The sequence below is a fragment of the Oryctolagus cuniculus genome, chromosome 3 (assembly GCF_964237555.1).
Source record: "Oryctolagus cuniculus chromosome 3, mOryCun1.1, whole genome shotgun sequence".
Taxonomy (NCBI): Eukaryota; Metazoa; Chordata; class Mammalia; order Lagomorpha; family Leporidae; genus Oryctolagus; species Oryctolagus cuniculus.
The window spans coordinates 59,617,938-59,867,186 of record NC_091434.1 but is presented as its reverse complement, the minus strand read 5'-3'; the positions used below and the strand labels follow the sequence as shown (position 1 = coordinate 59,867,186).

General features: G+C 39.0%; 1 long non-coding RNA gene across 1 annotated transcript; it reads left to right on the top strand.

Moving 5' to 3' along the window:
• The first annotated feature begins 33,687 nt into the window (after nt 1-33,687).
• On the top strand, nt 33,688-186,221 carry LOC138848967 (uncharacterized). The gene is made up of 3 exons (XR_011387214.1): nt 33,688-57,924; nt 91,254-91,440; nt 183,971-186,221. It is a non-coding gene; the product is annotated as an uncharacterized lncRNA (long non-coding RNA).
• The last annotated feature ends 63,028 nt before the right edge of the window (nt 186,222-249,249 follow it).

Sequence of the window (249,249 nt, the reverse complement as noted above, 5' to 3'; positions counted from 1 at the left end):
TACCTGACTCCTGCCTTCGGATCAGCGCGGTGCGCCGGCCACGGCGGCCATTGGAGGGTGAACCAACGGCAAAGGAAGACCTTTCTCTCTGTCTCTCTCTCTCACTGTCCACTCTGCCTGTCAAAAAAAAAAAAAAAAAAAAGTAAAAATAATTTGGAATCCTTCTATTGTTTCTCTTAAATTTAGGACTTTTGTTAGAGTGAGGGAGGCATCTCGTTTTCTTATTTCTGAAAAACCGTCAGTCCTTTTCACGACATGGGTGTTTATCACTTGAGTTCAGAAAATTCATTGAAAAACAGAATTACTGGGCAAGATATTTTGTTGCAAAAAAATTGAAATCCATGCATATGAAGGGAATAATAAAAATGTGAAAATGTGTATTATGAAAAAAACTATGGATTTCAAATTTTTTTTGTCCTCATATGAACAAGAATACTTCAAAAAGTTTGTGGAAAAATAAAATTAAAAGATAATTTTTAAATTAAATATTTATTAGAAAGAGACATTACAGATGGAGCTTCTATCCACTGGTTCACTACCTGCAATGGCTGGGACTAAGCCAGGCCAAAGCCAATAACTGGGAACTGAATCCAGGTTTTCCACAGGGATGGCAAAAACCCAACTGGGCCATCCATCACTACTGCCTCCCAGCGTCTGTGTTAGCAGGAAGGTGGAATCAGGAGATGGAGCCAGGTAACAGATCCAAGCACTCTGATAATGGGATGTGTTTTCTGTCTTTCAAAGGTGTCTTAACCTGTAGGCTAAATGCCCACCCTATTAAATTTATTTTGGTGTAAAAATATTTTGGTGTATAGCTTTTGTTTCTCATAATTTAAGTTTTCCATGAATTTTTTGAAGACACTTTGTATCTTAATTCCATTTTCTGAAAACTTCTTGAGTATCCTCTTACTGTCACTAGGGAATTTTTTTTTCTCCATGAAGTTGCATCTACTTATAAATTGTGATATTTCAAACAAAACCTAGACCATTTCTCATCATTAAGAGCAGATTGTACACGTTGCAAATCCATATGTAATTTTATAAGTGTGTAAGAATGATCATGGCATTATGCATCCCTTTAAGCCTGGTGTGCTCTAATTAGGGTCTTCTAGTGAGCTGGACAGTGTCTCCCTATACGCCAAGCACCATTTAGACAGTGCTGTGCCTTATCTCATTTAACACCCCCCAAAGAGTTTTAGGAGGATAGACACGTGTAGATTTGAAACTAATGTATAAACAGGTTGCGTAGGTAATATAGATGAATAAGCCCCTGTGCTTGACTCTAGGCTGGGAGTGTTTATCATATCACAAATTGCTGTTGAAAACACACATATACTTAGACACCACTTAAAACTGTTCTCTGTAAAACTATATTCATAGAATAATTAATCTACAACTTCTAAAAATTACAGTTTTGCATTTTAGTATATTCTTATTTTGATATTTTATTGTAGTGTCTATTAATGGAACCTTAAAATTTTATTTTTCAAAACTATATGTTAGATTTATCTGTATTTTCCCATAGTCATTTGTCTAGTACTTCTCATACCAGTGATTTTTCTCTCTCGTTTTTCTTTAGAGGCTTTTTTTTTTTTTTAATTTGAAAGAATTACACAGAGAAAGAATTACAAATGTCTTCCATCTGCTGATTCACTGTCCAGATAGCTGCAGTGGCCAAGGCTGAGACAAACTGAAGCCAGGAGCCAGGAGCTTCATCCGGGTCTCCCATGTGTGTGGCAAGGGCCCAAACACTTGAGCCATCTTCTGCTGCTTTTCCTAGGCCATTATCAGGACGCTAGATCTGATGTGGAGCAGCCAGGACATGAATCAGCACCCATATGGGATGCTGGTGTCATAGGCAGCAACATTACCCACCATACCACAATGCTGGCCCCAGGTTTGTCTTTTTTTAATTTGAGAGATATAAGGTTCTGTGTTAAATTTTTCTTTAGCCAAGGGGGCCAGTGTAGTGGTGCAGCAGGGTAAGCCACAACCCCTGACACCTGCATCCCATTTGGGTGCTGGCTCCTGTACCTGCAACTCTCCTTCCAATCCAGCTCCCTGTTGATAGGCCTGTGAAGGCAGCAGAAGGTGGTCTAAGTGCCTGGGCCCCTGCCACCCATGTGGGAGACCTGGTTGAATTCCAGTCTCCCAGCAGTTGGAAGATCTGAGTCTGTTTCTCCTCTCTGAAACTCTGCCTTTCAAATGAATAAATAAATCTTTAAGAAAATAAATTTAAAAGCAATTCAGTTAATCATATATTATATAACCACATCAAAAATTTATATTGACAAGCCTGAAACATTTAATGAGTATCTTTTTCAAAATGAGGTATTGACACTCATCTGTCTGGACATTGCCTTTCTTTTTTAGTGAGGAAATCTTACAGGCACAGCCATAAAGTTGAGTTGATGCTTGCATTTTGACTTACGTATGTGCTACCCTTTTAATAACTTTGAGGTGTTTTCTGATGTGCACTAACTTACCCAAGTGTATTCTTAAAATTCATTCAAGAATGTGTGGGAAAATGTAAGTTAATTTCAATTCCATAACTTGATACAGTAATCTTAGGTATGATTATGGTAGTGTAGTATGTTAACACATTTTAAAGTCAACATTTATATTATGGTCTCTGGACAGATTTATGAATGATTTATGGTTTCCCAAACCATTACAGATGTACTTAAGAGGATGAGGTAGTTATTTCTACAATACTGCATTATCTGCTTGCTTCTATTTCAGTAATGTTCTTTATTTTAGGGAAATAAATTGTGCAAATAAATCCCATTGTTTCATGTTTAAACATATAATGTAGTTTCTTCAAGCAATACCCAAATAATAAAAACAGCTTGTAATTATACTCCAGTGAATACATATTATTTGAAATGAAATCTTTTAAAACTGATTTGTCAGCTTTTTATTGTAAAGTTCTTCAGTTTTTAAATGTGTATCTCTGCAACATGTAATCAGATGCTTGTATACAGTGAGCTGTTAATGCTTTCAAAGTGATTTATAAGATAAGTTGCTGCGAGTGGTTTATGTAACTGTATTGTCAGTAGCCATGGGTGATGTTTAAACCTTGGTCATTGTCATAGTAAACCTTGTTAGAGAGGAGGAATGACTGTGTAAGCTGTGTGCATATCTAAGGCATATGTACACATAACCTCGCTTTCCTGTTTCCTTGACTGTAAAACTCAGGGCACTTCTCTGAAAGCAATGTCCTGGGACTCCAGCACTTTCTCTTGTTTCAAGTATACCACCTGCTATGCTCTCAACTGTTTGTTCCAGTGGTTCAAGAGACTGGAAACCCAAGGTGACTTTTAAATAAGAGTATCTAGTATATTAATATATGTAAATATTGAGAAGCTGTTTTGAAAACTAAAAAAGTTTATTAGTAGATTATTCAGGCCAAACGCAGTATCAATGGCTCTTTATAGTCATCATTAATTTAATTATACATGAGAAAGAGTGATTTAACTAAGATTAGGCAGCAGAACCCTAGGGTCTAGTCTTGGATATATTCTTAAATAAACAGAACTATGGCATAGCAAAAGGAATTGTTTGTTTGACAAGCCTAGGTATTGTCCATGAAATTAGAAAAATTTAAATTGATTTTAGGTCTTTTGTATCTTTAGGTTACCTTGTTAAAATCTATTGAGGCTAACACCAATCATGAAACTACGTAACACAGGTCACTAAATCAGTGTTTCTCCCAAATCTTCCATTCCCTAAAGTTTTATCTTAAATTCAACTCCATTTGATAAAACCTTCCTGTTGTACTATTGTCACATATCTGTTTGTCAGTTTCTGTGAGATGCCATCTGCACATCAGAAATAATGAAAGGAAATCAAGCTGATGCGTATTTCCCCATTTCAACAACATGCGAGGTGGTGTCCCTTCAGTATTGTTTGCTCTGAAGCCAAGAAACCTTTCTCCTTTCTTTCTTTTTTTCTTTTTTTTTTTGGGGGGGGGGTGGGGTGGGAGATGGATTGTGCCATAAAGCCCCTTAACTGATCTGTATTATGAATTTATTCTACAAATTCTAATTGTTTGCTAACTGGAAGGTTTTTTTTCAGGCAGTGAGATAGACAAAGATGAGTACATTTTCACATCCTTAAATAGTTGATTTTCCTGTCCAGATAGATTTGGCCCTCTTTGAAGGAACACATCATATCTTTCTTAATGTATGTCCATTTTCTGTTGAATGAGGTGTTGAGCAGATGTCCTTGCTGAATTAGCACTGAAAATATTAGTATAATGTTTGGTAAGTTGTACCAATCTATATAATTTTAAACATGCTTAATATTATTTGATACTTTTAAAATAAGTACTGTTTTTCAAACTACTCTTAGTACCCAGTTTGCTAGTATGTGTTTTGGCATATTATTATATTCAGGCTAACACCATATACATATTTCTGGATATATTCCTTCTCTATACACTCATTATCTAGCCTCATATCTAAAATGGTATGTGTTTGCTGAATGATTACTATATTGTGGTTGTAAGTCTTCTCAAGGTTTATCTAGAGACCCAATATGGGACACATCCAGGTCTTTAATTCCGTATCACACTTATTCAGTGCTTTGAATATGGTAGGTGCTATTTCTATTCCTGTTTCACTGAAATAAGGGAATTTAGCAACAGGTTATTCCTATAAACCATCAAATATTTACCTGTTTAAAAAGTAAGAATTAATCTTAAAAGTACTTAAATGTTCTAGAATGTTTTCTGCCCTATAAAATTGATGTGTTTTCTCATTATCATTACTGTCTTATTAACTGATACGTTTCTCCTATCCCCTTTTATTGGTTAAAAAAAATGACCCAAAGCAATACGTGCATATTCCTTGGCACACAGTGACATTTTAGTCTACAGCAGACCACATACACAACAGTGGTCCCATGAGATTGCATCGTCTAGAGGTGCTATAGCCATCCCAGTTGTGTAAGTACACCTGTTGGTGTTCATGCCATGAAAAAATGACCTAGCCATGTGTATCGTTGAATGCGTCCTTATTGTTAAGTGATGCATGACTAACTGCTTAGAGTGTTCTTTTAGGGGAATCGAATAGGAACAATGAAAAATTACAGCCTTTAAAAAATTGTTTTAAAAGAAATATTTTCAGAAAAGGGAACCAACATACTCTATTACTAGTATGGAAAGTGTCCTTCGGTGTTGAAAGTTGGTTATTGTTGCGATCTCTTTTTTTGTCCCCCCCTTCATTTCTAGCTTCTGTGAGAAAGGGAGGTGGAGCAGCACAAAGAATTAATTGTCCAGTGTTGTTTCTGTGACAGTAGGTCTACGTGAAAAGTGACTGGATCAAAACTTCCTAATTCCAACAACAACTCGTGTATCTCACTCATATCATGAGAATTTCTTAAGTCACATGAGCAAACGCATAAACATTGACTACTCCCAGGCCTGTCTCATTCCAAGAGATGGAAAAGGTAAGCCTGTGGAGAAACATACCTAGTTTGCCGAGGGGTTGATCTCCAGGTCCCAACAGTGATGGCCCCAAGTTAAGGATTCTCTGGTGATTGAGATGGAAGAGCTTATGTCAAGTCTCATCTTTCATCTATAAAGTTAAGAAAAGCAATCATTTATGAGACAAATAGTGGGTTTGAGGTGGCAGGGATATCATTGACTCCCCTTATCTAGTTCCTTCATTAGTTGTTAGGGAGCACTTCAACACCCTGCTAAACCATGTCACCCTGGCCAGACAATTCTCAAATGGTAAAGGTCATTTTATATATGGATATGAGACATTGTCTCCTATAATTTTTAAAAGGCACATTAAAATTTTTCTTTCTCCTTATTCCTGAGTCCCCTAGAAATATGGTATTCACTTAACTCAGTGGGTTTTTGGTTGTGTGTACTGACAAAAACTGTTTTAGATGCTTAACAGTAGCAGTGAAGAAAGCACACCAAAAACCCTAACCTTAACAGAATTTACTTTCAAATACAGGGACACAGAATGCCCCCACCCCCACCCCGCAACCCCCAAGTCTATTATATAATAAATGGTATGTGCTATGGAGAAAGCTAAAGCTGGAAAGGGAAACAATTTGTGCTAGGAGTGAGAAAGGGGAGGTTGCTGTGCAGTGGTACAAAAGAGTAGTCAGAAGACCTTACCAAAATTTTTTTAAAGAGCTGAAGATGGCGAGGGCTAAGCCAGCCCCACAGGGGAAGCATATTTCAGGCAGGAGGGTGAGTGAAAAGACCCCAGGACAAGAGCATGCCCACTGCATTCAAGAATCAACAGAGGCCCTTGGGGCTGGAGCATAGTGAGCAACTGGGAGAGGAGGGGAGATCGTGTAGTCCATTGCAGGCTGATTTTCTAAATAAGATCGGAAGCCATTGGAAGGTTTCTTAGCAAAGAGCAATAGGTTATGACTTGGGTTGTATTTGAATGTCTGATTACTGTTAAGAAAAAGACTTGGGTAGAAGTGAGGAGTTGGGAGTAGGGTGATGGTTCAGGAGACTAATGGAGTGAAGAGAGTCTAATGATCCATGATGGTGGTCTTGGAGGTAGAAATGATCAGGTTCTGGTTGAGAGTAGAGCCAATATTTTCTGATAAATTGAATGTGAAATGTGAAAAAGGAGTCAAAGTTTAGGGCGTGGGCAAACTAAAATAGGTGATTGTCATTAACTAAGAGGAGAAAGTTGGAGGTTAAAACACAATCAGCAGCCAGGGTAGAAACTTAGTTTTCAATAGGCTAAGATTGAAATGCCTATTAACTCATATGATGTGAACATAGTAAAGTGCTATGGAAGTTCCTGGAAAATGCACATTTTAAAAAACACGATTTCAAAATTTACTTTGAATTCTATTTTTTCCTGGCTCTTTTTAAAGTACCCTCATATACAAATATGACATGTGGGAGTTAGTTCGTTGTGGTCCAGGTATGTCCCTGTAGGATTCAAGTGTGTAGATGTTATTGATAGATTTGAGACTATGCGTTCACCCAAGTCCTCCTAGAAAGAAGTCTGGGCACAGATGGGAAATCACCAAAGGAACTGAGGAAGGAAAAAACAGTTAAAACCAGGAGAGTAGGTGAACTGGGGAAGGAAGTGGAAAATTTCTCGAAGGTGGGAATCATTGCATCAGATGCCACTGGGAGTCAAAACAAGATGAGAACTGAAATCAGCCTTTTTATTTAGCAACTAAATGGTCATTGGAGACTTTTAGAAGCAGTTTTGTTGAAGCAGTCAGGTTCACAGTCGTTTGGAGAAGGTGCCAAAGAAGTAAGAAATTGGAGACTACTGACCATGTTGGAGTAAAATAGAAAAATGGGGAATAGTTGGGAGTTTTGTTTTTTCCCCTAAGGCAAAATTATAGTGTGTTTATGGTAATGGGAAAGGTGGTAGAGAGGGCAGTGAATTATGTAGGGGAGAGAGGCAGTATACTTGAGAAGAGCAGTGCTACACCATTGACTGGGATAGATTGTAAAGCTCTCTGGAGTGCCTTAGACATCTCTGTTCCTGACCAGAATAGAAGCTCTTTGGGAAATGTAATATCCAGGACTTGAAATAGTTTTGATGTTCACCTAGTTCTTGAATCTCCTCCGGTAGCCAAAAGGGAGTAGGATCTGGTGGAGCAGTGGTTGGCCTGTGATTAGAACGGAGGCATTTGGAGAGCAGGCAGAATGCAAGAGCACAAGCCCAGACTGGAGGGGAGACGTAGCTGGAGGCTATCTGACTGCGTCCACACCTCTTGAGAAATAGGTTGTTGGCTGAAAGTGAGGGTGAGGAGACAGATCTGTGTGACTCCCTTGTCCCGGCAGAGAACTAGTAATTTGTTTATCAGTGGGCTGAGTTGCCTTACTGGGTGGGCCTTTAGTTTCATAGTTACGCATTAATTAATAATCAGGAAGCAGCTGCAGTGGCCACAGCAGCTGGATGGGCTCTTCTTTTCATCAACTATGGTCTTAGCAGTGGTTAGTTGGTTTGCATCTTGAGCACATTGGTATTTTCTTCCCCTCAAGTGATTTTCCTGAAGTCAATGAAGTATTACCTTGATACTAGATTAACTAGATAAATGGAAGTATTGCTGAAAGGCCATGTCGCTTAAAGTGCTGGAAATGAAGGAATAGGTATGCTCGGTTTCCTAGCGAGCTCATCATAGTCTTGTCCAGAAGAGAGAGATGTCGGTCTTAAGTACGGAGGGCTTTGGCCACACTTCAGCGTGTCATGTGGTGGATGACTTCTTGGAACTAGCTCGAGGAAATGAGTCTGAAAACTGGGCATTCTTTCCCCCAGGCTTGTCCTGTGGATGTGGCGGTCAGAGAACACAGTGACACCAACTGGTTTTACCCAGTCCACTGCCCCTGGGCCCATGGTTAAGACTTCAGTTCTAGGCCTTCCCTCAAGTTCCATTCCTAGAAGACCTGTAGAGCAGTCGCAGCTTATGGCCAAGTCTCCTACCTTCCATTGTGTTTTTGTTTCCTTGCTACTGTCCTGACTGCTTTCCAATGAAAGCTAGTGTGGTGTATCTTTGCTTGTTCTCTCTGAAAACCTGGGCAGAGGTAGAGTCCTGAATTTTAAATAACTCAGCTACTTAATTTTGCTTGGAGTCAAGAGTTAAAACAGTAGGCTGGTGCCATGGCTCTCTAGGGTAATCCTCCGCCTGCGGCACCGGCACCCCCAGATTCTAGTCCTGGTTGGGGTGCCGGATTCTGTCCTGGTTGCCCCTCTTCCAGTCCAGCTCTCTGCTGTACAGTGGAGGATGGCCCAAGCGCTTGGGCCTTGTACCCGCATGGGAGACCAGGAGGAAACACCTGGCTCCTGGCTTCGGATCGGCACAGCATGCTGGCCATAGCAGCCATTTGGGGGGTGAACCAACAGAAGGAAGACCTTTCTCTCTGTCTCTCTAACTCTGCCTGTCAAAACAAAAGTTAAAACAGTAAAACTTTTCTTTCCTTAGTGGGTCTTGCTGAACTGTCCTTTCGTGGTAACTATTGCACATTTAGACCCAGCAAAACATTCTAGTAGAAGTATGTTGACTCTTGTTAGTTACATCAGTCATAACAGTATTCTTTAGGATATTTTACATATAGATAGACTGATGGTTTCTTTTTCCTTATGTCTGGAGGACATCCTGTCTTGATTCTCTGCTTTCCAGCTCTGCTATTGCCTCTTATCTAGTAGGAGCCTTTTCAAGTTACCATTTTGTCCATATGAAAGACTCCAGTTCATTTTTCTTTTTCCTTTTTCTTTTTCTTTTTTTTTTTTTTTTTTTTTTTGACAGGCAGAGTGGACAGTGAGAGAGACAGAGAGAAAGGTCTTCCTTTTGCCGTTGGTTCACCCTCCAATGGCCGCCATGGCTGGCTGGCGCTGCGGCTGGCGCACCGCACTGATCCGAAGCCAGCCAGTTCATTTTTCATACCACTGTCTTGCTAATCTTCCTGGACTGTAGACTTTCCCCAGGACATTCCCTGCTCATGAGACTGCTGTGGGTGCCTGTTGCTTGCTCGGTGGAAACCAGCTTTGCCTCCTTAAATTGCTGTAGCCTGGCGCCCTGACAGAGCCTCTGGCTTGGGAGCAGCTTCAGGGGCGCTCGCTTTGTAGTGAAATACCAGCCACTTGCCAATGGCAGCAGTTCCACCTTTCCCTGGCAAAGATTCCCTTAGAGAAGGAGCAGTTGTGACTCACTGAGAACACTTCCTTAATCCCCTGACTCTTCAAGGCTTTCTGCTCGTAAGATCGCACTTCTGACGCTCTGATGTTTTTATAATTTATTTTACTGCTAGCAGTTCAAAGTAGTGATGCATGTAACCTTGTTGCTGGCCATGTTAAGTTTCAGTCAAACATCAGAAAATGGATTGCTAAAGATTCTTTACTAGGCACGCCAGTATTTTAAACGTGAGTTGATACACTTGGTGCCTCAGGCAGATGGTACATTGCTTCTGTGCCTAAGAGCATTTGGTAGTGCTGAAACAGGCTTCCGTTCAGTCCAAAATAATGTGCTGATGAGTGGGCAACTTTGAGCATCTTGTCTTTTTTTCTTGCTGAATTTGAGTATTTGGAAGTCCTTTCACTTACACATTAACTGTGTCTGTGAGCCTTCATAAAATGACGCTGCAGGCGTGGGCAAGCATATAGTCAGTTGAGAAGTCCTGTGTGTCAGTTTAGCATATGGAACCACTTGTTTTTGTTTTGTTGTAGCTGTGTATATCTAGAGAGATTAACACATTTAAATGTAGGCACACAACTTTCCAGATTTAAAGTTGTTAGGCTATTAAAAGGGAGGATTTTCAAGTCCTACTGAGGTGAATTTAAAGTATTGAGGTGAATTTAAAGATTTCTGTTTTACCTAATTTATTATTTGAGAGGCAGACAGCAAGAGCTTCCATCTGCTACTTCATTCCCCAAATGCCTGCCATGGCTCAGACTGGGCTAGGGCTGAAGCCAGGAGCTGAGAACTCAATCCAGGTAACCCACTTGGGTGGCAGGGCCCGGAGTAATTGAGCTGTCACCTGCTGTCTCCCGTTGTGTGCATTATCAGGAAACTGGAATCAGGAGCTGAACCTGGACCTGAGTCCTGGCACTTAGTTGTGGGACGCAGGAGTCCTAGCTAGCATCTTAACTGCTGCGCCACACACGCACCCCACCGGAGCATTTTAAATCCCATGTGCTGACCTCTCCTATTTCATTTATTCCCCGGGTTAAGACCTCTCTCTCCTTAGGCACTTTGCTTAAACAGCATTTCCTTATCTAAGGTCTGGCTGGAAGGTTGCAATGAATACTACGTCTAAAGTCTGTATTTAGAGAATAGCTTCTCCAGAATCCTGTATTTTATTAAATGAAATTAGAAATTATTTTATATTCCTCTAACTTGTGTCTTGTTAGAGCTGCCCGAGTGATTGGCAAGAACTGCATTTTTTTCTCGTCATGTATTTTCAAAGTAAGTTTAATGGAACTCTGTAGTTTAAATATCGTGGGATGCCAAAAGCGCAGAAGACGACAAGAACCCTCAAGCAGGGAAATAGCAAAATTCTGTACTCTGAGTTGTGGGATGTGCTGGAGATGGAGAAGGATGATTGGTGTAGTGGTGGTGGGTACTGTACTGGGGAGAAAACATCCAGCCCATTTAAGCTTTGGGCAGGGTTGGAGCTTGGGTTAAAAATGCCATTTTGCCTGCTTTATAATGCCGAGAGGATAAAGAGATCAATAAAGTGTCCTCAGATTTTTTATGTCATATTTGTCTCCATTTTATTAACATTTCCAGGGGAGCCAAGATCACCAAGGGTGGTGGATTTTGGTGGTGAAAATGTTAGTATTGAGTCTATACTGTGAATTTCTTTCTCTGAAATTAAATATATTGTTCACAGGCACTCTGACACATCTCCAAATTCATCTCATAGACATACGTGTGGACTGAGCTTTGAATAGTTATCTCCTTTTGGCTTCTATAGCTCTGAACGTGCCTGGAAAACTTAGTTCCTGTTTACAACCAAGTAGCGTGCCTGTGAGAGTGGAACATAAGACCTGTTTAGGAGGATACATAGACCCAGAATGACAGGCGACCTTTCTGGAAATCAATGGCACCAACTTACTCTGCACCATAGAGATAAAGCCTCCATTGCAACATCATAGTCTTGCCCAGGAATCTTTAAAATCACCATTTCTAAAATAAAACTTACCATCCAATAAAATATGTGATACATCTATGAAAGCTAATTACCAAGGGTTATAGCCTGACATTTTGACACTATGGAAATTCATATGGCAATCACAACTTTTAAAGTTTAGTTGTATTCCCACTCAGCTTATCAGAATAGTTTCTTCATGAGTAAAACATCCCAATAATAATTACTATCTTAGTTCTGACTTCTGGGTCTTTAGAATACTGACCGTTAGAGCCAAAATAATGTAATTAATTTAACCACCAGCTGTAATGGTGTGACAAAGCCTTCAAATCTCTTCCATTTGCTATCTTGTTCTGCCGCTAGGAACTTTTTTTTTTCTGTACATCTCTGGGTCTGATTTTTCTCAATTATACAATTGAACTAAAAACAATGAGTAACAGTGCAGAAATGTAGTGAGGAAGAACTCTATTTAGTGATAGAACTGTGAAGTGTAAAGAGGCTGGACAGATTTTTTTAAGCAGTAAAATATAATATGACTTTAAGTAGTATGGGTAATTATACACTTGAGTGCAACATGAAGCTTCACTGTTAGAACATTGTCTTTGCTTATGCTAATAGGTTGTGTCGCATCTTTTTTTTTTGTTGTTTTTTGTTTGTTTTGTCTCTGGGCTCTGAAGATTGAAGTTTACTATTAATTGCTGAGAAGGACATAAGTGAGTATATTTCTTTTTTAAAATTTAACAGCGCCAACAATAGATAACACATTTATGTAAGGATGTTACAACTAGGCAGTGTAGCTGCCTTAATATTCTTCTAGGATTTTACACTTGACAGCTGGTCTGGCCTAATCATTTCTAGATAATTCTCCCCAGACATAAAGAGTGAAGGAGTTAAATCAATTTAGAAGCATCCTGGGTATGGTGGGAATAAACATGCACATTCTACTCAAGAGAAAGTCACACATTTCCTGGTCTTTAAGTATTTCTTTTAGTTCTGTATTTCCTGTAGACCAACAGTAAGATGTTTTCATTTTTCTTTTTTATTTTTTCCAGAAGAGGTGTGGAAGGGTCTGCCAGAACCAGAGGCTAAGCACACAGCAGTATAAAAAATTATTTATTCCAGCTCCAGAATTCCTCCTCTTCAGCCTTTCCTGTTCGTTGGAACAATGAAGCTGTTAAACAGTGGTGTAAAGAAGTTCCATCCAGTGGTTGAAGCTCAGTAGAAATCAAGGAAGTAGGCTGGTGTAGCTCACATAGACCGTCTGTACTCCAAGTCCTTCCCAGGCTCACTAAGGGGGAGAGGGGACACAGATTTTTCAAAATTTGCTTGTAGCAGATATGATTATCTTCCAATGAATATATTCATGAAACTGGATTTAAATAATTACATGTTAAATAAAATATGTAGGTATTAAGTTAACTTCCTCCTGGGGCTACTCAGGGTCTATTTTTGTAGCCTTTAGACGGGACAGAAACAAAGAGGCTGCATTTTTACTGACTGCTAGGCGTTCTGGAAAACTCCAGGAAATAGAGACATTTTATTTTCTATTTTCATTCCAAAGTAAATGAGCAAGTTTAGGTAAATGCTTAGTGACGTGCCAAAAAGCTTACAAAGAGGTATTAGAAATTAATTCAAGAGCTGTATTTGAAAGCCTGAAGACTCTCCCCCTCTCCTTTGTTCACCATCCCCTACCCGTCCTGCCCATCCCTGGCCATCCCTGCCCTTCCTCTCTGCACCCTTGCCCACTGGTGAGCACCTAGTTGAGTAGTTGTGATTTAAAACTCAGTGTGAGTGGGAGGTTTTGTGGATCTCTTAAATCAACACAAAACAGCTCACCACCACCACCACTATCACCATGCGGTAGCTTTTGATCATGCCTCTTGAATTGGTCAGTGCTCCCAACTGGAGAAGAAAAACAAATATACAGGGAATGTATTTTGTTTGTTTGTTTGTTTAATCTTGCATATCTTGTCCTTGATGCTTTGCATGGATCAAAGTTGCTTTGGCGTCTCTCTGACCCCATCAGAACTGTGGTTGTCTGGGGTTTAAGAGATCCCATAGCATAAATCTCCACTAGATGTCAGTGTGTCACTAAATGAAACTGGTTCAGCATGCGCTCCAGAACTGTTTTTGAAATCTATTGGAAAGGTAAATTCCAATTTTGTATTTTCCAACCAGAATGATGGATATAGACGTGTTTTTGTGCTACATGTTAGTAATAAGTGGTATTTGTCCTCATATTTAAAAAACACATTATCTTTCATCTGAGGATTTCAAAATGCTTACCTCCAAGGGTACTTCAGCAGGTTCATGGAAAAATGGAATTAATTAGCAGATAATGTGCATTTTCCATGAACTTTTTTCAAGGTCCCTCCTGAATTCTCGTCATTTGCCGTAATATTCCAAAAGACATGAAATGCAAATATGGCCTTCAGTTTCCAGAAGAGTAACAGGAATTGCATGGGGTCACAGTGATGGGCCCAAGGCCACATAGTCACAGTGGAAGAAGGGACTGGACTGGAACTTTTTGTCATTGCAGAACGTACTGTGCCTCCACCACACCGCTGTTGCTTTGGTATCTGCAGTGCATTTAGATGCAGAATGCCTTTGGAGAAGTCTGCCATATGAATTAATGACCTTCCCTATAAAACAAGCTCAGTAAGAGTGACATAATTAAGAGCCATTAAGATAACAAAGTTAGCATGGGAATGTTTCTACCAGAAAAACCTAAATTTTATTACTGCACAAACAGATGCTAAACAACAGAACAATCAAAAGCACTTCAAAAAATTCATGGAAAAGTATATATTCAATTTCTCGTGGATTTTTTGAAGTCTCATATTTTCATGTATGCTATTTTTGGAATGGTGAACTCAAGCCAGCATGAACCTCATCTTAGTTCATTTTCAAGTGCAAAAGGGAAGAAAGGAAGAAGTAATCTGGAATGAAAAATGGAAGCTGAAAAATTTGAGGATTGTGGTACCTATTATACATTGTAGGTTTCACACTGTGTAGTTTTCTTTAAGAGAAGTCTGCATATAATCCTGTATAATAGGATTTAAATGGTGATTTTTCCCTAGATTATACACACAGGTTCCAGGTCTGTCATATTTGTGGGTAAAGATTAAAAGAGTGAACAGAAAAGAGGTTAGGCTGGTGGGATTATGATAAATGTAATTCCTCCTTTATGTAGTAATATTGTTCTATAATAAATAAAGAGAAAGAATGTTTCCTCCTTTATTGTTCATGTTGTAAAAATTTGCCACAGTCTCAAGCTTAAGGAGAGCTCATTGATATCCATGAAAACAATTGTAATTCAAGATGGGCTTAATGTTTGGCTTGTTTACCAATGTTTCCCATTCAATCATAAAAATCAAGGTTAAGCTGGCAAAAGTACATGATCAGATTTTCAAACTGCAATGTAAATTTTAAGTGAAGATAATTGATTACTTAAATCCTAGCAGGCAATTTGCTGTGGTATTTAGTGCATTACTGGTGTTAAGTGAATATTGATAAATAAGTTTTAAAATGTAGCTCTATTTAACCTGTGTTTTTATTTCAATGGAGTATAAAGTTAGAAGAGTTACCAGTTAAGTTCAACAGAGTGTCAAAGTAAAACATTAAAATGCTGTTGGTTTTGCATGCTTGAACCTAGTTTTGATTCAGAACTTGTATATAGCAAATCATGCATGTGTCAAACAGATATAAAATAACATTCTGTATATATATATAAAGGAATTATATGTCTCAAACAGATAATAACAGTGTAGCCACCTTGAATTATGTGTGAAAATTTCATGGCCAATAAAACATACTGATCAGTGATTATCAGTTGGGGAAGCTGGGCATGTCTATTAAAATTCACTAGAAAACGCTTCTAAAATTATGTATGTTCTCTTGCCACCATTCCTACCCTCTAGGCACGATGTTTGGAAACCTGCATTTTCCGACCTATGAGTCAGAACTTTTTAGGGTACTGTGAGGTTCTGATGCACACAGGACCTTACAGACACACATCACACTTCTTATATACTTACTTAAGTTCACTTGTAAACTCGTGAAGCCACTAAATGTTATTTGCTAGAACTTATGGAATACTGGGCTCATACTGGTTGCTCTGGAGTTACCAAATCTGGGTGATAAGTCAGTGGAGTTAAATTCTTCATTCAGCCAACTTAAATAATAAAGGAAAGGAATCCAGGTGGAAGACCAAGAATAGAGCAGCCTACCTCAGATCTGATTTGTAGAATATTAAAAATGAGCCCCGCAAAACCTTTACTTATTCTGCCAATTTCTCACTTTACCTAGAATTTCACTATTAGGTTCTTTGACTTAAAATACAGCTATCTCCAGAAATCTCTTTCTTATGTTGATATTACGGGAATCAGTAACACATTGCATTTTTGTCATTGACTAGTCACTAAAGTTAATTAGGTCATAACAGTCAGTCTCCCTTCCCACACCTGCTTGAAGAAGTCACTGGCTAAATGGGGATTTGTATAGAGAGATGTCAAGAGAAGCCCTGAGCACTGGAGCACTGCTTGGGATGACAGGCTGCTAGGAAACTGGTTTGTCATGGGAAAACCACCCCTTCCCTCCCCACTCCCTGGGGAAGAACCGGAGATCCACAGCTTCCAGCTGTGGATTCCCTGGGATATTCCTAAACTGTAGACACTGATTCTGTAGGATTGGGGTAGGAAAATCTGCATGTCTAAGGAGCTCCCAGCTGAAGTCCATGCTGTTAATGTGGAGGAACAGACTGAATCTTCACTTGTCTATGGCAAGTGCTGACCACAGCCCTGGGAGTCTTTTAGATCAGTAGTTCTAGGGTGTGGGTGAGGCTAAGAGTCACCTGGCGAGGCTGTTAAAGCAGATTCCTGGGCCCATCTCAGAGCCTGTGAGTTAGCAAGTGAAGACTACACACTTGCATTGCTGACTGCTGTGCTGGGGCCAGACTTGGAGTAGCTTTGCTTTCGACAGCACATGCCCACGCCTTCTCTCCAACTCTGGCAGAGTAGCTGGCATCTTGACTTAGGTTGTGGGTGCTTCCTGACAAGCTGCAAAGGTGAGACCAACATCCTCATTTTTGCTAAACATAGACCAGCCAGCAGAACTCTTCATTCCTGATCACCGTATTGTCTTCCTTTGTAATCGCAGTCACACACGGGAAGGTCAAGATTGTGTATAGATGGCTGGCATACATCAGGAAATGAATTCTGTAGGTGCTGGACTTCAACATCATCTAGATCATTGCTTTCTGGTTGTGGTGGGTTGGATTGTTTTCCTTCTGCAGTTTGTTTAGAGACGTTTAGTAAGCATTAGCAGTGATACTGATTTATTAAGAGGCAGAGTGAGTGAGCTTCCACTTGCTGCAAAGCCTGCCATGGCCAGGGCTGGGCCAGGCTGAAGGCAGGAGCTGGGAACTCAACACAGGTCTCCCATGGGGGTGTAGGAACCCCAGTACTTGAGCTGCTGCCTCCAAGGTCTGCATTAGCAAGAAATTGAAGTCAAATGCTGGAGGTGGCATCGAAACCAGAAAAAGGAAACGAGAGTCCTAACCGCTAGGCCAGGTGCCTGCCCAGTGATACTATTTTAAGTGCTGTGGGCTTTTTTTTGGCAAAAATGTTTTCAAAACTTTGATAGAAATATCTTAAGAATTTGTAAATGTATTGAAAACACATCCATAGGCAACTGGGGAAATTTCTTAAATTTTATTTTTTTCTCCTAGAACAGTGTTTATTCTTGTTAAAGGATAAAGATGGAACTAAATAGGAAAGTTTTAACTTAAACTAAGGTAGTCAACATTTTTAGTCATTATTTTTGCAGCAGTTTAAGACAAAGCTTCCTCAGATTTTTATATCTAACAATTCTCTTTATAAATCAGTTCTCTTTTATTCCATGTCTTTGACTATATGACGATGATGATAAAATAGGGTTGGAGCTCACCAACTATCACAGCAATATTTGATAAAGTCTTCAGTTCATGAATTAACAAAATAATTTGCCTTGTAGGTTAAATAGTATTATGTTTATAAATACATTTTAAAATATGTTAAAATCAGTTTATTTTATTTTTAAAATCAGTTTTACCCTTTCCATTAATATGTAGCCATCCTATTTTAGCTCTAGTATGCTGTGATTTGTAAAGGTTCCCTCAGTGGGCATGCAATGAAGAACATTAGCGTCCCTTGTGGGAGACTTGTGAGAGAACCGTGAAGTGTGTAAAGTACCCCATACCCCAGCTGAGTATTACAAATGGAAACAGCTAAGCAGCCAGAGTTTCATAACAACATGTCCCATATGAAAACTACAATAATAGGATTCACCAAATATTGCTTGCTAGAGGCTGACCTACTTAGCAATGCTATTCTGAACAGATCTATCCAAAGCACACTTCCTTTTTTCTTTTCCTCCTATACTATAGAAACCTCTAGGTTATCTGGCATAGTGGGTGGCTCTCTTAGTTTTCACTCCTCGTTCAGTCACATTACATACTGTTCTGTCATTAGAAAAGGTTTTTAGGGGCTGGCATGGGGGATGCAGTGGGTTAAGCTGCTTGTGAGTGCTGGTTCAAGTCCCAGCTGCTCCAGTGTGGATCCAGCTCCCTGACAATGCACCTGGGAGAGCACAGAAGATGGTCCAGGAGCTTGAGTTCCTGCCCCTCACATGAGAGACAAAGATGGAGTTCCAGGCTCCTAACTTCGGCTTTGCCCAGCCCTGTCATGGCCTTTTGGGAGGTGAATCAGCAGATGGAAGATAACTCTCCCTCTCTCTATAATCCGAACAAGTAGATTAATCTTTTTAAAATTTGTTTTTAAGATTAGGAAACCCCTCCATCCTACCAATTCCCTCAGTCTGTTTTCTTGTATTATACGTTGTAGCCAGGATCTTTGACTCATAGAAGTCACTCAGTGTACTTTGAGGGCGTGGCTTCCTTGGTGTGGCTTCCTTCCTGTTTATCTTCCCTGCTCAGACTCCAGAAGCACCTGAGCATAGTTCCAAGGCCTACTCTTCAGTGTACGTATCCCCAGGGCCCAGCACAGAGTCTAACTTGGTACTAGCTCAGTAAATACTTGCTGGTTATTTGCTGTTAAAGACTTCTTATACACATGTCTAACAGGTTTATTTCCCTAGACCATCAGCCTTGGGGGCCAGACAGAAATTGTATAATAGGATTGGGCATTTGACCTTGAAATTAAGAGGGCTATCAAAACACCTGTGTCTCACATTTGAGTTCCTGGGTTCAATTCCTGGCTCTAGCTTCTGTCTCCAGCCCGTTCTAATGCAGGTCCTCCATGGTAGTGGTGATGGCCCAAGTTGATTGGGTTCCTGCCGCGCATGTGGGAGACAGTTGTGTTCCTGGCCTCCTCCTTACAGGTATTTGGGACATGAACTAGAAAGTGTAAATAAATCTCTCTCTCCCTCTCTCCCTCCCTCTCCTCCCCCTTTTCCATTCCATACTTCTCCTTCCTCCCTCCGTCTGCCTCTTAAATAAATTAAAGTTTTTTTGGAGTGTGCATTAAATAGTTACATTGTGCTAAACCCCCTCAACATTTCTCCCACTTACTCCAACAGAGGAGGAGTACTAAGAAATCTCCCAACTACTGCCCCCTTCCATGATGACATGGCTGCCTTGGCTCCCTCTGCCTTCCTAGCACAGCCTTGCAAACTCATGGCTGTTGGTGCCGGCCTCCCACCCTGTGTCCCGGGTGCTCTTGTTTCACACGGGTGCTGTCTGGCCAAAGAGTTGGTGGCTAGACTAGAAGTGGTCTCATTGGAAACAAGGTTTCATTTTGCAGTCTCTAATAGCTAACTTGATGGCTGGCACATTTGTATACCAAGAACTCCAGAATTATCCCTTCTCCCAGGACACTTTAACCCCTCAGCACCCATCTCCCAGGGGCTATTGAGCCACACTGTTTCCAGTGCCCTTGAAGATTTCCTTTGAGTTGGTTCTCAGGGCTCTCAGCCTGACCCGGCCTAAGATGCCCCTTCCACTCTGTGTCCTACCTTTCCCTCCATGTTCTGGAACTCCTGTCGAGCTGTCTCCTATGCCCTGGCAGGATTTCCTGTGGGAGAAAGGAAGGGAATTTTTTTTTCCCCAAAAAGCATTTGTTCATATTTGAATATTTATTAAATATATAGAAGCAAACTTTGCACATCAAATTTATTTCTACATTTAGTATTATTATTTCATTGTAGATACAAAATACATTTTAAGTTTTATGAGTTTGAAATAAAAGAACATAGGCTAACCAGTTTTTATAGTATCTTGAGCCATTTGTACAGTTGAAAGCTGTGTTTGTGTCCAATAGCACAACATTATTTCAGGCTAACTGCTCTTAAGATCTAGAACAATGTAACATTTTTGTCCACCGGGTTTTTAATCTAATTCCTATCTAATTCCTATATTTTTATGGTATTTAACATTTTATTTCAGAATAAATTTACAAAACAAAAATTGTGGCATAGTAAATATAAATAATTCCCTTACCCCCTCACCCCACTTCCTACATTATTAGCATCACATATTAGTATATTTGTCAAACTAATGACCCATACTTGGCTTCCTTTATTTTATCCAAATTCCTGTCTCTCCTATCCCTACCACCAGCCTATAGTAATCCGCATTCTGTTTTCAGATTGACTTTTTGGTTTTGTTTTTTGTTTGTTGCTAACTACCTCATATGAGGGACAACATACAGAATTTGTTTTTCTCTGTCTGGTTTATTTCACTGCAAATGACAGAATTTCATTGTTTTTGTGGCTGAATCATATTCTATTATGTATACACACATATGACACATTTTCTTTATCCATTTATCTTCTGATGCACATCTTGGTAAATTCCATATTTTGGATGTTGTGAACAATGCTGTGATAAACATGGTGGATCAGCTGTCTGATAAGTTTCCTGCCTTTTGGGTATGTCCCCAGTAGTGGGATTGCTGGATCATATGGCAGATCTATTTCTAGTTTTTAAAGAAATTTCCATAATGTTTTCCGCAGTGGCTGCACTAATTTACATTCCCACCAACAGCTTTCTCCACACCCTCACCAGCATTTGTTACTCTCTTTTTGAAAACAAAAAAGGTGAAGTGATAGTTCATTGTGATTTTGATTTGCATTTTCCGGCTTGCTAGCAATATTGAGCATTTCTTTCTTTTTTTTCAAAAATTTACTTATTTATTTAAATTGCAAAGTTACAGAGGGGCAAAGGCAGAGAGAGGGAGAGAGTCGGAGAGCCTTCCATCTGCTGGTTCACTCCCCAAATGCTGCATCAGCCAAAGTTGGGCCTATCCAGAGCCAGGAGCCAGGAGCATCTTCCAGGTCTCCCATGAGGGTGCGGGAACCCAAGGACTTGAATCATCTTCTACTGCTTTCCCAGGCCATAGCAGAGAGCTGGATCAGAAGTGGAGCAGCTGGGACTTGAACTGGCGCCCATATGGGATGCTGGCACTGCAGGCAGTAGCTTTACACACTGTGCCACAGCATCAGCTCTGAGTATTTTTTTCATATATTTTTCATCCATTTATATTTATGCTTTTAAGAACTGTTGAGGTTTTTGACCATTTCTTTTTTTTTTTTTTTTATTTAATTGAAAGGTAGAATTATAAAGAGAGGAAGAAACAGAGAGATCTTCCATCTGCTGGTTCATTCCCCAAATGGCCATAAAGGCCAGTGCTGGACCACTCTAAAGCCAGGAACCAGAAGCTTCATCCAGGTCTCCCATGTTGGTAGCAGAGGCCCAAGCACTTGACCATCTTCTGCTGCTTTCCCAGGCATATTAGTAGGGAGCTGGATCAGAAATGGAGTAGCTGGGACATGAAATGGTGCCAGTATTGGATGCTGGCATTGAAGGTGGTGACTTAACCCACTAAACCACAATCCTGGCCCTTTGCACATTTCTTGATTGGTTTTTGTGTGTGTGTATATATGCATTTTTAAAGATTTTTTTATTTATTTGAAAGGGTTACAATGAAATAGAGAGATTTTCTATCTGCTGTCAGAGAGAAGAGAGATTTTGCATCCACTGTTCACTCCCCAAAAGGCTGCAATGGCCAGGGCTGGGCCAGGCAGAAGCCAGAGCCTGAAACTTCATCTGGGTCTCTCACATGGGTGGCAGGGGTCCCAGCACTGGGGCCATCTTAATGCTACTTTCCCAGGTACATTAGTAGGGAGCTGAATAGGCAATGGAGCCTCTGGTCTTCAAACTGGCACTCATATGTGAGGCCAGGATCTCAATGGCAGCTCCACAGTGCTGGCTCCTGAATTGCTTGGGATTTTTGTTGAGATTCTGAGTTGCTGATATATTCTGGATATTAACCCTTGTTCAAATAAGTAGCTTGCAAATATTTACTTCCATTCTGTCAGATGTCTCTTCACTCTATTGCTTGTTTCCTTTGCTGTACAGAAGTTTCTCAATTTGGTATAATGCCATTTGTCTAGTGTTGCACAGTTGCCTGAGCTTTTGGGGGTCTTATCCAAGAAATCATCACCTATACCAATGTCTTGAAGTGTTTCTGCTACCTTTTCTTCCAACAGTTTCACGTTTTACATTTCTGTCTTTGATCCATCTTGAGTTGACTTTTGTATGTGGAAAGAGGTAAAGATCTAATTTCATTCCTCATGTGTATGTCCAATATGCCAGCACCATTTATTGAAAAAGGCTCTCCTTTCTCCAGTGTGTGTTCTTGGGTATATATAACAGTGTCATCCGCCTAACTAGATTTGTTAAATCTATTTTATGTTCAGTAGAGAGAAAACGTGATTTTTTTTTTTTTTTTTTTTTTTTTTTTTTTTTTTTTTTTACAGTTGAGAAGCAGACAATAGGTGAAACTGATGTTATAGTAAGACTGGATATGAAGGGGGGCATTTAAAACAGCATGCGTTCTGCACAGCATGCAAGCTGTTTAACCTTGGCTAAATTACTTAACTTCTCTGTGGCTTCAATTTTTCAGCTAAAAAATGCAAATAGCTATAGAGTTTATTTCTCAGAGTCACTATAAGGATCAAATGAGATAATGGTTGTTTAAAAAGTATGCTAATCCTCCACTTGCGGCACTGGCACCCTGGGTTCTAGTCCCTGTCCAGGTGCTGGGTTCTGTCCCAGTTGCTCCTCTTCCAGTCCAGCTCTCCGCTGTGGCCCAGGAGTGCAGTGGAGGATGGCCCAAGTGCTTGGGCCCTGCACCCACTTGGGAGACAAGGAGAAGCACCTGGATCCTTGCTTTGGATCAGCGTGGTGCGCCAGCCGTGGCGGCCATTGGGGGTAAACCAACGGAAAAGAAAGACCTTTCTCTCTGTCTCTCTCTCTCACTGTCCATTCTGCCTGTAAAAAAAAATGCTACCAAGATGGAAGTGTAAAGGAAGCAGGTAACTTGTGTCAGGAAAAGCTTGTCTTGACGTAGGAAAAGAATCGTGCCTCTGACTGAATCCTGTTCTTATAATGACCTCATGAAGCTTTCTTGTGTTTGGCGAATGTTTGAACAAATCTGTTGATCACCATTAAGTCCTGAATATGGTTAATGCTGTTGAGAACAGACCTTCGAACCACATAGAAATGGATGTGTCCCTGGGCCTATGGCAAGCTGGTTTTTTTTTTTTTTCCTACTGATTCTAAGGTTGCCACTGCTGGTTTCAATAATTGACATCAAGCCTTCAAAACTTAATTCGTGGAATTGACAGTGGTTAGAAAGCAACAAAACTTTCCTCGGTTTTTATTCATCACTTTCTATTTTGTATGATTGTGCTCTTTAATTTCTAGATGGGACATTAAAAATAAACATTAATTTTTAAGACATATTTTATTTATTTGAAAGGCAGAGTTAGAGAGAGAGGGAAGAGACAGAGAAAGATCTTCCATTCCAATTCACTTCCCAAGTGGCTGCAATGGCCAGGGCTGAGCCAGGCAGAAGCCAGGAGCCCAGAGCTTCTTCTAGGTCTCGCATGTGGGTGCTGGGGCCCAAGCACTTGGACTATCTTCTGTTGCTTTACCAGGAGCGTTAACAGAAACCTGGATTGGAAATGGAGCAGCCAGGACTCGAAGGTGTATGGGATGCTGGCATTGTGGGTGGCAGCTTAACCCACTACAGCACAATGCCAGCCCTAACATATTGATTTTGAAATCATTTGGTTCATAAATGTTTCCTGGTTTCCTAATACATAATCCTTGTTAGGCTTTCAGATATTATTTGGAGGAACTAAGATAAGAAGCTATGTTTAAGGTAAATCATTTTAAATCTTCACATTCTTAAATACTTGTACACCATTCAGTTCATTCAACTTTTAGAGAAAGTTTTTCCTCTGAATGAACCCAGATAGTCTCTGTAGCTTAATTCCCTTAGTTAATCTACACTCACAGAAACATCCTTTTGGTTAAATTGAAACAATGCCTTCTTTATTTGGCTTTTATTATCTGTTAAAAATGATTGATTTATCTTTTCTGGTTTCTTTGGGGTGATTGATTTATCTTTTCTGTTTTTTTTTTTATCTATTTTTTTTGAAATGCAAAGTTACAAAGAGAGGGAGAGGCGGGGGGGGGGGGTGGTCTTCTGTTCTTTGGTTCACTCATCAAATGTTCACAGCAACCAGGGCTGGGCCAGGACAAACCCAAGAGCCTGGGACTGTATCCAGGTCTCCCATATGGTTGGCAGGGGCCCAAGTACTTGGGTGATCATATGCTGCTTTCTCCAGGGGCATTAGCAGTGAGGTAGATAGGAGATGGAGTAGCTGAGACACTGGTCAAATGGGATGCTAGAGTCCCAGGCTGTCGCTTAACCCACTGCACCACAATGCTGACTCCCATCTCTCTTTTCGGAGGGGTATGCTACCAGCAGGCTACTTAAAGTTTGTGTTTGGCAGAGATGGTGTTAGGTGGTGTGTGGGAGGGCTTTGCGTTGAGTGCGCATGCGGGCCCGTGGGCAGCTGTCCATGTTTACACTAAGCATGGCGGCCCTCTCAGGACTTCCCTTGGAGCTCTTGTTCAAAGCTCGCTTCTCAGCTCCGGTAGCAGGAGCGCACGTGAGGAAGGACGGCAACCACAGAGTAACCAGGGTGCTCAGAGGCACCCTCTTGACAGAGCATGTGTGGCTCTCGGATGTCTCTAGCTTCAGGAAGCCTGCGCACACAGTCTGTGGAAGGTGCTGGCATTCTCAAGGGGAGGCATGGCTCTCGCCCGGAGGACTTGAAGGGGAAGGGCAGTCCAGTGAAAGGAAGCATCAGGCATATAGGCTGGGGCTTGTGTTGTGATACTGTGGGTTAAGCCACTGCTTGGAACACCAGCATTGCATGTCAGAGTGCTGGTTAGAGTCCGGCTATTCTGCTCGATGCAGCTCCCTGGGAATGAACCCGGAAAACCAGCAGAAGATGGCTCAAGTGCCGTGGCTCATGCCACTCATGTTGGAGACGACAGGGAGTCCCAGGGTCCTGGCTTTTGCCTGGCTCACACCTTGATGTTGCGGAAGATTCCCTGTTACCCTCTTCCTCCCCCTCCCCCTCCCTTTCCCTCTCAAATAAATACTCCTTTTAAAAACTCACTGTCCACTCTGCCTGTCAAAAAATAAATAAATTAAAAAAATTAAAAAAAATTATATGGATCTAATTGAGCAGATGGCAATGAGTGTTTTGGAAGCACAGTAGATTTGGCCACCATTGGGACAAACATGCAGAAGGGATTGGCTTTTTTCCCCAGAAGCCTTTTATTTAAGGTATATAAACTTCATGCATTTCATAAACACAACTTTAGGAGCATAATGTTTCTTCCCACCTGCACTCCCACCCTTCTTCTTCCTCCCGCTCCTGTCCCCACTCTTATTTTTTTACTAAAATCTTTTTTATTTAACGTTATACTCATAAAGTTAATCCTATACTAATTAAAGAGTTCAACAACCACAACAAAAAACGGTTCTCAACAGTCTAGACAAAGGCTGTTCAAAGTCATTGTACCTCAAAGTGTCAATTTCACTTCTGTAGATTACTTTTAGGTACTCTATTAGTTACTACAGATCAGGGAGAATGTATGGTATTTGTCCTTTTGGGACTGATTTGTTTCCAGTTGAATCCATTTCATTGCAAATGACAGGATTTCACTTTTTTTTTTTTTTTTTTTTTTTTGACAGGCAGAGCTAGACAGTGAGAGAGAGAGAGAGAGAGAGAGAGAAAGGTCTTCCTTCTATTGGTTTACCTCCCAGATGGCCACCATGGCTGGCGCTGAGCCAATCCAAAGCCAGGAGCCAGGTGCTTCCTCCTGGTCTCCCATGCGGGTGCAGGGCCCAAGCACTTGGGCCATCCTTCACTGCCCTCCCAGGCCACAGCAGAGAGCTGGACTGGAAGAGGAGCAACCGGGACTAGAACTCAGAACCCATAGGGGATGCCGGCACTGCAGCCGGAGGATTAACCAAGTGAGCCATGGCACCGACCCCACACTTTTTTTTTTTTTTTACTATGTAGTATTCCATGGTGTACATATCCCATAATTTTTTTAAGATTTGTTTTACATATTCCGTAATTTTTCTTTATTCAGTCTTCAGTTGAGGGACACCTTGGTTGATTCCATGTCTTAGCTATTGTGAACTGAGCTGCAATAAACTTGGGGATACAGAAAACTCTTTCATATGCTGATTTCATTTCCCTTGGGTAAATTCCCAGGTGTGGGATGGCTATGTCATATGGTAGGTCTATATTCTGATTTCTGAAGTGTCTCCATACTGTCTTCCACAGTGGCTGTACCAGTTTACATTCCTATCAACAGTGGATTAGGGTACCTTTTTCCACACATCCTGCCAACATTTGTTTTTTGTTGATTTCTGTATGACAGCCATTCCAAGGTGGGTGAGGTGAAACCTCATTGTGGTTTGCTTTTTTAAAACAATGCTTACCTTTTTAAATTTTTTTTAAGATTCATTTTTTTTGAAAGAGTTACACCAAGAAAGAAGGAGAGACAGAGAGAAAGGGAGGGAGGGAGGAAAGGAGAGGTCTTCCATCTTTTGGTTCACTCCCCAGTTGACCGCAATGGCTGGAGCTGCACCAATCCGAAGCCAGGAGCCAGGAGTTACTTCCGGGTCTCCATGCAGGTGCAGGGGCCCAAGGACTCAGGCCATCTTCTACTGCTTTCCCAGGCCGTAGCAGAGAGCTGGATCAGAAGTGGAGCAGCCAGGACTTGAACTGGCACCCACATAGGCTTCCAGCACTGCAGCCGGCAGCTTTACTTGCTGCGCCGCAGTGCTGGCCCCAGACCCTTACCTTTCTAGTTTGGGTGAATTGCTAAACCAACCAAGAAAGGAAATATTATTAAGCTAAGAGCAAGAGAAAAAGAGAGAGAGAGAGAGAGAGAGAGAGAGAGAGAGAGAGAACTTACTGAACCTGATCCTCTCCATACCCCAGTAGAAGAGATGTTTTTGAGAATTTTCCCAAGATTACAAAGCTAAAATGACAGACCCAGGATTCAAGCTCCTGATCTTCTGACCGCAAAGACAATGTCTTTCTGAAGTGAATGAAAAGGGACAAAAGTCTCACTTCCATGATAAGTAAACTGCTAGTGCTGCAGGTACTGCGCTCAATTCTGAAAATGAACCTGTCTATTCAGTGGAATTTTATCATAAATTAAAAATTATTGTAAGGCTTTAATGTCTGCAACAAGCTGCCCAGTCATCCATCCTCAATTTTTAGCAAATACTCTATATGTAAGAGCAGTTTAGGCATGTAAGCGAATCACTATTGTATTTTGCTGTTTTGATCATTATAAATTTGTCTATAGGCCTTGAAACTGAAAATCCAACTTTGCTATACTGAGCCAGCTGTCAATTGCAAGCCCATCTTAAACTGAACCTTCCTTATTGGATATTTTTGTATTAGGATACCTTCCCAACCTAGCTCAACATGCTACTTCAGATATGCCTTGGACCCCAGACTGACTCAGGTTCTAAATAATGACACCGATCGACTCATCAACATTATTCCCATTATCCATCATAGAAGGCCCCTAACGTACAAGATGCAAAACAGTGATTCTTAAAGTGTGGTCCAGGTACTCATTATTTAGGTTCATGGTTAATATACATCTACCTGGGCCTACTCCAAGTCCACTGTAAAAGAAATTACTGCAATGTGGTCCAGTGATCCAGGAATTGACATTTTAATAAATGTGCAAGGTGATTACAGCCACACTAATATTTGAATCAGTTCATCAACACAGACAAGCCACTGCTGTAAAACAGTGCCATTCAAGATACAGCTGAGAGAGAGTGAGAAAGCGCTTCCATCAACTGGTTCACTCTCCAAATGGCTGCAATGGCTAGAGTCCAAAGCCAGGAGCCAGGAGCTTCTTCTGGGCACCACACCTGAGTGCAAGGACCCTAGGACTTGTGCCATCTTCCACTGCTCTCCCAGGCACATTAGCAGGAAGCTGGAAGAGAAGTGGTACAGCTTGGACTTGAACCAGTGCCTATATGGGATGCCAGTGTCACAGGTGGTGGCTTTATCCAATATGCCACAACACTAGCCCCTAGATGTAATTTTTTCAACCATCTATTGTTCATTTTTCTCCTCTGTATTCTGAGAAAAGGGCACAAAAAAAGAAAGTCATTTTCATTTACTAACAATCACTGCTGCAGGCAACATACCTAAGTTATGGTGTCAGCCTCTTAAAAAATGCCTCTTGATGTTGAATGTGTACTCTGACAGAGACTACTGTATATGCCACAAAACTCTGGTGTTCAATTTTCCTGGCTTTATTCTCTTTAAATTTCTGTAGTTATAATATTCAGTGATTTTTGATGGCTTTAGCCAAGTATTTTTCTTCCAAGTAGTGCACTATTACAGTACTATGTAATGCTATCCCAACAGAATACTCAATTGATGGGGCTGGTGCTGTGGCGCAGTGGGTTAAAGCCCTGGCCTGAAGCTCCAGCATCCCATATGGATGCCGGTTCTAGTCCCAGCTGCTCTGATTCATCTCTCTGCTATGGCCTGGGAAAGCAGTAGAAGATGGCCCAAATCCTTGGGCTCTTGAGCCTGTGTGGGTGACCCGGAGGAAGCTCCTGGCTCCTGGCATCAGATTGGCCTGGCTCTGGCTGTTGCAGCCATTTGGGGAGTGAACCAGTGAATGGAAGACCCCCCCCCACACACACACACCGTGTGTGTCTCTACCTCTCTCTGTAACTCTGTCTTTCAAATAAATAAATCTTCAAAAAATAAAGAATACAAGGTATCTTAAAAAATTCCATGGAAAATATGTGTCATAAAAAATAATTGATATTAATAGAAACAAAACTAAGTCCTACAAGGAGCATGGCATGACATGGTCCCTCTGGTTTCTTAAACAGAATCCATAGGAGACAGAAGTGATCAAGAAAAAGTAAAACAAAGTGTTTCTGGGCACAACATCATGCCAACAAAATTCTGTTACTTTTACACTTCTAAAGAGATCAACAAAGTAATTTGATTCATTTCATGTAGTTGATTGAAGACCCTCATTCAAAAATATATTGTGTCCAGGAAACTATACTTTTTGCTAATAGGAAGTCCTTCTGTAGAGATATTTCACTGATTATTTAGTAAGCACAATAAATAAATCCCACTCACTGATGGAGCCTGAGTCTTATCCTCCACAGATTAAGTGGTTTGTAGCCCATAGTTAGGATGCAGATTAATTTGTGAGCATTAGTCAAAGCATTATGGCATGAATTAGTATAAACTCTCAAAGGAATTAAAATTATCCAGATTTTACATTGTTGTGAATTCTTCTCCTTAAATGCACAGCTGAAAATTTGAAAAACTCAATTTGTTTGTTTCTTCTTGGAGCAATGACTCACTCTGATGTTATCAGCTACTTTTACTGAATGTACTTCCCGGAAGTAGTCCAGAGTTCCTCTGGGAGATAAAATAACTGTAAGTGAAGGGATAAGGATAAATCATCAAATTAATGATGCATACTTACAAGGGGACTTCAAAAAGTCCTTTTAACTCTGTCTCAATAGGCTTTTTGAAGCCCACTCCTATATTCTAAAGTCATGAAAGATGTGGAGGGAGGTTGGGGGGGTTATCTGGGCAATAATAATATAAAAATCACAGAGGGCCATTGAGCTGAACGGTGAGGATAAATTAGGGAGCAGAAAATAAGAGAAGACGACAGGAATCTCTCCTATGATAATGAAAAAGCGCATTTAGTAGGTGATGTGCTTTAAACTAGCTGTAGGAGAATTTGTTCAGAAGGACTAAGAAATAAGCTTAGAAAAGTGAATTCATTGCAAACTGGTAGGTTTTTTGGGACTAAGGAGATTCATACCACAGCTTCTATCCCAGAGCCTTCAAGAGATAGAAGAGCAGAGCCTGATCATTTCTAGCGAAAGGTTGGTGCATCAGCCTCCTCGGCTACTCTACAGCGTGAATGTTCACCGACTCTTCAACTCTCTTCCTGTTTTTCTGGTTTGTTTACTGTTCCTCTATTTTGATGGCTTCTGTCTGTCATCTTCCTTCATTTTCTCTGTCCTTTGTTCATTTTTGCCCCTTTACTCCAGAGGGAAAAGGGCAAGAAGACAAAAAGGGGTTTCTCCTTTCTCTGCTGCCTCCTGGGAACCCCCATGCTCTGCGCCAGTCAAGGTATACTCCTGAACAAAGACAGCTCTCTGCCTAAGAGCAATTCTCCTGACAGCTGTTAGAGTTTTCTCAAAAATGTAACCTCACGATACATACATACCACACCCGACAAATATAACAACAAAACATGTTCTCCAGTTCCTTCTCTCTTGTTCCTGAAGCTGGAATTCTCTGCCTCACTTGCTTGAAAGCTCCGTCCACATTCTCTTTGTTATGGCAGTTGTTGTATTTCTGGGTGATCCGTGTTCTTTTTCTTCCTGTGATGATGAGGATGATACTAAAGTCACCTTGTCATTAAGAGTCAAGAGTCACCTGGTGTCCTTTCAACTGCTCCCTAGGAGCAACGAATATTCATTACCATTAAATCACTTCTTGCCCAACATAATGTGGGTTTTATATTCACATACATCCTCTTCTTTAACTGTCTGTATATCCATATGAAAGAAGTATAATTATCTCCATTTTAAAAATAGATGTGAGGATACAAGATTAGAGAAATGAGATAATCTGTCTAGGACAATGCAACAATTCAAGACAGAGTGGAGATTTGAAAACCTAACTCTGTCTCCAGGGATTTGAAAGCAAATTTGAACGATTCCTTAGTACTTTCTACTATTTTTAGTACTTTCTACTATTTCAACTTCTCTCTGAAATTTAGCTCCAATCTTTGGCTTGACTGAAAAATCATGCAGCTGTATTAATGTAAATGGTGGTTAACCAGTGTGCCATATCTCCAGTTTCTATTAAAACTCAAATCTTTCCAGACATGCTTAGTATTAATGAGCAGTATTATGTTTACATTACTCTGTACTCCAATCTTGGAAAACATCTAAGCAGCTCATTTTGTACTTGGTTTTGAAGGACTTTTTTAGGGCATATCCTATATTACTCAATTCAGGATTATTCATCTCATTCTTCACTCTCATCCTCTGTATGTCCTTAAATGCTCCTGTGTTAAGCTTCTCCAGAAAAACAAAGCCAATAGATTGTGTGTGTGTGTGTGTATGTGTATTGAGGGTGGGGAGGGGAGAAAGAGCCTGGGAAAGAGAAAGGTTTTGAGGAACCAACTTAAAATTGGGCTGGCATGCCAGTATTTGCAGTGTGTACTAACTGGTTAGAGACCCTGGGAAAAATTGAAAGACACATTCTGTAGGGCAGAGTTTCCTTTTATTTTGGAATTCTCAGTATATTTTCTCATCATGTCTTCAAGTAATTGAATAAGGCTCATTCACAGTATGTAGGATATTCTGCTTTCCTCAAAGTCTACAGAGTTAAATGTTAATCCCAGCCAAAAAAAATATCTTCATGGAAACATCTAGTGATTGACCAAATTTCTGAGTATCATGGCCTGACCATATCACCATGTGTAAACATCCATGAAAACTACATACCACTGGGCTGCAGTGTTTATTTAAATGTACATATGTGTGCAGAGAAAAATGTCTGGAATTGGAGTAGGGGTTTAGCCTAATGGTTAAGATCCCCATATCACATCAGGTTGTCTGGGTTTGATTCCTGGCTCTTTTAGCTGCCTGCATATGTAGATCTTGGCTGTCAGTGGCAATGGCTCAAGTGATTGTGTTCCTACCCGCTGTGGAAGACCTGGGTTGAGTTCCTCCCTTTCAGCTTGGTTTCAGCCTGGCCCAGCTCAGGTTGCTGCAATCATCTGGGGAGTGAACCAGCAGATGGTCTCTCTCTCTTCCTCCTCCCCCCATCACTCCCTAAAACTTCAAAATAATTCCTGGGGCTGTACACAGCAGAATCTTTATAACTGGAGAGGAGGTGTCACATTGGGCTGCAGAGAGGGGAAAGAAACTTAATTTTTCAGTAGTACCGCTCTATACTGCTCAACTGTCATCAGAATGTATTGTTATTTCTGATATTTATATTTTCAAATGAGACTTTAAGCAAAACAACACAAGCAGATAATTAAAAATAGTCCTTCAAGGCTTGTGAGAAGTTTCACAGACTATGATCTACCTATTCCCATCCGAGTTCAATTCCCTGGCAGCATTCACTTGCGACTCCTTTCCCTATGGCTTTCTGGTTTTAAACTCTCCATTCCTAATAACACATCTGTACTTCCATTTCTTTGATTTACAATTTGAGACATTATCTCAATTTTACCATGGAAGGTGGGATTTTATGTGTGTCTCCCCAGTATATTCTCCCACTTTCCCTCACCTCATTCCTCTCAAATCATATCACATTTGCATTAAATATGTAGTCAGTGTTACATTAACATGACAGCATAAAGTCCTTCCACAACAAAGTAAAATAGTGTGCTGTCATTACGTTTCCTTTCTATGTAACCTTCCCCTTCTCCTAAAGCTGCCTAATTTTATGATATTCTACTTGGTTTTCTATGGTCTTATTGTTAACTCACTCCCTAGATCTCTAAAACTCTCTTAATGGAACTGAACACAAAATGATCTCTATCATTTTTCCCCTCAAAGTCAACACTCCAGAACTCTCTGTCTCCAAGTTCCAATCTGAAGCATAATTATTTGCGATTTAATAATTTTTCCCTGTTTCTTTTATCTGCTTAACTTAATAGAACTCTTATCAATGGATGTTGGAAATCCTGACTTGACTCTCTTGTTTTCTTATTTTTGTCTTCTGTTGTCATGATTTTTCTGTTTTGTTTGTTTTGCTTCTTAAAAGACATCCTGAGCATTACCTCCCTACTGGTTATTGCCTCTTTACTTCTGTCATGTATTTGGTTTTGAAGAGCTCTTTCTCATTCTCCGAGTGCTCTTCTTTCTGGTATCTGCTTTTGCTTTATGATGGCAATAGTTGCTCTCTTTTTCCTTTTCTCTTTAGCTTACTGTGTGGCCCATCATTCTCCCAAACTTTAAACTTTTCTGCTCATTTGTTTTGGTTTCTCCCTTTCACATTGTAGGTTTCCCGTTGCCCCATAGATGGCTCATCCTCTTTTCAGCTATTTCTGCTGTCTCTGAGAGGCACCCATACTATATAAAATGGTGGCAGGTTGTATGGACTGGGTGTGGGAGTCTAGGTGTCTAATTGCTAATTAGGCAAGCTTAATTTTCTCCTGGTCTCCTGTTTTCAGCCCTTGTCATACTCCTGCCTTCAGAGTAACAGAGGCTTCCAACACTGGAGCTTTTCCATGGGCAACAATATAGAGAAATACAATCTAATTTTAAGGTATCTAAATTGTGTTTAATAATTGATGCAAAAAATACTACTGCCTGGTGTGGAATTATTTATTAAAATATTATAAATAGAAGTGGATAAAAGGAGGGAAGCTTCCTAGACTTTCCTTTGATTAGTAAAAGAAAAATGCCAGTCCATAGACTATGATAAATTCTGTGAATGTAATCTAATTTTTAAAGGAACCATTAAAATGATATGCAAAGACATAGACTGGGACAGACATTTGGTGAAGTGGTTCATCTGCCATTTGAGACACCCATATCCAATCTCAGAGTGCTTGGGTCCAACTTCTGGCTCCACTTCTGCTCCTAGCTTCCTGCTAGTGCACATCTTGGGAGGCAGCAGGCAATGACTCAAGTAGTTGGATCTTTTCTACTCATGTTTGAGACACAGATAGAATTTTGAGCTCCTCGTTTTGGCCTGGCTCAGCTCCAGCTGTTGTAGGGATTTGGGGAATAAACCAATGAATGGGAGATCTCTGTCTCACTGCCTTTCAAATAAAAATAAAAGTTTTTTAAAAAGAGACCAGGAGGAAGCACCTGGCTCCTGGCTTCAGATCGGTGCGGCACGCCGGCCATAGTGGCCATTTAGGGGGTGAACCAACGGAAGGAAGACCTTTCTCTTTGTCTCTCTCTCTCTCTCTCTAACTCTGCCTGTCAAAAAAATTTTTAAAAACAAAAATACTAAAAACCACTATAGATGAATCAAAGTACAATTCTGAAAATTTTTCGAGTAACTCACAGGAAGCAATAAAAGGAAAATGGAAATGAAAAACAGAATGAAAAAAACAAAGCAAAAAATATCTTGACAGTCTTCTGACACCATATAAAAATTATACTAAACATAAGTGTTCTGTATATCTCAATTGAAACACAAAGATTAGCAGAGTATTGAAAGTGAGACATGGCCGGCGCCGCGGCTCAATAGGCTAATCCTCCACCTGTGGTGCCGGCAGACTGGGTTCTAGTCCTGGTCAGGCGCTGGATTCTGTCCTGTTTGCTCCTCTTTCAGTGCAGCTTTCTGTTGTGGCCTGGGAGTGCAGTGGAGAATGGCCCAAGTCCTTGGGCCCTGCACCCGCATGGGAGACCAGGATAAGCACTTGGCTCCTGGCTTCAGATCAGCATGGTGCACCGGCTGCAGCGCGCTGGCAGCAGCAGCCATTGGAGGGTGAACCCACAGGAAAGGAAGACCTTTCTCTCTGTCTCTCTCTCTCACTGTCCACTCTGCCTGTTAAAAAAAAAGTGAGACAACAGAGTGCCTGGATTCAAGTCCCTGCTCTGTTCCCAATTCCTTCTTCCTTATAATGTACACCTTGGAGGGCAATAGTTAAAGCTCAAATATTTGGGTCCCTGCCACCTAGGTAGGAGACCCAAGTTGATTTTTTCTGGTTACTTGCTTCAGCCTGACCCAGCCCTGGTTGTTGGAAGCATTTGGAGAGTAAATCAGAAGATGGAAAATCCCTCCCTCTCTGTTTCTGGGGAAAAAAAAAAAAAAAAAAAAAGGTGTGTGACCCAACTAATTACTGCATACAAGAGACTTACTTAAAATGCAATGATACAGGTGGGATGGAAAGATATATATTGTGTTAAAAGATCTAAGAAAAGCAGGAGTGGTTATATTAATTTTGGATAAATAAACTCAGAACAAAGAAATTACTAGAGACAGAGGGGACATGATAGAATGATCAAAGGGTCAATCCAGCAAAAAGATTTAATAACCCTAAAAGTGTATGTTCCTTGGGGCTGGCATTGTGGCATGGTAGGCAAAGCCACCCCCTGTGACAACCAGCATCCTGTATGGGCTCTGGTTCATGTCCCCGCTGCACCACTTCTGATCCAGCTCTCTGCTAATGGCCTAGGAAAAGCAGCAGAAGATGGCCCAGGTACTTGGGCCCTGCCACCCCATGTTATAACACTGGCATACAAGTACTAATTACTCTGCTTCTGATCAGCTTCCTGCTAATGTTCCTGGCAACATAGCAGAAGGTGAGCTAAATACATGGATCTCTGCCACCCATGTGAGAGATAAGGGTGAAGTTCCTGGCTTCTGAATTCAACCTATCCTAGACTGGTTGTTACAGCCAGTTGGGAAGTGAACCAGTACATGGGCTCACTCTCTTCCCCCTGCCCCACTTCTTGGTCATGTTCTCATTCTCTCTTGCTCTCTCTTTCCTCTGTCATTCTGCCTTTTAAATAAATAAATCTTTAAAAAGAATCAATGGACAAATTCCTCAAAAACATACAAACCATCACAATGTACCCAATGTAGATAACTTGAATAGCTCTATAACTACTAATAAAACGAATTCATAATTAAAAGACTCCCACAATAGAAACCACGAGGCCCAGATATCGTCACAAGAAAATTCGACAGAAAATTAATTGAAGAATTAGCACCAATTTTACACAATTGCTTCTAGGAAAGAGATGAAGGAACACTTCCAATTCATTCTTATAAAGCTCATAATAATCTCATAGCAAAATCAAAGGCAGATTTAAAACACAGAACAAAAACACTTAGCAAAATATTAACAAGTAGAATTCAGCAATATGTCCAAAGAAATCATCATGATAAATAGGATTTTATTCTGGGTATACAATGCTGCCTCAGTATTTGATCATCAATCATTATAGTCCATTGTATTAATGGACTAAGGAAGAAAAATTGCAAGCTTAGACAAGCTGTAATCTTGGAGAAGGTGTTTAGAAATGTATCTGACACAGAACTTGTATGTAAAATACCTAAAGAACCTCAAATGTCAACATTAAAGAAATCTAGTACAGAAATGGTCAGAAGATATGAAGAAGCATATTAGTGAGGAGGATATACCAACAGGGAAAAAAAAAAACACATAGAGTCGTTCAATAGTCTGGCCATTTGGGAAACACAAATTAAGACCATGATGAGCTGTCACCACATGTGTATTAGAGTCGCTACAATAAATAGTTTATGAAATGGTAGCAAGGTTTCAGAGAAGCTGAATCACTCAGACATTTCTGGGGAGAATGTCAAATGACCACTCTGGAAGGCAGTTAGGCAGTTGTTTTTTGTTTTTTTGTTTGTTTGTTTGATTTTTGTTTTTTTTTTTTTGTGTGTGTTTTTTTTTTTTTTGACAGGCAGAATGGATAGTGAGAGAGAGAGAGACAGAGAGAAAGGTCTTCCTTTACCGTTGGTTCACCCTCCAATGGCCGCCGCGGCTGGCGCACCGCACTGATCCGAAGCCAGGAGCCTGGTGCTTATCCTGGTCTCCCATGCAGGTGCAGGACCCAAAGACTTGAGCCATCCTCCACAGGCAGTTTCTTAAAGCATAAAACGTACTCCTACCATATTTTCTAAGAATCACACTCCTTGTTATTTACTCAAAGGAGCTGAGAACTTATGTCTGCAGCCAAACCTGCACAGGACATTTGGAGCAGCTTTATTCATAATTGGTAAAACTTGGAAGTAACCAAAATATCCTTCAGTGGATGAACAGGTGAATAGACTGTGTGATATCCAGATAATGGAATATTATTCAGAACTAAGAAGAAATGAGCTGTTAAGTCATGAAAATATGTGGAAGAAACATAAATGCATACTACTGATTGAAAAAATCAATCTGAAAAGGCCGTATGACTCCAGCTAGCTGACATTCTGGAAGAGGTCAAATTATATGCAACTGTTACATGGTCCAGCAATTGAACTCCTAAGAATTTATCCCAGAAAAAATTATGTTCTTTCAAAAGCCTGCTCACTAATGGTTATAACCACATTATTCGTAATAGCCAAAAACTAGAAGCAGCCTAGATATCCTAAGACAAATACATGGTTAAACAAACTGGCTCATTCATGTGGTTCACAGGATGGAAAGGTTTTAGTACTTGACAATAAACAGGGATAAGTTATTGGTACAGGCAATAATGTGTGTGACTCTCCGCAGGATCTGCTAGGTGGAAAGAGTCAATCCCAAAGGTTATATACTGCCTGATTCCATTTGTCTATCATTCTTGAAATGACCAAATTAGTAGCACAGTGGTTTAAGCTGCCACTTGCTTCTCCTGCATCAATATCCAAGTGCCAGTTCACGTCCTGGCTGTTCTGTTTCCCATCCAGCACCCTGCTAATGTGCCTGGAAAAGCAACAGAGGATGACCCAAGTTGCCCAGAAAAACCTACTCACTTTTGATAATTGGATATCCCAAGGTATTCAATAACAGTGTTCAGCATCTCAAATATAAGGTTCATAGTCTATTAAGAATACCTATTAATGTCAGTAGGATACAGTATTGACTCCATGCCAAGATTCCAAAAACTGTATTTGTGTCTATAATACTGAATATTTTACACATTTACTGAAGAAAGTTTATGGAATTTATCACTTGGAAGAGTAGAATAGCTTATATTGACCTTTAAACTATAGTAAATAATTTAAATTTCAATGAAAGATGAAAACAGGCAAGTTTGTGGTAGAAAGTTTTTTATCAGGTTATGAAACAAAAATCCAGAATTCCAAGGGACTTTTATTAGGAAGCATCGCGGCATTGTCTGGTCTGTGTGTCACCTTTGGTGGTCTCATGGACCCTTTTCAGCCCATCACATTACTTTCCTCAGATCGCATGAGCCGAAACCTGTTGAGTTTTCCTCTCTTCGAATCTGTTTTTACAGCTCCTTTTGGCCACATTCTTATCAGCAAGTGCTATCTCCAGTGTATTTTTCTCACTGTTGTAAGTAGCTCAGCTCAGAGCATAGAGGCCCTAAAAATTCCTGACTCTCCTGCTGAGGACATTCCTCCACTCAGATTTGCACAACTTGTCAAAATATGAAATGAAATGGTTTTAGTATTTCATTGAGTTAATTTTATGCCATTTACAAATAATTTTCCCCACTTGCCCTATTGTATTTCTTCGGTAGAGCAAAAGTAAAGCTTCAATTTTTGTCATATTTCCATTGACACTAAATGTCACAATTAATTCTGAAGAGAAAATATTTCAGGAATGCTTTTGTTGATGAAAACAGAGCCAGAGGTAATGGTTTCTTTTAATCATGGTGCTATTCTTTTTCAGACTGATAATTTATTTAGTTTTGAATAGGTGATACATTCACCTGGTTTAAATAACAAAATATCTCCTTCCTAACTTGATTTCCAAATCATTCTTTTCCCCTCTGTGGAGACAATTTTTCAACCTTCTTTGTCTATCTTTCCAGAGACAGTATGCATTTATAAAAGAAAACAAATTTTAATGCAAATGGTAAACTACAAACTGCATCTTGCTTTTTAACTCTACTTAACTGAATATGAGTATTTTAGAGCTTATTCCCTGCCAAGACATACAGGTTTACTTAATTTTTTACCTTTTGTAAGTATCATAATTTATATGAACTGCTTTACTGATAAATATTGCTGCTATTATCAATTATAATCTATCCTGTACTTATATCAGTTCACATGCAGGCAAATGTGTCTGCCAGTTGTATATGTAGGATAAAATCCTAGAAGCTCAACTACATTTTTAAAAATAGGCATTGGTTATCTCAAGTATACGGTTTTCACGTACTTGATACATGCATGAAGCAAAGTGGTTTTCAATGTTTTAATTTTGATTGCCAAGATCCTCTGAATTTTATGATGTAGATCCTAAGACCTGGAAATTAAATGTGTACTTGTTTTTTGGCTTGCACTTGTTAGTTTTTTACCTTCTTCACTTGTTTTCCTTTTTATTCTTCTGTTTTTCTTTTCCCCTTCTTCCTTTCTTCCTTCCTCCTTTCCTTCCCTCTTCTTCCCTACTGTCTGGTCTCAATTAAGGGTCAGATGAGAGCTATATAACCACTAGGTGGTGGTACAAGAACACTGGGAGAAGTACTTTTGTAAACAGACTAGGAATTAGTTTTGATTTCCTGCTCAGTTTTTAAATTGCTATCCACTTGGGCCCTTAAATGCCTCCTAAGGGATGTCATTGTGATTGCTGTTTAGTGGTTGAGCCAACATAAAATTGATGTTGAGCTTTACAACAGCTGTTATAGACCACTTTATGTTGATGTTGAGACTTTAAAAATGCTTATTGCTGGAAGATGTTAACTCTTCCATAGGAATCTGCTAAGTTTTCTGAGTGACTTGAAAGGCTTGCTTATATTTCTGACTGATTTACAGATTTCACAATGTTGCAGTTGAGTCTACTTAGAATTTATAATCCTGTTTTATTTAGCTGACTGAATTTTCAGTAAAGAAATGACAGTTTCCTAGCTACTTGCTATGGAAGTGACAAAAGGCATCTGTCTATTATGGCTTTATTCTATTGACAGCAATTCAGCATTTTATACAAACTTACAATATTGATCTTCATCGAAATGGCTAAATTACATTTTTAAGGTACTTTGGAATTTGACAGCAATGTTTTTGTCTGTGTGAATTACCTTAATTTTTGGAAGCATACCTTTTAATATAAAAAATCTTTTAATATAAGGAATCTTCAAAAGGTTTGGGGGAAATATGTGTTCTGAAAAAATTATGGAGGTTTGAAATTTTCTACATCAAAGCAGACTCAGCTTTTAATTCTGTTTCTATGAGGTTTTTGAAGTACCTTCATAATTCTATACCTGTGCTTAGAAATTTTGGATTAGCTAACTCTCTTTACAGCACAAAATAAAAAGGCTATCATAAATATTAAAGAATCATTGCCTACATTGTAACTGTATGGAAAAAAAAAAGCCCTGGTATGATGATTTCAGCATTTAAACTCTGCTGAAATTCTCTTTAATGTGTTCAGTTCAGGAATGTGGTTAGAGGTACCCTGTAAAGCATTCTGTTCAAAGCCGGCACGCACACACATTCTCGTCTCCTGTATGCCGTCCCTGTGAGATTGGCAGCAGCGATACACAGTGGCTCCTCTACTTTCTCACAGCATGTTCATGGCAGCTAGAAAATCTACATCTTCCTGAGAAGTAATCTTACAACAAAGCACCTATTGACATGCTTTGATGGGTCAATTATTTTTGGACAAGTATTGAGGTGGATCACCTAATTTCCATAGCTATGGATCGTTCTACATGCCATTTGTGCTGGTGTTCTCCAGATTAGAAAATAAGAGTGCCAACGTTTTAGCCAAATTGACTTGCAGGTTTTGATGGTAACCATTTAACGTGTAGTCTCCCAAAAGAAATTTTGTGATTTGGTATCCAAGAGTAATCTGTTAGAACATCACACCTGAAGACTGCATTTAAGGCATTTTGTGTTTAAAAGTTCCTATGTATTTATTCACGCATGAGGAAAAAACAAAAAAAAAAATAGATTTCAATGTAGTGGAAGAACATCCAGTTAAAAGAAGCATCCCTAGATGACGAGACCATTACAACAGCGTTCCAGTAAATAGAATCTAGTGTAGTTGATTCTTTGGTTTTATTAGGAAAAATAGCCCTTTCTTGTGATCTGTAACGTTTAAATCAATTGAACTACAGTGAAATCTCTCCCCTGAAATGGCTATTACACAGCTAGCAGCCTTTTGTTCAAGAGATTAAGTTTGCATCTCCTCGCATTATCTCCTTGTAATTGGAAAACTTTCATTTTGACAGAGAAAATGTGCCCACATCCCTGTGAGCCTTGCCACAAGCCAGTGCAGAACGCCATCTGGAGAATGCGTGCCCAAGTCGGGCGGCAGCCTCCTGTCGTGCTCTATCTGGAACTTTGCAACTGAACAACTCAGAACATCTTAAGCTCCATTTGTCTAGCTCACTAGTGCTCTTGGCAGAGGTCATAACCAGCAGTGGTTTTGTTGATTTGCTGCATCAAATGTAATTAGGTTAAAGCACTCACTGACAGAGCCTCTGATAATGGCATAAAAGCCTGAGGCTTAAATTTACCCATTGAATCAAATTTAAGTTTAGGTCAACAAAGCCATACTGATTTTATCACTAGAACAATAAAACAATAATTTTTAAAGGGATTTATTTGGAAAGACAAGATTTTCCTCCCTTTGGACCTCATAATTGTTTTATTTTCATTTTTTTTTCTTGTAGTTTAGTTTATTTTTTACTGACTGACTTCAGATGAAGTGCTTCACCTCTCCTGGGTAGGAAAGATGGTCTGGCACACACACACAGGTCACATAGCCCTTCTGAGCCTTACGGTTGGTATTTTGTGGAAAATGAGATGTTGTTGTTAGGTTAAGTCCAAATACCGAAGAACTCTACCAGTTGTACACTCATATGGGTAGAGGTAGCATTATTACTGACCTTTTAACCTTTGCTTACTGGAAAACACCAGTAGTACCAGCAGCGTCTTTATAAATGAGTCAGTTTCAGGCTATGAGTAAGACAGAGAATCCATTACTTGGGGTTAAATTTAGGGCAAGCCTGGGCCCAGAGAACAAGACAGACTTTAGCTGCAATTAGGAACCATAAGAAAACTACAAAAAGAATTTCTGTCTTCTTCAGAGAAGGAAAAAATTGAACAGAAATAAGATTTGTCAGTTTCCTGCATAAATATTGTACAACAAGTCATCGGGGCTCTGTGCTAGACAAACAGAGACCTTGGGCGTGGCCTCAGCAAGGAGGTGCACATCCTCGGAATGGCTGTATTGATTATCTGGGGAAGGTTTTTTAAGAGTGAGCAGAGTAGTCAATTATGATAGGATATGCATAATAACAATGATTTGTGGAATATATTTGTTATCGGTTTCAAAATTTCCTCTCACTTCCACTGATTCCCAAATATACCACCACGAATGCTAGAACTGCCCCCCGCCAATCATTCTTAAATTTCTAGCAAACGGCATTGATTTCTGTGGATTTTGCACTTCATTGTGGAAGTTGCGTTAGTTTGAGCATTCCAAGTATTCTGCTTTTGATAAAAGCAATAGGCATATGTGAGAATGAGGTTAAGTAAGTGTTTATTTGAGGATTTGATACTGCACACACTCTAAGTGTAAAGCAATTATCGTGCTGTTAATTTCATATTCATGTATGACTTATTTATTTGTTGTTTACCTCTCTGCATAATGAAAATGCCTTGGAAATTTGCTTCTTCTAGCACTCTAATTTTAAAGGAAGCTAAATGCTATGTATGTTCTTAAGTTACAGATTGCTAATTCCATTCTATTTTAAATCTGTGCAGGAGAAACTCCTATGTATTTGCAGAATCTGTCTTTAAACAGAATGAAGCATAATTATATAAGTAATTACAGGATAGTTAGTAGATTTAAACATAAATCAGAAGTATCATAGGTATATTTTGAACTACATAGTTATCTGAACCCATACATTCATATAAAATATATGCCCTATATATATATATGCCCTATCTTTCCAAGAATCAACACTTTAATTACTTCTGTGACAGCTATAATGTCATTAGCAGATAAATCTCCTTGCCCCTACCGACAAATTATTTGCATCTGGCTTACTTGTAATCTGCTGGCAGAGCAATGTTTGGTGAAGTGATTCTAAAGCTTCAGGGGCACCGCCATTGTCACCTATTTGCATAATGTGATATTTTAAAGAAGCAGTTATTTGCAGAATTTTTGGATAGTTCATCTTAGGTGGATATAAAGACAGGAAAAAGAAAAAGGAAAATCCGTATCCAATGTAAGTGGAGTTTACCTGTCCAGTCTGGAAATCCACTCAAGTTACGTGGCCTGCACCCCCTGAATTCCAACTCCTGATCCATCCTTGCTCTTCTCTGCTTAATACAAGATCCCTATCTGGCACCAGAGTTGTATGTCATCAAAGTTCTTCTAAATACTGTATGTGTTAAACAAGTATGATGTGACCACTGTGTCCTTTTCCCTGGGTGGCTTAGAAGATAACACACAGGTGTGAAATATTGACAAAACAGTTCTATACATAAATATACATTTAAATATGCCAAGGCATATTTTTAAGGAAATTTACTCCTGAAAACTCTTAAAACAGTCTGCAATGCTTGGTATGTGCCAGTTGTTCAATTTCCATTGTTATTTACAAATGTGAAGCTTTGAATTAAGAAAAAAAAATGCACCATCTGCCTACTCATATAATAATGCTTGGTTTTATTCCCAAGCATATCAGCCACTGGCTTGGCATTTTAACTAACTGAAGCACGTTTCTCATTAGAGTGTGTCTGTATCTACAAAAGGCCTTTGTTACTAGTTGCTTATTTTAATATTTCTGCCCTTTTTCCTTTGTCATTGCTGGTCTTCAGACTTTGTACCTGTAAGTATGTGGCCAACTTGTTAAATGACGCTTGCCTTCTGGGTACCTCATGTGCAGTCTACAGCTGATGCTGCTCCTTTTCCAGTTATTCAGTCAATCCTTTTAACAACTGATTCTTAGGTAATACTTATATGAGTGCCTATTGTCTGTGGGCACAAAGAGTATATACGCTCTTTTAAGATGCAAATAAGCACAGAATGTATTTGCCATTAACTCAATTACAGCCACAGAAAGCAGTGCATGTGATAATATTCTCCTTTAAGTAGAATATTCTAAGTGCCAGAGTTAATGTTGCACAGTTATTCATCCAGTTCATCATTAATTTAACATTTATTCAGCGTTATGCTGTATCAAGAACTCTTTGACTTAGTGGAGATATGAAGATAAATAAATCATATGTGATGTAAAATTGAGAAGGAAATAGTATGATAGGCTAGAATTTTGTTACTAAAAGTGTATTTGAGGGCCAGTGGTGACATCACTGGGGAGGTTGACGCAAGTGCATAATTTCAGACCCTATGCAGATCTACTGAACCACAATCTTCATTTTAATAATGTACTTGGGGCCGGTGCCACGGCTCACTAGGCTAATCCTCCACCTTTCGGCGCCAGCACACCGGGTTCTAGTCCCGGTCGGGGCGCCGGATTCTGTCCAGGTTGCCCCTCTTCCAGGCCAGCTCTCTGCTGTGGCCAGGGAGTGCAGTGGAGGATGGCCCAAGTCCTTGGGCCCTGCACCCCATGGGAGACCAGGATAAGTACCTGGCTCCTGCCATCGGATCAGCGCGGTGTGCTGGCCGCAGCGCGCCGGCCGCAGCGGCCATTGGAGGGTGAACCAATGGCAAAGGAAGAACTTTCTCTCTGTCTCTCTCTCTCACTGTCCACTCTGCCTGTCAAAAAAAAAAAAAAAAAAAATGTACTTGGGCATTCCAAAGGAGAATTTGCAAAACACCGGGCTAGCGGGATTGTGGAACGTTTTATGGAAGAGCTGAACTCTGTATACAGGGATACTTCCATTCACAGATTTGAAAGAATTTGAGCCAATTTTGTGTAATCCAATCAGTCTTACCACAATCAACACAAATTTACATTTGCGTATTAGGCCCTTAAGACCTTCTCAGTGAATGACTTCATTTCAGAGATGCTTTCAAAATGACATCCGCATCTTAAGCTTTTTGGACATCTGTTAGTATGACATTCGGTGTGCTTTAAACACATGACTTATCTGTGTACAAACCTGAGCTGACAGAGAGAAGCCTGCAGCTCTCCAATAAATGACAGAGTTAATCAGTAAGACATAGAGCCTAAAGCAGTGTCTTGGACAAAGTCTACCTTACAAAGATCAGAGAACACCATCAAAACAGTTTCAGCAATGATGTTTCCAATGTATCCGCACAAGCTGAGAATTGAGTCTTTGCTCTGAAAAGGGTGTCTTGAAATGATTTATTGATAAATCCAGGATTTTATTTTCTTATCCAATGAGCATAGGAGGCAGGAGAAGGAAGTGAGGCTCTGTAAAGATTTGGAAGAAGAGCTTGCCAACGTGAGTTAGTGTCCAGAAGTGAATTTGATAACAGACTTAGAAGGTTAACTGATCTAAAAGTGGGAATGGCATTTTTCAATAGTAAATTATTTTATTATAATTTAGATAAACCATGGTAATGGGGTAAATCTCTTTTACATAGCTATAGAAGTGTCCTTTCATGAAATGAACTGGTGGTTGTATTGAACATTTAAGTGTGCACAGTTTAAAATGCGGTACTTTCCATTTCTTTAATTTCTATGGGTAATTGTATTGTACTAAAAGTATGAATTATATCACACATTATATTTATAATATGATACAATATTATATTATAAATCCTTACCTGTAGTAAAACCTTCAACATTTAACGGTGATTTTGATATTTGACTTACAATGTCATTTGTAGTCCTCTATGATAAATTAGTTAATTTCTAGTAATATTGCTTTGGATTGACAGAAGGATGGAAGGAAAGAAAGAAGGGCATCTGGCTATGAAGTAAGAACAATTTTATTCATTTGTGTTGAAAGTTCCCTAAGTTCCAAGTGGCAGCAGGATTGGCCTTATGATTCCTTCTAAAGAAACCGTGATGGCAACAAACATTTGAACATGTTCCAGTATAGTAGTCCCAAATAGGTTTCACTGTTCTGTAGTCAGTATCATGTTTGTAAATGACTTAACTTTAAAAAAGATATATTTATGTGAAAGGTAAAGTGGTAGAGAAATGGATCTTCTATCTGCTAGTTCCCTCCTCAAATGGCTGCAACAGCCAGGACTTGGCCAGAGTGAAGTTAAGAGTCAGGAACTCCGTCTGGGTCTCCCAAATAGATGAGAGGGTGCCAAGTCCTTGGGCCATCATCTGCCACCTTCCCAGGTGCATTAGCAGGAAGTTGGATTGGAAGCAGAGCGGATGGGACTTGAACCAGCATTTGATATGGGATGCCTGTGTAGCAAGTGGTATCTTAATCTGCTGTTCCACAATGCCAGTCCCTGATTACTTAATTTTAACACTTTTCTGCCATTATGACTTTAATGAGAGCCATCTTATAAAATGCACAAATGTACTTTTTCTATCACTACAGGAAACAGGAATAGGAGTTTGAAATTTCATTTTTTAAGATTTATGTATTAGAAAGAGAGACAGAGAGAAGTTGGAGGCGGTTGTAATGAGAGGGAGAACTTCTATCTACTGGTTCAATACCCCATTGCTGACAAGAGCCAGGGCTGGGCCAGGCCGAAGCTGGGAGCCTCCATAGATGCACTAGCAGAAAGCTGGATCAGAAGTAGAGGAGCTGAGACTTAACCTGACACTCCAATATGGGATATGGATGTCCCCAGTCTACAGCATAACCCATTGCATTGCAATACCTGCCCCAGCTTGATTTTCTGTTGTATAAAAATGAAAATTTATCAAATATCACATCAAATTATTGGAAATATAGATCGGTAAGATTATTTTCCTTTCTCAAGGGACAGCTGCATAATATGAGGAAATTCATTTTGATCGACAGAAACCATGAAAATATGAGGCTAGGTGCCAGCATTGTGGTACAGTGGGTTAAACCTGTGCTTGTGAAAACAGCATCCCGTACCAGAGCACTGGTTTGAGTCCTGGCTGCTCCATTTCCAATCCTACTCCCTGCTAATGCACCTTGGAAAGCAGTGGAAGGTGGGTCAAGGGCTTGGGCCCCTGCCCTGATGTGGGGGACCAGGATGGAGATCCTCGCTCGTGGCTTAAGCCTGACACACCTCAACCATTGCAACTATTTGAGGAGTAAACCAGTGAATGGAAGATTCTCTCTCTCACTCACTCTGTGTGTGTCTCTCTTCTTTGTTACTCTTTTTTTTTTTAAATATGAAGATAGTGGGAAAATTATTTTTCTAACCTTAAAGTCATATTTTTTTCCTAAACACATGGGTCATCCTCTGAGTTCAGTAATGTCAGCTCTATATTTTGTCTGTCTTTCTGCTCACTTATTTTTGTTCAAACTTCTTTCCCATCACATCAGAGTACCACCAGTGAGAATGGCTCAAAATAGCTTTCCCAGTTAAGGAAAAATAAACAAAAAACTGACAGCTGATAGAATAATTGCTTTGTGACTGTCTACTGGAGTCTAGCCCATGCAAGAGAAGAATGTGGTAGCAAGAATGGCACCACATAAATGATTATCAGTGGAAAAAAGTCACACATCATGTGGCCTCTGTCTGTTAATTTAATGTGATGCACTTGAGTGTAAAAATAATGGGCTCTGTCAGCCTTATTAATTATCTACGCTTGTTCTAGAAGTCAGGATCATGAAATGCCTCTGAACCACCTGGTTTAATAGGCTATTTTAGAGCTTTTCATGCACGTCTATGAACAAGCAATTGGCAGTCCCAACAGCTAGCTCATCTGTAGTTAGGAATGTCGAACTGAGTTGCACTCATGATAGCAACGTTGCCTGCAAGATGATAGGATAATCAATCTTTCAGTCGCAGATTTCTTAAACCTAGTAGGACAGGTTTCCTAGTTAATGAAACAGTTTTGGTACCTGGGGGACTTTCTTATCTCATATTGCTTCTATTTGTCTTTATAGTTTAAATAGACTGCGTATAAGTTAGTGATGAAAGCTAATTAGACTATTAAAAGTCCTCAGATTGCTTCTTTGGTGTATTCTTAGAAAACAAGAAGTTAAGCAAGCCAGAGAGAGCTCAAGAGAGTGCCAACTATGAATGACAGAGAACTTACTAAGGGAATATTTGAGGAGGAGATATTTGTGAATGAAATCGTGTGCAGGAAGATCAGGCTGCTGAGAAACACTGCTTCTTTTATTCTTGAAACAAACTGATCCATTTCAGTGTGTGTGTCTATGTGTGTTTGTGTGTCTATGGTCATATTTATAGTTTGACTATGACCTTCTAAAGGGCAAAGAACATATATTTTTAATAACTTCTCTGTATTGCTGCACCATGTAAAGTATCCATTGATACTATAATCCATGGTTATGGAGGTAGGTAGATGATCCAGTGAAAATACTAGGTTTCTGTTTTCTTTATATTTCTAGGTTACCATAGGACCTATGGGAAGTCATTTATCCTTTCTGAATCTAAAATGAATTACAGTGATGTCTTTTCTACATATGCTATTCTAATTTTTTTGAAGATCAGATTATATTTTGGAAGAATAAATGTTTTATAGGTGTTCAATGGTTTTAATCCTTGTTTTATTACTAAAGTAAACACTAAAATGTGATTGAGACCTATATGATGATCCTTCTTACAAGGTTCTGGAAACTAGTTTATTGCCACTGTTTTCTGTGCATCTGCATAAATATGTAGAATCTAAGAAATATGATCCTCTTAGATCATTCTGGAAAGAAAAATCATTATTAGGATAGAACTAAAGTGGGGATTTGATGTCAAATATCCAATTCATATGCCATATAAGAGCTATGATGTAATCTAATTAGATGAAGATCATTATTTATATAGAGCCTTCCCATCATAACTGAATTGATAACCAGATTTAGCTGTATTGTCTGTGTGTTCACTAACATGGAATAATTAGTAAATTTATCTATCTATAATGATGTTTTTTCCTTTATTTTTTAACAGCAAAAACTTACTGTTCCGCTAGTTATGAGACAGGAGGTAAGTCACTTAACCCACTCAAACTTTGGTTTTATCATATACAGTGAGAGAGTACCACTGATGTTCTCTAAGACCTTTTTGTCTCTAAGAAAATTTGACTGGCTGACCTTGTGTGTCTTTGATTATGTCATAAGTAAATGATAGTGTGCTTTTCACATCAGGAGAAGAATCACCTTCAGCTAACTGAAACTTCTCTCGGTTAGTCTTATATCCTCTAGAGCTCTTACTTTGGCCTCTTATCATCTCATTTATTTGCTTATCTTCTGTTTAGGAGTTTGTCTCTCTGAGACCAAGATGCTTTCTTGGGCACAGATAGATAGCCAGTGCTTAGAACACTGTGTGCCTAGCACTTATGAATGAATTAATTCAGATCTGTTTCCAGAGTATAGCCCCTTTTTCTTGAACATAATAACTTCACTAGCAAGATGGATTAGTGATTGAATTTGCTATTTATGTAAGAGAATCAATAGGAGAAATGATTGAATAATGTTTTGGTTCCTAAGTGTGAGATCTATCTGCATGAGTATTTTATTTATTGGTGACCTTAGAACTTTAGCTAATCGAGAGTGGGATTTTCAACAGTAATTTGTTTATATGCTTGTTTTCTTTCAAAACTAAATTTTGTCCCTAAACTTTAGGATTGGTTGTTTTACTTGACTTTATAGTGATGTCTAAGTATATTTTTACATCGTGTAAAATATTGGCCTATTGTTGGCATAGATTTTCCTATGGGAGAAAAAATGTTTATCACCATTAAAAGTGAGTTGTCAAGCTTAGAATTCATTGTGAAAAGTAACAAATCTTGAAATTTTCTACTGGAAAGTAGAATGTTACCTATTTTTGGACATAGCACCGATGTGGTTTCACATTACGTGAAAATGTTGAAATTCTTGTCATTTTTCCTTCGTGAAGTGATTGAATTGCTTCTTGCTTCAATATTCATTCAAGTTAAGGTCAAGCTGAGTGCTAATTTTTCAGTTTTAAATTTGCTGAAAAGGTAGATCTTTCCTTGTATGATACTGTGCAATTAACATTGCCAATGAATCTTGTTTCCCAATGAAGTAAACTCTTTCAAATTAGAAAAGAAAACAATGAAACTGATTTGGAATACAGGATCATAAATGTCTGACAATGGAACCTGTTTTTCCCTGTTACAGGACTCTGATAAACAGTCTCATTGTTTACATATAATATGATATAATTTATTTAACAATGTTGATTTCCTCTGAACTAACACTTATTCTTCATTGAAAAGCTGTCAAATTTGGATTTGGGTGGAGTGTATTTGTGACAGTTGTTGGGGGAACACCTTCACAGTCTTGACTATGCTTGTCCTCCGGTGGATGTGGGAAGCATTCCTGACAGCCAAGTTGAGCTCATGTGCATTTCATAATCATTCTTTAGATTTTCAATTAGCCAGGGAGTAAAAGCAAACTCAGTGAGACACTAAGGAACAGAGATTTTGGTGACATTCTAGGGAAAATAGGATGGAAAATAATTTGTTTTTTTCTTGCCTAAAAGACATTTATTGTGCCTTGGCTACTGTGGACAAAAGCACTCCTCAGGTTATCCTTGCTATGTAGCAAGCAGAATCACATGTGACTCTCACTGTGAACTTCTTCCAGCATTACACAGGCCTGTATACATATTTCTGTGATAGCTTTATTTTGACAATTCTTGAACTGCAGCACATAGCATATTAATCGAATACAACTGGTTTTGAGTTGCCTTTTAAAAAGTGCAAATTATGGCTTCAGAATGACCTGATAAAGGTGCAAATGAACGTTAGCACAACATTTCTAAATTGGAGTTATTTTAAATATGCACATACAGATATGACTTTAGAGTTGGTCTAATTCATTTTTTGGTTGGGGATTTACAGCCTTAAAATGAGAAATAAATGTGTGAATTCTATTAAAGGTGTGAAGTTCTCCTTGTGTTCAGACTGGAAACTTGGTAATAATTATGAATAGAGCAAAGCAAAAAATATACAAGATTTCAGCAACATTTTAATTTTAAGTGCAAGCTTAGAATCTGCTTAGAGACACTTTCTTGCTGTCTTCAATATTGAAATGTTACAGATTTTCAAACAGCCTGCAAATACTAATTTTCTTATAATTTAAAAAGAAAAATTGCACTGACTAATCTTTTCTATTTGTATTACTGCTTATTCAAAGTGCGTCTGAATCTGATAAACCCATGAGCCCCAACTTAACCCTGCCTAAGCGAAACGTAACCTTTTCTCTCTTCTCACATCAGTGGACAATGGGGCCTCAGCTGCAGGGAGCATTAGAGAAGCTTGCCCAATCTCGAGGCCAGCTGGAAGGCCAGGCTCCCCTGCTTTTCAGCCAAATAGACACTTGGCACTGAGCTACCCTAGGGCAGAGGTTTAACATGGTTTGAATGGAGCTTGGATTTTGCAGTATCTATCCCTTTAGGTTGATGTCACTGCAAGTCCAGGACCCCTCTTTCATTAACTGGCCTCTCACATAGATGAGAATGATGACAGAAAACAGCCAAGTGCTAAAACAGTTGGTTCTTTCTTTATTATTTGTAATTTTGTCTATTTGCATGAGAGCCTGGCAGCATATGGCCTGATGAATTAAAAAAAAAACAAAACCCTGTAAACTCTCATCTACTGGCCAGAGCCTCTAGCTCATGGCATTAGCAGTGGCTAGTGCTGCTCCACCTGCCACTTGTCTGGAGGGTGGGAGTATAAACTGATGACCTAGTAGGTTCACACAGCCAGATAATGCTCAGCTAAGGCCATGATTTAATTCCTAGCAGTACTGTCAGAAATGGCTAGAAGTGGCAACATCCACTGTTTCAATAGTAAACTTGATTGGAAGCTCATAGCTCTGCCCTACCTAATAGTCTACACCAATTATGCCCTATCAGGCCTGCAGGAACAGTGAAGGAGCAGAAGTGCTTCTAATCCAAGGCACACAAGTCAGTTAGTTATGACAGAAGCACACAGGGCTGTCCTTTCATGTTATCATTCCATGCTAAAAGACAATAGCATTAGACCTGGAAAAAAGACAAACCTTTTTGTGATGCATCTGTTAACTTACACACTTGGCCTTTTCCAAGTCAAATATTTGTATGATTCTTAGATTTTTTTCTTTTAATTTCTGAATTAACCATTTTATGTAACTTTGAACCTGAAGAAATGGAATTTATTTTAATATTTGAGAACTGAAACTTTCATTGTCTGAAACAACAATAAAAACCTAATTATTTGGTGACAATGGTCAGGAAGGCTGCAGGGCTGGCTGATTGACCACCTGATAAGAGCTGGCCCAGCTCCCAGATTGGAGTTGGGTACATAAGGTCTCTTGCCGCCTCCAACTACATACAAGGAGTTCCTGCTTGAGTGGTGGCTGGGGATGGCAGAGATTGAAGAGAAGTTGCTCAGAGATTTTGATGCAATGCATCAGGAAGTACGTGACGGAGTCTGCAGTGATGAGGGAATTCCCTTATGCACCCTGGTCTTTCTATTACACAAGGACAACCACTCCTGGAGGGTCCTCACTAAACTCCATTGGGAAGTGAACAGCACACCTTTGACAGTCATACCTGGAGCCAGGCAGACATGAAGTACGGCACTGAGGCATAGAGAATGGCATAACTGGGGTTCAGTCTCAAAGCACATGGCTTCTGTAAGGACCCGAAAGTGTGCACGGGCCACCTAAAGCAAAGAGCACTCTGGTAGTATTGCCACAGAGACTCAGCAGGTTGACTAAGAAATCATGGACAAGCTGGGGGAGTACCGAGGCCAGCTGGGTCAAGAGAGTGAAATTTGAAAGATTCTCTTGTTGATGTCCAGAAATGTGACCGCAATGTGTCTTTTCATCCTCATTTTACTGGAGTGGCCATCATGCAAGGCTGTTTTTTTACAAATTCTTTCACAAATATTGACCTTCCTCTTGGGAAGGGATTGTGGGCCAGAACTTTGATGCTGTGCATGAAGCGTGTTGCTGCTGTGAGCTAACAGTTCAAGGACGCGCTGGGTGTCCAGATGAGGGGGAGGCAGGGACCGTGTAGAGTCACGAAAATGTGAAGGAACAGCAATCAGTCCACGGTACCGAGGTCCTTATACTCTTTATGACTTATTTAGGTTTAAAAAAACTGCAATTATTTGCGTTAAGACTTTAGATTGAAGTCAAATCACAAACCTTCCTTCTGTATATAATTTTGTATTTAACATTTAATTATACAATGTCAAGAAAGTATGGAAACAGAAGCAATGTACAAACACTCATTAATTAAATGAACTGATATAAAAGTGAAAAAGTCATCTTGAAACTCAAACTCAGTCTGCTAATCCATTTTGACCTGTTCAGCAATGCTTTATTTTCCCTATATTTTAAGATTGCTAAATGCATTTAAAGACATGAAACCAGTACTGCCAATGATCTAAAAAGGAGGAAATAATTTGGGAATCATAGTTTCTATGGCTTTATCAAGTGAGGGCTATTCTTGCTAAGCCACAGGAGATGCATTCAGCACTGTGATATTTTGTAAAGATGAGACCTACAATACTGAATATAAATCCTTGCTAAATGCTAGTTATAGCCATCTCACTAGATCCTAGAAAATTTGAGGCAGGTAGGTGGACCATTAGAAATATTTAACGGGGCCAGTGTTGTGGTTTAGTGGGTTAAGCCATCACCTGTGATGCCAACATCCCATCTGGGCACTAGTCCAGGTCCTGGCTGCTCCAGTTCTAATCCAGCTCCCTGCTAATACACCTGGGAAAGAAAGCAGTAGAAGATGACCCAAATGCCTGAGCCCCTGCCAACCACTTGGGAGATCTGAATGAAGCTCCTGGCTTTGAGCTGGCCCACCACTGGCTGTTATAGCCATTTGCAGAGTGAACCAACAGATGGAAGATCTCTTTTTCTTCCTCTCTATCTGTAACTCTTCTTTCAAATAAATAAATAAATCTTTTTAAAAAAATTAACAGCAAGATGGAAAGGGCACTGACTAATCAGAATGGCAGCTCTGGGATAAAATCCCAGAATCCCTTCTTGCGGGAGAGGTTTTGAGTTTTTTTTTTTTTTTTTTTTAAGATTTATTTATTTATTTATTTGAAAGAGTTACACAGAGAAAGAAGGAGAGGCAGAGAAAGAGAGGTCTTCCATCCGCTGGTTCACTCCCCAGTTGGCTGCAACGGCTGGAACTGTGCCAATCTGAAGCCGGGAGCCAGAGCTTCTTCCGGGTCTCTCATGTGGGTGCAGGGGCCCAAGGACTTGGGCCATCTTTCACTGCTTTCCCAAGCCATATCAGAGAGCTGGATCAGAAGCGGAGCAGCCAGCACTCAAACCGGCACCCATATGGAACACTGGCACTGCGTCCTGGGCACAGTGCTGGCCCCAAGCTTTTGGTTTTTAAATTTAGGAAGGTTCAGAGGATTCTGGTGTAGAATAGGACATGGAGACTCAGGGGCTATGGGCAGCAGCTCTTTAATGTTTTACGGAAGGCTTCACCATCTATGAAACACTATGACAATACACCTGTGTGCTGGCTCAACATAGTCCCAAAGGCAGTCAGACATTGTGGCCTAGGGAGGTTAATTAACTTGTTCAAAATCACAGTTAATAGGTGATAGAGCCAGGATTTGAATTCTTATCTGTCTTCCTCCAAAGAATGAACTCTCTTCGTTTATATCTGCTACTACTACAATGTTTCCTAGATATATTGCTCTGAAAAATTGAGTCTAATTATTTTGTTAATATTTTCTCTGGGTAATAGGAATAAAGCATCAGTTATACCCTAGAAAGTCATAAAGGTTGAAAGAAAGCCTAGAAAAATCTATTTCAAACTCACTGACTCTTTGAGGTTAGAATGGTGTGTGTCCCACATGTAATTACTGGCTAATAAGTTTGTCGAATTAAAATCGTTATTGTTATAAAGTTGCATATAGGATGTACACCAGCTATCTTTTTATGTAAGATGCAAATGTAGATAAAGCAAGTCACTAAACTATTTTTTTAAAAACCTGAAGTGCTATTTTTCAGCTGAGATAATTTAGTTTCAGTTGAACCAAAGATAGTGAGCAAGTTTTACTTTAATTTGAAATTAAAATAAATAACTGAAGCTTAAATGATCAAGAACAATTTAAGAATTTCATGCATGGAAGTTAGGTCTGTGCCGAGCAATAGCATATATTAAGTGTTACTTGGTGGTAATAAAGAGATTTACCAAAGAAATTACGAACTGCTGGTATAGTCAAGCTCCGTTCCCTCTTGGGGACTGATCAAGATAAGACTACAGATGCATTCAGATGTATCACCACTTTCTCTTTAGAAAAGCAAGTGCAAGAACATTGGTTTCACTAGATAAAATGTAGCTGTAAACACTCTGTATGAACAGATTTTGTTCCAAATATTTTTGTAATTCGGAGATCCAGAATTTTGTATTTGAATTTCCATATTTAAATTGAAACTGTAGTATCTGTGTATTCAGTCTGACTAGTCAAGCTTATTTTACCTGTCATCTACCTCAAGTATATAACTAATTATGTTTTGGACCTCATTCTCCATATATTATTAATGAAGGAAAACTATTCTGAGTTACAAATGAGTTTCCTGGAATATATTTGCTTTCAAACCTCTAGTCTTGACATAAAACAAACAAACCACAGTCCTATAAGTTAACTCACATCCTCCCTTCTTTTCTCAGAAATAAGACTGAAGTTCAGCAAGCAAAGGGCTAAAGGATGAAGTTATTTGATTAGATTTGCAGTGTGATTCTAGGAAAAGTATTTGAAAAAACTACAAATCTATGCTTCAACTCTATCCGTGTGAATTGTTGCACTTTGAACTAAAGAGCTACATGGAATTTTAGATATTAAGCTCAGTGTATCTAATCTGAATAAGCTGAATGACAGACAGCTCTTTTTTTCTATGTCTTCATTTAATTCACAATCTAGAGTCAAAGAATTTTTACCCTTTTGCCTGACCCATTTTATGGGTTGATACAATTGTTATATAGTAAGACTAACAGGGTATGCAAAGTTTCCAACCCAAGAAATAGGTATCTTCCATTATAGCCATCTTTTCATTAAAGCATCCATGTGTTACAAGGGTCTATTGTGCACATGTTTTTAAAATTTGTCTCCTGTGTGTAAACCTTTGTGATGCATAGATACAGAAACAATTAAAAATAATTTTGCCTCTCAAGAAAGTTATCTCCTAGGCAAGAAAAATATACAGATAAGCAAATTAGCTAGTTAGGAGTCTGATCAAGAAAGCAGTTAGGTGTTTGCAAAATAATGGTTCAGAACAAGAAGTGTCACGAGCTGAGAAAAGGGGAAGTGGAATTCAGATAGATGAACTCAGGGAGAGCAGGATTACTGAGAATGGAACTTAGAGTGTGGATTGAATGTGGATGGAAGTGGAATGGAGACACAGAAGATGGAGAGAAAAGGACTCAAAACCAATTAGCGTCTTATCGGGAAGAGTTAATGAGAGAGAGGAAGAGCCCAGGTTTAATGGATGACAACTATATTAAGCCATAATCATTTCCTAACTAGTTGGATAGGAGCAGGGACAACCTGATATATTAGAAATGACTCTGAACTTGGTGAGGGGAAGGTTATTAGGAGACAGAGGTTTATCTTTATTTAAGCACCAGAAAAACAATTTCATGTGACAAGATCAACTTCTCTTGTCTACTGTTTCCTCAAACGTGGAATAAGTTTGAGTTTGATGCTATCTGAAGTTCTATCTAGCTTGCCGTTTCTAAGTGCTTTGATCCATTTTGATGTAAAGAAAATATTGAAATGGTTGCAAAACAAGGGAGGAAAGGAGTTTCAGAAGAGGGGTTGTAAAGAAGCAGAAGAAGGGCAAGCATCCGGGGGAGTGGTCAGCTCCGTGGAGACTCGAAGGACACGTTTGTCTTGTGAGGTGGTGTCTGGATCTGGCCCCAGTGTTCTGTATTGGTAGCCTAGTCTACCTTCTGTTCAGCAAACCTATTTGCTAATCATGCTCTTTTCTCTTCTACACTTCCATGACTATCATCATCACTTTACCCCCTAACTGCACGCATCCAACCAATACAGGATAAGACACAGAGGAAATGGCTCTCTGCTTCTTCTATTGTGGCTGTCCATGGACCTCTTGCTTTTGCCTTTGTGATTTGGGTGTTTGGAATCAGTGGCCACTGCAGCTGTGTTTCTTTGCTTTGTATGTCCAAGGTTAATAACCTTACAGCTATATTTTTTGAACCTGCCCAAACACTCCTAGAGATGACATTTTCAGCTATCTCCAGATCTGTGGGATAGGACAAAGTTTAGCTAGGACTAGAGACCAAATGAATACAACTCTAGGAATCTCAAGGGCATATCCTGACAGTAGTTACCAAAGAAATAGTAACAGCCACAACCTGGAGAGCCTGGGTCAGTGCCCAGTGCATTTGTTTGTTTGCCCAGTGCTACCTCAATGTGGTACTTCCATCAACACCTGTTTACTGAGAGTCTATTCTGTGCCAGGCACTATTATGAGTGCTATAATTTTCTATTGGGTCTAAGCTGTTCTGATACATAAAAATGAACTGAAGGTAGCTTTCTAAAAAGGGATTAGTTCTGCTCCATATGCTAACACTTAGTTGAACATTGGGAAAATCTGGAATGTCCATGTGTTTTCCAGGTATTGGCCAAATTATTGAAGGTGCTTTCCTGTATTTATATACTCAGGGCATGAAAAAGAGAAACTCAATTGAATAAATAATGGTATGAATCAATGAGCAAACAGCAAATGCTGAATACATACGTATTTTCAAATCCCAGGAATGCCTTGTGCTGGTCCTGTAGGGGATGCCAAGGAATAGGAGAGGGCATCTTTCCCCATAGTTAGGTGACAGCAACATGTTATATGGCACACAAATACTGATTCCTAGATAATGTATTTTAAAGAAAGCAAGCCACCCTTTCTCCAAAATGCAGACTTTTATAAAAAATTTTCTAAGTTGCGAAATACAATTTTAATCAAGCAGAATTCTGTAGTTCAAGAAAATTCAGCAGTAAAATGCTCGGCTAGCCCATGTGTGGGCATAGTGAAAGCATCTAGCTGCCTCTTATTGCACTGCTGTTCACTTCTCAGTTTTACTGTTCGGAGGGTGACCTGAACTTTGTGGTGGTAAGTTGACTGCTCCACAGGAAACCACCTTCCTAACTGCTGCTTGCAGCTTTCTCTTTAGCCAACACCCAAAGCCACTGTCAGATGTCATGGAGACAAGACTTCACAAGGTAAGTGAAAACAGGAACAAATGCGTTCTCAAACAGAATTTGGTGAGGGCATTGGCCCAAGAGTGATAGGAAGCACAGCCTTGCAGGGATCCCTATCTGGGGTGTGGATGGGACATGCAGCCCTAGTTTCTGTGGAATCAAATATGGTGTGGGAGAAACAAGACAGATCCAAGGTTCCCAAGTGCCCTATCAGAGACGGAAGCAGGTTATGTTGTCTAGACTGCAGGAAATGCTTTGTTTTCTGAGGGAAGGTTATCAGAATTTTAAGAGCCAATGATGGCTGGCTAGACAGTATAACCGAAGTTTTATTGACTTCTTGGTTTTAGAAAGCTTTTTTCCTCTTTCTTTTTGTATGAGTCTAAAATTCCATCTGTAAGCCCAGGTTGCAAATTAAAACTTAATTAAATTAGAGTTTCAAGAGATATAGATCTTATGACAATAACAGATATTCTCTGGCTTTTTTTTCTCCCCCTCGCCCCAATCAAGAGTTTTAAACTTGAAGTGGAGTCAGTATCATTTCTAACTTTTTTTTTGTAATTTCTTTTGGTAAATGCAGAGAACATGGCTAATTTAAATGATTATTTCACAATCACTGAACATTGTTACATAATTCAATATAAAATAGCTTTTTCCTAGAGTGTGAACATTAGATGATTAAGAGTTCCTTAAGCTTTTCTTTTTCTTTCTTTCTTTTTATAATTTTTTTAAGTGAAAAAGCAGCATAGACTCATGCTTCAAGGATTTGCCTCTCCATTGACCTTTAGGCCTTCTATGTTTTTTCCTGGCTGTTCCCGCCTTCCCCACTTCCTTCCTTGTAGAACATTGTCAGTTTAAGACAGTGAACCCAGAAGTTCAGGAAAAGGAGTGTACAATGATTTAAGCAAGTTTTTTTTTGGCTTAAAAATTTATCCATATTTGTGCTTTTCTTGATTTAAATTGCTTTATCATAATTACAGTTGAAAGTCAAAATTTTAAAATATTTAAAAGATCATTTCCTTCCAACCCAGAAAATTCTATCTCATGTTGAAACACACATTGGAGCTTTTAGCAATTGTCCTGTAGTTTTTCACTAATACTATTGATTTGAAGTCCCCAGTTCTAACCCTGGAAACTATTATTCCCGGGACCACTGGACCTGAGGCTTTACCAGACTTTTTTTTTTCAGGCTTTAATTTTTTCACTGAGAAGCTGTTTTGTTTCCCACTGGTGAATCTAATATGCAGATTTGTCTGGTTTTGACAGATGTGATAAATCAACAGGAATATATATATATTTAATATAGCATGTATATACAAATATTGTATTCTTCTATTACCTTTCCAACTTATGGGTCAACTTTTAAAAAAAAACAAACTCAAATGCCTGACAAACAGCTGCCTAGATTTTGGAGTTTGACTGCCTATGTTCATAGACGGTAGAAATGTGAATTGTGATAGTTTTTTTTAGAGACAAATCTAGTAATGTTTGTGGATGTTTTTGGGTGTTCCTACCACAACCTACCAACCCCTGCATCATCTGGATTCTCACCAGGATATCTGTCTGACACCTTAGCCTGCCCTTCCTTGTGCATCAACCACAATGGCATCCCTGTTTACTCTCAACTGCTCCCCTAAGCACGCTCTCAGAACTTTGCTGCTTGCTATTCCTTCCGACTAGAATGCTGCTCTCTGAATACTCCTCATGGTTTACTACTCAGGTCTTTTGGGTTTCTGATCAAACAGCTCCTGAGAGAGGTCTTTCCTGATTACCACATCTAAAGTAATAATAAATCCCTGTAACTTTATATCTCCACAGTTAGCTTCATAGAAGTATAACATTATGTTCCCTCCGCCAGAATCAATGTTCTATGCGAGTGGGGACTTCATTTTGTTTACTGCCCTATTTCTAGAGTTGAACAGGCACAGAAAGAGTATTGAAGACCTCTTATGTGGATGAACTATCTGTGGTAGCAAATGAACAAAAAATAAGCAAAGAGAAAAACAATAAGAGCATGGTAGGATGAACAGTGGTATTTCAGTAACACGAAGTATTGTACAGTCACCATGAATTTGGAAATACATCTCCATCATTGGGGAATTTCCCAAGTTTACAGGGAAGCAGTACAAATTCCGAAGAGTGCATTTAATAGGGCTCTGAGAAAGCATAAAACAATCTGTCTATCCATCCATCCATCATCTACCTACATATAATCCATGAGGCTATGTACAGAGGATACTCACCAGGTTGTCTGTATTGACTATCTGGGGAAAAGTATGAACAGTAATTGTCCAGTAAAGTAGGTGTAAAAGAATCAGAGGGCTAAAACGTTGGCAAAAAGGGCTATAAAATGATTGCCAATGTGAGATATGGCTGTATTTGGTTCTGCAAGATGTGCTTCATGGCAACTTCAATCAAATAGTTCTCCACTCCCCACTGCCACAGTGACTTAGTGTCAATCTGTGACTCCTGGCTGCTGATTTCTGGGCTCCTGTCAATTGTTCTCCTTTGGAATTTTCTGTTGATGCTCTGATATGACGACACACAGGTTCCAGGTGTATACCCGAGTCTTGTCTTTGCCTACCTCTTGGAATTTCTGCATTTCCTGAGAAGGATCTTTGTCTTTGTGCAGATGTATTTCCCTCGTTTCCCATGCCGTGAGTCCTGGATGCTCTATGGCTGTTGTTGTCACTTGCAGGGAGGTGCTGTTTGAGTTCTGAGAACGACCATGGCATTAATTCTAAATAGCTTATGCTTCTGTGGTTCACTGGGGTCCTTACAATGCCTGAGCCAGAGAAGTGTGCCTGAGAAATGACAATGTGGAGTCAATGGCAGTGTGCTCTAGATGCTTAGAGAGAACTCTGTGGACTCCTCTGACAGAGATATAGGGAAACATCAATGAGTTAGAAGCAAACATTTTGAAAATAAAATGGCACTGTCTTAAAAATGTAAGAAAGCAAAGCAAAATACTTGCTTGAATAATTAAAAATACAGTAATGAACAGAAAACTCCCTTTTGGGTATAAATATGTCCCTTTTTTCCATACCTTTCAGTCATCTGAAATTTCACACTCATTAGCCTGTGTTTTCCACAGCTCTAGGGATGGGGCTGTATACCTTTTTCATTGATACTGGATGGCAGTTTTCGGGCATCCAAGTCTTCACTTTAAATAGAATAATTTAGGCAGGCTAGTCCTAAATTTAGGCTCCCTAAAGGCAAGAGAAAGATTTCATTGTGATTTTGATTTGAGAAGACACAATGATTTTGCTACAATATGAGTGTGTTACTTATATCATTATAGGGTTTCTAATCTGTCATTATTTTCAAAATGAACATCATTGATGTAACTTGGGAAGAACATTAAAATTATCGTACATTCCAGAAGACTTTCTAACATACTTGCTTAATAATCACCAAGTAGTAACAAATTGCATTGGTTGATAATTCTTTCACTAAGAATGCTGGGCTTTGACAGAAGTCTTTGGATTATATGGCAAAGCTCAAAAGAAGCAAGTAGCTAAATAGAGAAATGAAAGCACCCTTTTCACTACCCTGTTTTAAGAATGGGCTTGAAGGAAATCAGCAGTATATAAAGAGCAGTACATCAGTTTCATGATTGACTTTCCACCTTCTGGGAATTTACCTTGACTCCTCAGCTCACTGGCTCTTTGCATATTGTTTTTCAGTGTTCTTTTCAAAACTAGAACTCGTAAATCATTTAATCATGCTGAAACCCTACGTTGAGAAAATCATGGGGAATTCTTGCATCAGTGAATGGGCTAAGAAGCTTGCTTTCACTATTAATGTGCCTAGTTGTGTCTGACAAAAGCTTGTATAGATATCAGACATCAACTACGAACTCGACAAGACAGCTTTCTACCAAGACAGTCCTCCAGTACTTTAGAGTTTTGCTTAATAATGAAGTCTAGCATCTTTACCCTTTGAAAAACATCTAAAACTAAAATACAGTTTAAGAATGTACTTCAATTTTACTAATAGAGAAAATTAGTAGTAGAAAAAGTGTTGCTTAACTACAGTGGTGTCCCGACACCTGGGATCATCCTGGAACATTTTTATAGTAATTGGGATAAAGGCCTTATCAGGTTCTCCCTGTATAAATGTATCTGCCAAGCAGTGGGCTCAGAGGCTTATTAATGGACAGCTGTTTAAGATAATGTGCTTGATCAATGTCATTGACCTACTGCTTCATACTTGCAGTCACTCCATTAAGATTTATAATTTTCTATTCTCATGTTAAAACTACATGAGAATAATTTATTTTTTTATTTTTTTTTGACAGGCAGAGTGGACAGTGAGAGAGACAGAGAGAAAGGTCTTCCTTTGCCATTGGTTCACCCTCCGATGGCCGCCGTGGCCACACTGATCCGATGGCAGGAGCCAGGTGCTTCTCCTGGTCTCCCATGGGGTGCAGGGCCCAAGCACTTGGGCCATCCTCCACTGCCTTCCCAGGCCACAGCAGAGAGCTGGCCTGAAAGAGGGGCAACTGGGACAGAATCCAGCGCCCGGACTGGGACTAGAACCCGGTGTGCCGGCGCCACTAGGCGGAGGATTAGCCTGTTGAGCCATGGCGCCGGCCGAGAATAATTTATTTCTAGTAAAAATCCATCAAATAAAATCAGATAGAATGTTGTTCTTTTTAAATGGAATATATATATATACTGATGTTATCTGCTACTTAAGAAATAGTAATTAGAGAGGAATACTTAAAAATTTTTCATTTGGGGAGCTTACTGAATTTTCTCATGACTCAGATACAAAAGTGACCACAAAACCCTCAAGATAAGAAAAGCAGATGTGTTATTGGAAATATAACAAGCAGTATCCAGTATCTTTCCACATTAATATATGGAAATCTTCAAAATTAGCATTTTAAAAAATTTTTAAATTAAACTAGTTTTCAATAGATTCAATGTGATTTGTAGATGATATTCTAAGAATATAATGATATTCCCTTCTCTATCCCTTTCTCCCTCCCCCTGTCTCCCTGCTACCCTAATTCTTTCTCCTTCATTTTTTTAAGTTTTTGAAATACCATCTTTTAAATTTACATTACAATAAAAAGGCTTAATATCTCACCAAATAAGATGTTTAACAAGTGAAAAAGCAAAAAGACCTTAGTTCAGTGGGAATATAGATGATAGCTATTAACAATAATTGAATGGAAACACAACCGTTTCACCTATATACAGTAAATTTTGAAGTAGTCATAGATCATTAAAACTACAGTAGTATAACATTCTTAACCATTGGTTTCACAAAGATATAAAACAAAGTTTTACAAAACTATATTTATAGCAATACTGATACACACAGACATTTCTTTTTTGTTTTAAAAAATTTTAGCTCCCACATACAAGGGAGAACATGTGGTATTTGTCTTTCTGGGTCTGGTCTACTTCACTCAATGTGATGTCCTTCAGTTGTATCTATTTTGTGGCAAATGGGAGAATTCTGTTGTTTTTTATAGCTGAATAATATTCCACTGTGTATAAATACTACATTTTCTTTGTCCATTCATCTTATTATGGACACCTTGGTTGATTGCAAGTTTTAGCTATTGTGAACAGTGCTGCTATTGTGAAATAAGCCAGTCCCCAAAAGACAGTATCCTATATTTTCCCTGACCTGGGGTAACAGGGTACCTAAAATGTAATGTAGTGGATGAAATGGACATTTTGAGATTCTATGGCTGTTTGTAGCCCTTGTCTTTTCTGTTGAGGAACAGTGTTTTTTTCATCAGACTTTTTGTTGAACTCTTCACTCAGTGTAAGATTAACCTTACAATCATTAAGTGAACTGAAAATAGGTCTTTGTAAAAATTAAGAGTGGGAATAGGAGAGGGAAGAGGAAGAAGGGTTAGAGTATGAGTGGGAGGAAGTGGGCAGGAAGTATCACTATGTTCCTAAATCTGGTGTATGAGTACATGAAACATATAATCTAAATAAAAGTTTAAAAAATGATGGTGCAGATATCTCTGATACATTGTATTCAAGTCTTCTGGGTATATACCCAGTAGTGGTAGTGCCAGATCATATGGCCAGTCTATGTCTCGTTTTTAAAGAAATATCTACACTGTTTTTCCACAATGGCTGTGCTAATTTATAATCATAACAACAGTGTATAACTGTTCCCCTTTGTCTACATCCTTGCCAGCATATTTTACTCTCTGTGTTTTGGATTTTAGCCATTCCAGCAGGAGTGAGGAGATATCTCATTGTGGTTTTGATTTGCCTTTTTCTGATGGCTAGTGATGTTGAGCATTTTTTCATATATTTGTGGCCATTTTCATTTTTTCCCAGAAACCCTTTATTTAAGGTATACAAACTTCATGCATTTTGTAAGTACAAATTTAGGAACATAGTGATTCTTCCCACCCTATCCTCCTGCCTACACTCCCACCCTTCTTCCTCCTCCCTCTCCTATTCCCATTCTTATTTTTTACTAAGATCTATTTTCAATTAACTTTGTACACAAATATTAACCACCAAATACAGAGTTCAACAAATAGTATGAAAAAAAAGTTTCTCAACAGTCAAGACAGGGCTGTTCAAAGTCCTTGCCTCTTACAGTGTCAACCATACTTCTATAGATCACTTTTTCAGTACTCTATTAGTTACCACAGATCAGGGAGAACATATTATATTTGTTTTTTGGGGGAGGGAGGATGGGCTTATTTCACTAAGTATGATGTTGATATTGAACTTTTTTTTGTATAGTTGTGGCCATTTGATTTGTATTTTTTTCTTTTGAGAACTATCTGTTGAAGTCCTTTGCCCATATTTCAGCTGGACTGGTTTTTTGTTATTGAGTTATCTGGGATATTAAAACTTTTCCAGATGGGCGATTTGCAAATACTTTTTTCCCATTTATTTGGATATCTCTTTATTGATCATTTCCTTTGCCATGCTAAGACTTCTGAGTTTGATATAGTACCATTTGTTCAGTCTTGCTTTTGTTGTCTGTGCTTTGGGGGGCGTTATCCAAGAAGTCATCCCCTACTCCAATGTCTCAGAGAGTTTCTCATATAATTTCTTCCAGAAACCTCATGGTTTCAGGTCTTAAATTTAGGTCTTTGATCCATCTTGATTTGATTTTTGTATATTGTAGGAGATATGGATCTAATTTCATTGTTCTACATATATAAATCCAGTTTTGCCAGCACCATTTGTTGAAGAGACTATCCTTACTCCACTGTTACGATCTGAGCACTTTTGTCAAAAATCGGTTGACTATATGTAATTAGATCAGTTTCTGGGCTCTCTATTCTGTTCCATCGACTTATGTATTGCTTCTTATGCCAGTACCCAAGTTTTGTAGTATGCTTTGAAGTTGGGTATTATGATCCCTCCAAGTTGATTCTTCTTATTAAGGATCAATTTGGCTATTCTTGGTCTTTTGTTATTCCATATGAATTTTAGGATTGCTTTTATTAATTCTGTAAAGAATGTCACTAATATTTTGATAGGGATTGCATTGAATTTGTTGATTGCTTTAGGTAGCATAGACTTTAAATTTTTTTTTAAAAAAAAGATGTTACTGATTTATTTGAGAAGTAGAGCTACAGACAAAGGGAGTCAGAGATGGAGAAAAAGGTTTTCCTTCCTCTGGTTCACTCCCAAAATGGCTGCAATGGCCAGAACTGAGCCGATCCAAAGCCAGGAGCCAGGAGTTTCTACTGGGTCTCCCACATGGGTGCAGGGGGCCAAGCACTTGGGCCATCTTCCACTACTTTCCTAGGCCATAGCAGAGAGCTATATTGGAAGAGGAGCAGCTGGGACTTGGACAGGCACCCATATGGGAATCCGGCACCACAGGCAGAGGCTTAGCCTACTATGCCACAGTGCCAGCCCTACAACCTGGTTTTGAACCTAGTCTGAAAAGTCTGTTTACCATATGTTTCTAGGCTTAGCTTACTGTGCCACAGTGCTGGCCCCAGTATAGATATTTTAATGATATTAATTTTTCTGATCCATGAGCAAGAAATATCTTTCTTTTTTTTGTGTGTCCTTGATGATTTTTTTGTAATAGAGATCTTTCACTTGTTTGGCTAACTTTATTCCTAAATATTTGATTCCTTGGTAGCTATTTTGAATAGGATTTCTTTCTTCATTTCTCCTTCTGTGAGTTCATCATTAGCATACCAAAAAACTACTGTTTTTTGTATGTTTATGTTGTAATCTGCAACTTTACTGAACTGGCTTATCTATTCTAACAGCTTATCACATCATGTCATCTGCAAACATGAATAATTCAACTTCTTCTTTTCCAATTTTGATTCCCTTTATTTTTTCTCCTCCCTAATGCTCTTGCTAAAATTTACAGTCCTATATTACGTAAAAGTTGTGGAAGCGTACATATTCTTCTTCTTCCAGATCTGATAGGACATGCTTTTAGCTTTTTACCCTTCAGTGTGATATTGACTATTGGTTTGTCATATATTATCTTTATAATTCTGAGGTATGTTCCTTCTATACCTAATTTGTGAAGGATTTTTTTTTTAATCATGAAAGGGCGTATCTTATCAAATGCTTTCTCTGCATCTATTGAGAAGACCATATGGTTTTTATTTTTCATTTTATTGATGTGATTTATGATGTTTATTGATTTGCAAATGTTGAACTACCCTGACCTTTCAAGGATAAATCCCACTTGATCGTGTTGTATGATCTTTCTGTTGTGGTTTTGGATTTGATTTGCAAGTATTTTGTTGAGAAGTTTTGTATCTATATTCATTAAGGGTACAGGTCTATAGTTTTCACATCATGTCTTTGGTTTTGGTAACAAAGAAATCCTGGTCTCATAAAAAGTGTTTGACTGAGTTCTAGCTTGTTCAATAGTTTGGAATAGTTTGAAGAGTATTGGAGTTTCTTCCTCTTTGAATGTTTTGTAGAATTCAGTAGTAAAGCCATGAGGTCCCAGACTTTTCATTGATGGAAGACTTTTGATTACTGCTTCAGTCTCATTGCTTGTTATGGGTCTGTTTAGGTTGTCTAGATTGTCTTGATTTAATCTTGGTTGTTTATATGAATCAAGGAATTTATTCATTTCTTTGAGGTTTTCCTGTTTATTAGCATATAGTTTTTCATAGTAGTTTCTTATGATCCTTTGTGTTTCAGTGGTGTCAGTTATCTCCTTTTTCATCTCTGAGTTTATTTATTTGAATTTTTCTTTTTTTCTTTATTAATCTGGCTAGAGGTATATCTATTTTGTGTATCTTCTCAAAAAACAACTTTTTGTTCTGTTGATTTTTTTGTTTTAATTTCTTTTATTTATGCTCTGATCCTTATTATTTGTCACCTCCTGCTGATTTTGGGTTTGATTTGTTCTTGTTTTTCCAAGTCTTCAAGATGCACCAAGAGATCTGTAATCAGACATTTCTCTTTTTTAAATGTGATAAACTTCTCTCTTAATACTGCTTTTGCTGTATCCCAAAGGTTTTGATGTGTTTTAATTTTCATTTATTTTAAGAAAGCTTTTTATTTTCTTTTTAACTTCTTCAATGACCCATTGATTATTCTGTAGTATATTGTTTAATTTCCAAGTATTTGTGAATATCCTATTGGTTTCTTGTTGATTTCTAATTTTTTTCCTTTAGTTTTGAGACAATATATGGTATGATTTCAACCTTTTTAAGTTTTCTGGGACTTGATTTGTGGCCTAATATATGGTCTATCCTAGAAAGTGTTCCTCGTGTTGATGAGAAGAATGTGTATTCTGTAGCCATTGGATGAAATGTCCTGTAAATGTTTGTTAGATCCATTTGCTTGATAGTATTTTTCAACCATGCTGTATCTTTATTGATTTTCTGTCTGAATGAATCTGCTCATTGATGAAAGTAGAGTGTTGAAGTAAACCTACTATTATTGTATTATTATGCTGTATATCTTTCTTTTTAGGTCTAATAGTATTTTCCGTATACATCTGGGTGGTCTTGTGTTGAGGTACATATATATTTATGATTGTTATGTCTTCTTGCTCAATTGAACCTTTTATCAAAATATAATGTCCTCCCTTTTTAAAGTTTTTGATTTAAAGTCTGTTTCATATGATAACAGGATAGCTGCACCTGCTTGCTTTTGGCTTCCATTTGCCTGGTCTGTCCTTTTCCAACCTTTCACTTTCAGTGTGCATATCTTTGTGAAGCACATTTCTTGAAGGCAGCGTATAGATGGGTTGTAATTTTTTATCCATTCAACCATCCAAAGTCTTTTGGTTGGTGAACTTAATCCATTTACAACCAAGCTTAGTATTGATAAGAACTGAGATCTGTCGTTTTGTTGATTGGATAATGTTTCTACCTGCTCTGTTATTGAATTTGGTGGTGTCATGTGTTTTGATGGTGTTTAATTATAATGCAGGATACCCTTCAGTATTTCTTTTAAAGCTGGTCTGATGGTGGTGAATTCTCTTACTTTTTGGTTATCTGGAAAATACTTTATTTCTCCTTCACTCTTTTGAAAAACATTTATTTTATTTATTTGAAAGGCAGAGTTACAGAGAGAGGTAGAGACACAGAGAGAGGTCTTCCATCTGCTGGTTCACTCCCCAGATGGCTGCAATGGCCAGAGCTGCATCGATCCATAGCCAGGAGCCAGGAGCTTCTTCCAGGTCTCCCACATGGGTGCAGGGGCCCAAGGACTTGGGCCATCTTCTACTTCTTTCCCAGGCCATAGCAGAGAGCTGGATTGGAAGAGGAGCAGCTGGGAATAGAACCTGTGCCCATATGGGATGCCGGCACTTCAGGCTAGGGCTTTAACCCAGCGCCAGCCCCTTCTCCTTCACTTTTAAAGGATAGCTTTGCTTAATATAATATTCTTGGAAGTTTTTTTTCTTTTGAAGACTTTGAATATATCTTCTCACTCTCATCTGGTCTGTAAGATTTCTGCTGATAAGTCTGCTTCTCTAATCAAAATCTTGAAATTGATGATGTGCAGGCAAGCTTTTAAAACTTTATTTCATGTTCCATACTTTAGTTATATTTTATACAAAATTAATTTTAATTTGGGAACAGAATTGTGGCACACCTGATTTTTTTTAAGATTTATTTATTTATTATTGAGAAGCCAGTGTTACAGAGAGGCAGAGGCAAAGGGGGGGGGGAGAGGGGGAGAGAGGGGGAGGGAGGGGGAGAGACGGGGAGAGAGGGGGAGAAAGGGGGAGAGAGAGAGAGAGAGAGAGAGAGAGAGAGAGAGGTTTTCCTTCCACTGGTTCACTTTCCAAATGGCCACAATGGCCAGAGATGGGCTGTTCCAAAGCCAGGAGCTAGGAGCTTCTTCCAGATCTCCCAAGCAGGTGCAGGGGCCCATGACTTGCACCATCTTCTGCTACTTTCCCAGGTGTGACACACCTGATTACGCTGCCTCCTGCAATGCTGGGATCCCACTTCTCTTGGCTGCTCTACTTCCTGTCCAGCTTGCTACAAATGCACCTGGGAAGGCAGTAGCAGACTTACCATGTGCTTGGGCCTCTGCTGCCCAGGCGGGAGGTCAGGAATTCCAGGCTCTTGGCTTCTGCTTGTCCCAGACCCAGCCATCGCAGCCATTTGGATAGTGAACCATTGAACGGAAGATCTCTCTCGGCCTTTCTTTCCCTCTCTGTAACTCTGCCTTTCAAATAAATAAATACATCTTTAAAAAAAAAGTAAAAGAGGGGCATCCCAGCCTGAGACCTGGGATTTTGTAGCCTGGTCTTTAAAAAAAATTAATGTGGGTAAATATTGTTTGCTCAGTAACAATTCTCTTTTGTGTTGTCTTTCTCTGTCTCTATCTCTCTTGGTACACATGGGATCACAATTTTTTAAATCAAATGCAAATATATAATATTTAACAGAAACATTTAAATTTACAAATTAAACCATGTACAAAATTTGAGATTATAACAGACAGAAATGCTAAAATTTTATTCAGCAGCAGACATTTGCTATTGTGTAGCATCAAAGATAACATTTGGGATGCTGGCCTCCTATATTGGGGTGCTTGGGTTCAAGTCTCAGCTCTACTCCTGATTCCAGCTCCCTGCTGATATACACTTTGGGGAGTAACAGTGATGGATCAAGTACTTGAATCCCTGCCACCTACTTGGGAGACCTAGATTAGGTTCCTGGCTAGTGGCTTTTATTTTTATTTATTTATTTATTTATTTTTATTTTATTTATTTTTTTGACAGGCATAGTGGACAGTGAGAGAGAGAGACAGAGAGAAAGGTCTTCCTTTTGCCTTTGGTTCACCCTCCAATGGCTGCAGCTGCCAGCGCACTGCGGCCAGCACACCGCGCTGATCCAATGGCAGGAGCCAGGTACTTATCCTGGTCTCCCATGGGGTGCAGGGCCCAAGCACTTGGGCCATCCTCCACTGCACTCCCTGGCCACAGCAGAGAGCTGGCCTGGAAGAGGGGCAACCGGGACAGAATCTGGCGCCCGGACCGGGACTAGATCCCAGTGTGCCGGCGCCGCCGCAAGATGGAGGATTAGCCTAGTGAGCCATGGCACCGGCTAGCTAGTGGCTTTTAACCCGGCTCAACCTCAACTGTGATAGATATTTGGGGAATGAACCAATAAATGGGAGTGCCTGCCTGCCTACCTTCCTTCTTTGCTTTCCTTCTCTTTCTCTCTCTTTCCTTCTGCCTTTCAAATAAATAATATAAATAAAAATTTTATAAATAACTAAAATATTATTTATAAAACACAAAGTATCCTTAAGAGATGAAAAATGATTTTACAGGGTAATTTTCATTATAATGGATGCAAAATTTATATACTTTCTTATTCATAAATTGATTTAATTGAAGAATTTGGTCAGTGAATAATTTCATCTAAAAATTAAGAAGAATTTGCTTTTGTTGCTTTGTGACAATAAGACATATTCTTCTGTTAGCAGCATCTACATAAATACAGCCTTTCTAAATCCCCTGGGTTTCTTAACTGCTAAAATGGACCTCATTGTTGTCATATTTTGGACATTGTCCAAGACAGCTTAGAACATAAAGTTACAGCACTTTAAATTTCATCTACAGCAGTGACTTGTCATAAATACTATGGGCAGTTTCTCTGAGCTTCAGCAAAATGTTGTATCCTTTTGTTGACTTTCAACTAGACAGAAAGTTCAATATGAGATTAATATAGATGAGCTCTGGCTCCAGACCAAGTGAGATCATACCCTCTCTTATATTTTACTCTCCAATGCCTTGTCCCACAGCTTTTATGTACTGCTCGGTGACTGGCAACTACAAGCTCTGCTTATGCATGTTTTTCTTTGATTTTCTGAAAAGTACCCTTCACATAAATTAAATATTGGAAGGGATTGCTTGGTTGTTACTTTATTTGGTAAAGTATATGCCATTCTGACAGATTTCTTTATTACTAAATAGACATGACTTCCAACATTTTACTTCTTGACCTGACACTTCTAGGTCCAGTGAGAGTTAGCAGAAAACATTGAGGTAGGCAAGGTATTTGTATCCCAAAAGGAGACCAGTCTTTATTTCATGCAAATGCAAATAAGTTAGGATGTGAGAACTATACACAAAGGTGGAGGTGACTGTTCAGGAAGAAGGTAGAGAAAGAAGAAAGTAGAAAATAACACCAGGCAAATTCACAATTGAAACTGGGAAGGAAAATTCAGAAACTGTAAAGGCAATAACCTGCAAAGTAAGAGAACTTGGTAGCCCAGATGCAAGGAAAAAAAAAAGGTGGGGGGTGAGAATTGTGAGAATGTAGGCAACTACAGTATTAAATATTGCAACAAGTTTAAATAGCAGGAGTGGAAAAGAGTGCTCATGACTGCTAGACACTGAGACGTGGTGGGCTCCAAGAAAGCAGTCTCAGAATATGGACATGGCTGGAAGCAATGGAAGGAAGGAGCCAGGCCCATGAACAAACACACAGAAGTGTTTGACAGTGGGTTGGGAGAGGCAGAGCGAGTGGCCTGAACCAGAGACAAGACTGAGGGATGGAATGAATTTGAGTTGAATTTGGGCAGGAAGGTTCTATTTCTGATAGAAATATGTGGTTTTAATATGTAGTTTCTATAGTATTTAGATGCTTTCAAGGCTATAGCTTTAATATGACAAAACAGAAATAAACATACAAACCTAATAGAAAGAATTATTTGAAATAGTTTACCTGAAGCTTAAACAAAATATTTATTTAGTTTTGAATTATAATAAGATTAATCTTTAGTACATGTCTCATAAAATACCAATTAGAAGGAAAGTTGTCACAATCTCATTTCTGTATTTTGTATTCTATTGATGATATGTGCTACATATAATATTAGTTTGACATTATGAAAGTTAGAATGCATTATATCTACAAAATATGTCATATATTGCATGGAAATACAATAAATGTTTTCTTTATGATAATTTTGAATTGGATTTTATAAATACTAACATTGGGGAAAAAAGACAACTATAAATTAGAATTAATAATGTTGGGTGGGTTAGCACAGTGGTTAAGACACTGCGTGGGACATCCACACCCATGTTGGAGTATCAGGGTTTGAGTCCTGGCTCCACTTCTGATTCTGGCTTCCTGCTAATGCACACAGCACAAGGCTGCAGCCATGGGTCAAGTATTTGGGTCCCTGCCACCCATGTGGGAAACCTGGATTGAGTTTTGAGCTCTTGGATTTGACCTAGCCCAGCTCCAGGTATTAGTGGGGAATGAACCAGTGGATAGAAGATTTCTGTCTAGCACTGTTTCTTCCTCTCAAACACATTTTTTTTAAAAAGTAAACTTTAAAAATATTACATAGCTATGAATAGGAATTTAGTACATAAGTCACAAAAATTATTGTTACTATCTTGAGCAGAATAATATTCCAACAATTTCAGTATGTAGTGAACAAAATGATGACCGAATGCTTCAAACTTGATGTTGTATTTCAACGGCTGAAGAAAACGGAACAGTTTGTCATGACTCACTTCCTCATAAACTTCTACATTTTGGTGTTTCTTAGGCAATATCCTGGGTCCCCTTCTCTTTTCAGACTAATATCTTCCTGGATGATTTCACTCATTACTGAGGTTTGAAGTACCATCTATAGATTTATCACCATAAAATTTGTAATTCTAGCAAATACCACTTCTCTCAACCCAAGTACCTGCTTCCTTCTCATCCTCTGCCCTTCCTCCTTCTGCTTCTCTGCCTTCTATCTCTTCTAACAGCTTGATTCACAACTAATTGACATATATTGCACTACGCATATTTAAACTGTACAATTTTAATGCATCTGTTCACCCATGAGCCCATCATGTACATTATCTCTTAAGAAGCTTCTTATGATTTTGGTCATTTCTGCCTTCCTCTCTGCCCCTTCACAAATCCCTAGGCAACCAAAAATATGTCTCATGTCTTTATGTATTAGTTTATAAATTCTAGAATTTTATATAAATGGAGTAGTATTATATAATGAGTGAAATATTCCAGTAGTATTTAGAAGTTTTCAAGGCTATAGCTCTAGGCAAAAAACAAACAAACAAAAAACCACAAGCACAAACAAACAAGGTTAATTTAAATTGCCATTTGAAATAATTTCTCAATCCTTTTTTATCTAGGTTTTTTCACTCAGCCTGATTGTTGCGATTCATCCATCCTTTTCATTGCTCAGCAGTAGTATTTCATTGTATGAATATGTCACAATTTGTTTATTCATTCACCAGTTTTTTAGCATTTGTGTTGTTTGCTAGTTTTGCCTATTATAAATAAAGCTGCTATGAACATTTGAGTACAAGCCTTTGTGTGTACATGTGTTTTGATTTACCTTGAATAAATACCTAGGCATGGAGTGGTTGGATCATATGGTAGGATTATATTTACATTCTCAGGAAACTGCCAGTTTTCAAATGTGATTGCACTGTTTTCATTCGTACTTGCGGTGAGTTAAGTGTCTAGTTGTTCTCTATACTTGCCGACATGTGGTAAGACAGTATTTTTTTTTAAAGATTTATTTATTTATTTGAAAGTCAGAGTTGAGATGGAGAGAGAGGTCTTCCATCTGCTGGCTTACTCCCCAGTTGACCACAATGGCTGGAGCTGCACTAATCCAAAGCCAGGAGCCAGGAGCTTTTTCCAAGTCTCCCACATGGATGCAGGGGCCCAAGGATTATGGCCATCTTCTACTGCTTTTCCAGGCCATAGCAGAGAGGCTGGATCAGAAGTGGAGCAGCCAGGACTCAAACTGGCACCCATATGGGATGCTAGCACTTCAGGTAGTGGCTTTACCTGCTACGCCACAGTGCCAGGCCAGTATTTTAATAAGGTCTGTATTGTTATCTCATTGGGCTTTAATTCCTGTTTCCTTAATACCAAATGAGTTGTAGTTTTTTCCTATATTTATTTGTTTTTTTTTTTTGTTGTTGGTATTCATTTTTTGAAGTGTGTGGATTTTCTGTATTTTTAAATTGGGTTGATTGTTTTCTTGAGAATACCTAATATAGATTTCTTTCTGGATTTCAGTAGAAGATATAAGTCTTGTAAATATTTTCTTCAAGTTTGTGGCTTGTCTTTTCATTGTCTTTCAAAAATCAAACATCTTTAGTTTTGATGAAGTATAATTGAACAATGTTCCCTCTTCTTTTAGTATCATATCTAAAATTATTTGCTTAAACCTGGGTCACAAAGATTTTCTTTCTATATTTTATTTGATAATTTTTGTAGTCAACATTTAGACCTAAAGTCTATCTTAAATTGATTTTTGTTTAAAACATCAGATGTGGACTCGTCCTGTGAGGCCCACACTGTCAGGATGTTGGGTCGATGACATCCTTTGACAAGTGCCGGAGACAAGTTTTGATGAACATGTCAACAATAAGGCACAAGCTTTTATGGGGCAGGCAGAGGGGGTGTAGCTAGTTCAGGGCAACACTAATTCTATAGGATAAAGCCAATGCTGGCACCTCTACACTTCTCCAATCAGCTTGAAGGTCATGTAGCCTACGTAGACTTCCAGATGGTCTTATGAGTCTTGGCCACACCTGGGAGCTGTTTATCTAGTTGACAAGTACAAGGCCCTTCAACAGGAAGTGGGGGTGGGGAGATGTGCCTGAGGTCCCTGCCAACTGCCAGCACCCAGGTCATGTGTGCGGGTCCAAGTGTGCTGAGCCCTCAACCAGGGTTTTTCCTGGGGGGCATGCATACTATGCCCTTTTAACTTTCTGCATGGGCTAGGCAGGCAGTCTCCCAGCTAGGCACAGGATCACACACAATGAGATAGGGATCAATGTTTATTTTCTTGTATATGCATATTTAATTGTTCCTGAACTAGTTTTTGAAAAACTATAATTTTTCACTTTAATTGTCTTTCCAACATTTGTCAAAATACCAGTGGTCTCTATAGGTATAGGTTTGTTTCTGCTCTCCCCATCCTGTTCTTTGATCTATTTGTTTATTTTAGTGCTCAAACCACACTGCCTTGATTACTGTACCTTATATCTGTCTTGTAGTCATATAGTGTTCTTCTTTTTTCAAGTTGTTTTGTCTACTCTTGGTATTTGCAATTCCATCTAAAATTGTTTAATTAGATCAGTATGATTCCATTGATTTTCATTTCTCTTTTCTCTTTGTGTTTCATTTTGATAGTTCCTATTTCTATGTCTTCAGGTGCACCTTTATATGACGATTATAACATCTGTGCCATTTCTGGTTTGGTATCAGTTGATTTTTTTTCACATAATTGGTAATATTTTCCTGCTTTTTGCATGCCTGGTAATTTTTGATAGGATATCAGACACTGGAAGTTTTACCTTCTCAGGTATTTGATGTTTTTGAGCTTTGTACTAATGCATAATTGAATTATTTGGAAACAATTTGACATTTTCAGTTCTTACATTAAAAATGTCTTACGTAGAGCTAGAGTAGTATTTGGTCTAGGTCTATTCCTACTACTAAAGCAACATCCATCAGAGTACTTGCCAAGTGCCCCTGTATCTCAGTACCAGATTCTCAGTCTTGTATACAAGACTATTCCTAACCTTTTGTGAGTTCCAAGTGCTCTTCTCTCAAAATCCTTTCAAGCATTTTTTAGCTAGTTTCTTCACACGCATGTGATGATCAGTGCTTTACTGAATACTTTAAGGAAGTCTTCCTTAGGTTTTCAGTTCTCTCCTAACACAACTGTCTCCTTTCTAGTTTGTTTGTTTATTTTGCCCAGCAACCACTAGTCTTCTTGATATCCCTAAGCTGTATCTCCTCAACTCAGAGCATCTACAAGGTTCACCTTCTCTGTGCCAGCTGTGGAAACTCTGAACAAAAATGAATACTTTCTGATTTTATTCTTCAGATCCATAGTTGGATGACTCATAGTTATCTCAAACTTAATACAGTCAAAGCAGAACTTTAAGTTTCCCTCTGAAAACTTTTCTCTTTCTTAGGGACACATTATATAGCATCTGCAACCACACAGTTGCTCACACTTGAAGCCTGGAAGTCATTCTGATCTCTTCTTCTCCATCATAATCCATGTTTATTATACCTCCAAACTGCATCTTCTACTAATTTACTTCTTTTTTTTTTAATAAAGATTTTATTATTCACTTGAAAGGCAGAATTACAGAGAGGCAAAGGCAAAGAGAGAGAGAGAGCGAGAGAGAGAGCCTTCTATTTGCTGTTTTACTCCCAGATGGCTGCAATGGCTGGTGCTGTTCTAATCTGAAGCCAGGAGCCCAGAGCTTCTTCTGGGTCTCTGACGTGGGTGCAGGGGCCAAAGGACTTGGGTCATCTACCATTGCTTTCCCAGGCCATAGCAGAGAGCTGGATCGGAAGAAGAGCAGCTGGGACTTGAATCAGTGCCCAAATGAGATGTCAGCACTCCGGCAATGGCTTTACTCACTACGCCACAGTGCTGGCCCCTAATTTACTTCTTTCCATCTATTATCCCAGCTGATGGCACAGTCCTGTTTCACTGAGATTATAATAATCTCCTGAGTAATCTCCCCATTTCTTCCTTTGCTGCTGCTTCTACCTCACCATCGGCATTCATCACATGGAAATATTTATGACTATAAACTATAGTTTATAAAAACTATAAAGTAGATCAAATTATACATCATGAAAACCCTCAAAAATATTCCCACTGTACATAAAGTAAAAATCCAATTTTCTTAAAATGTCCTGTAGGCTAAAAAATATTTGATTTTGAACTATTTACATTATCTCTAACTAAGGTCCAGTTTTAATATGTAGTTTTACTTTCTTGAAAACATAAAAATATTTCCAACACTTGAAACTTGCTACTACATGGAATACTCTTACCCTAGTTTTGTGGTTGACCTCACACTCTGCTACCCTTCAAATATTCACCTATCTAGTATCTCTGCAGGCAAGCTTTCATTACTTTTCCTATTTGAGTAGATTTTTTCTGTTGTTCATGTGATAGAATTCTACCTTTTAATTGCATTGGTTTGTAATTTTATTTTATAATCAAATAGTTACTTGTTCATGTGTTTTATGTGTGCCTCTCTACTACATTGTAAACTGCTGAGGCTGTGAATCATAGCTTTTTGCTCAACACTATATACCCTGCACTTAGCTCTGCCTGTCACATAGCAGGTATTAGGCACTTTATAGATTGAATGAGGGAAATAATTGAGTTAAAGTCACATTTAGTGTGATTTCCTAATGCTAGAAAGACTACTGTCACTACTAGATTCTGACTCATGGCCCAGACTTCGTTAGTACAGAGTAATCTCTCTGATCTAAGAGCTGTTACTCTGGAGAAGCATTAGACTCTAGACTTTGTGAGATCTTTTCATGAGGGTAAAAATCAGAGGCTACAGTGAATATGCATCTACTGGCCATATGGGAAGGGTGTTCAGAAAAGAAAAAATCAGAGTGGAAGGAAGGCACAGAAATATTTTGGGGCATATAAATAAATTCTACCTATTTTATATTTACATATTATTGATGTCTCCTAATATTTCTGTTTTTTATACCTATATTTATAGCTACTGTATGCCATGCTAGCTATAATATAATTAACATTTAAATTATTTAATTCTCACAGCTCAGTGAAGAAATTATTTTTATTACTCTTATTTTATGAAGCCGAGAAATATTAAATTATTACCTCCAAGTTACAAAACTAATGCTTAAACTTCAAAACATGAGCTCAGCCCTACTGCCAGACAGCCTAATTTCTTGTAGTTTTCTCAAAGTATCTCCAAGGAACTTTCCAGAATATATGAGTACAGTGATTATGAAGGGCCAGAGACATTTGTGAGGGACCAGATTGTATTGATTGTATTCTGTATGTTCAGAAACATTGTTATATAGAGTGGATAAAGGCTGAATTCTGAAAGATGGGGGCTGATGATATAGCGGGGCAGGTAAAGCTGCTGCCTGCGACACCAGCAGCCCACATAGGTGCTAGTTGGTGTTCCAACTGCTCCACTTATGCTCCAGCTCCCTGTTAATGGCCTGTGAAAAGCAGCAGATGACCCAAGAATTTGGTCCCTTGCTACCCATGTGGGAGTTCTGGGTGAAGCTCCTGGCTCCTGTATTTAACCTGGCCTAGCCCTGGCCATTGCAGCCCTTGTGGGGAGTAAACCAGTGATGGAAGAGCTCTTTGTCTCTGTCATTCCTTCTTTCTGTAACTCTTTCAAATAAATGAGTAAATCTTTTTTAAAAAAAAATTCTGAAAAATGAGGTCAAGGTTGGAAAAGTGAAAATGAAAGCTAGCCCAGATCTTCGTAAGTTTCAGGTGACAGCTTACCTATAGAGGGCTCAGCTGAAATCCTGTTGGCAGGTGCTTACTTGACACACTGCGTGCTTCCTACCAAATCACTTATTGGAGCGTACTTCACTCATTATTTGACTATAGTTTTTCTGTAAGTAGAGGGCAAGGTCCACAAGCTGACTCACAAAACACTTAGCATCATATTTAGTATATAAAAGGTGCTCAGTAAACATATTTTAACATGAAGGCAATAAAACAATAGTTTGAGAGAGAAAGAGTGACATGGTTGTTTTCAATTAGAATGGAATACCCACAACACACTTGGTTCATTTCCCCACTGAAATCCTCAAGAAAAGAGAAAAGGAGAATGGATTAAAGAAAAATTTTTGTATCAAACAATAAAATCAAGCATGTGTGCACTCGCACACACACACACACACACACACACACACCCCTGAGGCACAAGTGCCTGAATGCTGAGGTTAAGGAAAATGTTAGAACACCGTCCAGAAAGGAAAAGGAGAGAGCACTGTGGAATTAGACATTGGTTGAAATTCAGCCTGCATTTTTCAGACATGTTATCTTTTAGAAATTGTTTGACTTGTGTAATCCTCCATTTTCTCATCTCTAAAATGAAGATTCACATATAATGGTGAGGGGTGGGTGTTTGGTACAGCATCGAAGACACTGCTTGGGTTGCCCACGTCTCATATTGGAGTGCCTTGGTTCAAGCCCCGGATCTGCGTGGAATTCAAGCTTCCGACTAATGTGCACTCCAGGAAGCAGCAGTGACCACTCAAGCACTGGGTCTCTGTAATCCATGTGTGACAGCTGGATTGAGTTCTTGGATCCCAGTTTCAGCCTGGCTCGGCTCCAGCTGTTGTAAGGCATCTGTGGAGCGAGCTGGTGGACAAAAGATCTCTATCCGTCTCTCTCTTTGTGCCCCTCTCTCTCTCTCTGCCGTTCAAATAAACAAAAATTTAAAAAAATAACAATTGCAATTATAATGATGAGATTTTTTTAAGGATTAGAAATGTGGGAAACGTGTATATATAGTAAATGCTCAACAAATATCAGGTGTTATATCTACTTCTATTCTACTTGATTTAGAATTGTTGAATTCAATAAATTGACAAAAAGTATCCCTCTTAGTAGTTTTTTTGTCTGTTCTACTTAATATGACTGGTTTAATTCTGTAATTAATACACAGTTATTCTTAAGTGTTGAAATTTAACTGAAATGTGATCCCTGTTAAACATAAGAGTAGGAATAAGAGAGGGAAGAGATATATAATTTGGGACATGCTCAAGCTGACTTGCCCCAAATGGTAGAGTTAGAAACATACCAGGGGACTCCAATTTAATCCCATCAAGGTGGCATGTACCAATGCCATCTCACTAGTCCAAGTGATCAATTTCAGTTCACAATTGATCATAATGAAAGGACTGAGAGTCAAAGGGAGCACATAAACAAGTCTAGTACCTGCTAACACTAACCGATAGAATAAATAAAGGGGAGAGTGATCCAACATGGGAAGTGAGATACTCAGCAGACTCATAGAATGGCAGATGTCCTAAATAGCACTCTGGCCTCAGAATCAGCCCTAAAGGCATTCGGATCTGGCTGAAAAGCCCATGAGAGTATTTCAGGCATGGAAAGCCAAGACACTCTGGCAAAAGATCTCTGTGAGTGAGATCCCAGTGGAAAGAACAGGTCTTCAAAGAAGGAGGTACCTTTCTCTGAAGGGAGGAGAGAACCTCCACTTTGACTATGACCTTGTCTAAACAAGATAAGAATCGGAGAACTCAGAGGGCTTCCATAGCCTTGGGAACTCATGACTGGAGCATAGGGAGATTACTGATGCCATAGACAGGAGTGTCAATTGGTAAAGTCAACAACAGGAGTCACTGTGCACTTACTCCTCATGTAGGATCTCTGTCCTTAATGTGCTGTGCATTGAGATTTAATGCTATAACGAGTACTCAAACAATATATTTCACTTTGTGTTTCTATGTGGGTGTAAACTGTTGAAATCTTTACTTAATGCATACTAAACTGATCCTCTGTAAAAAAAAAAAAAAAATTATGAACTCCCAACTTTACTCTCACTGGGTTTAAACATGACAATAGGTCTGATCTGATTTCATCATCATTTAAAAAAAATCATCTATTATTCCTCACTTTATGTTTCTGTGTGGGAGCAAACTGTTGAAATCCTTACTTAATGTATACTAAGCTGATCTTCTGTATATTAAGATAATCGAAAATGAATCTTGATGTGAATGGAAGGGGAGAGGGAGTGGGAAAGGGGAGGGCTGTGGCTGGGAGGAACGGTATGGGGGGAAGCCATTGTAATCCATAAATCGTACTTTGGAAATTTATATTCATTAAATAAAAGTTTAAAAAAAAAGTCTTCCAAATGATACTGATTACCAGTATAGAAAATTTTTCATGTTTTTGTGTCTTAACAAAAGGGCTGTGAGCCTATAGAAGAAAAGAACACTGTTTGTCTTGCAGTTTATCCCTTGTCTCTGGCCCCTGGGATGGGGAGTTTTGTCATCAAAAGGAAAATAAATACATGGTAACCTTTATATTTCTTGGACTTCCTGTTTCTCCTTCACAAACGTACTTTCATATGTAAAAAATTAAAGCAATGCAAAAGAATTCAACCCCTGATGAAAACTAGACATGGGATCAAAAGTGTGAAGGAATTAAAATCAAAATCCTGAAACACAGCACTTACAAAGTGGCCGAGAAGTTTGTACCCTTTTGACATTCATGGCTTGCTTGCTCCAGTCCTGATTTGTTAGATAAGCACAGGGCAATTACCCCATCTACCGTCTAGCCCTCACAGTCTCTGTGGATTACCATAGATGGTAATAGTGGCTCAGGTGTCATTTCATAAAAATGAAAAAAACAAATTGATTTTGTTTTTCTGCACTGCCACCACCAAAAAGCAGTCCGTATGCCTTTCATTAGTAGAGCTGTGTATATAATTTACACATAAAGCTATCGTAGACTTATCATCCTAGACAGTATGCCTGGGGATAATGTGGAAATTATGCTCTTCTGTGTAACTGGGAAGGTCTCCAAGATGAGTGCCATTTCTTGGAACAGCAGAATTCTTTTCTCACATGAGCTACATGACAGGAGTGTTACACAGCTCACCCATGGATGCTGGCAGCCAAGTGACACCCAAACAGAGTTCTGCTTCTGTGTGGTGTAATTGGAAATCCCTGCAGTGCAATGCTTTTCAACGTGCACAATGATCTAAATTAATGTCTCACTTCTACTCAGGAAGAGCTGGGCTGCCAATGACTTCATTCTTTTTCTTTTAGGAGAGACATACAATTCATCTTAGAGAAAATATTAATGAATGATTTTGCACGTCTGTTTTGTGCAGGGAAGATGTGTTTTGTGCTGTACTGTTCCTTTTTTTTTTTTTTTTTAGACAGAGAGAAAGGTCTTCCTTCCATTGGTTCACCCCCCAAATGGCTGCTGCGGCCAGCATGCTGCACTGATCCAAAGCCAGGAGCCAGGTGCTTCCTCCTGGTCTCCCATGCGGGTGCAGGGCCCGAGCATTGCCTTCCCAGGCCACAGCTGAGAGCTGGACTGGAAGAGGAGCAACCGGGACAGAATCCGGTGCCCCAACTGGGACTAGAACCCAGGGTGCAGGCGCCACAGGTGGAGGATTAGCTAAGTGAGCCATGGCACAGGCCTGTGCTGTTCCTTTTTTTTTGTTGTTTCCTATTTAATCCTTTGAGATGTGTGAGTTTATGTATATTTGGAACTATTGTGTGTGTGTGTGTGTGTGTGTGTGTGTGTGTGTGTGTGTTTGTGTGAATTTGTTCGGTTGCTGTGAAGTTATGAGGAAGGTGCCTTGTTGGCATATAAACCACTTCTACATATAAATCATGGTTGTTTAGTGGCTAAAATATGGAAGACCTCTCTGAGGCAGCAGTCAGTCATCAGGCCAAAGGTTTTAGGATTGTTACTATCTATTTCAGGCATGGAAAGCCAAGACACTCTGGCAAAAAAAAAAAAAAAAAAAAAAAATGACCTAAATGAAAGATCTCTGTGAGTGAGATCCCAGTGGAAAGAATGTGTCATCAAAGAAGGAGGTACCTTTCTCTGAAGGGAGGAGAGAACTTCCATTCTGACTACAACATTGCCTAAATATGATCAGAGTCGATGAACTCAAAAGGCTTCCATAACCTTGAACTCATGACAAGAGCCTAGGGGGATTACTGATGCCATAAACAAGGGTGTCAATTTGTTAAGTCAACAACAGGAGTCACTGTGCACTTACTCCTCATGTAGGATCTCTGTCTTTAATGTGCTGGACATTGTGATTTAATGCTATAACCAGTACTCAAACAGTATTTTTCACTTTGTGTTTCTATGTGGGTGCAAACTGTTGAAATCTTTACTTAATATATACTAAACTGATCTTCTGTATATAAAGAGAATTGAAAATGAATCTTGATGTGAATGGAAGGGGAGAGGGAGCGGGAAAGGGGATGGTTGCGGGTGGGAGGGAAGTTATGGGGGGGAAGCCATTGTACTCCATAAGCTGTACTTTGGAAATTTATATTCATTAAATAAAAGTTAAAAAAAAGGATTGTTACTATCAATTACTTAACAATAAGTTACTATCAATTGTTTTTGACATAACTAATGTTTTTTAAATAACTAACTGTTACTATTTTTGCCTGTGACTTTCAACTTCCTGGATGTATTTTTCTTTCTTTCAAAAGTGTCATTATTCTTTGGTCCAATTTCTCATAAATGATCATTTGCCTATGATATTTTCATAATAAAAATGCATTTCAATGGTAGTTCTTTCATTTGGTTCATTTTCAGTAGTGTATGTTTTTACTGTAACACCAAACAAGGGCTTCTTCTGGTCAGAAATAAAACTGTTTATTCATTTATTTTTAATTAATTTGTTTAAAGATCTTTTGATTTATTTGAAAGAGTTACAGGGAGAAGAAGGAGAGACAGAGAGGTCTTGACCTGCTTGTTCCCTCCCCAGGTGGCTGCCGTGGTCAGGGCGGAGCCTGCCCGTCAGTAACCAGGAGCTTCATCTGGATTCTCCCATGTGGGTGGCAGAAGCCCAAGCACTTGAGCCGTTTTCTGCTGCTTTTCCTAGGCTGTTAGCAGGGAGCTGGATTGGAAGTGGAAATGAACTGATGCCCATATGGGATGCAGGAGTTAAGGGTGGCAGATTTACCCAGTACTCTGCAATGCCAGCCCCTGTACTGATCATTTAGAAATTGGAATTTTATATTCCCTTATGAATTCAAATGTACACAGAATCCTTTTCACCACAAGTAGCCTTGACTTGAGTCCTTTTAGGACACTTCGAAAGGAAAATGGCTTTCTATGAAAACTGCGCCTGGACAATGAAAGAGAGGATTTATGTCCTAGGAAACACCAAGTCTTCCTTCATCACTTGCAAAGACTCTAGTTCACCTGCCCTAATTAATCCACATTTTCCTTCTAGAACCCCAGCAACAAGCTCTTCACTGGCTTCTCCACACTCACTCTGACCACCCCTGAACAGTTCTTCACAGGTAGAATCCACATCCCAACACATCCACCCCTTCCTCTGCTCAAAACCGTCCACTTACTCATGCTTAAAATTCTCCCATAGTTTTCTTTTGTTCTTAGCATTGGAGAACAAGCCCTTTAACATGGCTTGAAGGGCTGGGCTTATTCTCCCAGTCTTGTTTCACTTACCTTTTCCTTCTCAAGTCTAAAAGTCCAATCTCACCTCTTTCTTTCAGGCTTTTTTTTTTTTTTTTTTTTTTTGACAGGCAGAGTGGACAGTGAGAGAAAGAGACAGAGAGAAAGGTCTTCCTTTGCCGTTGGTTCACCCTCCAATGGCCGCCGCGGCCAGCCTGCTGCAGCCAGCACACCGTGCTGATCCGATGGCAGGAGCCAGGTACTTATCCTGGTCTCCCATGGGGTGCACGGCCCAAGCACTGGGCCATCCTCCACTGCACTCTCTGGCCACAGCAGAGAGCTGGCCTGGAAGAGGAGCAACCGGGACAGAATCCAGCGCCCCAACTGGGACTAGAACCTGGTGTGCTGGCGCCGCAAGGCGGAGGATTAGCCTAGTGAGCCGCGGCGCCAGCTCTTTCAGGCTTTTAACATCACTTTCCCTCCTTGGCCATGTCTACTTTCTTGCACTCAAGCACAGCTGTTCGCTTCTTTTCCCCTGTTAACTGCACAAACCTTTATCTAATAGCAACGTCATGGTGACTTCCTCAGCAGCCAGGACTCGAACTGGCACCCATATGGGATGCCGACACTGTAGGCGACAGCTTTCCTTGTTATGCTTCAGTGCCGGCCTCCTAACTTATTACATGAAAAAAGAGATTGCTTTTTTTTTTTTTTGCTTAATTTTGTATTCCACTACATATTACAGGGCTTGTAATATAGTGAGGGTTCCCTAAGTACTTGTTTTTTGGTTAGATGAATGAAGAAATGAAGTCCTATGGCAAGAATTTGGAATAAACCTTTGCTAAGGCTGTTATGATTAAGACTAGTAAATATGGGCCGGTGCCGCGGCTCAGTAGGCTAATCCTCTGCCTTGCGGCGCCGGCACACCGGGTTCTAGTCCCGGTCGGGGCGCCGGATTCTGTCCCGGTTGCCCCTCTTCCAGGCCAGCTCTCTGCTGTGGCCAGGGAGTGCAGTGGAGGATGGCCCAAGTGCTTGGGCCCTGCACCCCATGGGAGACCAGGATAAGTACCTGGCTCCTGCCTTCGGATAGGCGCGGTGCGCCGGCTGCAGCGGCTGCAGCGTGCCGGCCGCGGCGGCCATTGGAGGGTGAACCAACGGCAAAGGAAGACCTTTCTCTCTGTCTCTCTCTCACTATCCACTCTGCCTGTCAAAAAAAAAAAAAATAAATAAAAATAGGTGATTTGTTCATTAATTTCACTTGACAGAGGGGTCACTTTGATTTCATCTAAATGGGCTTCCCAGAGTGAGTGCCTGACTCGGGGAAGAGGATGAATCTGAGGTGGAGTCCGGTCCTGTTGGTCTTCACAAATAAGGTTTGGGAGTGATCAGCGAGCCTGTGATGCCCATGTGAGGAGATGCACAGTCGTCTGTGACAGCAGACACTGGATAGCTGGATGGTGGGGTGGGTTCCTCCCCTGTGCCCAACTGCACTCAGTTCTGAACCTGTGAAGGCTCACTTGCATTCACAGCAGATCTCTGAGGAGTAGGTACTATTAGTACCCACCATTACGTAGGTGAGGAACCTGAGACAGTTTTGGTTAAGCTGCTTACACCAGGTCACAGAGTCAGTAAAGCTGAGTGATTCATAGTAGACTAGAACCTAGGTCCTTTATTGGCTTGTTAAATTGGCTAGTTGTCAGTGAGTTTACAAATAAAACACAAAGTACTCCAAAGACATGTCAGTAAATAAAAGAGACTTTTTTCTTACTTAAAAACATCACCGGCATTTTTGTGTTTTATCTGACAATTAGGAAAAGGAGATGGCCATTTTGGGTTTTGTCTAATAAGCGGGAGTAGGAGATGAATAGTTTTTATTTTTTAATTTTTATTAATATAAAGAGAACAGATTTCATGATTACACAGATATGGTTCTATTTCATGATTACACAGATATGGTTCTATGAAGATAACTACAGTTCCTCCTCTCCCAAACCTCCTCCTTCCCTCCATTACTTTCTTTCCATTTTTTTTAGAAGAGGTTTTTTTAAAATTTATTTATTTATTTATTTTATTTGAAAGGCACAGTTGCAGAGAAAGAGAGACAGTGCTTCCATCCACTAGTTCACTCCCCAAAAGGCTACATGGCCAGGGCTTGGGTACCCAGAAGTCAGGAGCCAGAAAATTCTTCCAGGTCTCCTACATAGATGCAGAGGCCTAAGGACATGGGCCATCTTCTGCTTTTTCTAGGCACATCAGCAGGGAGCTGGATTAGAAGTGGAATAGCTGGGACTCCAACCTGTGCCCATATGGGATGCTGGTGTTCTAGGCAGTGGCTTTACCTGCTACGCCACAATGCCAGTCCCTCTCTTTTAATTAATATTTGCAAAGGCAGAAGTTTATTCTATAATCACAGGCTAAAGTCACCACTAATCATAATAGTCAACAAGTACAAAGTAGGAAGACCACCGGTCCATAGGAGTATAAACAAGGGCTCATCATATCACAAAATGTCCGTTTCATTTCTATACTTCTTTTGTATTCTATATTAATTGCCACATATCAGAGGAAACATGACATTTGTCTTTTTTTTTTTTTTTAATAATTTCTGTTCATGTCATTTGCCCATTTCCTAACTGGATTGTTTGTTTTGTTGTTGAGTTTCTTTTCTTTTCTTTTTTTTTTTTTTTTTTTGACAGGCAGAGTGGACAGTGAGAGAGAGAGAGAAAGGTCTTCCTTTGCCGTTGGTTCACCCTCCAATGGCCGCTGCAGCCGGTGCACCGCGCCTATCCGAAGGCAGGAGCCAGGTGCTTATCCTGGTCTCCCATGGGGTGCAGGGCCTAAGGACTTGGGCCATCCTCCACTGCACTCCAGGGCCACAGCAGAGAGCTGGCCTAGAAGAGAAGCAACCGGGACAGAATCCGGCGCCCTGACCGGGACTAGAACCTGGTGTGCTGGCGCTGCAAGGCGGAGGATTAGCCTAGTGAGCCGTGGCACCAGCTGAGTTTCTTTTCTTTTAAAGATTTATTTATTTACTTGAAAGGCAGAGTTACAGAGAGGAAGAGAGAGAGATTTCTTCCATCAGCTGGTTCACTCCCCAGATGGCTATAATGGCCAGAGCTGGGTCGATTCAAAGATAGGAGCCAGGAGCTTCTTCTGAGTCTCGTACACTGGTGCAGGGGCCAAAGGACTTGGGCCATCTTCCACTGCTTTCCTCAGGCCATAGCAGAGACTTGGATTGGAAGTGAAGCTGCTGGGACTCAAACTAGCACCCATATGGGTTGCCAGCGCTGCAAGCGGTGGCCTTACCCACTAAGCCAGAGCGCTGGCCCCTGTTGCTGAATTTCTTGAACTCTTTATAGATCCTGGATATTGGTCCTTATCAGTTGCATAGTTTGCAAATATTTTCTTCTATTCCATCAGTTGCCTCTTCACTCTCCAGAGTGTGTCCTTTGCAGTGTAGAGGCTTCTTAGCTTGATATAATCCCGTTTTATTTTTGCTTTTATTGCCTTGCTTCTTGGGTCTTTTCCAATAAGTCTTCCCAAGCCAAAGTCTTGCAGGGTTTCCTCAGTAATTTGATGGTATCAGGTCTTAAATTTAGATCTTTGATCCACTCTGAGTTGATTTTGCTTAAGGTGTAAGATAAAGGTCTTGTTTTGTATTTCTGCACACATAGATCCAATTTTCCCAGCACCATTTGTTGAAGAGATTGTCCTTTCTCAGAGACTGATTTTAGCTCATTTGTCAAAGATTAATTTGTTGTAGATGTATGATTTAATTTCTGGGGTTTCTATTCTGTTCCATTGGTCTACATGTCCATTTTTCTGCCAGTACCATGCAGTTTTATTGTAACTGCCCTATAGTGTCTTGAAATCTAGTACTGTGATTCCTCCAGCTTTGTTTTTATTGTTTAAGATTGGTTTAACTATTCAGGATCTCTTATGTTTGCATATGAATTTCAACATTGTTTTTTCTACATCTGAGAAGAATGTTCTTGGTATTTTGATTGGGATCGCCTTGAATCTGTAAATTGCTTTGGGACGTAATGGTCATTTTGATTATATTAATTCTTCCAATTCCTGAATATGGAAAATTTTTCCATTTTATTGTGTGTCTTCTTGTTTTTTTCTTTAATGTCTTAGTTTTTTATTATAGAGATGTTTTACCTATTGGTTAAATTTCTGCCAAGGTATTTAAAAGTTTTTTGTAGCCATTGTGAATGGTACTGATCTTTAAAATAAGATTTGTTTGAAAGTCAGAACTACAGAGAGAGAGGGAGAGAGAGAGAGAGAGAGACAGAGAGAATTCTCCCATCTGCTGGTTCACTCCCCAGATGGACACAATAGTCAGGGCTGGGCCAGGCCCAAGCCAGGAGCAAAGAGCTGCACTTACGCCATTTTCTGCTGCTTTCCTGGGAACATTAGCAGGAGCTGGGTCAGAAGTGGAACAGCCAGGACTCAATCCAGTGCCAGTATGGGATGGTGGTGCTGCAGATGGTGACTTAACCCACTGTACCACAGCTTACCTGCAATGTATGGTACTGATCTTACAAGTTCTTTCCCAGCTATGGCATTGTCAGTGTACAGGAATTGATTTTTGTGTGTTGATTTTATGTTTTGCAACCTTACCATTTTATATTTTGCAATAGTCTCTTAGAGGAGTCTTTTGGTTACTCTATATAGGATCATGACATCGGCAGAGATAATTTGAGATATTACTTTACAATTTATATTCTTTTGATTTCTTTTTCTTGCCTAATGGCACTGGATAAAACTGGAGATTGAATCAGTAATAAAGACCCTCCCAAAAAAGAAAAACCCAGGACTTCATGGCTTCACTGCCAAATTCTACCAAGTCTTTAAAGTAGAACTAATTCTAATTATTCTCAAACTATTCAAAAATTTGAAACATGGAGATTTTAGGCAATTTACTTTCAAGATTATTATTGATAAATGAAGAACACTTATATTTAAGAAAAAATGCTGATGTTTTGTTTCCCTCAAATATAAATATCATGTGCATTAAACATTGCAAAAATATATAGTAAGAGTTAAAGTGGTAATATATTTTACTCTTTTTACCTAAAATGGTTTAAAGTTGTTTGAATCTATGCACTGAAATCTTAATACTGTTTTGGCATTCAAATGGATGTATTATCAATAATAATATGAATAGCTTACAGTGGTATTATCATTTTATAGTTTATTAGATTCTTTTGCTTACATGCTAAATTTAATCCTCTTGAATATTTCATAAGAGGAATTATCTTTATTTTAAAAAATTAAGGTTCTGGAGTCCTCGTGCCCTTGAATCCTTAGATTCCCTGACCATGATTTCAACCCAAAGGCCTTATTCTCACAGAGCCTCTCAATTACCCAGAAATTACTGGATATTGTGCTTCTATAATACAGATCTCTCTGGATAGGATTTTGGCTCTATTCAACATTTTCTAAAATATTTTATTTCAAAATATCCTATTTTGTTTGACTTCCACAATTCAATGAAAATAAGTTCTGATAAAAGTTTATATTAAAATTAATTAAACACATTTTGTCTAATGTAAAAAATACAACAAACTATTGTGTTTTGTTTTTCTTAGACTGAAGAAACTCACCTGTCAAGTTATAAACACACATACATAATTGGCTTATATATACTTTATATATAGACATTCGTTGTTGTTTTACAAGACTGAGAAAGAAGTAATATTACCAATATTTTCAGAGTTCATTAGTGTCATGATTTCTAGTAAAAAATAGATCTCAAACTGAGCTTAATGCTATTATTTTCTTATTGTTAGCTGCTGGGAATAACAATAAATTCAAAACATTTAAATAGATGTTAATATAAATAAAATGACATTTTTATGATAGGTCATATTATAAATGCACAGCTGATGGCTTTTTTAAGCATAATAATTATTGTCTTCAATTTTCTGAAAGTCTGTTTTCTAAAAGATGTTCTTTTTAATATTGTCTGTTTGCAACAAACCATTAAATCTTACATCAGTGTGACATTAGCTCAGAAAATGAGTGACAACAGAGCAGCTTGCCTGACCTCCAGGCCTCCACATTTCTCATCAGGTTTTGACTATTCCAGAATGTGTTTTATTGATATGCTACCATGTTGTCTCCTATTGTGGCTAGGAAGATGGGGAATTTATGTTCAGGTGGAAATAAGGTAAAGAAACAATTTAAATTTTTTCATGAAAACATCCCTAGATATAAAGTGATAAGCCAGGAATTGTATCAGTGGTTGCAGTTGGTTATCAAAATTGCCAGGTGCAATGTTCTTTTTCAGTTTTTAAATTTTTATTAATATAAAGATAACAGATTTCAGATATTTCAAAGGTGTGATTCTAAGAACATAACCATACTTCCTTCTCTCTTTCCCTCCCCCAGCCCCCATCCTTTCTTCCTTTCTTTTTTCTTTAATTTTTTCAAAAAGACATTTTCAATCTACTCTACAATCACAGACTTAATGTTTTTACACTTGGCGTTGAAAGTGCACGTGTCACAATCAATGTTTGGGTCATTTTGCAAAATACAGTAGTTTCTTTTTTTAAATAGTTTTGACCTTTTTAAAGAAATTTCATTAGCAACTCTAAAATAAGCATATACTTTGTTGTAATTGTCCCTTAGTGCAACAGAAAACTTCATTAAGAATACTGTCTTATTTTTTGTGTGTGCTTCACAATTCAACTGTAGAAAGCCCATGCTATTTGGGGAAGGAGAAGACCCAGACACGAAAGAAAACACATCTATGTGAGGGCATTTCCAAAAGTCCATGGAAAGTAGAATTCAAAGATTGATTTGTTTTGGTTCAAAACACATTAAAATCTACTCATGGTTTCTACATATTATGAATTTCCATGAAATTTTTTTTTAAGGATTAGTTTGTATATTTATATGTTGACTTGAAAGGCAGAGCTACAGAGATAGAGTGCCAGTTTGAATCCTGGTTCTCCTCTTCAGATCCAGTTTCCTGCTAATGCTCCAGGGAAGTTAGCAGAGGATGGCCCAGGTGCTGGGCCCATCGTCCATGTGGCAGACTCAGATGAGTTCCTGGCTCCTGCTTCAGCTTGGCCCACCCCTGCTGCTGTGATGATGTGAGGAGTGAACCAGCATAGAGAAGATCCCTACCACTCTGCCTTTCAGATAAGTGAGTTAAAGAAAGACTCCTTCCTTTCTTTTTGAAATGCTCGCATAGTTTTTGAGTAGTTAATACATTAAAATTATTGAAAGCCTAGAAAACATACTGATATATCTTGGAATTTTCCTCCCTTCCCTGCCCTCATGCTTGCATAACATACCATATGAAATAATTTAAAACAAAAAACCCTCATCTAGTTTTCTTGTGTACTTTTACAGAGATATTTTCCTCTTTGTTTCTTAACAACAAACCCAAACTACAAGTGGTAAAATACCATACATAGTTTGGTGTCCTGATTCTTTTTCCTAATAAGATGGTACGACTACAAGCTTATGGAGAGATGGCATTAAAAGATAATGTACATTTTCAAAGTGGGCATTTTGAAGCCCTCACATTTAATTTAAGCCATTTAAGCCGCCTTTCTGGGATTACTTGCTCATTGTTCGAGATCATCTCTTAGAAGGATTAGTTCTAGGGCTCTGCCTCTGGAAATTTCTGTAGTCTTCTTCAATGAACCAGGAAAGCAGGACGGTGGGCTCTGTGAGCCGAACAAGGCAATAAGAAGAGGGAGATATTAATATATTTAGATTTTGAGGAAGGATCCTTTCAATACACACTAATTGAACCCTTTGTGCCTCTGGTTAATGTCCCTCCTGGATTTTTTCAACTTTTATTAATAAATATAAATTTCCAAAGTACAACTTTTGAATTATAGCAGCTTTTCTCCCCATAACCTCCCTCCCACCTGCAACCATCCCATCTCCCACTCCCTCTCCCATCCCATTCTTCATCATGATTCATTTTCAATTATCTTTATATGCACAAGATCAACTTAGTATATACTATGTAAAGATTTCAACAGACTGCACACACAAAGACACACAAAGTATAGAGTATTGTTTTAGTGGTAGTTTTACCATTAATTCACATAGTACAACACATTAAGGATAGAGGTCCTGTGGGGAGCAACCGAGACTAGACTAAATTACTGGAACTAAGACTAATTCTATGCATCTGATCTCCCACAATATGGTGCTGAGAGACAGCAAACAACTTCTACACAGCTGCCTCACCAGTTCGACTGACGAGCTGCAGAAGCTGATCCTGCTCCTGATTGGAGGAGAGCAGCGTGCTCGGCATGTGGGCAGCAGAGCATGGATTGGTGGAAGAGGACTATAAAGGAAGAGAGAGACAACATGCACCAGGAACATCTGAGGAACATCTGAGCAACCCCTGAGAGAGCCGGCCGGCGGTGTGCCGCTCCTCCGTGGAAGCAGGGAAAGTGGCGGGGGTGCCCCCCTCCACGGGGGCCGGGGGGATGGCAGCAAACCCGGGAAGGGCCGGGCAAAAAGAACAGCACAGGGTCCGGTGTCGTTCCTCCGCAAATGGGCGAGCGACAAGGTCCTACATGGGGAACAGGTGCACAGTGACTCCCATGGTTGGTTTAGCAATTGACACTCTTATTTATGATGTCAGTAATCACCCGAGGCTCTTGTCATGAACTGCCAAGGCTATGGAAGCCTCTTGAGTTCACCAACACCTATCATCTTATTTAGACAAAGCCATATTCAAAGTGGAAATTCTCTCCTCCCTTTAGCGAAAGGTACGACCTTCTTTGATGGCCCGTTCTTTCCACTGGGATCTCACTCACAGAGATTTTTCAATTAGGTTTTTTTTCCCCCCAGAGTGTCTTGGCTTTCCATGCCTGCAAAACTCGCATGGGGCTTTTTAGTCAGATCCGAATGCCTTCAGGGCTGATTCTGAGGCCAGAGTGCTGTTTAGGGCATTTGCCATTCTATGAGTCTATGTGTATCCTGCTTCCCATGTAGGATCATTTTCTCCTTTAACAAGTAAGATGACATTGGTACATGCCACCTTGATGGGATTGAATTGGAATCTCCTGGGATATTTCTAGCTCTACCATTAGGGGTAAGTCTGAGTGAGCATATGCCGAACTGTACATCTCTTTCCTCTCTTATTCCCATTCTTATATTTAACAGGGATCACTTTTCAGAGAGAGAGAGAGAGAGAGAGATCTCTTCCAGTTTCACAGTGCAGGTGTAATGATTTGACATTCAAGAAAATCATAATCAAATTTGCCTTTAAGATGGATCTAAGAAAATCTTTGGTAAAACTGGTGTTCATCAAAGAGCCTAAATACCTGGGTATTGCCTGCCTGTTTTGTTGTATAAGTACCTGTCTTTTTTGAGAGAAATATTCTGGTTTATCTGGGTTGTTCTCATATATCCAGCTCATTAGCACATGTTTCCAGTGGAGGTTAGCACAGTTTCCTTTTACTATTGACAGAAAATAGAAGTTTAAACCTAATTTATACAATACAGAATTCACGTTCCTAACTAACATTAAAAGTGTGCTGTATAGAGAATTATTTAATATTTCTTAAATATTTATCCATTTAAAAAATCACAGACTGGTCATGAATACTGTTCAGATGGCTTTTAGTTATGTAAATTCTTTCTCTCCTGACTGTGTAATTACATGATGGACTGGTTCCTAGGGTATCATATACTTAACGTGAGTTTCTAAAAATGCTTTAATCATATAATTGCTAGTCTATCAAGTAGAAAATATAGGTCTGAGAGCACTATCATTATCTCATTATTTTCCACAAAAGACTGTGAAACACACTGAGGAGTTCATTATGAGGAAAATAAGAGTTTTCTATGGTGCCTAAATTTAAAGGGATTAAAGAAAAAAAAAAGAAATAGTAAAGAAAATGCCTATAGATGAAGAGTTTAAAGCCTAGCCAGGCAATTTTTCATGCATCTCTGTGAAAATAAGTCCAGACAAAGGAAGTAAATAGTGAAGACCAAACCAATGAAGCTAGTACATTACTTAATGAGTGACACTAAATGTAATAATTGATTCAGTAAATTCTGGGAGAAAGCATAATTGAAATGAGTCTAGTTGCATTGTTCCTGTGCTAGTTATTTTTGAGGGTACCGTGGTCAAGTGTAATCAAGATAATAATTTTTATTTACTTTATCTGCAGTCAGTAGGAAAAAGGGAAAATATGTAGAATGGAAAAGTGGTTAAATTATTTTTGTGTGCAGGCGCTGTGGCATAGTGAGTAAAGCCACCGTTTACAGTGCCGGCATCCCATGTGGGTGCCGGTTGGAGTCCCGACTGCTCCATTTCTGATCCAGCTCTTTGCTATGGCCTGGGAAAGCAGTAGAGGATAGCCCAGGTCCTTGGGCCCCTGTACCCACATGAGAGACCAGGAGGAAGCTCCTGGGTCCTGGCTTCGGATTGGCACAGCTCTGGCAGTTGCAGCTATCTGGGGAGTGAGCCAGTGCATGGAAAACCTACCTCTTTTTCTCTGCCTCTGCCTCTCTGTAACTCTGCCTTTCAAATAAATTAAATAAATCCTATTTTTTAAAAAGAAAGGCAGAGTTACAGAGAGATGTAGAGACAGAGGGAGGGACAAGGTGGGGGAGAGAGAGAGAGAGAGAGAGAAAGAGAGGGAGGGAGGTCTTCCATACACTGGTTCACTTTCCATTTGGCCACAATGACTGGAGCTGCCCCGATCTGAAGCCAGGAGCCAGGAGCTTCTTCCGGGTCTCCCACACGGGTGCAGATGCCCAAGGACTTGGGCACAGGATACTGCTTTCCCAGGCTATAGCAGAGAGCTGAATCAGAAGTGGAGCAGCTGAGACTCAACCCAGTGCCCGTATGGGATGCTGGCACTGCAGGCGGTAGCTTTACCCTCCGTGCCGCATAAGTGGTTAAATTAAGATTTAGTTCTACAGAACTCAAGTATTAAGTTTGTTTTTGATTCAGTGAATAGTCATGGATGGGAAAATCTATTTCCAACAAAGTCTACTGGAGCCCAGGATAAAACCACTCCATCTGTGGGTGTAGTGTAGAAAACACAAAGCGAGGCCCTTGTGGCGGCACAGGTAAAGCAGCCACCTGCAGTGCCAGCATCCCATGTGGGTGCTGCTTTCAGTCCTGGCTGCTGCACTTCTGGTCCAGCTCTCTGTTAATGTGCCTGGGAAAGCAGTGGAGCAGTGCTTGGGCCCTTGCACCCATGTTGGAGACCAGGAAAATCTCCTGGCTCCTGGCATTGGCCTGGCCCAGCCCCTGCTGTTGTGGCCATTTGGGGAGTGAACCAGCAGATGGAAGATTGATCTCTCTCTCTCTCTCTCTCCCTCCCTCCCTCCCTCTTCCTCTCCCTCCCCCCCTTCTCTCTTTAACTCTTTCAAATAAATAACATAAATCTTCAACACACAGACATACACATAGGTGGGGAAAGACAGAGATTCTATTTAATGTGTTACAGTTATAGCTCTGAGCAGAAGGAGGAATAACAAGGTAGGATGTTATAGCTATAAATAAATGAGTTGTACTGAAGGTGTTTCAAGATTGGATAATCTTTATTCTGTTATTGGATCCAGTTCAAGATCAGTGCATCCAGAAGGTTTATATTTTCATGTATTGAAAGCATTTTACTCCCATAAAATAGGAATTTTTTAAAAGATTTATTTTATTTATTTGAAAGTCAGAGTTACAGAGAGAGGTAGAGCGAAAAAAACCCAGGTGGCGGGGGCGGGGGGAAGAGATCGACATTGACATCCACATCGACATCTTCCGTGTGCTGGTATGCTCCCCAAATGACCGCAACGGCCAGAGCTGCACTGATCCGAAGCCAGGAGCTTCTTCCGGGTCTCCCATGTGGGTGCAGGGGCCCAAGGACTTGGGCCATCTTCTACTGCTTTTCCAGGCCATAGCAGAGAGCTGGATTGGAAGTGGAGCAGCTGGAACTTGAACCGGTGCCCATATGTGATGCTGGCACTGCAGGCTGCAGCTTTAACCCGCTGTGATGCAGCGCCGGCCTTGGAATTTCTTTCTTTCTTTTTTTTAAAGTTTTACTTTATTTATTTGAAAGGCAGAGTTACAGAGAGAGAGGGGGAGAGACAGAGAGAAATTTTCCATCCTCTGGCCTACTTCCCAAATGACCACAAGAGCTAGGGCTGGGCAAGGCTGAAGCCAGGAGCTTCTTCCACATCTCCCACATGGGTGCTTTAGGAATACTGAAATTTCAAGTGGGCATTATGGCACAATGTGTTAAATTGCTTCTTGGGATGCTCATGTCTCATACTGGAGGGCTGGTTCGAGTCCTGGCTACTCTGTGCTTCCTATTCCTCTTCAGGCTAATGTTCCTGGTAGGCAGCAGGTGGACCAAAGTGTATGGGTCCCTGATGCCATATGACAGAATCTGATGGAGTTCTCTGCTCTTAGCTTTGTCCTGGCCTCCCTCTGGCTGTTGTGGGCATTTGAATGGTGAATCTGTGGATTGGAAGATCTCCTACTCCTCCCCTTTCCTCTCCTCTCCTCCCCACCCCTTCCCTCCCCTTCCTTTCTTTTCCCTTCCCCTCTCTATTCCTTTCTCTTTCTGTCTGACATTTTGCCTTTCTAATAAGAATATTGAAGTTTGAATTACCCATGGATTATCATATTTTGAAATCAACATTCAGTAAAGCTAACTTAGAAGGTGATGCTCATTTTTAATCCACAGATGAATAACAGGAATGCAAATACACATATACTGAAACAATTTTGAGTTAACTATCCAAACATAGAATTTACAATTGTTTAAGCACTGTTTTCTTTTTAAATTAGATTGCGTATTTTTTCCAACCACTCTAATCCATTATTAACTGACCATCTAGTACCTATATAAGATCTTAGAAACAAGAAAACTAGAAAACAGACAATGTTTGAGTAAAATGCAGAAAAAACCTATTTAAAGTAAAAACTAAAACCAGAGAAACAGAACAATACGCTGTTTTTAAAACTATCCACAAAACAGAACTCATAAGAGATGTTCATATTAAGCAAAGACACAACACTAGAATGTAGGCAAGCAGCAGCTATGGCAATGAACATAAATAAAGTTGAATCAGACCTTACATTTGGATGATTTAGCTCAGCTTAATTTCAATGTATTAATTTTTTTCATACAAAATATTTATTGAATGTCTACTCTGTGCCAGGATATCTGCTAAGGCACTGTGGGTGATAAAATAACACATGGAGCAGGTTTAATGGTGCAGACGCTCCTTGGGCTATCTGAGTGCCTGCGTTTGAGTCCCAGCTCTGCTTCTGATTCCAGCTTCCTGCTAATGCACACCCTAGGAGGCAGCAGGGTGTGGCTCAGGTAGTTGAGGTTCCTGCCACCCACATGGGGCACCTGAACAGAGTTCCCAGCTCCCAGCTTGGACTTTGTTTAGCCCAGGCTGTTGTGGTCATTTGAATAATGAACCAGAGGATGGGAGATCTCTCTTTTGCTCTCTCTCTGTGTGTCTCTACCTTTTGAGTAAATAAAATAATTTCTTAAAAAGTGTATGAAATCCTTGCCCTCTAGAATGCAGGTGTGAAGCCAGCTACATACACAATAAAATGCAAGGGCGTGATGGCATCAGGTGTTAGAACTTCCAGGAGAAAGGAACTGTAGTGTCACCTGATAGTGTGTGGAGGGATGCAGTCTCAGAGAAGGCTGAAAGTTCTTAGAGATGAGACTCTTAAGAGTTAGGTATGCCAGAGGTAGAACAAGATATATATACCAAGCCTTGGAAGTGACCAACTTCATGGTGTGCGAGTTCTGTATTGTTGGCATGTAATCTGTGAGGTGGGAAGATGGGTAGGCAAGGGCCACATTGCAGAAGACATGGCTATGTGAAGATGCTTGGACATTTTTCTCAAAGACAATGGGCAATTGTTTGAGAGTCTCAAACCCGCAGTTTCCATTTATATGGGTTATGCTGCAATATGTGTAGAGGATGGGATTGAAAAACAGACAAAACAGTTATGGTCTAGGACATTCTAGAATTTTCTCACAGAGGATCTTCAGAAAATTAATAGAAAATTCTAAAAATACCTCTGTGCTTTTTGTGTGATAATTCTACTCTTATCTGTAGCCAGAGAAGTCTGTGGTGTCAAAATAGGGTATATGAATATGGATTGCTTGGAAAGAAAAACAATGAGGTTTCCCCAGCCTCCACTTGCAATCAGGGGTCAGTGGAAGCTGTATTCCCTGGAGACCATGTAGGTGAAAACTGCCTAGCAGCCATTGTGGAGACCAGCTTCCTTAGAAACGAAATGTGGATGTGAAGCACGCGTTTAGAAGCACTAATTAAAACAACTTGGCAACCCAGTTATTTTTATCAGAGGTTATTTATGTTTCTCATATCCATACTGAAGAAAGGGTAAATGTTCAGAGTGGTAAAATTAAGATATTTAAGATATCTAAGTTTAGGATAGTAAACACATTCTTTCACTGATCATAAAGAATTATAAACTATCCTATAGCCAAAAGATTAATTACAAAGGGGCAAATATGCATGTTGTTAATAACGAAAACTACAAGGCATATCTGCAGAAAGGAAAACCCTTAAGAAATTCAAGTGTCTATGCAATGTTTTTTAATCCTGTGTCCCTCCTTCTAGATTACCAATTGAACTATATCTTCCCACTTAGAAATACTTTCTATCTCCTGGGACTGAAACACAGACTGTGTTTCTTCATGTTTAAATTAAGTCAAACTGAGCAGAGTTCTAAGATATCAAAACTGCCTGACTGGAAACTCCAGGCTGATCTCAGCCAAGTAACCCAAAGAGACTGTGGAGCTTTTAGTCTTTCAAGGACTAGGATCACTTGTTACTGCTATTGAAACTGTACGGGGCCGGAGCCACGGCTCACTAGGCTAATCCTCCGCCTTGCAGCGCCAGCAACACCGGGTTCTAGTCCCGGTCAGGGCGCCGGATTCTGTCCCGGTTGCCCCTCTTCCAGGCCAGCTCTCTGCTGTGGCCCAGGAGTGCAGTGGAGGATGGCCCAAGTGCTTGGGCCCTGCACCCCATGGGAGACCAGGAGGAAGCACCTGGCTCCTGCCATCGGATCAGCGTGGTGCGCGGGCCGCAGCGAGCCGGCTACGGCTGCCATTGGAGGGTGAACCAACGGCAAAGGAAGACCTTTCTCTCTGTCTCTCTCTTTCACTGTCCACTCTGCCTGTCAAAAAAAAAAAAAAAAAAAAAAAAAAAAAAGAAACTGTACAGTTACTGGGTGGGAATATTTTGAAGATCCCATGACCTTTCCTTGGTCTGGTTAGTGAGAGCTCTTTTTAGGAATCACAGTTGTAAACGTGTGCTTAATTTACTTTACACCCCCATTTTACACATTTCCCCCACAGCACTTAAGCTATATTCATACCTATTAGTGAACTACTGCCCACACATCTTCCAGTGCTCACCCTGGTATTTTTCTTCATCTGTATTTTTTCTCACCCACTGCCAGGCTGGCTTCACACTCGGCTTTTTATACCAGAGCTCATTAATTTTACTTCATTTCATCTGCCAGTATCACCGCTTGCTTAAGCCCACAGGTCTGTTAAAAACCATGTAGCAAGTAGGAAATTTTGTCTGCAATTGTTGCTAGACATATACTATTAAGAAATGGTAACAATAAGAAAAAGGAGTTTATTTCTGGCAGGTTAAGATCTCAATCAAAATAAATAAATAAATAAAAAACCAAGCATTGGCTTATGCAATGCAAATTTCCAACAGTCAAGACTACATTTTAAATCTTCTCTTCCTCTGTCACAGAAAATAGAGGTATATTCATCAACTCTACATATATACACATCTTTATTGGAGCTAACCTGTTAAAAACAAACTGTCAAGCTCACTCTAGCTCTTTAAAATTTTGTTCTTAAATAAGTTGAAGGTAGTTCCTTCAATCTTTTATTTTAGTACCACCCTTCATTAGACTGTCTTTCACCTGGCAGAAAAAAAGATTATTCAGTCAAAATATTAAGTTAATTTTAAGTGCTTTAAAATGAGTTAAAAAGGATGACAAAGAAACTATATACTGCTATTTCTAAGCCAAATATTTATAATGCGTAAAATGTGAATGTTAGGGAATCTAGTAAAACTTACCTTTGCTCAGCAAAGTGTAAGTTGTGTAAGTTATGGCACTAGAATTACTACTAAAAATGTTAGCAGTTAGTATAGCACAGGCAACCCTAATCACAGTAGTCACATGCTGTATCCTTTGTATGCTACTCTGGTGTACACTATTAACTCTCTGTCAACATCAACAGTGGCGATACACTTGTTTGGCCAGCAAGTTATCATATTTCCATGTTATCAAATTATGGCTTGACATTATTATTAATAAAATAATTATTTTTATAAATAAAATCTTATGCTAATTTTTCAGTGTAATCAATATAAGCTACTTTAACAGAAATTATTTTTACAACTACTATTGGCTGTAACAATTAGTCATAGTTCTTCTATAATAGCATAATTGGCAAGGTCATTATTAGATTATAATAGCATAATTGACAAGATCATTATTAGACTGATTTATAATGAGAAGCAGTCAAAATTTGAAGTGGTATATATATCTGTGGCAAGGATGTTTTCAACATTGGACATGTGACTAAAATATACTGACTCAAAATATATAATTATACCTACAAAGAGCACCTTGATTCTTAAGAGTTTATACTTTAAGATTACTGCATATATAAACATTATTTAAAATGCAGACACTAAACTTATTGTGCATTTCATGTGTAATGTACTTCAATGAATATTGTTACATAAAATTTGCTTATAGTATAGTTATATATACTTTAAATTCAAATGCCTGTTCTATTATATAAATATATAATGATATATTAAATAATTATATAAATATATAATGTTTAGCTATATATGAAAATACTTCAAAATGTTCATGGAAAAATGGAATTAAAACAAGTTCATTTTGAGACAAAAAATTTAAAATCCATGAATAATTTTTTAAGTATTTATTTCTTTGAAAGGCAGATATTACAGAGAGAAAGAGGGAGAGACAGAGAGAGAGAGGTCTTCCATCCACTGGTTCACTTCCCAAATGGCTACAACACCTGGAGCTGGGCTGGTCCAAAACCAGGAGCTAGAAGCTTCTCCTAGGTCTCCCATGTGGGTGCAGGGTCCCAAGGACTTGGGCCATCTTCCACTGCATTCCCAAGCACATTAACAGAGAGCTGGATCAGCCAGGACTTGAACCAGCACTCATATGGTTTGCCAGTGTCACAGGTGGAGGTTTTACCCACTACGCCATAGCGCTGGCCCTGTAAATTTTAACTTTCCTTTTTTTTAAAGATATATTTATTTGAAAGGCAGAGTTACAGAGAGGCAGAGGCAGAAAGAGAGATAGAGAGAGGTCTTCCATCCACTAGTTCACTCCTTGAATGGCTGCAATGTCTGGAGCTGGGCAGATCTGAAGCCAGGAGCCAGGAGCTCCTTCCCATCTCCCAAGTGGGTGCAGGGGCACAAGGACTTGGGCCATCCTCCACTGCTTTCTGAGGCCACAGCAGAGAGCTGGCTCGGACATGAACCAGAGCTGCCGGAACTTGAACCAGTGCCCATGTGGGATGTGAGCACTGCAGGAGGTGACTTTACCAGCTATGCCACAGTGTCAACACCCATAATTTTAAAATAATACACATGTTCCAAGATCTTTTTGAATACCCCTCATATGCATAGATTTCAAATATTTTTGCATCAAAAAACCCCTTATAATTCTATTTTCAGTGAACTTTTTGAAATACCTTATTGTATGTAATATAGATGCTCCTTGCCATGTGACTGAGATACATCCTAATAAACCAGTAACAAATGCAAATACATTTAATACACCTAATCTACCAAACAGCTCAACAACTCAGTATGCTTTAGAGTATTGTGTTCACCTTTGTAATCATGTGGCTGGCTTAAAACTGCAGCCTACTGTGAGAGAGAATTGTGCTACAAATCCTCAGCTCAGAAAAAGATCAAAATTCACAACTTGAAGTACTGTTCCTATCGAATATGTGTAGCCCTGGCACCATTGTGAAGTCCAAACGTTATAAGTGGAACCATTTTAACTCAGGACAATAGTATATACAATTTGATGAATTACTGTATTATCACCTTGTAAAAAGAGAAGCAGAGGTTGGTGTTTAGCGTGGTGGGTAAGAAGCCGCTTGGGATGCCTGTGTCCCGTATCAAAGAGCTTGTGTTAGAGCTTCATTTCTAGTTCTAGCTTCTCGCTAATGCTGATTCTGGGAGTCAGCAGGTGACACCTCAAGTACTCGGCTCCCTGCCGCCCAGGTGAGAGACCAGGATTGAGTTCTGGGTGCTTGGCTTTGGCTTGACCCAGCCCCAGCTGTTGAGGGCATTTGGGGCATGAATCAGAAGATAGAAAATTCTCTCTCTTTCCCTCTGTCTGCCTTTCAAAAAAAGAGAGGGAGAGAGAGATTGAGAGAAAGAAAAAATAGGGAAAATAGAAAAATAGAAAAAATCAACTCCATGTTTCAGAGCTTGGCTCTATCCATCCCTTCCTAACTATACAATTTTTATTATTTTACTTATTTTTTCTAACTCTCCTCCATTTCAACCTCATAATGGGCATTCAAAATATCCTTTTTTTAACTTTTATTTAATGAATATAAATTTCCAAAGTACAGCTTATGGAGTACAATGGCTTCCCCCCCATAACGTCCCTCCCACCCGCAACCCTCCCCTTTCCCACTCCCTCTCCCCTTCCATTCACATCAAGATTCATTTTCGATTCTCTTTATATACAGAAGATCAGTTTAGCATATATTAAGTAAAGATTTCAACAGTTTGTTCCCACACAGAAACATAAAGTGAAAAATACTGTTTGAGTACTAGTTATAGCATTAAATCACAATGTACAGCACACTAAGGACAGAGATCCTACATGAGGAGTAAGTGCACAGTGACTCCTGTTGTTGACTTAACAAATTGACACTCTTGTTTATGGCATCAGTAATCACCCTAGGCTCTTGTCATGAGCTGCCAAGGCTATGGAAGCCTTTTGAGTTCACTGACTCTGATCATATTTAGACAAGGCCATGGTCAAAGTGGAAGTTCTCTCCTCCCTGCAGAGAAAGGTACCTCCTTCTTTGATGACCCGTTCTTTCCACTGGGATCTCACTCGTGGAGATCTTTCATTTAGGTTCTCCCCCCCCCCCCCAGAGTGTCTTGGCTTTTCATGCCTGAAATACTCTCATGGGCTCTTCAGCCAGATCCGCATGCCTTAAGGGCTGATTCTGAGGCCAGAGTGCTGTTTAGGACATCTGCCATTCTATGGGTCTGCTGTGTATCTCACTTCCCATGTTGGATTGTTCTCTCCCTTTTTGATTCTATCAGCTAGTATTTGCAGACACTAGTCTTGTTTATGTGATCCCTTTGGTTCTTAGTCCTATCATTATGATCATTTGTGAACAGAAATTGATCACTGGGACTAGTGAGATGGCATTGGTACATGCCACCTTGATGGGATTGAGTTGGAATCCCCTGGTATGTTTCTAACGCTACCATTTGAGGTAAGTCAGCTTGAGCATGTCCCGAATTGCACATCTCTTCCCTCTCTTATTCCCACTCTTATATTTAACATCCTTTTAAGATTTTTGTGAGGAAGAAATAAGAAAATGTATCCAAAGTACTTCGTAGGGGAGCTGGAACTTGTAAGCAGAAGACAGAAAGTAGATCAGAAGGGAAAGGAGAGAGGAGCACAGTCAGGAACAGCAAGAAGCTGCCTAAGTGTCGAGGGATTCCCTTGCAGTTTTGTAATTCTAGTGATCACATTGAGCTACTTGATGATACAGACTTTGAGTTCCAAAATAAAGCATGGATTAAAAAATTCTAAAAGAGGGAAAAATAATTTGAGGTTCCCAAACAAGTACCAAGTTGGTTATGTTTTGAATAACTCAGGGTACTGGCACTAAAGAGAATAAAAATGATTAATACAAGAGAAGACTTGCAAACACAGCATCTTTAGTCTGTGGTTTGTGATTACAGAGCTCTTACTGAGGGCTTTGTGTGGTGGGAAAACACTTCCTTAAAATTACTCTTCAATTTTAAGGGTTCATACCAGGGTTAAAACTAGCAAGTGTAACTTGAGAGGGCTGATACCTAAAACCAAGCCACAAAATCAAAGCTTCCCAAAGAGTTCACTGAGACATTTTCAACTGACTACAGAATTCGCCATGTGGCTTGCCTTAGTTTTATAGTCAGTGCTCCCACCAGAAATCTAATGGAGATTCTCTGAGATGAGCATCACTTAGAAAAGATTCACATTTTGACTTTCACTTGTAGATGTTTAAGGAAGTAAAATAAGCTTCAGGAATCTCAGCAAGTTTTCCAAATACCATAGACATTAAGCACCTAGTAGTATTATCTCATTTTAATCACTGTGTAAATAAAGAAAAAAGGAAGTTTTTCTTTTTTTCAGAATGATCACAGGAAGATTTTTATTTGACAAAGTTAGGGGAGAGAAAATTTAAAAGATGGATGTGAAAATGTTCACATTTATTAAAATTCTTTTGAAATCTCCTGAGTCATGATATATTGTAGTTACATGGTTATTTAGTACAAGGGATTCAAGATACTTAATATAAATTAAAGCCTCATGCTGACTTATGAGTGCCTACTTGATTTTTTTTTTTTTGTGTTTCTGTAAACAACATTCTGCATGCTTTTACATAAGTTTTTCAAAGTATTGAAGCAACCTGAATGCTTTAAGGGAGCTACCATCAGCTTTCTTGATGATGTGGAATTTGAACATAGCCAAGGCTAGTAGCAAGCCTCACGTTTATAGAGTCAATGGTATAACTTTGGTAGGTATAGAAAACTTACAGGATAGAGATTTCTGAATCCTATGAAGTTCACAAACATGTTGATGTAATGGGTAAACCAGCAGGTAAACCTTACAATACCACAGAGAGGGTGGAGGATCCTTTAGGTGATTAGTTATAAATCTTGAACCTTTTAAACAGGTTGGGAAGCACAATTTCTGTGGAATCAGAGGCAGATGTAAGACAATTCTGGATAAACCTGGCATTTCCTGGTATGGGATATACCAGTATATATTTTGCTTTCATTCTTAAAGGATACTTTCACTAGATATAGAATCCTGGATTGACTGATTCTTTTATTTCAACTCTTTCAAGATGCTATTTCTTTGTACATAGTACCCACTGTTTCTGATGAGAGATCTCCAGTCACTTGAATTTTTGTTCCCATACATGAAATGTGCCATTTTTTCTGGCTTCTTTAAAGCCTTTTTCTTATTTTCAATAGCTTATTATGACAGATATGGATGTTTTTATAGGTGGATCTTTTTCTGTGTGTATTTATTGCTTATAGTTTGCTAAGCTTCTTGAATCTATAAACATTTCTTTTTACCCAATTTGAGGAAATTTTAGGCATTATTTATTCCAGTATTTTCTAATTTATCTGTCTTGGACTCTAGTTATACCTATATTATAGCTTTTGATAATAACCTCATATATCTCTGAGACTATTTTAATTCTTTTTTGGATCACTTTTTATTGTTCAGATTAGACATTTTCTCTTGATTTGTCTTCAAGTTCAGTGATTCTTCTGCCAATTCAATTCTACTCTTAAGCTCATTCAACACATTTCTAAGTTTACTTACTTGAAAGGCAGAGTGATAGGGAGAGTGATATAGAGATAGGGAGAGGAAGAAAGAGAAATACCTTCTGTTATCTGATTCATTCCCCAAATACCTGCAATTCTGGGATTGGCCAAGCCAAAAACAGGAGCCAGAAAACTCCATATGAGTCTTCCATGTGGGAGGCAGAGACCCAAGCACTTGAACTACCATCTACTGCCTCTCAGGGCATGCATCAGCAGGAAGCTGGATCAGAAGTGGGGACAGGACTCAGACCCGTCCAGGAGCTTAATCCACTAAGCCACAATTTTCACTGACATTCCATACATTTTTAAAATTCAGATGTTGAATTTCTCAACTCTAGAATTTCCATGTGATTCTTTTAATAATTTCCATTTCTCTGCTGAGATTTTGTATCTTTTCATTCATTGTACATATATTTTCATTTATATTTGGGATAACAGATATAATGGCTGTTTTAAAATCCTTGCTTTCTTATTCTAATCTCTGTGTTAACTCAGGTTTGCCTTCAATCAACTGTATTTCCTAATGAAAATGAGCCATATTTTATATTTTCATATATTTTATGATATGTTGAGTTGTTTTACACTATATATATATTTTTTTTGACAGGCAGAGTGGACAGTGAGAGAGAGAGACAGAGAGAAAGGTCTTCCTTTTGCCGTTGGTTCACCCTCCAATGGCCGCCGCGGCCGGCGCGCTAGGGCCGGCACACCGCGCTGATCCGATGGCAGGAGCCAGGAGCCAGGTGCTTTTCCTGGTCTCCCATGGTGTACAGGGCCCAAGCACCTGGGCCATCCTCCACTGCACTCCCTGGCCACAGCAGAGAGCTGGCCTGGAAGAGGGGCAACCGGGACAGAATCCGGCACCCCGACCGGGACTAGAACCTGGTGTGCCGGCGCCGCAAGGCGGAGGATTAGCCTAGTGAGCCGCGGCGCCGGCCTGTTGTTTTACACTATATTTTTGACCTCATGAATGACATATTGTAGAGACATTTATATTGCTTTTCTTAGGAACATTAAGTTTATGATCTCTCTTTCTCTTTTTCCTTCCTACAGTGGGCAGCACATCTAATTAATTAATTCATTTATTTATTCATTTATTTAATCTTAGCTGGGCTGCTTGTAGTCTTCCCTGTACAAGCATTGATAAGGTGCCATAGATTTGGAAATCTCTTATTCTTTCTCTATTTTCTAGTCATTGTTATGGTTCCAAGATTATGTTCTGATTTTTTAAATAAGGCCATAAGTCTCTCTCTGAGTTCCAATGATCCCATTTATCTGACCCATACATCTTCCCACATTCAAGTAAAAATGCTGCTCAGGAGAACAGGAAATGCATATCATGCTATGCCCTTCATCCAAGTACTGAATCTTCCGTAGTATCATCCTGCTCTCATCTACTCTCTAGTGCCTTTGGGTCATTCTTTTTTGTGGTTTGTTGAGATTTTATAGTTTTACCTACAAAAGAGCTTATCTGGTAGAAACATGCTTGGCTGTGATTGGAAATAAAATGTCCACATAATTTATATCACGTGTTTTCCAAATTATGCTGGAAAAGGGAGAAAAATAGAGCCATTAACAGCAGTTCTAAAGTAAAATCTTCTAGTCACTCCAGTGCTGACCCAGTTGGAATCTGTAACCCTCCCACATTTCTCCCGAATTATTTCTAAGTCTCCAACAGATATTTTTTTTTCATAAAAATCACCTGCCATTTTTCTGTTTTTCCTCTGCTTTATCTCTTAAACGTTGTAAGTGTTTGAGGCTGACTGCAGACTACACAATCTCATGAGGCCACATTTCTCACAGCAACAACAAGTTTTGGAGAGGAGTCCCCAAGTGTGAAAATACACTACAAAGACTCACAGAACTCATTTAAAGCTACTATACTTATAGTTACAATCCATTACAGGGAACCCACACAGATGAAATTATCCAAAGCAAGAAATAGAATACAGAATTCAGGAGAAGCATACAGTGCAGAGCTTTTGCTGTCCTTTGTGGAGTAAAAGTGCGTTGGCCTTCTGCCACTGGTGTTTGACAATACATATACAGTATTGCTAATCAAGGAAGCTTATGAGCCTCAGTGTTCAGAGTTTCTACTGGGAGCTCCGTTACACGGGCACAATTGATTTGCAGTGTGCTTGCACTCAGTCATCAACCACCAACGCTCCTGAGCACAACCTTTACCTTGCATTATCGGACATTGTTGTATGGTTATCCCCGCCACAAATATCTGCTGTGCCACTCTTCTTCCTTAAATAATGCTGTTGGACTATCCTGCATGAACTAAACCAAAGCAGACAGAGACCCTCCCATCAGAAGAGATTATCTTTCAGAATCTCCCAGCTGACACTATGTCTCAATGGTCAGCTCTTTTCTTTGAACAAGGCCTAATTCTTTACCATACGTACTTATTTAATACGTTAAGATTAGTGTTGATACCCATTAATTTCTCAAGAACTTTGAAGACACTGTTCTTTTCACTGAAGAAATTATTGATAGAATGGGGTTGAAACTTTATTTTTTTATATACATCCACTGGTTCACCCACACCAAATGATCACAGTATCCAGAGCTGAGCTGATCCGAAGCCAGGAGCCAGGAGTTTCTTCTGGGTCTGCCACGTGGGTGCAGGGGCCCAAGCACTTGGGTGATTTTGCACTGCTTTCCCAGGCACATTAGCGAGAGCTGGATCGGAAGTGGAGCAGCAAGGACTTAACTACGTACCCATATGGGATGCTGATGCTGCAGGCTCAGGTTTTAACCTGCAGTGCCACAGAGCTGGCCCCTTGCATGGGTTCTTTCAGATACTCAGTGAGGTGTACCCAAGCTCAAACCCTAAAGTGAACATAATGTAACCACAATCCAGGACACGTTTATTGAATTTCTCCACCAGTCCATATCTGTTTATATTTTTTATGTCTTCACAGTTCCATTTAGGTATGTTGTATGTGTCCAGGAATCTATCCATTTCTGAAAGATTTCCCTGTTTGCTGGCATACAACTCTTCGTAGTAATTTCTCATGACTCACATTATTTCTGTGGTGTATGTTGTTACATTCCCTTTTTCATCTCTGATTTTATTGATTTGGGTCTTTTCTCTTCTTTTTTTAGTTAGTTGGGCCAATGGGGTGTCGATTTTGTTTATTTTTTCGAAAACCAGCTCTTCGTTTTGCTGATCTTTTGTAATTTTTTTTTTTGGATCAAGTTCTGTTGATTTCTTCTCTAATTTTAATTATTTCTCTTCTCTTACTAGTTTTGGGTCTGATTTGCTGCAGTTTTTCTAGATCCTTGAGATGCACTGAAAGCTCATTTATTTGGTGCCTTTCCAATTTCTTGATGTAGGCACCAATTGCTATAAACTTTGCTCTCAACACTGCTTTTGCCATATCCCAAAATTTTTTTTAAAAATTTTATATATATATTTAACTTTTATTTAATGAATATAAATTTCCAAATCTCAATGTACAGCACACTAAGGACAGAGATCCTACATGAGGAGTAAGTGCACAGTGACTCCTGTTGTTGACTTAACAAATTGACACTCTTGTTCATGGCATCAGTAATCATCCTAGGTGCTTGTCATATTGTCATGAGCTGCCAAGGCTATGGAAGCCCCCTGAGTTCACTGACTCTGATCATATTTAGACAAGGCCATGGTCAAAGTGGAAGTTCTCTCCTCCCTGCAGAGAAAGGTTCCTTCTTTGATGACCCGTTCTTTCCACTGGGATCTCACTCACAGAGATCTTTCATTTAGGGTTTTTTTTTTTTTTTTTTTTTTTTTTTTTTTTTTTTTCTGAGTGTCTTGGCTTTCCATGCCTGATAATACTCTCATGGGCTCTTCTGCCATTCTATGGGTCTGCTGTGTATCTCACTTCCCATGTTGGATCATCTCTCCCTTTTTGATTCTATCAGCTAGTATTTGCAGACACTATTCTTGTTTATGTGATCCCTTTGGTTCTTAGTCCTATCATTATGATCAATTGTGAACTGAAATTGATCACTGGGACTAGTGAGATGGCATTGGTACATGCCACCTTGATGGGATTGAATTGGAATCCCCTGGTATGTTTCTAACTCTACCGTTTGAGGTAAGTCAGCTTGAGCATGTCCTGAATTGCACATCTCTTCCCTCTCTTATTCCCACTCTTATACTTAACAGTGATCACTTTTCAGTTAAGTTTCAACACTTAAGAAGAATTGTGTATTGATTACAGTATTCAACCAAAAGTATTAAGTAGAACAAACAAACGAAAAATACTAAGAGGGATAACATATTAAGTTGTTCATCAACAGTCAGGGCAAGGGCTGATCAAGTCACTGTTTCTCATAGTGTTCATTTCACTTTAACTGGTTTCCTTTTTGGTGCTCAGTTAGTTGTCACCTATCAGGGAGAACATATGGTATTTGTCCCTTTGGGATTGGCTTATTTCACTCAGTATAATGCTTTCCAGATTCCTAACAGGGATCACTTTTCAGTTAAAATTTAAACAACTAAGAATAATTGTGTGTTAATTACAGAGTTCAACCAATTATGCTAGAACAAAAAAATACTAAAATGGATAAAGTATTACATTGTACATCAACAGTCAGGACAAGAGCTGATCAAGTCACTGTTTCTCATAGTGTCCATTTCACTTCAACAGGTTTCCCCTTTGGTGCTCAGTTAGTTGTCGCTGATCAGGGAGAACATATGATATTTGTCCCTTTGGGATTGGCTTATTTCACTCAGCATGATGTTTTCCAAATTCCTCCATCTTTTTGTAAATGACCGGGTTTCTTTGTTTTTGACTGCTGTATAGTATTCTATAGAGTACATGTCCCATAATTTCTTTATCCAGTCTGCTGTTGATGGGCATTTGGGTTGGTTCCAGGTCTTAGCTATTGTGAATTGAGCTGCAATAAACATTAAGGTGCAGATTGCTTTTTTGTTTGCCAATTTAATTTCCTTTGGGTAAATTCCAAGGAGTGGATGGCTGGGTTGAATGGTAGGGTTATCTTCAGGTTTCTGAGGAATCTCCAGACTGACTTCCATAGTGGCTTAAGCAATTCGCATTCCCACCAACAGTGGGTTAGTGTCCCTTTTTCCCCACAACCTCGCCAGCATCTATTGTTGGTAGATTTCTGAATGTGAGCCATTCTAACCGGGGTGAGGTGAAACCTCATTGTGGTTTTGATTTGCATTTCCCTGATTGCTAGTGATCCTGAACATTTTTTCATGTGCCTGTTGGCCATTTGGATTTCCTCTTTTGAAAAATGTCTATTGAGGTCCTTGGCCCATCTCTTAAGTGGGTTGTTTGGTGTGTTGTTGTGGAGTTTCTTGATTTCTTTGTAGATTCTGTTTATCAACCCTTTATCTGTTGCATAGTTTGCAAATATTTTTTCCCATTCTGTCGGTTGTCTCTTCACTCTCCTCACTGTTTCTTTTGCAGTACAGAAACTTCTCAATTTGATGCAATCCCAAATGTTAATTTTGGCTTTGACTGCCTATGCTTCTGGGGTGTTTTCCAAGAAGTCATTGCTGGTACCTATATCTTGCAGGGTTTTTCCAATGCCCTCTAGTAACTTGATGGTGTCAGGTCGTAGATTTAGGTCTTTAATCCATGTTGAGTGGATTTTTGTGTAAGGTGAAAGGTAGGGGTCTTGCTTGATGATTCTGTACGTGGAAATCCAATTTTCCCAGCACCATTTATTGAATAGACTGTCCTTACTCCAGGGATTGGTTTTGGATCCTTGATCAAATATGAGTTGGCTGTAGATGTTTGGATTGATTTCTGGTGTTTCTATTCTGTTCCATTGGTCTATCTATCTGTTTCTGTACCAGTAGTATTCTGTTTTGATTACAATTGCCCTGTAGTATGTCCTGAAATCTGGTATTGTGATGCCTCCAGCTTTGTTTTTGTTGTACAAGATTGCTTTAGCTATTCGAGGTCTCCTGTGTCTCCCTATGAATTGCAGCATCATTTTTTCAGATCTGAGAAGAAGGTCTTTGGTATCTTGATTGTTATCTCATTGAATCTGTAAATTGCTCTTGGGAGAATAGACATTTTGATGATATTGATTCTTCCAATCCATGAGCATGGAAGATTTTTCCATTTCTTGGTATCTTCTTCTATTTCTTTCTTTAAGGTTTTGTAATTTTCATCGTAGAGATCCTTAACGTCCTTGGTTACGTTTATTCCAAGGTATTTGATTGTTTTTGTAGCTATTGTGAATGGGACTGATCTTAGAAATTCTTCCTCAGCCGTGCATTGCCTGTGTATACAAAGGCTGTTGATTTTTGTGCATTGATTTTATACCCTGCTACTTTGCCAAACATTTCTATGAGTTCCAATAGTCTCTTAGTAGAGTTCTTTGGGTCCCCTAAATAAAGAATCATATCATCTGCAAAGAGGGATAGTTTGAGTTCTTCCTTCCCAATTTGTATCCCTTTAATTTCTTTCTTGCCTAATAGCTCTGGCTAGAACCTCCAGAACTATATTGAATAGCAGTGGTGAGAGTGGGCATCCCTGTCTGGTACCAGATCTCAGTGGAAATGCTTCCAACTTTCCCCCATTCAATAGGATGTTGGCTGTGGGTTTTTCATAGATTGCTTTGATTGTATTGAGGAATGTTCCTTCCAAACCCAGTTTGCTTAGAGTTTTCATCATGAACGGGTGTTGTATTTTATCAAATGCTTTCTCGGCATCTATTGAGATAATCATATGGTTTTTCTTCTGCAGTTTGTTAATGTGGTGTATCACATTGATTGTCTTGCGCACATTAAACCATCCCTGCATACCAGGGATGAATCCCACTTGGTCTGGGTGGATGATCTTTCTGATGTGTTGTTGCATTCTATTGGCGAGAATTTCATTGAGGATTTTTGCATCTATGTTCATCAGGGATATTGGTCTGTAATTCTCTTTCAATGCTGCATCTTTTTCCAGCTTAGGAATTAAGGTGATGCTGGCTTCATAGAAAGAATTTGGGAGGGTTCCCTCTTTTTCGATTGTTCTGAATAGTTTGAGAGGAAATGGGATTAGTTCTTCTTTAAATGTCTGGTAGAATTCAGCAGTGAATCCATCTGGTCCTGGGCTTTTCTTTGTTGGGAGGGCCTTTATTACTGTTTCAATTTCTGTCTCAGTTATGGGTCTGTTTAGGTTTTCTATGTCTTCATGGTTCAATTTTGGTAGATTGCATGTGTCCAGGAATCTATCCATTTCTGATAGATTTTCCTGTTTGCTGGCATACAAGTCCTTGTAGTAATTTCTGATGATTCTTTTTATTTCTGTGGTGTCTGTTGTTACGTTTCCTTTTTCATCTCTGATTTTATTGATTTGGGTCTTTTCCCTTCTTTTTTTAGTTAGTTGGGCCAATGGGGTGTCAATTTTGTTTATTTTTTCAAAAAACCAGCTCCTCATTTGGCTGATTTTTTGTAATTTTTTTTGGATTCAATCCTGTTGATTTCTTCTCTGGTTTTAATTATTTCTCTTCTACTAGATTTGGGTCTGGTTTGCTGCAGATTTTCTAGATCCTTGAGATGCATTGAAAGCTCATCTATTTGGTGCCTTTCCAATTTCTTGATGTAGGCACCTATTGATATAAACTTTCCTCTTAACACTGCTTTTGCTGCGTCCCATAAGTTTTGATATGTTGTGTTTTTATCCTCATTTACTTCCAGAAAATTTTTGATTTCTCTTTTGATTTCTTGAATGACCCAATGTTCATTCAGGAGCATGTTGTTCATTCTCCATGTGCTTGCATATGCTCTAGGGATTCCTGAGTTGCTAATTTCCACCTTTATTCCACTGTGGTCTGAGAAGTTGCATTGTATGATTCTAATTCTTTTGAATTTGCTGAGACTTGCTTTATGGCCTAGTATGTGGTCAATCTTAGAGTAGGTTCCATGTACTGCTGAGAAGAATGTGTATTCTTTAAGTGTAGGATGAAAAGTTCTGTATATATCTGTTAGATCCATTTGGGCTATAGTGTCAATTCAATCTGCTGTTTCCTTGTTGATCTTCTGTCTGGTTGATCTGTCTATTGCCGGAAGTGGAGTATTGAAGTCCCCCAACACTATTGTATTAGAGTCTAAGTCTCCCTTTAAGTCCTTTAACATATCTTTGAAATAAACTGGTGCCCTGTAATTAGGTGCATATACATTTATAATAGTTACATCTTCCTGTTGAATTGAACCCTTAATCATTATATAGTGCTCCTCTTTGTCTCTCTTAACAGTTTTAGTGTTAAAATTTATTTTGAAGCCAGTGCCGCGGCTCACTAGGCTAATCCTCCACCTGCGGCGCCAGCACCCCAGGTACTAGTCCCAGTTGGGGCGCTGGATTCTGTCCCAGTTGCTCCTCTTCCAGTTCAGCTCTCTGCTGTGGCCCGGGAGTGCAGTGGAGGATGGCCCACAGGTCCTTGGGCCCTGCACCCACATGGGAGACCAGGAGGAAGCACCTGGCTCCTGGCTTTGGATCGGCGCAGCGGAAAAAGGAAGATCTTTCTCTCTATCTCTCTCTCTCCCACTGTCTAACTCTGCCTGTCAAAAAAAAATTTTTTAAAAATTTATTTTGTCTGATATTAAGATGGCTACACCAGTTCTTTTTTGGTTTCTGTTGGCCTGGAATATCTTTTTCCAACCTTTCACTTTCAGTCTGCATGCATCTTTGCTGGAAAGATGTGTTTCTTGTAAGCAGCAAATAGATGGGTTTTATTTTTTTAATCATTCAGGCAGTCTGTGCCTTTTAACTGGAGATTTCAGGCCATTAACATTCAATGTGACTATTAATAAGTAGTGACTTTTTTCCAAAGATATTTCTAATATATGCTTTGAACTTCCTGTGATCTTTTACTGGGAGGTTTTCTTCCTTTACCTTCTTTCATATTGATGGCCGTGTTTCTGTAACACATTTTTAAGCATCTTTTGCAGGGCTGGATGAGTGGTGACAAATTCTTTCAATTTCTGTTTGCTATGAAAAGTCTTTATTTCACCTTCATTCACAAATGAGAGTTTTGCAGGATATAATATTCTGGGCTGGCAGTTTTTTTTCTCTTAGTATCTGGGCTATATCTCACCATTCCTTCCTAGCCTGTAGGGTTTCTGATGAGAAGTCTGCTGTGAGTCTAATTGGAGATCCTCTGAGAGTAATCTGATGTTTTTCTCTTGCACATTTTAGAATCTTTTCTTTATGTTTCACTGTGGTGATTTTGATTACAACGTGTCATGGTGAGGATCTCTTTTGGTCATGTTGGGGGTTCTATGTGCTTCCTGTACTTGGATGTCTCTTTCCTTCTCCAAACCTGGGAAGTTATCTGCCAGTATCTCACTAAAAAGGCCTCTCTTTTCTCTCTCTCCATGCCTAGAACCCAATTGTTGTTTTTTTAAATAGTATCCGGTAGATTCCCAACAATATTTTTTAGACTTCTAATTTCCGCTTTTTTTATTTGGTTTGACTGTATACTTTCCTGTGCTCTGTCTTCTAAGTCTGAAATTTTCTCTTCTACCTCATTGATTCTGTTTTTAAGGCTCTCAAATGTGTTTTTCATTTGTTCTATGGAATTCTTCATTTCATTTTGGTTTCTCTTCAATATCTCAATTTCATGGCCTACTAAATTCCTCATTTCATTTTGATTCCTCCTTAATATTGCATTTTCATGAGATAGATTTTTCTGTCCTGTCCTGTATGGATTTCTGTAGTTTATGAATTTGTTTTTGATCATTTCTAAATGTTCTTATCATAAATTTTTTGAAATCTGTATGTTGCATTTCTTCTATCTCATCATCTTCATAATCTTGTATTGTAGTGTCATGTTCATTTGGGAGTGTCATGATGTCTTCCTTGTTCTTGTTTCCTTGGTTTCTGCATTTGTTGTTTGGCATTGTGGAGATATTCTTTGGTTTCTTCTTTTTTTTTTTCTTCTCACTGTGGTGGTTTTCTTGTTATACTATGACTCTAGATTAAGTGGACTGTCTGCTTTTGGTGAATCTCTAGAGGCTTGTGGTGGGTGTGGCCAGAGAGCTTTATTTAGTTCTTCAGGGTTAAGGGTGTGCCAAAGGTGACACACCCAGGTTTGGCGTGGTAAATCTCTCTCTCTCTCTCTTTATTTATTCAGAGGGGAAGTAGTTCCACTCACCTGAGCTCTTCTCCTTGATAGCTATCAGTGCCTGAGCGCTAGCCCCAGTGGGTATAATATTCATCTGCTGTGTCCCAAGGACCACACAAAGGATCTGCACAATCCTCAGTGTAAGCTCAGATTCCCCTGCAATGTCTCTCACCAGGTAACCAAGGCTTACCGAGTTTGTGGCATCTCTCACCAAGAATACTCATGTCTCAGCCACACTGTGAGTTCTCCTACACACCCTCAGTTTTTTTTTTTTTCCCCACAGTCCCAGTTCATAAGCTCCACACATTCACTCGATCTTAGTCTCTTGTTATTACTCACAACCAGGGCCAGGTTTTTCTGTTTGGCTGAGGGTGGGTGCAGCCCTGAGCTGGCACAGCTGTTAAGTATGTCCAAAATGGCGCCTGTTCTATTGTCTTCCTCACCTTTGTAAGGTGTGTGGAGAGAGAGAATTGTGTCCATAGTGTCCCTTTTATTTTTTTTTCTCTCCTCTAGTTAGGCTGCTGTATTTTCCCTAGGCTCTTCCTGCCACTTTTCTGCCAGTGTCTCAGGCTACTGTGGTTTCACCTCACCTTTCTTTCCAGCACTGGTGTGGAGGAGAAGGCTCTCGGCAGCTGGGTTCCTGAGCCGTGGGTACCACGTAGATCCATTGTGTCCTTCTAATTCTGGAAAAGTTTCCTCTGCAGTTTTTTCCCTAACTCTTCCTTGAGACTACACTAGCTTCACTTTTATTAAACTATGTTTTCCTGGACTATCAGTGAGCTCCCTCCCTATTCCACCATCTTGGAGCCCACCCTGCAACAGTCCATATCTGAAGATAAACAATTGCATCTGGGTCTTTGTGGAGAAACTTCATTCTTCCTTCTGGAGTAAAGTGGCCTCTCTGGTTCAAAGGTTTCAAAAGATGTTCTCAAAAGACAGTGCTATGCATCTCATGATGGCCTGCTGTTCAAATTATGATATGAGCTTCATGTTTCAATCATTTTTATTTATAAGTAAACCAATGAATACTGTAAAATAATATTTTATATTGTTTAGTTACCTTGGAAGTCATGTTTCAAACACAACTGTTGTGTTTCAGAACAAAGAGGGAGACATGTGTCTTCATTCCATTCCAAGTGAATAATAGTGAAAATGCTTTTTGTGGAAGAAAATTTTATATCCTTTGAATTTTAAGAACAGTAAATACTTTAAAGGAACTGAGAATCACATAATTCCAGAGGTAAGAGAATTTATGTCTTTAGGGCATGGCAAACAAGATGCCTGGGGTGCGCTTTGAGGTGCCAGCCCTGCACGTGCACTACCTTGACAGTGAATGTCTCCTTAAATTTTGTGACCCATGCTCTTTTCCTGTTGGGCCCTAGTCCTGACCCTGAGTAAGTCCTGCTTCTATCTCTTTTGAAGTACGTGACCTTGGAAATGTAAATTACCCTCTTTAACCTTAGTTTCCTCATAGAGAGGCAACAATAACTTAATTTTAATTTAATGTTTGTGTGAAGAATGAAGGGAACATACACACAGAGGATTCATTTGCAAGTTTTGAAAGAACCTTAAACCAGTAAAATAATAACAGGTAAACTGACTTGAGAAGTTTAAATTTTTCATTTTTCTGAGGAGCAAATTGATCACTGATGTGCAGTCAGGAAGGTGCAGTGAGTTATCCAAGGCCATTCCTCTATTTGGGGGCAGGACCAAGGCTGGAGATAAGTTCCTAGAAATCTCTTCAACATTCTTTCCACTATGTCATCATCTGAAATAAGCAATGAAAATTTGTAGGAGAGGTAGTGAGTTGAGAAAGGATTGGTGTAGAAGAAATAGACTTAAGCCACCATATACAGGGTTTTGATGATCTGTGAGGAAGCATTTTTTTTGTCATGCAGTATACAAGAAAGCTTCAACACGTTCATGGAAAACAGGATTGAAAGTTAAATTTGTTTTGCTACATTTTTTTGAAATCCCTGCATTGTTTTTTCATAATATGCATTTTCCATGAACTTTTTGAAAATAGCTTATATAAGCAATATGGCGATCTTTAAAAATACGGTAGTTTTTGAGATGTCTTAAGCAAAGTATTGCTTAAAAGCAAGATGTTGTTTTCAATTATTTCTCAAAGTCCATCTGAGGTTGGCGATTCTTTGAAGGCTTTGGATTTAGTACACTTTGCTTGTTGAATGGATATTGGATATGAAACATAAAATATGAATTATTTGGAACAGCCTTTTAAATGTTGAAAGGAATAGCTATGATGTGCTTGAGGTATCAGTGTGGTATAACCTTCCTAGATCCTGCAGGATGTAGCACTTTTAAAAATCCAAGAATCTTAAACTTAGACCATGCAGTAATCTTTCGTAGTCGGCATGTCTGCTAAGATAGTTACAGAGAAGGAAAAGTGGTTATTAACAGGCAGCATCTGCACCAGAGAACTAGGAAGGCTCTCGAGCTGAGAGTGTGTTGATGAAGAGTCTGACAAGTTGTCTGAACAGTTTCCTCTGGGAAATGACTCTCTAAGCTTAAGGTTACGTGTAACACCACTTTAGTTTTTGGGCTCAACTGTAAATAGTTAGACTTTGGTGATTTTTTTTTTCTTCAAGTATAACCATGGACTCAAAATAACTTTAGTATTAGTTTAAGAAAATATGACTGTATTTAACCTTTTTTATTATCAGAGAAATTAGAGTGACCAAAAATGATATACAAAATGTTGCTTCTGAGCTTGTCTTAGACTGCAGTGCATAAAAACTGCTTATGGGGGTGGGTGTTGTGGCATAGTGGGTAAAGTCACTGCCTACAATGCTGGCATCTCATATGTGTGCCAGTTCATATCCCAGCTGTTCCACTTCAGACCCAGTTTCCTGCTAATGGTCAGAGAAAAGCAGCCAAAGATGTTCCATCCGGGAGACTGGATGAAGCTCCTGGCTCCTGGCTTTGGCCTGGTACAGCCCCTTGGAAAGTGACCCAGTGAATGGAAGATGTCTCTCAGTGTTTCCCTCTCTCTCAGTGACTCTTATTTTCAAATAAATATTAAAAAAGGAAGAAAGAAGAAAACTACTTATCATAGAGAAATGCATGACTTTTAATGATCATGACCAAATAGATTCGAGATATGTCAATGGAATAGCTTATTTATAGCATTTTTAGAGGGAGAGTGTGAACCCTACTGGTCAATTTAACTATGGTGGCAGAGAAAATCATAAAGACAGAATGTGTTCAGAGCCATGGTATTTTGTTTACACTATATGAGCTTATATCAATGACTATTATAGTCAGAAAGATATGAGATAGCAATTATTTGCATTATTAAGTTAAGCAAACTTGAGAAATATAGTACTTAATTATTCTCATAAGCTTGTAGCAAAATGATTCCAGTAAAGCCTGAATTGAAATTTGCCATTTGAAACTAGCAACCACCTTCAGTACCCAACTATTTGAATGGAAAGGAGAGCCTCTATAGGGATGAAGTTTTAGGCACTGGATCTTTGGACCACAGCAGAAGGTGATGCTGAAATGATGGAGTCTATTCACAAGCCTATTTTGTGGCAAAAATCAGCCTCTCTTGCTTTAAAAGGACTAAAGAGGAATGCAGAGCCATACGAGTACCTGGCAGGTTCTGTAGCTTTATGATCAGCTAGAAAGAGGAATTTTGGTGCACATGAATTTCTTAATCAAGTGGTGATATATCACCGATGAAGTGGAAGTATTTTTATTATTCTGATATGTTAATTAGGTCATATTTTTCCTTTATTTGGGTTACAATGCAATATATTGGCACCATGTATGCAGTGTAAGACAATCAAATCAGGCAACCAGCCTCTCCATTCCCATTTTGTTTGGAGCCTGCCAACTTTTCTCTTCTACTTCTTCACAGAGAATATAGTACATTATTGTGAACTATAGCTGTCCCATTGAGCTATGGAACATTAGAGCTTGTTAATTCTCTTTTTAAAGACTTATTTATTTATTGGAAAGGCAAAGTTACAAAGAGGGAGGGAAGGAGAGGGAGAGGGAGAAGAAGAGGGAGAGGGAGAGGGAGAGAAAGAGAGACAGAGAGAGAGAGATCTTCTATCTGCTGGTTTACTTTCCAGTTGGCCAAAACTGCCAGAGCTGGGCCATTCCGAAGCCAGGAGCCAGGGACTTCTTCCAGGTATCCCCCATGCTTGCAGGAATCTAGGGACTTGGGCCATCTTCCACTGCTTTCCCAGGCCATAGAAGAGAGCTGAATCAGAAGTGGAGAAGCAGGAACTCCAATTGGTGCCCATATGGGATGCCAGCACTGTAGGCGGTGGATTTGCCCACTATGTCACAGAGCTGGCCCCGTAGAGAGCTTGTTACTTCTGTGTGTCTCTGCTTTAGTGGCTATTATACAACCTTCATCTATTCACTCTCCCCCAACTTTTCCCAGCCTCTAATAATCATGATTCTAAGTTCAAATAGACTATTTTTTTAACTTCCATACATGAGAGATAGCATATTTATCTTTCCGTATCTAGCATATTCCACTTAATGTTGATGACCTCTAGTTCCATATATTTTGCAGCAAAAGTCAGGATTTCATCGTATCTGTGACTGAATAAAATTCCATTTTGTATATATATCACATTTTCTTATCAGTTCATCCATCTATGGGCACTCAGGTTGATTCCATATCTTGGCTGTTGTGAATTGTGCTGCAGTGAACATGGGAGTACAGGTGTCTCTTTCTTAGGCTGATTTCACTTCCTTTGGAGATATGCCCAGAAGAGAAATAGCTGAGTCATGTGGTTGATCTATTTTTTTTTTTTTTTTTTTGAGGAACCTCCATAGTGTTCTCCATAGTGGCTGTACTAATCTGCATTTCCACCAACAGTGTATAAGGGTTTCCTTTCCCTATATTCTTGTCATCATTTGTAATTTTTTTGTGTTTGTGATAATGGCTATTCTAATCAATGAGGTGAGATCTCCTCTGGTTTTAATATGTATTTAACTGATGGCTGGTGATACTGAGTATTTTTGCATGTACGTGTGGCCATTTGTATTTCTTCTTCAGAGAATTTCTTTTTCAGAGAGGTATCTATTCATATCCATTGCTTGCTTCTTTTTTAAAGGCCTATTGCCTTTAATCTATTTGAAAGGAGAAAGAGAGAGAGAGAGAGACAGACACACAGATGGACAGACAGCGGTATCTTCTGTCTTCCACTGCTTCTCCACAAATCCTTGCAATATCCAGGTCTCCCACAAGGTGGCAGGGGCTCAAGTATTTGAGCCATCATCTGCTGTCTCCTTGGATGTATTAGCAGGAGTCTGGATCAGAAGCAGCACAAGTGGGACTCAAACTGACACTAAGATAAAGGATGCCAGCATCCCAAGTGGCAACTTAATCCACTGTTCCTCAGTGCCTACTCCAATTGCCTATTTCTTTTTTTTTTTTTAAAGATTGATTTATTTATTTGAAAGTCAGAGTTACACAGAGTGAGGAAAGGCAGAGAGAGAGAGAGAGAGCGAGAGAGAGAGAAAGAAAGCGGTCTTCCATTTGATGGTTCACTCCTCAATTGGCCGCAATGGCTGGAGCTACACTTATCCAAAGCCAGGGACCAAAAGCTTCTTCCGGGTCTCCCACATGGGTGCAGGGGCCCAACGACTTGGGCCATCTCCTACTTCTTTCCCAGGCCATAGCAGAGAGCTGGATCGGAAGTGGAGACGCCAGGACTTGAACTGGCACCCATATAGGATGCCAGCACTGCAGGTGGAGGCTTTTCCCACTACACCATGGCGCCGGCTCCCCAGTTGCCTATTTCTTAATTGAATTGCTTTTCTTGCGTTTTTGAATTCTTTGTATATTCTAGATATTAATCCTTTATCAGGTACATAGTTTGGAAATATTGTCTCTCATCATGTGGGTTGTCTCTTCGCTCTGTTGATGGTTTCTTTTACTCTGGAGAAGCTTCTTAGTTTAATGTAATTCCATCTGCCTAGTTTTGCTTTTGCTAACTGTGCTTTTGGGGTCTTATCTAAAAACTTACTGCCTATGCCAATGTGTTGAAGTGTTTCCGCTGTTCTCTTCCAGTAGATCCATAGTTTCAGATCATACATTTGCATATCTGATCCATTTTGAGCTGATTTTGGTGTAAGAGGTGAGGGTTGGTCTTGTTCCAGTCTTCCGTGTCTGCATATCTAATTTTTCCAACACCATTTATTGAAGAGATTGTATCTTCTCCAGTGTGTGTCTATGTTTGTACCCTTTTCCAAAGATTAGTTGATTGTATCAATGTGGAATAATTTCTGGGACTTCTGTTCTGATCTAATGGTCTATGTGCCTGTTTTTATGCCAGTACCATGCTGGTTTGGTTACAACAGGTTTGTAGTATGTTTGAAATCAGATTTTTTGATGCTCCTAGCTTTTTTTCAGTTCAAGATTGCTTTGTCAATTCAAAGTCTTTTGTGCTTCCATTGGAACTTTACAATTGCTTTTCTCTAGTTCTATGAGGAATGTCATTGGTATTTTGATTGGGATTGTGTTGAATTGTAAATCACTTTGGGTAATATGGACATTTTAATCTAGGGACATGGAAAGTCTTTCCATTTTTGTGTGTGTCTTCTTCAATTTCACTCACTAATGGTTTTAACTTTTCTATTAAACATTTATTTTATTTATTTGAAAGGCAGAGTTACAGACACACACACACACACACATGCAGAGGAGATCTCTCATCTGTTGGTATATTCCCCCAGTGGCCCCAATGACCAGGGCTGGGGGGCCAGACTGAAGCCAGGAGCTTCACCCAGGGCTCCAACATGGGTAGCAGAGGCCAAGGACTTGGGCCATCTTCAGCTGCTTTCCTATGTGCATTAGCAGGGAGCTGGAGTGGAAATACAGCAGCTGGAAATCAAACTGGTGCCCATATGGGATGCTGGGATTGCAGGCAGCGGCTGTACCCACTACACCACAATGTTGGACCCTTAATTTTTGTTGTAGACATCTTTCACATCCTTGGACAAACTTATTCCAAGGTATTTAGTTTAATTTATTTATTTATAGCTATTGTGAATGGGATTGTTCACTCTTATTGTTTATCAGTGAGTTTGTTATTACACATATAAACATACTACTCTTTTCTCTGTGTTGATTTTGTGTACTGCCACTTTACTGACTTATTTATAAGTTTGTATAAAAAACTCACCAAAAAACTATTCAAAGATTCATGTTAGCTATAACGAGATAGTTTGACTTCCTTCATTCATGTATGTATGCATTTTATTTTTTTCTCTGGCCTAAAGATTCTGGCTAAAATTTCTATATTGACTACACACAGTGGAGAAGACATACATGTCTTGTTCCAGATCTTAGAGAAAATGGTTTTGGCTTTTTCCCATTAAATATGATGTATGTTTGCCATATATAGCCTTTATATGCTAAGGTAGCTTCCATCTATATCTAATTTGTTCAAGGTTTTTTTTTTTTTTAAATTATCAGTGGATGTTGTGTCTTATCAAATATTTCTTCTGTTGCTATTGAGATGATCATATGATTTTTGGCCTTTATACTGCTGATGCATCACATTCATTGGTTTGCATATATCAAACCGTCCTTGAATCTTTGAGATACATCTCATTTGGTGGGCTGTTAAATTCAATTTGCTAGCATTTTGTTAAGAATTTTTACACCTGTATTCATCAGGATCTTGGCCTATAGTTTTGGTTTTTTTTTTTTTTTTTTGAGTTGCTGTTATTGTTGTGTCCTGTTCTTATTTTGAATTCAAGGTTATCCTTATAGAATGAATTAGCATGTGTTTATACTTTTTTTTTTTTCCACAGGCAGAGTGGACAGTGAGAGAGAGAGAGACAGAGAGAAAGGTCTTCCTTTGCCGTTGGTTCACCCTCCAATGGCTGCCGCGGCCGGCGCGCTGTGGTCGGCGCACTGTGCTGATCCGATGGCAGGAGCCAGGTACTTATCCTGGTCTCCCATGGGGTGCAGGGCCCAAGCACCTGGGCCATCCTCCACTGCACTCCCTGGCCACAGCAGAGAGCTGGCCTGGAAGAGGGGCAACCGGGACAGAATCCGGCGCCTGGACCGGGACTAGAACCCGGTGTGCCGGCGCTGCAAGGTGGAGGATTAGCCTAGTGAGCCATGGCGCCGGCCGTTTATACTCTTTCAATTTTTTTGACTAGTTAGAGAAGTCTTGGTGTTAGTTTCTCCTTAAAAGTTTGTTAGAATTCAGCCGTGAAGCCATCTGGTCTTGGACATTTCTTTTTTGGGAGGTTTTTTTTTTTTTTTTTTTTTTTTTTTAAGATTTATTCATTTATTTAAAAGGCAGAGTTACAGAGAGACAGAGACAGAGGGAGAGGTCTTTTATCTCTTTGTTCAGTCCTCAAATGTTGGTAATGGCCAGAGCTGGGCTGATCTGAAACCAGGAGCCAGGAGATTCTTCAGGGTCTCCTAGGCAGGTACAGGGGCCCAAGGACTTTGGCCATATTCTACTGCCTACCTAGGTCATAGCAGAGAGCTGGATCAGAAATGGAGCAGCTGGGACTCAAACTGGCACCCGTTTGGGACGCTGGCATTGCACATGGTGGCTTTATCTTTTACGCCACAGCACCAGCCCCTGGGAGACTTTTGATTATTGATTCAATACCATTACTCATAATTAGTCTATTCAGGTTTTCTGTCTTCATGATTCAATTTTGGTAGATTTTTTATATATATATATAAATTTATTTATTTCTTATAGGTTTTCCAATTTGTTGGCATACAGTTCTTCTTAATGATTCTTTGTGTTTTTGTACTGTCAGTTGTTATATGTCTTTTTTCATCTCTGATTTTTCTTATTTGATTCTTCTTTTTTTTATTCTTAGTTACTGCAGCTAAAGGTTGATTGAATTTGCTTATCTTTTCAATTTAATTTAAAATGCAACTCTTCATTTAATTTAAAATGCAAATTCTTCCTCAGTAGAACTGGGCAGGGCCTTGGAGTATGCATTTTGGAAACATTTTCTGGGCAATCTGCATGCTCTTGGTCTTGGACCACGCTTTATAATATGAGTAAATAATTGGAGTTAGTTTTGTGATTCCACTTCATTTTGCTTTGCTTCCCTTCTTCTCTCCCAGCAGCTGGTTTGTCTTTTGACCCAGGCAGAGCCAATAGCAGGTCATGATGAATTGTGATATGTCGCTCCCCCTCTTCGTGGAGGAACGACACAGGACCCTGCGTTGTTCTTTCGTCTGCTCGGCCCTCCCCGGGTTTGCTGCTGGTTCTTCCTGGGTTGGCTACCGACCCTTCCACCTCCTTGGAAGGGCGGTTCCCCCTGCCACTTTCCCCACTTCCGCGGGGGAGCGGCACACCGCCGGCCGGCTCTCTCGGGGGCTGCACAGGTGTTCCTTCAGATAGATGTTCCCCTTAGATGTTCCTGGTGCATGTTGTCTCTCTCCTCCTTTATAGTCCTCCTCCGCCAATCCCAACTCGGCTGCCCACACGCCGAGTACACTGCTCTCCTCCAATCAGGAGCAGGATCAGCTCCTGGAGGTCAGCACTCAAGTTGGCAAGAGGCAGCTGCGTAGAAGCTGTTTTCTCCTCTCCCAGCGCCATATTGTGGGACAGCAGATGCATAGAATAAGTCTTAATTCCAGTAACTCAGTCCAGTCCGGGTTGCTCCCCACAGTGATACTGAAAGGATAAGTCAAAGGATGCTTTCTATAAAATTTTGCTGTGGATAAGTAAGCAAAAGAGAATGTACATCTCTCTCATTCAGCTTTCTGAGATTGCTCGTGGGCTACAGCAGAACTAAGACCATTGGTAACATAATGTACTGTGTGAGATCTTTGCTTTTTTAGGTTGTCATGATCCTGTTGATAGTTACAGACAGCAAAGTTGAAATTTTCCACCCACCTACCTGTTTATCATCATTAATATCTCACATGGTTATTTGAAGTCAAGAAAAATTATCAAAGTAAAGTATATAGAATGTAAATAAATTATTCAACATTCTTGTAACGATTGCTTCTTAGTTTATCAAATTAAATGTACACATTTCTTCTGATACTTGGCTTCTTATTCCCTACAAATGTGTATGCCCCTCAATGGCAAGGATTGAGCCTCCTCCCAGGTCAGTGGGATCCAGAACAGGTCTGGGTACACAGTAGTCTTCAGGAAATATTGATCACATGCATCCTTTTATTGCTCTGAACTTTGTATTCCACTGTTTTATTTTGCAAACAAAGTACCTAAGTATAAGACCTGTCTTGCATTGGAATCTGTAGTTCAAGGTTTGCATGTGGTTCTGGTTTTCGCCTTTTGAGAATCTCTTGTTTTGAGATGACTCTTCTATTCACTTTTATGCCAAGCCTTGTCCAGACTTTCAAGAAGAACCTAATAAGGACCATCATAGATTTCTCAGGAAAATGAAATATGTCATATTTAGGAGTTTAACAATTCTTAAATTATTTTTTAGATTTGGAGATGAGTTTATTATGCTCTGGAGATTTGATTATTGTTTATAGCCTTTGTCTATACTCTTGAGGAACAGTAGTTTTTCTACTTACCACTAGTTGAATTCTGTATTTAGTGGAGAATTAAATTTGTGATTATAAAGAAATTGAAAGTATTTCATTTTAAAAATTAAAAGAAAATAAGAAAAGAAGGAGGAAAGGGGATTGTGAGGGAAGAAGGGAGGGTAGAGTGGATTGTATCATTATGCTCTTAAAAACTGTAAATATGAAATACATGAATTTTTCCCCTCAATATAAATTTTTAATGAAAAAAATTATGTACTCAAAATCCGCTAGAAATCAGAAATCAAAACAAGGGAAAATACCATTTACAAAGTCAAGTGTTTTTATAGAGAAACTAAAATGAACACAAGGACATGATGAAGGTATTTACTATGAAGTCTTATGTGTGTAATTTGATAGAAATATGTTTAAAATCATATAAAAAGATTCATTTGAATAAATATTTCTGGAGACTAAGAAGGCTGAAGTCTTCAGATGCTTATCACTATCATGGTCTGTCAAAGTAGATTCAAGAATGTATGCTCAAAGGCTACAAAAATAATGAAACTTCACTGCTAAGTATTCGCTTCGGCTTCAGTCACTATATGGGCTCATTAGCTGTTTTGGTAGCTCTTATACACTGAACTTCGCCTATCATCTTGAATTTAGTTATAAATAAAAAACTACACAAGAGAGTCACAGATATATTCCTGTAGTGAAACAGCTCAAAATAAATTGGTTTGGTCATTCACACACTTGTTTGAGTGACAAACAAAGGGCATTTTTGTGCAAGACAATTTTCTTAAGGTTAAAGGAAATCTTATTTTTCATATATTTTTCAGTTTAGTTGAAGATTTGACTTCAGTACTTAACTATAATACAAAGAGACTACAGTAAGTTCTACCAGGAAGGTACAAATTAAAGTCTAATGAAGTTAGAAAGTAGCTGGCAAAGTATTTTTGGCTAGTGAGGATGACTAGTGATAATGGGTTAATAAAAGTATTTTTTAGACTAAAAAACTTCTTTAGATATGCCAGATTAAATATCTTAATCTTTAGGTTACTTTTAATCATAATTTTTAATCTTAATCTTTACAAATATTTTTAAAGACATTAATAAAAATATCAGGTCAAAACTGTGATTTAATATTTTATTACTAGCTGTAGGCTATAAAATGTTATGTACACAAAGCTACAGATCAGTTTTCACAGTATGAGGTTTGGTTTTAGATTTTTCTTTTAAAAAAACAAAGCACCACTTTATCTATTCATCTATCTATCTATCTATCTATCTATAATTACATATTATATAACAACACTGGATGGAAAATAAGTCAAGATTAATTGTGATTGTATGCGAGTGGTGAGATTATGAGTTTTTATTGTACTTTTCTTATATCTGAAATTTTCTATATTATGATTACATTATGTTTTGATCTACACTAGCTTAATAAAAGAATACTTGAATATAGTGGCTTACATATGACATGTATGTGCATTTCAAGATTTGAAATTGATAAGGTTAAGTTTATAATTAGATACTTTATTTCCTAAGCATGATTTAATGAAATAATATCACTTCTACATTGTCTCATACATGAGCAATTAGCAATTAATGATATTATATAATAATTATATATAAAATATTACATAATAATAATTATATAGTAATGCTATTACTAATGATAGCCATCCATAAGGAAGAAATTTTGTTCTTCTAACCAAATGTTGCATTCACAGTGAGACCATAACACAAGGAGGACATTTTATAAACATCTGCTTAAAGTGTCAAGATGTTTTGGTTATTTGTTTCCTCCTAAAGTCAATGGTAAAAGTCAGATTGTAACACTGTCAGATATCAACATATTTACTGGGAAGCATTTATCATGCATTTGTCCCTCTTGGCTAAGTGACAGCTGCACATTATGGAGAAGTCAATGATTCTGATTTCAAACCAAAGTCTACTGCATACTCTTACATACAAGATAGATTTTTAGCGTGTCACTTAAGCTTCATCAGTTTGCTCATTTGTGAAAAAGCAGGAAAAAAGATAGAAACAGGATTCTTTTCCCTGGGCAAAAATATATCTGTTATGTTTTTTCTCCAAGATACCCTGTGACTACAACTGGGTGACTGGGTGGGCATGGTGAGGGTTATTACATTGGGCAATGATGCAGGGAGAGGAAGAAACTGTTTATCAGACATCTGTCCATCAGTAAGGCTAGCTTCATGGGCAAGTGACCAGTGTTCACGCTTGCTTAGAAGTGTCATTTGTCTTTAAGTCTCTATAGTCAACGTTTGGTGATTTTATTTCATTTTTTAAAGGTTTATTTATTTGAAAGGCAGAGTTACAGAGAGAGAGAGAGAGAGAGAGAGAGATGGAGAGAGAGATAAATCTTCCATCTGCTGGTTCACTCCCCAGATGGCTGCAATGGCTGGGGCTGGGCCAGATCAAAGCCAGGAACCAGGAGCTTCATCTGGGTCTTCCACGTGGGTGCAGATTCAAGCACTTGGGCCATCTTCCATCACCCTCCCAGGCACATTAGCAGGGAGCTGAATCAAAAGTGGATCAGGGGCCGTCGCTGTGGTGCAGCAGGTTAAAGCCCTGGCCTAAAGCGCCCTCATCCCACATGGGCGCCAGTTCTAATCCTGGCGCTCCTCTTCTGATCCAGATCTCTGCTATGGTCTGGGAAAGCAGTAGAAGATGGCCCAATTCCTTTTGCCCCTGCACCTGCATTGGAGACCCAGAAGAAGCTTCTGGCTCCTGGCTTTGGATTGGCACAGCTCCAGCCATTGTGGCCATCTGGGGAGTGAACCAGTAGATGGAAGACCTCTCTATCTGTCTCTACCTCTCTCTGTAATCCTGTCTTTCAAATCAAATCAAATAAACATTAAAAAAAAGATTTAGGTCTTTAATCCACGTTGAGTGGATTTTTGTGTAATGTGTAAGGTAGGGGTCTTGCTTCATGCTTCTGCATGTGGAAATCCAGTTTTCCCAGCACCATTTATTGAATAGACTGTCCTTGCTCCAGGAATTGGTTTTAGATCCTTGATCAAATATAAGTTGGCTGTAGATGTTTGGATTGATTTCTGGTGTTTCTATTCTGTTCCATTGGTCTATCCATCTGTTTCTGTACCAGTACCATGCTGTTTTGATTACAACTGCCCTGTAGTATGACGACCCAACACCATCAAATTATTAGGGAACATTAGAAGAACCCTGCAAGATATTTGCACCGGCAAAGACTTCCTGGAAAACCCTGGAGGTGCAGGCAGTCAAAGCCAAAATTAACTATTGGGATTGCATCAAATTGAGAAGTTTCTGTACTGCAAAAAAACAGGAGAGTGAAGAAGCAACCGACAGAATAGGAAAAAATATTCACAAACTATGCTACAGATAAAGGATTAATAACCAGAATCTACAAAGAGATCAAAAAACTCCACAACAACAAAACCAACAATCCACTTAAGAGATGGGCCAAGGACCTCAATAGACATTTTTCAAAAGAAGAAATCCAAATGGCCAACAGGCACATGAAAAAATGTTCAAGATCACTAGCAATCAGGGAAATGCAAATCAAAACCACAATGAGGTTTTACCTCACCCCAGTTAGAATGGCTCACATTCAGAAATCTACCAACAACAGATGCTGGCGAGGATTTGGGGAAAAAGGGACACTAACCCACTGTTGGTGGGAATGCAAACTGGTGAAGCCACTATGGAAGTCAGTCTGGAGTTTCCTCAGAAACCTGAAGATAACCCTACCATTCAATCAGCCATCCACTCCTTGGAATTTACCCAAAGGAGATGAAATTGGGAAACAGAAAAGCAGACTGCACCTTAATGTTTATTGCAGCTCAATTCACAATAGCTAAGACCTGGAACCAACCCAAATGCCCATCAACAGTAGACTGGATAAAGAAATTATGGGACATGTACTCTACAGAATACTATACAGCAGTCAAAAACAATGAAATCCGGTCATTTGCAACAAAATGAGGAATCTGGAAAACATTATGCTGAGTGAAATAAGCCAGTCCCAAAGGGACAAATATCATATGTTCTCCCTGATAGGTGACAACTAACTGAGCACCAAAAAGGAAACCTGTTGAAGTGAAATGGACACTATTAGAAAACGTGATTGATCAGCCCTTGCCCTGACTGTTGATGAACAACTTAATACGTTATCCCTCTTAGTATTTTTGTTTGTTTGTTCTACTTAATAGTATTGGTTGAATTCTGTAATTAATACACAGTTATTCTTAAGTGTTGAAACTTAACTGAAAAGTGATCCCTGTTAAATATAAGAGTGGGAATAAGAGAGGGAAGATATGTACAATTTGGGACATGCTCAAGCTGACTTGCTCCAAACGGTAGAGTTAGAAACATACCAGGGGATTCCAATTAAATCTCATCAAGGTGGCATGTACCAATGCCATCTCACTAGTCCCAGTGATCAATTTCTGTTCACAATTGATCATAATGATAGGACTCAGAACCAAAAGGATCACATAAACAAGACTAGTGTCTGCAAATACTAGCTGATAGAATAAAAAAGGGAGAGAATGATCCAACATGGGAAGTGAGATACATAGCAGACTCATAGAGTGGCGGGTGTCCTAACAGCACTCTGGCCTCAGAATCAGCCCTTAAGGCATTCAGATCCAGCTGAAAAGCCCATGAGAGTATTTCAGGCGTGGAAAGCCAAGACACTCCGGCAAAAAAAAAAAAAAAAAAAAAAAAAAAACCTAAATGAAAGATCTCCGTGAGTGAGATCCCAGTGGAAAGAACAGGTCATCAAAGAAGGAGGTACCTTTCTCTGAAGGGAGCAGAGAACTTCCACTCTGACTATGACCTTGTGTAAATATGATCAGAGTCGGTGAACTCAAAAGGCTTCCATAGCCTTGACGACTCATGACAAGAGCCTAGGGTGATTACTGATGCCTTAAACAAGGGTGTCAATTTGTTAAGTCAACAACAGGAGTCACTGTGCACTTACTCCTCATGTAGGATCTCTGTCCTTAATGTGCTGGACATTGTGATTTAATGCTATAACTAGTACTCAAACAGTATTTTTCACTTTGTGTTTCTATGTGGGTGCAAACTGTTGAAATCTTTACTTAATATATGCTAAACTGATCTTCTGTATATAAAGAGAATCGAAAATGAATCTTGATGTGAATGGAATGGGAGAGGGAGTGGGAAAGGGGATGGTTCGGGTGGGAGGGAAGTTATGGTGGGGGAAGCCATTGTACTCCATAAGCTGTACTTTGGAAATTTATATTCATCAAATAAAAGTTACAAAAAAAAGAAAAATTGTGGAGCAGCCGGGACTCTAACAGGTGACCAAGTGAGGTGCCAGCATTGCAGGCTGCAGCTTTAAACACTAGGCTACACACTGGCCCTGTAATTTATTTTTGATTTTGTGGTCTGTAAGTGAAGTTGGATATGACAATGCAGCAAGAGCTGGGTGTTTTCCTGACACCTCAGATGGGTTATTGATTGCTGTCTCTTCAACTCCTTGGCACCCTGGGTCCTCAACGGCATTCCTGCAGTGCTGGGGACAGCTAGGGCCCTTTGCTCTTGACGGGTCCAGGGCTCAGTTGCAGGACGGGGAGTCATGTGTGCTCCACGTGGTTCCTTGGAGTACAGCCATGGTGAGTTACATAGGTGGGCCTTTTACTGTTGTGTCCCATTTCCCTTGAGTTGGAGTGGGGCTCAGAGGGAGTAAACATTCAACACCCCTGCTTCCAACCAGACCACAGCATTTTGATTACGTGGTTAACAAAAGGAACATGCTGGTTCCTGATGGGCTTTATACCTACAAGTGAGCAAACACCATGTAGTGGGCAAAGCCCGGGATGAACGTCTGCATAGCTTCATGAGTATTCTGGTACCTCATGGAGCACAATATTAAGTAGGAGTAAAGAATGCCCCAGGGGTCAAAGTGAAAAGGTCAATGCTTTATGTCTTAGTATATTTAAATGATATTTTTAAAGTATGGACTTCACATTTTCATTTTCTATTGAGCTCTGCCTGTTCTGTGGTCAAGATATTCATTAGGGGGCACAGCAGGTTAAAGCACTGGCCTGCAGTGCTGGCATCCCATATGGGTGCTTGTTCAAGACCAGGCTGCTCCACTTTTGATCCAGCTCTCTGCTGATGTGCTTGGGAAAGCAGCAGAGGATGGCCCAAGTCCTTGGGCCTCTGCACCCGCATGGGAGACTCAGAAGAAGCTCCTGACTCCTGGCTTCAGATAGGCTCAGCTTCGGCCATTACAGCCATTTGAGGAGTGAACCAGCAGATGGAATGTCTGTTTCTCTTTCTCTCCCTCTATCTCTCTCTCTATTTCAAATAAGTAAAAAATAAATCTTTTTTTAGAAAAAGGATATGCATTTGGTTAGTGAAAATATTAACTGAGATAATATAGAATAAGCATCCAGCAAAGGATCTGGTACACAATAGATCTTCAGTACCTAGAGGGATAATATAGAAAGTAAATTGTGGGCCCTCAAAACAGAAAAAGATTAGAAAGAAAATTCCAGAAGTAACAAATATGCCTACAAGAGTCATGGATAGAATGACTTCCATTTTGTTCCCATCTCTCCCTGAATGGCTGTCTCTAGGATCTGGTGTATTAGAGATTTTTTGAGGGTAATGATTTAGAAAGTGGTCTGGCAAAAGGAAAGACTGTTTTTCCCAATTTTTCAATTTTTATTTATTTTGACTTCTTAATTTTAAAATATTTCAAATATAGAAAATTATAAAGAGGAGTTCAATGAGCACTCACAGATTTAACAATTTTTAAAATATTTTGCCATGTTTACTTCACATGTAATAATGTACATACCAACACACTTATTTTTAAAGCAAGGGTGTATATATTACTATCACATAATGTGGGCTTCATAGCAAAGATCATAAAATGGGGGCAGAAGGGTGTATTATTACGTACAGCATATAATTCAGCGAAAGGCCCCTTCTAAGAGCAGCCAGAGAAAGGATTATAGGTTGAAGAAGTCATTTGCAGTAACCCATCAGGTCACCTGAGCAGTGTTTTGACAGGTTGAAAAGGAGGACTAGCCGGTGCCGCGGCTCACTAGGCTAATCCTCCACCTTGCGGCGCCAGCACACTGGGTTCTAGTCCCGGTCAGGGTGCCGGATTCTGTCCCGGTTGCCCCTCTTCCAGGCCAGCTCTCTGCTGTGGCCAGGGAGTACAGTGGAGGATGGCCCAAGTACTTGAGCCCTGCACCCCATGGGAGACCAGGATAAGCACCTGGCTCCTGCCATCGGATCAGCACGGTGCGCCGGCCGCAGCGTGCCGGCCACAGCGGCCATTGGAGGGTGAACCAACGGCAAAGACCTTTCTCTCTGTCTCTCTCTCTCACTGTCCACTCTGCCTGTCAAAAAAAAAAAAAAAAAAAAAAAGGAGGACCAGTGGAACGTTAAAGTGTCTCCCGCCCCTCCCCTCTGTGTGTGTGTGTGTGTGTGTTTGAGCTTCAATGTAGAGCTTGGCAGAAGCAGTGTGAACCTATATATGGAGCTCACCAGGAGGGAAAACAGCCTCTGGGAAGAATGAATGATCTGTTTGTATTAAGGGTGTATTAATAATATCATTTTAACTAAAAGTAGTTTACACAGCTTGTTGAGAAACATTTTCCAGAAAATTAAGCCTCTATTTTCTCTTATCTCATTTTTACCTTTGCCACTTCCCCATGAGCAATAAAACTCAGAAATCTTATAAAGTATTATGGCCAATAAAATAATTCATGAATGTAATATGTTTGGTCTGGGGAAATCTATTTTTATCCATTACATGGTACATGGAGTGCACTGTACTTTCGTCCAAGTAACTTTTGGAAGATATCTTGCAAAATAATTCAATATGACTAGCAGTTATTTTCTGGAGACTGGTATTGTTTTGACATGGGGAACACTGGAAACATATGGTCTTTTAAGTCTCTTGCCTTGCATGTTCCCTGAAAATGTTTATATTTGCTTGTGATAAAGTGCATTAAGTTTCATAATCCTGAACAACCTTCTGGTACACAGATTTACTTTCAAACCGTGCAATTGGATAAACAGAAGTTTTTACAGAGAGAGAGAGGGAGAGAGAGACTGATTTTAAGTAGTTATGCATTTTATACAGCACAGGTGCCAATTTTGATTTTTAATTTTTTTTAAATGTTCAAATTTCAAAGCAACTGGTATAATAAATTATCTTTTTGCTATGCTTTGCTCCCTCTACAATGGCTCACATTTCCCCAGAATTAGTGTAAGGTTTGCCAGGACTTACCAGCCTGCTTGGAGTGAGTCTGTGATGATTTAATCTCATGATGAGGTTTTTAGAGTGTTCAGTGACCCTTGTGATTATCATGGTAAATGTTTCCTGCACATATGGTGGAATAAGACAGCTTGATTGGAAGGTTTCCCTTGACTTAGGATGACTACAAAAAGTATACTTTCTTCAAGTGTGATGAATTTACTGGGCATTTTTGATAATGCTTTCTTCCCTTATGTCCCACATCAGTAAGATATCTTTCTTCTTATCATCTGCTGAACTTAAGGAAATAAAATAGGGTTTTAAAAAATGGAAATCCAAAATTATCTTTTTAAATGTATTTGTTTATGTATTTGAGAAACAGTGAAAGCTCCTATCCACTGGTTTACTACCCAGATGCTCACAGCAGTCAGTGGTGGGCCTAGTCAAAGCCAGGAGCAGAAGACTAAGTCCAAGTTCTCCCACTTGGGTGGCAGGGACCCAACTACTTCAGCCATTACTTGCTCTCTCCTGGAGGTCTTTATTGGCAGGAAGCTGGAATTGAGAACTGAGCTGGGAATTGAACCCAGACACTTCCATGTGGGACACAGGCATCATAGTCAGCATCTTAATAGTCAGCTAAGGAAAATGCCTGATCTCCCAACCCAGCACATGTAGAGGACATTTAAATGTACATTTAAAAAGTAGAAATCATTTTCTAGTATATTGTGATCAATTCTCAATTAGAGATTGTATACCAATCAGCCAAGCTTTTTATTTTGATTTATTTTTTATGGGCATTATTAATAGAAAAACATCATCTTAAGCTGTATGCATAATTTTATGTTCTCTGGCTCTGTTTCAGTTAATAGCAAGTTCAGTTTAAGACAGTGTCTGCACTAAATTCATAGTAGTTAGGTAGAGAACTATTTTCCAAACTGGAATTCCAAGTCCTGCTTTTAAGATAGGAAAATATCTCAGTATATTCAGTGGTGAAAGGCTTCAACTTTTCTTTTCAAAGCACCATGTTAATATTTATATGATGACATATTCTAGAAGTGTTTAAATTTCTGAATTTTTTGGAATTGTGTCTGTTTTAGAGAATATCAGCATACCTAAGAAAAATTTGAAAAGATAATCTCTGCCTCCAAATTTATGGCAACATCAATTAAAATATAAGTGTAATTACAGTGGCCAAACACTCATTGTATTATGAATATGGTTTTCCAAGTACACAATTTTCTAGTACTTTGGGCCAACTTTTAAAGAAAATTAATCTTTATTTGCAGTATTAGTTAAGGAAAGGCGAAAACAGCTTGACTCTAAGTACTTTGGAATTCACTCAAGATTCATCTTGTTAAAAGTGATTCAATCTGTTCACTGTCTTGGGCTTCTCAGAGCTTATCCACCTGTAGTCAATTTGCAAACCAGGAAGGTCTGTATGGTTAGAATATTTTCCAGTTGGATCATTAATTACTTTCTGGAGATTTCTTCTCTCAGAAAGATGGCCCTGCACGCGCTGTTTACTCTGTTTTGAGGAAGAGTTAGTAATAGCAAAAAAGAAGCAATCATCTTAAAGATGTACAAATACTCCCATATGGACTGCACAGGAATTCTCAAGGTTAAGACATTCTGAAAGGAGTTTTGACTTTATGGAAGTTATATGAGCACAGGGATAAGAGAATCAGGCCAATAGTTATGAATATGATTAAACCATTCTTTCACAGGCTCTGCTTAGAGTAGAAACAAATCATGCAGAACCTGACTAAAGTGAGATACTGAATTTAAGAAGCTACAGAAGCAAGAGGAACCAGGGTGTCTCCACCTGGTTTCCTTTGATTAGTGTATTCCACTTCAAGGGCTATGATCTTCAAGGGGGTATTTAGTAGCATCAGTTTTTTTCAGATGCTACTCCACGAAGTCTGACAAGTACTGTGTGTAACGCAGGCAAAGTGGCTGAGTAATTTTGGTCATCCATTTCATTGCAAACATTTTATTTAAGGAAGAAACATTATAACCTGTGAAAAATACACACCATAATGTTGTCAAAAATGTCTCCTTCTTGTAGTTGTTGGATATCCTGGGTTTACTTCTTATGATGATTTTAATTTCCCCAAATCAATCTGGCATACTTGGTAATATCTCCAAGGGGTAAGGGTCATAGCCCATCTTGTGTCAATAAAATTGTTTGAGTTTTCTATTTGAACTTGACATTCAGCAAGTAGAACAGATATCTGATATTGAGTGGTTTATTTTGGAGCTTGAGAAATGAACAGTTTTGAAGTAGAAAGCACCAAGAATGAGGTTTTCCAGTGATTATATGTCAAAATATAGCTAAGGTCAAATATATATTTAAAAATATTTTTTCAATTCCTCAACTTTAAAATTATAGAAAAATATTTTTGAGGAATATCTGTTTTTTTCTTACTACCAAAGGCTTCTCAGTGTATCAAGATGAGCAGAACTTAATCAAATAAGAATAATCAATGTATTTTTGGAGAGGAATAAATACCTCTGATGATCATGTTTAATTTAGACCTGTTCATGTTGAATCTAAAATATGTGAAGAAGCTTCTGATGGCGCTATAAGTTGTGCTATCCTCCCTCTAACAAGGTTTAGTACAGAACTATAACTGAGACACAGAAACAAGTTATATATCTTACTCTGGAGAACTGCTGGGGTTCGTTTTAGAGAACCTTTGTATTACTGCCTCTTGCCTAAATAAAGGAATTAGAGAAACATATTAAAATTCAGGTAGCTGCTGGCCTCTGTTGAAATAGGAGTCGGGAGCCTAAAGTATACTATGTGCAAAGAGCAGCTAAAAAGGACCCTTGGTGATTATCCTGGCTCATTGTAAGTTCTTTAAAGTTATTTCTTATTCTTGGAAAACAATCTTACCCTAATGAGAAGCCTTGGAAAACTGCCTTCACCGGATGGCTCCATTTTAACAATCACACTAAATCCGATTACTGGAGGATATTAACAAAAATAAAAATAAAGATTTTCTCTGAAAGCAACTAAGTTTTTTTTTTTTTCTCATCTCCAACATGCAATTTTGAGGAACGCAAAAAAGAATGTAAGGTGAACACAATGCATGTTGCAGAGTCCATGTAAAGAATGGGTCATGAGTCGTCAGACCTTGAAATTCCTCAGCACTATTCAGGCCAGTCTATTTACCTCATTTTCTTCTGTGTTGAGTAGACTAAGGACTGAGGTGACTCAGTGACTGCTTGCTAAGCTTTATTTATGTGACAAGCTGCAGATGTAATTAGCTACGTGGAAAACTAAGTATTAAATTCCTATTTCCCTGTTTAACAATCAAATGTCTTTCCTTTTTTTTTTTTCTCCAAAAGATCATAAAAGAATGTATGCCCATGATCATCCAATGTAGTACACACTTGACATATGGCCTCTCATGAATTCCTAAATCAGCAAACAAGGTGTTTGTGCAATTTCCTACATTGGAATGATCTTTTCAACTTTTAATAGTTCTCCTTCTGAGCAAGTGAATTATTTTTGTCCCAGCAGGAGTGTGGGTAAAAACCATCGATCAGTTGCATTTACTTGCATCTACATGAATGGAGTATGTCATCCTTGGGCATTAAATCACTGCCGACTGAACATTCTAATCTTACAATCAGTGACCCTTTTGGCTTTGTTCCTTCTGTTTCTAGCTCTCAGGTTAAATGTCTTGGGGAAGAGATGCTGGAAATGAATTTATTGTATAAGAAAGGCATGTTGAGATATATATCTTGACTTATTAGCTGATTTTCTCTTTTGTCTGAGTATCATCAACTTTTGTGAGAGTTTGTAAATATAAACAAGTTCACTAATGCCGGGACCTACTGTAAATTAATTAACCTGGTATTGCAAAATGTCTTTTCATGGAACCCTTTAACTCTAAGCAGTACCACATAATACATATCTCATCTTTCTGCCTATCTACCTATTTATCCACCCATCTGTCCATCCAGAAATGAATACTTAACTAGCTCAGCAATTCTGTATATGTTATGAAGTCAGTAAATACTTCTGGAGGTAAACATACCAGTCATCAAATGTATCGATACCTCTCAAATGAATGCAGCCTTCCATGTACGTGTTTTGAGATGCCTCAGAAAGTATCCGTTAATTCGTTAATCTGTTTGGAAATGAAGATAGTTCCTGTTCTTTTGTTGTTGTTGTTCCATATTTTCATGTTTAAATTTGAATTTTTACATTTTTGCTACTGTTAAGTACAATTTGTTCAGTAGTTAAAATGGGATTGTCAGTGAAGAAACTGAAAAACAACCTCATTCCTATAACTGTTTAAGTAAAAGCTACATTTTGTGTTCTATGTTAATATACTTTTAATGATCTGTATTTCTGTTTAAATATGTGATGATTCTTAAAAAATAAAAAAACTGCAAGAAAGAAAAAATATATATACACCAGTGATGTACATCACAATAGAGAAAAACATTCAATGTGTCGAAAGGGACAGTCCACTTGAGAATTTAAGAGCTGGTATATTGTGTTTCAATGACTTTTGGTACCCAAGTTGCCTCTAATGACTGTCTGCCTGTCTTATATACAAAATCACTAAAAGGTTGACTTAGTTATCACTGCATTAGTAGTTGTTTGAGTAGTATGGACATCACTTTCTACAGTATTTTCTTTGGTTATTTTCTGTTTCTGCAGTCTTTTCTTTGATTATTTCTTCCATTCTCTTAGAGTTCATGAACATTTATATGTATGCAATTCTTCATTCTAATAACTAACAAAGTTTTTAATGGAGCAATCGCTGTGAATTACACATTTCTTTAGTCCTCTCAAGGCACGTGGTACCCAATCTTCCCCTCACATTGTAGGTGAGGAAGCTGAGCTCTGATTCTAAAGCCAGTGCTTTCATCGCTGTACTCTGCTGGATTTGAGGGAGTTCTCCACCAGGATCTTCAGCAACCAACACCAAGTCACCATGCCTCAGAGCAGTGATGATCCATCCCACCTAGGAAGAGCAGATGTTCCTTCAGACATTAATCAACCTTATTTCTGCTGATAGAACCTAGCCCGGTCTGAGATCTCATGCAATTTGAAAGCTTATGTCCTTCTCCATCTCATCTCCCTTTATAAGTTACCTGATTCATCTGTGAGTATCCCTCTCTGACACGCTTCTTTTTCCTTCTGTTGTTCTATGTGCCATCCAAATTCCAACTCTCTTTGTCTCTCTCTTGAGTGCTGAGTTGGACTTCTAATTGTCTTTTAATCTTTATTTTCCATCTGCAATTACTTTTTTTCCATTTACTAGATTAAACTTCCTAAAACACATCGCTAATCAACCACTTGAATCTTCTAAATATTTCAAAGCTTTATCGATGGCTACCAGATGAAGAACAAATACTTCTGGCAGATGTTCAATGTCTTCTGATCTTCCTTTATGATGGAGATAAAAAAAACTCTCATTCCTACAGAGATCAGATTTCTTAGAGATGTGTGAAGCAAGGTTGAAGAAAAACTTCAATCTTTATTACAAAACAACACACACAATAGACCCAGCATCCTAATGATAATAAGTGACAGCTGACATTTGCTGAAACAGTAAGAAGTGCTGGGGATTATGGCTGTTGGTGGAGTATATGCCCTCTCCAGAGGTTCGCTTCTGTTCATCTGCACTGATTATGACATGTGGAAGAGCATGGCTACCAGACTTCAGATTTTTTTTAAAGAGAAGCCAAATGTTTAGAATTTTATGTGATATTAAATACTGGTAGCTAATTCAAACAATTTCCTCCCTGTTTCTACAGTTAGAAGACTAAATTCCAAAACATTCTGCCAAGTTGGCTTAATTCAATGCACTGCTTGTTGTTTTCTCACTCTGTGTTGTAGTAGTTTCTCTACTCCTCTGTGTTGGCTTTGTGTCCCATGCTGCACCTCTCTCCTATTGCGACCCCATTGTCTTGCCTCTTTGAATTTGTTCTTGTGGTTCTTTTTTCTCAGGGAAGTCTCTACCATTCTTGATCTGTTGGATTCTTACCTGGCATCCCAGGCTACCCAAGCCTCCATGCTCTTCATAAAGCTCCCCTTGAGCCTATCAGCCATGCATCTCACTTTCTTACAAACTTTCTGGGTCTTCCTTTTTGGGGCCCTTTTCCTAACTCTGCCTTTCATGTTATGTATACTTTATTACTCCCATTTGACTAAAAGATGTGTGAGGCAAGGCTATTTCTGAACACCCCACAGTCCTCACAAATAACACCTAAACATACCTGAGACTCAAAAAATCTGATTTTTCACTTGCCAAAATATTGGAAGGAAGATTTTCTATATTTGAACATTTTTGTGTTAATTTAGAAACTGCAGCCCATCTGCTTATCAAAAGCAGGTAGGTCCATCCAATCCCTTCGTTCCTCCCCATAACCCAGATACCATTTCCCCTATGTCTGTGAGAACTCCCTTTCCTGTCACAGAATGTGACACAGAATTTGTCTAAGGAGCAAAGACCTCACTGTGCAGGAGAATCATCTGGTTTATATAAAGTTGCTCCTAGCCAGGCAATGTGCCTATCCCTTTCCCAATTAAAAGGCAACTGAGTTGCTCGTTCTTATTTTTATTTAGAGCCCTTTTAATTCCTCTTTAAGGCAGCATGTAGTGTCATTTAGTCTTCAGAGCTGAAGTCTCTGCCATACCACATCAGGTTCTGAACTCAGAGAATAGGTGACAAGGCAAGCTGCTACCTGGAGAATGAATGATCACAGAATACACTGGGAACTCAGTCATGCTTGTTTGCAAACACTCAGCCTGAGCAAAATTTTACTGATGATTGTAAACTGCTTCTACACACCCACACCACTATTATGCTACTTCAGTGTACCTCCCCCAACCCATACACACACATGGCGCTTAGTCCCTCGACCTTCAGATGTAGGAAAAAACCTTTACAGAAGGTCTCACACTTGTACTGACTAACCAGACTGGGGCTTCAGTTATAGTTTAAGAAACTTTACTCAAACCACGACATCCCCTAAAGTATATTCTCATGAAGAAAGATGTCAGTTCGTTTATTTCAGACATAATTAACTTCAAAGGACTACTAACACTATTTAATGTTGAGATAATCATTAGAAGCTTCAAGGAAATAAAGAACTATTTCCCAACCCCTACCATTTAGTCATTGACTTTTTCTTGTTTTCTCTGTTTTTTTTCCAAATCTGTGATTATGTTAGTTTGAAGCATATTGCATGTAACCACTTGTTGTGCATTGTTTTATATTGAGTATTTCATAACCTACCACAAAAGATCCTCATATATGCCAATAGATTTTTATATCTTTTAACGGAAAGTGACTTAGATATACAATAGTAATTAAATAAGTGTATTCTAAGGTTTTCAGTCTTTCTTGGGATCAAGAAGATTCATAAATCAACAATGATATAGGCTCTCACTATAAATACAGGCTTTTGCTTCAATAATATATTTTTATTTTGCTTATGCTAGGAACTTAGTCCTGAGATGAATATGCAGATTAGAGTTTCATTAAGGAACTGAAGAAATATTGCAAGACAGATGCAAAGATCAGTGTTCATCCTTGAATGAATTTTACTTGTATTTATAACATTTGACTGGCACAGCTACTGCTTCAGCCAATCTAAGTCACATATTGTCCAGGTGGTTTCCTAGGGAAAAACTGAAATCTCCGGAGTGGGGAGGAGAAGACTATCCTCCTTGCTTGTTAGCTTTCAATATATTGCACAGTACTGAGGTTTTGTGCATTCAGCTTAGTAAGTATATGGATTGAATTTTTTAATAAAAAATTGCACCCTCATGAAGTGGATAAGTGGCTTAAAAATTCCAGGAAATAAGCCAAGGATTGAAGATAATACTAAAAACACAAGATAGGCATATTTTAGCAAACTTACAAATACCTTTGCTTAATTGGCAGGTGTTAAGTATCATGTTTTATAATTTGCTGTCATTAAAGAGTGCTTTTCCTTCTCAACAACTTCTATCCACATTGTTTTTTGAAGTCTACCCTGCTCTTTCAACTTCATTGTGAAGTGGGAAGGAGGAATGAGCCTGTGGCCACCAGAGAGGATCTGTGGGTGATGAGGCATTGGCACTATGAATCATAGAAATGGATACCTGCACTTGTTATTTGGTATCAGGTGGTACTTCACTGTGGTTTGTATTTGCATTTCCTTGGTGGCTAGTGATCCTGAACAGTTTTGTCATGTGTCGGTTGCCATTTGTATTTCATACTTTGAAAAAATGGTTGTATACATCCTTTATCCAGTTTTTTTAATTGGATTGCTTATTTTGTTGTTGATTTCTGGAGCTCCTTATATATTCCAGATACCAATCCTCTATCACATGCATGCTTTGCTAATATTTTCTCCATTCTTTTGGTTGCCCCTTCACTTTGTTGTCTCTTGCTGTGCAGAAGTTTCTTAGCTTGATGGAATCCTACAACAAATGCTGATGAAGTTGTGGAGAAAAAGATAGCCTATTATTCTGCTGGTGTTAAATGAAAATTGGTACAGCCATTATGAAAAGCAGTATGGAGATTCTGCTGAAAACTAAAAATAGATCTGCCATATGGCTCAGCTGTTATACTTTTGGGAATATATCCAAAGGGAATGAAATTGGCATATGAGGTAGATACCTGCATTCCCATGTCTATAGCAGCTAAATGAACAATAGCAAAGGAATGGAATCAACCTAGAAGTTCATCAACTGATGATTGGATTAAAAAATGGTGTATATACACAATGGAATATTACTCAGCCACAAAAAGAACTAAATCCTGACATTTGCAACAAAATGGATTAAACTAGAGATCATTATACTAAGCAAAACAAGCCAGACCCCAAAAGATAAATTCCACATGTTTTCTCTTATGTGTGGAAGTTTATATAGAGAGCATTGTGTGGATATCAAATCATTTGGTATGTAGTTATAAATATTGCTTTACTGAATCATATGTGCATGACAATATACTTTCCCCACTCTGTGATATATCTCTTTTTGATATTAGTATGTTTTCTAGAAAAATGGAATATGTGTATGTCATTTGAGATGTTAAAACTGTTTAAAAATCCTTAAATTTTAAAACTACAAAAGTAATACACTTAGAATAACAAAGAAATGGCTGCCTGGAAAAGCCGTACGCTGAAGGGACTCAGTGGAACAGACAAGGATCAGTATTCGATGGTGAGGAGATGGAGGCTCATCCTCCTGGCCATTCTCTCCTGACTTGGTACTGTGTAACTAGCTCCCACTTAGTGATCCCACTCCCATTTCCAATTAAGAAGCAACATAGGAAATAAGAGAGCAAAGCCCTGGATGGACTGGAAGTACGTTTCAGCCACATTGAAGAATAGTGGTTTAAAAGAAAAATTATAGTCCTTTATAGAAAAACAGACATTTCCAAACATCTGAGTGTGTGGCCTGAAAATTATGCCAGCTCCAGTATGCAGAGAATAGTGTCCATTCATTTCTTTACCTTCCTTAGACTGGTGGTTCCCAAACTTGTCTGCGCATTGGTATCACTTTATGAGCTTAAAGTGACTGAAACCTGTGGATGGTTCCTGCAGATTGTCAATATAACTCATTTGGAATGGGAGATTTGCCACTTTGAAAAAGATCTCCTAGTGACTCTAATGTGCAGACAACCTTGAATATCACTGTTCCAGATTATTATTCCAGTGTTCTGTCAATGTATGAATAACCCGGCTCAATTCTGTGCTTTTTTAAAATAAGACCAGATTTGAACTGAAAAAATCCGAAATACATTTTTGAAATAATACTGATTGAGATCCAAGATAGGGAAAAGACGTGCTGATTCTGACCACAGAGAGATAACAGAAGAAAGGGGGGGGGGATTGCATTCCCAAAGGACAGTTGGAGAGGTTTGCAGTGGAATATCTACAAAAAGAAGAGATGCCATGGAACAGTGGAGAGAGTACAATCACGCAGCAGTAAGCAGGAAACCACCAGCGATTTCCACAGCCAGTGGCTGGAAGGAATGCCAATTTCTCGGAGTGAGGCACCTGGCAACCATCAGGGAGGAAGCATTGTCTTAATAAATCAAGTAGAGGGGCTGGTGCCGCGGCTCACTTGGCTAATCCTTTGCTTGCGGCGCTGGCACCCCGGGTTCTAGCCCTGGTTGGGGCGTTGGATTCTGTTCCGGTTGCTCCTCTTCCAGTCCAGCTCTCTGCTGTGGCTCGGGAGGGCAGCAGAGGATGGCCCAAGTGCTTGGGTCCCTGCACCTGCATGGGGGACCAGGAGGAAGCACCTGGCTCCTGACTTCGGATCAGTGCAGCGCCGGCCGTAACGGCCATTTCGGGGGTGAACCAGCGGAAAAGGAAGACCTTTCTCTCTCTCTCTCACTGTCTAACTCTGCCTATCAACATAAATAAATAAATAAAAATAAATCAAGTAGAGGGCTGGCACCGTGGCTCATTTAGCTAATCCTCTGCCTGCGGTGCCAGCACCCAGGATTCTAGTCCTGGTTGGGGCGCCAGGTACTAGTCCCGGTTGCTCCTCTTCCAGTCCAGCTCTCTGCTGTGGCTCGGGAGGGCAGAGAGGATGGCCCAAGTGCTTGGGTCCCTGCACCTGCATGGGGGACCAGGAGGAAGCACCTGGCTCCTGGCTTCGGATTGGCGCAGTGCTGGCCGTAGCTGCCATTAGGGGAGTGAACCAATGGAAGGAAGACCTTTCTCTCTGTCTCTTTCTCTCACTGTCTATAATTCTCTCTCTGCCTCTCTCTCTCACTGTCTAACTCTGCCTTCAAAAAATAAATAAATAAATAAATCAAAAAATAAGTCAAGTAGTGGCTGCTGTGGCCTGCGTGTGACTGGGGGATTTCATGAGAGGGATAAATCCACAATCCCCACTGACTTTGAGTCTGGCCTGGAGGAATGTGGTGGACAGAGTGCCCACTTAGGCCCATGAGGCACTCCCCTCCTCTCACTCTAACATGGCACCTGAACTCAATTTGCCAAGGTAGAGCACCAAAAAACTCCTATCAGTGAGGCAGCTGACTCTGGGATTACCATGACTCTTGCCATGGATAAGAAAGTTTTGTGGGGATGAGTGGATCCCCTGCTCCCTCTCATGTGGGGAATTGTGCCCTGTGATTGTGTGAATTCTGTGACCGTGTGAGTGGGGTGTGGCTGGATCTATGGGTAGATGCTGTGTCAGGTTTCAAGAGGCTCAGGGTTCCACACTCACACTGAGGAGAGTGTAGATCCTTTGTGTGGCTCAGGCACCTGCATGGGTGAGGTACCTGGGCACTGTGGGTTCACCCTGGATGGTTGGTTCACCTTGGTAGAGAGGGGTGGATTCTCTGATCATGTCAGGCAATATGATCAAAGCCTCCCACCTGCTTGTAATAGATGAGATCTATGACACCAAACTTGAGAGTCATCCTGGAATCTTGCTTAGCCCCAAACACTGACTGAATCTCCCTATGCAAACCCATCATACTCCTTTGGATATCCACTGAAGGAGCAGATACTTCTCTAAGCCACAGAGGGATATTTCAAAAATAAAATTCAACAGAAGAGAAAACAAGCAAGTGTTTCCATTAAGTCCTAAAAATAAACATGGAGATCCAAGAAGCTTGAACAAGGAAGACAATATGACTCCTCAAAAGGAACACAACAACACTTTAATATTAGAATGTGAGGATGGACAGATTGGTCAAATGCCTGAAATGGAATTCAAAAGAATGATAAACATAGATGCAAAAATCCTCAACAAAATATGAATTCAACAACTCATCAGAAAGATCGTTCACCTGGATCAAGTGGGATTTATCCATGGTGTTCAGGGAGAGATCAACATATGCAAATCAATACATGTGATACATCACATTAACAAATTGAAGACTAAAAACCCTATGATTATCTCAATAGATGAAGAGAAAGCATTTGATAAAATATAACATCCTTGCATGATTAAAAAACCCTTAAAGAATTTGGATATAGAAGTAACATTTCCTTAACATGATCATGGCAAAAGTCAAAGCTACAGCCAGCATGAGATTAAATGGGGGAAAAGTTGGAAGTATTCCCACTAACTTCTGAAAGCACCCAAGGATATCCACTTTCACCATTACTATTCAATATAGTTCTGAATGTTTTAGCCAGAGCCATTAGGCAAGAAAAAAGTAATCAAAATGACCCAAATTGGAAAGGAGAAAGTCAAAATATCAGTTTTTTCAGATGATATGATCCCATATATAAGGGCAACCAAAAGACTACATAGGAGACTCTTGGAACTCATAAGAGAGTTTGGTAAAGTTGCAGGATATAAAATCAACACACAAAAATCAATAGCCTTTGTATACACACACAATGCCATGGCTGAGAAAGAAGTTGTAAGACTGGTACCACTCACAATAGCTACAAAAATTTCAAATTTTAAATATCTTGGAATAAATTTAACCAAGATGAAAGATATCTATAATGAAAATTAAAAAAAAATAACAAAATAGAAGACACCAAAAAATGGAGTAACCTTCCTTGTTCATGGATTGGAAGAATTAATATCATCAAAATTTCCATAATACCCAAAGCAATTTATAGATTCAATGTCATCTCTATCAAAATACCAATGACATTCTTCTCAAATCTAGAAAAAAATAACATTCATATGGGAATACAGGAGGTCCTAAATAGCTAAAGCAAGCTTAAACAACAAAAATAAAGCTGGAGTTATCACAATACCAGATTTCAAGACATATTACAAGGCAGTTGTAATCAAAACATCCTGGTAATGGCACAAAAATAGACATTTAGACCAATGGAATATAATAGAAACCCCTGAGATTAACCCATGCAGCTGCAGCCAACTAATCTTTGACAAAACAGCTAAAATAAATCCCTGGAGAAAGGAGAGTCTTCAATAAATGGTGTCAGGAAAAGCTGATTTATCCATGCAGGAGTATGAAACAAGACCCCTACCTTACATCTTATACAACAACCAACACACAATGGGTCAAAAATCTAAATGTATAACCTGATACCATCAAATTACCAGAGAAAAACATATGGGAACCTTTGCAAGGTAATGGCATAGACTAAGACTTCTTGGAAAAGACCCAGAATTGCAGGCAATAAAAGCAAAAATAGACAAATGGGATTACATCAAGCTAAGAAGCTTCTTTATTAGAACAGAAATATTCAGTAAAGTGAAGAGGCAACTGACAGAATAGGAGAAAATACTTGCAAACTATGCAGTTGATAAAGGATTAATATCCAGAATCTATAAAGAGCTCAAGAAATTCAACAACAACAAAACAATCAAGTTATAAAATGAGCAAAAGACTTGAATAGGCATTTTTTTTTCAAAGGATGAAATACAAATGACCAATAGACACATAAAAAAAAATCTTAGGATCACTAATCATCAGGGAAATGTGAGTAAAAACCAAATAAGGTTCACCTCACCCCAGTTAGAATGGCTCTCATCCAAAAATAAAAAAAATAATAATAAATGTTTGCAAGGGTCTAGGGCAAAATGTGTTCTCCCACACTGTTGGTGGGAATGTAAACTAGTACAATCATTATGGAAAACAATATGGAGATTCCTCAGAAATCTGAAAACAGATATACCAAATGAGCAACTGTCCCACTCCTAGGAATTTACCCAAATTAAATGAAATCAGCATATAAAAGAGTTATTTGTACCTCCATGTTTATTGTATGTTAATTCACAATAGCTAAGATATGGAATCAGCCCACATGTCCATCAACTGATGACTGGATAAAGAAAATCTCTGATATATGTAAATATATATATACACACACACACACACACATACACACACACTATGGAATAATAGCCATAAGAACGAAATCCTGTCTTTTGCAACAAAATGGATGCAACTGTAAAAAATTATGCTTAGTGAGATAAGCCAGTCTCCAATAGACAAATATATATTTTCTCTGATAAGTAGTAGTTAATATAGAATACAAAATATATATAGGAGTGTAATGGACATCTTGAAATTTGATTGTTGCTTGTAGCCCTTGTTTATACTCATGTGGTCTATGGTATTTCTAATTTTTTTATTTGTTGAATATTATGGATAGTGGTGCACTAAGCCTGTGATTATAAATTAAAAATTAAAAAAAAGGAATGAAAGAGGGGGATTGTGGGAGGGAGAGGTAGAGGAAGGGAAAGGTGGTTATCTTAGAAATATCTATAACGTACCTATATAATACATGAAACCTGGTCTCTTTATGTTAATAACAATTTTTATTACAAATTTACAAAAAGAATTTATAACTGATTTTCCATTATGTGACAATGCTGTTCCTAATCCAAACAGAAAGCACAAATAACCATAAAGAAATGCTTCCTACAGAGTCTTGGAACCAATAACTGTCTATAAACTGCAGTCTTGTAACATGAATTTCATTAAATAGAAATAGTTTTGTGAATTATACATAATTATATGCACATCTGTATGCATGTACATATGTGCATACTTATTGGATGGAGTAATATCTTTGCTTGATTTTCCATATGCCAGATGAGAGTCTCAGGCAGGGTTTCCTTTTCCACTATTCTCTTTAAGTAGAAACTAAGTAGAATAAAGATCGAAATCTCTCTTCATGTCTCAAAGTGTCATTTTACTTTTAAAGTTGTGAATATAGCAAAACTAAGAAAACTCACCTCCTGCTCTCTAACCCCTCATGCAGCGTCTCTGACTCTGCTTTTGAAGGGCCCTGAGCCTTCTGTTTCTCCTCATTACCCTTGTATGGAACTGCTCTCCTTACTTGAATTACTATGATTTCCTAGCCGTTTTCCCAACACCTTGGTTTGTTCCCTTTCGATTAGTTTTTCATATAACAGTCAAAGTAATCTTCATAAAATATGAATGTGATCACTCCATTAACTGACGAAGCAAACATTCCCATAGCTCTTGAGATGAAATCTAAATCACTTAAGTTGCTTTAGAATTTTCTTCATGTTTAAAGCAATGCTTCTCTGGGCTAACTTCGGTCAGCCCACCACATCCAACCCTAACCTCTGTCTCAGGACTTTTAGCTTCTCAGTAAATCAAGATGTGAGAGTGTCCATGGTTTGGTTTCCTCTTACACAAGGAGACTTTGATCTTAAAATGTGTTTGGAGATTCTTAAACTCCACATTGCTTGAAAACTTTTTAGTCCTTGGTGCTTGTTTCATCACAATGCGCATTGCTGTGCAATCCAGGTCTCTTCAGTTGCCTGTATTTCACCATGTCGCTGTGAGCTACAGGAGGGCAAGCGTCTTGTCATTTTTGCTCAGTGTTACTCTCCAACAACTAGCACAATACATGAAAGCAGGGGTACTTCAAAAAGTTCATGGGAATGTGGATTATAAAAAATGCATTGATCTCCAAAAAATTTTTTGTGCCAAAATAAACAGTTTTGGATTCCATTTCCCAGAAACTTTTTAAAGTCCCCTCACAGGTCTTCACTAGTTTTCTACTTGTTATACCTCACTAGGAAGCTCTCTGGATAAAATCCAACAAGTCATGAAACATAGCTACTGAGAAACCTGGGAGAAAACAGAAGCACAGGTACTCCTTAGCAGAACTTGACATCACCAACATGCAGAATGTGACTTAATGCCATTTCTGTTTGATAGTTGGCTTAAACTTCTTAACAGAGACCATTTCTATTCTGTCATTTGTGTATTTAGTCAAAATCATGATACAGAGAACAAACAATTGGCTATATATTTATAAACAGTTGATTCTGAGGTCAGAGTGTTACTTAAAGCGACTGTCATTCTCTGAGTCTTCTGTGTGGGCTGCTTCCCATGTTGGACATTCCCTCCTTTTTAATTCTGTCTATATTATTACCAGGCACTTGATGCTATTTATATGATCTCTTTAAAACTTAATACTATCTATATGTTCACTTTAACACTTATTATGATAACATTTTTTTTACAATTTTTATTATTTTTTTAACTTTTATTTAATCAATATAATTTCCAAAGTACAGCTTATGGATTACAATGGCTTCCCCCCTATAACTTCCCTCCCACCCGCAACCCTCCCCTTTCTCAATCCCTCTCCCCTTCCATTCACATCAAGATTCATTTTCAATTCTCTTTATATACAGAATATCAGTTTAGTATATATTAAGTAAAGATTTCAACAGTTTGCTCCCACACAGAAACATAAAGTGAAAAATACTGTTTGAGTACTAGTTATAGCATTACTTCACATTGGACAACACATTAAGGACAGAGATCCTACATGAGGAGTAAGTGCACAGTGACATCTGTTGTTGACTTAACAAATTGACACCCTTGTTTAAGGCATCAGTAATCTCCCTAGGCTCTTATCATGAGTTGCCAAGGCTATGGAAGCCTTTTGAGTTCACCAACTCTGATCATATTTAGACAAGGTCATAGTCAAAGTGGAAGTTCTCTCCTCCCTTCAGAGAAAGGTACCTCCTTCTTTGATGACCTGTTCTTTCCACTGGGATCTCACTCACGGAGATCTTTCATTTAGGTCATTTTTTTTTTTTTTTGCCAGAGTGTCTTGGCTTTCCATGCCTGAAATACTCTCATGGGCTTTGCAGCCGGATCCGAATGCCTTAAGGGTTGATTCTGAGGACAGAGTGCTGTTAGGACACCCGCCACTCTATGAGTCTGCTATGTATCTTGCTTCCCATGTTGGATCATTTTCTCCCTTTTTTTATTCTATCAGTTAGCATTTGCAGACACTAGTCTTGTTTATGTGATCCCTTTGACTCTTAGTCCTATCATTATGATCAATTTTGAGCAGAAATTAATCACTTGGACTAGTGAGATGGCATTGGTACATGCCACCTTGATGGGATTGAATTGGAATCCCCTGGTATGTTTCTAACTCTACTGTTTGGAGCAAGTCAGCTTAAGCATGTCCCAAATTGTACATATCTCCCCTCTCTTATTCCCACTCTTATATTTAACAGGGATCATTTTTTCAGTTAAGTATCAAGAGTTAAGAATAACTGTGTATTAATTACAGAATTCAACCAATAGTATTAAGTAGAACAAACAAAAAAATACTAGGAGTGATAAAGTATTAAGTTGTACATCAATAGTCAGGGCAAGGGCTGATCAAGTCACTGTTTCTCATAGTGTCCATTTCACTTCAACAGGTTTCCTTTTTGGTGCTTGGTTAGTTGTCACCGATCAGGGAGAACATATGATATTTGTCCTTTTGGGACTGGCTTATTTCACTCAGCATGATGTTTTCCAGATTCCTCATTTTGTTGCAAATGACTGGATTTCATTGTTTTTGACTGCTGTATAGTATTCTGTAGAGTACCTATCCCATAATTTCTTTATCCAGTCTACTGTTGATGGGCATTTGGGTTGGTTCCAGGTCTTAGCTATTGTGAATTGAGCTGCAATAAACATTAAGGTGCAGACAGCTTGTTTGTTTGCCAATTTCATTTCCTTTGGGTAAATTCCAAGGAGTGGATGGCTGATTGAATGGTAGGGTTATCTTCAGGTTTCTGAGGAATCTCCAGACTGACTTCCATAGTGGCTTAACCAGTTTGCATTCCCACCAACAGTGGGTTAGTGTCCCTTTTCCCCCACATCCTCTCCAGCATCTATTGTTGGTAGATTTCTGTATGTGAGCCATTCTAACTGGGGTGAATTGAAACCTCATTGTGGTTTTGATTTGTATTTCCCTGATTGCAAGTGAACTTGAACATTTTTTCATGTGCCTGTTGGCCATTTGGATTTCTTCTTTTGAAAAATGTCTATTGAGGTCCTTGGCCCATCTCTTAAGTGGGTTGTTTGGTGTGTTGTTGTGGAGTTTCTTGATTTCTTTGTAGATTCTGGTTATTAATCCTTTATCTGTAGCATAGTTTGCAAATATTTTTTCCCATTCTGTTAGTTGCCTCTTTACTCTCCTGTTTTTTTTGCAGTACAGAAACTTCTCAATTTGATGCAGTTAATTTTTGATAACCTTAAATGGTATTTTTACCACCATTGTAATGGGATTTGGAGTCCCATCACAAGTTTTTAAACTGTACCCTTAGAAGTAAGTCTGTAGGAACGTATGCAGAACTATACAGCTTTAAAGTTAAAAACTTCCTTCTCCTTCTCTTATTCTACCTCTTATTTTTTACTAACATCTATTTTCAATTGACTTTATATACATATGATTAATTCTATGTTAAGTAAAAGAGTTCAACAAATAGTATGAACAGGAGAAAAAAAAACTGTTCTTCAACAGTCAAGACAAGAGCTGTTCAAGTCATTGCTTCTCAAAGTATCAATTTCACTTCTACAGCTTTCATTTTAGGTGCTCTATTAGTTCTTACAGATCAGGGAGAACATATGGTATTTGTCACTTTGGGACTGGCTTATTTCACTAAGTATGATGTTTTCCAGATTGATCCATTTTGTTGCAAATGACTGGATATAATTTTTTTCTGTTGTGTAGTATTCCATAATGTACATATCCCACAATTTTTTTATCCAGTCTTCAGTTGATGGGCATTTAAGTTGATTCCATGTCTTAGCTATTGTGAATTGAGTTGTAATTAACATGGAGGTGCAGACAGCTCTTTTGTTTACTGATTTCATTTCCCTTGGGTAAATTCCCAGGAGTGAGATGGCTAGATCACATGTTAGGTCTATATTCTGATTGCTGAAGTATCTCTATACTGTCTTCTATAGTGGCTTTATCAGTTTACATTCCCACCAACAGAGGATTAGGGTACCTTCCCCCCACATCCTCTCCAGCATTTGTTTTTTGTTGATTCCTGTATGAAAGCCATTCTATCTAGGGTGAGGTGAAATCTCATTTTGTTTTGATTTGCATTTCCATGACAGTGATCCTGAACATTTTGCACATGTCTGATGGCCATTTGGATTTCCTCTTTTGAAAAATGTCTATTTAAGTCCTTGGCCTGTCTCTTAAATGGATTGTTTGTTTTGTTGTGGAGTTTCTTGATCTCTTTTTAAGTTATTAATCCTTTATCAGTTGAGTAATTTGTAAATAATTTCTTTCATTCTGTCACTTGCCTCTTCAGTTTCCTGACTGTTTCTTTTGCTGTACAGAACTTCTCAGTTTGAAGTAATCCCGTTTGTTAATTTTGGCTTTGACTGCCTTTGCCTCTGGAGTATTTTCCAAGAACTCTTTGCCTGTGCCAATGTCTTGCGGGGTTTCCCCAATGTTCTCAATTAATTTGATGGTGTTGGGTTGTAGATTTAGATCTTTAATCCACATTGAGTGGATTTTTGTTTAAGGTGTAAGGTAGGGGTCTTGCTTCATTTTTCTGCATGTGGAAGTCCAATTTTTCCAGCACCATTTGATGAAGAGACTGTCCTTGCTCCAGGCTTGGTTTTAGCTCCTTGGTCAAATATTAAGTTGGTTGTAGAAGTCTGGATTGATGTCTGGTGTTTCTATTCTGTTTCATTGGTCTACCCATCAGTTTCTGTACCAGTACACTGCTGCTTGATTATAACTGCCCTGTAGTATGTCTTGAAATCTGGTATTGTGATGCCTCTGGCTTTGTTTTATTGTATAAGATTGCTTTAGCTGTTTGAGGTCTCCTGTGCCTCCATGTGAATTTCAGAATCATTTTTTCTAGATCTGAAAATAATGTCTTTGGTATTTTGATTGGTGGTGATGTTTCCGTTTCTGTGTTTCTGTGTTTCTGTGTGTAGCATATCCTTGAGCATCTTTTGTAGGGCTGGGCAAGTAATTACAAATTCTTTCAATTTCTGCTTGTTGTGGAAGATCCTTATTTCTCCTTCATTCATAAATGAGAGTTTTGCAGGGTACAGTATTCTGGGTTGACAAGTTTTCTCTTAGGACTTAGACTATGTCTTGATGTTGTCTCCTTGCCTGTAGGGTTTGTGATGAGAAGTCCAAAGTGAGTCTAATTGGGTTTCCTCTGAATGTGATTTGTCATTTCTCTGGCACACATTTTAAGAGCTGTTCTTTGTGTTTCTTGAGGTGAGTTTTGCTACAATGTGTTGTGGTAAAGTCCTTTTCTGGTTGTGTCTATTGGGAGTTCTGTGTATTTCTTGTACTTGGATGTGCTTTCCTTTCTCCAGAAGGCAGAAGCTTTCTGTTATTATTTCATCAAGAAGGCCTTCTAATCCCTTCTTCCTTTCCACACCTTCTTGAACTTTTGGGATCCATAAGTTGGGTCTTTTGATAAAATCTTGTAAATTTCCAACTGTGATTTTTAATTTTCTGATTTATTCTTGTACTTGGTCTGACTGTATTATATCTGGAAATTTGTTTTCTAGTTCTGATATTCATTCTTCTGTCTCTTCTATTATTAAGACTTTCTACTATATTTTTTTGTTTTTGTTTTTGACAGGCAGAGTGGACAGTGAGAGAGACAGAGAGAAAGGTCTTCCTTTGCCGTTGGTTCACCCTCCAATGGCTGCCACGGCTGGCACGCTACGGCTGGCGCACCGCGCTGATCCGATGGCAGGAGCCAGGTACTTAACCTGGTCTCCCATGGGGTGCAGGGCCCAAGCACTTGGGCCACCGTCCACTGCACTCCTGGGCCACAGAAGAAAGCTGGCCTGGAAGAGGGGCAACCGGGACAGAATCCGGTTCCCCGACCGGGACTAGAACCAGGTGTGCCAGCGCTGCAAGGTGGAGGATTAGCTTAGTGAGCCGCGGTTCCGGCCTCTACTGTATTTTTTATTTGCTCTATTGAATTCTTCATTTCTAGTATTTCATTCTGGCTTCTCTTTAATATCTCGATTTCTTGGGAGAACTTTTCATTTAGATCATGAATTTCTTTCTGATTGCTTCTTAGTAATCTATTAATTTTCTGAATTCCTTTTCTGGCATATCCTCAATCTCTTCTTCTTTAGCTTCCATTATTGAAAAGTTGTAGTGTTCCTCTGGGGAGCTTATAGAGTCTTCCTTATTCTTATTCAGGATTTTTCCTTTGTTCTTTGACATTTCTGGTTGATTTTTATTTTTAAATTGTGACTCTGTGTCTGTGGTGCGATTTCCCTGTTCTATGAGCTTCTATGTGTCTGTGCGTTGCAAGTGGAAGTATGCAGCCCTGCCTCCTGGAGCCCTGTTTACTTCTAGATCGTGATGGAGGTGGGTACCAGAGCTTTGGTGCACTGCATACTGGGGTCGGGCTCGCTTCTCACTGGTGCGTGAAAGGAGCTCAGGTTTTCAGTGTTTAGGACTATTCCTTGTTGTACAGCTTGTGTGGTGAGGACTAAATCACTCTGAAATGTTGTGATCCTCATTCCCAGATGGGGGTTTTGTGAGGTGGCCCCTCAATTGATGGTCATGTGCACAGGAGGCAAATGTGAAAGCCCCCTACTTACACTCAAAAATGTAAACAATCAATATAGCTTCTCCCTTCCGGCTGTAGGTCCTTTTGAGGGGAGGAGGGACACATAGATGGACCAGAGCATGCCCGACCTCTCTGTTTGTTCCCCCATAATTTTCCCCTCTTCCTTCTTAGAGCTTCAAATGCAGTTCACCAAGCTCCCCTGCCTGCTGCTATCCACAGCTCCTTGGACTCATGACCTCTCAGCTGGTTCCCTGTGGGGGCTGGTACCAATCTCCTTGTTTGGCATCTCCATTGTACCCTCGCTGCACCTCCACTGCACCTTCATCATTTCCCTTTCTTCTTTGCTCCCTCTGCATGGACCTGCCCAGTCTCTGGTGCAATCCTGGGCTCCTCTACACGAACTTCTCACGACTCCATCACTGGCTTGTATCCCCTCTGCTTATTAACTATCTATTTTGCCCTGCACAATTCAGAATGTCCTGTTGCTATACTGCCATCTTGGCCCCTCCCTGAGCCTCTTAAAAAACAATTTTGTAGGGCTGGTGTTGTGGTACAGTGGGTTAAGCCTATGGTGGTGAAATCCCATGTCTGGAGCAACATTTGTGTCTTGGCTTCTCCACTTCCTATTCAGCTCCCTGTTCTATGTGCTTGAGAAAGCAGTAGGAGATGGCCCAAGTACTTGGGTCACTGCTAACCACATGGGAGACCTGGTTGGAGTACTGGGCTACTGGCTTCAGTCTGGCCCAACCCTGGCCATTGCAATTATTTAGGGAATGAACCAGCAGATGTAAGATCTCTGCCTCCTCTCCCCTACCCCTTTGCTCATGGCTTCTGATTTTGCCTTTGGAATAAAAAAATACATAAATCTTTAAAAATTTTATGCCATCTATTTTCTATTTGTATCTACAAATAGAAATTAATGTTTTAGAATTTGACAGTGGACCTTATTCTAGTTGTACTCATCACAAGGAACACAGAGCTCATGGCATGTGCAGCACCTAGCAAATTCCAAAGTAAATGTGACTGGCAAGAAGCAAAGGAAAGCAGATAGGTTTTTTCTTTATCTTTTTTTTTTTAAAATAAATCTATTATCTCTGCCATCTATTCAAATTTTCTAGTCGCTTAGTGAATCTTTGGAGACATCAGCAAAAATGTCTATTGCCTATTAAGCTGTGTTCACCATAGTAAAATTTGTAAAATGTAATCAAGAATAGTCTTTTATTATGAAACAATTTATCCTTTGACATTTACTATGAAAAGCAAAAACAATGATATCTGGAGTGCCTCTCATAAGATACTAAGTACAACCGCAACGCAACAAGCAAAATCTGTAAAAGCAAATAACCTACACACCACTCCCCTTCTGAAGGGTGACCATCTTTTCTGGATCCCTGGTATTTGGAACTAATTCTAATTCTCGGTGCAGGACACAGTATCATTATTTGCGTAAGGGGTCTCTAATATGTATTTGCTTAATAATTAAAAATATTCATAAGCCTAGAATCTACCCCTAAAACTGAAATGTGTGTGTCTGTGTATGTGTATCTTAAAATTACCAATCCACTCTTTTCTGGACCCTTTCTCCTCTCACATAAACACTATCCTAAATTGTACATTTATTTTTCCTTTTTAAAATTAGTTTTATCATATAAACAGAAAGACATATATATATAAATGATAACTTATTTAGATTGTTGTTTTGATTCTTTTCATTGAGAATTATTACTACGATTGATCCATGCTATTTTATCCATAAGTTAGTCCATTCTTATTGCTTTATAATATCTGATGAGCATGTACCATGATATATTGATCCATTTTCCTCTCATGGTATTTGAAATTTTCAGAGCTTTTGTTTTTCTAAATGGTGATATAAAAGCTGCCTTATGTGTGTCCCTAGTACACACACACATATAAACATTTACCTTGCATGTACACCTTGGAAAACTACCGGTAGGCCAAAGGGTATGCAAATGTTAACCTCTACAAGATTTAAAAGTAAAGAAATGATTTTTAAAAATCTTGTTTTAAACTAAAAGTAGTTTAACAAATAAGCATTTTCCCATCTGTCTGTATTTCACTAATATTTACTACACCTTTAGATCTCATGATCTTTGTTTAACTGTCAGGAATTACAACAGCAATTTTTTTAGCTTTAAGTTCAAAGTAACCCAGTAGAAATTGTATCATGCCTAAAACTGTGCACGACATTGTTAGATTTCTTCATTTTTTTTCAATTTTTTGATAAGATTGATCTACTTCATCTGCTTGTAGTCTAAAGGTATTAAGGTATTTCTTTTCTAAAATTTTTATTTACTTTCATTTGAAAGGCACAGAGACAGACAGAGATCTTTCATCTGTTATTTTACTCCTCGGATGTATCCAGCAGCCAGGGCCAGGCCAGGCTGAATTCAGGAGCCTGAAACTCCATCTGGGATTCCCATGAGGGTGACAGAGACCCAAGTGCTTAGTCCATCTTGTGCTGCTAGCCTGGTGCACATAAGTTGGAAGCTGGATTGGAAGCAGAGTATCAGGAACCTGAACCCGGCACTCTGGTATGGGACACAGATGTCCCAAACTGTGGCTTAACTGCTGTGCCCCACATACACCATCAGATGCCTTATTTTTTGAATGACATAGTTATTCATTTCCTCACTTTTCTATTGGCTTTAACATGTTCTCTTATTAATCTGTGTACCTTTACCTATAGACTGGATAACTAATTTCTTCTATATGTCATTTTGCGGCTAGTCTTATCATTTTCTTTAAGATGTATTTTAATTTTAATATGACAAAATTTGTCAATACCTTTGTGATTTAAGGCATTTTATATATAAATACACACATGCACATACATGAAAAGATGGTATTTTAAAAATTCTTGCATGTGTACTCATATATATGTATTTCCAAATATTATTTTCATGATTCTAAAAACTAGTTCTTTGTAGGATGGAGGATCCCAAGACATATGTATACTCTGATTGCAGGTTGTTTTCTTAATTGAGAATTAATAAAAGAAAATTATTGCCTTAGTATTAGACAGATACTTTACATTTATTATATGAAAAATTGAACATAAAAAGGATCAACATAATTTACTATTGACTTAGCTGTGAAGTTGGTTATTGTATACAATGTGAAGGTTTTTTTTTTTTTCTCTAGAGGCATAATTAATGTCTCCTGATGTGTATTTTACATATCTTTACAGGCTGATAACCTATAATAAATATAAAATGTATGGAACTATGATATAATACCTCCTACTCATACAAACTAAGTGTTATTGAGTATTGGCTAAGTATCTGGTACTATTTTAAACATCACGTAGGTATAAAATATATACAGTTCCCATGACAGTTCTTTGAAGTAGGTACCATTATTCCTACTTCCACATGATAAAACTTAGAGGTCAGATGACTTGTCCCAAGTTGTTAGGTCACTTTTGAAAACAAGAGGAGGCACTAGTCAACATACATTGGTAAAGGAGTTCATGCGCTGTATTGGAATGCCTTGGTTCAAATCCTGACTCCAGCTCCTGATTCCGATTTCCTGGAAAGCAGACTCTGAGAGGCAATGGTGATGGTTCAAGTAGTTTGGTCCCTGTCACCCACATGGGAGACCTGGATTATGTTCCCAGCTTTGGCCAGGGCCTTGTCCTAACTGTTGTCAGCCTTAGGGAGTGAATCAGTGGATCACATGTATCTCTCTCCCTCTCCCTCTCCTCTCCTCTCCCTCTCTCTTTTGTAGAGCAAAGCTAAACCCTGAAGCTGGTGCCACGGCTCAATAGGCTAATCCTCCACCTAGCGGCGCCGGCACACACCGGGTTCTAGTCCTGGTCGGGGTGCCGGATTCTGTCCCGGTTGCCCCTCTTCCAGGCCAGCTCTCTGCTGTGGCCAGGGAGTGCAGTGGAGGATGGCCCAAGTGCTTGGGCCCTGCACCCCAAGGGAGACCAGGATAAGTACCTGGCTCCCGCCTTCGGATCAGCGCAGTGCACCGGCCTCAGTGTGCCGGCCGCGGCGGCCATTGGAGGGTGAACCAATGGCAAAGGAAGACCTTTCTCTCTGTCTCTCTCTCTCTCACTATCCACTCTGCCTGTCAAAAACAACAACAACAACAACAACAACAACAACAAACAAAAAAACTAAACCCTGGGACAACAGGTGTAAACTAACAGGGACTTGGGAAAACTAAGATGGATAGCTGCCTAGCCACACGAACATACAGACAGCAAACTATTTAAAGGATTTTTCTTTTTATCATTTTAAAACTAGTGGCCGTTATCTGTTTCTTGTGGGTGTTTAATTCTTTAAATTGTGGAAATTGACAAGTATTGCCTGTCCATTGATCCTTGAGTGGTCATTCAAGCATTGAAGCACCAGCAAAGAGCAGCATCCAGCAACTGGAGCCTTGCAGAAGTGGAGCTCCAAAGTCACTCACTGTGTGCTTACCCAGGACTGCCTGGATCTCAGCCAGAGAAGTCTGTAAAAGCCTGTGTGTCTCAAAAGATTGGTTCTCACACCATCACATTGAATATGCTCTCATTTACATAGGAATATTACATATGCAAACCTTCAGTCACTATCAGATGAATCAGTGAATAAGGGGACTTTTAAATTTTTAGCCTCCTTGAGGCTCAAAAGTGAAAGGCTTGAGAAGGACCTCTGGACTTCTGGGTCCTTATTTAGCTTTTCTACTACTCATAATCATGAAAATTGCTCCCTTGCTCCCCCAAATTATCTGTGGGTGGAACAAATCAATATCAGTCTTCTTAGAGTTCCCCGAAAAGCATAATGGACAGGAAGCTTTAAAAGTCCTTGGAAAATTCATGTTGAGTTTTAGTTCCACTTTTCCATGAACTCTTTGAGGCTCCCTTATATTGCATAAGCCACCATGATTTATCTGATTTTTAGTAGAGATGAGTTAGTGTAAGGCTTTTCTTTCATTTGTTTTGTGAAGCTCGTTTTAAGGTCAGAAAAATTTTAAAAGATTTATATATTAATTATTTGAGAGAGAGAGAGAGAGAGAGAGAGAGATATCTTCCATTTGTTGGTTCACCCTCCAAATGCCTGCAATAGTTGATACTTAACCAGGCTGAAGCCAGGAGCTTCTTCCAGGTCTCCTACATGGATGCAGGGGCCCAAGTGTTTGGGCCAACTTCCACTGCTTTCCTAGGTAAATTAGCAGAAAACTGAATCAGAAGTGGAACAGCTGGGTCTTGAACCAGTGCCCATATGGGATGCTGGCACGGCAGGTGGAGGTTTAACTTTCTATGCTATAGTGCTGACCCTGCAAGGCCAGACATTTGAAAATGAAAAAAAATTAAATATTTATTTATTTGAAAGAGTTACACAGAGAGATAAGGAGAGGGAGAGAGAGAGAGAGGGAGAAAGAGGTCTTCCATCTGCTGGTTCACTCCCTAATTGGCTGTAATGACTGGATCTGCACCCATCTGAAGCCGGAAGCTTCCAGGTCTCCCACTCAGGTGTAGGGGCCCAAGTACTTGGGCCATCTTCTACTGTTATCCCAGGCCATAGCAGAGAACTAGATTGGAAGTGGAGCAGCCGGGACCTGAACCGGTGCCCATATGGGATGCTGGCATCGCAGGTGGCGCCTTTACCCTCTGTGCCACAGCGCCGGCCCTGAAAATGAAAAAAATATTAAATAATCAAATGAAAAAGGTATATCAGTGAAGGGTTCTGGGGTTGGAAAGATACTCTCAAGAAAGCAACACGTCCTCAGACTCCAGGCAGCAGCTGAACCTGCCCCTCAACTCCCAACTCATCATCTGCCATGAGTGCCACCTACTGGTATCTACCAGCGGAGACAGGAGCTGTGTCCAGTGAAAAGAAACACTGGTATTCTTCAAAGTAAGGCATTTCTATTAGGGCGGGTCCTGAATCAAGGGCTGCTTATTTATACAGAAGCACTGTGATGAAAATGAAAACCTGGGTTTTGCTCTTTGACTAAGTGCTTTTATCGATTCAATGATACTTCATTTTGTAAAGCATCTACACATGAGAAAAACATCTGATTGTCTTATAATAAGATATGTAAGTGGTTGCTTGCCATTCCCTTATTGGATTGAGGAGGGCAGTAAATTTGGCCTAACACTTGACTTCATTTCCATTGGCCATACCCAGAGACAGAAACTCTTAGCTTGAGCCACAGTTATTTAACTCTGGGGATCTTGGGCTCTTGCATGTAATAGGTACTTGTTAAGTGTTTGTTTAACAAACAATAGAGGGAACCCTTGATTATTTTAGACTGTAATATGTGATACTCTATCAGAACCTTCTTCTGAATATTGGCATACTTCAAGGAGTAAGAGAAACTGCCTTTGCCATTGTCAAATGACACTTTAGGTTCAGTTTATCTTAAAGCAATTTTTAATTTAGGGATTGAGTTTTACTAATAATATATTTTTAATTTGCTGTCATTAACACTGAAGAAACAATTTTGGGAGTATACCTACCCCTACATAATAATTTCAAAAGGGTTCTTGGCTAGTCAGAATGATGTTCTAAAACATTCACATGGGTTGTAAATTACAATTGATTTGATTATTCACTTGAGATTTTCAAGAAAATATTGAGAATCCCTGTTTTTTTTTTTTTTTGCATGCATTCAAATGAAGTCTGTTTAATAAAGGCATTCTTTAGAATGTTAACGGCCATACAAGTCAGGTAAAGAGGCCCATTTATTAGCCCCAGGAGATCATTATAGAATTCAGACATAAAATTAATTTCTCAAAATACACAGAAAGAAGACAGAGAACTCCCTGTAGCTTGTATCAGCCGTCAAAAAATGATATATTGTTCTTTTCCACTAAGTTGCTTCACCACCAGCAGGTTTTAGTTAACATTATTATGATAGTGAATGACCCTAAAGAGGACTCCCTCGTTCATTTAAGGCTCCCTCCTAATAACCCACAGCTGTGTGAAGCCCACCAGCTGTGGGGTTTCTGATGGGCGTGCTGGAAGTGGTGGTGTCACTCCATATGGTTCTTATGGGCAGCCTCTGCAGACTTGAAATATTTCAACAGTCCAGCTGTCAGGAGCCCATTCCTCAGCTGGGCTGATGACTTGAAAAGCTACTCACCAGTCTGTAATTGTTTCTTATTGTAGCTGCGAAAATGCTAGGGGCTCTTTGTTTGCAGAGGGTGAAAAAAAATGAAGAGGAGCTCATTTCAAATGAAAGCGGCCAAGGTTTAGAAAAGCCGATCTCCAACCTCAGTGAACCTGTTTTTGCCTACTGAAGTCCACAAGGTTGTGAGGGCACAAAATGATTTGGAGGAGAAATTGTGGCTTTGATTGCACGAAAATGTAATCACACATTTGCAAAGGAGCCCCAAATGCAGCACTGGGTGATGTTGAAGAAGTGGTCTTACTGTTCTGGCTTGTGTTCTGAAGAAAAGCACTGAACATGAAGAGGCAATGGCAGTTTTACCATAAAACTTTAATTTGGAAAGAACTAGAATCATTGTGTCTTTTATTTGGGGGAAGACAAAGGCATTGTTGGAAAATAGCAGAATTAGATATAAATTTAAATAGAAATTAAGGGGAAAAAGCTACCTAAAACCTAGTTCCATACCAAGATTACTGTCTTTTTTTTTCTTTTGGCCTTTTATATTGACACTAAATTTTAATTTCTAACCAGTTTTATAACATCTTAGAAATGTATTGCTTGAATTGTCAGAGGAAGAGAAGGCTTTTATGTCAATTCATTATTGAATTCTCAACATTTACCTTTTCCTTTTGAGATAGAACACCCTTTTGTATTAGGAAGAATGGTAGAAGGGAGGCAGTTTGTATGGAAGATAGGTTGATTGCCTTGGTAATATTCATCCTTCTACTGTAAATTTCATTTAATTTATACACACTTACCTGCTTTTATAGAAGGCAGGAAAAACAACAAGCTACCTCTAAAACAGGAGAAATTTCTTTGTAACTATTTATTTTATTTTTTTTTATTTAATGAGCATAAATTTCCAAAGTACAGCTTATGGATTACAATAGCTTCCTCCCCCCAATAACTTCCCTCCCACCCACAATGCTCCCCTCTCCCACTCTCTCTCCCCTTCCCCTTCACATCAAGATTAATTTTCAATTATCTTTATATCCAGAAGATCAATTTAGCGTATATTAAGATTTCTACATTTTGCTCCCACACAGAAACACAAAGTGTAAAATACTATTTGAGTACTAGTTATAGCATTAATTAAACACCTAAGAGTAATTGTGTATTAATTAAAGTTCAACCAATAGTTTTAAGTAGAATATAAAATGCAACTTTTGTATTTTTGTGGCTCCCCCCCCACCTCCCTCCCTCCCGTGGCCCTCCCCTCACCCACTCCCTCTCCCATCCTGCTCCTCATCACGTTTCATTCTCAATTACCTTCATATACTGAAGATCAACTTAGTATATACTAAGCAGGGATTTCAACAGGCTGCACTCACACAACTGAACCAGGTATAGGGTATTGTTCGACTAGTAGTGTTGTTTTTGAGTTTCATAGTTAAACACATTAAGGACAGAGATCCTACGTGGGGAGCATGAACCCAGTGACTCCCGTTGTTGATTTAACAATTGGCACTCTTATTTATGATGTCAGCAATCACCCGAGACTCTTGTTATGAGCTGTCTAGGCTATGGAAGCCCCTTGAGTTCAGCAACTCTGAATTTGTTTAGTCAAGGCCATATCACAGTGGAGGTTCCTTCCTCCCTTCAGAGAAAGGCGCCTCTCTCCTTGATGGCCTGATCCTTCTGCTGGGGTCTTGTTCACCAGGATCTTTCATTTAGATTGTTTTTTGCCACCGTGTCATGGCTTTCCATGCCTGTGAGACTCTCATGGACCTTTTAGTCAGATCGGAATGTCCCAAGGGTTGATTCTGAGGCAGGAGTGCTGTTTTGGGCGTTTGCCATTCTATGAGTCTGCTGTGTGACCTGCTTCCCCCGCAGGATCATTCTCTCCCTTTTGATTCTATCCTTCATTATTTGCTTACACTGGTCTTATTTGTGTAATCTCTTCGACACTTACCCTATCTTTTTGATCAGTTGTGTATTTATACTTATCACTTTACCAAGTGTGCTGGCATTGGTACCTGCCTCCTTGGTAAGGTTGAGTTGAAATCCCCTGGCACATTTCTAGTTCCACCATTGGAGGTAGGTCTGAGTGAGTATGTGCCATCCTATACATTTCCTCCCTCTCTTATTCCCACTCCTATGTTTCACAGAGATCAATTTTCTGTTAATTTTTAAACGCTTAAGAATGGTTGTGCATTGATTGCAGAGTTCAACCAGTGGTCTTGTGTAGAGCAAACCGAGCAACAACACCAATAACAACAACAACAAAAATACTAAAGGAACAAAATAGTAAGTTGTTCCTCAACAGTCTAGACAAGGGATGTCATGTCATTGTCTTTCATAGTGTCCATTTCACTTCAATGGGTATCATTTTAGGTGCTCGTTTAGTTGCCATCGATCAGGGCGAACATGTGATATTTGTTCCTTTTGGACTGGCTTATTTCATTCAGCATGATGTTTTCCAGTATCCTCCATTTTGTTGTAAATGCCTGGACTTCATTGTTTTTTACTGCCGTATAGCGTTCCATAGAGTACATATCCCATAGTTTCTTTATCCAGTCATCCGTTGATGGACATTTAGGTTGATTCCATGTCTTAGCTATTGTGAATTGAGCTGCAACAAATATTGAGGTGCAAATGGCTTTTTTCTCCCCTTTAATTCCATTTGGGTATATTCCAAGGAGTGGGATGGCTGGGTCCTGTGGTAGTGCTATATTCAGGTTTCTGAGGATTCTCCAGACTGTCTTCCATAGTGGCTTTACCAGTTTGCATTCTCACCAACAGTGGATTAGTGTCCCTTTTTCCCCCACATCCTCGCCAGCATCTGTTGTTGGTAGATTTCTGAATGTGAGCCAATCTAACCGGAGTGAGGTGGAATCTCATTGTGGTTTTGATCTGCATTTCCCTGATGGCTAGGGATCCTGAGCATTTTTTCATGTGTCTGTTGGCCATTTGGATTTCCTCTTTTGAAAAATGTCTGTTAAGGTCCTTGGCCCATTTTTTTATTGCGTTGTTTGTTTTGATTCTGTGGTGTTTTTTGATTATTGTGTAGATTCTAGTTGTTAATCCTTTATCTGTTGTATGGTTTGTGAATAACGTCTCCCATTCTGTTTGTAACTATTTATAAATACCATTGGATATGATAATTCTAAGTCCTGGAGAAGTGATGTTGAAACAAAATGAATAATCATTATTTCCTATTTCATTAGGAGTCAGTGTCTGTGAAATATTCCTAAATGTTCGGAATCAATTAAGGTGTGTTTTCATAGAAGCTTAAAGCTAAAGACTCCAAGGAACATTAGTGGAACTTCATTTACTCAAAATTAATGGGCCCTGATGTCGCTGGGATTTCAAGAAAAAGTGTTCGTTGTGTAATCTTCAACTCTTTAATTATATAGCCACTTGGTTTTAATGCTCTTGTCACACTTCCGAGGGTTTGTTTACATTGTGATAGCTACCTATTATTACTTGATCTTTCCTCATTTTTTTCATGTCTTCATCCAGGATAGAAAGTGACACATAAAAGAAACTTGTTTTTATCATAACATATAGATAAATCTCAATAACTGGTCCCTCAAATCTCTTCTTACATTGTGTAAGAAACGTGATAATCCTTCTTTAAAATGTCCTTTGAATTTGAAAAATGGGTGAGGAGATTTTTTTTTATTTATTTATTAAGCCCATTTTCCATAGTATGAGGCTACTTGAAAAAGTTTGTGGACAGTCATCTGATTACTGGATAGGTTATAGCTGTACAGGAGTAATAAGTTCTGACATTTTACTGCACAGGAAAGTGACTTTAGATAATGTATTGTGTATTTCTCTACCAAAAAATAATAAAAGCCCAGAAGATAGTATTTTGAATGCCTTACCAGAAAGAAATGTTGACTATTTGAAGAGATAAATATATTTGCCCTCATTGAACATTACACAATGTATACATGTACTGAAATATCACATAGTAACCTATAAGCAGGTACAATTTTCATATGTGTTAAAGTCTAAAAATAAGTATTTAAAAAAGTTGGTGCAGACTGGAAGAGGAGCAACCAGGACAGAATTCGGCACCCCAACTGGGACTAGAACCTGAAGTGCTGGCACTGCAGGCAGAGGATTAGCCAAGTGAGCCACGGCGCCAACTAGCATGCTAGTTTTTAAGTTGATCATTTTGTATGGCCCACAAATGATGGTATAAATATCCAAATAGCTCTTGGCAGAAAAAAAAAAATGTTCCCCACACTTGATTCTGCATCAGTGTTTTGTATATTCAGTATTTGTATAATGCTCAGAATAAAAGTACTATACATGTTTTGTTAGATTTTCACTGAAGTATTTTGTTTTCTGAGTGATTGTAAATGGTTTGTATTTCTAATTTCTATGTCCATGTGTACATTTCTAGAATATAAAAATTTAATTTTTATGTTTATCATCTCTTATAATATTGCTTAGATCACTTATTCTAGGAGTTTTGTTTTTTGTTTTATTTTCTGTAGATTGCTTAAGATTGTCCACGTAGATGATCACATCATTTGCCAATAAAGTCACTTTTATATGTTCAAAAAAAAAAGTTAGTGAAAACAGGAATTAAAAATAAGTTTATCTTGATGGGTACAAAAATTTTTGAAATCCATGCATACTTTTAAAAATAATATGTATTTTCCTTGAATATTTTTAAAACCCCTCATATATGACACATAATCCTATCTCTCAAATTTAAGCAGAATTTAGTTACCAAACCTCTATCATTTTATTTCACAAAACACTGAAAAACAAGAAAAGGAAGGAAAATCAGAAGGAAAAAAACACAATAAAACTCAGAAATATGCCAGCATAATAATTTGACATTTTCCCCACACATGATAGTATTTGGTCTGTTTTATGTGCAGTTGGAATAAAATTATGGCAAAGTCAATGGCTGCCCCTCCCACCCAGATGTTCACGAACATATTCTACCAGAGGACATGCAGTCAGGGGCATCTCAAATGTTATATGTGATTTAATCACAGAGTTTGGTTATAAAAATGATACCCTCTGGGAAAGTCAGAGTTGGCTTAGCAAGATAAATGGTATGAAAATGATTTCACGATAAAAATTAAGCAGGAATTTTGGGAGCTTCAGGAAGCTGGAAATTTAGTCACTCAAAAAATGCCTGAGGAGTCTGGAACAACTGGACATCCAAATGCAGAAAAAGAAAAAAAAAATTGACACAGACCTTACCCCATCACCAAAACTAACTCAAAATTAGTTCAGATGTAATATCTAGAAGCTAACTTGGAGGAAATCCTAAATGACCTTGAGTTACAGGATGACATTTGAGGTATAGTACCAAAAGTATCATTCATTAAAATGATAATTAGGAAGATGGACTTCACTAAAACAAAAGACAATGTAGATGGAATGAAAATACAAGCCACAGACTGGGAGAAGATATTTGCAAAAGATATCTTATAAAGGAATGTTATCCAAAATGTACAAAGAACTCTTAAGATGTAACAATTGGAAAAGAAAGAACTCAAAAGGAGTAAAAGATCTGAATAGACACCTCACCAAAGAATTTATAACAAAAGACAGATAAGCATGTGAGACAATGCTAGCATCATAGTTCATTAGGGAACAGAAAACTAAAGCTATGAAATACAATGGCACATATATTAGAACGGCCAAAACCTAAAATGCTGATAATATAAAATGATGTGAGGTTGTGGAACAACAGGAACTATTATTCACTGCAGGTAGGAATGCAAAATAGTACAGCCACTTTGCAAGACAAAACTATAAAACTAATCATATTCTTACCATACCATTCAGCAAGCTTGCTCCTTGGTTTTTACCAAAATGAACTGAAAACTTATATCCATATGAAATCCTGTACATGAATATAAAATAAAAAATTGCAAAAACTTGGAGACAGTCAACATATTTTCCATGAATGAATGCAAAAATAAACTGTTCTATATCTAGACAATAGATTATTATTCAGCACTAAAGAGATATGTGCTACCAAGTCATGAAAAGACATTGAGGAACTTTAAGTATATATTATTAAGTGAAAGAAGCCAATGTGAAAAGTCTACACACTATGTGACATCTGGAAAAAGCCAAGTTATGGAGACAGTAAAATAACAGTGGTTGCTGGGAGCAAGTTGGAGGGAGGGATGAATAGGTGACTATAAAGGATTGTTAGGGGTGTAAAACTGATCTGTGTGACACTATGATGGTGGATACATGCCAATATACATTTATCAAAACCCATAGAGAAATGGCATCAAGACTGAACCCTTATGTAAACTTTGGATGACACTGATGTATCAGTGTAGGTTCATTGACTGCAACAAATGTGTCATGTGGTGAAGGGAACTAGCCAAGTGTGGGAATGGGGTATATGAGAAATCTTTGTACCTTTTGCCAATTTTGGCATGATTCTAAAACTAAGAATTACAGTCTGTTTAAAAATGGCCAAAGACTTTTAGACAAGAGAGTTGATATTTTATCTTACCTATTAGGCTGTGAGTTGATATATAATCCACCCAATGCCTTAGTCCTCTTTGAAGGCTTCTCTGTGTACCCTCGAGTTAGTGCTAATTTAGGGGAAGTATATAGACTGGCATGGTGGCAAGATTACAGCAAGGAAGGGTTTTTTTCAGGATGAATAGGGTGTAGCAAGAATACCTGTCAGTGAAGCAGCAGCCAGAGGGGTGGCCCATGAGTGAATGGACCTCCTTATCTATACCCCTAAAAGGTAGGAATGAAGCTATATATTGCATATTGCATTTGGGGTATTTTAGAATAGTTAATACAAATGTGGACATCTAATCCATTCTTGATAAAAGGATTTTTATTTTGCATTTTATAATACGTCTATTTGAATAGATGGGGGAGTGGTGTATGGAAAATACAAGGGGTCTTGAAACAGTTCATGGAAAATGTGTTACTAAAAAATGTTGCATGGATATCAAATTTTGGCACCAAAATAAACTTCTTTAAATTCCATTTTTTTCCCATGAGCCTTTTGAAGCCCGCTTGCATTAAGCAGGTAATAGATACTGTATAAAATTGTAAGTGAATGAGGAAAAATGTAGCAAGCAAGCTTGACACCAGATGGATGAGGATAAAAGTAGTAACTATAGACATTATACGAAAATACTTCATTTATTTTTATTTTTTGAAAGCATTAAGGTAATTTTCTGAGGACATGAAAATGAACAGCTTTTAAGGTAATGCTTGATACATGATACATGAAGAAATAAAGATTTTGAGAGAAATATGAAGGTTTTTTTTTTAATTCTAAGCTGTGACATAAGGAAATCTCATAGTTCAGTCAACTAGAAGGAAGATAAAATAGTGTCCAGGCATTTCTTAATTGGAAATTTCTTTTTCTCAGCCCAAAAAGAATATTTCCATCTGTTCTAGCATCTGCTTACTGTGGTTCAAGAATTTCTCCAATTTAACAAGTAGATGTGTCAATTCTGACATCTGGGAATTTTTATAGAATACACAAAAAAGGTGAGGTTGCTGACTTATAAGCTTTTCACTAATTCCTTACATACAAATAGAATGGGAACAACTAATCCTATGGCACTTCTATGTTCTTTTTTAAAAAGAACGTTTGAGCTAACACAATAGTGGAATTGTACTTTTTTCTCTTGACATAGTAGAATTTAGGTGATGTGACTTTGAGGTTTCTTTTTGACGCCACACCTCTTATGACTACAGGAAAATTGCTTCATTTCTCTTTGCTTCAATATGGCTATGGATAAAAAGGGCAAATTTAGATACCTCTGGTCCAAATTTCCTGGAATATTGAAGAAGAATACACGCTAGAAATATAATCTGTGAATGTAAATGAATACCATTGCATTTGAAACATCTACCATCTCTTATGCTTACTTTGGAAAAAACTTTGTGCTTTCTTGCTTTCATTTGAGGCAAAACGAAAAACAGAACAATTTTAAAAACCTTTAGACATTCTGAATATAGCTCTATATATACACTTTTTTCTACCTTTTAAAGTCATCAAAAATATTCATGTTAATCTATTAAATTATTTTTCATTAGTCTTTATAGTATTTATGGGTACTTTAGAAAGTTCATAGAAAGTGTGTTAAAAGATAAGTTTATGTCAGGGAAAAATTATTTCTGAGACATATGTATAGTTTTCACATGATATACATTTTCCATGAAAATTTAAAAGTGTCTTTGTACCATCTCCAGTATTTTCTCATTATTTCCAATTCACATCAGATACTCCGTCAAGCCAAAATATTGTGAACTCATTTTGTTTCTATCTTTCCCTTTTGGAAATTGAATGTGAAGCAGAATGACTCTCATCAGTATTAAGCCTGTGTTCAAAGCCAATGTTCCTTCTCCCTCTGCACCTGATGCATGTTATAGTTCCACTGCTGTTTTAACGATGTCCCCCAGCGCAGAACAAACATCCTGATGTGCTTGTCATGGGTGGCTCTAAGGGAGCCTGAGAATTCTGTGTTCCGGCACCCTGAACTGGTTTCCAGAGCTTAGGAGCCTTTCAGTCTGCAAAATTCTTAGTCCCAGATCTCTCAGACTTGCTCCATGAAAAAAGGAGTTGGGGAGAGTTTGCTTTCAAAATCATTCTCATTTTGCGCAATTGGAATCCTGTGAGCTTTGGAAATGAGGTGAGATACTGAGTAATCTGATACAAAGTTGTCTAATACCATATAAGGTGAGCAATAGTTGAGGTTTAATATTTCCTTTAATTACTAGGTCAAAGGGCAAATGTTCTTTCTCATATTCCTTATGAAAAAAAAATACATGGGGCTTTTAGCTCTTCATTAGTTCAACATACTTTGTCATCTTGCTAGAATTGTGTTTGCTATTCTATATCTATCCATGGCTGTAATACTAAGAATATTTAATAGAGTAAAAAATGGGTAATGAAAAAATACAATTACCAGAAAATATATGAAGATTCTTGACTTGAGTTGGGTAAACAAATTGAGACTATAATGAGATACAATTCTATACAAAATAGATGACAAAAAATTTGAGGAATCTGTTAATACCAATTGTTAGTGAGAATGTGCATCAACTGGATTTCTCATACACTGCTTGTAGGAATATAAGTGAGTTCAACTACTTGAGAAAACAGTGTTGCACATTTGAGTATTTCTATGCCATTTGATTAGCAATTTCTTGTTGTTATGTTTGTTGGCATGTATTTATAGTAGCCTCACAGTGGCAACAACCCAACTATGGCCCCTGACTACATTCATGATGTTAGTGTGTCATAGACCATGCATGATGGTTCTGTGCAACTAGTGTTCATCCAAGCTGAAAGACAAAGTAATAAAAGAGGCAACAAAGGGAACTCTAACGTAACTATTTTTTAAAGATAACATGAACCTTAGTGGATAAAATGTATGTAATCATTTATTGAATTGATGAATGATAAAAGTCATTCATTTTGGAGTATTATGTGACTCTCTAGTGGAGCATTTCTCGACTTTCTTCACCCTTATGAGTCAAATTGATACTAGCAACCCCTTTACCACTTATTTTCTCACCACTTAATGCTTCTGTATTATGTTCTCTTGTAGTTTGCTGTGTAAATGGTACTATTTTTTGAAACCTTGCCAATATTGTTAACTAGAGCCAGATTATAAATTTCTGCTGCACAATGACTATGTTTTCATCTTTCTTTCTCACTTGTAGAACAAAGAATGTGCAATCAGTAACGAGATAGGATTCACTGGTGAAATAAAAACTCCGCTCACTCTGATTCTACTCTTTTAAAAAATCTATTTCTGAAAAAGCAAACCGTGATCAAAAGCAGCGTCCATCAGGCTAGATGATCTAAAAGTTCAATGGGGGTACTTTTAAAGAAAAGGCTAATAGATAAATTTTCAAGTTGTGTTATTATCTTTGTACGGAGGAATATGTGACAAATTCAAAAAATTCTTTATGTAGTAATGCTGCATTGTGGATGTAATGAAATTCTTAGCACACGAGACAACGATGATAGAATAATGTAGTGTATCTGATATTCATCCAATTAAAACCATGCACAACAATGTGCTATGCTCATTATCTTGCTGAGGAAAATGGAATTCAGAAGCTGTTGATAATTCTGTTCTAAGAGGTTATTTTTGTTGTTGTTGTTTAATCAAGTACTAATCAGGAGAGATGCACTTTATAACAAGAAAGCCAATTTATCTGACATCAAAACTACCAGGCAGTTAGCCTCAGATGATTATTCTTAGAACCATGTTAGACTATTTCCAATTAAACTGTGCTTCCTGTTGTTATAGTGGTTACAATAGGTTCAAATTTAAAAAGAAAAAGAAAATGAGCTTCTCCACCCTTTCCCTTCTACACAGTACCTCAGCAATAGAAACCCTCTAACACGCAAATTAGGTAATATGTATCAGATAAAGATCGTTTGATAGAAAGCAACATAAATCACTAAGCAAAATAACTAAAAGGGAGTTTATTGTTTAAGTGAGCACTCTATATCTGAAATGACCAGGATTTATTGCTAGCTCCACTTCCCCTGTATTGGCTCCGCTTTAAACAGACTCTTCAGTTTTGGTTAGACTTCTCATCTACCAGGAAACAAAGCTTCTCTCCTTGAAGAATAGAGGAAAAGTAGGAGTGGATGTTCAGAATATCAGATATGACTCCTGTACCCATAGCAGAGTGAGTTTGAGTTCCAGCTCCACTCCAAATTGCAATTTTCCACTAATGTACACCTTGGGAGGCAGGGGTGATGGCTCAAGTAGTTGAGAGACCTGGATTGAGTTCCTGTTGTCACTCAGGACTGTGTTCATGTGTTTCTCTCTGTCTCTCTCTTTCTGTCTCGCTGTCTCTCACACTTTGTCCCTCAAAAAGAGAAAAGTAATTTTAGAAAGAATAGAGCAAAAACATAGCTCTCATAGGCTGACATTAAATCATGGGTCCACCCCTGAACCAACTACTATATCCAAGGAAATACTAATTGGAGATACACATGTTTCCAAAGACATGGAAGTGGGAAGCCAGTTGGCTCCAAATACATGGACTACATCTGACAAGGGTTGATACTAGCATCAAATTTAGGATGCTGATTCCAAAGATGCATCTATGTTAAATGGCCCAATCATCTCCTGTATTACACCTTTCAAATCAGTTCTGTGTTTTCTTCTGTTCTCTTTAATGACTGTAGGCTGTTTTCTTTCTTTGTGCAAAAGTATAGAGGGATATGTGGCAAGATAGAGGAGGGATTTTATTTGTTTCTGTTTCTATGTTGGTGAAAGTAGCGGACTATTTTCCTTGATGAAGGATGACAAGGACTCAAATTGGAGTAGATTTCTTGATTCAGAAGGAGGAGTTGCTGCAGGGACCATTGTTATTATGCAAGCAGAAGCAGTAACAACTCACTGACTCAGAGAAAGTATGTATCAGGGTATTTTGTGATGTGATAGTTATTCCCATATATTTGTAGCTATTCAAGCCTAATAGAAAAGTCCAAGTAAATTTGTATCATAAAAGATTACTACAAGGAAATAGACTCTCCTCTCTATTCCATCTGAGTCCACTTTGCAACAAAATGGAGGAATCTGGAACACATCATGCTGAGTGAAATAAGCCAGTCCCAAAGGGACAAATACCATATGTTCTCCCTGATCGGTGACGACTGACTGAACACCAAGAGGGAAACCTGTTGGAGTGAGGTGGACACTATGGGAAACGGTGGTATGATCAGCATAGCCCTGACTGTTAATGAACAACTTAATGCATTATCCCTCTTAGTAGTTTTATATTCTGTTCTACTTAATATGACTGGTTTAGTTCTGTAATTGATGCACAGTTATTCTTAAGTGTTGAAAATTAACTGAAATGTGATCCCTGTTGAACATGGGAGTGGGAATGGGAGAGGGAAGAGATGTATAATTTGGGACATGCTCAGGCTGACTTTCCCCAAGTGGTGGAGTTGGAAGCATACCAGGGGATTCCAATTCAATCCCATCGAGGTGGCATGTACCAATGCCATCTCACTGTTCCAGGTGATCAATTTCAGTTCACAGTTGGTCATGGTGGAGGGACTGGGAGTCAAAGGGGGCACATAGACAAGTCTAGTACCTGCTAACGCTAACCGATGGAGTAAATAAAGGGGAGAGTGATCCAACATGGGAAGTGAGATACTCAGCAGACTCATAGAATGGCAAATGTCCTAAATAGCACTCTGGCCTCAGAATCAGCCCTAAAGGCATTCGGAGCTGGCTGAAAAGCTCATGAGAGTATTTCAGGCATGGAAAGCCAAGACACTCTGGCAAAAGATCTCTGTGAGTGAGATCCCAGTGGAAAGAACAGGTCATCAAAGAAGGAGGTACCTTTCTCTAAAGGGAGGAGAGAACCTCCACTTTGACTATGACCTTGTCTAACAAGGTAAGAGTCGGAGAACTCAGAGGGCTTCCATAGCCTTGGAAACTCATGACTGGAGCATGGGGAGATTACTGATGCCATAGACAGGAGTGTCAATTGGTAAAGTCAACAACAGGAGTCACTGTGCACTTACTCCTCATGTAGGATCTCTGTCCTTAATGTGCTGTACATTGAGATTTAATGCTATAACTAGTACTCAAACAATATATTTCACTTTGTGTTTCTATGGGGGTGCAAACTGTTGAAATCCTTACTTAATGCATACTAAACTGATCCTCTGTAAAAAAAAAAAAAAAGAAAGAAATTATCAATTCCCAACTTGACTCTCACTGGGATTAAACATGACAATAGGTCTGCTCTGATTTCATCATCATTTAAAAAAAATCATCTATTATTTTTCACTTTATGTTTCTGTGTGGGAGCAAGCTGTTGAAATCCATACTTAATGTATACTAAGCTGATCTTCTGTATATTAAGATAATCGAAAATGAATCTTGATGTGAATGGAAGGGGAGAGGGAGTGGGAAAGGGGAGGGTTGTGGGTGGGAAGGATGGTATTGGGGGGAAGCTATTGTAATCCATAAGCTGTACTTTGGAAATTTATATTCATTAAATAAAAGTTAAAAATAAAAAAAATCAATGAAAAAAAAAAAGATGATTTCAAATAATTTCACTTGTGTCTCCAAAGGATTCCTTACCCTTAGGAAAAGCCCTTACCCTTAGTGAACTGCAGGAAATTAGGAAGGAGATTCACTGCATAACAATTTGTAGCTGAAAGACCTCCCTGTCCTAACAGACACATTGTGCAAGCAATGACCTAGGCTGAAAGGGTAAGTAGCAGCTGGAGCTGAAGCCTAAGCATAGTGTGTGTTTGCAGCTTATGCTTTAGCATTGCTAAGGTGAATACGAAACGGACCAGACAGCTAGAGTGCCTTCCTTCCATTTCACCTTCCTTCCTGTTTTAATTCTCCTGCTAAAGAGGAGAAATAGATGATATTTTAGGACTGTATAAGCTTCCACAATCTAGTCAATTTAGTTAAAACAGTAGATTTCCAAAGGTAGTCATTGGATTTTCTTTTAAATTGGTCCTGTGGGGGACTGAATGATTAATTTGAATATTAAAAAGATTTATGATCTTAATTATGCCCCAAGCTGGTGCCACAGGTCACATTGATTTGGCCTGGTTAATTTTTTAAAAGCACAAAAATTAAAGTGCCATTTCTAAAACTCCTTCTCTTGCTTTCTAATCTTCTAACCCAATCAGAGATAAAAATTATCTTTAAAATGAATTGTTCCCAGATTATCAAATATGGGCTTGAATGATAATAACATATTGAAACAAAGACTGAGTACGTTAGAAAGAGAAGGGATAGTTGATCAGCAGAGAAAAATAAAGGCCAGAGAGTCATGCCTTGGCACTGCGCGTTCTTAGAGAGGGAATCCTGGCTCATGGACTTGTCGGAAGTCTTGGCAGCAAAATCTCCATTCTCAGTGAAGCTTCCTTAGCCAGACACCATTGAACAATCAGACAATTAATTCTCTTAATTTTCAAATTCCATGTTCATGGAACAAACTTCTCATTACATTTTGGCTTCCTCATAGGGAAAGAAGTCACTGAATAAAGGATATATTCAGCAGAATGGCCATATCTAACTGAGCTTTGAGAACACACATTTAAAAAATTAATAGAAAAAAACACATTGGAAAATGGTAAAATTAAATGAAGACAATGCCATTCTCAATTCAAGTTCTTACAAAGGCAGTAAAGTAAAAAAAAATCTGTTTAAAAAGATTTATTTGTTTATTTGAAAGGCAGAGCTACAGAGAGAGACACACACAGAGAGAACTTCCATCTGTTGGTTCACTCCCCAGATGGCCACAACAGCCAGGGCTGGGCCAGACTGAAGCCAGGAGCTTCATCCAAGTGTCACACATGAGTGCAAGGGCCCAAGCACTTGGGCCGTCCTCCACTGCTTTCCCAGGCACATTTCCCAGGAGCTCAATTAGAAGTGGAGCAGCCGAGACACAAACCAAGGTCCATATGGCAGGCCAACATCATAGATGACAACTTCCACAATTATACTGCAACACTATGCACAGAAACATTTATGTTTGATTTTTATTCTTCACTTTTAGGTAGACCTATGCTAAATGCTGGGGATACAGCAGCAAACAAAATATTCATGTTCTCTGCACTCAGTGGGTGAAATTCTGTGAAAAATTTGTTATATAGCAACAGTCAGAAAACTCGTTGTTTAGCAACAGAGGTGAGGATGAGAAAGACAATGTGTGAGGAAAGCTTGCAGTGTGGTGCTCCTGCCTTTGAAAGTCTGAACTTTCAAGTCAGGCCTCCTAGAGAAAATGATGTATTCCTGGCATATGACATCTGAGGGAAGAACAGGAATTAATTGTGGCAGAGGGTGAAGGGGAAGAGTTCAAGATTTTATCAGCAAAAATTCTGCATTGCAAATAACAGTAACCAACTGAATAACCAGCAGATTAAAAACAGACTGTTGAGAGGCCAGTGTTGTGGCATAGTGGGTAAAGCTACCTCTTGGAATGCCAGCAACACATATGGGTGCTGGTTAATTTCCTGGCTGTTATAATTCCAATCCAGCTCCCTGCTAACGGCCTGAAAAAAGCAGCAGAAGATGGTTCAAATGCTTGGGCCTCTCTACTACACATGTGGTAGACTCTGATGAAATTCCTGTCTCCTGGTTTAGGCCTGGTGCAGCCCTGGCTGCTGTGGCCACTGGGTTGTCAACTAGCAGATGGAAGATTCTCTCTCTCCACCCCCCTCCTCCCTCTGTCTCCCTCTATCTCTGTCTCTGTAACTCTGACTTTCAAGTAAATAGATTAATCTTTAAAAAAAAAACCCAACTTGTTGGAAGAATACTGAGCATTTCCCAGAATTGGTTGGGAGATTGGAAAATAGAGAATGAGAGCCAAACAAAACCTGTAAGATGATGAACACAGAACACAATCCCGACATAACCAGCTGCTTGCTTGGGATCCTGTCTATTGAGGCTCTTCCTACTTAATATTTGTACTGGGCTGAAAGTTATCTTGCACTATCACTGTATCCTTGTTTCACACACTGGGCAGAAGCATCCTGCCAAATATGGTAGCCATTCGCCCATAGATGGTTCCAGTGACCCTCAGCTCCTGATACTCATGCTCTTGTGTAGTCTTTCCACATGGTATTCACGTTGACCAATAGAATACAGCAAAAGTGGTGCTTTGTGACTTCTCAGGCCAGATCATAAGAAATATTGTCCCTCTGTCCTGCTGTCTCTTGGATCAGTTCCTTGAAAGAAATCAGTTGCCATGTTGTGAGGACTCTTAAGTAGCCCTTTGGAGAGGTCAACATGGTAGGAAATCTGGACCTCCTACCAACTGCTGGCAGCAGCAAGCCAACTTGGAAGTGTATCCTACAGTCCCAGTCAAGCTCTCCAATTCTATCTTAATTGCGACTCATGAAAGACTGGGCTTATAGTGGTGTAGGTGAATTAGTTCTGAATCCAATCCCACAAAAACTATTTGAGGCAATAAATGTTTGTTTTTTTTTAAGTTGCTAAGTTTTAGAGTAGGTGTTTTTTTGTTTTTCTTTTTTTGTGGAGTGATGAAGCTTTATTGGGGATAGGGCATCCATCAGAATGGAAGAGACAGAGAGAGAGTGCAGAACGAAAGGGACAGAGAAAGACCGTCAGGTCTTTCAGATTGGGGGAGAGCAAGGCTACATGGTTGAATGGAGAGATACACCTGGGCAGGCCAGGCAGGTGGGCAGCTCAGCAGAGAGCCAAAGGGCTGAGCACACAGTCTGGACTCCCTAGGTTTCTAAGGGAGTCTGTTTGCCCACCTCCCCCTCTCCTCCAGGACAAAGGATAGAAAGTCCTAGCAGAAGGGTTTGTTGGGTGAAAATTAGAAAATTTCGAGATTTGCTGGCACCTGGCAGCTGGGCAGAGCAGTGGGGCTTCCCTGTCGGGCAGAGCAGAAGGGCTTCCTTTAGGGCATCTGTGAAAGTTTTATTGCCCCATGTTATCAGGTCAGGTAACCCATTTGGTCCTGAGGAGAGAATTCTCCTGGGAGCTTTCCTTGGGGGAAGGGCTGGGACCACTTGGGAGGTTATCAGGGTCTGAGCTGGACTTGGAAGTGCAAGAAGCTGGGCTTCTGGAGCTTTTGCAGTAGGCGCTGGTCTTCAGGCCTTTCTCACACACACAAATAGGCTAAATTTCTGACTTGCTACTTAACGTATCCCCACTCAAGAGAGAAATACCCATAATTGTATGGTGATAAATGGCTGGAGGTCTGTCTTCCGTAGCTACTTTGGAAGCTGACAAATGGGTGTAGAGATGAATATGAGTATTTTTCTCTTGCTTTCTGTCCTATGGTGTTTGAGAGTGGCCTCAGGAAGCATTGTCCTGCTTGGTCCAGAGGGCAGGTCACTTTGTCTGATGAGGTAGGCTGGAAGCCATGTCTTTTTTTTTTTTTTTTAATATGGCGGGTAGAATTATAGATAGCGAGAGAGAGACAGAGAGAAATGTCTTCCTTCCGTTGGTTCATTCCACTAATGGCTGCCATGGCCGGCGCACTGCGCCAATCTGAAGTCAGGAGCCAGGTGCTTCCTCCCGGTATCCCATGCAGTTGCAGGGGCCCAAGCACTTGGGCCATCCTCCACTGCCTTCCCGGGCCGAAGCAGAGAGCTGGACTAGTACCTGGGGTGCTGGCGCCACAGGCAGAGGATTAGCCAATTGAGCCGGCTGGAAGCCATGTCTTAGAAGCACCTGGAGCCAGATGGCCTGTCTTCTGTTAGAGGCAGAACAAACAAGGATGTTAAAGCACAATAGTCTGCAAAGGAGCAGAAAGAATGTGCATGCTATGTCACCAAGGATTGTCACCAGGATTTCCATGACCGGATGTGATGTTAGGCCAGATATTTTAGCCTTGTCTGACCTGGTCCTGGAGTTTTCTGGCTTTGTCCAAGATAGCATAAACATGAATTTTGTATCCATTTGTTTGGCCCTACTTTTGACACTTTCTTGGGCAGCAGGTAGTAGTCTAGAGCCTGCCTGTTTGAAGGACTGAATTAACAATCTCTTTGTGAGAGCCTTAGTTATGGCATCTTTTCAATGGGTGAAAGCTGTGCTTTGTTTATTTTTTTATTTCCCTAAGGAGGGGCCTATGCTTTGGCTCCCTATTGAGAGCCTGGTTTAGAACTGTGTGATTTCCCTTTATCTAGGGATCTGTAACTTGTTAGGGAAATGCTGAGACTGCCTGAAGTTTGCAGAAGTAGGAATTTGCTGCATGGCCCTCTGGAGTTGGTTTTCTCTCTCTAGGGGTGAGGATAAGGATTAAATAATTAACTTTCTAGTGGACTGGCTATGCTATGTTTTTTCCTCTGGATACTTAGTAGCTTGTTTTGCTAGGAAGCTAAGCTAATGTACAAGACGAGAGTCTCAGTCTGGGAAAGGAAATAGACTTATAAATCACTTACATGAAATCATCTACATCTTGGATTATTTCACACCCACCTCAAGAGATAGGCCCTTTAGGTCCTCGATGAGGCTCTGTCCAAATAGGTGCAGGACTATCTAAGTTAGCTATTATTCTTTAAAGCCCTGTTTCTAGGAGCTGGCAGGAAGGGCTTTCTAAGCTTAATAATGTTTGGATGTGGGGCTGGCACTGTGGCGCAGTGGGTTAAAGCCCTGGCCTGCAGTGCTGGCATCCCACATGGACACCGGTTCTAGTCCCAGCTGCTCCTCTTCTGATCCAGCTCTCTGCTATGGCCTGGGATAGCAGTAGAAGATAGCCTAAGTCCTTGGGCCCCTGCACCCATGTGGGAGACCTGGAAGAAGCTCCTGTCTCCTGGCTTCAGATTGGTGCAGCTCCGGCCATTGCAGCCATCTGGGGAGTAAACCAGCAGATGGAAGACCTGTCTCTCTGTCTCTACCTCTCTCTGTAACTCTGCCTATCAAATAAATAAAATAAATCTTTAAAAAATAATATCTGGACAGGCTTTAAGGTCTGGCTGGGTGTGTTTGAGGTCCAGACCTATCCATGGGGTGCTGGAAGAGAATTGCAAAAGAGATGTGAATCTCCTTAAGGGAGGCATCCTTTTGACTCCCATTATGTGGCTGGACTAGGAGGAGAGCTGAATAGGAGGCTAGTACAAATAGGCAATTTATGTTTCACTGACCCTAGGCCATCCCCTAATAGCTGTGGCTAGAGTTGGAAGCTGGGCAGAGGCTGGGCAGAGTTAAAGGCTTTTTAGCCTGGGGCTTCAGGGTCTGTGGTTCTGAACCAGGAGTCCTTCGACACCCAGGGAAGTTCCATGTCCAGTGGCCTTGCTCTTGGCAGAGCTGACAGAAGCAAGTTTCTCTCACAATGGCTGCTTGCCCAATGCCCTAGCTCCTCATATCAGAAACAGGTGCCATTAGAGGTGGACTGGCCTTGTTGGGTCTCCTTGATGGCAGGTCACCTTGTAAAGTGGCCATTAATTGACCTGTTGCCTATCCTTACATTTCCCCTGCTGCTAGCTTGCTCCTTGTTCTCCTGGTCTCTAATAAAGTAGACTATGGGGAAAGCTTCTATGATGTCAGTCAAAGGGGTGCTGAACCCAACCCTGATTTTTGACAATTTCTTTATTATCATCAGGATGAGCTGGAAAGCTATGGCCATAGGCAAATTCTGACACTTAGTATTTCCCTAAGAGTTAAAACTATGCCCATGAGAAGTATGACTATTCAGGTAAGATCAGATGTGGTGACCTGTATATATATTTTGAGGTCATCAGTACAACTTCCTATATGCCCCTAAATTTAGTTTAAAAGGGGCATTCTGCCCATTTACCATGTACACAGAAAAATCAATGTAGCTGTAACATTATTTCATAGTTTAATCTCTCATTTTCTGGCTATGTTACTTGGTCCTCTATACTGTGGCCAGGCATTATTACAGAAAAGGTCAGTCATCCCTTATATAAGGTCTGGGGATCAAACCGTACATCACAGTGGAGAGTCCTGAAGAACAGTAGTAACTTCCCTTCTGGAAGAGAAAAAGGGATAAATGAGGCAGTGAGTCGGGTCTTTCTGGTTGCTTAGCGTGATTTCCTGGGCTTTCAGATTTAACAGTTTAACAGGTTTTTTTTTTTTTTTTTTTTTTTTTTTTTTTTTTTTTTTTTTTTTTTTTCATGCAGAGTTAGACAATGAGAGAGAGAGAGACAAAGAGAAAGGTCTTCCTTTTTTCCATTGGTTCACACACACCCCCCACCCCACCCCACCCCCCGCAAATGACCACTACGGCTGATGTGTTGCAGGCAGCGCACTGCGCCAATCCAAAGCCAGGAGTCAGGTGCTTCCTCCTGGTCTCCCATGCGGGTGCAGGCACAAGTACTTGGGCTATCCTCCACTGCCTTCCCGGGCCACAGCAGAGAGCTGGACTGGAAGAGGAGCAACTGGGACAGAATCCGGTACCCCAACCGGGACTAGAACACAGGGTGCCGGCGCCACAGGCAGAGGATTAGCCAAGTGAGCCATGGCGCTGGCCAACTGGTGTTTAACCAGTGCTTACTGTGTAGCCTGACTTAGAGGAGACATTGTGGCAGACGTCTCTGCCATCCTTAGGCTTCCAGATTTTTACGGTGTAGCCAGTGGGTTATGGGCCTGGGACGCCAGGTTTAACTAGTGTTACCATGTAATCCATAAGTTTATTCTAGAACTTATCACATAACTCTACAGTGAGTTTTTGGATTTCTGTAGTAAGTTTTTGGGCTTCTGGGTTTTCACCGTGTAGCCTGTGGCTATTAGTGCTTTCTTGGGCTCCTGGAACCCACATCTCTAGTTTGTGCCACATAACCATCAATAATTGTCTGTAAGTCCCTTTTGGAACACTTTGTCCCTTTTGCTGGACCTCCATTTGATCCACATTTTGAACTAGCAATGCCTGGTTATATTCAGTGTTAGCTGGATGGAGACTTTGTCAGTCCCCCTTTAAAGAATCTGGCTTCTGAGCCAGAGACTGGAGCAGCTAGAAGGAAACATGTTTATAACTGAAGTTTAGCATCACTTTACATCTTGGCTAGAGTAAGTAATTATGCAGGAATAAATAACTCATACATTTGCCTGATTCCTATTTACCAGGAAGAGAGACATCCTTTCATTTTACAGATTATTATATTAATTGGGAGAGATTACAAATGATTATTAAATTTTTAAAGAAGTTGTTTGGAAACTTCTTGGAGGCCGTACTCTGTACCAAGAACTCTTCTGAAAAATTTATAGCACTCACTCACTTAATCCTCATAGCAACTCTATGAAGTACACTGTTAATACCTGTTGTGTGCTCAATTGGGATCCTGTAGATTTCCTAAGTTGAAGTTCTAACACTCATCAGGACTGTATTTGGAGACAGAGACTGAAATAATTAAATGTTGTCAACAGGTTGGGGTCCTAATCTACTGTAACTGAAATGCCTATAAAAAGAGGAAAAGACCTTGGGGATGAATGTACATGGAATAAGGGTCACGGCCAGAAGATGACCATCCCCTTGCCAAGGAGCGGGCCTTAGGAGAAACCAAGCTTGTCAACAACTTGATCGTGGACTTCAAGCCTCTGGAACAGTGAGAAAATACATTTTTGCTGCTTAAGCCCCCAGTCTGTGGTGTTTTGTCATAGCAGCCTGAGCTAATCTGAGCCAATGCCCTAGGTGTATACAAATTATGCTGTTGTGATTTCTGCTTTGACTCTGCTGTTCATTATAATGAACACTCCACTTTGCCTTTGATGGTAAGGTTGTAGGTAAAGAAACTAAGGACAGAATAGTTACATTCTTATCCAGGGTCACCAGTAGCAGGTGAGTGCTACATTGGGGTTTTCAGCTCTGTAAATGAATCTACCATACTGCATCCCAATAAATCCAGGCTTTTAAAAGTTATGCTTATCTTACATCCTGCCTATGTTTTTAAAATTGAGATTACTGATGTAGCTTCTAAATGAGTTTTATTAGAAGTTTTAATAATTGTTTTTGTACTTTTTTAAAGATGTATTTTATTTATTTGAAAGGTAGAGTTACACACACACACACACACACAGAGAGGCTGAGAGAGAGGTCTTCCATCTGCTGGTTCGTTAAACAAATAGGTGCAACGGCTGGGGCTGGGCCAGGCAGAAGCAAGGAGCCAGGATATTATTCTGTGTCTCCCACATGAGTGCAGGGGCCCAAACACTTGGGTCATCCTCTGCTGTTTTCCCAGGCACATTAGCAGGGAGCTGGATCAGAAGTAGAGCAGCTGGGACTCAAACAGGTGCTCATATGGGATGACAGCACTGCAGGTGGCAGCTTAATTTGCTGTGCCACAACACTGGTCTACTTTTTTTTTTTAAAGATTTATTTATTTATTTGAAAGTCAGAGTTACACAGAAAGAGGAGAGGCAGAGAGAGAGAGGTCTTCCATCCGATGGTTCACTCTTCAATTGGCTTCAATGGCCAAAGCTGGACTGAAGCCAGGAGCAAAGAGCTCCTTCCAGGTCTCCCACGTGGGTGCAGGAGCCCAAGGACTTGGGGCATCTTGTACTGCTTTCCCAGGCCATAGCAGAGAGCTGGATCAGAAATGGAGCAGCCAGGTCTCAAACCAGTGCCCATATGAGATGCCGGCCTTTCAGGCCCGGGTTTTAACCTGCTGTGCCACAGTGCCAGCTCCAACACTGGTCTTTATCGGAACAAACTAAAGGATCTATTCTGAATTTCTTGGACATTTGAAAATTTTCATTTATAAATGTTTGAATCTTTGCCTGTGATTGCTGAGCTGTAAGTAATTTTTGTCTGTCATTGTGTCCTTCTTTGTCACCCTCTCAATTTTCCCGGGGCCAAAAGAGACATCTTATTAGCCAACTCTTGGTCATAGACCCAATTTCTATCTGTCAACTTAATGTGATCAAATTCATCATGTATATAGCAGGCAACTTTCAAGTATTAAGTTGAATGGAGAAAAACTTCTCAGTGCAAGAACCCATTTGTATGATCACAATCCAAATATGGTCTAAAAATGTGAACCCTTACCTTGTATTGAGACACTCAGCACAGTCTTGATTCTCCAGAACATATCCAAGTATAGAATGCCTTAGTGAAAAATTGATCTTATAAATATCAGTGTACAGAGGGTAAGATTCCCATTGCACACAGCCCAGAAACTAAGATTCTCTGTTAAGTATTGTGGTTTTCATCCCCAAAGTTAATCTCTCTGCCACTAACTTCAACTCTAACATTTTCCCTTCCCCTAACACATACCCTAAAATTACCCTTTACTGCCTTGATTATTTCAATTCCCTGCTAACTCAGCAAAACAAATGTCCTATCTTTAATAGAGCAGGTGCTCTGTTAAGATCTCTGGTATCTTCAGGTAATGTTGCTGTGGGACTGTGTTTGCATGAGGACGTGAAGAGGTAAGGAGCAGCTGTTGATCAACTGGAGGCTGCCTGCCTTGCTTTAAAGACACTCGAATGAATACAACCAAGCAAAAAAACAAAAGTCCAGAGAATACCTGTACTGACTACACAGAACATTTCCATGGACTGGATTTAATACTTTTGCTGCTCCTTCTTCACTGTTCCTCCCTCTATCCTAAGTGATTTTCCATACATTTATCCAAAAATACAAGTCTCTTTCAGAGCAGAAATTTTGGATATAATATAATTTTGGATAGTTAAACATAATGACACGTAGACATGGTGACAGAGTTGGTTCAATACTTTATCCATGATCTCAGGATTTGGAGGTCAGAAAACTGGCTCATACTGAAATCACAGCATTTTAATTTGGGATCAACTCTGCAAACCAAATCTCAACTTTATAGTTAAAATACAGCCCGGATTCTAATTCTGCATGTATTTTGCCATGTGCTCCTTGTGGGACAATTTGGGTTCCTACTATAGGACCATGGATGAGGGTCAGATTCAGTCCCAGGTGACAGAGAAGCTTAAATTAAAAGCAGAACTATAATCACAGACTGGTGGGGCCTAGCATTTTTGGCAAGTTTCTTCTTTTGCTAATTGTAACATAGCCTGTGTTTAAGACACTTGAGCACCAAATTCTATCTATTTCACATTTATGTGTAACAAAGCAGTGGAATCTTAGTGGGAAAGAGTACAAATTATGTTGGTTTATTTTTTTCAAACATTACATTTTCCATCAGATTTTGTAGCATTTCTTTATTTGGTACATTCAGAGAATGCTGTTGCTGAATAGTTTAATGCACTTAAAGCTAAATGTTGATGTGTAATGAGCAATCTGCTAAATGTTAATATAATTTATCCTTTAAAAATTGTATAAATATGACATATTGCATGCATTTAGTGCTAATCTATGTTAGACATTCATTTGGGTTGACCCGTGACCGTAATATATTATGTTCCTTGAGATATTTATCTTGTCATTTGGAAACAACATCACAATTAATGCATCACACATGATTTTAAATTACTTCTTCAACTAGAAATGTGTGAGTAATGAATTAGCTACATCTTTGAACCCCCCTGCTTATAATTTAAATAACCAGCCTTTAGCTGATGCCTGGTTGTGATCCATTAAGTAAGTAACAGAATTGAAGAACCACATTTTGTTTTTGGTGCTAGAACTATTGGGGATAATTTTTCATGTAATTTATCTGACCCTAGACTAATGCATCCAAATTCACATAATAAAAACAACCATAAGAGGGAATTTATTTATTAATATTAATAGTACAGTAAAATCATAGCTAGAGTCCATTTAAGCAAAAGGTACAAAACATCATCTTTCTTTGCTGAACTCCATTTTTAAGAGGCAAAAAACAAACAAAAAACTGATATTGCAAAAACTAAACTCGTGTCAGGGACTTAGTCCGGAGTGCATCTTTCAGGAGAGGACCACTTTCAGAAGCATCCAGTTCCTTGTGTTTTCCACAGCTCGTCACCCTTCACTTTGCCAGACTGTAAGTTCTGGAAAGACACAGAATGGAAAAACAATAAATATTTCTTGAATAAAATACCTGATAATAAACAATAGCCCTGGTGATAGATGCTGCAAATCCTGAATGGCAGCAGATTAAATAACACACAATAGCCTCCCTGTGCTTTGAAGGGATGGATATGGTATTTATATTGTAGATATTTAAGTTGGACAATGTGATGTTTTGATATACATACAATAATGAAGTGATTGCTATAGTCAAGCAAATGAATATACCCATTTCCTTATAGCATTGACTTTTTAAAAGTGTGTAGTATAACAGCCCCTGAAATCTTTTTTTCTAAGCAAATTTCCAGAAAATAATGGAATATGATTAACCATAGTCACCTTGGCATACATTAGAACTCTTGGATAAATTATTTAATTATCATCCTCTTACTGTGTGCTAGGCTTTACACTGAAGTGCATGTTAAGTATAAACTCACATTTTGATGTTAATTCCTATAAACATATAATTGGATATATAGCATATATATCTATATGTACCATATAATTAGTGTGTGTATGTGTGTTTATGAAATCTCCTTGCAAGAAGTTAATGAGGTTCTTAGTAACAGGGATTATATTGGTCTTTCTGCTAGTACATGCCTGGCAACTTACTATTCACGTAGTTGTCAATCAATAAAGACTTGATGAATGAAAATTAGGATTCTCTTTTGTGACTTCACATTTTTTGAAAAATATTTATTTTATTTATGTGAAAGGCAGAGTTACAGAGAGAGAGAGAGGGAGAGATAGAGAGAGAGAGGTCTTCTATCTGCTTGTTCACTCTCCAAATGGCCACAATGGTCAGGGCTGGGCCAGACGAAAGCCAGGAGTCAGGAGCTTCATCCGTGTATCCCAGGTGGGTACAGGGGCCCATGGACTTGGATCATTTTTGTTACTTTCCCAGGCACAGTACCAGGGAGCTGGATAGGAAGTGGAGCAGCCAGGACTCGGCCCAGTGCCCATATGGGATGGTGATGCTACAGGCAGTGGCTTTACCCACTACACACAATGCCAGCCCTGTGACTTCACATTTCATAGTGCACTAGAAGGCAAATAGTCCCACAGGGCTAAAAGAGCTATGAATAACTCAAACAAATGGCACATAGAGCAATACTATGAGGAATGTAGTTTGTTCTCTAATTTGTTAAACTCCTGTACATTTTCCAGCTTCAGTCCAGGAACAAGTCAAATGCCTGGTACTGGGCTGGGGTGGGGAGCAAATAAGATCAGATAGATTAACAGCCTAGCTAAAAAAGACTATGTGAATGTGAGGACTATGATAGGCTGTATCAGGTGGGACCATCCAGAACACAAATTCAGTGAAAATGGGAATTGATTGCATGACGAGAGAGAGAGCGCCAAACAGCAGAATAGTAAGAGACAGGCGTTTGGGTCAGACAGATACAACTTGAATCTGAACTCTACTACTTCGAAGCTGTGTATTTTTTTTTTTTTTTGACAGGCACGGTTAGACAGTGAGAGAGACAGACAGAGAGAAAGGTCTTCTTTTTCCATTGGTTCACCCCTCAATGGCTGCTACGGCCTGTGCACTGCGCCAATCCGAAGCCAGGAGCCAGGTGCTTCCTCCTGGTCTCCCATGCGGGTGAAGGGCCCAAGCACTTGGGCCATCCTCCACTGCCTTCCCTGTCCACAGCAGAGAGCTGGACTGGAAGAGGAGTAACTGGGACAGAATCCAGTGCCGCAACCGGGACTAGTACCTGGGGTGCTGGCGTTGCAGGCGGAGGATTAGCTGAATGAGCCGTGGCACCGGCCATTAAGCTGTGTATTAATAAGACAAACTATTCAACTGCTCTGAGCTTTCTGTACTTCTAAAATGGGGTCCTAGCCTCCTTAACAGCATTTTGACATTAAGTAAGATCACATGAGAAGTATTCCAAAATTTATGGAAATTCACATCACCTTTTAATTCCATTCTTTTCATGAACATTTTCAAGTATGCTCTTATTTATCAATCATGGCATTACCTTATGCAAGGTAGACAATCTTCTGGATTAGTCAAAAACAGGTTTCAACAGAGAAGTGATACTCTAGTTGAACTTTAAAAGGTTAGGTTTAGAGCTAAAGAAGGAAGGATCCAGGCATCTTAGGTAGACGAAGAGTTTAAGTGGGAGGATGTAGGAATGAAAATGGTAGGTATGAATAGGGACATTCCTATGAGAAAAGTGGAAGGAAAAGATTGGCAGCAATGGGAAATTAAATTTGTTCAGTGAAATGAGTTCAGATAGTTTGAAGCCTCAATGCCTAGCAGTATTTTACCTGGAAATGACATATAGAATGGAAGACCCTCAATTACTCATTCTCTGTCTATAACACTCCAACATAAGTTTTGGATGACATTATTGTGAATGAAACACCTTTTTATAGTAGCTTTCTCTTCCAGCACTTGGGACATTGTCTTCAATATGATGGGAAATGAATATATTATTTTTAATATAAATTAATGAGCTTGTATGCTGACAACCAGTCACTGTGCTATCTGTTGCACTGATGTGATGTATTTATAAATATATATATGTATATATATAAGCAGCCATTTATAAAAAGAGCATATGATTAATAAAGATGACCAAATTTTATGGAAGTTCCATGAACTTAGAACTTAATATAAAGTAGATTCTACATAGACTATATGTTTATTTACAAAATTATTTACTTGAAAGGCAGAGCAACACACACACATACAAAGAAAGAGAGAGAGAGAGAGAGAGAGAGAGAGAGAGAGGAAATATGATCGAAGAAGAGAAAGAGAGAGAGAGAGAGATTGTCCATTTTCTGGTTGGCCTGCAGGCCAGGAGATCTAAATTGCATCTGGGTCTTTAATGTGGGGAGCACACCCAAGCACTTGATCCATCATAAGCTGCCTCCCAGGACAAATGAACACATTAGTAAGAAATGGGATTGGAAGTGGAGTTGCTGGAATTTGAACCAGCACTCCAATATGGGATATGGACATTGCAAGCAGCAGTTTAACCTGCTATACCACAATGTCTGCCCATATATTATCCATATATACATATATTATATGCTATGTAAATTTTTGTCTTCTGTAATAATGCTAAGTTCTTGGGTATCACAGTATATTCCCTTAAGGGAGTACTCTGAAATAGCACCTTTTCACAATGGAATTATAATATCAATTTAGATTACATTAGAACATTTTCCAAGTTTCAAAATAAGAAAATGTATGTATTTTAAGTGTCAAACTTACCATAGCTTAATAAATTAAGACCATGTGTCATTCACTTAAACTATAGAAGGACTCAATAAGACACATTGTGAGAAAAAAAAAGACATTTTCCAAATTATCAAATTTAATTTTAAGTGAGCTTAATTCATTAGCTACCTGCTAGATAGCTTGGTTTTCCTATGCCCAAAGAGTTGAGAATGGAAACTTGACTATTGTACTCTAAGTAAAATTTCTTAGAAAAGTGAATTGTTAGGCTATGTCCTTAGAAATAGCTATTTGAGGAGTTTATAGGATATTCCCAGATGTCTGATTGAAGCTGTCTGATTCTTATGTAGATTTTCTCCAACACACAACATTTGGTTTGCAGAACTGTGGCATAAAGGAAAATGGCTGCCTACAAGAGGCAGAAATGTAATTATGATATCATTAGAAATATTTAAATATAAATAACATTCTATATTTGTCCTTGTCACTTGTCTGGGTTTTGACAGGAGGAGTCCTTTTTGATGGGATTCCTGTGGCCCCATAGATTTTTATCCTGTTATCCAATTTTCCGCTGCACTGCTCTCCTTCTGTCAAACTGACTGCCAGCCAGCCTTACGTTTTCCCGAGAGGAGGAGCAAAGCTTTGTATTATAGTGGACAGAAGAGGGAGAACAAAAAACGGATTTTTTTTTTTCCCTCCAATTGCTGTACTCTCTCTTTCTAATGGAGAATTCTGTTGTCTGAGGAGTGAAGAGAATAGGAGAGGGCACAGGGAAGACTTCCCGCTTTCATTCAATGGAGCAAGATAATGTTGCAAGGCACACTCGTACTCAAGCTGTGCAGCATACAGATTGGGAGACGGTTTCTGGGATGTTCAGAGCCGCACGAGTGGCGGAGATGCTGCCAAAAGTGGCTTCTGCCAAGTATTCCCCAGCATTTCAAACAGTGACTTTCTGTTATAGAAAATGAAGACGCTCAGCAAGCACAGTGCAAGGGAGAATCCTTTCCTCTCACGTGAAGATGTCACAGTGGATTCGGTTTTACTTGGAAGTTTCCTGTTAATATTTGCTTATGGGGCGGGTCTCAGAGCACAGAGAAGCAGGGGACAAATGTCAGTAGATAGGACAGGATGTTAAACACAACAGGGAAGAGTACGAAGTGGAGTAGAGTGACAAGCTTAAGTCCCAGCGAACTACCAAATATTCCCATTGCAAAATAGAATCAAACCAAACCAAAACACATTCTCAGAACACCACATTGCAAAGGACTTCAAGACCAAACCAAACAATAATATGCCCTCCAGGCTACACATGCCTTGAGCTGAATGCGACCCTGCCTTTTAGGTACCACCTCTGACTAAATGAAGAGTGGTCTGAGCCTGCCCAGGAACCAGTGATACATAAGGGAACTGCAAGCACGGTTTCTATGCCTTATTTGTAAGAAGACCTTACTGTGAGCCAGTAATAGCCCTTTGTCCTTTACTGTTTTACTTATGCCCTGTAACAATCCTTGAAAACTGATTAATTACCTGCAATGAAAAGCATAAAATCACTAAACAGTTTCCTTCTTGTTTACCTTATAACTTAACCATGTGAGTTGCTATTGGAATCTTGGGTATATAGTTAGCATCATGTGTAACAAATTTCAATACATGTAAGTACACATTCATTGATGAGAATGTTGAACTACATAAGAAAGTCTGTTAGATGTTAAAACTTATAGTCCCATTCCAAACTTAGCGAAACATCTTACTGATTAGGATCTGATTTTCATCTCATAAGTGCATAAGTACTTAAAATATTTGAAAAGCGCAGAAAAGAAATTCATCCTTCATAGTTTGCTGGGTCATTATTGCTTTAAAATGGAGGCTGTGTTACCTTATGGATTATGGATTTCTGTTTTTACCCTTGGTTACAGAGAAAGTCAAAAAAATTATCTAGTGATGTTAAGGGGGTTATGATGTCTATCACAGCTCTGGGCACAGGAGAGTTGATTAATAAATGGTTGAGTGAATGTATTTGCCAATTTAACATAGGATCAAATAATTTTAAGCAACTATATCCTGTATATATATGTATATCTATCTTGTATATATATATATCCACATATACATATGTTCTTGACTCTAATCTGAAAAATTTTCAACCCATTCCTAGTTTATAATAATTTAGAGTATTTGCTGCCTTTGATATATATGAACTGATATTTTTTAAAGGGTTAAATATTAAGAATCCTTCCAGACTTACTTTTTTATTTTATGTTTATGCTGTACAATATGATGTTTTGATACATGCATACACTGCAAAATGATTAAACTAAGTCACATATCCAGCATATTATACACATCATTTTTCATGTGTGTTAACATTTATGATATACTCTTCTAGAAATTTTCAAATGTACAGCACATTATTAACTATGGTCACTATGCTGTACAATAGATCTCTAGAATTTACTCACCTCACCTAACTGTAACTTTACACCCTTTGTCCAACAACTGCCCCATCACTCTAGCCCTTGGCAACCACCATTTTACTTTGAGTATATATGCTGCTAAAGCAGACATTTTTTTAATTTTAATTTAATTTAATTTAATTTTAATATTTTTAATTCTGTGAGTTCGATTGTTTTAAACTCTTCATGAAAATGAGATCTACAGTGTTTGTTTTTCTGTCCTTGGTTTGTCGCACCTAGCCTAGTGTCCTCCAGGTTCATCCATGCCTTTGCAAATGATAGGATTACACTGCTTTTTATAAGCTGAAGAGTGGCCAGCGCCACAGCTCACTAGGCTAATCCTCCACCTGCAGCGCCGGCACACTGGGTTCTAGTCCTGGTTGGGGCACCAGATTCTGTCCTGGTTGCTCCTCTTCCAGTCCAGCTCTCTGCTGTGGCCCGGGAAGGCAGTGGAGGATGACCCAGGTCCTTGGGCCCTGCACCCGCATGGGAGACCAGAAGGAAGCACCTTTCTCCTGGCTTCAGATCAGCGCAGCGCACCGGACGCAGCATGCCAGCAGCAGCGTGCCGGCTTCAACGGCCACTTGGGGGGTGAACCAATGGAAAAAGGAAGACCTTTCTCTCTCTCTCTCTCTCTCTCTCTCTCACTGTCTAACTCTGCCTGTCAAAAAAAAAAAAAAAAGCTGAAAAGTATTCCATGAAAGATATCTATTGATCAATTGATGCATAGTTATGGATAGATAGACCACATTTTCTTTATTCATCAGTATAGCTAGTACTTACATTGATTCTGTCTCTGGGCATTGTAAATAATGCTGTATTAAACATGGGAATGTTGATGTCACTTTGACATAATTGAAAATATATACCAGAAAAGGGATTATGGGATTAAATGGTAGTTCTACTTTAATTATTTGAGGAGCCTCCATGCTGTTTTCCATATGGCTGCACCAAATTACATTCCTACCAACTGTGTACAATGCTCTTCTTCTCTCTACATACCTACAAATATTTATTGTCTTTTTGATGATATTTATTCTAACAGGTGTTAGGTAGTATTTCATTGTGGTTTTAATTTGCATTTCTTTGATGATTAGTGGTATTGAACATTTTTCATATATCTGTTGGCCATTTGTATGTCTTTTTATGTTTTTTAAGATTTATTTATTTATTTGAAAAGCAGGGTTGCAGAGAGGCAGAGACAGAGAGAAGTCTTTCATCTGCTGGTTCATTTCCCAAATGGCCGCAATGGTCAAAGCTGATCTGATTTGAAGCCAGGAGCTGGGAGCTTCTTCCAGATCTCCCATGAGGATGCAGGCAAGGCCTTGGGCCATCTTCTACTGCTTTCCCAGCCCATAGCAGAGAGCTGGATCGGAAGTGGAGCAGCCGGGACTTGAACAGGGACCTGAACGGGCACCTATATGGGATGCCGGCACTACAAGCTGTGGCTTTACTCACTACGCCAGAGCACCGGCCCCGCCTGAAAGTTTTAAGTATACAGATCTTTCACCTACTCAGTTAAATTTATTTCTAAGTATTTTATTTTAGTGATGCTGTTATAAATGAAAATGTTTTCTTAATTCTTATTTGGATAATTGGTTGCTACTTACTTTTTTTTGAGTCACATTAGTAGACATATTTTATCATGTGCCATCTTTTACAATCCAGTTTAAGAGACATGGAAACGAGACAAATTAAGAAAGCAGAAGTGGTCAAGAATAGTATTTCAGAAAGTGAAAACAGGTCAGATAGTGCATTTGTGGTGGAAGTGGCTAAACATCCAACTACTGAAAAAATTTTCTTGCTGTTAAATTGTATGTTAACTTTAACTCCAGAAAACCACACAGAATTCTATTTTTTATGAAATGAAATGAGTAATTTCTATTGTTTTTCCTCTATGGAGTTTTCTGCTCATTACTCATATGTATTTCATTAAAAAATAACTATAAGACTTTAAGATGGTGAATAAGATACATTGAAATAACTGGATATCTACTTAAGATTTTCCTAAAAGTTTTAGGATATATACATATATATAGTAAATATATATAAAACATACATATGCACACATACCTATATGTTTCCACTCATCTGACTCTCTCAAACAGCAAAACAACTGTGTACATACCAGTATTTTCTGACTTTTTTCACAGGGAAAATTTACCGTGGATTTTACTGTCTTTTAATGAATCAAAGTTGTAATAAATGAGCTCAATTGCATACGTTTAGAATCTCTTGAGTTGGGTTTTCCTGCTCTTCTTTAAAATGAATGTAAAACTAGAAATAAAAAATGAAGAACAACTTCCATGTGTATATGTATATGTAATTTTTTAAACAGAATTGAGGCCATGGAAGATCTCCCTGAAGATTTGCTGGCTTCCTGTTTGTGTCCTGCTTGTATCATTACACTCTTACCCTGCCCCATTTTTCAATTCATGGCTCCCAATAGCATTTTGGTGGTGTCTTTTTTTTGCTGGCCCATATGGAGAACATTGATTCTGTTGTTCCAATAACAGTATGAAATATAGTTTGTGGTTGCTTTTGGGGCTAAAAGAAACTCATTACAGTTTCCTGTTTCTCCATGTGTTGCCAAAAACATTATTGTTGTTTAGGTCTGGAGATGTCTTTTGAATCTATGACCATTTCTTAGATTTTTTTTTTTTATATCAGCATGTTTTGTAACTTGCAAAATTTGTTCGAAGAGCTGGAATCCAAACAATCAGGGACCTGCATTACTACCAAAAACACTCAGAGAAACCAATCAACCAACCTTTTGGAGGGAGCAGTTCTTACAGACATCTAAGGAGATCCCACATGGGCAGTTCTTTTTATATGCTATGCAGTATAAAGGGCTGGAACTCTTAGCTGTTCCACAGTTCAGATTATAAATGAATCAATCACAAATGGCATAGGAAAAGAAAATAGAAAGTATTAACAAAACACTTGAGTTCTCTAAAGTCTTGTTACACAAACTGTGGTCTGCTGAAAGGCCAAACTGCAGAAGGAGGTGTTATTCCAGATCTGTTACATAAAAGTGTGCATCTTAGCCAGATCCTAAGTGATTTCTGTGCACCTTCAGGTCCTGGAGCATAGCATTGATTTCTAATCTGTCAACACCATAATTCCAAGCTTATTACCAGATGATGTTTTGATAAAGCATCGAGATTTACAGAGGCAAACTTCTTTGTAAATACAGCCTGAATCATTTTTGTTTCAATCTGGAACACAAGTAAATTAACTTTAGTCAATATGCTCAATTTAGTTTTTAATTGGTATTGTAAGCTTAAAGATAAGTTTAGAGCAGAAAAGACAGAAATTTGATCATACATCAACGACTGCATTTGAAAAATCAAAGTACCCGCAGACATGCTAGAAAACATGCACACGTATTTAAGTGTGTTAATCTTGAAAGTCACACTTTTTTTAATGTATGAGAAGTGATGGCTTGGTTACTTTTGACTTACATGAGTGTAAAAATGCTACTGGGGAAGGGAACATATGTTTTTCTGTTCTCAAGAAACAAAACTGGCTGAATGAACTAATTTGAGACTGATGAAAATAATTTACCTTCAGGCTGAGCTGTTCTCCTTATAGTGGCAAGCAGAGTCTGGGAGGGACTTGCCTGGCATTTGTGAGCACCTGTAGGGATAGGTTCAAATAAAGGACATTTTCCCTCTTTAACATCCAGTCGGGCCCAGCCCTGCATTTACGACCATTTGAGCAGTGAACCAGCAGATGGAAGATCTCTCCCTCCCTCTTTCTCTCTCTCTGTGTCTGCCTCTCTCTGTAACTGCCTATCAAGTAAAATAAATCTTTCAAAATATTCAGTTAATTATTATGTTTAAGAATTGATAGTAAATGCAACCACTGATAATTGCTCTATTACTTTCGTGCCTACTTAGCTGATGTAGAGAGGTTTTGGTTTTTGTGGATGTTTTCATGTCTTTTCTCCTCCTTTCCTTTGTTCTTTAGTTTTTTCATCCTTCTCTTTCTTCTTCCTCTCCTCTTTCACCTTTCTCATTTAATTGTTTGATTGTCTGTTTTATGTGTGTGTGTGTGTGTGTGTCTTTGTTTCAGCCTACAAAAAGATTAAAAGAATGCAGGACATAACTTAAAAATTTTTCCAAGATCCTAATATTTTCTTAGGATGAAATACTTCTTAACATGTCTACAATGTTTTTCTGGCTGCCATGGTATATTCAGGGCCGGTTAGTTCTATTTTTTACTTTATTTTCTTATTTTTTCCTTGCTTACCACCTCTGTTTCCTTACAAATAGATCGGTTACTATGGAAACATACACCATTCTGGGTGTGGTCACCACCACAATTTATATATGATTTTTAAAATAGGAGTACATGAAACTAAGATTACACAACACCCTTCTAATATTTTTCACTGGTTTTAAATGCATTTTGCTGTGAGTGAGATACTATTATCCTATAAAACAGCTTTTATTTGGTTGAATGCATCAGAAATTTTATTTTAGACACACTTGCCAAAAAGTTATGTTAATTACTCACATATTTGTATTAAGCAAATATTCTATTTTTAATATCTTGCATAATTGGCAAGTAATAATAGTAAGGCATGTTGATTTAATCCTAAAATAGATGAATAGTATCTGACTGTATAACAAATTCACCAAACTCTATTAATTCTGAAAAGGAAATCAACATAAATGAGTATAAGCCATTTTAAAAACACTTTAAAGTCTGGGTTTTCAGATTTATGGTAAGTTGCTAAGAATTATGCTAAGTTACTATGATGAGCTTCTAAGAACTATAAGGGGGGATTTGTTTTTTTCTCATCTCATGTCACATAGAGTTAATGGTTTTGGGAGGAAAACATTTTTTCTGTAACAATTTAGGGTCAAGTGGTAGAGCAAGTAAATACACTGACGATTGGCTCAGTCATGAGTAACTCCTCCAGTAGCCAGAGGTTTGGGTTTACGTGAGAGGATTTCAAAGATTTTATGAAACGATGGGATTAAAACATAGGTTTATGTTAGCACAAAAATTTGGAATCCATGCATAATGTTTTTAAATTTTTATTATTTATTAAAATTTTAATTAATTTTTAACATTCAATATAGTGAATAGATACAATTCTAAGAAAATAATGATAATCCTTTCCTCCCTCCTACCTTCCCTCCTTCTCCCTTCTTTTTTCTCTTCTCTTCTCTTCTCTTCTCTTCTCTTCTCTTCTCTTCTCTTCTCTTCTCTTCTCTTCTCTTCTCCTGCCTCCCTCCCTCCCTCCCTTCCTTCCTTCCTCTCTTTCTCTCTTTCTCTCTTTCTTTCTCTCTCTCTTTCTCTCTCTCTTTCTTTCTTTCTTTCTTTCTTTCTTTCTTTCTTTCTTTCTTTCTTTCTTTCTTTCTTTCTTTCCTTCCTTCCTTCCTTCTTCTTGAGATAACATATTTTAAATTTCCATTACAGCAACAAGGCTTAACTTCACCAAATAAGAAGTCCACAAACTTTTGAGGAACTCCTCATATACGTTTAACAGAAAATGGAAAAGGGTGTTAAGGCTGCAATGGGGACACGTGGAAGATTCTGTTGGGACTTAATTTTCATGTTAGTAGACAGTTTGAGTCAGATAAGGGATATTCAGAATATAAACTTAGGAGATATATTTTAGTGTGTACTTGGGAATTACGCCTCTGATTTTAAAAAGGAATTTGAGATTTAACTTCTACATTCTGTTATCAAATATTAGAATTTATTTGAGTGGTGATGGGGTTCAGGACATACCACCTCATAATATAGCATGGTGCCATTGGAGAAAATGCAAGAGGCAAGAAGATGACTCCTACCTTTCCCTTGCCCTTGTGCCTTGAAGCATGACTGAGACTCTCATTCAAGAGATGCCACCTTTTTTTCCTGGAGGAAATGAGTGTGCTTATTTCTGAAGATACAGGGCACAGAATAAATTCTGCACAAAGTTACTCTCAGTTAATTACTCTTCAATCATGCCTCCTTTGTCCAGTCAGACTCCTCCAGGAGGTCTCAGTCTTCATCCAACCTAAGCATAAAAATACACAGGTTTGCTTATCTGTTTGAGTCTTTATTTCTTTTTAAAGGGTCTTGTCAAACAAAACTTTTCACTAAATAAGTTTGCATGCTTGTCTCCTATTAATCTACATTTTTGTTATAAGTACCTCAGCCATGAACCTAGTGATGAGTAAGGAAAAAAATCTTCCTCCCCTACAATGGTTAGCATAGCCTCTTGTTAAAATCATACAGTCACTGAAACGTTGTGATGCACTGTCATGAAGGATGGCTTACAGAACAAAATTTAAAGCATGACCAAGGATTCCTACAAACACAAGTGGAAACCTAGGTGACAGCAGACTTGCGTTGAGTGGGCTTCAATCTACCCACCCTGAGATCCCCTGGAGTTTCAAACTACTCCTTGCCACTCAACAGTTTCCTCCGGACTCTGATTTCTGGCCTCTCTGCCTGGTCTGTTGCTATTTCATGTTCATCTTTTTCCTACTAAATGTGGCTTCCCAGGAGAAAAGAATGAACACTACTCACCCTTTCTCCCTTATGTCAAGTGCCTGATACATTATTGTAAGTCGGCTATATCTTGGGCCAAATATTTGAGGAGCCACATTGTTACTCTTCCTGCCAGAAATTACCAGTGATGAAAGAGTTAAGGGCTAGATGGACAGTTCTTATCTTGAAATAAAAAAATGGATACATTCTGTTTATGTCTGTAACCAGGGGTATGTAAAGGATATTTTCCCCTCTTATTTGTCCTTTTCCCAAACATGGATATAGATACACCAGCAGAAAGAGCTACAGTTTAAAGCTACCTGTCTTATTGACAGATCCAGGGGCCCTAAGAAAACTATGGCTTATGTGGCATGTTTTTCTAGATAGCTTTTCTATGAAAGAACTACTACCAATGCTAAGAAAAATGAAAAATAAATTTATGCTTCAATAACTATTACTAACTCCAGCAAGAATTCACCCTTAATTAAATACCAAGTTCTATGCCTGGCACTTTGTATATATTGTATCTAATTTATTTTTTCCAACAGCCACAACGAAGGAAAAGGTTGTCTCTGTTTTAAACTTGAAAAAAAGTAAAGCTAAGAGAAATTAAATCACTTCCCCAAATTTACACAACTCAACCTAAAAGTGTTGCAAAGCCAGTTGCTCTGAGTCACCAACAAGACACAGAGTTGAGAGGAGTAACTGTCCCTGTACAGTCCAGAGCACACAGTAGGAACTCAAAACGTTTTCATTGACTGTTTTTTGTTAGTATGCATGGCTGAGGAGCTATAAAACAAATAGGCTCCATCTATGTTTTAGTATTATTACTTAATATGTAACCACACGTAATTTGCTTTTTAAAGTCTTTGAGAGAGTGAATTTAATTCATGACAATTTTATTTTACATTGAAATCAGCTCTCACTTTAAAAACTTTCAGTTATATTGGGAGATATCAAACCCAGTAACATCGAAGTAATACATAAAGGTAGCTATCAATATAAACATGTTTTCCTGATAAGTCAGGAAAACAAAACAGAAAGAGAGAAGTTAAATACAGAAAGATGATTCAAATACAATGGAGAAAGATGGTGATTCCAAAGACTGTTCTCCTTTGCAGATATTGACTATCTGTTAGTCTGACTTTCCTGCTCTTTTATTTTTACAAAATAGATTTGGGTTTAAAAAATTTCAGACTCCCAATATTATCTGCTCTCTGTTATGGAGGGAGTGAAAAACTGCAGAATGTGTTCCACTATTATTTGAGCCAAGAGCAGGGAAATCAACCGTCAGCTTCCCTTGGGGGTCAGCCTCAGCAGCAGAGGCAGCATGAATGGAGAGCTTGGGACTCCTGGGGGCGGGGCCCACGCACAGCTGTCACGCCTGTTCCCAGGAGGTTCCCACATGGTGCTGCAGAAAGCCCTCCTGTGCAGCTTCTGTCCAGTAATAGAAGCACCTAGATCCCAAAGAGGATTTTGTTGACATTTTCTATGAATGAAAGTATTGCCTTTAGTCAGGCGACATTTAATTATTTTGTTAAAACATGCTCCTTTAAAGTAACTCATTTTATGTAGGAATTGCTCAAATTTGTAGGTTTCCAGATTGATTTTAATGTAAATTAGTTGACAGTAGAGTGAAAAGGATGCTAAAATGATTTCAGAATTTGAAAAGTGAAGGAAAATTGGAATGATTTAAAAGTAATTTGTGATATTTTTATGTTAAACAGCATGTCAGTTCCAAATATGAATTTCCTCTTATTTCCTCAAGTTTTATGACTTGGTTCATATCCATATCCATGATTTGTGACTAGTTTTTGAAAATGTGTACAATTTAAATGAGTAATTTGTTGTAAGATTATAGAAAGACATTTTTAGTCTCTTATTTTCTGATATTTTCCACTGATTCGTTTTCTAAGATTTATTATTTGAAAGAGAGTGACAAGGAGACACACACACACACACACACACACACACAGGGCCAGGCTGAAGCCAGGAGTCTGGAACTCCATCCAGGTCTCCCATGTGGGTCCTAGGGATCCAAGCACTTGGGCCATCATCTGTTGCCTTCCGAGATTCATGAGCAGGAAGCTAGATTCAAAGTGGAGGAGGTAGAGCTTGAACCAGCACCCCATAGTGGAATGTGGTTGTTCTCAGCAGTGGCTTGACCTGGTAAATGTCAGCTGCATCACTAATTCTTAATTATGTCTTCTAGAACTAGGTACTGTTTATGACTGGCATAATTATATTAATGCACAATTTATCCAATTCTCTAGAATCACATCTCTATAAGTTTTATGAGATAATTAAGGTTAAGCCAGCTCTCTCTTTCTCTCCCTCCTCCCCTCCCTCCCTTTCCATCCCTTCTTGCCCCTCCCTCCATCCATACACCCACTCATAAAGGTATCTTTTGTGCAGGATTAAGATTAAAAAGAAGACCCAACTCTACTGTTTGAGGTAAGTCAGCTTGAGCATGTCCCAAATTGCACATCTCTTCCCTCTCTTATTCCCACTCTTATATTTAATAGCGATCACTTTTCAGTTAAGTTTCAGCACTTAAGAAGAATTGTGTATTGATTACAGTATTCAACCAAAAGTATTAAGTAGAACAAACAAACAAAAAATACTAAGAGGGATAACATATTAAGCTGCTCATCAACAGTCAGGTTGAAGGCTGATCAAGTCACCGTTTCTCATAGTGTTCATTTCACTTTAATAGGTTTCCTTTTTGGTGCTCAGTTAGTTGTCACCTATCAAGGAGAACAAGTGGTATTTGTCCCTTTGGGATTGGCTTATTTCACTCAACATAATGTTTTCCAAATTCCTAACAGGGATCACTTTTCAGTTAAAATTTAAACACCTAAGAATAATTGTGTGTTAATTACAGAGTTCAACCAATGGTACTAGAACAAAAAAAAATACTAAAATGGATAAAGTATTACATTGTACATCAACCATCAGAACAAGAGCTGATCAAGTCACTGTTTCTCACAGTGTCCATTTCACTTCAACAAGTTTCCCCTTTGGTGCTCAGTTAGTTGTCGCCAATCAGGGAGAACATATGATATTTGTCCCTTTGGGACTGGCTTAATTCACTCAGCATGATGTTTTCCAAATTCCTCCATCTTGTTGCAAATGACTGGGTTTCGTTGTTTTTGACTGCTGTATAGTATTCTATAGAGTACATGTCCCATAATTACTTTATCCAGTCTTAGAAACATAACAGGGGATTCGAATTCAATCCCATCGAGGTGGCATGTACCAATGCCATCTCACTAGTCCCAGTGATCAATTTCTGTTCACAATTGATCGAAATGATAGGACTAAGAACCAAAGGGATCACATAAATAAGAATAGTGTCTGCAAATACTAGCTGATAGAATCAAAAAGGGAGAGAATGGTCCAACATGGGAAGTGAGATACACAGCAGACCCATAGAATGGCAAATGTCCTAACAGCACTCTGGCCTGAGAATCAGCCCTTAAGGCATGCGGATCCGGCTGAAATGCCCATGAGAGTATTTCAGGCATGGAAAGCCAAGACACTCTGGGGGGGGGGGGAAACCGTAAATGAAAGATCTCCACGAGTGAGATCCCAGTGGAAAGAATGGGTCATCAAAGAAGGAGGTACCTTTCTCTGAAGGGAGGAGAGAACTTCTACTTTGACCATGGCCTTGTGTAAAAATGATCATAGTCAGTGAACTCAGGGGGCTTCCATAGCCTTGGCAGCTCATGACAAGAGCCTAGGGTGATTACTGATGCCATAAACAAGAGTGTCAATTTGTTAAGTCAACGACAGGAGTCACTGTGCACTTACTCCTCATGTAGGATCTTTGTCCTTAGTGTGCTGTACATTGAGATTTAATGCTATAACTAGTACTCAAACAGTATTTTTCACTTTATGTTTCTGTGTGGGAGCAAACTGTTGAAATCTTTACTTAATGTATGCTAAACTGATCTTCTGTATATAAAGAGAATCGAAAATGAATCTTGATATGAATGGAAGGGGAGAAGGAGTGGATAAGGGGAGGGTTGCGGGTTGGAGGGACGTTATGGGCAGGGGAAGCCATTGTAATCCATATTCTGTACTTTGGAAATTTATATTCATTAAATAAAAGTTAAAAAAAAAAAGAAGACCCAAGTGGTTTCCGTTAGTAAGACATTGAGAGCACATGTTTTCATACGGAATCATTGTCAAACACATGGAGCCGTGGGGCCTTACTCTTCTCTGGGGAAGGCCACTCCACCTTGCTGCCTGCCACTGGAGAAGGGAGGGGGCATGCCCCTGCTTCCTCTTACCTCCTTCTTAACACAGATTCCCTCTGCAAGCCTGGCCGCACAGTGACCGAAAGCCCTTTGTGCCCAAAGACAGTCATCTGGTTTTTAATTCCACGATGATTGCTTCATTCTCTGAAGTCTAGAGTGTTTTCTCAGATTCCATGTGTCCTTTTTTTAAAAAAAGCAAATTATTTTGAGATGGCTTAAAAGTCCGTATGTCTTTCCTAAGATGAAACTGACAGTGTGAGAGTGTAAGGACACTTAGAGAAGCACAAAGAATGAGAAGGCACTTGAAGGGCTGGAACGGTGGCTAGGCATGAAAAGACATGGTAATTCTACCTTGTAGGTCAGTAACACTTTTTAAGAATATTGGTTCTTCCCCTAACATAAGACTTGATGGTTGAAGCATCTTGAGGAGAAGCCCTTCGTACTTGAACCTGTCTTGGAGATAGTTTAGACTGCCAGGGTAGTGATGTGGAACCTCCAAGTGGGAATGCTGTCATCCCAGGAGGATGCGGCCATTTCTATGGCCTCCCTTTCTGAGGCTGTGTGGACCTTGTGAGCATTGCCTAACCTGCAGACCCACACTAGATGTGCTGCCGAATCACTTGATCCACTTGTTCTGAAGAGGCAATAAGCAGGTATCCATCTCATGCTACCTTCATACCCTAAGCCCCATCCCAATTTGGGAGGATTCTATGTCTTGAGACTACTAAAAATATATATTATTTGATACATTTACATGGATGAATGGATTCTTGAGATTCAAAAAATGCCTAACTGGCAACAAAATGTTTTTTTTTCCTGCTTTAAAACCCTTGGTGTGTTGTCATAGCTCAGGTTCTTCAGACTTTGGGATGCAACAGCTTTGCTAGGAGATACTGGGGAAGACAAAGGGTGAACGCAAGAGCACGTGGAAAAAGTGACACTGCACAGCAGGTGTGGCAAAGCCTTGACCAACCCAGGATGCATCTCCACAGAGGATTTCGCCTCTCAGGACTCTTGAGCCAAACTAGCTGGGCTTTTATGTCCATGCTTCGCTCTGTCCCATGCCGCAGGCTTCCCTAGGCAGGCTGAGGCCGTGGACAAGATGGCCCTGCAGCTAAAGCAGGTCTTGAAAGAGCTGCCTGCTGCCTGTGCTTCCTGTGGCTGCCTAGGGGCGTGAGGGCAGTACATCTCCACATCCACCCTAAGTCTTCACTTCCACGGGTTCTCGTTCACCTACCTGATCTCTCTCCAAATGTTTGAATGTTAACTTTGTGGGTTTCTTTATTATTTTATTATAGTTTCATATTTCTCCAAACTGTGAGAGCTTTTTACTTCTACTACATGAGTGCTGTATAAAAATTAAGAATAGAGGCTTAGTTCAAATTCTCTATCTCTACCCCTCACCAACTATTTAGCCCAGGGTAGGTTTTCTTAATCTTTCTAAGCTTCAGCCTCTCCATCTATGAGTTCTTGGATAATTAAATGATGAAATGTGCAAATTCATTGGCTCCGTATCTGGCATATTGTATAGACTCAGTAAGTGCCTGATTATCACTGATGATTTTTGTCTTCTATGCCATCTCTTGATTGAGAATTTGAAGCCTGCGAAATTTTCTAAGTGCACAAGTCAATATTAGAAGTAGAAACCAACTACCAAATATATTTGACTACTAGGTAATATGGCAGCAGAACAAAAACTATGTTAAAATAATTAAATAAGTGTAAGGCAAGGGGTGAGAGAAAACACCATCTGGCAGCTCTCCGTGAGTCATTTAGGAGTGAGTTGGAAGATAATGAAGGCCATTGCATTCTGGTCATGGATGGTTCCTTCTGCTTGGCTGGTGTTATAGCCTTTCTCCGAATAAAAATAGCCCATGCATTCTTTACTGCAGCTCAGTAAACACAGATTATGTGAATAAAAATAAAAGGATGCATAAGAAAATCTTTGGGGAGATTTGTCACAATTTATTTTGTATCCTAGTATATATAAGAATTTTAGCACAATCAACAATTTCATTTGAACAGCAGCAAGGCATTTGTTCTTTTGGCCGTTTGTGATCAGTTTTGTACTATTTTCTTAGTGGGACTGACCATATGAATTACTCATCAGAGGCATGATCCAATCTTCAGATGTAAAACTGCATGTTGGCCTGAATACAGTACAGTGTACAGAGTCACAAAGGCTGACATTTAGGTTAGGCGCCTACTACCTGTGAGGACAGTCTGTGGTGCCTCAGCTTTGGTTTCTCTTCGACTAAATGGTCATGCTAATAATTCTCATATTGTTTAAATGAGATGCAAAGTGAGATGAGTAAAGTATTCTTTCTAAAATACCTTGCAAAAAAGTTTATTTATGACTGAACCTGAACCAGTCTGTAGCTCCCCAGGGGTTTCGGGTACATAGCACTGCCTGACTAGGTGATCACCAGGTCTCTTCTAGCTCTGAAATCTTGTACTTCAAGAAGTGGATGTGCATCTCTCTTTACTACTGTCATGTGCATAAAGAGTACTTATAAAAATGAAAGCAATATATATATACATATATATATATATATAGCAATATTTAGAGAAGCCAAAGGGATGGGATATCAGCTATTTGCTTCTGAAGAAAGCAAATTATTTTCTGAAACTCACTGTAAATCATAAACATTTCTTACCTTGTGAGAGGTGATGATTATACTTCCACTGTACAGTCTCTACAATGCATCTCTGTTTTTTTGTGTGTGTATGTGTGTGTGTGTGTGTGTGTGTGTGACAAGTTCTAGCCTTGAACAAGCTTGGATCTAATAGAAGTAAAACACTTAATGCAATGGTTAAACATCACACAGAAGACTTCACCGCTGATTTTGGACCACAGGAAAAGAAAAGTGAAAGTATTTCCAGAGAGGAGCTTTCTTGCCCATTGATCTTGGCATAGAGCATCATCCTGAAAAAAATTTGTAGTAGAAATATTCAGTGAAAAGCCACCTATAATTCCCATTTATGTAGTTAAAATGATGGAGGAGCATATGGCTTAGATTAGGGGGGTGAACATTAGCTATGAGGCTGCATTTGTAAGAGACATTAATTAGGACTGAGAGTACCTCACGTACTTGACTCAGGACACAAATTTGTTTAATAGGCTTCACGGTTTGCAGACGCCTTTCCAGCTTCCTTTGCCATGATTGCAAGTAAAGCAGTTCTATCTGTGCACAGTTAAGCACACTTGATAAGTCACGTGATTTTTCCCCCGATTTGTGCTTGGAAGCAGTGGATGTGACTCTCACATGGGCAAAGGTGATTCTTATGGCCATGTACACACAGGTGAGGGCATTGCTACATTAAATTGGGATCTGATTTAAGCTTGATCTATCAGAGCTTCATCTTTATGTATTTATTTTTAGGTGTTTCCTTATTTGTATCTAATTGGCAAGGAGAGCAAAAGCGAGAGCGAGAGCGAGCGAGAGAGACAGAGAGACAGAGAAAGAGACAGAGACTGAGAGTGTGTTCATCTGCTGGTTTACTCCCCAAATACCTGCAACAGCCAGGGATGAGCAGAAGACAGGAGCCTGGACTTTCTTCAGGTCTCCCATGTGGGTGGCAGGGACTCAAGTACTTGAGCCATTATTTGATTGCTCTCACGAAGCTGAATTGGAAGCAGATTAGCTGGTACTGAAACTGGCACTCTGTTACTGGATGCACATGTCCCAAGCAGTGGCTCACCCACTGGACCACGACACCCTTCCAAGGCCTTGGTTCCTGGGATTTCTGCAGGGGAATGCTGTTGTGCTGTCCTAGTTGCTGGAGACACTCTATTCTGGGCTCTGCCTGAGTGCAGGACACTGCTCACATTCTGTCTGGTGCCCCTATCAGCTTCAGTTGCTTCCTTTGATGATTAGCTGATAAAATCTCTCTTGAGCTTCGTGGACTGAAAAAAGCCATGTGACTGGGCTAGTTCTTTGGAAGTTGATTTTTGGAACTGTCGTATTGTTAATGTCCACTACGGCGTATTAAAACATGAGCACAAGGCCTCAGGTACTTGGAATTCTCTGGTGAATACTGGCTGAGGCAGCTGACATATGGATTATGTTTTTGAAAGCATACACTACATCTCTTTTTTAAACTAGGAAAGCTGTAATGACTCTCTGGGGAGAAATAAAAGTTTCCTGTGAGGTCCTCACTTGCTTAATTGCTGGCCTTGAGTTTTAGAGCCCTTGCTACCCTAAGTGAACTTGTTTCAATAAAAGAAGAATGTTTTTAGTTGTTTTATTGATTCTTGTTGAGTGAGACAAAGGTCAAACGAGAATTGAGGAAGAACTTGATTACTCATTAGGCATCATTTCTGGGGTAAAATAGAAAGGTAGGCTGTATGGAGAAGTGGACCAGGGTAAGAAGGCGCTTCTGGAGACAGATTTCCTGACTTTAAATCTTTTTTTTTTATTTGACAGGTAGAGTCATAGATAGTAAGAGAGAGAGAAAGGTCTTCCTTCCGTTGGTTCACTCCCCAAATGGCCACCATTGCCAGAGCTACGCCGATCCGAACCCAGGAGCCTGGAACTTCCTCCTGGTCTCCCATGCAGATGCAGGACCCAAGCACTTGGGCCATCCTCCACTGCACTCCCAGGCCACAGCAGAGAGCTGGACTGGAAAAGGAGCAGCCGGGACCAGAATCCAGCACCCCTGTGGGATGCTGGTGCCACAGGCAGATTAACCAAGTGAGCCACAGCACCGGCCCCGATTTTAAATCTTAGTTGTATTATTTGCTTCATGTGCCTCAGTTGCCTCACCTATGCATGGCTATAACAACAGATGGAATGAATTGGAACTGTAAAGTGCTGATCATAGTGCCTGCACATCAAAAGCACTGGGTAAATGAGCCCATTAGGCAGAGCTCCATGCTAGTAGTCCAGTTAATATCAAGTGAATATCTTTCTACAGATGTTCTATCTACCTACAGGTGTTTTTCTGTTCATAGACTCTAGGTTGGAGCCTAAGAACCTAGTCTAAGATTTTCCTTCTGTTCCTGAGGCTAGTGTCAAATGGTTTTATAAGCTTAGAGGAATGTGAACCCCAATTAGTTTACTGTCCTTACTGTCCTATTTATGAAGTATAGATTAATTCAATGCTGCTTATAGATATGTTGGTAGAAAAATATATAAGAACACACTTGTACATGCTTTCAGTTCTGTGTGAAACAGGACCAGGAAGTGGTATATATAATTATTCAAATTATCTGTCAAAACTTCAAAAATAGTATTAACTCCACAATATGAAACATTCTCCAGTATTTTTAGCATCCAAATCCCTGGGCCACAAAGAGAGATGTTATTGAAATATACCTGATTCTCAGACTGTGTCCACCCTAGTTTTTACTTTCAGCCAGTCATCTATTAAAAACAAAACAAAAACTCACTTAGTTATTTATTTTTACTATGCCCCACCTAGTTCCAGAAAGTTTATAAGGTCACAGAAAATCACCTGTTGAAGAAGTAAGATATAGAAACTTTTGAGATGTTGCAACTTTCAGTAACACTACTTGACAAAAAGAAGTCCATAACACTTTCCTTCCTGGTTTTATTTAAGCATAGATCTTTGAGTCACATGTGTTACTCATCAAAAGAAAATAGAAAACACATAAGAGCTCATTTCTTAGGAAAATCCACTTATTTGAGAGTTCAAGATCAACTATCCATCTGATTATCATTATATTAGTAACTATAAATTGATAACAAAGTGGTCATGTTATGATAGTCCTCTCCACCTTGTGGGAGGCCTTTTTTCTGACCCCACCCAATCTTCAGTTCCTCTAATGTGTTTGTGGTTACCATTCTCATTGCCTAACTGTGTCCTGTCAAAAGAGATGAATTTGAGGTAGTAAGTAAGGGGTTGTTTCCCTGGCACACGTTAGGACTTCAGTGGATATTGGTGATGGTTGATGTTTCTTTCATATGGAACACAATCCATTTGAAGCAGATTGAAGGAGTACAGGAGACTTGGTATAAAGTGCTACCTTTCAACACAGTGGGAACATGGGCAAGACACTTTATTTCCTTCAAGCTTGGCTGTTTATCTTTGAAATGAAGAGCATGAGCTAAGTCTATACTCTCTAACATGCAATGGGTTTTAGATTCTAGGAATCAGCATAATTGCAGAAATTTTAACAGAGGTACTATAGTCTTAAAGGGAAATTCCTTAAAATTATGTTTATTTTGTACATGTTAACATAAATACTAAGGTTTTAATATATATAGCTATCTGACATGTAAATAACTTTCATTCTGTTTTGTATCATCTTAGTGTCATATACTTATTCTTGTTTTTTGATTTATATTGTATTACTCTTGGAGGTAGATATATTTATGCATTTGTTTGCTCTACAAAGAGAGGGCATATAATTGAGAAGGAATATATTCCTGTCAGGCAAGTTAATAACATTAATTTGCATTAATTCAAAAATATTTATTCATTAACCTAGTAAAGAGGAATAAAACAATGAATAACACATGGGATTTACCCCAAGAAGCTTATGGTCTAATGGGAGTACCCAAAAGGAAATAGATAATTATAAAACTGTTTGATACAGAAGAAGACTGGGAAAAGTCATAGTGCAAGGTAGAAAGAAGCAGGGGACTTACTCCCACCCAGGGAAATCATTGCAAGCATCCACAAGATGTGGCATCTAAATAGATGACTGGAGTGAGAATATGACATTGTTTCAGGCAGAGTGAGTGGCAAGTATGAGAGCTCAGAGGTAGAGAGTATCACACATATCTTGGAACTAAAGGTAATTTGCAGTTAAGTGTTGGGGATAAGATGGTAGAAAACGAGAAGAAAAGAACGATGAGGTGTTAGAGGTACATAAGGAGGTAGAGTTTGATCCCGAGGACAATGATGAACAATTGAGGGGTTTTCCTAAAAAGAATAACATATAATATTAATATAAAAACTGTAGTGTAGCAAATGGTTTGAAGTAGAGCAGAATTAGACAAGGAGGTCAGTCAGAGCACTTGCAACAGTAAAGTAGGCTGGAAGGGATGATGGACTACATCAAGGAATAGGCAATAGGGAAAGAGAAAAGGAGACCATGTCAAGGAATATCAAGGAAATATGAGGCCGGCGCTGCGGCTCACTAGGCTAATCCTCCGCCTAGCGGCGCCGGCACACCAGGTTCTAGTCCCGGTCGGGGCGCCGGATTCTGTCCCGGTTGCCCCTCTTCCAGGCCAGCCCTCTGCTGTGGCCAGGGAGTGCAGTGGAGGATGGCCCAGGTGCTTGGGCCCTGCACCCCATGGGAGACCAGGAAAAGTACCTGGCTCCTGCCTTCGGATCAGCGCGGTGTGCCGGCCGTAGCGCGCCAGCCGCGGCGGCCATTGGAGGGTGAACCAACGGCAAAGGAAGACCTTTCTCTCTGTCTCTCTCTCTCACTGTCCACTCTGCCTGTCAAAAAAAAAAAAAAAAAAAAAAAGGAAATATGAGAAACAATATTTGATTGTTTCATTAACAAATATTAATTGGGGAAGTCTTAAATAAGTCAAGAGAATGAAATAAAAGACATCAAAATTAGTAAGGAGGATGTGTCATTGTTCACAGATGACATACTTTTATATATAGAAAACCTTAATGATTCCTCCAAAAAACTATTGTAACTCATAAATTATCCCAGCAAAGTTGCATGATACAAGACCAGTGTTCAAAAATCAATAGCATTTTTATGAGCAAATTATCTGAAAGAGAAATCAAGAAATCAATGCCATTTCCAATAGTTACAAAATAAAAAAATAAAATACCAGGAAAAAATTTGACAAAACAAAAAAGAAAGATCTTTATCATGAAAATTATAAAACTCTGATCAAAGAAACTAAGGAAGACACACAAAAAGAGAAATATCCCTGTTAATGGATTAGAGGAATTAACATTGTCAACATGTCCATACTACCAAAGCAATCTACAAGTTCATTGGAATCACAATCAAAATACCAAGGACAGCATTCATAGAACTGGGGTAAACAATATTTGCTTTATATGGAACCACACTCACATACCCTAAATAGTCAAAGCAATCTTGATCAAAAAGGGTGAATTAGGAGATATTACACAACTTACTTAAAACAGCATGTTTTTTTTCCTACAAATAGATGAGACCAATGGAATACATTAGAATGCTTAGAAGTCACACATCTACAGCCAAGCGACCTATGACTTGGGTGCTACAAATTCATGCTGGCAGTCTCCTCAGTAAATGGAAAATTGGGTATTCACATGGAAGAAGAAGGAAGCTAGAAGCTTCCTATCCATATCTCTCCTGTCACCACATATGGGTTAAAAACTTAGATGCATGATCTGAAACTGTGAAACTAATAGCAGAAAAGATATTGTAAGTACTTCAGAACACTAGGCTCATTGAGGATGTTTTGGATAAGACCCAAAAGTACAGCCCACAAAGCCAAAACTAGACCAAAGCTATTGGTCAAACTAAAAAGCTTCTGCACAGTGAAGAAAGCAATTAACAAAGTGAAGAGACAACCTGTATAGAATGGGAGAGAATGCTTCCAAATTATATATCTGGCAATGAGTTAATATCCAGGTTATATAAAGAATTCAAATAACTCAGTGTTAAAAAAAAAAACAAGTAATTTAATTTAAAAAAATGGGCAATAGATCTAAACAGATATTTCACAACTGAAGGCAAGTAAATAGCCACTAGGTATATGAAAAAAATAAACTGGTAATTGCAAATGAAATCCACAATGAGATATGGCCTCACTGCAGCTAGATTGGCTGTTGTAAAAAAGACAAAAGATAACAACTATTGGCAAGGAAGTGGAGAAAAGTGAACCCTTGCACAATGTTGGTAGAAATATAAATTAGTGGCCAGTGCCACAGCTCAATAGGCTAATCCTCCGCCTGCAGCGCTGGCACCCCAGGTTCTAGTCCCGGTCGGGGTGCCAGATTCTGTCCTAGTCACTCCTCTTCCTGTCCAGCTCTCTGCTGTGGCCCAGGAAGGCAGTGGAGGATGGCCCAGGTCCTTGGGCCCTGCACCTGCATGGGAGACCAGGAGGAAGCACCTGGCTCCTGCCTTCAGATCAGTGCGGTGCACTGGCCGCAGTGCGCCGGCCACAGTGGCCACTAGGGAGTGAACCAATGGAAAAAGGAAGACCTTTCTCTCTGTCTCTCTCTCTCACTGTCCACTCTGCCTGTCCAAAAAAAAAATATAAATTAGTACCACTATTTTGATAACAGTATGAACATTCCTGAAAATATTAGAAATACTACAACCTATGGCCCATTAGTCCCACTGCTGGATATATATCCAAAGGAAAGGAAATCATTCTGTTGAAGAGATGTATGTACTCCCATGTTTACTGCAGCACTATTTACAATAGACAAGAAATGGAAACAACCTATGTGTCCAACCCTTGATGAACTGTCAAATGTGGCATTGTAAAGTGTCAAACATATAAAAATCACAGATATATGTAAAAGTGTATTATTTAGACATAAGAAAAAATTAAATCTTGACAACATGTATGGAACTTGAGGACATTATGTTATATGAAGTAAGGTAGGCATGAAAAGACAATTACCAAATGATTTCACTCCTCTGCAGCCTAAAAATGTTGATCTCACAGAAGTTGAGAGTAGGAAAGTGGTTACACAAGGGTGGGAAGAGTAGTGGGAAGGGTTTTGAAATGCTCTAATCACAAATAAATTATATATGTTTGAGATAGTTGTAGATATATTTACCTTGATTTGAACATTACACAATGCATACATGCATTGAAACATCACATGGTACCCTAAAATATTATAATTTTTGTGTTAATTAAAAGAACATTTTATGTGTATTGCATATACTGTATTTCTGTTTCTGTTCTTTATGGACATATACTCTCACTGCAAATAATTTTTAAATTCAAGACAAAATATATAAAACAATATCAATGGATAGCAGCTGAATGATGGACTACAATCCTCGGAAAAGGATAAATATATAGAGATTCAAGTAGAGTTTCTCTCAAAGAGCATTTTCTAACCCATGATGTAGGGAAGGAGAACCTGAATACAGACCATTAGTTTTGCTAAATGAAGCATTTAGAGATTAAAGTTTGTGTCTGATAAATTCACTAAGATTTGTGGCTAGGGCACCCAAAGTGGGGGAACTTCAGAGGGATAAACACAGGAGATAACACGGGTTCCTCTCAAGTCTTTAGTCAGCTCCTGGACTGTGCTTGCACAGGGTATCTACCAGGAGGTTAGGAGGAGAGCTTCTTTAGAGAAGCTGAGAACTAAGCAGACAGACAACACTTCAATAAAGCCCTTGGGGAATTTATTGAACCTTATTCAATAGGAGTAAGGATACTATATTGGGAATAAGAACATAACTAGTATTGACCACACTAACAAAATATAAAATAAAGCCTTAACAAGTAAGATAAATCTTCAGTAATGTAACTGCTTGTCATGGCAATACTTAAGCCTCTTTAGGAAAAGACAACATAATACATAATATCTACAATGCTCAGCATTTGATAAAAATATTAAAGACTCAAACAGGAAATGTATTTTATAATCAAGTGATGAGATATTTAATAAAAGCAAATCTAGAGATGGAATTAAGAAGAGCTTCCTATTTATAGTGTTCACTATGTGCACATACTACTTTAACTTTGAACAATTCAGAAAAGATATTTAAACTCATGCAATATATTCTAAGAGAGATGAAAGAAATGATAGAAAAGATGAATAAATAAAACTTGTATTAGATGGTGAAATATTTTGTGAATAAAGAAAATTCAGAAATACAGAGGGAGTGTTAAAAGGGTGAGATTTTAATACGAGATCAGAGAAAAAACCTGAGAGTATGGGGCTGATGGGGAGGGGGAGTTAAAGGTGACATTCATGGTTTGAGCTTGAACTTCTCTACTGCTTTGAGATAGGCAATAGCAAAGGAGAAGCAGATTTATTTGTAGGTATTTGGAGAATGTTTAGTTTGAGATGCCTATGAGACTTAAATTGGAATTTCACAGTAGGCAATTGGACAGATGAATTTGGAAAGTAGAAGATAATCATTCTAGAGATGTTAACTCTAGAGTGATCAACATATGATTAAAAACTATGACTAATCGGCATTGTGATCAGCAGGTTAAGCCACCACACGGGATGCAGCATCCCATATTTTAGTGCCTGGTTCAAGTCCCAGCAGCTGTGTTTCCAATCCAGCTTCCAGCTAATGTGTCCTGGGAGGCAGCAGATGATGGTCCAATTACTTGGGCCCCTGCCACCTACATGGGATACCCGAATGGAGTTCCAGGCTCCTGGCTTCAGCCTGGCCTACCCTTGGCTTTTGGGGGACATTTGGAGAGCTAACCAGCAGATGGAAGATATCTCTCTGTCTGTCTGCCTTTTGAGTAGATGAAAGCAAATAATAAACCTTTAAAAAAAGAAAATTTGATTAATAGTTGGCATGAGAAGGGAAAATAAAAATAGAATTATGCGATATAATATGTTATCACAGAAGAGGAAGAAATCAGCTGAACTAAATGCTAAAAATAAAACAAAAAAAGCACTAAGGCTATTTTCTTGGATTGTGAAACAAAGAATTTAGTGAAAATTATTTAAATGTGGGCGGAGTCCAGATAGCAGTGGGAGGGAGAGAAAATAAGAAGTAAATCTGTTAAGATATAGGCACCCCTGAATCTGGTTACAAAGGACAAAATTTGAAGAGGGATGCCCACCTCTAGGTGTCTGAGGGTGTGTGTGCATGCGTCTTCCAAGATGAAAGTCTTAAACATATGAGGTGTCCTTGAAGAATGTTTGCAGGAGTCCATGACTATGCAATCTAGACTGGAAGCAGATGAGAGCATGGTGATGTCTGGGTTAGGACAAGGCTTTTTTTTTTTTTTTTTAAGATTTATTTTATTTATTTGAAAAACAGAGTTAGAGAGGTAGAGACAGAGAGAGAGAGGTCTTCCATCCGCTGGTTCACTCCCCAGATGGCCGCATCAGCCGGAGCTGTGCAGATCTGAAGCCAGGACCCAGGAGCTTCCTCTGGGTCTCCCATGTGGGTGCAGGGGTTCAAGTACTGGGCATCCTCCACTGCTATCCCAGGCCATAGCAGAGAGCGGGATCAGAAGAGGAGCAGCAGGAGGACTCAAACCAGTGCCCATATGGGATGCCGGTGCCTCAGGCGAGGGCGTTAACTTGCTGCGCCACAGCGTGGGCCTGGAGGCTTTTTTATTTCTAGGATGATTCTTCAAGGCCATCTATCAGAGGCAAAGAGCAAGCCTTTGGCTCCTATTTCACAGCCTCGCCTATCATGGGATTGTCACAGTCCACCCAGGACTTCAAGCTTTATCACAGATTCTTTCTCCTTTTACTTGATACAGGTTTTTTTCTTCACTCAAAATATTAAAAAGAGAACAATTTATGGGAAATTTTCTTATCTGGATTACAACGGCTAAGTGAAGTTTTAGTTTACGTCAATTTATTTATAGTTCAAATAGAAAAGCACTAAAAAGTTACTGCTGCTTCTATTTGTGAGATTGGAATCTAAAAATCAGTGTTAAATGGATGCAAGCTTCATTTACATGGTCCAATATTCTTTAGGTTTACATACATTATTCCTTAAAACAGGAGTTATCTTAAAATCTTATCATCTAGAGTAACCACTCAGTTCAAGTGATAGTAATTGATGTTTTTGTCAGCAATTGAATACCCCCAACACTTTTATAATAAGACTCTTGTGCCAATAAGGCTTCTTGTATTAATATGAATAACATACACATACTCTTAGAAGATTATTATCTTCTTAATTCAAGTTTAAAGTAAAAATATTAATTCAAGATTATCCTAATTAGATTTCCAGGAATAAAGTGTTAAAAATATTAGGATATTTCTGAGAACTTATGCCATAATACCCCATGAAAAAAACAAAGGGAAATTTTGAAGTGCATTTCAATGGAAATGAATTGTACTGAAAACTAAATATTCACTGAATTCATTAGAGCTGAATCTTTGGGCAAAGTCTGACAAGAATCAAAACTAAATTATCAATCCCTGTTTGCTTTAAAAAGAAAACCAAAGATTTACCTTCACAAAATACATATTTTTCCAAGAATCACTGATATTTGAGGCAAATTTTCAGATGATTTTAGAAGTTTTTGCAGAGTTTTAATGCTTTCTACAGACTCAGTGTTATTCATCTTGATATCTTTTCCATTAAAAAGCATCTAGCTATCCTAAAGTGTCTCTTTATTCATGAATGAATACAGATCATCAAGAAAGATAAGCTATTTCAACAAGTCATTTTGAAGGACTAATTATTATTTTATTATACTGCTAATGCTTAAAATGATCAGATGACCCTTAAGGGGTCTTGGTTCTGACAAACTGGAAAATAGTTGGAAGACATTAGTGGGAATCCTGACACACTACTGTTGCTGGAGGGAGAGTGTGCAACAAGATGATCTGCTGTGCTCTTCAAACCCAGGAAGAAAATTGTTCTTAATGGGCCATGAAACCACATATTAATCTGTGTTCAATAGGAGTTCCAAAAGTCTGGAAATAACTTCAGATATAATATCCGTTAGTGTGAGATTTGTCTTTAGTGGCGTTCATGTTTTCAGGAAGAGGAAGTTTTGTTATTTGGGTACTAAGGTGAATGGAAGTCAGATTTTCACTGCCATAGACAAATGTAGTTGATGGAAATGATGAATTCCTATCTCATACATAGATGCAACTTTAGAAAAAATTGTATAAATTGACTTGGTGTCATGTAGGATTTGGGTTTGTGGTTAAAAGCCTAGACTTCATGTGCGCGGGATGGAAGGAAAGAAAGAAACATCATTTTCACCCTGCTTTTTGGGAGTTTTCTACACTTCCGAAGTGGCTGCTTTCCAGCCTCTTCTGGTCTGGAATAATGGCCATACCTCCCGACAGGTCAAACAAACCAAAACTACCCAAACGAGAGCTTTATCCTTGGCTTCGCTGCCCTCCCCATACTTTCTTTTCAAGGTCTTGTATACTAATGGTTCTTTGTTTCCAAGGATATTAAACAGTCATGGGCTGAGACTTTGTGGATATCCATTTTCCATACCAGAACTATCTCTGATTTGTGAGTTAGGAGTCACTGTGGCCCTTGGTCTGCCATTGGGAAGGTGCCTTGTACAAGGCCTTCTGCATCTTCATATTCCCCTGCTGCTTAGAATGGGAACCTGAGTGCTGTCACTTCACACAGAAATACCCAGGGGTCTCTGGGTTTTCCTTAAGTTTGTGGTAAGAATGTTAAATATGGAGGTATGTATAGGTCCTGATGAGTCTTCTGTTACATGAAAGTGACCATGTGGTCCTTCTAGGTGTTGGTAGGCTCCAGAGAATGAGTAGTCATCCAGTCAGGCATTACCAGTGATATAGGAACCAGAAGCTCATCCTTGTGGCTTAAAGCCAAACCTGACACAACTCCTGACCAATTGGTGATCTTGCTTATGATGGGCAGTTTTTTGACACTTTGGCTGGGCCAGATGTTTGCTCAGATATTTGGTCAAACAGTATTTTAATGTTTCTGTGCAGGTGCTTTTCGATAAGATTAACACTTTAATTGGTAGATTTTTAGTAAAGTAGATTCTCCTACATACGGTAAGTCTCATCCAAGTAGGTGGAGGCCTACATAGAGAACTCAGCTGCCTGGCGAGCAAGAATTCTACCAGGTGTTTACCTGTAGCTTGAGCTGCCTTTTCCCCATGTCAGCCAGCTGCCACGGTTATATGAGTGAATCCCTCAAAATAAATCTCTCTCTGCCTTTGCTTCTTCAACTGTAAGATGACAGATACGGGTTAGGAGGCTTTCCAAGTTCTTTGGGTTGTAAGATGTCTTAACTCTCTAAGTCCCTCTGAGGACCCTTCCAGCATAGTAAAAATATATATAATTCATTCATAATTTGTTCATGATATGAAATTTTGTAAGTTTTTAAGGAACCCTTGGTATCCTTGTGTTTCAAAATCTTTTCCTAGCAAAATAAACTTTTAAAAAGATTTATTTGATTTATTTGAAAGACAAAGTTTCAGAGAGGGAAAGAGGCAGAGGTAGAGAGAAACACAGAGAGATAGAGATAGAGATAGAGATAGAGATAGAGATAGAGATAGAGATGATAGAGATCTTCCATTTGCTGGTTCACTCCTTAAATGGCTGCAATAGCCAGGGCTGAGCCAGGCTAAAGCCTTGGGTGCCAGGAACTTCATCCAGTTCTCCCACATAGGTGCAGGGGCCCAGGCACTTGGACCATCTTCTACTGCTCTCCCAGGCACATTAACAGGGAGCTGGACTGGAAGTGGAGCAGCCAGGACTTGAACTGGCTGGCACTGCAGAAGGCAGCTTAACCAGCTAAGCCACAGCACTGGTCCTGGTTTGCAACTCTTGGTCTTTTAGGCCTCCAGATGTTTCTTCAACTATAAAATGACAAATGTGGGCTAGTTGATCTTTCAAGGCTCTTTGGTTGTAAAATGTCTCAATTTTATAATTCCAGCTGAGAACCCATTCAGTATATTCATTGTGAATACATCTCTAATCCTGATGGATTTTGTTAACCAGCTCCCTATAGAGTGATACTGCAGGATACATCAAGTTATGATGGTCACGTGGTTAATGGGGAATTCAGAGTGTAGTCTTTGAGTGCAAATAGATGTTTCATTCCCACAATAGGCGCTGCAGTGGAAAACTTAGAGATAACAGAAGTTCCCACTGTTTATAATTGATTAATGAATGTTAAAATCACCCCACACTGTTCTTCTAGAATGAAGGAAAGAAGGCCTCACCACTCAATTGTAACTTGAATAAAGATCTCTCATTTCCATTCATTGCTTTTTCTGAGCAGGGACTTGGTTGCTCACTAATAACTTCATGTCTTGAGAAAGCTTTAGGCATTTTGTAGCCCAGTATTTGATATCACCATTTCACGAACCTGATGCAATTTTTCTATTTTGCCACCAGTTTGGGGGTACAATAAAAGTACCAAATAGCAAAACTGTAATAACCCAAAGAGCATTTTAGTCTAATTTCCAAATGCATTTCTGCTATAGAATATTATGTGAATTTTTTGTGCTATATTCATTGAATGAAGATACTCATCTGAGCTGAAAAATAAAAGAGCATTGCAATTGTGAAACTTATCAAAGGACAAATGAAAATATGTTCATTTCAGATAAGGCATGAGTTACAGGGTACTTGTTCTTGTTGAACATCGTGAGAAAAATTTAAATATTAGCAAGACATACATTAAGTGGAATTTCAGTAAAGATTATTTGACCTAAGATAAATTGCTTATTTGTTATTAAAAACTCAATACTCACTATCAGAAAATACTGACAAAAGAAGAGCATCTAAAATAGTAAGAATTCTACCCACCCAATTGCTCTGCTTATTGCATTAGTTTTTTAATTCTTTCTTATAGGTTTTTATACTTGTCCATAGATGACCCCTTCCCCAGGTGCACAACTCAAAAACAAAAATATATGCTTAAACCAGCAAGCCTCATGACTGATGAGTCTGTGACATCAGCATGAGGCTGTTTTCTCAGCTATTAAGGTTATGGCACTTCCTAGGCCCCACATGCCTGTCATATGGAACCCTGGGTTTTCATCAACCCTTAATGTTTATGATATTGGCAAGAATGCTAAGTCTTCTGGTTCAAACCCCCAGACCTCTCTAGTATATTGCTATTTTTTTCAAGATTTATTTATTTATTATTTGGAAGAGTTAGACAGACAGACAGACAGACAGACAGAAGAGAGTCAAAGATTGTCCATCTGCTGGTTCACTCTCTAATGGTTGCAACAGCCAGGGCTGGGCCAAGTGGAAGCTAGGATCCACGAGCTTCATCCCTGGTCTCTCATGTAGGTGCAACGGTCCAAGCACTTGAGCCATCTCCGCTACCTTCCCAGGCACCTTAGCAGAGAGCTGGGTCAGAAGTAGAGCAGCTGGGGCTTGAATTGGAGCCTATATGGGATGATGGCACTGCAGATGGTGGCTTAACCTGCTGCACCACAGTGCTGGCCCCTCTCTGGTCTATTTCATCTTTGTGCAGAGATTAGATAGCATTCAGCATGCCCAATATACCTCTCTTTTTCTTCTCTTGTAGCAATTATTTGGAGAACAAGAGAGGAGGAGCAATTTCCTGGCATTAAGTTCAGACATGGACACATCTCTACCAAACTAGTAAGTCCAGAGCTAGAGATCTCTGTAATTAACTTTTGGCACGCACATACACTGACAATTTCTTTCCCTGTCAATGTACACTCAGGTATACTGAGGTGGCTGGATCAGGTGTTACTTCTTCACAGTTCTCAAAGCCAACTTCTCTCATGTTCAAAGTCAAGTGTTAAAAGAAGGCAGCCAAGCACACTTGGCTGCATGTGGCTGCTTAGGTTTGCTCCTGGTTCTGGTTGTTCTTTCCCCTCAATCAGGCCTTAGCCTAGGAATTTGTAGTTCATCAGACCTATTTTAATATGAATGAATCTCGAAAGGAATTGGATTTTGATCTTGTTTCTCCTTCTAGAAATGATCTTGACTCCCGTGGGAACGTGTGGGCATAGATAAGCACCTGTGGGAGGCTGATGCTTGGCATCATTCATTAAGAGTGAGGCTTTGCAGCCAAACCATACATTACCATCATTCTCTCTCCTCAGCATTGATGTGGACCAGCCTTGCAGTGACCTTTCTGCTGCAGAAGGTCAACAGCATAATGGTTAAGTGCCTCTGGGTTCACATGGCTCACATTTAAGCTCTGCTCTGTCATTTTTCTGGTTGATGGCCTTGTGAAATTTATTCAACAGCTCTGTTGTTTAATGTTCTCATCAATAAAACGGGGCAGATAATAATCACAGTATTGTCGTAGGTGGTTATGAGGATTAAATGCAGAAATATACACTTAGTATGGTTCTTGGCACAAGTGTGTGCTCAGTTAACATTATCCATTATATTCGCTTTGATTCTAGTAATTAAAAGAGATTCCAAATGTAGCTTTTTCCAGAACACTCTGAGGATAAAATATTACTAATGAATTTTAAATATCTTTTCCACTATACACACAAAAATAAAGTCTTAATCCATCAACACCATGTTTTGCTTTATCTAATTCTATATAAATATGACTAAAATGTGTTTTTTAAGTATACATTTTTTTCTAATCTGTTATCCATAGCAATATATTGTGAAGTTCTTCTGGTCAGTAACTATACTTTCAAGATGTTTTAATTATGTTTTTATAAGGAAACTATATTTTACCAATTTTATGTTGTCAATGATGGTGAAAAAACTCTCATAGATGCCTGGTCACATGACTCTAATAATTTTTTTGAAACAAATCTCAGAAAAGGAATTTTAAAGCTTTAAAAAATATGCTGCTAAATTGTCCCAGAAGCATTCTCCGGTGTATACCACTCAACATTCCTGTGCTCTCATCAAAAGAAATAATTTTTAAAAATCCAGGGTTTAATGGTTTTGAAGACAAAAGGCATGTTGCTTTCATGTATTTTCTTTTATTAATTATTAGTGAATGACTTGATTGTGAAATACTTAAAATTTCTTATTTTGTAAGACAATTATGTTCTTAGCTCGTTTTCCTTTGGATTAGTTGAAAGAGCTTTCTGCATATGCAGGACAGTCACAAATTTCCTTACTGCTATCAAGAAAGAAAAGAAATTTGGTTTATTTATTCTCTGCAAATAGTCCAGTTTTTCTCATGAGCCCCCACCTGGGGAAGTGTTAATGGAAGTGGTAGTGTGCAAGAATTTAAACTTGATAATGAATGTATCTCAGATATTTCTGTTTTAATAATTTAGTTTCAAGTAAATGCTAAGGATTAGGATGCACTTCCCTTCTCCTCACTCCTTCAGGTGATATCTGATCACGTTTGGGGTTAGGAGGTGAACACTTAATGTGGTCCCATATAGAGTGAGATGGTTTGATAACGGCGGGGGAAGGTGTTTGTGAAACCCTTTGAAGGTTGCTGTCCACCTGGTTACTCGGTGTGCTGTCGAAGTCTTCTGCTCAAGCTCAGACCAGTTTCATGGCCTGATCAGGACCTGGAGACCCCCTTGCCTGAGTCAGTGGCACTCCAGCTAGAGCCTGGTCACCAACCACTTAACTCTGGCTTATTCTCTCCACACTTCAGCCTCAAACATAGCTGGGCGAAGGCCCCTTACTCAAGGCTCTCTCTCTTCCTTTGTACTTCAGACAACCATTTCTACTCTTTCATCCCTTTTTTTAAGAATTTCAGATTGGGGCCGCCGCCGCGGCTCACTAGGCTAATCCTCCGCCTTGCGGCGCCGGCACACCAGGTTCTAGTCCCGGTCGGGGCACCGGATTCTGTCCTGGTTGCCCCTCTTCCAGGCCAGCTCTCTGCTGTGGCCAGGGAGTGCAGTGGAGGATGGCCCAAGTCCTTGGGCCCTGCACCCCATGGGAGACCAGGATAAGTACCTGGCTCCTGCTTCGGATCAGCGCAGTGTGCCAGCCGTAGCGCGCTGGCCGCGGCAGCCATTGGAGGGTGAACCAACGGCAAAGGAAGACCTTTCTCTCTGTCTCTCTCTCTCACTGTCCACTCTGCCTGTCAAAAAAAAAAAAAAAAAAGAATTTCAGATTGGGAGTGGGGTGCAAGCCTCTTGCTTATGGGTTTTCTCTCCTCCATTCTACAGCCTCACCTCTATCTGGGATTTTAGGTCAGGGGATAAGAGCTACCATACTTTCATCTGTTTTGATTTCCCCCACTTTTCTATTTTCCATACTCTTCTAGGCTAGAGTTGGCAGGTTCTCGTCTATTTCCTCCTGACTGATCAAACCTCCCATATATAATACTCTGTTTCTGGGATAGTCAGGGGCAAGGCTTGGAAGAGACCCTCTGAGCTGAATCCTTCAGTCATGACTGTTAGAGTGGGCAGCAGAGCAACAACAAACCAGAGAGGACCCAGGGAAGAAATGCATGGCTTTGTGTTCCTCAGGTGTTGTTTTATAAATATATGTGTCATATATGTTGCAAGTGTTTACCATATAGTCAAACCTACCAATGGTAATACACTTTATGATTCCTAAGTTTGGTAAGTCTTAAACATTCTGTCTCCTTCAACAAGGCAAAATTACACTGACATCTGTTCAAGTGCTGTAATTGTTTTTTAAGTTTTCTTGGAGGCTATATATCTCCTCACATATACATACAATGTATTTAATAACTAACTGTTGAACTCAACTTTTGTTGACCACTCAATTTTTTCCTCATTGATTTAAAGTGTTACCTTATCTTGTATTAAGTTCCTGGATAGTTGTCTTTATTTTTGTAATCTTTCTTGTTCCATTGATATACCTGTTTATTCCTTTACTAATTCAATAATGTATTTTAGGGCCGGCGCCGCGGCTCACTAGGCTAATCCTCCGCCTAGTGGCGCCGGCACACCAGGTTCTAGTCCCGGTTGGGGCACCGGATTCTGTCCCGGTTGCCCCTCTTCCAGGCCAGCTCTCTGCTGTGGCCACGGAGTGCAGTGGAGGATGGCCCAGGTGCTTGGGCCCTGCACCCCATGGGAGGCCAGGAAAAGCACCTGGCTCCTGGCTCCTGCCATCAGATCAACACGGTGCGCTGGCTGCAGCGCGCCGGCCGCGGCAGCCATTGGAGGGTGAACCAACGGCAAAGGAAGACCTTTCTCTCTGTCTCTCTCTCTCACTGTCCACTCTGCCTGTCAAAAAAAAAATAATAAAATAATAATGTATTTTAAAAATCTAGCATTGAGATATTTTAATATATGTTCAAGTTATTTCCCTTATTCATTCTTGGACATGTTCTTTGATCTTTTCATACATTTCATTCAGATGATTTCTAAAAAATTTTTTCATTTCCCCCCAAATTGATTGGCATTCTCTTTTCAGAGAAGTAAAATTTAACAATATCAAGAGCAACTTAAAAAAGAAACCCCAAACCACCATACACTTTTATCGTTTGTAGAGTTGTTAGCATTCACTCATTTAAGATGTGGCCATAATTACCTCCCTCTTCTTCTTCCTCATCACTTTGGTGAAGTCAAAAGTACGATTTACAAATTGCAAAGCAAAATGAAGTGTCAAGGCTCATTAGTTAAAAAAAAAAGCCAGAGAAACACTTGTGACTTAAATATTTAGGAATTAAAGCAAAAAGGGTGTTTTATTAATTTTTCTCTATGTTATCAAGAAAAGGAATCTAAAATTTTAGTCATATATAAATTCTAGGATTTCCTTTCTCTTCATTTCACAGTATGTGGTTTTAACTGAGTAGTGATCAAAATTCAAGATTTTTTAATCTGACTTTTACTCATTTTACTGACCAAAAAATATAGAGACTGGCTGTCAATTTTTCTTATCTTTTATCATATCTAAATTTCTTTATTTGGCCTCTAAATAACAAGAGTTTTTCTTCTCTTAATCAGTCTTTATTGCTCTTACAAGCTTAAATTCATTGAAAAAATCTCATGTTAATTAGTGGATTCATTTTTCCCACTGTGTATGTATGTGTGTATATAATTATGTATTCCGTTTGAAATTAAAGATTGAATATTGGTGCTTACTGGAAGGACTTGAGATGTGGCTTTCTGCACCATGAAGAGTCAGGGTCATTGTGTAGGCTACATTTGTCTCTTCATGCCCTCCAAATACTGAAGATTGAATTAAGGGAGACAGTTCAGGGACTGATGATATGGGTGATACATTGTGAAATCATCTGAAAGAACCATAGAAGTAGATAATTTTTCAGCTTTGAGTTCACATGCAAAGTAAAGGATCCAGTTGCCTGATATATATCCACCCTTCAGGGTGCCATAGGGCACTCTCAGTGAGTTCAAACAAATCTGGGAGCAGACCATGTTGAGGTGGAAGGGAGGAAAATGATGAGTGCCAAGGAATAATCTTACCTGAAGAGAATCAACATTAACTGTGCCAACTTCGAGTGCTGTCAGTTACAGTAAAATAATGATAGGGTTTTCACTCATCCTTTAGGATTTCTGCAATCTTCTTTCATCTAAAAGATGATCTAAATGAATCCTTAAAATACTGAATTTTACCAGAAAAAGAAAACATGATGATATTTCCTTAAATGGGTAGTTACTTTCTGTGATTTTTAGCACCTTGTTTTTAGTAAAAGAAACATGTTATAAATTTTTGTAAATTCATGGCAGTAAATTAACAGAAACTGAACTTATTGTGGCATTATCATAACCACTCATGTTTAGCACAGATTTTCAGCAAAAAATATAGGGACTGTTTGGAAGCTCCCCTTTGCTGAGATAAGTTAGCAGAGTATTTATGGCTAATATTAAACTGTTCAAGTTAATATTTTTATTTTTTTGATTATTTTATAAATATTTCTTAAATACCAATAACCAGCTTGCTTGTCCTTTGGGGAGTTATTCCACATGAACCAAAGCCTAAAATACTAATGGTTCTAAATGTTGGAGCAGTTTTTTGGCCATGAGGCACTCTGAGCGAGTGCAGCCAAACTCCAGCCCACCTAATGAGCTTATCTCATCTCCAAGACCCATCCTTGTTTCTGAAGTAGCTCATGGAATCCAAATAGACTAGTGTGGTTTTCCCCAAGGGGTCCGATTCATTATGGACTATCCATATCCTGGTCCAAAAAACATCTAGGAGCTTAACTTTATATCTAGCCTTCAAGGGATAAAGAAAGAGCAAATTCTTGAGAAGAGAGTTACAAGGTATTATTATATTTGCTGTGGATTCTTATAATCCAAATCCACTCCCTGTGTGTGCACCTGTTTCTTTGTTAAGCCTGACTCACTTCTCAGAAACCCAGAGATTCAATACAGACCAGAACTAAATAATACCAAGTCTACAGAGTTACGGAACGTATTAATTACCTTTTGCCCTCTCTGTCTCTTGCCCTTGTGCCTTCTGTCATGCAATGACAGAAGCAAGAGAAGCTTCATCAGATGCCAGTTCATCAGTCTTGACTTCTCAGCTTTTAGAACTTGGAACCACGAAACTTTTGTTCCTTGGAAGCTACCCATAAATATTTCTGTGTAATTTTATATGTTAAACATTTAAAAATCATTAGAATAAATAAATAAATTACGCAGTCCCAGGTATTCTGTTATAGCAGCAATAACAGACTAAAGACAGGAGAAAATGTTGATATTAAGCAAATGACTGTAGGCAGGATTCTACAGTAAGATGTTAGACGTTAAGATAATGGATAAACTTTCTAGTCACTTGCCAATAAGTTACAGGTTAGGAAAGGAAAGAGAAGAATGAGTGGTTAGGGACTCTACACAGCCTGGTATACTGTGAGTCCACTGGGACCTTGAAAGCAAGCACCGAACCAGGACATAGAGGCAGAAGAGAGTTAGGAAATTTTGGGGGAAAAAAGTTCATACTCACACTTATGGCAAGGAAAACCTTGACCGACAGCATTTGGATTTAAGTCAGACGCTAGATTGGGAACTGTTAACGTGACCGTTTCATACAGAGGGAATTTGATAGCAGACACTGTTTACACAGGTGATGCAAGGACCAAGGAACCAAACAGGAAATGATGAGAAAACCCAGAGATTAGCAGCAGTGGGAAACCAGCATAAGCCTCGGGCTGGAGGTCACAGAGAATGTGAAACTGTGAGAGCCTGGAAGCTGGTGCTGTGGAGGGGGAGCTGGAACAACAGAGGGCAGGGCTGTCTGGGAAGTCCTACTCAGGCGGTGGTGAAGATGACACAGCAAGCCGAGAGATGGGAAAAAAGTGTCTCCCACTGGCCAAGCCTACCTTCCTGCTTGGGGGCAAGGGAGCTTGGGAAACGTGGTTCCCTGATATACAGAGTAGAGAAAGGGCAAGGCTGAGGCAGATCTGCCCATAAAAATGAGGCACATACAGTCAGCCTGTCACATGTACTTGATACAGCATATTTGAAGGTTTTAAGGGCAGCAGAAGATGGCTCAAGTGCTTGGGCTCCTGCTACCCACATGGCAGATCTGGATGAAGCTCCTGGCTCCGGTCTGGGCCAGAGCTGGCTGTGCATCCAGTCTCTCTCTCTCTCTCTCTTCTCTCAAACTCTGACTTTCCAAACAAATAAACGAAAATGTTTATTTTTTCTCATTCATAACTGCAATCTGAACAAAATTAAAATTTTCAAAGGGTATCAAAGGCAGAGAATTTAATGGTCATCTAAAGAAAGAACACATGGGTTTTCAGCTGCAGGACTAACTCTCTGTCCATGCTTCCAAAACCATTTCTTGACCTTGTGGACATGGCCATGTGCTTCTTATCTCATTACCACAAAGCTGAAAACCCACAAAAGCAAACAGTTCTACCACTTAAAATAGAATGGATGAAAGTTTTCCATGATGCAAAAGGGGGGGGGGGTTCAAAGATAATGGTATTCCTCCTTTTTCTGTAATTAGCACTATTCTTCAAATGATTTATGATCTCCTAGTTGGAGAAATAAAGAAGACTCAATTTTTAGATGCTTTGCCTTTGACTTTCTATGAATCTCTTGGAAAGTCACTTATTCTGTCAGGAAATGTCATAGAAAAATGTCATAAAAATAAAGAGCAGAATTCAAAGGCAGAGAAAGGAAGATGAGCATCGGAGTCCCATGGTGCCCCAAATAAATGAACCAGTGTTTCTTGTGTTATTTATTCCAATTTTCCCTTCACAGCACTGTGGGACTGAGTCTAGTGTTTACAATTTGGTTGAAAAGAATAATTAGCATTTATTGAGTATTCACTATTTGTCAAACAAAGTTTAAATACATGCTTCACATGTACCATCTCATTTAATTCTTAAAACAAGTCCATAATGGTGGTCCCCTTACAATTCCCATTTTATAGATGAGGTAAGCTGAGGTGCAGAGGGTAATCTGCCCACAATCAAATACCCGACCTGTGGGATGATCATCATTTGCCTCCTGTGACATGGACTTAAAGCCTGTACTGTTCCCAGCATGGTGTGTGGTCAACTCTTTCAGATGGTCTCAGACATGAAGACGTGGAGAACTATCAACATACCCACAGACTACCCCAGGAGTACTTGTGCTGCTGTCAAGAGGAATTGGTTTACTGATGCCCTTCCAATGCTCTGTTTCAGCAGGTGTTCATGAATACCAGCAGTGGGGGATAAGGAAGTATCTGGTGTCCAAGTGGGAGGCAGAAGAGAGTAGAGGTAAAGGACCCCGAGCCTGGTCAACTTTGACTTGACTTCTTGAGTATTTTACTTAGATTTGTGGTTTAATTGTTTCATCTGTAAAATATAATGATGAAAATATCTTCTTCATTGTAAATTTTAAGTCAATAAAATACTAAACAAATAGTTGCTGTTGCTAATACTGTTATTGTATTATATTGTTATTATTATACTATATTATTATATTATTATATATAACTAATACTGTTATTATTGTATTGTGTTGCATTTTTATTGAGGGGATCTAGGTGGAACCCATATTATATACTGCCTATTTTACTGCTAGGTCCTAGTTAACCACTCATCCCATGCCCCAGATGTACCTTGTCACATTGGTGTCTAATAGTACTGAGTCCTTCCAAATACTAAATTCATTAACTATGGTTGATTCTAAATATTCTTTCATTTAATAGCAAAATAAACAGGAATTCATTGTGTTCTCAGTGAAGAACTCTTCCAGGACAATGTGGAGCTTTTAAACTCTTTCCAATATAAACTAAAAGAAGTTAAAGTAGTATATCCCTGTGATCTCCTTTTGCTAAGTTCCCAGGGCACTGAAACTACATAAAATCTCCTATTCTTGTCCCGTGCCTCTCTCCCTCTGACCATGTGCTATTTTTACTTCTCAGCTACCTAGAGAAACACTCCCTCCTTCAGTCTATCAAACTTTTTCTCATTCTTAAATCCATCTAAATGAATACTTGTATATTCCATAAAGCCTTTTATTATCTATTGCAATAACAATGATTTGTCTCTGCCCTCTGAACACCATAGCGCTTGTTTGTGTGTCTTCTGCAATCACTTATTGCCGTGTGTTATGGTGGTGGGTGTGTCCTAACCTTCCTTGATAAGATCAAGATATGCACTGATTTTACATCAGGACATTCCATGCAGCAACTTTCATTGTGCCGTGCACAGAGCAGCTATTTGAAAAAAAAAAATATGTGTAGACTTAAATACAGCATAGAGAACATTTTGAAGAACACAAATTCCACTTTAGGCCCCTCAGTCTCTGGCCCTGTTCCTTAGCTCGGCTGTATCCTGGCTGGAGATTTCATTTTCTAATTTTACCTTAAAGATTGTCCAAGTACACTGATTGCAGAGGCATACGCCCATTCATCTTGCTGTTAAATACGGGCAAGAGAGCTTTGAATTTAAAGCCAACATAGTACGACTGTGAAATAGCTCTTCAATTGACTATTAAACCTGAGTGTGGAAAAGAGGGCCTCTTTATTCAGTTGAGGAATGCACTATCGCACAATACGACCAACAGAATAAACGTGATTTGCGTGAATGAAAAGCTTCTTCACTAACTTCTCTCTGCAGGAGATTCTGTTACTTCAGAGGAATTAGGACACCCAAACCTCATAACTCAGCACAAATATACACTCAAACTAGATTTTGCTTCTTCTCCCCTCTTTTCCAATCATAGATACAGTGGAAATCAGCAAGTTGAATCCAAGGAGAACATGTCTGCATTTCTATGTATGTACCATAATAAAGATGAATGTGAACTGGCAAACGGACACATTTTGAATCAATGGGCCATAAATACCCTGTTGTAGCCATAATTTGGCATTGGGTGTTGCTGGGAGTGTTTGAGTATATATGAGTATTAAATAACGTGAGAATCATCCTGTGGGGGAAACGGAATGAAATGCAGAGTCCCAACCTTTTAGATTTGTGTCTGCTGAGGGTTTCTGTGACAGTATGGCAAGGCTCCAAGTTTTAAGCACTTGGCCATTGCATGTGGATTTTAAAGGATTCCAAACCATAAATTCTGGTTGCAATTAGTGCTGATGAAAAGAAAAATACCCTAGGAGTTATTAATATGTAAATCTAGTAATCTGCAAAATAGAATGATCTCAGGTTAAGGTTTCTGAATTTATGCAATCTAATTTTGAACAAAATGACATCACACTCGAACAGTTCTGCATACATTGGCAGCAAATTGCATAATGTTTCTTTAAAATTATTATAGAAGGACAATGCTTAAAAAGAGCATAAGGCGAGGACACATGTGGCTTCAATGCATCACACCAATGATCCACGTAGTCTGGATTCTTATTCCCCAAATAGCCCATGTCATATGGTGTGGTAAATAAAAAAACACAGTAATAAAAGAATTCATGCTGTTATGAATGAGCCTTAATAATTCCTTTAGAAAATGTTTTCTTCTATCTTTATCAAACGTAGAATGTTTTATCTCCATACTGGTATAAGCAGAATAACAACTTAATCTTATCTCTGTCAATAGTCCTGCTGTTTTGAGGATAGTGTTGGGAGCTGACAAGCTTCTTGGAATTGCTCAAGAGCCCTGTCGTAGCCACAGCTGGAATCAGTCTTGAAATGGGCTACATGGCTAATCAGTTTACAATATGGATGTAAGATTTGACTGCCGTTACTCTGCTTACAAGCACTTGAAACAATCTCAAGGAACCTGAAATAATCGATTTGTTTTGAAACCCAGTCACATAGTTCTTTTGCTCTGACTAAAACAATAAATTGGTATAGTTAGCAGGCCACATAAATCATTTCAGAGCCTCTGAATACCATGACCACTGAAGGGCACTTCACATTCTTTTTTTAACTGAAATGCAGTTCAAGCAAATACTAGTTCAGACCCAGATCCATCGAATCCAATGACTTGTATGACAGTCATGTAAAGGATAGATTTGCGAATGAGCATATTTTCTCCATGTATTGTTTTTATACATTTTGGCTTACTTTCTTGCTTTCTTCTTTCTTGTTGTGAATGTGCCACATACATGAGCTTGTTTTTGTGTAGCCATTTGTTTTTAAAGTCTGTTACAGCTTTGCTTCTGTGTAAAGATATCTCTTGATTTATAAAAGTCAAGTTGATTAAAGATCCATGGGTGTCACTTCGCTTGAAAATTCAAAGATTTGGAGAAGAAGTGCATGTGTATCAGTCTATTAGCTCTTACTGATAAGTTGGCTAAATAGAAGGGAGCAATTTAAACTATGATTCTCATCTCCTTTCAAGGCTCAGGGTTACTGGTACCTACCATATTTTCATTCATTCATTCATTCTTTTATTTTTATTCTTTTGTTTATTGAGCAAATATTATGTGTGCAAATGTCACTAGACTATTAGAGTCTAGTGATTCAAAGACTGACTAATAACTCAGTCCCTGTAATCCAGAGACTCACCCATAAGCAGAGGGGAAAAATTAATCAGAACATCATTGTGAAGAGAGTTACAATGGAGATAGCACCAACATGCCAGGAAATCGAAGAAATGGATAACTCTACTTGGGAATAAATTTCAAAAATTAAACTATTTAAAAATCAAGAAAAGATTGAAAATGTATGGACACATGAAAGGGTGTGACTTATTTAGAGAATTATGGTAAACATTTTGAGACTGTAGAATGCAGTGAGAAAAAGCAGACATTCTTTTGCTAGGGAAATCTCACAATTGTATCCATTGGGTACCACATCACTTTCTTTTTTTTTAAGATTTATTTATTTATTTGAAAGTCAGAGTTACACAGAGAAGGAGAGGCAAAGGGAGACAGGGAGGCTTTCCATCTGCTGGTTCACTTTCCATTTGGCTGCAACAGCTGGAGCTGCACCAATCCAAAGCCAAGAGCCTGGAGCTTCTTTCAGGTCTCCCATGAGGATGCAGGGACCCAAAGACTTAAGCCATCTTCTACTGCTTTCCTAACCCTCAGCAGAGAGCTGGATGGGAAGTGGAGCTGCTGGGTCTCATACTGGTGCCCATATGGGATGCCAGCACTGCGGGCAGCAGCTTTACCCACTACACCACAGCGCCGGCCCCCATATCACTTTCATGTTTGTCTTTTCAACGAAATCCAGCAGGGTAAGTCATTTTTTTTCTTTTAAAAACATGATCTTTTTCCCCCTCCCTCCCTTCCTTCCTTCCTTCCTTTTTTTCTTCCTTTCTTTTGGTGCTTAAATGTTCAATAGAACTTCCTTTTTTAAACAGTTGAAAGGAACTTCCAGGTACAGGGAGAAAGCTCAGGCTCACCAATTTTTGTTTTTGAGTTTCCTTGGACAATGTCTAAGGGAATGGAATTACATAGAACAACTATCACTCTTTCTTTTTAAAATGTCTATTTACTTATTTATTTGAGGGGGACAGGGAGGGAGGGAGGGAGAGAGTGAGGAGGGAGAGATGCAGAGAGGGCGTGTGTGGGTGTGTGTGTGTGTATGCGCGCATGTGTTACTGGTTCACTCCCTAAATATCTGCAATGGCTGAGGCTAGGCAAGGCTGGAGACAGGAGCCAGGAGTGAGATCCAGGTCTCCTAACTGGATGGCAGGGACCCAAAGGATTGAGCCACAACATGCTTCCTCCCAGTGTATTCATTAGCAGGAAGCTGGAACCGAGGGCAGAACCAGGCCTGGGATTTGTGGTCACATTAAGTGGTCTTTTGATCATTAGGTCAAATGCCTGCCTCATCATTCTTTTATAACACGCTCTTCTGAACTTCTGAACAATATTTTGTTGATCAAACATACTATGAGCAAAAAATTCTATGATTTCAGTGTCAACTGCTTGTAATATTCTTAGCTGGATAATGTTCAGTCAATTCTGTGAACTTTCAGGTGACAAGGTTGTTCGCAGCGTTGTGACCCAAGAAAGATCTGTGGAACTTGCAAGATTTGATCTAGCTCTTAAAGGATACATAGAAAGTGAGTGTGTGGGCCCATGTTGTAACACAGTGGATTAAACTGGCCTGTAACACCAGGATCTCATATCAGACCACTGGTTCAAGTCTTGGCTACTTCGCTTCTGCTAGAGCTCCCTGCTAATGTTTCTGGGAAAGCAGCAGAACTGGCCCCTGTATTTAGGCCCCTGGCATCCACATGGGAGATCTGGATGGAGTCTCTGGCTCCTGGCCTTGCAGCCATTTAGGAAGTGAACCTGCAGGTGGAAGGTCTCAGTCTCTCCCTCTCTCTGTGTCACTCTGCATCTCAAATAAAGCTTTAAAAAAGGAAAGAAAGAAAATGAGTGTGTGTTCCAGGTAGAGGGATCTTCAAAGCAAGGTACAGAGGCAAGGGAGCTTAGGGCTGGGTTCATGAGGGAGGATATAGGTGTATCACAGAATTACTAAAGACAAACATTGCTGGCCTACTTGCAGCTGGCTTTTCTCAATGGATAGTTTGGCAGAGCTTAATATTTTAGTTCACGGAAGTATTGTGACTAGAATTATTCTAAGGAAAATGAACCATAAATGAAACTGGAGGGAGGAGAATTGAGGATAGGGATTCTGGTTGCTAGTATTTAGAGAGTAAACATGTGATAAGTAAGAAAGGTTTGAATTGTGGTTGCAATATTTAAAAGAAAGAGAGGGGAATGATTTAAAGATATATTCTGGGGCCTACAATATATTCTGTGGTGTCGTAGTCTAAGCCTCCATCTGTAGCACTGGTATCACAAATGGCTGGGTGCTGGTTCAAGTCCCAGCTGTTCCTCTTCCAATCTAGCTCTCTGCCCATGGCCTGGGAAAGCAGTGGAAGATGGCCCATGTGCTTGGACCCCAGCACCCACGTGGGAGACCTGGAAGAAGCTCCTGGCTCCTGGCTTCACATTGGCTCAGTTCCGGCCAATGCAGCTATTTGAAGAGTGAACCAGCAGATGTAAGACCTGTCTCTCTGTCTCTCCCTTTCTCTGTCTGTAACTCTGCCTCTCAAATAAATAAATATTTTTAAAATATATATATATATATATTCTTCAAGTATAACCAATGAACAAGTAACTGCTGAGAGAAGGGGAAGGTATTTAAAATGACTCCAGGCTTTTGAGCTAAAATGCCAGCTAATTCTATAAATAGAAAGTGGGATCATAGAAGGGAGAGAGGATATTTAGGGAAAATATGAGAGTTAATTAGCTACACACGTAATATAAATAGAGATGATAAGTCTGCTTATAAAATTAGACATGTGGGTCAGAAGAAGATAATTGGCCTTTGCCAATTATCTGACATCTGTGGCCACCTCTCTCCTAGTTTTGGGTATAGTAGATCAGCATGAAAGGTGAATTATGATTGCACACCATTCCTTACACATTCATTGGAAATTAAGTACAGTAGTATTCAAATCTGACCGTACAACACCGTCACCAGTGTAGCTTCTCTTCTGATTAATAAGTATTCTCTCAGCCGGGGCTTTAACTCAGTGGTCTCGATTAGATTCTGACCACACAGAGGATCTGTGTCCTTTTACTCTCATGTGACAGCTGGGAAAGATTATTGGCTCTGCACTCAGATAGCTTCTGTGCAAGTCATTCTCTTTCTAAACCCCCATAATTCATCTTTCCCATGCTGACAATAATTCTACTGTCTTTATTTCACAAACTCGTATGGGCTTGCAGCACTTGAGATAACTTATTAATAGGTTAAAAAAGGAAGGGAGAGACTCCTTCAGGCTTCTCTGGTTTCACCGTGTGCTGTCAGATCAACATTCTCAACACAGCTAAGCAGGGACAGATGGCACACATTCCCTCAGTGACAGAATCACCCAGCAATGTCAAAGGCATTTACATCCTTGAGAGAGAGATGTGTTATGATGAAAAGTTTCCTACCATGTGTGCTGAAGAATACAGAAATGAAATTCCAATAACAATTCACATCCAATTATGTTAAACTTTAATTACATGAATCATTTAGAAATAAACTCAGTTACTTTGTTCTATTTCCAATTCTCCAAGGACCATCTAGAAGGACATTAGTGTGCCTGATTTGAAGGTATCTGCACTGATGATTATGTAATATTCAAGAATGGACATGTGTTCTAAACTTATGCTATGAATTTTAAGCTATTGTAGTAAAATTGAAAAGAGAATGTGAAATGATGTTAAGGAAAAACAGACGTTAATTTGAACAACACAAATGTAATCTGTTTCTTTGTTTCTCCTAACCTTCATTTTATATATATAGTATTCTACATGGAATTTTGTCTTGATTTTGTAAACATGACCTTAAATTTTTGGCTTAAATAACTTATACATTTAAGACTGTAAACCTATTCCAAGCCGTCCACTTCCTTTTCTACTTTAAGGGCAGGTAGTGTTAGTTTTTCTGAACTATGGGGTTTTGTGTGTGTGTGTGTGTGTGTGTGTGTCCTTTTATGTTAGGCTTATTTCACTTAACAAAAAGTATTCAAGGTTCACTCATGTTGTCATACGCGTGAGAATTCCAAAAATTGTTTTAAAGCAAGTTCTTGTATCATTTGAGTTCATCCAGTAATATCTTACTAGGATTTCCTGAAAGACAAGAACATTTTAACATAACTTCAATACTAATATCACACATAGACATAAACAATAATTCCTTACTATCATAAAATACCTTTCAGTGTTCGAATTTCTAATTGTGAACAGTGTTTCATAAAAGATAGATAGGCCACTCTTCTTGAGTACAGAATCCCTCTCTTGCAGGTCCTTCTTCCCCACCCCCCAAATTAATTGTTTTATGGCAAGATATACAAAAGCAGAATACGTAAAACTAAGAAAAAGAATGTATAAAAAGATAGAGGAAAATAGGTAAAAGAAAATTAGTCCAGCACAAAATAATGACCACAAACCAAACGCCAGGTGTGTAAATGACCCTTGAAGACATAACTCTTCAAGGTAATGCTCTTTGGGTCTGGCTGCCAAGCCATCAGCAATGAAGTGGAAGATCTCTCAATGCAGTGCCTTTTCAGAGTGAAGTTTTGCAAGATGCATCTCAAACAACAGTTCAAATGGATTAACATTGTTGTCCTAGAACATATATTATCTTAGCTTCCAGGTATCATCTTAGAAAGGGCGTCTTTTTTTGTTTTTGCTTTACTTAAAAAATTTAATTTATTTTTAATTAGTTTTTAACAAATTTGATGTACTTTGTAGATACAATTCTGAGAATGTAAGGATACTCCCTTTATCCCTCCTTTCCCCTCTCTCCCCCCTCTCTTTTTATCCCTTCCTTTCTATTTTTTTTTTTTAGTTTTTCAGCTAGCATATTTTAAAATTACATTACAGTAAAAAGGCTTAATACTCCACCAAATAAGATGTTTAATGAGTAAAAAGAAAAAGCACACTAGTTTATTGGGAATATAGGTAACAACTCTAAATAATAACTGAATGGAAAAATGGCATTTCTCCCTTATACAATAAATTTTACAGTAAATCATAGATCATTAAAACTATCATTACATTATCACTACTATAGCAATATAACATGCTTAACCATTGGCTTGACAAAGGTATAAAACAATGATTTTCAAAAGTATATTTTCAGCATTACTGATACACAGAGACATTTCTTTTTTCTTTCTTTTTTGGTTTTTATATTTTAGCTCCCACACGTGAGAGACAGCATATAGTCTTTGTATTTCTGGTTCTGGCTTATTTTGCTCAACATCATGTCCTCCAGTTTTGTTCATTTTGCTGCAAATGGTAGATTTTCATTCTTTTTTAATAGCTGAATAATATTAACAATATTCCTTTGTGTGTATATACCACATTTTCTTTATCCATTCATCTAATGATAGACACTTTGTTGGTTCCAAATTTTGGCTATTGTGAATAGTACTGTTATAAACATGGTGGTGCAGGTATCTCTTTGATACATAGTTTTCAAGTCTTCTGGGTGTATACCCAATAGTGGGATTGCTGGATCATATGGCAAGTCTATTTTGAGTTTTTTAAAAAACCTCCATACTGTTTTCCACAGTGGCTGTACTAATTTACTTCAAACCAACAGTGTGTAAGAGTCCCCTTTGTCCACATCCTTGCCAGCATTTGTTATTTTCTGTGTTTTGGATTTTAGCCATTCTGACAAGGGTGAGGTGATATTTTGATTTACATTTCCCTAATGGCTAGTGATGTTGAGCATTTTTTCATATATTTGTTGGCCATTTTTATGTTTTCTTTTGAGAACTGTCAGTTGAAGTCTGTTGCCCATTCTCAACTGGATTGGCTGCTATTTTGTTGTTGGAGTTTTTTTTTTATTGTTTTTTATTTTTGTTATATTAAATCATTTGTCAGGTGGTTTGCAAATATTTTTTGCCATTGGATGTCTCTTCACTCTATTGATCATTTCCTTTGTTGTGCAAAACCTTCTGCAGTTGGTATGGTTCCATTTGTTTAGTTTTGCTTTTGTTGCCTGTATACTGGGGGTCTTGTCCAAAAAGTTGTGTCCTAGACCAGTGTCTTAAAATGTTTCTCCTACGTTTTCTTCCAGCAGCTTCATAGTCTCAGTTCTTAAATTTAGGTTTTGATTCATCTTGAATTGACTTTTGTATATGGCAAGAGGTATGGATCTAATTTTATTCTACATATATACATCCAGTTTGCCAGCACCATTTGTTGAAGAGATTATCCTTACTCCACTGTCTGGTTTGAGCACTTTTCTCAAAAATCAGTTGGTTGTACATATGTTAATTAATTTCTGGACTTTGTATTCTGTTCCATTGATCTATTGATTTTTATGCCAGTACAAAACTGTTTTAATTACTATAGTTTGGTAGTATGCTTTGAAATCAGGGATTGTGATACCTCCGGCTTGTTTTTTCTTGTTTAGAGTTGCTTTTGCTATTTGGGGTCTTTTCTGATTCCATATGAATTTCAGGATTGTTTTTTCTCATTCTGTAAAGAATGCCACTGATAGTTTGGGTTCATCATTAATATACAAAAAGCTACTATTTTTTGTGTGTTTATTTTGTAACCTGCAGCTGTACTGAATTGGTTTATCAATTCTAACAGCCTTTTGGTGGAGTATTAGGTTTTTCCATGTACAACATCATGTCATCTACAAACATGGATAATTTGACTTCCTCTTTTCCAATTTTGATGCTCTTTTTTTTCTCTTCTCTAATTGCTCTTGCCAAACCTTCTAGTGCTGTAGTGAATAAGAGTGGTAAAAACAGACCTCCTTGTCTTGTTCCAGATTTTTGCTTTAAGTTTTTCCCCATTTAGTATGACACTGGCTGTTGGTTTGTGATTTAAAGCCTTTATAATTTTGAGGAATGTTCCTTCTAAACCTAATTTGTGGAGTGTTTTTATAATGAAGGGGTGATGTATCTTATCAAATGCTGTCTCTGTGTCTATTGGGATGATCATATAGTTTTTTGTTCTTCATTTCTTTAATCTCTCTATTTATATTCTCTTGAATCTCATTGAGTTTCCTTAGAATAATTATTTTGAATTCTATCTCTGTCACTTCACAGATTTCCTTCAGTTTAGGACTGAATTCTGGAGGAGCATTATTTTCTCCTGGAGGCACTGAGCTACCTGGCTTCTTCATGTCTCCTGTGTCCCTAGGTTGACGTCTGCCCATCTTGTGTATATGTCCCTTCTTTATGGAGTAGGTTTTATTGTGAAAGAGTTTATGGTTTAGCTGGTATGCAGAACATCATTTGGTTGTTGAATTGGCTTTGGTTCTAGGTGAGCCCAGGAGTGTAGTCTCTGAGTGATTTCTTTTGTCTTAATCAATGTCAGCTCTGCCTATAAGTAACATAGTGCAATAGTCTGCTGCAGTTTGTAGGTATAGAAGCGTAGCTTTGAGGTAAACAGGGTTTCCTTGGGTGCAAGTCTTTGGTCCACAGAGTTCAGTGTCAGTCTCCCTGGTGAAACTGATAGTCAAGACCTTGCTCTTGGTGCTCAAGGAGAAAAGGGTGGCTGCCCTTCTTGTCATACTGGCAAGCCTAAGTGATGGCAGGCTTTGTAGCACCAGCTGCTGTGGCTCTAGGACTGTGTGATGTGCATGGGCCCTTCCTCATGTCCTGGTAGGAGAGTTCAACTGGTGCTGGGGTTTATAATACAAATACTCCTAGGGCTAGGGCTAGGGCTAGGGCTAGTGCTAGGGCTAGGGCTAGTGCTAGGAGATATGAACTGGACCATGTTCCAGTCCTACAGGGTGACTGCAAGGTACACAGGAGGTTTTGGTCAACAGGATATGAGTCCAGGGAGGTGGAATGCAGGTAGGTTCTTCCCTAGAGGTCCACCAGGTAGATTCCAGTAGCACAGAGAAGTTTAGAATGAATTGTTATGGTCTTTGTGTTGCAAGGTGTAGTGGAGTCATTACCTACATCTCCCCAGGTGGGAGAGGACTTTTATGAGCTGCTTCTGGTGTTAGTCCCCAGATGCTAAGATGAATCCCCCTTGCTCCATAGACTGTGTGAGCATAGCTCTGGGGCTAATGCCCCCAAACCCCCACATTTACCGGAAGCAGGGGATCTGTTCTTTGCCCCACATGTTGCCCTGACTCTGATTATGATGCTGGTAAGAGAACAGAGGCAGCCTGAACTGCTTTCTGCTGCCGAATATGGTGCTCTGTGGGTTTCAGGTTGGGGAAGGAATCGAGGCAGCTTCCCTGTTCCAAGCCTGGAGGTTGCTCAGACCCCAATCAGCTCTACAGGCTAACGTAAAAGTCAGTGGGTTGTGTGGAATTTTCTCTCAGCTAAAACTGACAGTGGCAGGGCATGCTGCCATTTCTTCCTGCCTTGGAGTGGTAAGATGGCTGCCAGAAGCTGTCTGCGCTATGAGGCTGCTGCAGCAGTGTCTCTTTCTCCTCTGGTCCCATGAGGTTTTCATTGTGTTTTTTTTTTTTTTTTTTCTGTTGAAAATTTCAATCAGTCAGATCCCCTGGAAATGTAATCCTTCCTTTTTTTTTTTTTTTTTTTTAAGAATTATTTTCTTTATTTGAAAAACAGAGTTACAGAGAGAGGTAGAGCCAGAAAGAGAGAGGTCTTCCATTCCTCTGGTTCACTCCCCAGTTGGCTGCAACAGCCAGAGCTGAGCTGATCCGAAGCCAAGAGCCAGGAGCTTCCTCCAGGTCTCCCACGTGAGTACAGGGGCCCAAGGACTTGGGCCATCTTCTATTGCTTTCCAGGCACAGCAGAGAGCTGGACCAGAAGAGGAACAGCTGGGACTCGAACCGGTGCCCTTATGGGATGCCGGCATTGTAGGCTGGGGCTTTAACCTACTGCACCATAGCACCAGCCCCTCCTTTGTTCTTTTCACTTCCCAGAGCAGCTTAAGTTAGTGTGCCTATACTCTATTCAGCCATCTTGAATATCTCTAAACTATAATTTAAAATTTTCAGAGAACTTAGCAACTTAGATTTTAGTCTTAATTATGGCATTAACTGTAATCTCTGCCAACTGTTTTATTTTTCTGAATCTCAGATTCCTCATATATAAAGAACAAGGGTAATTTAATGAAGATCTCTTCCACTGATGACATTCTAATTTATGATTTACTCAGATGAAAGTACTAAACAATTATTTGAATAGAAAATATAGAGATGTAAAATTTATTTTTCTTCATGAAAGTTCTATTATTTTTGGTCTAAAATACAAAATTTAAAAATGTGACATTTTCTTGCCTTACTGAAAATGACAGTATTTTTATCTTAATACCGGAACTAGAAGCATATCCACATAACCTTCTATATTATTTTTACCTCTTGACGTTTTCAGCGCAGAGGTTGTATCCTCAGAGTTTCTCCATCTGTAGATGAACTGTAATCATGTGAAAGGAAACACTTTTGTATTGCATGCATTTATTTAGTTACTGTGTTGATTTTACCATTGGAACTAATGTTTGAAATGTTAAGGGGCAACGAGACACAAAGTTGCATCTCTTTAAATCCACAGACATCAAAGAAAATTAGAAAAAAAGTGAGCTGCTTTTTCACTAGCACATGTATGTTCAGCTCTGTTGGAATAGATCATTGCTCTGGTCCAGTTCCTCCAAGTTCCTCTGCCTGAACAGTCTGTCTGTGTTGTGAAAACTCCCACAGCTCATTGAGATGGTCTTAGCTCATGATCACAGAATAAAATCCTTCAGAGCTGAAACTTAGAATGTGAATCTGAGTTGTATCATGAATACTTTTATTACACAAAATCAACTGTCATTGAATTGTGCAAACTTTGAAAATATAATATTTATGAAAAATTTTATAGCCCATAAATATCCTAATGGCTTAATTTCCTTTTTTATACCTTAAACTAAACTTTACATACAGTAAAATTTACAACTTTTAATCAGGATATTGACTGTCTTTGTCAGCTCCCTCTTCCATGTTCCCCATGTTTCTTGTAGTCAATTTCATCACTTTCTCCAGCCCCTGACAACCACTGGTCCATTTTCCTCTCATGAATTCCCATGAATTTCTTTCCAAGAATATCCTGAAAGATGAAGTCATACAACATGTAGCCTTTCGTGTGTAGATTCCTTCACTTGGTATAATGCATTTGAGAGTCATCCATGATGTTGCATATATCAGTGGCATCTTTCTTTTAAGTAGCTTTTTCTATCATGTGGATGTATTCTACTTTGCTTACTCATTTCTTAGTTGAAGGGCTTTTTGGTTGCTTTTAGTTGTGGTGATTGCTAATAAAGCCTTTAGAAACATTTATATCCCAGGTCTTTATATGACAATATTTTCATTTCTCTTTTTTAATATCTATAAATAATATCTATAAATGAGATTTCTGGGTAATATAGAGTTAGGTTATGTTTAATTTAGCAAGAATCTTACACATGATTGTACCATCCTGGATTTCCACTGACAACATAGGAGTACAAGATTTCCATTTGTTCTGTGTCATTGCTACAACTGATATTGTCATTTTAGTTTTTGATTTTTTTTAGAGATTTATTTATTTGAGAGGTATGGTTACAGATGAGAGAGAGAGAGAGAGGGAGAGGGAGAGAGAGAGAGAAAGAGAGAGAGAGAGACGGGGAGAGAAGTCTTCCATCTGCTGGTTCACTCCCCAGGTGGCCACCAGGAGCTTCTTCCAGGTCTCCCACGTGGGTACAAGGGCCCAAGCATTTGGGCCATCTTCTACTGCTTTCCCAGGCCATAGCAGAGAGCTGGATTATAAGAGGAACAGCCGGGACATGAACTGGTGCCCATATGGGATGATGGCACCACAGGTAGTGGCTTTACCATCTATGCCACAATGCTGGCCCCTGCTATTGTCATTTTAAAAAATCATTCTAATAGATATTTGGTGGTATATCATTGTGGTTTTAATTTGTTTCCCTAAATTCTAGTGATGTTGAGTATCTTTGTTTGCCATTTGCATTTCTTCTTTGGAGAACTATCTATTTAGAAATTTTGTATGCAATGTGAAGTACAGGTCAAAGTTTGTTTATTTCACAGGGATAAGCGATTTTTTCAGTACCATTTTTTTTAAAAAGCCTCTGTTTTATCTGTCAACATACTTTGCACATTTGTCAAATTAATGAACCCATTGAAGTGAGGGTCTATTCTGGGAGCTGTATTCTGTTCTATGGATCTGTGTGAGTGTTCTCCTGACAATACCAACCTGTCCTGATTTCTGTACCCTTAAAATGGGCCTGGAAATCAGGTAGTGTGATCAGTACCCTTTATTCTTTTTCTTCAAAAAGAGCATAGTTTTGGTTATTTTAATCATTTTCCTTTTCAGAAAGAGTTATATATTTATTTAAAAATGGAGAGAGAGAGAGAGAGAGAGACAGAGAGAGAGAATGAATCTTCAATGTAGAGGTTCACTCCCCAAATGTCCACAACAGCTATGGCTAGGTCATGTCAGAGCCAGGAGCCAGGAACTCCATCCAGACATCCCACATGGATGGCAAGAACCCAAGTACTTGGGTCATCATCCACTGCTTCCTAGGTGTAGTATCACAGGGCCAGATTGGAAGTGGCATAGCTTGAACTCAAACCATGCACTCCAACAAGAGATGTGGGTATCCCAAGCAGCAGCTTATTCTGCAGTACACAACTCCCTCCTCTTTTTGCTATTTCACACAGGTCTTAGAATCAACTTGTTGATTTCTAAAAAAAAATCCTTGGGGTGTTGGGATTTGGACTGGCATTATTTTAATCTAAAGGTCGGTTTTTAAAAAATAACTTTGTTGAGATATGTTGTACATTCCACACAATTTACTCATTTGAACTGAACTATTAATTTAGTAGTTATTAATACATTCACATAGTTGGAGAATGATCACCACACTATTAGAACATTTCATTTCCCCAAAAAGAAGCCTGGCATCTCTTAGTCAATACCCCCAACTTCCTATTACCCAATTATAGATAGTCACTTATATACTTTATTGATTTTCCTTTCTAGACATTGTGTATACATGGAATAATATAATATGTGGTTCTTTTTATTGATTTAATTCACTTAGCACAATGTTTTCAAGGATCATTCATCTTGTATAATGATGTACATTTTTTTTAAATCTTTTTTTTCTTCTTCTTTTTTTATTTTTTTGACAGGCAGAGTGGACAGTGAGAGAGAGAGAAGCAGAGAGAAAGGTCTTCCTTTGCCGTTGGTTCACCCTCCAATGGCCGCCACGGCCAGCGTACCACGCTGATCCAATGGCAGGAGCCAGGTACTTATCCTGGTCTCCCATGGGGTGCAGGGCCCAAGGACTTGGGCCATCCTCCACTGCACTCCCTGGCCACAGCAGAGAGCTTGCCTGGAAGAGGGGTAACCGGGACAGAATCCGGCACCCCGACCGGGACTAGAACCCGGTGTGCCGGCGCCACAAGGCGGAGGATTAGCCTAGTGAGCCGCGGTGCCGGCCAATGATGTACATTTCATCTTTTATTAGTTAGAATATTGGACTTTATAGATAGACAATATTTTATTTATTCATTGTCAGCTTAGAGACATTTGTGTAAGTTTCAAGCTTTTAGCTATTATTAATATTGTTATAAACATCATATGCAAGTTTTGCATGGATATATATTTTCCTTTCATTTGGCTATGCAAATAGTATTAAAGCTTCTGGATCCTATCATAATTCTGTGTCTAAATTTTGGAGAACTCCCTACTAATTTTCCAAAGCACCTGATTTCATTTTATAGTCCTACCAATCATGTATGAGGATGTAATGTCTCTATGTCCTCACCAACACTTTGATGATAGCCATCCTAATGATTTTTTGCTATATAATAATAGCATTAAATAAATTACTATGTAATCATATTTTGTTGAGAGTTTTGGGTGTAAGAGGTATTGGTAAAAAGCTTTCATTTTTTAAAAGATTTATTTATTTATTTGAAAGAGTTACACACAGAGAGAAGGAGAAGCAGAGGGGTCTTGCATCTGCTGGTTCACTCCCCAGTTGGCCATAACTGTCGGAGCTGCACCAATCCAAAGCCAGGAGCCAGGAGCTTCTTCCGGGTATCCCACATGGGTGCAGGGGCCCAAGGACTTGAGCCAAATTCTACTGCTTTCCCAGGCCATAGCAGAGATCTGGATTGTTAGTGGAGCAACTGGGACTCAAACAGCACCCATATGGGAAGCTGGCACTGTAGGCGGTGGCTTTACCTGCTACACCAAAGTGCCGGCCCCCAATTTTTCATTCCTTATGACGTATTTATCTGGTTTTTGGAACCAAGGTAATACTGACCTCATTGAATGGGTAGGAAGTGTTCTCTGTTGTTTGGGAGTAATGTTGTGAAGAACTGACATACGTTCTTTATCTGCATGGGAGTAAGCCATTAAGACATCTGTTGGGATGCCTATATCTTATTGAAGTGCCTGGGATCAAGTCCTGGCTCTACTCCCAATTCTCTCTTCATACTGTTGGTCACCCTGAGAAACAGCAGATGAAGGTTCAAGTAGTTGGGTCCCTTACAAAGCTTCAGCCTGGCCCAATCCTAGCCATTGCAAGTATTTGGATAGCAGATCAGTGGAGGGGAGTTCTCTCTTTCTGCCTGTCTTTATGTCTCTTTCAAATAAACAACATAAATAAATAAAAATTATAAATATTTGAATTCACTAGTGAAGTCATTTGCTTGGAATTTTCTTTGTAAGTACTTTCAAAATCAATTCAGGCTGTACTTGTTATAAGCCTATTTAGATTTTTCTTCTCTTCTTGAGTCCTTTTTTTATAGTTTGCATCATTGTAGCTTTTTTCATTTTATGTAAGTACTTTGTCAACAAACAGTTGTCTTTAGTGTTCCTTACAAACCTTATTTCTATAAGGATAGTAGTCTTGTCCTTTTCATTCATGATTTTAGTAATTTTGGTAATTTAAATCTTCTCCCCTCTCATCAGTCTGGTTAACGTTTTCTCAATTTTATTAATCATTTTAAAAGATTTTATTTTTATTTATTTGTTTATTGAGAGGTGGCTTATAGGGAGGGAAAATAGAGAGATCAATCTTCCATCTGCTGATGGGGGTAAGCACTTGGGCCATCTTCTGCTTTCTCAAGAGCATTAACAGGGAGCTAGATCAGAAGTGGAGTAGACAACTATGGAAGTCAGTCTGGAGATTCTTCAGATACCTGAATATAACCCTACCCTTCAACTCATCCATCCCACTCCTAGGAATTTACCCAAAGGAAATTAAATTGGCAAACAGAAAAGCAGTCTGCACCTTAATGTTTATTGCAGCTCAATTCACAATAGCTAAGACCTGGAATCAACCTAAATGCCCATCAACGGTAGACTGGATAAAGAAATTATGGGATATGTACTCTTTAGAATACTATACAGCAGTCAAAAACAATGAAATCCGGTCATTTGCAACAAAATGGAGGAATCTGGAAAACATTATGTTGAGTGAAATAAGCCAATCCCAAAGGGACAAATATCATATGTTCTCCATGATTGGTGACAACTAACTGAGCACCAAAAAGGAAACCTGTTGAAGTGAAATGGACACCATGAGAAATGGTGACTTGATCAGCCCTTGCCCTGACTGTTGATGAACAAATTAATACTTTATCCCTCCTAGTATTTTTTTTGTTTGTTCTACTTAATATTATTGGTTGAATTCTGTAATTAATACACGGTTATTCTTAAGTGTTGAAACTTAACTGAAAAGTGATCCCTGTTAAAAAAAAGTGTGGGAATAAGAGAGGGAGGAGATGTACAATTTGGGACACACACAAGCTGACTTGCCCCAAACGGTAGAGTTAGAATCATACCAGGGGATTCCAATTCAATCCCATCAAGGTGGCATGTACCAATGCCATCTCACTAGTCCAAGTGATCAATTTCTGTTCACAATTGATCATATTGATATGACTAAGAGTCAAAGGGACCACATAAACAAGACTAGTGTCTGAAAATACTAGCTGATAGAATAAAAAAAAGGGAGAGAATGATCCATCATGGGAAGCGGGATACACAGCAGACTCATAGAATGGCAGATGTCCTAAATAGCACTCTGTCCTCAGAATCAGCCCTTAAGGCATGTGGATCCGGCTGAAAAGCCCATGAGAGTATTTCAGGCATGGAAAGCCAAGACACTCTGGGGAAAAAAAAATGACCTAAATGAAAGATCTCCGTGAGTGAGATCCCAGTGGAAAGAACAGGTCATCAAAGAAGGAGGTACCTTTCTCTGCAGGGAGGAGAGAACTTCCACTTTGACCATGGCCTTGTCTAAATATGATCAGAGTCGGTGAACTCAAAAGGCTTCCATAGCCTTGGCAACTCATGACAAGAGCCTAGGGTGATTACTGATGCCATAAACAAGAGTGTCAATTTGTTAAGTCAACAACAGGAGTCACTGTACACTTACTCCTCATGTAGGATCTCTTCTTAATGTGCTGTACCTTGTGACTTAATGCTAAAACTAGTATTCAAACAGTATTTTTCACTTTGTGTTTCTATGTGGGTGCAAACTTTTGGAATCTTTACTTAGTATTACTAAACTGATCTTCTGTATATAAAGAGAATTGAAAATGAATCTTTATGTGAATGGAAGGGAGAGGGAGCGGGAAAGGGGAGGGTTGGGGGTTGGAGGGAAGTTATGTGGGGGGGGGGCATTGTAATCCATAAGCTGTACTTTGGAAATTTATATTCATTAAATAAAAGTTAAAAAAAAGAAGTGGAGTAGACAAGAGTTTAACCAGCATTCATATGGGATGCTAGTATTCCAAGTGGCAGCTTGACCCACTGTGTAATAATGTTACCCCCAATTTTATTACTCTTTTCAAGTTTGGGAGCTTTATTAATTTTTCTGTTTTTATTTTTGTATTTCATTATTTTCCATTCTAATCCTTGTAATTTGCTTTCTTTTACTTACTTTCATTTATTGTTCTTTTTTCCTTTGTCTTAATGTGGGACATATGATTTGTGACAATTTCTTTTACTGGTGTAGGTTTTCAAGCTTTGAATTCTAAGTATCTTTTTGGTTGAACCCCATAAATTGTTATATCTTACATCATAATTTACATTTATCTCAGAGCATTTTCTATTTTTTGTGATTTCCTCTTCGACTCACTGATTACTTAGTAGTATTGTTCTTTAATTTGCACATATTTATGAATGCTTATAGATGATTTTTAAGAGAATTGGCATAATCATAATACTGAAGTTTTTAATCCATTAGAATCATTAAGATGGCATATCTCCTTTGATTTCTTCAAGCAGTATTTGGTACATTTCAATGTGTGGATCTTTCGCATACTCATATTTTATAAGCCATATTAAAAGTATTTCATAATTTTGGAACTGTTGTAAATGATAAATTTTAATAACTTATCTCAATTTTCTTTTTTTTCTTTAAAGATTTGTTTATTTAAAAGACAGAGTTACAGAGTTAGAAACAGAGAGATCTTCCATTCACTGGTTCACTCTCCAAATGGCCACAATGACTAGGCTGTGGCAGGCTAACACCAGGAGCCAAGATCTTCCTCCAGGTCTCCCACTTTGGTAGCAAGACCCAAGTACTTGGACCATCTTCTGATGCTTTTCCTAGGCCATTACCAGGGAATTAGATTGGAAGTGGAGCAGCCAGGATATGGACTTGTGGCCACATGGGATGCCAGCGTCACAAGCAGTAGCTTTACCTGCTACATTACAATGCTGGCTCCTATTTATTTCAATTTTCAATTGCTAATTGCTAGTATCCAAACTCATAAATGAGTTTTGGATATTTAGCCTATATCTTACCATTTTGCTGAATCTGTTTAGTTATTATTATGGCTTTAAATAGTTTCTTTACATTTTCTGTAGAGATAATAATGTCATCTGGCAAAAGAGTGTTTAAGTTATTGCTTTCAAGGTTGGCGCTGTCATGTAGAAGGCTAAGCTCCTGCCTTGTGCACTGGCATTCAATACGGGTGCTGGTTCATGTCCGGCTGCTATTCTTCTGATCCAGCTCTGTTTATGGCCTGGGAAAGCAGTGGAGGATGGTCCAAGTCCTTGGGCCCCTGCACCCAT